Below are 288,358 nucleotides of genomic sequence, written 5' to 3'. Positions count from 1 at the left end.
AGAAAACCAGTAATATTTGGCAGGAAGTAATGCTTTAGTGAAAACACTACTTGGCTTTTATATATACTAATTATTTCATGAAATGCAGAACATGTAAATCTATGTACTAGCTTTTAAAGAAGTAGCTTTCTAAAGAAAGGTTTCATTTCAGTAACTTTGATAAGCCTGAATTCAAACCACAAAAAGCATGACATTCTCAGATAAGGTTGCAAAACCCCATCCCTGTGTCTTTTTCCGCAGCCTTGCCATGTCAGCGTACCAAAACCACATATTCAGATGCTCTGCTGCTTCCTGGTGCCTCCATGAGACCTGGCCAAGCTGCAACACAACAGAACAGCTGAGCTTAAGTGACAACCTTTGTTCTTAATTTATTGGAATTTGTCAGTCGCAGTGAGACAAACAGGGTTTTGTACTTAAATTTCACAGAACCTTCCCCCCGCCGCCCCCCGCCTCCTGTTCTGCAGCCCACAACTATTGCTTTTCCCACGCTTACTTCCTGAGCTCTGGCCCTTGGGAAAGAGAACAAGAGGCAAAATGTTTACAAGACACAGACTTGTCGCAAACTGCACCCTGCCAAAGGTTTGGTAGCAATGATCCTGCTCTCAGTCTAACCAACATCGAAGATCTTCAGAAGTTTTCATTTTTAATCATACCAAATCAGCTTATTTTTCAGACCAGTTAATCGAGACACCCACATCTAGTGGATGTCAGTAGGGCAACATATTGTTTTTCACCCAGAGAGCAGAGCCCATTATAAATAACACTAAAACCTTTGTGAAGATGACTGTCCTCTCTACAGCTTACAGCCTAGAGGCTTCATTATTGCATTGACCATAATTCAATTCATCCCTTCCTAAAAGGTCTATTTCTGCAACCAACCCCCACCCTTGAAAATACGTCCAACTAATAATTTCCGATTAATGCAGTCAATTACTAACTCTCCCCCAGCCCCTTACTATCACCTGATTGGGCCAGGATGGAAAGGAAGCAGCAACTAACCAGGGAGGAACAGAAGTAGGGGTAAAATAGCAATAAAAAGTAATTACATAAAAATGCTAAACATATTACATCTGTTAGTTTGCTTAGCCCAGTGGGCTTGACAATTCCAGGTTTTTGCCATTGTCCACGCTCAGACAGACAAGAATAAGAGAAACAGGGAAAGGATCTTTCAATAAGATTATTAAATCAGTGCATGAAAAATAAGTCGTCATTACATTGCAAGAGGGAGAGAGAAACTCGCTTAAATTTCTTTCTGCAGATTTGCCTTTGTGATCTGCAAGGTGCTGTTCTCCTGCTTACACTCTGTTGCCCTGGCAACGTACTCCTGTAAAATAAAGATTATTAAAGCGCATATGATTATTTGGCCGCACAGTGAATGAGGCAGCCGCTTCTGAAATTCCTTATCAGAGAAATTCAATTTTAGGCCAAATTGTGTTTTCACTGCCTCTCAGCTTCTCCCTCCCTCCCCCCCCCCCCCCCCGCAATACCAATAAAACCATCATCTCCCCAGCTGTACATGATATTTTGTCACTAACTCTTTCATGCCTTTCCTTTCCCATTCCAGGTTTTATTTTTATTCTGTCAAAGCAGAATGCTTTTCCCAATTTGTAGGATTTCTTCCTTAGAGGTTTCTTTCTGGCAGCTTTACCCTTTTCTTCCCTGCACATGCAGCTAGCATCAGTCAGCAGCCTCCCCGCACGCTGTAGCAGCAGCGGCAGCGGGAAAGGACGTTCCTTCTCCGGTCCGCACCGGGGGTGTCAGTGCCAGATCCCTGACTGGGGGAGCCTGGAAGAGCAGGCTCGAGTGCGGAAGGCTTGGTCGAAACGTCGCAAACACACAACTGCCCTTCGCACCACGCTTCCACCACGTGGAGCCTACATCGGCTTTAGAGGTCTCGGTTGCCTCGGCTTGCAGCTCATCTCAAAAGCGTCTTTGGGGAGCTGGCGGCCAGCCCATGGAAGCTCCCGGCTGATGGCTTTTACCCACCAACCGCTGGCAACCCAGCGCCGTGCCACAGCCGCCCCTTGCCCAGGCCGAGGGAATCCTCCAGCCTCCCCGGGTGACACCAGCGGGCTGCCTCTGCGAGGAGCACCTCGGCACGGCTCCGGCAGCGGGCTGATCTCGCCAGCATCAGAGAAAGCCACGGCAAGAGGCTTTCCTAGGCACCTTTCGGGCACCCCCCCGTGTCACCAAATGCCGAGCACCGGCTGCAGTTACTGCCCCAAGGCCCGTGACCGCCGCGCCGGCAGCCGGCGGCGGCGATCAGGCGCCCGCGTCCCCCCCAGTGCCCGTTACGGGCTCTGCGGGTGCGTGTCCCACCGCACCGGGGATGGGGGGGGCCTGCGGGTTCCGCCCGCAAGCGGAGGGCACGACAAGCCCGTCCCCACCTCTGCGGCACTGACGGAGGCCAGACGGGCTCCCGCTCCCTCCCCACCCGTTCTCGCCGGCCGCCCCCTCTGCGGTTCGCGGAGCCGGGGCCGGGGCCGGGGCCGGGGCCGAGGCCGGGCGGCGGCCGCGGGGCCCCGCTCCGGCAGCGCGGGGCCGCCGCGGCGCAGCAGGGGGCGCTGCCGCCCCGCCGCCGGCCCGCGCCGCAGGGCGGGCCGCGGAGGCTCGGCCGGGGGAGCGCCGGCCGCGGGGCGACCGGTGTCCCGGAGGCGGTCCGGGAGAGGAGCGGCGCTGCCGCCCGGCCCAGCGGGGAGGGAGTGGCGGCGGCGGCGGGCCGAGCCCGGCCGGGGAAGGCCCGAAGGCGGTGAGGCGTGGCGGCTTTCCTGCGGGAAGCTGCGCAAAATCGGCGCCACGGTGCTGCCGGAGCCGGGAACGGGCCGGGAGGCGCGGGGGGCTGGCTGGGGTCCCCGCCTGCTTCGCGGCGGCACCTCGGCCGTGCGCGACCCCGGCAGCGACCCCCGCGAACCGGCTGGCCGCTGGTGGCGTCTTCTCTTTCCCTCCCGCAGTTCAAAACGCGACGACCCGTCGAGGCGGGGGACAGGTGGACATAAACGCGCACCCCCCGGTCGGTCGGAGCCCAGGGTCGGCTCTGCCCGCGGGTGGGGGCCCGGGGCGCCGGGCGGGGTCCCGGCTGGTGCTGAAATTAAATCAAGTTAAACGCGCCTGGTTCACTACGCACGAGGGAGTCTGCGTCTTCAGGTGGTACTGAAAAATTACATCGGCTCCAGAAAGGAAATGAAATTGCTTCTTTTAATATTAAACTTGTAGTTGTTCCTATTTTTCCTCGATGTTTTATAACTGCGAGCCTAAGCAACTAACAGCCTTTGCGCAACTATTAGCGGGCAACTGCAGTGCAGCTAGGATGACTGAAAATTTCTGAAGGCAGTACAGTAAAGATGAAAGTGATTCTTAGAACTAACATATGTGCTTTATTTTTTAAAGATGGAACAGAGAGGAGGCACAATTACCCCAGATTTAGAAGATCTGAGTTCAAGCCCTGACCTAGTGAAGCTTCCCATACCTCAGCTTCTCCTCCCCCTGTCTTAAAATGAGGGGAATAACTGTTGCCTACCTTGTGGATAATTGCAAGGATAAATACCTCAGAGGCCAGCAGTTGGTTGATGCAACAGAAAAAATGCCTAATATTGTCAACACAATGTACCCCAAATCTGGCCTCCAGTTTTCTTATACTCAGCAGAAGATAACTATGATTAATAACAAAAACAGGATAGGAAAGGAGACGAGTGGATTTCAACAGAAATAGTATGGTTCACCACGGCAACACCTGTAAAGATTCCTTTTTTTTTGGAGGGGGGAGGGTGGTGGTGTCATTCACCATCCCCTTAATAAACACAAATATATTGCAGGGAAAAAAAAAAAGGGCAACAGTTGAGTCCTAGAAGCAGTACTAGACAGTTTTAGAAAATCCGCAGAGATAGTATCATTCCCTGCACAAAACAATGCAGCTTTCTGGGTTCGTTAAAGAAGAGTAAGCAGTTCCTGAACTGTGTCCTCCAGTTTGGCCACCATTCACCTACATTATCTCGTAAGACCATTGCCTGAACTAAAAGTGACCATTTTGGTCACTTAGATCACTTATGGAGGGCTGCAGAAGCCTGTTTCCTCTACAAAAAGGAATAGGTTCAGTTAAAAAAAAATTCTAGAGCAATTTCTGAAGGCCTCAAACAGCTCATGCTCTTGTTTTAGAATGTAAAATACACAAAGATCCCAATTCCAAAAAGTTAATGATTTAAAATAGTTAATGCAAGTGGGCCAAAAAAAGTGTAAGAGTTACACAAATCAGAGCAAAGGTCCACCCAGTCCAGTATCTGGGGTCTGACAGTGGCCAGAAGCAGCAACCTAGCAAAGAGTACAAGCAACAGGACAGCAGATAGGATACTGCTCACAGGTGATTTAAGGGTTCCCTCTGTTGCTCAGAATTTCCCGAACCAAGCATGATACCACCACATGTAAACTAAAAGATAGGGAAGAAATAAGCAATAGTAAACATTAAAAAGGAGGAGCAATTATATATCATCTATATTTAAAAAAAAGGGGGAGTGGAAACAGATGTTCTTATCCATGCAAGAGGCTGACACACCCCAAAATAAGGTTTCCGTGGTTATACTGGATAGGTGCCATGGACAAGGGTTGCAGAGAGCCCTCCTAGAAGCATGCAGTGCTAGCAGTGCTGGGTCTCTCTCAGAAGGAAAAGGCAGTCTTCCAGACTGAAAGCACTGGTCATAAAAGGTTGCTGAGTTACACTTCTTCTGGCTTCTTCAAGCTGTTTTCCTCTCTCAGTGACACCTAACACTACTTCTTGGCTAGCATCGTTTCAGAGAGCCAGTAAAAATACCATTTCTCTGTCACAGGCTTTCCAATAGACTGGAGTTCCAGAATGAGTGACAGAATTAAACAGCTTGTGGTCAAGTAAGAAAGACACTTTTAATAGGATATTCAGAAAATAAACTTTATCCTTTGTATTTCTCAGATGAAGTAAATTTAAGTTACAATTAAAGCTACAACAGGACAAGAATTCTGATAAGGATTACATTTTTCTGGTGCTAGATTACCTGTTTTGGAGCACCTCTGGCTCACCTGGAGCAAATGACATCAGCGGTCATCATTTCTAGGAGCTAGGAATAAACAAAAGTCTTCTACGGACTGGGAAAACCATACTATGGAAATAAGAGAATCTAAAAGATTTAGGGAAAATGGACAAACAGTTGACTGTAAATTCCCTGAGTGTTTTTGTTTCCCGTGTCCGCATTTTTAAAATGACACAGGAAGACTGGAGACAGTGCAGAGTCATAAAAATTATCTGAGAACTGGAATAACTGCCTCAGAATGAGAGACTTAAGGAGCTCAATCTGTTTAGTTTATTAAAAAGATCAAGAGATGGCTTGATTACGATGTATAAGTACCTTCAAAGGGAGAAAATACCAGGTCCTAAAGGGCTCTTTAATCTAGCTGAGAAAGGCATAACAAGAACCAATTGCTGGAAGCTGAAGCCAGACCAGTTTAAATTAGAAATAAGGCACAGTTTTATAGTGAGAATGATTAGACATTAAAAAACCCTACCCTATCAAAGGAAGGAGGATTCTTCATCTTTTAATATCTTCAAATCAAGACAGGATGCCTTTCAGTAAAGTAAGCTTGAGTTTTTAAAAAAGGCTCAATACAAGGGTAATTGAGTGATATTTAATGACTTATAGGCAAGGAAAGCTCTAACATCTTGATTTGGAATGAAGGCTTGAAATTTGGCGGCACATGGCTTTGGCAACAGGTACATGCCATTGGCACTGCGCAGGAAAAACTGCCTAGATCCAGCTATGTTATTAGCCTCAGAGAAATATCAGATTGCAGATGCCAATCAGAGACCCAATAGTTTAAAAGCTGATACCACTTTTCCTTATTTAGTACATTCCATCTCCTGAGAAGGCCCCGTGCTGACCAGAGCCATGGCAGTGTCACTATAAACAAATTGCTAAAGCCCAGGGCCACGAGTATGAAGCCATACTTCTACATACTGGTAAACTAATGTTCTGAATGATCAAACAGACTGTGGCTGTAGTTACCAGCTACAGGTGAAAACACAGCACCAGCCCTTGGATGGAACCTGCTGCATTTTATCCCCTTTGCTGGGGATGGATGTTCCAGGACTTAGGGGTACCTGACCATTCAAACTAGGCCTAGATACTCCCCATGAAAGCAGATAGATAAGGAAACCAGGAAGACAAGGCAGGATTTATTGCATTATTTAACTACACAGCAGTTGCAGACTTAGGTAAGGCTAAAATATACCCTAGCATACATGAGGAACAGTTCTTGTACTTACATGATGACATAGGGAGTACAGAACTTCCCAGCAGCATTGCCTAGGGTTTTTTTCATTACTTTATATCTTTACATCATACTCCCTCTTAACAGGTTAATCTCAGTCTTTAGGATTCTTTTTGTGGGAACTTTGTGCTATGGCCATCATCCTCATCTTGCTCTGAACATCTAGATCAGTGGTCTCCAAACTTTTTTGATTGCGCACCCCATCAGTAAAAAAATTTTGAGCATGCACCCCAATATATGTATATTTATGTATAAATTAAATACATGTACTGCTGTATTATGTGCTTTGTAAAACATACACAAAAATAGAAATTAAAAAAGGGTAAGGATGAAATAAACACTTTAAATTTTTACAATTTAACTGTACAAAAAATATTTTCTTCCTGTATCCCAATGGTTTCTTTTGTGCATCCTACCTTGGAGACCACTGATCTAGATCCACAAGGGACCTTTCAAGGACGACCATTCTTCTGAATTCTTCTAAAATTTATGTGCAGTTGCCTCAGATTCCCTGAAGGGAAAGTGGCAAATTACTCAAGGCTGAGCATACAGCTTTGGTAACGTGATAACAAGAGAACTGACAACATTGCTTCATAAAGAGCTAAAGTGGGGCAAAACCTGACCAACCACTACCATACAGAAGGTTTCCAGGAGTTGAAGAGTGCAGCCATGTTCTCAGGAATAGAGAATAGAAATAAAACCTGCTGTTATGACACTAGCACTGACCCATGAGCCTGCGATTAAGTCAATTGTGGAGAGAGGCTCAGTAAATACTCAGAAGTTCTTTTGTGCTGAGCACAAAATATATAAGATTTGGAGCAGTGCCAAAGAAACACTTGGTGCTAGATGCCAAACCATCAGTCTGGCAGCAACTGACTCCTGAAAGCAAGTTGCTGAAGGTGAAAAAGAATGGGACCACTTCCAAGTCTACCACTTAGGCTTATCACCAGACAACCAGAGCCAGAGGTTTCTGAAGCAGTGCCAGGCAACCAGACTCAACACTCTTGAGCTTCTGAAGTGAGCCTTAGAGTCTGGGAGTGGAAAGCAGAGTGAGATCAAGATCTTCTGTCCCCAGTTTCTCTGCAGATTGGTTCTAGGGACACTCGCTGGGCGAAGGAGCATATGACCATAGTATCACTTATGAACACTCACAGCTACAAGATTCAGATGGAACTTCAGTTGAGAGAAAAGCCCATGCTCAGCATGACCAAGGCACACTCGCTCAGTGACTGTACACCTGAATTCTTACACCAAGACAGAACCTATGCATCGGTGAAGTCGAGGGAAAACCTTGAAATACATCTTAGTTGTGCCATGGTTTCACTATAGTCTGAAATGTTTGTTAGGCATATGACAAGTTCCTTTTCAGGGCTGAACTGTTCTACATCTTCTAATCCAATTTCAGTTGACTCAGTCAATGGACTTTCCATCATTTCCTTCATACTCCTATCATGATGGGTCTCATAAATCTTGCTAATGGAGGATATTACCTGATATCTGAGATACATTTTCCGTCTTGTATTATGATCACAATACATTTCATTTGCATTCCTTAGGCCCTGTCCAAATCAATTCTTCTCTATGGTTTCTGTTTATGCTCTTCATATGCTTGTGGACAAGTACAACACTCTTCATTTATTTTGCCAAGTTAAACATATCTAATTCTTTTCATATTTCTTCATAAATCATTACTTCCAGCCCTTAAATGCAGCTTTACTCAGAAAAAATATTTTAGAAATGGTGTTGCCTGGGATCCACATTTACTAATCTCACAACAACTGTTCCATCATTTTTCTGTCAGTGCTTTGCACTAATTCCACATTTTGTGTGTGTGTGTGCACTCTACATAGTAGCATGGGGAAAATCTTAGGTTTGTAGTGTCAACCTTACACATTTTCATTTTTCACATCATTCACCTCCTTCTGAATTTACTTTTGCTATCTTGCATGAAAAAACTAATACAAAAATAATTGAGAAATTTACATACAACTTAACAGAATTCTATGGTGCTCTCACTATTTCTCTTTTCTCTGTTTTGTGCATGTCAAACAATATAACCCTTGATTAGAAGCTATTGGTTAGAATCTTTTATTTAGTTTTTGTGTGGCACCTACTATATATTAGGCATTTAAAAAAAAATTCTTCCTGTAAGTGCAAAACTCATGTTCTTTAATGTAATGCAAGTAACCTGATACTTTCAGTGGGATTTACATTACTGTGACTGAGTAGACTTTAATTCTGTTGAAGACTCATTAGCAGAATAAATCCAACCTGGTTGATCCAAGCTTACAGGAACAACACACCTTAAACAAGAAGTTATTTTACTTCTTTAAGTACCCAGAGTCATCAAAATTTACTAAAAAAGACAAGAACAAACATCCAGGCAGTTCCATCTCAGAACAGAAGGTACTTTAGCAGAGTTGCACAGATGACAGACACGCTTCCAAGTTTGGTGGTGTTCCAGGCTAATTTGTGGAACAAGCTGCCTTGTGAGGTGTTCTCCAGGAAGCAGCACAGAATTCACAGCCTTTGAGGGACTAAGTGATGTGGTATTGTATGTCTATTCCCCCCCCCCCCCCCGAGTTGGTTTCAGAGCCACTGGAGTTCCCTGCTATTGTCGGTGACACACCTGATGGTGATCTAGGGAAGGTGGGTGCTAAAGGATGGTTCCCAGCCACACGCTGGACGTCCAGCAGTCCTTCCAGTGCTCCTGCCTCCAGTGCTGGCAGAAGAGAGACTCAGCTGTGGTGGAAAAGCCTATATATGCCCATGTCCTCACTTCTCAAGCATTAAAAATATCTTAGAAGATATGGACGCTTGAGTTGAGTTCTTTTTAGTGAATATGCCTCACAGATAATCAGACAAAAGAATTCTGACAACATTTTACTATGTACTGAGTAATACTAACTTGAATCCCTTTTCTGAGGGGAGGAGAAGGAAACATAGTGCCTCATATGGATTCTGCAATCCTTGTTCTCTCAGTAGTTTATTATCCTCCACATTAATTCTCAGTGTTTTGCAAAAAAACTATAATTAATTTTTTTAACATAAAGGAGACATATTATACATAGAACTGGTTTTCTATTTATAGTCATCTTTTCCAAGTATTCTATTACCATCCCACATTTTGAAATGTCTTCATTACTTATGAATAGGCTATCTGCTGCTGTGTTTTTTTTTTCCCCTTTGTAAAGGCCCATTTATGAAATCAGTTCAGTAGCTCATCCATTTTAGATTACTGGTTGACTCTCTGTTTAGTAATGATTTCTTTACACTCCTCCCCCCCCCCCCCCCCCCCATATATACACTGTAAGCCATTTCTTATTTCTTTTTAGTTCTCTGCAGAATTTACTCAGCCTTTTTTATTACTGTCCCTCTCTCTACATCATAAGTAATCCTGAATATTCTGATTTTTGCCCTATTTCCTTTCATCATTTCAAGTAAAGGCACCTTTGTATCATCAAATCTTTGAGCTACATCAATCACTTCTTGTGTCTAGTATCTTCCTTTATCAGATGAATTAGTTGTGATGTGCTTATGATATATTTAAATCCTTGCCTGTTTTTCTCTCTACTTGTGTTTATCTTATTTTTAAATATTTCTTGCACTTATTTCTATTCTACTAGTTGCTTAGTTCCTTGAAATTTACCAGAATTTTTAATAGTCTGTTATTTCCTGTTATGTGCAACTTCCCCACATACACTCAGTACAGTGAATTCAAGAATTTATCATGTTCAAAGATAATACACAGCTGCTTTTCCTCTGGTCACACTCCACATGGCTCAGACCCAGACCTGCAGATCTGACATGCAAGTTTTCTCTCTTTTCACTCCCCTTTTGCAAATATTCCAGCAAAGGAGATTAGTGCTAATGTTCTACTTAAATTTTATTATTCTGAGCAATTACTTGAAAGAGCAAGAAAAACAAGAAATTCACTGTAATTACCAAGAACAAAATGAATACCAACATTTAACCTTAAACTTAGGATTAAAGTTATTGGTTCATGTTCCACCTCAAATTCCTTACCCAACATTTAAGTTTCCACTAAATTCTAAGGAAATCAGGACTGAGAAGGGTCTGCCCTGCTTAAGATCATCTTATGGTTTGTCTGTTTTCCATGCAATGAAATGTGTGCAGTGTGCTTTCAGGGATTCTTCAAGAATGTGCTATCATGTTTTATCAACACAGAGTACTTATCAAGTGTTGATGCAAAAAGCCCAAAGGAACATGTGTAAACTGACTTCTTCAGAAGAAATCATGAGGAAAACCTGAGGGAGTTTAATATAGACACCAGCAGTAAAATTTGGTTATTAGAAACACTCTTCCAATGCTGAATGTATCCAACTGACTAACAAAAACCCCACATGCACTTGGAAGGGAACAAAAGAACATAAAAGAAATGCAATACAGACTATGGAGAAGACTCTGTCAAAAGATTGAGGAAGTCAGAAAATGAAGTGTCAGACAAATCGGATTTCTTCATTTCAGTTTTGTCAGAAATACTGGTACCTCCGTATGTTGGGATGGTAAGACCAGGTGAGAGAAGGGAATTTTTAAGATAAATGTATTTGAGTGTCACAATCCCTCATACTCATGAGCTTGGGGTGGCATTTTTATTAGCAGATGAATTGGATATTTTCAGTCACAGACAGACCTACACTGTTTCTTAACTGATTAAAAACAAAAGACTTTTGCAAATTTAAATAAATTACAAAACTTAAAAGGAAAAAAAAAAGGTTGAAGTAATTTAAGATGCAGAGTAACCAGCTACCATTCTACTCACTGCTGAGTACTGCCCAGCATTGGTTTGTAGGCTTCAACAAACTTCTACCTGGTAATGCTAAAGTATTTGAAGACACAAAAAGCTAGTTAAGGGTTCCTGAGGAATACATTTGGACTAATTCTAAGATTTAAAAAAAAAAAAAGAAAGAAAAAAAAGGAGGAAAAAAGAAAACTATACCAGCTGAAGTTGAGGAGATGATGTATGTAAAAAAAGAGAATAGGATCCTCCAAGAAGTGGGCTATATTATTTCCCACAGTAAAATTTGTGCACTGAAAGCAATGCTATAATGAAAAAGCATCAAAGTTGCAGTTTATTATGCCTCAATGATCTCCAGAGTAAATCTGCTTAGTCTGCAAACCAAAGGAGGATTTTCCCACCTTCTAGCTATGAAAATCTGAAACTAATTCTGTGTTCTCTGGCCACTCATAATACAGGCTCTACAATCAAAACATAATTAACAACATTGCTGCTGCTGCTAATGAATAAGCTAGAAAAGAATCTACCTCACTCTTATCTAACATTAATTTTCCAAGGAGAAAGGGAGGGAGAAAGGCAAGAATGACAAAGTAATATTTTGAGGTCAAAGCAAGCAATTGCAATACCATTCAATAAGGTAGTCACTTTCTAAGTATAATTAGCAATGATTAGAAAAAAGAATCTCACCAAGAAAAAAAATAAAGGTCCATCCACCTTTCATACTTCCCTGGTTTTAAACTTGACAAATAGATATCCATTCTCGCTTATTATTATCTCAGTCTTGTTCCTTAAGGCAAATGTTATGCTTGTGGCAATGAGTTCAGCTTCCCCAGCAGTAGGGGCAGAGAATATATTTCAAAACCAGGATCAAGGCAAAGGTAATTGATAATGCTGTTACCAACATCTGCAGGCTGGCTACAGATCCTTTCACAGCTGGATCTATGAACAAATCAGCACAGGCAGACCAACAAGAAGAAACAGCTTAGAAAATACTTCCTATTCATGCTCAGACCTTTCTTTCTTTTTAAGTAACAGTAGATACAGATTATAGAACCTTTCCCCATTTTTTCCAGGATTGCTTCCTCAGTTTTTTCTATTAATTCAACCTCTTCTGTCACCCCAAAAGCCAAAAAACAAAGCAGAAAAAACAAAAGCAGAATATATTCCCCTCCTCCTCTCCTTCAGAACAGCACAAACTATTCTCAACATCAGGTCAATAACAACAAAACTAGGAGAAAGCTTTTCAGTATTAATTTTTTAAGTTAGTCCAATTAAAGAGAACACCTTCAATCTCCCTTATGCTGCATTTTCCAAACATTTTAAAACATTGGATACAAAATGCTGATCATGAAAGAAGCTGAAAGCTAGCTGCTAAGCTCTGCCAGGAGTACAAACTTTGTCCCTAGGGAATTGGCTAGCAATCGGCCATGTGATCCAGTAAGTTACACCAACCTTTGTCCTATTCCAAGGGCTTCCTTTAATCCAATTGTTTAGATACAGCTTGACATTATTATCCCAGATCTCATTACCACATTGCAGAAGAACAGACTGAATCAAGAATAAAGAACAGACTGCAAAATATACTCAATTCTAATATTGGCTAAACTAAAAAATCTCTACTAACAAAAATACATCTTTACTTGGAGTGGAGGGTAGACAAAAGAGTGCTGGAAAAAATAATGCTGATATACTATCAAGAAACTACCAAGAAAACAATGTCCAAAGCTCCTCTCCTCCAAACTTTTTAGGTGTAGTTTGCACTTTCATGTGAAGACAGGGCTGGTGTCAAAACCCTGTTTGAAGACCTACCTACTTCTATTGCAGCTGCAGACAATAATAACATGTCATGAAACAACTTACTAATAGGTCCTCCACTTTCAATGGTCTCTCAAGCAATTATTTGTTGTTCCCAGGTTACTAAGTTTACATTTCTAACTGTTAAAGCATTGTCTATATCTATCTTCCATCTCTTCATTTTGAGGGGCAAGCTCAGTATTTTCTCTACCTGAATAATCTGAGTTGTAATCAAAGTTAGCAGGACACAGAAGATGACATAAAAATCTCAGTGCATTAGTAACTGTAAATGCTATTCCTTAGAATTACCATTTCACACAATGATTTCTCATCATCTGACTCACAGGCCACAGAAAATGTTGCACAAAAATGCATTTATGTTTTTGGCCTTTACAGTGAATTCTGTAAGTTTTACTAGGTATTGTTAATAAGTATTTCCTTTTCTTTTTGTAAACTAATTGTCATTTGTTAGTTCCTGCATTAGAATAAACAGAAACAATTAACCATATTCATCATACACCACGATGAAGCACTCGGTAAACTGCTCTCACCGTACCGCTGAAGTGTGCAAGTGCACAGGCACTTCTCCCTGTACTCAGTGAAAGATTTATTGGATGGAGCATATCAAACAACTCTCAGTTCCACTGAGGCAAAAAAACTCTGATAAAAAACTTGGAACTCTGAAGATGAGGAGGAGAAAAGAAGATAAATATACACACACAGAGTAATCTGAAAGCAACCTTCCCCTTACAGCTTTTGTGTGTGTATACATTTACTCCAGAAATTATTCCAAACAGTAGCTTTCTACACACTTTACTTACCAGGAGGCAGATCATGAAACCTTTAAGATAGGCAGTGACGACAGGCTCGCTCTGCAAAGCACAAATGCTTCTGCACTGGCATAGTGCTGAGCAAATGCAGCAGAAGCAGAGGTGCCAGCAGCAGAGGCAGTCTTTCAGGAGGCTGCTGAAGTGGCTTGGGTATGGGCGAACGCTCTCCTTCCCCCTATGGCAGTTCCACTTTGACAGCCTCTTGAATGTGATGCACAGCCTGTTATCCAGTTTACATGTTTCTAGGTGAAGACTTCAATCATTTGGCTATCAAAATAAGTAACAGCTGTAATTATTTGCAAGGCTGCTACTGCTTCTATCTTGATTTTGAGGGCTACCGTTATGATAAACCTTGGTTATAGTCCTCTGGAAAGTGACAGTAGACTCTCGTGACATCCAACATGGAAGCTGACGTCTCAGCCCTAAATGTAGAAGTATTGATAAAAAAGCACACACAGATACACTAATCTTCTGGTCTAGATGAAATTCAAATAAAAACCTAAATGAAAAAAAAGCAAAGGCTTAAGTCGGACCCAAGACTGCAAAAGTTGGTACAATGTGGAATGCAGGGAAGGAAGAAGTTCAAAAAAGCTTCTAACTAGCAATTCAGACTCGACTTGGCATATGAAAGGGCATTCTCCATGGAGACCTAACAGTGAGACAGAAATCCTGCTTTTACTAAAAATCTGTTCAGTGAATGTTTCATGATAACAATATATAACTTGTTGCATAAGACACTTAAACACTTACTGTAAATAGTAAGAAAGCTATTAAAGCTAGAAAAAAAAATATACCAAAGGCATGCAGCAGAAATAAAAGTTCAGTGAAGCTCTTGGAGAGAACTGTCTCGGATGTTGCATTTGCACCTCAGTGACAGAGTGGATGGAAGAAAGGCCTAAAGTTACCCCAGTGTAGCAGAGAGACCCCCTTTTACTAAAATTCCCTTTCCTTTGAGTGGAAATGCCAACACTAGTTCGAGAGAGGAGATACAGCATAGGCAATTCCATTCCAAACCAAGACAAAACACAGATTCAGAGCGCTCCCAAGGGCTAGCAGCCTGTAGGGACTCCCAAGTTCTCAAGCTGGCAGACAAAGGAACAGCTAAAGGAGAACTGTTCAGGTGAAGTCTAGGATCATCTCTCACTGCAACTCTGTTCTCAGTTTTTTAAGAGACAGATAAATCAATGTAGGATATAATCCTTTAGTTTGCTAGAATAAACTTGTGGTTTTCCATTTTAAAAGGCATCTAGTGTTTAAAGCAAGCCCAGTGAATGACAAGTCTAAAAGTTCTCTCTTCACCCTTGATAATGAACCCAAGTAAAACTACACTGCAGATGAGCTCTCTGCATGTCCACAACCCTTGAGAAGTTTAGAAATCTCAGGAACTGGACTGAACTTACCAGTACTTATCACTGAGCTTCATGCAGCAGTTTGGAAGCTGTTATCAAGTGCCAGGGCAAGTCTCTCCTGGCAGTCATTAGCCAGCCACCCGCTGTTTACAGGTAGGAAGCAGAAAGGCAGCCTAGAACTTCAGGTAATCCAGTGTCATCACAGTGAGAGACATTATACCAAGGAGGAATACTTTCTTCAAGGCATTGGCCAACAAAGCTTAAGACATAGGAAAAATGATGGCTATCAAAAAGGACTCTCGAAGGAGATGCTCAATTGAGTAGGAGACTAAAAGCTCAAACAACCATCCCCTAAAGGCTGTAAGACAGGAAGTATTCTTCTGAGTACCTTTCCAGACTCCAGTTCATGCATCCTGAATCAGAGGGATCTTCTTTTTATTTCTTAGTCCTCAATGATTTATTTTTCTATCATTTTTAGTCACTGGAGCCCATGTAAACTTGTAGCACCACCAACTGCAAGAGTTCTGCAGCTTAATCATGCAGCATGAAATGCTACCTCCCTATGTTTGTCTTGAACCTGACACCTTCTTTTATTTGATGTTCACTAGGTCTTGTATCAGCGTTCAGTGTGTGATCATTTCCTATTCATCTTCCTCATGCAACTAATGGATTTATACTTTGCTAGCACACCCTTTTCTACACCCATAGTCACCCATAAAATGTTCTAGGCCCTAAAATGACAAGCCCTCAAATTTGAGGGACCAAATCTCACACATAGCTCTGAAGCTATGAGTTTGGGGGTAATTACTGCTGTGCACCATTAGCAGTGGCACTGATAACACTGCAGGGTAGTTCAGGGTTAAGTACATTCTGCTAATGAATATGTATGATCTAACCCAAAACTAATGTGGAGGTTGCTAGCAAGAGACTGATGAGTCTTAGATTGTTTGCCAACTGAGACTGAAACAATGCCAAAAAACATGCCTGCTTGTGCAATACATCTAAGCCAGTTAAGTTTGGGTTTGTTTTTTTTCTTTTTTCCCTCAAGAAGATGTTCCGGAGTTGTTTCCCTTCCTTGGGGATTGCAGCAAAATTTAAGAGATGCAAAGCAAAGAATAAGCACAGGAATGTTGGAGCTCCTCAGCAGTACCTTTAAACCCACCCACCCCAAACCCCAAACCACTTAAAAAATTTCCCTTGCTAGTGTGATTACAAACTCTAAATTTTTACCAGAAAGGGTGGGATAGCTCCATAATCGTGATGTTGATGGAAATGTTGGCTGATGAAGGGTGATGACCTTATGAAAGAATTTCTGTAAGGGAGTGTGCAGGATCTACACAATTCTTCCCAATTTTTCCAAGAAAGACTCAAGTTACCAAACAGCCAGAAGCAACTCCGGGAGGAAAAAGTGCTGCTGGTTGTGAATGTTCTAGGGTCCAAATGATGTGTTTGGAAAGTGACCTAGGAGACATTCCAGTGTGACAGTTTCAGGGCCAAGATCTACAGGGCCTGGAAGCCAAGGAGCAGTGTCCATGCAGTCAATGATCCTGAACCTCTTAAAGGCTGTGAGCTGATAGCCAGAATAAATGGGGCAGTACGTGGAATAACAGCATGGTTTTTTTGTGGATGATAAGCAGCAGATTCGCTGCCTAACTTTAGTTGCTATACCTGAGAAGTAGTCTAGGTACAAGTTTTTAATAGTGTTCTGTACCAAGCAGTCTCTCCAGCAGGACAGAGCAGAAAAGTAGACAGACTCCGACAATGAAACTTTGTAAGGTTGAAGGTAAATCAACACAGTGAATCACAAAATACTTGAGGCTGGAAGGAATCTTGCAAGATTGGTTAGCTCAATGCCCTTCCTCAAGCAGGGTCAGCTAGGGCAGGCTGTCCAGAACCATGCCCAGGTGGGTTTTGAATATCTCTATGGACAGAGACTCCACAACCTCTCTGGGCAACCCGTTCCAGTGTTTGACCACGCTTTCAGTAAAAAAAGGGGTTTCTTATGTTTAGATGGAATTTCCTGTGTTTCAGTTTATGCCCATTGCCTCTGGTCCCGCCCCTGGGCACCACTGAAAAGAGCCTGGCTCTGTCTTCTTTGTACCCTCCTATTGGATATTTAGAGAATCATAGAATCATTTAGGTTGGAAAAGACCCTTAAGATCATCAAGTCGAACTGTTAACCTATCACTGTCAAGTCCACCAACCATGTCCCTAATCACCACATCTACATGTCTTTTAAATACCTCCAGGGATGGTGACTCAACCCCTACCCTGGGCAGCCTGTTCCAATGCTTGATAACCCTACTCCAGTCCCTTAATCATCTCAGTGGCAGTCTCATACTGAGGAGCCCAGAACTGGTGTGGCCCCACCAGTGCCAGTAGAGGGGAAGCATCACCTCCCTGGACCTGCTGGCAACACTCCTCCTAATGCCCAGGTTACTGCTGGCCTTCTTTATCGCAAGGGCACATTGCTGGCTCACTGTCAGCTCGTTGCTCACTGGGATGTCCAGATCCTTCTCCACAAAGCTGATTTCCAGCTAGTCAGGCCCCAGTGTGCTGGTGAGGCCAGCCGAGGCAACAGTAAGTCAGCAGCTAAGCACTAGATGATTTTGAGGTGAACTGGGATGTTCCCGAGGCCCAGGAGCCCCAGGGAAGAGTAGAGGGACCTGGCCAGAGCTGGCAGCTCTCACGAGAGAAACTCTGGGCGCTGTGTGGGCATTGCCAGGGGCAACCACGGGAGATTTAAATGGCCTTGAGGAGCACCAGCAACCAGGGGCATGGCGCCTCAGAAAGGGCGTGGCGCCTCAGTTCACAGCCCCCCCTCTTCCCAGCTCAAGAAGGCTACTCAAGCTGTGGGCATCGGCCCAGAGGGCGACCCCGGTATGGTTGCCACTCGGGTGAAAGCCATTGCTAGTTAAAACGTGGTGACGCAGACTGAGCTCCCATGTAAACGTGCAGCTCTCCAGGTCTCTGGCTGCAGGGAGTGCCTGATTCTATCACTGATGCCGGAGGGCAGCAGGGACACCTCTTGTGTGAGGTGTGACCAGGTGGACGATCTGCTCAGCCTGGTGGCAGAGCTGAAGGAGGAAGTGGAAAGGTTGAGGAGTATCAGGGAGTGTGAGAGGGAGATAGATCGGTGGACCCACACCCTACCATCCCTGAGGCAGAGGCAGCAGACAGAGGCTTCGCAAGAAGCGGAGGTTCCCCTGCCCCCTCGCCACCGGGCAGGAGGGGACCTAAGAGATGGAGGGGAATGGATACAGGTCCCTGCTCAGGGTGGCAGGCAAGTCCCCTCCCGGTCTCCCTCACCTTCCCAGTTGCCCCTACGCAACAGGAATGGGGCTCTAGAACTTGAGGAACAGGTCAATGAAGATCAGGGTGTAGGTGAAGCCCTATCCAGGGAGGTGCCTAGGCTCAGTCAAGCAGCACCATGCATTCTCACAGCCTCTGAAAAAAGAAAAAGGAGGGTAATTGTCATAGGCGATTCCCTTCTGCGGGGGACAGAGGGCCCAATATGCAGACCTGACCCATCCCACAGGGAAGTCTGCTGCCTCCCTGGGGGCTGGGTAAAAGACATTACCAGGGAACTCCGGGGTCTGGTTCAGACCTCTCATTATTACCCATTGCTGGTTGTGCAGGTTGGCAGTGATGAGATTGCAGAGAGAAATCCAAAGGCAATCAAAAGGGACTTCAGGGCACTGGGACGATTAGTGGAAGGATCGGGATCCCAGGTAGTGTTTTCCTCAATACCTTCAGTGGTAGGGGAATATACTGAAAGGAACAGGAAAACACACCTGGATAATACATGGCTCAGAGGCTGGTGCCATCGGCGGAATTTTGGGGTTTCTGATCACGGGGAGGTTTACACAGCACCAGGCTTGCTAGCAACAGATGGTATCCAGCTATCTCGAAGGGGTAAAAGAATCCTTGCTCATGAGATAGCGGCGCTCATAGAGAGGGCTTTAAACTAGGTTTGAAGCGGGTAAGGGATAAAACTAGGTGCACCAGAGATGAGCCTGAGGGCAGCATGCCAGTGTTAGGGGTGGATTCGATAGGCCAGCTCAAATACATCTATGCCAATGCACTGATTATCCAGGTCATTCATGAAGATGTTAAACAGTACTGGCCCCAACATTGACCCCTGGGGTACACCACTAAGGTTTGAGGTGCCTCCAACTGGACTTTGTCCCACTGATCACAACCCTTGGAGCCTGGCAGTTCAGCCAGTTTTCAGTCTACCCCACTGTCCTAGAAAAATCAAATGAGTAAGAAATCGAGATGGAAACTTTGTGTCCAAGTTTTCTTAAGCACCCTTCTCTGAGCTGCCCTAATTTCACAAAAGTCTTTAGATACTAAGAGAACAACATTCCAGGTTTAGGCATATTATTTGATTACACTGTAGGTTTAAAAAAATAAGGGCTCACTAGCTTGATTATTTTAAAAGTTGCATTTAGGAATTTGAATGCTTGGCCTCTAAGTGGGTCCAACAATCCCAGTTGGTGGCCAGTATTCCTCCATAGCTGAAATAATGATTTAGCTCCCATTACCATGTACTCAAGTCAATTATTTCCTCTTCCTCTTTAATACATTAGATTTCTTTATATTTGTTTAAATTCTAGGCAGCAAGAATGAAAAATCTTGTCATCTTCTTCCAGAAAAACCTCAGATAGCACTGCTAAATATTTGGCAAGATAAATGACAGAGCTGCTCTAAAATAGTCATGCATTTAAAAAAAAAAAAATTTGGTACATCTGTTGTCTCTTTTGTCAATGTGAAAGGTGAGCCAAGTAAAACGCGAGTGGCAAAATACTGAGGAGTGACAGAAAACATGTCCATGTCACAATTCAGTTGTAAGGTTATCCTATTCCCTCTCCTTTCTGAGGATGTGACATGCTTATTTTTTCAGAAAGATGCACAGGAGACCAGAGTAAAGGTTTTTGGATCTTGCTGGCCTGAAATCAAGGATAAGAATTGCCAACTGTTAACTTTTCATACAGGTACTGTTTGGTTTTCACTATGTTGGTGACTCAGAAGCAACCTGGAAAGGCTCAGAGGCCTGTCAGCACCCACCAAAACAGTTAACCTTTGCAACCAAATTCATAAAAGTGTGCTACAATGCTACTAGCCCTTTGGCCATGACTTTCAAATCACACGCTCATTTGGGACCATACTCAAATAGTGCTGCATAGGTTTCCACAAATGCTCAGAAAAAGCAATGGATCAGGAGTGCCAACACCTGGAACTTTCCACAGCAGTAGTGTCATGCAAGGCTAGGTGAAGACTTTCATTTGTAAAGATCAAACAGGGATACCTCCCTCATAGCCGAAATTGTGCTGTGGACCAGATTATCCCATTAGTCCTCCCATGTGGGGAAAAAAAAAAAAAAGTACTTTTTTTTTTCTTCAAAAAAAGAACAAAGACCATTGATTTTTCTGTTTATAGAGAAGGAAAACAACTCAGGCAAAGTCCTCATTCTCTAGTACTTGGTTTAAATATGGTATGTGTTTGGGTTTTTTTATTGCTGAAACAATTACATCTCAAAACTATGAAGCTTCAGTGTTCTCTAACTCACACCTTGTGTCAGTGCAGTGACTTCAGTAGAGGTTTCTCTGAGTTATAGAAACTTTTGTGGAAGAGAAAGATGCTGGCATCTGACACAACTGGCCTTCTAACCAAAAGGAAGAGAGATTGCAAAGCTTTAATACATTATCTGATTTACACTATTATTCATAGCTATGAAAATATTTAAAGTACAGCAAAAATGTATTATTTGAGTTCTTTCTTGGATGCACACAGAGCCGTTGTAGCACACTGACTGACAGCAATTATATTTTACCACCCTTGAAGCAACTACTCAGTGCAAATTTTAGGTAAGAAACTGCTAAACAGTTCTCTCCGTTACTGTGCAAGAGACCCGATAAAGCAGCAGATGATTTTTTAAAATGCAGGCTCTCTATCTAAATCCACTAAGAATTACAGCTCCAGCTGAGTAACTTTCCTTCTAGCAGCACGCTTACTGTTAAGAGATTAATTGTCAAAAATCCTTGTGATAGTAGTACATGAGACTATAGGATTGGTCTCTGGAAGTGGACAACAGCAGGTGTACCACGTAGTAGCATTCTATACTTCTGTAGCAAAAAATTCACCAACGTTAGCCAATAGTTGCTATGAGATGAGGACCATATTACAAAACATTCTGCTACTGAAAGAGTTGTGTAGCTCAGTACATTTCAGGATTACTTATGCTAAAGTTCAATTTAGGTTAATTTAATTCCTCATTAATTTGGGGAACTTGATCCCTTTGCAAAAGGTGGCACAGACACTTCATAAATGTTTACTCCAGGATTAAAATATTTTTGGTTTAGTCTGCCTATGACTCAGTAGTAGCCTCCTAGATTTATCTGGATTATTTGTTAAATTTATTGAAAAGTACACATGCTAAATTAATTAAAAAAAATCATCACAGAAGACAACTATTCAGTAAATAGGAATGCCAATATCCTCAATGCTAACAGCCCCAACTGAAGCAGTTTACTTAAACAGGAGGAATTAACTTCAGCACAGTCTCCTGAATGTCAATAGACAGTAGCACTGCGAAGACTTCTTTTTTAGTGTGCTATTGGTTTGGGAAACAGAAACTTTGAAAGTAGAAGACAGCAAAGAATAAAAACAAACACACTAGTCATTAATAGATGACTTCTAATACCAATTATTAAAGATAATTCTAATATTTTTCTCCCAGAATATGAACTTTTCACAGAAGAAACAGTACAGGAACATAAAACAGATTAAAAAAAAAGTAAAGACTTACCTTTTTTTTTTAATCATCGTCAGAGGAAAGACAGCTGTAAAAGACAGAGCAACTCCTGATGCTCAGTTATCTGGCTTCTGTAAAAATAACAAAAACATCCTCGTCCCACCCACCCAAAAAACCCACATGCACAAATCTGAGAGGCCTCTCAGATCAGTTGAGAGCTGTAAGAAAGTTGCTTCTAAGCCTGAAGAGTATCTTATGGATAAGAGAAACCAGAAGGGAAGAGCACATGTCAAATTTTTCATTCAGTCAACATACCATCCACCTTGATGTTAAAGATTCCAAACCCTCAAAAAAGGTAATTCTACCTAGATTTTGCCACCACATAGCAAAGCAAATGCTTTGTGTTAACTCAACCTAATTACTTGAAATCATAAGCCTATACTCCAAATTTGAAACAGAATAACATTAACATTGTATTTTCTACCTTTGTCTCAGTACCAAGGGAAAAATCAGAAGATCTCAAGCCAGTTGGAACTTTTCAGCTTTTTAGACCTTCCTGGATATTTTCAAATCCAATCTGTCATGTCTCAGCACTGTGACACAGTAAAAGGGACAAGGACTAGCCCAACAAGCTAGGCTGTCTTCAGTCTGCAAAGAAGGACCTAGATAGTTCCATTTAAAAAAAAAATTTTAAAAAATCCCAAAGCCATAACAGAGTAGTTCATTTGGCAAGTGATTTTCTTCTGGGTACGTAAAGTACAGGATGAGCAGCTGTCCAACCATTATTTTGCAATTGCAAAATTAAGTTCGAGGTAATACCTGTCTTTGGCTAAAATAAAACTCTGTAGGTTAAACAAATGCCTAAAGGACAAAACACAAGTGTTGCTCTACATTGCAACACATTAAAGGGAGGTGTTACCTCAATAACTAACACTTACTGAAATTCCAAAACGTTTAAGTTCAGGCCTGAAGCAGACTAAAACCCGAAAGCAGACTAAAAGCTACAGGGGAAACAAAACAAAACAAAAAAAAGAGCATGTAAAAACCCACGTGCTTTTCTGCATGAGATACAAGAGAATAATTTGTGGCTGTTCCACAAACCTATTAGTGCTGAAATCTCAAGAAATAAACACAGTTTTGGGTAAGTTTTAAGAAAATTACTGCCTTTTTCACCATCCAATAAATTAGGAAACACAAGACACTGCTAAATAAGTTTGTGTGTAGCTACATCAGCGGTTTACATAGGAGATCTGAGAAACTTTCAGATATTCAAGACAGCGGGCATTGCCCAAATATATACTTCTCCCTGGAGTCATCAGTTAAACCTGTATTATAAAAAGTGCCATTATGCAAATAAGTTAAAAAACAAACAAATAAAAACTAAATAAAAAAACCACCACCAACCCAGCATCCTATCACATGCTTAGTGCAATTAATGTGACAGCAGTGTAGTCTTCAGACTGATCAAGTCTCAACTGATACTTTTTTTCCTGTTAACATATCATCCAATGGGAACACATAAATAAGAGAAAGGTATGGGGGTGTGGGCACAGGCATTTCCTCCCCCCCGCCAAATTATCTCAGAAATTTCATTTTGCATACATATCAATGATGAAAATGTTTAGCCTTGAGATTAGGCTCTCTGAGTTACAGAAACATTAATGTGATTATAGCCATCACATCTAATATTTGCAGTATGCTGTCTGTAACAGCCACAAGTACATGAAAAATATTTGTCAAATGAGGGGCCTAGGGGAAAGTGTTCTTGGTTTCACTGACAACCATAAGGAGAGGTAGCACAGTATTCCAGTGTACATAGACAAAATAATTATAAACAGGAAAGTCCAAGGAGTAAAAATATTCTAAACTACTGGGCCTAAATATTTGAGATTAAGTGTAAAATTTAAAATGCTATACTAAGTTAGAGCTGTTGCATGTAGTACTCTGCAATTTAATGTGTATTTCTATATTAGCTTAAAACTGAATATTAATTTCCCATTGAGTTTTAAATCAAATTATGGAACACCACTCCTTTCCCATTAGTATTTTGGTGAAGAATTTTGGAAAACCTAACTGCGCTATTTAGTTCCATCTGTTGACGTTTCTTTCCTTACCACTTTATCCGATCAAGCTCGCTAGTATTTCTCCCTTTGACAGCACACATTGTTAAGTCAGTCAGTAAACCTCGCTGCCATCCCACGCCTGTCCACACTGAAGAAGTGAAGAAATGGGGTGTTGTTTATCTAGGCAGCAGAGACACATGGAAACAGCCTTTAAATATTTAGAAGGTTGTGACAAAGAGTGAAAGCCTTTCTCCATGTTCACGGGACACAAAAAAAACCCAGTAGAAGTAGGTATGAATTGTAGTAAGGGAGATTGAGATTAAATAAAGAAAAAAACCCCCAACCCTCTCAAATAGTAAAGATAATTAAGCACTGGAATACACTTCCCATAAGGGTATCAATCATCTCCATAGATGGAAGAACCTTTCATGGTCTTTTCCAGCCCTATATCCAGTGATAAATCCTTGACATCCCTTTCAGCCTTTTATCTCCTTACACAGTTTCACAGACAGTTCTTCACCATTATCTCACAAGATAACCAAGTTTGATTTTTTCATTTAACAAATGGTGTAGGGTTACTAAATCTTTTGGTATAAGAAATTGCTTGTCTAAAAGACACCAGTGATCCATAAAGTGTGACAGCCTGTCTGCAAGAGCTGCCAGCATCAGTTTTGGGAGAAGAAACTTTACCTAAGGGACTTGAAGAATAATCTGTCTCCTTGTGTCCTCCTGGTCTCCAGCCACTAGAGTCAGTAGAAATTGCATACTTCACAAAGCTGTTTTAAAAGTAAATAATCAGAATTTAAGATTTTCTTGGTATAGTTCTGAATCTTACCATATTCTTCACCTGCATAAAATAATCCTAAGGGCTAATTTTAAATTAGGTGGGGAAAAGATTTCAGTTTATTAGTTTTGATCTTGAGTTTTGAATTGTATCAGTGCTTTTCTACTTTTGGATATAACAAAGACTGAATAGGAGTCTCTTTCATACATTGTATTTTTGTGCACTAACAATCTTTCAGGAAAGCTCCAATTGTTTTGGCAGATTACACACACTCTTTATCTACACAGAGTATTCTCCCATTAAATGGGACATATATAGGTTCTACTGTAAATTCCTTTAGAGGAATTGCAGAATAAGCATTCATGCCATATTCACAATGGGAGATAAGTATCTGATTTGAAATTTCAGCACTGTGGTGGTTAAAACAGTGAGAGAAAAACAACATTGTTTTGCACTTAGAAACCTGTTTCTAATCAGCTGAGCTACTCCTATGGGGTCAAATAAAAATGATTAGCTTATTAAAAGCATAGCTTTGCTATTTAATAAGCAAAAATGATTGAAAATTCTGTTCCAGATCCTGATAATTTTAGTGTTTCTAGTTAAGCCTGCAAAATTGCATTCATTATTAGTGTCTAGATTCATTAACAATTCAATTTATAGATATTAATGCTTATAATGCATGCTTCGCTTGCCAAAACTTGAAGAGAAATTGTTTCAATTAGCTTTCATGGATCATGAATCCTACCGGCTGGGTATTTTTAGACAAAAGATACAAACACATCCCCAAGCAATGCTAATGCACAGCTGGGATTCGTATGTAAGGTCAGCTAACAGTTTAAAAGGAAAAACAGTAAATGAGTTTTACACGGAACAGTTAGACAGGAACAGAACCAATCAAATATTTGCAAGTCCCATTACTCCCCTTAAAAAAAACCAAAACAGGATTCCCTGGTTTTTGTGCTGTATTTTTAAAAAGCCAAACTGGGAAGATATAAACTAGTGACTAGGTTAACAAATATTTTTCAGCATGTGACTAAACATACTAGGTATATGTTCAGGCCCAAGGCAAATTGTTCCATTCTAATTTTCATTCAAACTATATAATTAAAATCAGTAAAGATAGATGTAACAAAGGACATAACTTTGCTCAACATTTTCTCTCCTTTCCTTAGGTCTGTTACAGTCGGGGAGAAGAAACCAAAATCTACACAAACCATTTTGCACTACACATATAAAATAAAAGAACCACCAGATCACAGAAGAAAATACTCCATTGAGCTGACCAGGTGCTAGGTTCAAGCACATTATGACCAGTGCTATCCAGCATGTGAACAGAAAGCCGGGGAGTATCAAAACCTTCACCAGTCTCACAGTGACGCCACACCAGAAAGAGATGAACTCTGAGCTCTTATGCGATTGCATGTGCTGTGCATGAACCAAGGAAAGCATGCAGCCTCAGGATAGAGATTAGCGATTTTATCTGAGCACTTAAAGGAAAAGCAACCAGAATTGCTTAGGTCCACAGGCTGGACTTCATTAATATAAAAAAGTTGCTATAAAAAGTTGGCCTTTATTATTGCCAGTAATCCATTACTCTTCCTTCTCTTCTGAGCACTGTAAACACCAACTGGAAAATGGTGATATTTTAGTGCAGCTACTACATAGACGGTATCATGAGGTACATGGATGTCTCTAAAGTCAGTGCAAGTCCCCACAGACAAAGAGCTGACCTGCTGTTCCTGCTTCCTGAATACAGGGTTACGTGGCACGATGACTTTGGTCCGAGCCAGAGCCCACAGTCCGTTAACCGCTATGCAGCCCCACAGCTTCCTTCCCATCTGGCACATCTACCTCTGAGATTAGACTGTCTTTGAGTCCTTACAGATATTAACTCCTCCGTGATTCCATGTAACTTAGCACCTGATGTAATGAAAAGATGCTGATTTGGCTTTGATTTTCCTTTTTGGTGGTTCATTGCCATTTCTGTGAGTAACATCTCTTTAAAAACAGGGTGGGGGTGAATTTTCAGTTCAGCCTTTTAACAGTGGAGGGAGGCGGAAAAAAAAAGTCTTCAACAGATGAACAGCTTATCTAAGGAACAGTCTGCATTCAACACATGCCCATGATTATTTGTCTAGAAGGTAGTTACTATATTCTCTCTGAAACAGACTTAAGGAAGGCGTTTTCAGGAACAGGAAAAAGTCAAAGAAAATTAGTGTTTCTGCAAAGGGGTAACTTCAGGTTGTGGCTCTCCTTTCTGAGAACAAGGTAAACTAAATTCCAGGAATATTCAAGATACTCAGTATTTAATGCAAGCAGCCTGACCAACCCTTCCTCCGTAAAGCTGGTCTTTGTTTCTAAAGTGTCTAGACTATACAGATCAATCAAGTTATTTCTTTTGGGTTGGCTTATTTTTGGAGAGCAGCACTCTGGAGAATACCACCCTAATGGCTGACCACAGAGGTGTCTCACACAGTCATTTCACTGCTAGGCTTGAGCACATCTATCTCATGTTTATTTGTAGGGCAGAAAGTCAGGCCCACACTAAATTCTTTGCCAGTGATGTGAGATCATGTGTTCAGCTGGAATTTCTCTGCAGAAAAGCAATTAAGAGAAAGATTTAGAGGACTAACACCAGCACTGAAGTTAGCTGGAACCCAGTCTGCAGAGCAGCAGTGTTAGCAGCTGACCCACTGCCGCTCAAAACAGCTTCAGGGCCAACTATCTCAGAAGCATGTCGTTCTAATTAGAAATTTTTGTGGAGTTAGGACTTGAGTCAGAGTAACCTTGTTATAACTCCAGAGAAGGCAAAACCAAATGACCCATCTTCCACAGTTTAATTTCACCATATATTTGCCAGTGCATTAGTAGATGATTAGTAGACCACATTTCACTCCTAGTTTGAACCATGTTACTCCTTAAGCACTGCAAGGCACAAAAAGCTGCTGGGAGGAGGCGGGGGGTGGGGTAGGGGGAATAAATCAAGATTCTCTCACAGATTCTCAAAAATATCTTCAAATAACTTAAAATTTTCCAACCTTTGTTCCTTAACTCAGATATTCACTCTTTTGGATTCAGATTAGGGCCAAACAACTGGGAACAGGAGTACCAGAGAACAGATCGCTCCATTCAGGCTTATATTATGGCAAAGCAGACAGTATGAAGAAGCCCCTAGGCTACTTTTACTTATACCCGTTCTATTTCAGGCCTCAGAATTAACACAGAAAAGTAATCTAAACAATGATTTTTAATCTAATGCATGTCCTCACCAGCATCCAGCAAAAAGGAACATAAGCTTACAGACCTTAACCTGCACTATCCATGTTCCCAAATTCATAGCTTGAACATTATGTAAAAAGAGTCAACTAATTTAATAAGCAAAATACTTCAAAAATGTATCAGAAATGAAATGACAATGCTAGCCTTACTGCCAACAGCTGTGGTCAGCAATGAAATCATTAGCAATACCGCATTACTATTCGAGACCATAATTCATTTGGTTTAGAAAGTCCTCAGAGGCCTGACTTGCTTTGCCATGAAGAAGAGAGAGCAAACAGATTCCAATTACAAGAAGATCCTGTTCTTTACCTCCCCCACTTCCTAACAAACATGCTTTCAGACATCTACCAGCCTCTAAACAGTCTGATTATTCCTTTAACTGTGCAGAATCATAGAACAGCCCAGGTTATAAGGGATCTTGAAAGATCATTTGGTCCAACTTTTCATGGAAAAAGGAGCCTAAATGAGATTATCTAGCACCTTATTCAGTTTCATCTTGAAAACCTCCAGTGATGGGGACTCTACCACATCCATGGGGAAGTTATTCCAGTGATTGATTGTAAAAAATTTCTTTCTTACATGAAGATGAAACCTCTCCCAGTACAACTTTTATTTGTTGCCCCTTGCCCTCTCCCTGTGAAGAGAGAGCCTCTGTCTTCTTTGTAGCCACCCTTTAAGTACTGGAAAACTGCGATGAGGTCCCCCCGAGCCTTCTTTTCTCCAGGGAGAAGAGACCCAACTAACTCCTCTGGTCTTTCCTCATAGGGCAGGTTCTTCAGCCCTTTGATCATCTTTGTGGCGGTCCTTTGGACCTTCTCGGTTCTGCCCACCATTCGGTCTCTTGAATTGTGGGGACCAGAACTAGACACAATACTCCAGGTGGGGCCCAACAAGCACTGACTAGAGTGGGATGATCACATCTCTATCTGTGCTAATAATGCCCCTGCAGATGCAGACCAGGATCCAATTTGCCTTTGTTACCGCAGCAGGACATTGCTGACTCATGTACAAGCTTACTGTCCACCAGGATCCCCAGGTCCCTTTCAGCAAGGCTGCTCCCCAGCCACACAGATCTGACTGTACTGGGCTGTCCCACGTGCAGGACTTTGCGCTTTTCTTTGTTAAACTTCATACAGTTCTTGCTAGGCCACTGTTCCAGCCTGTCCAGGTCTCTCTGTAAGATGGCTTTCCCTTCTGATGTGTCCACCTTGCCACCCACTTCGGTATTATCAGCAAACTTGGTAAGGGTGTTTTCAATCCCGTCATCCAGATCATTTATGAAGATGTTGAACATCACGGGGCCCAGTATCAATCCCTGGGGGACTCCACTTGTGACATGCTGCCAGCATGAATAAAAACCATTGATCATGACCCTTTGTGTGTGGCCTGTTAACCAGTTTCCCACCCAGCTCACAGACCACCCATCCAATCTATGTTTTGCCATGAGGAAACTGTGGGAACACTTTGCTGAAGGCCAGGTAAACAATATCCACTGCTCTCCTCATGTCAACAGAAAGTGTTACCTTGTTGTAGAAGGTGACCAGGTCAGTCTGGCATGATTTGCCTTCGGTAAATCTGTGTTGGCTTTTCCCAATCACCTGCTTCATTTGGCTTGCAATAGTTTCTGAGAGGACTCATTCCATTACTTTCCCAGGAACTGAAGTAAGACTAATGGACCTGTAGTTTCCTGGATGCTCTTTTTGGCCCTTTGTGTAGATGGGTGTGACATTTGCCCTCTCCCAATCATCAGGGATATCCCCCGATCTCCATCACTTTTCAAAGATTATGGACAGGGGCCTTGAACCAATGTCAGCCACTTCCCTTAACTTCCTGGGGTGGATTTCATCTGGGTCCACGGACTGATGTGGGTTGAGACCTTGCAGGAGGCCACAGATCAGCCTTTCCTCCGCTAGCAGTGGGTCGACACAAGTACTGCTCTCCTGTGCTCATCCTAAGGTTGGCAATCTCCTTTTAAATATTGTCAGGTTGATAAAGTGGATGGTACAGTTAAACGGATTTGCAGACTACATTGCTTCCAAATAATTAGGTTGTGTTCCTCTAAGGCACAGAGTGGTAGCAAAGGACACCAATCTGCCCAATCTCAAAACATCCTACAGGGTATTGGTCTCATCTAGAACTGGCCTTTTATAAAGAGTCAGCACACATAGTTGCCAGCAGGACATGAACCACTGTTGGAAAGCAAAAGCCATAGTTAGAAAGCAGAAGCTTGCAAGAAAATGGCACTCAGGTCTTAACTGGTCCTAAATCAAAAGATGAAGTATCTGTCTCCTGTATAGCATTAAGCTACAGTGAATAAAGAAATTAATCTCTTGAGGTCAGTTAGCCAATCTTCAGCAAGCATCCACATCTTTAGCTAGATTAAGAATTTTTTAGAGCTGGCCTTTGGACCTTCATATTTTGCATATACTGCATAAGCCACTCTGACAGTGTCATTGAGAAGCATCTATTCAAAACAGAACATCAAGAACTACCCAAGTATGTCACAGCTGTGGCCTCTCCTGCCCATTCTTTTACAGCATTCAGGACATGAAAACAGCTCTGTAATTGTCTACTGTCATCCTCTTTGAATCACCCTGCAGTGCGAAGAAGTTTTCCAAAATCCTCAGGTTACATGTATACATGTAAACAAGTATATAAAAACAACAGAAGGCATTAGAGTGTTTCAGTGTCAGCAGATTATCAACCTGTGATCTTTGGATGATTACTAAAAGGAGGTAGAAAAGTCAGAAAAGCAAGAGTATTAGCAGATTTAACTTGAATAAACAGGGTTTTGCAAATCTACTTTGTTCCAAAATTTGTAAGGATGCATGATCAGAGTAGGTGAAGAGACACTGTTCTCCATTTTTAATTACACACAGATACAGATTTTTACCTGCTTTTAGTACTGTATAGTTTGTAACTTAAAGTTGTTTTGGTTTGGTTTTTTTAAACAACTTTATTTCATAGTTTAAAGAAGATTCCTCCTAAAATAATAATAATAAAAAAAAGATAAATCAAAGCTCTCTCACTCTTTAAATGCAATTTTGTTGAAGGGACACACTGCACTGCTCACCATCATCATTGTATGTTGGATTATCATCTTTACTCCACTCATCCTAAAACACACCATTTGGTCACTACATTACAAGCTTATGCAGACCCTAAGAAAACCAGCAGAACTTGTAGTTCTTGTGCTATTCAAAAAACCTAGAAATCATCACAGTAGATTTGAAGTGGTTTTAGATATTTGTTTATTTTATCAGTTCATATTTGCTTTTCTCCCCCACTTAGAAGAAAGTTTAATATACAAATGTACATGGCATGCTACATCTGCAGCCCCAAATTAGAGACATTTAACTAATTTCAGACTGCTATCACTGTTCTCCATGTCTACCTCTTGATAGACTGTAGTATAGATGGTTGTGGTCCAATTTTCACAGCCCTAGCCCTAAACTGGATGATGTATCATACATATATGCTAAACCCACCTACACTGCAGACCTCCTAGGGCTAACCTCACTTCTATTCTTTACCTGTGCAGAGAGATACTAGGGGCAACAGTACTGCCCAGTTTTATCCTTGACTTTCCTAAATGCAATCAGTTCTGAATTTTTATTTTAAACAAAATGCATCCTTTTCCTATTCTTTGTTAATATATTAAAGAACATTTTAAACTGTATTCTTAAAAGAGTAGTAGTAACAAAGATGGGACAACTTGGTACACCTGTAATGGGCACCTTGGAAAAATATATGATGGCAAGTAGCTCCTTTTTTCAGATGTTTATGCAGGAAAAGTGCAAAGACCATCAACAAACTGCTTTTCATTGTCAAATGAAGATTTCCATCAATAATGGAAAGTTTTCCAATTGGTAGCAACTGGTAGTTTGGTTAGTTGGAACATCCTGTATTATCAGCGAAGTGTTTTTATTTTTAATTTCTTGGAGAGTAATTCAGGGAAAGCATTTGTCATTTTGTTGGGTTTTTCTGTTGTTGTTTTTAATTACATCCCTGATACATAGTTTGTTTCCTTTGGTAGGAAATGTAGTAACAGAGTCAGTTTCCTAACAAAGGAAGCAAACAGGTAAATTCTCCAATACTCCACCCTTAACTCTTGGGCCAGTTTAGCTATAATTAAGGATCTAAAGTAACCCCAGATAGTAACATTTTCATTGCAGGGCCAAATCTCACTATTTTTCCACCTTACAAAAAGAGAATTACCCGCTGCATTTCCTATCCCTACTCCTAAGCACACCCACATCTGAATTATAATGACTGGCAGATAAAGACTGAAACCTGGCATCTTATGACATCTCCCATACTTAGGGTGTTGTACATCAGTGACACCATGCTGCATCCCACCTGGAAATTAAGTAGCTGCATAAATACACTCAAAAAGGAAAGGGACTCTGTACTGTTGGATTATGCTTAGGTTCAGCATTTTAACAGTTTTCTAGGTTTTACAACCATGCAGTCAGATCAATGCTGGAAACACAGAAAGAGTAGCATAGACAAGGGAGCCAGCTTTTTTTTTTTTTTTTCCAATTTAAAAAAAATTAACCCTTTCCGTGAATAAGCCTAGACAAGATTGCTAAAGACAAAGGTGTGTACAAATGCTCCCACAAACACTAAAGAAGTATATGGAATATTCCTTAAAGTCCTACATGAAGAAAACCAGGGTGTGTCAAATAAAACTCTTAAATAATTGGGCCATCACGTTCTGACTTTGCCTCAGTTTCCAGATGTTCTTCAGATGGCCTCAAGATGTTGGTCAATCTATAGCTCATTTCAATTGTCTAGTCCTGAAGTGAACAACTGAACTGGGGTCTACATATGAAAGCAACTATACAATTCCATTTGTCTTGTTTTGAGCAGATGGAAAACCAGCACACATGCCATAGCTGTTAAGTACCCAGAAGCAGAATAAAAACTAACAAAAAATAAATTAGGAACTTATGTTACAAGCAGCTTGTCCAGCTCCCTTCAAGATCCTGGTATAAGCTTCTTCCAATCTACCAGCATTATGCCAGGCTTGTCTAGCTCTCATACAATCTTATACTGTCACCAAGTAACACTTTCATTTCACCAGCCAGCTCACAACAACAAGGCAAAGCTAAATACTATCAGCATGTAAAACACACTGTAAGAGATGCAGTCATGGAAAGAAGCAATACTGCAAGAAAGAGAGGACCCAGACCAAATGACTAAGTGCCTCAAACTACTTTGCTTAATGGGCAAGTCATGGAGGGACAACTCCATCTACTGCAAGTACTGTAGATGCAACAAAACTATCCATCAATCTGCAGAAGACCTGTGAAATCACACATGCACTCTTGATCTTCCCCCATCACTGGAAGGTGATCAGCTAGAGCTAACAGTGCATCCATTCTACATGTCTGAAATTGTCAGATTCTGCCTATGAAAACAAACAGAAGTCATCCCCACTGACTACAGGATATAAAACAAGCTTGCAAGCTGTAGCCTGGAAGTCTTCCAGTACCTGCAACACATCAACAAACTAAAATGTTGTGACACTTGAAGGGAGTGACCAGAGCTGAAAGGTGTTCCTGTGATGCCTACCCCCATACACAGAAAGGGTGCCAATTTGTGTTCTTCAATCTCGCACTTAGTAGTATCAGATTTTGGACCAATTTCTACAGCTTGACATGAGATATTTTGCAAGCCACAAGTCCCCTTTATCTCAGGATGCAAGTTTCTCCTTGCGGTGTCTACAGATTTATTTGTATTTATTATCTCCAAAAAGATACAAGTATCCCAAATTTGTCACTGCTATCTGTACTCGTCTCTGACACAAGATAGCTGAATGGTTAAAAATAAAATACAGATTTATACAGAGTCAGGAAGGTCAGATTTCCAATTACAGAGCTAGAAACAAGATTAAAGGTAATTAAGAATTGCATATATTATGTTTAAACAAAAAAGATTCTCTCTTCTGTATACCTTGTCTAGAATGCTTCTGTGTTTTGCTAGCCACAACAGTTGTGGACTGAGTCCACAGATTCATCCCATTTTCCATGTGACCATTTCAGACCACAAGTGTTTAGAGCTAGCTGGGAAGAATGACAAACCCAGCCCTGTCCATCCCAGACTGCTACAGACATCTTACCTTCCTTCAGCAAATTCTACTTTCTCATGCATTCCCTCATTTTAAATTTAGTTTCCCCATTTGCTTTCTTAATCAAATCAAGAATGTAACTTCCATGATCTACCTCTCCTTACACCAAATTTTTAATTTTTTTTTTTTTATTTTCAACTAAAAAGGTTACATTGAAGACACTGGCGCAATGACTTACCTTCAGTATTCACAACATCCCTTGGTATTGACTTTCTCCTCCTAGCCCACTTAAGGCAGACAGTCTGTTGTGTTGCAGCTTTAATTATCTCTTCCTTCCATGGACATCCAGGACATGGTTAAAAAATACTTCTTAGACTTGCAATACTTCACATCAGTTTAATATTTTTCTTATCTTCCTTTCCTATGGAAAGCAGGCATAGATTTTAGATATACCAATAGCATAGATAACAGAGTTGGTACCAAGAAATTTACGCTTATAACTTTTCCATTATCACCACCACCTCTGTCAATTTTAGGTGCTTCTGCCATAATGTTCCAGCTGGGGGAGAAAACAGTGAACTTCCTACTGACTGATACTCATTGTTTGGTGGATCTCAAATAACCTTTATGTCTTACACTGGCACACCTCAGACATCCTTCACATGTTTCACAAGCACTTCAGCAAGTGCTATTTAGGCAAAATTAGCTATAACCTCTATCAGAAACCAGATAAAAATGCAGCAAGCAGAAGACTTACCTATACACATCTGTAGACTCTTACATCAGATCCATGCACTTCACCATCCTATCTTGCAGTTGCTAGACCACACTATGTTCACTGCAGAGAAAACAAATGAGTCTCAATTCCAGGCGTTCTCCAGTTTTATAGCAATAGCCATTTAAAATAGAAGAGTCTTTTACATTCATTTCATCATCTCACTGTGGCTGCTCAGCAAAGATGATGAACTGTACATTTTTATATTTAGTTGTACCTACAAGCTCAGTCAGAAAAGGCCTGGGTTAAAATTCAATTCATGACGCTTAATGGGCTAAACACAGCTGGAATCGGGGGAGCATGACAAAACCTTAAATTTCTGATTTTCTCCCCCAAGATGAGCAACTACCCATATTAAGAGGTCAATAAGGTTTCAAAATCAAACATTAAAAGTTCCGAAACACTTCAAGGTTCCCTATCCTACTCCAACTAATTTTCTTTTGTCATATACAACAGCATTGTTGTGCAAGACTTCTACCTAATTCAGCTTATAGCACTAGGATGAAAGGTTTTTGTAATACATAAAGCATCAGGCTAGAAAATATGTTTCGTGTCTGCTCCATCACAAACCCCTTGTAAACAAAGCTAGCTGAAGCCACACCATAATATACACAAAGGAGTGAATTAAGACTTTACCAATATTGTGCTAAGAAATTATCCATTGTTTTGAGTAAAACTGTAAATTAGTTTTAAATTTCAACTCAGGACACCAAAAAAAAAAGAAAAATGAAAAAACCAACCCCAAACCTACTGCTTTTTGACAAATGAAGTAAACTTTGGTTGTTAAATAACTGTTTATGCAGAAATGCTTCAAAACAAAGTCAAATTCTTTTTTCAAAAACAAAGCATGGGCATTGATTTCTATAAGTTCTTATTTTTCTGACTTTTTTTTTTTCCCTCCCAACACTTCAATGATTCAATAAAGCAAAATTGTTTTTGGCAAAGAGCACTCTTCACCAGGAATTGTTTAAATGCTTTTCTTGAACAGTTTCCTTTTTGTCTTTTCTAAATTCACTGATTGGTTTTACAACCTTCAAACTTCTGCAACTCGTAATTCTATGGCTACATATTCCTCTTCCCCTTTAAAAACTCCACCCATTTAACAGTACTAAATACAGCCAACAATTTTTGCATTTTATTTTTTGCAGGAACAGACAGGCCAGTGGTTAGAGTAAGGAGGTTTACATGGTGAGAGGATGATGGAAAAGAAACAGGAGAGAGAGATTAGCCACAGAGGGAATTAAGTAGTAGGACATAGGCTAGACTGGCAGAAGTAAGTGTTAATAGGCATAAGCAAAGATAAACAACTCCCCTTATTTTCACTACCACCAGAGAAGTTCACCCATTTCTTCCCCAGATACTTTCAGCTTTCCATTGTTCTACGGTTTATGCCAAAGCTTCCTCTAACTGATCTTTAGATTATGTCACTTTCCCTTTTCAAGGATCTTCAAGACTCACTGCTACAATGATGATGACAGGAATCAGCTGAAGGGCAACTAGGAAAAATTGCTGTTTGGTACATTTTCACAAAACAACAACAGCCAACGTGCACAAAAGTTAGCAAATACATTAATTCAAGATGTCAGATATTTGGCAAAACGCTCAGTCCTAGTTTACAGAAAAGGCACTGGGACTACAAGCACCCGGGATCACACGGGAGTCCCAGATTTACAGTCTACTAAGCCATACTGCCATACTCTGCCCAAAAGATCATCTTCTGGCACCCCAAGTCAGGTACAAGCTGATAAGCTGGATCAACCTCACCATAAAAGAGCTGCATACAGTCCAAACATTTAACTTTTCAAGCCACCAGGAGATGACAAATTGCCTTCCTCTGGTTATTGAGAAAGGTTCAACTGCCTCCCCCCCACCTCCCAACTAAAACCAAACAAAAAATGCTCTCAGCAGTTGTCAGCAGCGTGAACAGTCTATAAAGAAAGCAAGTTCATCCCTTCTTGGGCTAATGGAAAACAAGGCTCCAGAACATGAGACAAAACATAGGTAATGATAATAAATGGGAAAAGGAAGAGGAGAATTCTGAAAAAGGTCAAGAGAGTATCAGATAAGCTGTCATGAGAAGGACGAGTTATTGTACTCATGAGCTACTTGTAACTTCGTTATCTGAGCCTCAGGTTTTTCCTTCCCTCAAGAGACAATTCCTGTGGTAAGCTCAGCAGATCCCACCCCCATTGAGTCATTTTGTGCATTTTGGAAAACAACAGAGTTGGGTGCTCCAAATATCCCCACAGGAAAGGGTCAATTTCAGTATTCCCGAGCAGCCAAATATTAAGCCTATTCTTCAATACGTTGGTTAAAAAAAAAAAAAGGTTTGAAAGCTTTCCATCTCAAAAAGTTTTGATTCTGACATGATCAGAAACCCCAAGTTTTACCTTGTCGCAAAGACTGGAAATTTACATCTTGCATTAAAAAAAAAAAGTTATTTGTGTGTAGGAATGACTGCCTAGTTAAAAAAAACAAATACCAAAAACCCCCAAAACCCACCACCCTCTGCCCTTCTACTTTCACACACCCCATGTTCAAGAGGCAGGCTCCTTGCTGGTATTTGAACTTAGTAAAAGGAAGCCACTTCCTCATTAAGACATACCCAACTATGGTAATAACATGGAGAGCCAAAAGTAGTAACAGATTTATTATTACCACTGTGTGGAAATAATTTTTTTTTTTTCCCCCTCTGTTACTCAATCCACTTAATTATCCATGCAAAGTAAAGTTATTCCTGGCAGCCACAGAGGCAAAACTAACTTCAATAATGCTGGGGGTGGAATGGTTGTTACGCAGGAGAAGAAACTAAATAGTTCAGTAAATTAGCCCAAATAGATACACACTGGGATTGGCCTCTAGAGATTCAAAATACCAAATTCAATGCTTTTAGGCTTATCATACTTTTTATTTAATAGAGAAATGTCTGATCTGAGACTGCACCATATCCCAAAGACTCTACAAAGAGGTAATTTTTTCAGAGAGTGCCCTGAGGGTAACAGGAAAAATTACAGAAAGCTTCAAACCATTCAGCTCCCACAAGTATCCCTGCATTCTGGACTTTCACTTAAACAACAAAGCACAACCAGCAAGGAATTTGTGGTGGTTACTGAATACTTGGATGGGTATTACAAAGCACAGCACTAAATGCTTCAATATCCCAACATTTTCCTGGAAAAGCATAGTCTGATTTCAGTGAGGGGAGCACCAGGCTGAGATTGTAGCATCTTCTTGATGTTACTGGCCTCAACACAGCTCAGCCTGAAACACCAGGTACCCCCAGCTCCCAGGGCATTCCAGAGGCACTGTGTGTTCGCTCTTAAGTTGTCCTAGAAAATGTCCCTACAGGCAGGTTTTACCTCAGGGGTGGGGAGTGAGGAACAAACCCAAAACATGTACTTATGACAATTAGAGTATGGAGAAATCAAGCCAGAGAGGGGAAAAAAAACCCCAAAGCTACAAAAAGCAAGAGCTGAAAGTGAAGAAAACCACAGAATTTATTCAAAGTATTTATTTCAACTGTCCACAGGCACAGTGATTGTCTAAACAATGAACAACGGGAACACAAATGAACACTATGGGAAAAGAAACCCCCTCACATTTTTTCACTGCAGTAAAGTACAGACCACCAAGAACAGCTTGACTCAAATACCCAGCATCAGTTCCCACACGAGAATTGTTATTGTTGGCTTCAACACCCAAGTCCAACAAGAACAGTAAGAACATACATTCTGCTAATGTTTGAATAACCCTTGCCAACAAATTGATCCCACAGCGGCAAGGCTGTAGGAGATGGGTTAAAATAAGTAAATGAGAGAGAGAAAGTAAGTAAAGGGAAACGACATGCAGCACTCCTCTTTTAGCATAAAAGTGTTCAGTGGGACCTCTTTTTATTTCCCTTATTTAAAACAGATTTTTTTCTCTCCCCCCCCTCTTCGGAAAGAAACAACCCAAAAGGGCATTGGTGAGCATCTGTAATTTACATGCAAGGGAGACACAACTGCCAGAGAAATACAGATTCCACAGATGCTAACCCAGAGGACAGCCCAAATTAAGCAAGTCTCTAAATAAGGAATGGGAGGCACTTTCTGAAGAAAAGCAGCATTTTTCCAAAGTAGGCAATTACAGCGCTCAGCTTAACCCCAGTCCAGCAGACAACCTTCTACATTTACCTGGTTACTCTAAAATAAATCCATCACTTCCGTAGTTAAAAAGGATGAACAGATCATTGAGATAGGTAACAAACCCTAGTGTCTTCTGTATTTGAGTTTTGCTCTCTCTATCAGAGACAGTATTTTGAAACATCAAAGTAGGCTTGACTAGTAAACCTGAAAACCAAGCCCCTGTTAATCCCCAGATCCACTGTGGTGAAGAGTGATCAAGGCTCCTGATACACAGGTTAACGGCCCGTTCAGAGCTGAGTTAACTGAACTGTACTGTTCCAAGGGCTTGAGCTCGTATTTCTGCACAGCATGATATTGTATAACTGCTACCCCAGAACCAGCTTAGTTATCTCTTGCACAGTGGAGTTATAATCTACACCTCCAAACCAGTTTCATTGTCACTTCTCAAACTGCCAAGGGAGCAAATCTGCAGAAGACAAGAATAAAATTACAATTCTGTTTATGTGACCATTTCTTCTCTAGGAAATATAGCTTCTGTTTCCAGAAACAGGTCATACAGCATTGAAGACAACACTGACTTTTGACCATTCTTGTCAGGTACCTTCATTCTTTCCCTTCTCAGACACATTCACCTGTTTTGTACATTAGCTCATCAGAGATGCACGCATGTACACCTTGCTACAAATGCAAAGAGAACAGAGTGAATAATTAAAAATACAGTAAATTTATAGTTGTTTTAAACTGCCATGCCCTAGTATAGCCTATTTCCTGAAGACATTTCATTCTTTCAATCTTTTAAGTCCTTTACAGACTCTTAATATTAAATGGAACTCTGTATCTTTAATTGTGATTTTCCATCTTGCACAAGTAAACCTTTTCCATAGTACAGTCTCTTTTTAAGTTATAAATAAAACACCCAAGTATTTTCTTTTTCCCACAGATGAGAACATTAAAACATTGACATTTTAATCTGTTCTATACAAGAGTAAGTTGTGTCAGCACACTGCTTCCAGCTACAACAACAGAAAAACCCAAGTTTAATTAAAGACAGAGTGGAGAAGCTGCATTGTGGTGTCTGAACCACAAAGATGCACGGCATAGTCTCTCACTCACTCACCATTTTGGGCTCAGTTTCCTCTTTGGATAACTGCTTGGCAGACAAAAGTTGATTGAAAAGAAAGGGGAGGGAAGAAAAGAAACAAATGTATATCCTCGGATAGGAAACATGAAAGATGAGACAATATACCTGAGACTTATGTACATTAAAAATTGTACCCAGAAAATAGTAAATGCATAGCACAAACAACCCTATCACAAATGCATAGCAGAAGCCAATCACATCCACATCAACTCTGTCACTTCAATGCTAGGGCTTGCACTGATCCAAGCTTTAATGCTGTGAATTGATACCCCTTTCCACTGAAAATTTCTTTTCCCCCAGCAAGTTCCAGTTCTATTTTTAACAATGAAACCACAAAATTCTGTGTTTCTACTTCCAGGTAAGCAAGAAACACTGTCTGCCAGGTAGTACCTAATGCTTCTAGCAGGAATCTTCCAGCTATTCATCAGCCCAGGCCCTTTTAAGGTACAGGATTGCTGCAACAGGGGCACAGTGGGTGCCCTGTCCTGTGATGGAGAATGCCTGAAGGGAACAGAAGACCGCTCTACTACATCAGCAACTCCCTTCCTGCACTCCTGCCTATGAGCTAAAAGATGGAGCTTTGCAGATGTCAGGTTATTTCTACCAGCACTTCCTCAGCAGCACAGGCAGCAATGCTTCCAACACCATCCTGCCACCTGTGCTCACTGCTGTAAAGGAAGGCAATGTGTAAGGAGAGGCTGAGAGAACTGGGTCTGTTCAGTTTGAAAGAGATGAGGCTAAGGGGTAACCTAATTCCTGTCTGCAACTACCTAATGGGCAGTTAGAGAGAACTGCAAGACAGACTCCTCTTAGAGCTGCTCGGCGAAAGGACAAGAGCAAACAGAAGAAAGTTACAGCCAAGGAACTTTCAGCTACAGACAAGAAAAAAAAACTCTTCAGTGAGTGTGGTCAGAGAGTGGAATAGGTTGCTTGGGGAGGTTGTACAATCTTCAGCTCTGGAGTTACTTCAAAACCAAGGGGGAGGAGGTCCTGAGCTGCCTAACATAACATCAGTAGCACTGCTTTGAGGAGGGGGTTGCACCAGGTGTCCTCCAAAATGACATTTCCACTAAAATTATTCTACAATCATATGACAGACCTGCTGCTCACACCCCTGCTACTACATGGAAAATGGGATCAGGTAGACAACAAAAAAGTAACCCCCAATAACAAATTATGTATGACACTGCAGACAAAAAAAAATAAATACACCTTTGACTCACATAGCCATGTGTGTTCAGACTGCACATGCTAATAGTTCCCAAATAGTTATGGCAGCACCAGAATTCTTCATGAGAATGACTTCCTCACAGATGATAGCCTTGGGCACTTATATTTCCAAGTCAGGAACCTAACTTTTACATTTAGGTCTTAGAAGTAGTATAAAAATTAACGCAGAGTTGTTCTGCACCTGGCACCTCACAGTAGCCATCAGCTGGATGAGAATTTCTTTCGAAACTGCAAATACTGTCATCCTGCAGTTTTTCCTTGCTCAACAGGAAAGCCACAAACACTGAGCCATTTACTATGGTTTCATTACATTACCCAAACAGAGGTGCTGTGTCATATTATTTGTTTAATAATGCACATGTCAAAGACACTGCAAACAGGAATATCAAGGGAGTAAGATACAAGTGTTTTCTCCACTAGAAGTGAGACTCATCACTTCTAATGAGTTCATTTTGTCAGTATTTCACATCCAAATTTCATCTCCAAGTATGTAGAAGTCTTAGTAATATGCCTGTCTTAAAAAACACCACCACCCATGTCATTTCATAACATTGTCACTCACTGGTTGGAGAAGAATGTTGCTAGGGTTTGATCCTGCTCTCTCAAAACTTCAGTTCTGAAGTAAAAGGACAACAGTTTAGGCTAGCCAATATCCCTAAGGTGGGAAATAAGTCAAAGTGAGTAAGAAGAGTTGTGTAAAAAGGAACAAAATGGAAAGTGGATAAGAAACTGAAAAATAAGTAGAGTAGGAAAAAAAGTATAGTAACACTGTTCTTTACTATAAGGATCAGCAGCTACTAGCGTTTGCAAAACTCCACACCAGTCTACTTCCAGTTAAATGAAGCTATGATTATCTAGTCTGAAAATAAAGCTGGAGTGTAATATGCATCACTCAAACTGTACTAGAAGTCACAGGCAAGTTACAATATAACTCCCCAAATTTGGAAGAAAAGCTTTTCAGCTGGCCAGCAGAATAAATGATGATATAGGTGAAGATGCAAAGGCCGGGGGGGGTGAAATACCTATTCACCTCAAACTTTTATGTAAAATTGCTTCCTGCCCCATCTTTCACACAGAATAGGAAAGATATTTATATCAAGGAAAATATATTCACATTCTTGACCAGTTTCTCGAAAAAAAACCACCCAAACCCAACAACAAACCACCCACCAACCAAAACACTCCTCACAAAAAAACATACCCAGGTCTCATTAAACACTTAAAGAATAGCCAAATTTTCAAACTAACTCAGCATACTGGATGCATGTTGATTGCCAAACTTCTCTGAAAATCTGGCCCATTTACAGATCCAAAGTTCTTGAAGATGGAGCCACATGCACTGCATTCCTGTTGGACATTATTACCACCTCTTCTGTTCATACATGTACCAACTACCAAAAAAGGCACCTGTAGTATTGTACCTGATGAAAATGAAGTATTAAATATCTGTTCGTGAGAGCATGGCAGTTGATTTATACACCTGCTTTCCTCAGCAGATGGGCATGTTTCACTGTATTTTCATCTTCAAGCATGCCAGTAATGTGTGTCAACTTTGCAATTTTTTCCTGCGCAAAAGCACCATGTTCTAAACTTGACATTTGTGAATGTAAATTATGAAGGAATTTCCAAGAGTGCTTTCTCCATCTACTTCTCAAAGAGGAAAAAAAAATAATCCTAAGAAAGTCAGTGAATCCAAGTAGAGACTTCAGAAGTCCTTTCAGACAATCAAAAGCAGGATTTTCCAACCAAGCAGCTGTAGTTCATTAGATCTGCCATGGACCGTGAAAGCCACTTGCCAATAGTGTCGAAAGACTATTACTCATTTCAATCTCTCTGAAGAGGACAGCTCTCTGACAAAGCATTAGTGAAAAACACAGAGTTTGGGGCTCTGACTGGAACAGCTAAGCATGCAGGCGGAAGTTCAATACTTAACACAAAGCTGAGTTGCGAAGGCAGATTGACATCCCAGATTTTCACCTTCAGAGATCAGAGCTTCTGTCTAGATTATAAATGGAAAAAAACATTTTGGAAATAAAAATAAGCTGGCTATGTGGATGATAATCATACCATACAACCTGGCAGAAGCCTATTTCTGAATAGCAAGTTTTCTGCACCCCTGAGTCTTGCTATCCTGCAATTGACAGCAAGAAAAAAAAACAAACTCTGGGACTAGTCAAGTCAGCTAAGAATCTCTCAAAATCCACCAGTCAAGTTAATCAGAAATACTAAGATGTTGCCCCCAAATAAATACAGGATTAAGGCAAATGTAAGGAGGGAGTCTGAAAAATACTAATTTTGTTCCTTTCATGAATTAAATTTCTGCATAAATAATGACAAAAATAAGGTCTTTTAACCATAATACATAACTGGATGGGCTTGGCCCACCTAAGCATTTGGCTAGCAGATGCTACAGTTGTGGGTATAGCATCAGAATTCAGATATATTGCCTTCCTCTTGAGTGGGTTGTAATAGTCTAACCTGTTCTAATAATTGTTCTTTTCTGTGTTAACTTGCTTCTTCACTTTTAATGCCCATAGTAGCACTCTGGACATTTTAATAGCAGACTCCTCAGTTCCAGGCAGTATTATGCTGTGGTCAGACATCACATAGCAAGTTATACATCTCTCACTGAAGACAAATGTGCCTCATGTTGAGGCCTTACTACAGTATACCATAACCTATAAATATTCCAGTTGCCATCCCCAAGTACATCAGCTCTGGTATCCTGTATGCAATAGCGGCTAGGAAGAGTTGTCAGCAATCCAGCAGATGAACTAGAGAGATGATTTCTCCATTAGTGTCTGTTAATCAAACAAAACACACACCACCACCACCCAAGCCTCCAGATATTAGTATAAAATCTAAAGCAATGAAAAGGACTTAAAAGAAAGCATTCTGTCTTCATCCCTGAGAATCAATAATCCACTTTGTACAGTTCACTTGCATTCTATTTTTAAAACTGTTTTTACAGATCCAGAGAGAGACCAGGTAGTTTTCATACCTAACATACACCTTACTTTAGAGAAGAATGATTGTAAAAAAAAAAAAAACCACAAAAAAGAAAGTTGTAAAAAAGCACGATGTATATACCGCAAATAGCACAAACTAATCAAATTATATATGTAAATATTTTCTTAGTATTTCAGAAAAGTAGCAGATTATATTTTACCAAGGAGATGTACTGCAACATATGCAATACTGTGCTCACAGTAGAGTTGGCTTTTCTACGTTTTGCTCTAACTGCAATATGTTCTATGAAAAGGACTCACAGCATAGCCACACAGCCAGTATTTTCACAGCCTAGATAAGCGACAACGTCCTCCTTGCCTGGGCAAGTATTTTAGGAAAAACATTTAAATGTCTGATGTCACGTAAGCTACATTAAATGACCCTATGTACACTTTATTAAAGCGCCAAACTCTACAGTACAGAAACAAGTAGCAAACAGAATGATTGCTCTTATTGTATGACTGCATATCAAAGAGAATCCTTTCCAAGAGGGTACCAGAAAAAAAGACATTCAATAGTGAATTTTATGAGAGGAGGATAAAAACCAGGTAGTTCAACAGATTCCTCAAATCCCAGTAGTGGTCAATAAATCGACTTCTGCTTCACATTATATGAAGAGGCTGTACTTAAGAAATCACTGTGTAAGCTGCCTCAATAACAGCACTCCTGCTATCAAGTTTACTTGCAATGATTCCAACAAAGAAATTAATTTCTTAGATGACAAGAAAAGGTTATCTAGAATGGGGAAAACACAGGAGACAAAAATTTCCACTAATAAAACAAATACCAGACTCTGAACTGAATTTGAAGCTATTTTTTTCCTCTGAAAGATTTGAAATCCCTATAGCCCAAACACTAGAGCTACAAAGAAAACATCCTACAAACTGCATTTCTAAAAATACAACAAAAGCATAACAAACTAGATCTTTTTTCAATATGTGATTCACTAAAGCATCCTCATGCTTACTATTCTTCAGGCAAGGCCCATAACAAGAAAATATACTGCAGTCAGAGTTCTAGACTTAAAAGCAAACCTTAGTTTGAGCAACTAGTTGATTTACTCCTTCTTCAAAGACTTTATTACAATATAAGAACAACTCTGCAAGAGCTTTCCAGATTTCAGAATATGCCCTTTTCACAAGTATAAAGGTGTTTTTCATGACTTCAGCAAGTAATAAAACACATACATTCCTAGTCTTATCTTACTGATTTTATTGATCTGTTTATTCCCAAGAGACATTCAACAGGTATCAATCACCCATCTTATTTTCCAGTTGAGTTATTAATTTTTTTCATATATATATTTATATAAATTAAGAGACAGCATTTTACTCTATGACACCCTTTATTCCTCTTACTATAATACACAGCCTTCAGGTATTCTTCTCAATTTATTCTCCTCATACTCATCTTATGCATATAAAGTAAGTAAAATTACATGTTTTATATACATGCCAACAGGAAGTCAACAAGACAACACAGAATTTTGATTTTGAATGTCATTATACAAAAAAGTGGATTACCTTCCTCTATTGCCCAAAGATCTACTACCACCAGTTCTCTTAAAGCAATTCAATCAGACATCTAAGAACTATATGATCTAGATATTGACATCAAACAATTAGCCTCTATGCTAGATGGATTGATTATAATACTTTACTTGCATGATCAATTTCTATAGATTTGGTTTTAGCTGTAAAAGTTTGTTGAATTTCTATATTTCACAGCTGCAAAGATTAGCATCAAAATATTGATCAATTATAAACCAAAGCAATGTAGGTCACCTAAAATAATAAACCAAAGAGATTCAGACTCTCAGCTTCTATCCCACCTTCATCTAGCCACAGATGCCAAAAACAGCGACAAGGTCTTCAAGGTCAAAATCAACCATTTAACGCTGTCGATCTGGCCTATTAAGCAGAGGACCTCTAGGAAACATCATACTGATAAAGGATTAATGCGAGCTGAAGTCCCACAGGAAGTCATGTGACTCTGCTAGGACATTTATAAATTAAGTGAGTAGCTTGAACTAGGTCAAATGGGAAAGAGTTAAGATCTAGGTTTCAATTTCTATGGTGATTAGAAGAAAAGAGCTTGTCTGAAGAGCTGTTTGGACCATTAATGCTCATTTTTAGTAGCCTTTGGAAAACATGGGGCATTTGAGAGAACAGAGAGAAACAGTAACAGTATATATATTTTTTTAAAATCTGGTGACTTGAGTAACTATAATCTTGTCTGTCTGACACTGATCTCAAAGTAACAGAATGGCCAATACAAGACTCTCGCTAGAAAGAAATGGAGAGGGTAATACAATATTAATGACATGAAATTTCAGGAAATATATTCTTGGACTAGCCTGATTTTTAATTATAAGTTTATTGCTAATTAATAACACAGATATAGAAAATTTTTGTAAGGCAGTTGACTTGATGCAAAATGACATTTGATTAAGAAACTCAAAATCAACATGACATATCAAGTGGGCTACAGACTGATAGGCCTCAAAACGTAATTGCAGATGACACCAAACACTAAATAAATGTTTTCAGCTTATATCAATTAAATATCAACACAAAAGAGAATGGTTTCTTTTATCCCACCTTCAAGAGCTTGACCCTATGTTATTCAGCAGTTTTGTCTATGCTCTGAAAAAAAAAGCACAAGATGATTACTGAACAAATTTACAGATTAGAGTGATAAAAAACAAGGATCAGTGACAGAAAGCCATTTAGTTTGCCTGGTAAAGAAGAGTCAAGCAAAGATCATAGTTTTTAATATAGCTAAATGTAAGAAAACATGCCTAAGCCACACTTACAGGTTGGAAGCCTATCCTGAAAGCAGGTATTCTAAAAGGTCACTGCAGAAAAACATTTGTAGGGAGCTTCAGTGAAATACTGTGGGTAAATAGGACTATGGAGATAATTTTGCTTTCAAATTTCCTCCAAAGCTAAAATTACACAAGTGAGGCTTAGTCGGAAAACACCAGACAACAGCTGGTGGCAGAAAGGGCCACATGCTGTACAGAAGGCAAGAAGGACCTGGGAGGCTGGTGTAGGCAGTAATCAAAAGCATGAGTCTGATGGGCTCTCTGCTCTCTTTCCCTCTTTATCTGAAGACAAGCAAGTATATGGGGGAATGCTTACTCTGTGATGTTCCCATTTCTTCTACTTTTCCCCATAGCATCTGGATGCAAATTGAAACCTCAGGAGAAAAAACAAAACAAAACACACAACAGGAAACACGTAGTTAAAGAATATGCTATTTTGTATGGGCTGGGGACTGACCTAAACCATAAAGGGAAAGAATATGGAATGACTGAGCTAAAGGCATGAATGCATAGCCTCTCCTGAAGAAGGTGGCAGGACTTCAGAAATAAGCAAGTAATCACCTAAGAAACGACTGCCAGTAGCATATGCAGCATATTTTCCTTTTTAAACACAAAGACTACTAAAGTGCCAATTGCTTCAGTCTTGGCCCTAGATAGGAAAATAAGCTGGAACCATTGGTGGGAAACTATATGTTGCAGGATACAATAAACAAAACACAAACCCTTGTGTCCTTTCATACATTTCAAGTTACTGTTAGCACCTCTGAGTAAGTTTCTCAAGTTACCAAGCACGTACCATGTCCAAACTCTCTGCCATGTGTCAGCCTTTGTTCTTGCTGGTATTAACCTTATTCCCACGCCATTATAACAAAACTCAGAATGGGGAAGAATACTTTGAAATTGCTGAACATCAGCTTTAGCAAGTTACAGTTGAACTTCAATATAAACTCATATATTTAAAAACAAACAAATAAAAAAAACCAACAAAACCCTCCCCTAGAAAACTACTATTAATTGAAACAGGGGTAAGGAAATATTTGGGCTTCTCATGCCTTCCTTGAAGGTTAAATTGGACAAAACTCAAGCATCTGAAAGAATTAGAAAGCAGTATGATGCTACACATCTTAACTCTAATTATAGTTCTCCAAGTAACATTTTCATATGCCAAAAACATACATTCAAACTCTCCTGCTTCTTCCTTTTGTACCTTGCCTTTGCAGATAATGCAGAGTATTAATATTTCCTTTCCCTGAAAGAAAGTACAGCTTTTCAAGATATGAGAGTAAGAGGAGCTACTTACATACAGTACAACATTTCACTTTCTTCAGCAATGAAATTCCACTACCAAGTTTCAGAGCTTTTTTCATCTGATGTATAGAAATACCACATAATGCTATGATCTTACCTGTTACAAAACCTACTTAGCCAGCACTCTTCGATCCCACCCAGCTGCAGACAATCCCAGGACAGGACATGAAGCATACCAAATACATCCAGAACATTGTCATCTTTGTTTTGATCATAAATATATAGAAAGGAGAGGAAGAAAAAACCCTCAGAAAAATTTGCCTAGGATCTCTTTATATCAAAAACCATCCCACCATGCTCTTTCAACTAATCCCACCATATTGATATAAAGTTGTATTTAGTACATAACACACATAAGGAGCATGACAAAGCTGAGTAATTACACCCCTGCCTTGTGATTCCCAAACCAGGGCTTTAACACTTGTGTTTAAACCAGTCAGACGTTAACGAAGTCTGTTACAAATTCTGAGCAGGGCCAGAGATGTGACCTCCATCAGCAGTCAGGCCCACCGACAGGATTCCTCAGGTTCCCACCTGACAGTAGCTGTAAGCAACAGTCACAGCTGAACCATGTTGAACAGTTTAGCTGTAATTCTAGCCACAATCAAGCCAGGTACAACACTACTTCAGCAGCTGTGATTAAACAATAGCTCTGATACAAGATCTTTTAATAACACTAAGGGGAGATTTCTGCTACAAGAAGTATTACCACAACAGGACCAACTAGACATCTCCAAAACAAGTTTCTCTCAACAGAGCGAGCCTGCCCTTGAGCCAGGATCCAGCTACAATGAAGACGTTTGTGGTTTTTCTATCTGCCACCTGCCTCCCTCAAACATCGATATACAGCTTCAAAGTCCAGAGGGACACTCAAACAAAGCTGGAGGGACAGAGAGGAATCAATGGCGAAACAAAACCAACTAGCTTTCAAATGATTTTGGACTCTAAAAATGAAGAGTTCTTATTTTTAGACTGCATACAAGTAGCTCAAGGTGCTTTTTCTTTCATCCCCATGACAGTAGTTAAGTGAATACACCTGCCTCACCTCAATCCCTTCTGATGGTAAACAGAAGGTCTTGCATTTAAGTTACAACATGGAATACTTAAGAGCAGCCCTGTGCCAAAATAGCACATTTCTGAGGGATGCAAAGGTATTCAATAAAAAGCTTTTAAAGGCATATTTTTAAACTTGCAGCAGGAAAGCTTTTCTGTGTCAAGACAGTAATTCTTTTAACAGCATTGATCAAAATGTCATTCTTTTATGAGTGTACAATACCTTTTAATGGCATACAACAAGCCATTAGGGTTATACACCTCCGTACAGCAGACAGCTTACTGGAAAATCGGGAACACTGGCCAAGATACAGTCACTAGTTTTTATGCTTCTAATAAGAGAGAGTTTCTTCCATTTTCCCCAGCCCTACTTCACCCTAATACCCACAAGTGAATTGACCCAAAAATTAAGCTGAACTTCTCATCACTTCCACCAGTTATTTTCACTGTAACCCACATATTTTCCCCAACAAATACCTTTATAAATACAATTAATACTCTGGTTTTCTAAAGTGGGATTATATCACCAAGGTCAGATCTGAGTCTTTGTTTTCCTCACTAGTGATCATACTTATCCCCAAATCACCATTGGCTGAGGAATCAAAGGTGGTTGAATTGTACATAATTGTTTTGATTTTCAGAAATGGGAGAAAACCCACCTGCCCTTTCCTAACACTGAGGCCTGGGACAGAATCTGTCTACAAATCATCCAAGTCTTTTCAAGTGCTCCAACCCTTCAAAAAGGGTAAAAACACTGGTGATTGCATTTGCTCTGCTTGAATGGAAGGCAAGCATGGACTCACTGGACGCATTCAGCAGCACTTTATAGCCTTGTTTTAGTTACAAATATGAACAGGAAAGGTAATGTTTTCTGTCAACCCACCTTCAAAGGTTTTCACGTTAAGGGTAGGAGAATATTTATGGGATTTACAGGATAACATCAATGTTAACTGAACAGCGGCAGCAGGAAAAGAACTTTATTTCACTCTCTGAAATACTTAGGAATAATATCAAGATCTTCTCAGCCACTTTCAAAAGTGTATCTAAGCCATGAGTATAAGCAAATGAAGAAACAATTCCTGATTAAAACATAAGGCAAAAACATAAATCAAAGGAAGGCAAACTGACTAGAAAGAGGACTGACTAGAAAGAGGAGACAGAAAAAATTTGAGGCTCTAAAATCAAAACCTGGAGTGAAACCAATCACAATTAAAAAAAGTTTAAGGCTCTACTTGTCTCTTACCTATGCAGTTCCATAACACAAAAGCAGCCGTTGTCCCTGTGACTTCCAGTTATGAGATAGCTTCTATAAGTCTTCTTGGTCACAGCAGTCACATCTGGAAATTAAAAATCAGAGTTAATATTTTTTTTTCTTTTACACAATCTTTAAACATACAAACTCAACTCAATCAAAACAATTTACAGAAGATGCCATTATCTCAGACAGAATACCACAGAGCCAACTATGGTTATATCTGCCCTGCATTCATTGTTAAACACACAGTCAGATACAAAGAGCTCTCCCCAGAGAATGACCAGGTCACCCACAAAAAGCATGACTTTGCTAGATGGTTCAGTTGATAATTCCAAAATCTAGTCAGAATGAGACATGACCCCCCCACACCGATCATCAACCAAAGCATGGTGTGTTCAAACAACAAACACATCACACACTGGTGAACGTTATTTTAAGAGCCAAGTTGCAAAATCTCAGGTAACATCTGAAGATGAGGACTGCCTGGGACTGCAGATCTGTGACACAGGGGTTCTGACGCTCCAGTGACAGCCACATAAGAAGGGTAGCAAGAAGTAGCATGCAAGTGCCAGTAACAGAGCCTCTGCCCACTGTGTGGGCTCAGGCTCCTCTCAGTGTACTTACCAAGCCTGTCTAACCATTCACTTTGGGATTTCTTACCTAGTTTTAAGCCATGTAACTTATAAAAGTAAAATAAAGACTGGAATATTTTCTGGAAGGCAATATAACAGGAATATAAATGCTCTCTGAAGCAAACTACACAAATTTCATAGTTAATATGGATTGATTTCTCACTATTACATACCAGAGAGTTCAGAGTTGCTCCTTCATAGCTGTTGTAGTCAAGAAAGTAAATACAATTCAAGTATATGTTTGGGTTTTTTTAAAGAAAAAGATGATTTACTAAGTTATTTTTTAGATCAACTAAAAAAAAATTGCATTTTGCAATAGCAATGAATTTCTTGTTGACTTACACCAAATTCTGTGCAATAAGTACCGTGGCGGGATAGGAGAGCTGCTGTTACTGTCCCCAGGGTGCAAAGAATCAGACCATGAAGTCACTCCCCCGTGCCTGGGACCAGGAGCTGTGTTCTGACCTGGCACGCAGAGTTTCAGGATGGGATGAACTTTTCATTCTTGAACACAAGCATTTCTAAAATACAATTGCATTGTAGTTTCCTTTTAGAAACAAAACCAGTTCGTGTTCAACAGCATCCTGATCTACCCAATGCTAAAGATACACATCTTTCTTCTCATTTCAATTCAGTTAAACACAACCAGTAGGGCTAGAAGCACTTTCCAGGCACAAGGAATGTGGCTATAAGTTAGTGAATTGCACATATAGTTTCTTGAGTAATAAGTGCAATCTTTTTCTAGAGCTTGATTCAGTGAAAGCAACTCCCTACTTCTATATTTCTTCAGTAATATAAAAATAAACTAAGGTCTTGAATTAAGGAGGTCAAATAGGACCAATATAAACAGGAACCCATCTCATTTAGCACTTCAGCTTTTAACAGCCTGGTGTTTCAGTTTAAATCTCCATCCCTGAAGGCTTTTAATAACAGGTTTGGCATATGTTTCTTAGAAGCTACACAGATACATTTGATCCCACTTTTCAGCAAGGAAACAGACCAGATTGTGGTTCCTACTACCTTTGCAGCACAGCCTGCCTAGAGAGTTTTCCACCGAGCTGCTAAAACCAGTTACCACTCCAATGATAACTATAGCGACTCACTGACCTTTGTCTCTGTCAGCCCTCTGCCAGAGGTCCTGGTGGCCAAACCACTCTTTCCTACAAATAGTTCAGGAAAGTTCTTGGCTAGGTGGAATCCTCCCAAGCATTAACCTGTTGCACAATTTGGCAAGTGCTAGATTTTTCCAAGCCCCTGGCAGTGCAGAGTCTCTCTTCCTTGCCGAGGCACTCTGCAATGGCGTAACTGCCATCATCTTTCCCAGAATGGCAACAGAGAAGTCTGAAGGAAGAGCACGGCCTGCCCAGGCTAGGATAGAGTGCAACTCGTCCGTGCAGCAAGAACTCGTGAAAGGAACTCTGCCTCCCTCCCCAGAAGAGGAGGAAGGCAAGAGGACAGCATTAGACAGAGCGGGGAGCTCGTCCATCAGCTCTTACCTGGACTGCATGAGGGGAGCACAGCACGCTCGCTGCCCCCTCAGCGGCGGGGCCCAGCCACTACAGACCCTCTCCAAGACGCGCGCGGCCCCGCCTGCCCAGAGGGCCGTCCCGGGCCCCAGGCGCGGCCGAAGTCGCCGTCGTCAGGGGTAGGGGTGGAGGTGGCCGGTGGCTGTAAGCGGGGGCCGGTGGCTGTAAGCGGGGGCCGCCAGCCCCAGACCTAACAACCCACACCCCCCGCCATTCGAACGAGACCGCCAACCCTTCTTCCCGCCCCACCCCGTATTGGCGGCACCCCCGTCCAATCCTGAGGAAGGAGAGACAAAACCCCGCCCCGAGGCGCCCGCTAGCCAATCAACACTCGCCAAGGGTGGAGACGGTGCTGCCTGGGTGAACACCTTCCCGCCTTCCCGCGCGGAAGGCCTCACCAGCCAGCTGGGCCCCAGAGGCGTTGATTAACGTAAATATTGCCCAACAGGAGCTCAGCTTTCCCCCCGTCCGTGTCGACGATTGGACAGCAGAGAAAGGGGCGGGACTTCAACATCGGTGGAGGCGGACGAGCGTCGGGTTGCCATGGGGACGGGCGGCTCGGCCCCGCCCGGCCCGGCCCGGCCCCTGCGGGCCCCGGTCCCGGCACCGGCCCCCGCACCGGCCGCCGCACCGGCCCGCTGTGCGTTCAGCACCTCCAGATCTGGCGAGCAACGCAGCGCGCCGGCTGCTTCCCCTGAAGGCCAGCGGCGGTGCTGCGAGCCCCTGCCCGCTTCTCGGTAGGGCGGGAGGCGGCCAGCCAGGTCCCTTCCCCGCTTTGGAAACGGCCTTACGTTTGGGGAGTCTTTCTAAATGGTGTCCTGTTGTTTGGGGCGAAAGAGGTAAAAGCTGCCTGCGGCCCTGCGAAATGGCTGAAGCAAGCAACTCTTCAAGTCACCGCTCTCACCTTGGAACCCCAAAGAAGAGACGGTGCCAAAACTGTCCCAAGCTCTGCATCGCTGCGATCAAGAATGCAATTCTCCCTAAAGAGAGCCACAGGCCCCACCAGCCTGTTCCAGGCTACTGCTCTACCTGCCTCCTGTCTTGTCCCGATATTAAGAAAAAAGCAGGTTTCCCCCCTGCCCCCCAGGAGCTTACCTTGGCCAGACACTGAAGCAAGAAGACTGAAGATCTAGGTAGCATGCAAAAGAAACACACAGCTGAATATCTACAACTTGAGAGCTGTCTGTCTGGAGAGCAGCAAGGCTTGTGTCCTCCTCTGTCATGCAGAGAAGCCACAGAGAGAAAACACAGTAATTTTGGTGACTCAGGTCAGATAAGTAACTGCCCTTCACTTGTCCCACGGCCGTGGCTTTCCTCAGTGCAGCTGCTGGAAAGCAGCCCTCCTAGATCCTGCATCAAATCGCCTCACAAGCATTCATGTCACAAGCTATAAAACAAGCCAGAGCTATCAAGGCAGACACCTGATTTATGTCTATTACAAGCAGTTGAAGGAGTTACTGCTGCCTCTAAGCCATACACAGATCTAATTCTAGATAGGGGAAAGCATCCAAATCCAGGAGATGCTGAAGCTGGCTTGCTCTCCCTTGTAAGAAAAGCAGCCAGTTTCAGCAATGGTGGATGAAAAAGATGGCATTAGCACAGGTGAAGTATAAGCCAAGCTTTGTTGCTGGGAAACCTGCATGATTCAGGCATTTGTTCATGAGAACACATAGAAAACCCAATTGCTGTAGGCAAAGAAGAAAAAAAAAAAATACAGACAAATGCTAAATCACAGGAAGCAAGGAACTGCAAGGCTGTCCCAACACTCTTGATAGAGAAGCAGGGAATGAATCAAGCTTACTGAAATCCTAAAGGCATAAATATTGACAACGGAGCTGCAGTTCCTTCCAGCCATAGCTCCTTGTTAGCAGGATGAAATTTTCCTTGTCCAGGGGACTGCTCACAATGATGGAACTGGGAAAATAAGTGAGACAAAAGCACTGGGCTTAGTGATCTTAGTAAAGAAAAATAGCAATGGAAATTCACTTCCTTTTCCTTCTTTGGAACTGATGTGTGACCGCAAAGCAAGAGAATGCTTGGAACTTTGTCTTCTGTTTCAAGAGGAATGAAGAAAACCAAATATTTTTGTAATAAAAATTTAATATAGTTTTTTTGGACTGCATAATCAAAGCAGCTCTATAAGCTATGTGCGCATGCATAGTAATCCTTCACTAATCCTACTAGCCTCAGGCATACAAGATGCTTATGAAATAACAAGGCAGTTCCTACTACAGAAGAAACTTCTGATTTTTTTTTTGTCTAGCTCATCATAAGGTCAAGCAAAAGACCCAAGTTCAATGGACCATCATGTGAAAAATATAAAGGAGCTCAAATGTAAAATATTCCTGTACCCAAGTATATTGATCAAATACAAGATGGCATGAATGGGGTGACATTGTGGTATGGTATTGAGAACGGAAGTCCAGTTCCCAATTCTTTTTCCAGAATAGAATACCATTTTAATGTGTGAAATCCAGTGAGACAGCAAGAAAGCAAGAGTACTGTGGGGTTTAGAGCATAATTATGGCCACTGCTGGGCCTTGGTCATTACAATCATATTTCATAATAATTTCCACTACAACTCTTTTCCCCATCACTCATAACTTTCTAACGATTTTCTAACCAGAAACTTTCCTATCTTGAAAAATACATTTAGAACTTTTTTCTCTTAATATTCCTTCAGCTGAAATGTACAAGGGTCAAAAATTTGAAATTAGGCACAGCGGCGATACACACTGAAAAGCAAAACATGACTTTACGTAATTTGGCTTTGATTCACCATCCATGAGTGTATGAAATTCAGACTGTTTTTACTAAGCTGATTAAGACAGTCAGGGACATCTGCTGCTAGTTGATGTAGCAATGCTTCAGTCAGGGAAGATCCTTTTCTTTCTCCTTCAAGGACACATTAATTCAACCAAGTCTGCAGAAATGCACCATGGGTGTGCCCTGTTCTATTGTCAAACTAGCACCTGATGTCGAACCTTCAGTGTCCAAGCCGGGGTGTAAGGAAACCCGCCAGAGGGCAACTTCTAGTTTATTTTATTGCAACTAATAGACTAAGACCCATCATAGTTTGGAATCAAGCCAAGGCCTGAAACTGAAATTGCTTCCTAGTAAGTGATTTGCTCCAGTCAATGAATCGAGAGAAGACTTCCATTCTCATCCTCCTAGACCTACAGTCTTGGCAATGTTAATAAAATAGACCCTGACCAAGGAGAGGTGGCAGGATGCCAGGACAATGCATCAAAACTATCTTTCCTGGAGAGACTCATCCAACAGGTTGTCAACAGGAGTTGCATCTTCACCAGCCTGCCAGGCACTCTTCTGGAAGAGTCCTGCAATAACCGCAGCAAACTGCCAAATGAACTTGTGAGCTAGCAATACAAATCCACGTGCCAGCAATAATCAGATGACACACAATGCTGGCTATTTGCCATGAAGCACATGACTCCCCTGCCACAATGTCCCCTCACGGAGGCATAACGAGCTTGCAGGTGTGGAGACCAGCTGGTCTGACCTAAATCAGGGCAGACCTGGTGCTGACAGGCTATGAAAAGTACACCAAGACATGTCCATCACCACTGTGTCCCCCAGGCTGGAGGCAGAACCTTCTTTGGACAGTCCCAGGGCTGTACCTGAGGTGTGTGCTGGGAACACTTGTTAAGCCTGAGCTCTCCAACAGCAGCTCGAGCAGCAAAGCTCCCCCCTGGTCCTGGTGCCAAAGGACCCTCATCCACTATGACATGATTGAGCCCAGATGCAAGGCTTAGCAGCCACAGTGGCACCTGTGGCCAGGACAGCAGGGAGGTGAGGATAGAGAGCTTCTCATGAGTGCTGGAGGGGTTGGAGAGAAAACCCTGGCAGCTGCTCGGCTGCCTGCCAGGCTTGTTTCTCCCTTGCGCATGCTCCACATGACTCACTTCTCTCCCCACTAAAGGGTGCTGGATACACGAACTCACACGTGTTGTTAATCCAGTTGTGAGATGGTGCCTGGCTGTGCTAGTGCTGAGCACAGTCTCTTAAGAGATTACTGGTGGAGCCTGTTTGTGCCATGAGTGCTCACAGCTGGACAGCTTCACACAGGGACCCTGCAGCACTGCAAGGTGTGCGAGGGAGCTTGTCTCGCGTGGTGGCCAGAAGAGCTGCGAATCTGCAGGCTGGCAGTGTGTGCACAGGCAGGGGCGAATGAGCGCTTGACTCATTTATGCAGGACAGGAAGGTTTGGCAGAGCTTAAGCCAGCTCAGGAAGGGACCATGCTTTGAGCACTTCTCCCCCTGCCACATCTGTAGTGCTCCAGAATCTTAATGTTTTTCATTTTGAACAAAATCCCCTCAAGCTCCATTAGAAAATACTCAATTACAAAAATACCAGGGTTGTACAGTTAAACACTCAAGAAAAGCTATGAAGTCAAGGCTGTACACACAGCCCTTAACTCTGCCCCTTGCATGTCTGCATCTTTACAATGCAATCTATTCCTCAGCTCACACAATAGTTTGTAGTCTTTTCAATCCTTTCTACAACCTTGTTCATATGACACCTTGTAGCACTCTCTACCATGCAATGTAGCCCAAAGAGTCCATTAATTAATTTATGTGAAAAATCTGCAGTAAATCACAATTAGACAATATACAACTGGTGAAGTAAAAGAACAGACTAATAGTGAGGCTAGGCTACTACATTCAGGACTACCATGTTAACCACTTTAATGCCAACAACAGCAGCCCTTATGTTTCAGTGGTACCACTCTCTGAAAGTAAAGAAAAGGAAAAAAAAAAGAAAAAGGTAAAACAAACACCCACCCCACCACCCACACCCCCTTAATAACATTAAGTGCTTTGTTTCTGAAAACATACTAGTACTTTATATCAATGCATGGAGGCGTTTTTTTTTTTTTCCAGGTGTGACTGTGGCTTGCATTCTGGTGGCATGTAAGGCCCCTGTCATGGGTCAGGATTCCATTGCATTACACGGGTGCCAGCATGCAGAGAGGTTGCTGCCCAGGGCAGTGAGCCCTCATGCTGCAAGCCAAGTGGGATGCCAGGTGTGAAACATGGCTAAAGCAAAGGAAACTCATAGGAGCGGTAGCCACCAAGGCTGCAAGGCCCCACAAAGATGGTGTGAATTCAGAGCATGTATTTATAATGACTTTTAAAAGTCTTAAATGTTTTCTTAAGAATACATTGATTGTACAGCTTTAGTGATACTTTGACTTGATTAGGCAGTGTAATCAATTTCCCATGACCGGAGTGGTTGCTCTGTGTCAACTGAGCTGGGGTAACCACATGCACAGCCTGAACCTCTGGCAAGACAAAGGTGTTTCTACTGAGCCCCCAGCAAAGATGGCTGCAGCACATTTCCCTGTGACCGTCTACACAGAGGGTTTCCATGGATTAGTTAACAAGCATTATTTCAGCACAATAATCCCCAATGAATCAATACTCCCTCACAAGCCACGGCTCTGAGATGCCTCAGCCCTCTGGCCAGCCCCTTCTCTAGAGAGAATGCCCCAGCCAGACCCTCTGCTCCAGCTGAGATTTGTCTAGCTTGGATCAGAGGGAAAAAATTAGTCTGAGGCCATGAAAAGTTACAAAAACACTGGACCTAGAGAGGAAAGTCCTCCCCAGTGAATGTCTCTGGAGTAAGCCCTTTGGCACTGCTGATGGGCCAGGGCTGCTGGAGCTCCCCTGTTGTGCTGGCCCAGGTCAATGGGGAGGTGGTGGGATACCACGTGTTAGCGGGATGAGGAGCGGTGAGATACCACGTGCTACTGGGCATCATGCAAGAAGCAACAGTGCAAAAAAGAGCACCATGGCCCACACAGAAGATGTGCGCAGGTGGAGAGGACCGGGTCCATGCATGGCCAGCCCCAGGCAGGTGGGAGCTGGGTGCTGCAGAGCACCCACAGCCAGGCGCGTGGGGCCAGGGCTGTCCACACTTGCTCCCTGGGTGGGGAGGCCCCTCAGAGCCTTCCACGGCCCTGGCAGAGGGGCCACAGCCACAGCCCATGTGAAAAAGCCAGGGTCACTGCCTGCACTGCCTATTTAAACTGGGATTTCCAAGGGGAAGTGGCTGGATCTGCAAATAGCCCCACAGATAAAGCCTATTTTAAAACTGGAGTGCTTATGCCAATACCGTGCTTTTGTTGCCAGTGGGACACTGCAGAGCTCGATGTGCCAGGTGCTCTGGACAGGCAGCCCAGCCCGCACACCGTCCTGAAGGAGCAAGGTAGGTTCTGGACCTCTGCCAGACCCATGGGAGTTTGATTACACTTCAGGGCCAAAGCACAGCACTTTTGTCGTTGTCTCTGACGTAACCCAAAATCCTTAAAATGCGTGTCTCTGGAGCTCAGCTCACTTGGCTTTGGCCCACAGCAATCACATCTCTGCACTGCAGGTTTAGCGGATTCTTCTCTCTCAGCCAAGCAGAGACCCCGCTTTATCACTCCTGGAGCAGCAGTGCGGACGGGGAAGCGCTCTGGCTGCAGCCATTTCAACACACACTGAGCCGTCCCTCCCCACGAGAGGCAGGGCCCTCACACAAGCACGGGGAGGGCAGCTCTGGTAACTTCCAAACTCTGTGAATTGTACACGAGACCACTGTTTTATGCTGCTTCACTCTTTCTCACAGGTCCACTTCTGCCATGCTACCTACAGTGAACCAGCTCAATTTTTATTTTGAAGGACTTCACACCATTTTCTTCTTCTAGCCACTTACCTGTTTGTCCTCATCTGAACTCTCAGCTTTCCTGAGCACCCAAAAAGCCCCTGGACCTTTGCAAGCACCTTCATAAGGGATGGAGAAACACTGCCGCCTTCCCCAGCTGGCTCCCACAGCAGCACTACAGCTCTTCTACCAAGATCCAGTCTGACAGCCCCAAACCCACCACTCAATGTCAGCTATGATATCAGGTCTGGCCATGATCACAGATGGGTGCTTGGGGCCAGCTCTCAACTGATGTAAATCAGAGCAACTCCATCCCCTTCAGTACTCCTGCATTTGGGGTGAGATTAAAAGTTGTAAAGTCAAGTATTAAAATATTAAAATGATTTTTCATTTTCCTTCTGCTTCCCGGGGAGCAGTGGCATGTAGAAGAAAGTTTGCTGTGATTCCCGTGAGGTGTGAGACAGTAACACTAGCGAAGATGAGATACAGCCCTGTGATTCCCTGGAATATCTGCTAAACCTCAGGACAGTTTGTATATGTTTGAGCCCCTCCTCTACAAATTAAAGATAAACAGAATGAAAGACAGCAATGAAGCAAGCAGCAGCTCTGAATAGTAACTGGTCTCAGAGTTAATCCAGAACCTGGTAAATAAAGCTGCAGACAGTTAATAAATTAGATGAATAAAGCCTAGAAATAATATTTTACAGTAGGATTAGTTCATCTAGAGGGTACCTGGTGAACTCATAGGAAGTATGGGGAGAGAGGTAAAGAAGACACTCAATTACCTTCAGCTCTTTAAATTATTTCTGCAGATCCTATTACAGGAGAGAAAGGAAAAATGGCTGCAGAACAAATCATATGAATTCCTGTATCCAGTGGTCTAACAGTCCCTTTAAAAAAAAAAGAGAGAGAGAGAGAAAACGCATGTGTGTGGTGGAAGCAATAAAAGACGCATTTGTCCCCCATTCATCACCATGTCATCTTCAGATGCATGCAGATATTGCTTAGCAGGGCTGGGGGTAGGTGGGAATTAACACAGCCCCTGACTCCGGAGCATTTGCCCAGGTGCTTCCCTGGCAGCTCTTTTTAGGGGGCCCTCGTCAGCCCTGCCTCTCCCTCAGGCCTTGTGGGGTGGACAGGACAGTGCCTCAGGGGAACAGGCACAAACCAAGGCATGTTCTTGCACATTCTCTGTGGTCCTGAATCCAGGCACCAAAACTACCCTGTTTGGGCACAAAAAATTGCAAGTCCCAAGATACAGCATCCCTTAATTTTCTCATCTGAATGAGCAGCCATTGCAGAGGGCAGCTCAGGTAGGCACACTCTGGCACCAGAAGTGCCATATGTAAACTAACACAGGTAACAAAGAAGAGGAGGCAGTAAAGGTTTCACATAAGGTCCTCAGAACCAATTGCTTCAGCAAATGGAGGAGAGTTTGGCGACTGTCTTCCTGCTTCTCATCACTGACATTTTGACTGGCAGGTCTGAGCACCATTCTGCCTGTGCAGCCCCATGACGGAGCGGCTGGCAGTGCCTGCCAGCGGTGTGGATGGAGATAGCATGCAATTAATTGCATGTAACTCTGGGCTGAGGGTGTTTGAAAACTGAATGTATTCTCGGGAGTCAGTAGTTTTTACCTGGGTTTAGGCACAGAACGAGCACTCCTTGACTTGCAGCCAGCCTGATTCAACCGCACTGAGCACTGAGACTGGCCTATAATTACAGCCAGTGTGTTAGCCCCAAAGTATGAAAGATGACAATACACATGCCTAAAATGTTAGCTAATATACTACTCCTCTGACACAGAAGCATGCGATAACTTCATTTTAATCCTGAAATATCAGACATGAAGACTCAGCCACTCTGGCTTCAAAGCTGCCTGCATCAGCTACCACTCCCTCTGGCTGCCTGCTGGACACTGCTCTCCTGTGGAAAGCTGTGGCCGTGGGCATGGGGGGGTGCAAAGAGATTGTGACAACTTTCAGAAAAAGCAACAGCTCTGTTGCACCATTTCTTCAAGTCCCTGCATTCCCAGTCAAGATCTGTCCAAATTCCCAGATGCTGCTAGCGCCTCATGGTAAATTTTTTTATGAGAGCAATTTACAGCACCTTGGAATTTTATTATTTCTCAATGTCATGTCCTGCTTCACGGGACATTGATGCTCCTGCATTGTTCCTATCGTGATCTCTTAGGTCTTCAGCAGTTTAACTGTATGTCCAGTGCAATAGACAAAGTGATCCACCTTCACCTGCATCTCTCACACACACTCACACAGTTGCCTTTGGAAAATAATTACAGCACGGAAGCCGATCCTGTTAGATTAAGACAAATTAAGAATCTAATATATAGGTTTGCTGTCAGGTTCTCAGGGTCAGGGGTCGATACAGTATATTGCAATGAGGCTATAGGTTATCCTTGCCCCAATATTTTATCATAATAAACCAAATGGGGACGAAACACCCAGCAGTAGCCCATAAATCTATTAGCAGTGAACTGTCAATGTCCCATATACCAGGGTAATTTGTTAATTCAGAGCTGGGTCTCTTTTTTCACTAGACCTTGTAAACTCCTTTCTGAAACATCAATAAACCATCTGCTTTGACTTGTTAATCAAATGACTTTATTCAGTCCAAAGCAATTTTTTCCTAATAAAAACAGAGTATTTATCTCCATGGCTATAAAAGAGGATTGTTTTCAACTGTTCACTTATAGTTAAGAAGCACATTTAGTTTGGATTGATTTCCAATGCTTCGGTCATATCTTGTCACTTCCCATTTCTTACACACAGCATCTCAGTTTAGCTCCTTAGCAGGGAAAGCACAACCTGACCCAGTGCTGGGAGTGGCACTGGGGGAGCAGCAGCCAGCAGCAAAAAAGGTCACAGAAATCAAATTTTAAAGAGCTGAACACATCACCTCTGGCTCAGGCTGCTCCCAGCTTTCTCCCAGTCTCTAAGTCCTCTTCCCTGCAGCTGCACCCCTCTGGTCTGTCTCTGGGCAGTGACGTTCCCACCTCCTCCCCAGCTGGCCCAGAATTTTACTTGGGACAGCCTCCCCAGGCTGCCCTTGTTCCCTCGCTGCCAGTCTTGCCAATGGTCTCCCAGCAAAACTGGGGCACAAGCCCCTCCAGCCGCATCTGTCTGCAGCAGCTGACGGAGAGTGGTGCTGGGCACGGGCGGGATGCTGGGGGCTGTAGTGGGCTCTGCGAGCCCACTGCCCCAGCAGCAGCTCCAGGAGCGCTGGCTGCCCTGCTCGGCCAGAGGCAGCAGGCATGGTGGCATGCCGTCCTTCCTTCCCCCTCTCAAAAGCACGGGCGTGGGGGTAGGGGAAATCCATTAGGACACTATTACTGAAGCATGCAATTCCCTGGTGCAGAGCAGAGGGGGAGATGACGGGCAGAGGACCTGGGGGATGCATTAGAGAAGGAAAGCATGTTTTTAGTCTGGCTGGTTGTTTTCTTTTCTCCAGCGGTATGTCACATCTGCAGCAGGAGTTGATGAGTTCAAGCAGCCCTCTGGCACCCCACAGCACAGCCCACGCAGCAAGACAGGGGCCAACGCCAGCCCAGCCCCGAGCCCTTCCCCTGCCGTGGGACAGTGCTGCTTCCCAAGCCCTCCCGGACACCAGCACAGCACGGGCCGGCCTCTGCTGTGCCCACGGGACTCAGGGAGCCATTTGCAGCAATGCCTCGGGTCTGCCTTGGCTCAGGTGGAAGGTGTTTTACAGGCCGGTGGCCTTGACATGCAGGCTGTAGACAGGATCCTCCCAGGGCATCCCTCGGCTCGCGCCTGGGGCGTGGGACAGGCAGGAAGGGCAGCCTTGTGCCCTGTCGTGCCCCATTGTGCCCTGTCGTGCCCCCGCGGCATCACGGGCCATGGACAGCGGGGGGCTGTGCCGGGGACACGGGTGTTTCTGGCAACACCCAACACTCGGGCACATGGCGGAGGGTTGTCCCCAGACCACCAAAGCGTGTCAGGCTGGTACATGCGCCCACCCGTGCAGAGACACCATGTCTGTAGGGAGCTGCACGCAGCCCTCGCGGCACTGCCACCATGAACCCAGCTCTTCTCTGCAGAGTCTTCGAGGAACCAGCAGGAAACCCATTCCCCGACCCGGTCTGATCCTAACCAGATCCCGCCCTTGTCAAGTACCTTCCGCTGCAGACTGAGGAATCGCAGATCTTCCACATGAAGCCTCCCTAACAAATGCCTTTTCCCAAACACAAAAGGCAGTTTCTGCAAGCACGAGATTGGAGTGGCAGCTCCCCAGCTGGGTGCAAACCCTCCCACCTGCCGGTCGCAGCCTGGCCTCCTCCCACCGGCGTGCTGCGCCGCGCCGGGCAGTGCAGTGCCCGGCACCCCCAGCTCGGCGGCCTGCATGTGCTGCACCACGTGGTGAGGATGCCTGCGGGACCGTCTTGTTCGTCATTTCCCAGGTGTCCTTGCCTCCTGCTGGTGCTGCACTGATGCTCGGCCGAGGGAGCTGTGGTGGGCCAGCTGCAGCTCTGACCTGCTAAGGGACATGCGGCCAGCATCACCTGTGTGCCACTCACCACGGAGTGCCACAGCCTGTGCTGCAAAAGGCGTTGTTGAGGCATGCGTCACCAAACACCTGAGGGGCGTCCCCGTGGTGCCAGGGCCACTGTGGTCTGATGGAGGCTCAGCCGCCGGCACGTCCATCCTGCAGCCTGGGTGAGCCTGGGGACCACGGAGGCCACAGTCCCCGCAGCGCCAGGGGGAGCGTGCCCAGGGCCACCGGCCAGCATTGGCACCTGCCAGCGGCACGGGAGGGGCAGTGGGGCGACGGACGCAGCCCTGCCGCTTTTCGTTCCCCATCGCCACGTGGCACCAGAGGAAGGGGACGGCGCGGCCTCGGCCCCTCGCTGAGGTACCGTGTGCCTTCGAAGGTGGCGGCTGCTGAAGTGTCTCTGCGGAGCATCCCCCAGCCCCGGCGGCCTCCCCGCGGCTGCGCCCTGCCTGCCGTCCCACGGGATGAGGCTCACCAACGTCCCACTGGCGGCAGGACCCGGGGTGGGGTGGCTGGAGCCCCCTGCCCCAGCAGGGCCGGCCGTGTGTGCTGGGCGAGCTGGGGTCCCCGCATCCGCGCTGTGCCACGAGGGTGGCTGTGCACCAGCCACCCGCTCTCCCCAGGATGTGCAAATCAGGAGCCCCCCAGCCCCGTCCAGAGCACCCCGTGGGGGGGAAGGGGCAGAGAAACAAAGTCATTTATATAATGTGTCTCCCTGCTGAGCTCCTAATGGCTGGCGCTTTTGTTCTGCAGTGGCTGGCTGGCTGTGATGGGCAGGAAGCCGCAGTCTCCCTTTGTTCCACGGCCTTATTCAGCAATTTAGATCCATCATAAAAATCAAATATGCATGTTGCAATCGCCTTGCGTACAACAGCTTCAATTTTCGCTTTTCTTTAATTTGAACTCCGCAGGAGAAAAAAGGCAGGTCCAGGGAGCAAGAGGCAGCAGGAGAAGCGCTTTGTGTTTTTGTTCAGCGGGCTGTGAAAATAGGGAGTAATGAAAATACAGAATTTTTATCTTTGCCTCATTATTTAAAAAAAAAAAAAAAAAAGAGACAGAAATCTTTAATAAAGCCTCCCTAGTAGAAGGATAGCCTGTGCGGGGAGCAGCCTTCACGTCCCCCCATCCTGGGGATGACAGGTTCAGCAGGGTTGGGAGGATGAGGGGCGGCCCTGAGGGCTGCGGCACTGTGGCAGGGGCTGGTGACAAAGCTGGCAGCTGCCTGCTGCCACGATGCACGCGGCTGATTTGACGCACCATGGCTCTCTGCTCGCAGACACGTTTTATCCTTCCAGAATGTCAAGGTGCTCTTCTGTTGCTGAAAGCAAACATATATCCTGAAATATTTTGCCAGCACCTCCCTGCACCGCTTCCGCAGGGGCCAATGAGTGCAGCTCCGTGGCGCTGGCAGGGGTGGCGGAGCACCGAGCTGCTCTCCCAGCCTGTCCTGCAGAGGTGCAGAGGCATCGCTGCAGCAGATGTGGTGGCGCTGCTTTGCCTCCACTCACCCCATACCCTCCCCATGGCCCTGCAGGGCAAGGGGGCGACTGTGGAGGGACAGAGCCACTGATGCTGAGTGTACGAAGACCGATCCCGGGCTTCGGAGTGCACTGGCGGGCAGAATGTGGGCATGGAACATTTTCACCTTGAGTGCCCCCTTCTGTGAGGAGGGGACACGCTTTCTCACGAGCAAAGCACTGAGATCTGCTTTGACTTGCATGGTCCGGGTGGGAAGGCTGCTGATGGGATCCAGGGGAACCTGCTGGGTTTGTGCCAGGGACCTTTCTGCGCCACCGCAGCTGTGGGAAAACTCGCGGCACAACACGGGGCCAGACTGCTGTGGGACACTCTTCTCCATGCCACTGGAAATCGGGAGGAGCCCAAAGAAGCAGAGTGAGCTGGGGAGGCAGCCAGCACAGTGGAGGGATGTGCGGGTCCCCAGCAAGGCTGGGCTGTGATGTTTGTGTCATCCAGCCTCGTGCACAGCCGTGGTCCCACACTTGCAGGGTCAGCGTGCCCCCGTCCAGCACGGCAGGTCCCAAATCAGCTGCGATGGAGCTGTGCCCCTGGGAGCACCGCAGCAGGACATGGGCAGGCAGGGCTCACCATCGTGGCGAGAGGGGATGCTGCACCCAGCTGCGACCCACCCCGCTGCGCTTGGGGCTGGCGCTGCCGTGCATGGTGCTGTCAAGGGTGGTGGGTCCACGGTGCATCTCCCAGCTGCTCGGCCAGGAGTCCCGTTTGCTGTGACAGGGTCCCAGGCATGGCTGGGGCCGGACCACAAGTCCCTGCAGCGTCAGAGAACCCCACTGCTGCCCTGGCCCCGAGTGCGGCATCCACACACGCGGCCCCCTGCCCTGGCACAGCCCTGTGCCCCAGCATGGCGAAGCTGCCTTGGCATGCAGGACCTTTGTGGTGTTCCCTCCAGAAGCTGCCGGCATGCCCAGAGCTGAATCCCAGCCCCATGTAGCCCTGCAAGCATGAGGCGAGGCCTCTGATGCATGGTCTCACTCCTGTGTGGGGCATCACGGCCCCCCCTGCCAATGCCTGCATCCCCCGATGCTACATGGCCTGTGTGCCCATTGCTGTGAGGTTTGCGACCGCCTTGGGGGCCACGGGTGCCCCCGGGGGAAGGGATCCGGCCCCCGGGCTGTCCCTCACTACAGGCACACAGGGGAATCCCTTCCAGCTGCTGCTCACCGGGGCACAGCAGGGCCGAGGGACACGCGGTCAGGCTGGTCATATCCCGTGTCCTTCTCCCCCACCATGTGCACTGATCAAAGGCACTGCGTGGAGCGGGAGGGATACAGCTTCACATAATGGAAAGTGAATTTCTGCTTAAAAAAGGAAAGGCGCTGCTTTGCCAAAACACTCAGCATTCTGCGCACACATTAACCTGATTATGGGAGGAAAGGGGGCTTTTCCTTGTCTCTGCCCTGCTAATAATTTTCTGTCAATTTTGATTTGGCTTTAACCTCCCTCCAACCCCTGGTGTGCCTGGCTCGCCAGTGTGGCGGCATCAAGGGGTGCCAGAGAGCTGCCCCGTGCCTTGGCCATGGCAGGGTTTACCCCCTACTGACCCGCTTCCAGCTGAGACAGGAGCGCGTTGGAGGATGCTCCTGGAAACCTGTGGGAAAGGGGGGAACAACTGGGCACACCTTCTCCAGGAAGCCCACCTGCCCCACATGTGCAGGACCCTGCAAAATAGGACACAGAGACCAAACTAGCAAAAGTTCAGAAAACGTGATCCCCAAAGCCACGACTCAAACCCCTGCAAGCTCCAGCCCATCCTTCAGTCCCTGGTCGGCTCCCTGCCATGGCAGCGGGCTGGCTGGGGAGCAGCAAGGCCCCCAGTGACCAACGGGCCCATGACGTGTGGTGGGCAGCCAGGAGTCCGCAGCCTGGCCCTGCATGTGGGGAGGACAGGCCCCTGGCCGCAGGGCACACGGCTGCTGGCTGCAGCAAGAGCCCGGACAGCCCTGCAAGAGCTGCTTCTTGCATTGCATGTGCCCAGGCACCCAGGGTGGTGGCACAGGGCTGGGACCAGCCCCCACCAGTGTCAGCCCCCACCGGTGCCAGCCCAGCAGCAGCTGGAGGGGACGGGCTGCTCTGCCTGGACACAGGCAGAAGGAAACCCCGTGGACCAGGGATGGTGACACCCAGCAGTGCAGCATTGCTGGGGTTGGCACCGGTGGCTCTGTGCATGTGCACATGTGTGCGTATCTGCGCGTGTGTGCCCAGCCCAGCCGGCAGCGCTTTGGCAGAGAATCCCCTCCCCCATGCTGAGAAAAGGCCCTTTTTTGCTGTGACAATTCAATATAATTGAAAGTTTGCTTAGGAAAGAGAGTCTTTTTAACTGAACATGCTCACAGCTGAATCGATATGAATTATACGGCACAGAAGATGCCTAGGGTATTAAAACATTAATTAAGTAACATCATGCTACCATCTAACCAACAGCACAATACCATTTATAGGTACTGCTATCTTTTCTCTGGGGTGCAGTGTGAAGTCTCTCTTCCATCACCGCAGAGGCCGCGGGAGACTCGGAGCACCGCTGGCTGCAGCTCCTCCGCAGCTTGGGCTGGTGTCTTCCCTTGGGGTGGCCGCGGCTGCTGCGGCTGGGCGGGACGGCAGGCATGGATGGGTGCCCCCCAGCCCAGTGGTCCTGCTCCTAGCCCCAGCAGGCACATGGAAGGACCCCTGTGGGTGCGGGGCATTGTCTGTCATTTCTGCGGTGCCACTGAGCCACTGCCACCTGTGCCCCGCCGGTGGGTGGGGGGGGACCAGCCCGGTCCTGCCGGGGGATGAGCTGCTGGAGCCAGCCCTGTGTAGCCCTGCCAAGGAGCCGCGTCCTTGACCCGCGGATGGTGCCAGCACCTCTGCACTGAGCTGCCACCTGCGGAGCTGAGCGGAGGCAGTGCCCACGCGGCTGTAGTTGGATTAGCTCACCACATCAGCCCGGGGAACTAATGCACCAATTCTGCAATATACCAAAATAGAAAGTCATTGGAGTGAAATCAGTGTCTTCACCACATCCCCTCTGGCAGAGCGTTAATTAAAATGACTCTCTAGTGCTTTAGATCATCAGGTGTACATTGTTAACGAGCTTGGAGGAGAGAATGGGCTCCACATTTGTAGTTTAAGCGCTGATGGAGTTAACCCTTCACCACTGCTGGCACAGCCTAAGCCTGGTGGCAGTTTCTCAGAGCATCCGTCTGCATTAGAGAAGTCAGCTCTCTTAGCAGACTTCAGATGTCATTTAGCAAAGATGTTAACGTGGGACCCTGCTCGGTTCAGCAGAGGCCTGGCTGGAGAAGCGACGTGGCTGCAGCCACTAGTCTCAGGAGAGGGGGTCTGTGCCCAGCCCAAGCTCCCCGTGGGCTTCTGTGACCACGGCGGGGGCTGCAGGGCCAGCTGCCTCACAGACTGAACTTGCCCTGTGCTGCAGCAGGTCTCCTGCAGCAAACCTGGACATGGCAGGAAGGCGTCCCACAGCGCAGAGCAAAACGGGTCTCACTGGAAGTCGGCAGCTGGCAAGGTTTCGGGGTTCCCTTTGGCCTTGTTTTAGTCCCAGTGATCTGCCACTTCATGCCCTGGACACCTTTACGAATGCAGCTCTTCTATCACTTGGTGGCATTGAAAAGGTGTCCTTGATGCCTCACCTGGATGCCGGGGAGCTGGCAGCACGGGCCACGGCATTGAGATGGCAGCGAGGGAGGGAAGCCGGTACCCACGGCTGCTGGCAGAGGAACGGACCCTCTGTAGCTCTGACCTGTGTGTGCACACTGGGCTGCCTGGTGGCATCGCTGTGCCTGTCCCCCGCCCTGGCACACCCCTGGAGCCAACGGTGCTGCCTGGACGCAGCGCTGCACCCAAGGGGATGCGGGGCCAGGGCAAAGGGCTCAGCCGCTGGCTGGGCAGCCCAGGAGCAGGGTGGGTCAGCCCCGGCACGGAGCAGCCCACAGCTGCCACGACGTCTGGCAGGGCTGTGCGCCAGGAACGGGTGCAGGAGGGAGAGCATCTCCGAAGGCGTCCTCCGTCCGTGGCCTCCGAGTGCCACAGGGACCTGCCTGTCAGGCGGGATGTGGGTTGCACCGGTGTCCGGCTCCTGCACCCAGTGCCCATGCCGGCCCCGTGCCCGGGCTGCCGGCAGGGCTCGTGTGCCCGTCTCATCTCCACTGTACACCCAGGTGGGATCCCCTGTGGAAAAGCTGGTTGGGAACAATGGGGAGACCAGAGGTGTTTCCTCCTTTGGTGTCAGCACACACCTGGCGTCCCGTGGCACCGCATGCTGGGCTGTGACACGGGGACCGCCTGGGCCACCCCCCCGGGGGCAGCTGGCTGAAGCCCTTGCTCCTGCTGCAGCGACAACAGCAACACACAGGCTGCACCCAAGGGCAGTGGCACCTCCAGCGGGGAACTCTGCTCCAAACCCATTGGCAAGGTTACTGTCTGTAGTGGACAGCTGATCACTGCTCTGTTTTTTAAATAGGTTATTTTTTTGGCCTGTAAGAGTGTACTAGTAAGAGCTAAATCTTTTAGGTGATGGCAGTGAAAGGTTATTAAAAATCACTCCCGGTCTCCTCTTACCAGAATCACAGCATGGAAACCCCTTTTTATTTCTGTCAGAGGTTTGCACAATTTCCACTGATGCACTGCTCTGAGCAGAGAGGCTCTTGCAGAGGTTTTTAGTTTGCAGCTTGTGCAGCTACTAGGGGCCATTTACACCTTTCTGAGCATTAGAAAGGTGCTTTCTCAAGCGTAGCTGTTTTAAACTGGAATTCAACCCAGGAATAAACAGCAACATTACATAATAAACTTACAAAACTGCAGGACTGTGAACAACAGTGAAGTCATTAACGCGGCACAGTGCAAACACCGGTAGAAGGATTGCACTGGTGACCCCATTACTGCCGCAGTCCCGTCTGCTTGTGGAAAACACAGAATGGATTTTTTTTCCCCTTTAAAAAACCCCAAACAGCTAAGAGGCAATCCAGATCCCCACCTGTTTAGGCTCACGCCAGAAGAGCAATGCCTGAGCCTGAGACAGGACCAGGCAGCCCAGCCCGTGGAGACTTTTGGGGTACTGAGTTGCAGTATGTGTTTGGGTACAATCGTCCTTGCCATTTCAGTCGCCAAAGTGCAGGATCTCCTCTTTCAGGGCTCCACACTGTGACCAGGGCCTGGCTGGCTTGGTCTGGTTACGCCATAGCACCAAGAGTCATCGGGAGCTTGGCAATTTTCACCTGCTTTATTTCATAATTCATGTATTTTTGGACGCTGAATCAGTATGAGTGTTGGTTTTCCTTTTTTCTCATGAAGGTGCATCAGCAACCTGATTATTAAACTTACTGGCTCGCAGGCGAATGTCCTGACCTGAATAATTGAAGAATGCTCCCACTCCCTGGCTAGCTGCAAGATTTTTTCCCCACGACCTCTGCTCCGGCTAGACAACACCACGGAGCTCAGGCCTCCGCTCCCCGGGTGGGGAGAGGAAGCCCCATGCTGTCAGGGAAGTGGCAGAGCGGCCAAGGACACCCGTACGTACCAAACAGACTGCTCATTCCACCTGCAATGTTGGGCTGGTTTTTTTTTTTTTTTTTTTTAAATTATTTATTGCTGCAGTTATAAATTAGAGATGAATGGTAGCCCCCAGGGCTCTCTTTTGGATGTGGTCCGTATTAATGAATTTCAAGCATTTTCTGCTGCAAGTGGCAATTTTTGGTAAGAGAATTGTGTATTTAACACTCAGCAGTTCATCAAGTTATCCTCCCTGCTCAAGAGGCACTGCAAGCAAAGGGAAGAGCAGTGAGTCAGCCACTTACCTTTCTTACCTTCGTCTCCTTTTGGTTTGATCAGTAGAAGAAAACAGATGGCGATTTTAGTTCACTTACTTCTAGTTTACAGGTTTCAAGATGACCTCAACCCATAAAGGCATCATGCTTTCCCTTCAACCATTAATTACAGCAGTGTGCCCAGAATTCTTATACAATCATTTAGTAAAATTAAATGCACTTATAATGTCTTTTTCATACAGAATGCAACCCGAAGCCATAATACGAATCGCGCTACTTGGCTCATTACTTCCACTTTAATGTTAATTCGCAGCATCAGCCCGGGCGCGCTCACACCAACGGGCACCCAGACACCCGCCTGCGGGGAGGGACGCGGACGCGCGTGCGCCGGCGCCTGCGCCGTGGTGGTGCACGAGGGCGCGTGTGTGCGGACACGTGGCTCCGTGGCAGCGCCTGCCTGCTGCGGGATGCGGACGCTTGGGCGGATGCGAGCGTCCCGCCGAGCCGAGCCGAGCCGAGCCGCACGGCACGCACCCACCCCGACACAGACCCTGCACCGCACAAGCGGGGACATCGGAGACGAGAGCTTTTGCTCATTTTTTTTTTTAATGTATCACAATGAGCAGGAAACATACGTGATGAAATATTTCCAAAGGAGTATATTCAATTACCATCTACAGTCAACTCAACTATGACAACAAAGTCTTTTGTGACAAATTTTTTAAAGTTTTGAAAGTTCCATGTGGTTTCTGTTTCTGTTAGTCTCCATGTATTTTGGTACAGTTCGAGATCAGCATTGTTACAGTAACAAAAAAAAGCTAACAAGACTACATTATAGAAAAACACCAAGAACATCATTTTTGGTTTCACTTGCTCTATTTTTTGTACATTGCAAAGGCTGTTCATATCCCTCTTCACCTCATTTATGCTTTCTGTTCTACCCAAACTCGCCCCCCAAAAATAAAAACAAAAAAAATAGTCAAAGCTTTGTGTTTCACAGTGGGCAGTATCTCAGCGCCGACAAACGAACGAACCGACCGACCGACCAACCCAATTTCTGCTTCTATTTAAAAGTTTAATTTTTTTTTCTCAAAAGCAAAATATATTTCCACGAACAGCGAGTGTGTTGGCTTGTGTCTGTGCCTCCCTCGCCCCCCCCGCCTGCCCCCGGGCGCGGGCGGCCCCGACACACCTCTTACGCCTCTCTTTATTCTTAACTGTATGAAACTTTGGCCATCTCCACCACTTAAAAAAGCTTTTTATTAAAAATAAAACAGAAACCCGCTCAATGCTAAGTTCAAAATCCTTTCCCTGTGCCCAGCCCTGCTCCGACGCCCGCTCCAGAGGCCACGCGTGGGCTCGGGGGGGCTCACGCGGAGGCTCCCGGGCCCCAATGTCGCTCCCGCCGCGTCCCGGGGCGGCCGGGTGGGCTGGGGGGGTACGAGGCTGGGGCTGGCGGGGCTGGAGGTCCCGGCAGGGACGGGGGGGTCCCCGGCCTGGTCCAGCCCGGCACAGCGCGGCTGGCGGGGCTGGGGATGCGGGTCCCAGCACTGGCCCCAGGGCGGCCCGGCTGCAAGAGGAGGCGGCAACCTCGCACTGGAAGTCTCTAGAAACATTTAGAAAAAATACAAGGAAATGAATTTATAAAACCTTTTAGTGGGTGGGAAGGAGAAGGGGGAAGAAGGAGAGAGAAATTGCACTATGACCAAGCAATATAATTAAAAAACCGAAACAAAATGAGACAAAACAAAAGGATTTCCAAAAGAGACCTTGCGGAATTTGACAGATAAAGCTAGTGTTAAATTGTTAACTCCTATCACATAGAGAATCAAAAACAAAACAAACAAAAAAATTTCTATATGATACAGACAGAGTAACATACAACAGTTAAATGGCAAAAAATATATATATATATATATTTCATAGAATTACAAACAAGATAAAATAATGGAAAACAAAAACTGTACAACTTTAGAATTTAAAAAATGTTCATCTCAAACACAGGGAGAAATACAAGAACTTTTGTTAAAAGAAAACCATTTGTTAAAACAGCGAACGCTTTTTGTGTACTTGTTTCCGTTTTTGACACCTTATGCTACAACTGGGTACTGGTAGGAATATTAGATGGTACTCTCTTTAGTATCGTCTACTTAAAAAACAATTAAAAAAGGAATTTGCACTGTGCATTAGCCTAGTTAGAAATATGTACAACAGTTCAGGATCTAGTCTTTCATCGAACTAAAACCAAAAATCCATAAAAATAAAAGCGTCCCGCTAGAAAATGAACCCCACGTTCGTCTCTCGAATGCCCCAGTCTCTCGCGGAGTCGACGAGCGGCTTCAGCACGGGGAGGAGAAGCCCGGAGGCAGCGGGAGGAACCTGCGTTCACAGTCTTCGAAGTTCCCTTTTGAAGCAGGAGGAGGATGAAGATGACGGGGAGAAGGCTCTCGCACTTTCGGGGCAGAGGAAACGGGGGCGGGGGGGGAGGAGATTGTTTCTGTTGACATTTGGCTACAGAAGTGAAACAGCAAGCATCTATTTGTCTCCAAAATCTACATTTTAGCAGCACAAAGTTTTCCTTTCAAAGTCCGGACCGTAAGAGATGCGTGCGTGCGTGCGTGCGTCTGCGTGTTCCCACGAGCAGGGGTGCGGAGCTGGACGGGGACGCCAGAGCCTGGCAGGCTCCTCGCCTGCCCGCACGTGGCTCTGAGCCGTGGCACTCGCCGCTCCGCCTGCCTACCACGGGAGAGAACTTGGAAAGAGAAACCTGCCTTTTGGTGTGCTGGGTTTTCGCTAAGAGTTGTCTCTCTGCTTGCAGAAGAAGCACAGATAACAACCTGGGTACTTTTTTTATTCTTTATTTAAACTTAGACTTGTTTGTTTAAATCAGAAACAAATTCTCAAGTAAAAAGAATCCTTTTTGCTCATTCTGCACCAGTGGTGAAAGGGTATGTCTTTGGATTTTATTTAAAGCATGAATTTTCTTTAGAGAAAAAAAATGTAACAAAAACGTTTTTTAAAAGAAGGAACAGAGTGCAGCCTAATTACACAAACAGAAACAAATGCTTATAGTTCAGGAACAGAGTCTTTGAAGCATTTACAAAATGAGGAAAAGAAGAGGGGAAGAAAAAGAAAAAAAAAAAGGAAAAATGGAAAATAAGAGATAAGTGCACAAGGGTAACAGACATAGGTAAATTGTATGTATATGCCTTAAAAAGTTTCAAACCCCCAACAAAAAATATTCTGCAAGGGATCCTACTGACCCCCCAAAACCCTTTGAACTTCTTTCTTTAGTTTTTATAAAATAATTATGCAACCACCCTCCAAGAAATGAAGGTAGTGACCATAAGTGGAAGATTACAGGATGGGGGAATGGGGAGTAAAGGTACAAAGGGGAGAAAAGCTTAGGCGAGTCAATGGATTGCAATCTATCTGGCTAGGAATGAACAAGACAACATCAAATGAGAAGCCGTCAGCTGGACCATACAAAAGCTAAATGTACACAAAAGGGTTTTTTCTTTTAAATCTACCATACTGCTTCAGTTCATTTCCAATGCAACAATCTACTCAACACCAAAAATGGTCATATCTATCATAAATACAGAAAGTCAGTTGTTTTAAAACTTATTTTTTAAGCTCCGAGTCCTCAACACTCTTTGTGTGGGTTTTTTTTTTTCTGAAAAGTGGGAGTGCTTAACTTTTCCCCTTGAAATTGGCTTCAGCAGAAAAGCTACCCTTAAAATCCCCGAAAAGCTAAAGCAGTTCACATTGTTTTTCTCTTGAATACTTTCTGCCCATTTTAAATTAACAAAAAAAAACCAAAAAAAAAAACAAAAAAAAAAAAATCCTTTTCTGGAACGAAAACAAAACAAAACAAAACAAAAACCCCAAAACAAACGAAAGAAATTATATATATATATATATATAAAACAATGATTCTGAAAACAGAACAAAGTGTGAGCGATTGACCTGAGAATAAAAAGACATTACATTTCTTTTTTCTTTTAGCAAGCCATTGGTATCTGAATGCTAAGATAGCAAGAAATTTAAAACTGTAACAAGGTGGGCTGCTTTCCCATACAGTGCATGCCGGCCTCTGCTGTGCTATCGACGTGGGGCGTTATTGAAAAGGGGCAATATACAAGGGGCTCAAGCTCCGAAGACAGTAAGGAGGCAGCACGGGCTTTCGTCTCCCAGACCAACAGTACCTTCGAAAGGACAAATGTAACAGATTTTTTTTTTTCTTTTTTAAGTTTTATTTTATTAAAAGGAAAGGAAAAAAGAAATGTAAAACCCACCGGCATCGTTATATGGGAAAACAACCCACGCTTTTTCTTTTTTCTTTTTTCTTTTTTTGGTTAGAAGCTTTGGAATTGCAGTTAGTCTATTTTTGAAATTGGTTTGTTATTAACTTTTTTATTTAAATTCATTTTCATTGTTCATCTTCAAAGCTTACAATCTGAAGGTGTCCATTCCTACGCTAGCTAGACCACTGTCCTTAGGGCAGCCGGGGTCCCGGGGCCCCTCCGCCGGGCTCGCCGGTCCATCTGACTTTTGGCTAAGATCCGTGTCAGACTCCTCCGAATAGTCGTCTGTTGGCATCGAGGGCTGAACCCCTGAGGTGCTGCATGAACTTGAGGTAACCGTTGAAGATGAGGAGAGAGGAGGGAAAGGCGGCGGCGGCGGCTTCCCCGGCGGGGCGCGGGGGGCCGCCGGGGGCCAGGGCTTTCTGGAGGCGTGGGGGGAAGCCGGGGGGGGCCGGGGGGGCGGGGGGCTGTCGTTTGAGTGAGCGGCCGACTGCGAGGTAGATGCGGTGCTGGGGTCGGGGGGGCAGGCAGAGTGAGGTAATAGACTGGGGTGCTCTTTGGCGTTTCTTGCTGCTCTTGTGATTGTTCGGTGTTTGTGCGGGGCTGACTCGAGATGCTGACTGAGGGCTTCGTCCCCACACACCGTGCTCTCGCACGCCACGCACTGGTACGAGCCGCTGCCCTGGCCGCTGCCGGTGGGCACGTGAAGCACCATCTCTTGCAGGTTCGCCACGGACTGGCCGAAGAAGCAGAGGGACTTCAGGTGGTCGCTGGCCGCCTCCTGGTCGCCGAAGCCCGCCTGGCACTTGCGGCAGACCAGCTTGTACTGCACCTTCGGGACGATGAAGGGGTCGCAGAGGGAGTCCGCGCCCTTGCCTTCCGCTTCGGGCTCTTCTTGGGGTTTGGGCAGGAGGGGGGACACCTCGCGGGGTGCGTTCTTCTGCTCTTCTTGCTTGGGGGGTTCTTTGGCAGGGTCTTTGTCCGGGGTGGCAGCCCCCGCGGGGACGGGGGTTTGGCTTCCTTTGGGCTGCTGCGCTTTCTGCTGCTGCTGCTGCTGCTGCTGCTGCTGCTGCTGCTGCTGCGCCTGCCGCTGCTGCTGCTGCAATGCCTCCTGCAGACTCTGCTGGTATTGCTGGTACTGCTGCAGCAGGGAGCCGGGGGACAGCCCCAGCAGTGCCTGCGACAGCGCGGGGCTGTAGGGGAAGAGCCCCTCCATCCCGTACATGGGCTGCAGGTACCCGCTCTGCAGGGCGCCAGGGATCTGCGGGGCGTAGTAGGGGGAAAAGCCGGGGACGAAGTAGGGAAGGAACTGGCTCGTCAGCAAGGTGGTGGGGTCTGAATTCAGGGCGGCCTGCAGCGCCTGCAGCTGGGCGGGCTCCACCGCATACTCCATGGCGGGCAGCGGGGCCGAGAGGGCGCCCGCCGACGCCTCCCCCTTCTCCTTCTTGGGCCCTGGCAGTGGGTCCCCCTTCCCCTTGGGTGCCTTCTCCTTCTCTTTTGCCTTCTCGCTCTCCTTCTCCTTGCGCTGTGGCGGGGGCGGCTGCTGCGGCTGCGGCTGCGGGGTTGTCGCCGGCGGCTGCTGCGGGGCCACGGCCGCTGTGGCTTGTGCCGGGGTGGGCGAGCTCAGCGCGGCTGGGGGCTGCTTATTTGGTAATCCAGAGGTGGGGAGGCCGGGCGAAGGGACGCTTGTGCTGGGCAGGCCCATCAGGTTGGGTTTGGGAGAAGTTAAAGCTGCAAGAGGGAGGAGAGAGAGGTGAGCAATCACTCGGCGCTGGGCAGCCAGAAAGCACAAGGTGGGGTGACCCCGGGCCACCCCACCACTGCCCCTGCACCACCGCTTTCTGGTGCACCGCCTGCACCAGGGCAGAGATTGTCCCGAGCTCACACGCCGCGGCGGTGTGGTTGGAGAGCCCGTCCACTCCCGCGTCCTCCGGGACAACCGCTCTGCTCCCCGCTCCCCGAGGCCCCGTGCCGTTGGGACGTGCCCTCTCAGCCTGTCCCCTGCAGCCGGCTCGGCCACGCTGCCCAGCAGCACTGAACGTGGCGTCTCTCCTGGGGACACCCACCAGCCGCCTGGGGTGGGCGGCACAGCTGCTGTTTTACTGACCCCTCTGAAAAGCCCGGATGATTAGCAGCTGATGTCAGGGGGAGACACTTTTCCTACATCTGCACTAACTGGTCCTTTGCCAGCAGAAGAAAAGCGCTATGCCAAAGGGCTGTAACGCCAGATACTGTCAATCTCGATAAAACCTCCACAGATTAGAAAGCCCTAGTCATGGCAACTGAATAGGACTGAACAGGCTAAATCTAAGTTATTTTGTCCTTACTAGGCTGATGTTCATGAATCCACAAACCTCTGGTGCAATCCCTTCCCTCCTTCCAATGTAAGAGGCTTTGGGTGCACAGCTTCTGAGTAATTTCAGAGTTTTTATGGTATTCAGACATCCCCCTAGGGCACGAACGTCGTGTTTTGGGTGGAATTAAAAGCGTAGTGATGCTTCCTCACAGAGGAGATGGATTAATGGTGGAATGTGAAGTCTGCCCATCTTCCCAACAGCAGGAATAGCCAGTAACAACACAGTCCCCCAGTGCCGATTTCTACTCTCACAGCCGATACTAGTTGGGGGCAAGAGGAATGTGGCTCCTGGAGTCATGTCCATTAGTCACGTCCACTGCAGTTGGCAAACGTGCTCCTAAAAAGGAATATTTTGCTTGGGATGTCCCTCAGTGCCATTCAGGCAAAATAAAAATGAAACAAAGCTCTAATGTTCTGCTGGCGCAGCCCCGCATGCTCCGTGGCTCTGGAGCCAGGAACCAGCTGCAGGATCCACCCCTGCCACAAAACCATTCGACAAAATCTAACCTGTCATTAACAAAGCTGCGATGGTAACTGCTCAAAGGCACTCTGAGTATGAACAGTTGCAGAACTAGGAATCAGCCATGGAGGCACAGTAACTTCTATTTTAGGTTGTACCTCTTCTGTGATACATCCAGTGAGAGCAGAGAGGAGGGGAAAGGAGAGGAGGGGAAAGGAGAGGAGAGGAGAGGAGAGGACAGGAGAGGAGAGGAGAGGAGAGGAGAGGAGAGAGCAGAAACTGCCCCTTTTGGGGATTATTCAGGGCATGGTGGCAACTTAAAGTCTTTTCCAAAGGGAAGCATGCCAGAAGGGAAATGGCTATGCACAGGGCTCCTTTGCCTTGCGAAGGCAGCGTAAAAGGGACTCAAACACAGCTAGGGACTGGGGCCAACAGCTCTGTCTGAGCTGCAGCTGCCTCCTTTATCCTGGTGAGATCTTAAATCATCATAATTGATCCTGAGGAACAAGTGTAGGCATTCTCAAGCATCTCATCCCTGCCGCTAGCAGGCAGCCTGATACCCAGGGCCTCAGCCAAAGCTGATGGCAGGACCGGGGGCAGAGGCTGATGGAGGGAGCACAAGATGTAAATTCTGTGCAGACACACGTGCTCCTCAAGCTTCTGGACACCAAGCCCCAGACTGCTGCCTGCAGAGTTGCATCGCAAGAGCCTGTCACTGAACCATGCCCTGTAACGTTGGTGTAGCCCAAAGGGAATCCACACTTCTCAGCATACAGCACAGGAACCGCTTTCTTGCAGCATTGTGTTCTGAGTGGCAGCTGGCAGCTAAGGGGAGCGAAGCACTCTCCGAAACCTGGCTGCGCTACACCCTGGTATAAACAGCTCATTTGTCTACAGCGCTGCATTCATCCACTGACACTGGGAACCCGCACCCAGCGCTGGCCTCCCGAGCCAAGGGCAGGAGACAAAGCCGCTGTGGCTCTGCAGGGGCCAGCCTGGCGAAGGAGCCCGGCAGGAGGGCTGGGAGGAGGGCAGCCAAGAGCCGGGAGAATTCAGCGGTGCAAAGCCCTTCTGAAACCTGCTCCCGATGCAGTATCGAGACAATAGTGATTTGTGAAGGTATGAAGTGTATGAAGTGAGCCTCCACACAGCAGCCTTATAGATTTCAGATAAGGGCATATTATGGATAGATGCCATTGAAACTGATGTTCCCTAGTTGAACAGTCGCTGAGAGGTTCAAGCGCAGGAGCAGCGGGTAATTCATAACATTCCTGGATGCACAGCCTTATCTGCTTCGACAGGCTTTGAGCTGAGATGGCCTGACCTTTGGAGCTTTATCTAAAGGCCACAAATAGTCTGTTTGACTTTCTAAATAGCTTAGCCCTGTCTAGGCAGTCACTGATGGCTTTTAACATTCATAGTACGTAGCCCCATCTCCTCAGGACACATAGTGGTCTTTGGAGAAAAATAAAAGCAACAGTATAGATTGAAGTGCAAAAAAGTGATTTTAGATCTTGTTATAAATTTGGGGTACTGAGTAAACAGCACAGAGCTATCTGTGATAGGCTGACAATATAATTTGCCAGAGAGATCCTCTTGGCCTAGTTCTGGCTGCTGAAACGAGATCTTTGGTGAGAACAGAAGTATTGCATGAAAAAGTCCTGGCATGCAAAGATGCCCTTCAGGCATGTAGCTAGGACTAAATTCAAGGAGCAGGAATGGGCAGCAGCCCTGAACAGAAGAATTTCTAATAGCAACTATTTTTAAAAATGGTTTAATTACAATGACCTATCTTACAACTATAGTCAAGAATAATTTTACTTTTGCTTTGGGAGTCGTTGGAAGAGTTCTGTAACTGCAAAAAATCCTTGCAGAGGCCCTAACTCCCAGCAGAAAGCTTTTCCAGATTCCAAAAAACTTACTCTGATCTTTTCTGCTCTCTGATAGGACGTTCTGACATGGACATCAGCAACCATGCTACAAGGTAATCCCCTCTGCTACTCTCATAGAAAAAAAGGATCTTGACCCCAAGAGAGTGGATGATCTTTGGAAAGGCCAGAACTCAACAAATACAGGGAGATTTAACTCTTTTTTGTTTGTCAACAGATGGTATTTTAGAGACGAGCAGTAATGGAGAAAAAGGTGAACACAGCAACTTCCAAGGGGAGAGAAAGATGCTTGTTTTGCGTCATGGGTCTCTAGTATGCTCTTTAGGGTGTTATACCCAAAGTCACTGCAACGACACACAAACGTCAGGCGCTAGTGATGTGATTTACAGCGAGCAGCTCTGCACCCAGTCCCCCTTGCGAATATCAGATGAGCTGTTCAAGTTCCACATAGCTGCTCACACCAGCTACTGCCCTTTTGTCTAAGACTTTGATTTGCTTATCCACAGATTTCCCTCCTGGATGATGAAAGAAGATGGCAATTTTATTAACATGACACAACCATGTTACCTGGCAGCACGTGCACTGAGTTTTTCAATCTGTTGAAAAAGGAACTTCAGAGTCAGCCTGCTGAATAAAAGCATCAGAAAGTCTTTTTGGAGACTGGTAGCACTCCAGTTTCCGAATAACAAGCCAGGAAGATGCTCAGGTCCTATTTAGGCTTCACGCCATGGATTAGAACTCATTATTATTCAATTAGTTCACTACAACAAGAGAAAGTTATTGTTTCTGGACACTGCCTAATAGCAGAAGACCTGTATTGCCACAGTGTAGAAAACAAAGGTGCACATATGGTGCACACAAGGCATATGGTGTAACCATACCAGGCGTTACGGTGTCATAGACTGTCCAACCTGAGACGGTCTCAGCCTGCTGCTGAGACGAGACACTGGAATCAGTTCTCGGGATATATCTGTAAACATACAGCAGCCCTGGTGAAAGTCAACTTGAAGAGGGATCATCAGAAGTAAACAGAGAAGTCTGCCAAGTGAAAGCAAGTCTCCTAGAGAATATCAATTACTCTGTCATAAGTGGCAATTCAGACACAGGCACGTCTCTGGGATGCCACGGATGCTGCAGGGGTGAAATAAGGCCCTTGGATCAAGTTTCTAGGTCACTGCTAGTCTACTGAGCAGTATCGGCCACTGCCAGTGTTTCTGCACATCTTATACCTTCCATCTGTCCACCAGGTACAAGGGAAAGGAGCATCCTCAAAAAACAAAGTCCAATATCTGGGATTAGGCCACCTAAAGGATTATGCCAAATTTCATTTTTATGTAGTGTTGTTAAGAAAAACCTTATTAAAATACAAAGTAGATTTGTCCCACAACTACTCTGTTGTTTGTTGAAAAGGTACTTTCAGGTTGTGCCCAGCAGTGCTCAAAATCCAATGCACAGCTGCATCAGGATTTGTCCTGGAGGTCACCATAAGGACATTACCTAAAGATGCTCCAGGTTTCTGTCACCAGTGCTGTCATGCACATCACACTTTTCCCTAGAAACAGTTCAGAATTATTGAAAACTTGGGATAGCACTACATAAACTGAATTTAGTAACAAAAGGAAAGGTATAATGAACAACACATTCAGCACATTAGTCCTTTTCCTGTTCCATTTGATAAATCCTCTATTTTCCACTTCCTTGGAAATGCTTCAGAATTTTTAGTCTGTGCTAATGGAACAGAGATATGCAGCATGTCTAGATCGTGCTCTATTTCAGACTTTGCTAGAAAACCCAAGTTTAGGAATTAAAGATAAAATACCTATTGCTTATTTGCTGTCAAGTAAACATGCTCAACTAACGGGCTGGGTATCCTATTATCAGTCATTCTCAAGGGAACATCTGCTTGTGCTAAAGATGCATCAAGTTAAGCTGTGTCTCTGAGCACTGTGATAATATCCATACCCACCTGTGTTGGATGGGGTGAAGCCTGGTAAGGATGGGCTGTTGAGGCCTGGGAGCAAGACTGGAGGGATGCCCTGTAGTGCTGGGTATGCAGCAGGAAGGTTAAGAGCTTGCAGAGGGGTGTTATCAAACATGCCCTGCTGTTGAGCTGCCAGACCAAGAACCTCATTGGCTTTTTTGATCCGGTCCAGCTCCTGCTGAGCCATCAACTGACGTACAGTAGCTGGGTCAAAATACTCCTTTTCCTTATCCAACTGGCTTCCAATGGTTTCTTTAACTTTGGAGATATGCTGTTGAGAGAAGATATGGTCACGTACAGACAGTCGAGCGCTGTACTTGATGCCACACAAAGTGCACTCTGTTTTGGGTCCCTCGTAACTTGTTTGGTTTATACCAAAATGCTTGGCCATGCTGAGTTTGGACTTCTTCTCCTTTGCCCTAGCATTCTGGAACCAGACCTGAACAACTCTCTTTGGCAGTCCAATGTCATTGCCCAGGACCTCACACTCCAGCATGGTAGGTGTCCTGTAGTCATTAAAGCATGACTTAAGAACTTTTAGCTGGAGATTAGTCATCTGAGTGCGAAAGCGTTTCTGTCCGGGCCGATCCCCGCTCTCTCCAGACTTGCTGGCTGAACCACTTGCACCAGGGCTGGGTGAGCAGGGGTCTGCAAGGCTGGATGTTTCGCTATAGTCCACAGTACCTTCATTATCGTACTCTTTGCTGTAAAAGCTGGGAGCTGGGCTGACCAGGCCAGAAGACAGCCGATCTTCGTATTCAGACATTGCTATCATGGCAGCTTTTGTCAGACCTTCACTGGGTCCTGATGCTGATTTGGTTTCGGTTACAATCCCTGTTGCACTGTCATTGTCTGCATTTCCTTCATCTCCTGTTGTAGTGTCTGTGATTGCAGTGTTGACAGAAGAGCAGTCATCGTTGTCCAGCTTTGTTTGGTCAAAGCTCAGATTGACCGAGGACATGGAGGGACTCTCGAAGTCTTCTATCCCTTCCACCTTAATGGAGGATGGACTCAGCAGAGTTCGAGGTGACAGTTCCATGCTCTTGTTCACTGGGGAGAGAGGAACACTCTGTCCATCACTGCTAGTTGGTGGCATGTGGGAAAAGCTTGCTCCATCAAAGATGTCTCCCTTCATTTGGAGTCCCCCATCACAATCTAAGAGCATAGCAGACAGTGTCAAGTTGTATCCAGCTCTCTTGGCCTCATGCCAGTGACGGGATCGGATATGAGCTTCAAGAGCTGTCTTTGCTTTAAAAAGAGCTCGGCAGAAGGGACACCGTCTATGGGCTTGGGCAGGCCCTACAGCTCTGAACTGCCCCTTCCTTTCCCGTGCACGGGTGTTCTGAAACCAAACTTGCACCACGCGTTTCTTCAAGCCCACTTCATGTGCAATGTGATCCAACATTTTCCGTGTTGGGTTGGAGTCGAGCAAGTATTTCTGATAAAGAATTTCCAGCTGCTCTGGGGTAATGGTTGTCCTTAGGCGTTTATCCCTTTGTGGTTCCTCTCCTCCAGTCCCACTGTCATTTTCTCCAGGGCTTGCACTGGCCTTTTCCTCCAGCTTTCTTTTCAGTGTATTCATTGTGGATGTTGGAGTTGACGGTGAAGTGGCTGAGCTTGCTGGAATCTGTGGTAATGTTCCAGAAAGCAGCTGGCTCGCAAGTAGTGGATTACTGGGATCAAAAAGCATGAACGGCATATCCAGCGTTCTGTCCAGGAATGGGGGGTGGATAAACTGGTTCTGTGCACTCAGAAAATGAAGCTGCTGATGCTCCTGCCAATGCTCAAAGGAAGGAAATGCCAGCTTACACTGGTCACACTGGTATGGGATTAGCTGAGGAGGTAGGTTTGCCAGCTGTTGAGGCGTGGATGTGTGAATGGGTTTGAGGGAGAGATGTGAGAGCTGAGACGGACTTGGGCTTGACTGTGACAAGGAGCACTGAGGGGGCTGAGGAGGGGGAGGTGGCTGCTGCAATGAGGAGGGGGAGGATAACTGTGTAATCTTTTGGTGTGCTGAACTTGACTTTTGTTCTCCTTGGTCCTGTTGCTGCTGAGACTCTTGCTTTGGTTGCACTTGCTTCTCTTGAGTTTGGTTTTGCTGTGTACTTGGAGGTTCGGACTGCTTTGGTTTCTCATCTGTAGCTTCTACTTTAGAACTAAAGGTGGAGGACTCATCTGCCTCTGCTGTGAGCTGCAGAAAAGCTGAGGAGGTTGCATTGGCTGAAGACGTAGGTGTGCTGTAAGCTTGTGAGGGCATTGGTGTGCTGCAGGAGGAACTGGTTGGAGTCAAGAGCTCCATTGCATCCATAGAGTCTTCATTCTGGCTATCATCCTGTCCATCCTCATCCTCATCTTTGTAACAAAGCTTTTTCTGGTGTTTAATGAGATCAAAAATGCGCTGAAAGACTAGACTGCACTTTTTGCATTGGTAGTTCAAGTTGCTTGTTCTAATATACCTGTCATTTGTAAGCTCCCGTCGTTCACCATCTTTGCCTTCTCCCTGATTCTCATAGTTTTTCCTAGCTTTTTGACGGGCATTCTGGAACCACACCACTATAACACGCGTTGGGAGGTTCAGCAAGTTTGAAAGCTGCTCAAATTCATCATCCTTTGGATAAGCATTGGCATCAAAGAAATCCTGCAGGACTCTGAGTTGGTAGTCAGTAAAGCGTGTCCGGGAGGACCGCTTGCTTCCCCAGTACTCCTGCTTTTGAGGTTCTGGAGAAGGAGGACGTGAGTCTATCTTCAGTTCTTCCAGGCTGGTAATGGGAGGATTACTGAAGTTGTATGGGGAATCCTTGTTGCGCTGGCGTTCTTTGAAAAGAGTGTTTCTGAACCAGTGCTTGATCACTTTCTGAGGCAATCCAGATTTGTCCGCCATCTCTTTGATCTGTTCCTCACTTGGGGAATTGTTAATATCAAAATACTGCCGAAGGACTCTGAGTTGGTCGTCGGTGATCCGTGTCCGTGGCCTCTTGTTCTGCTGCTGCTGGAGAAGGCTAGGGTTGAGCTGATGCTGGTACAACTGGGCCAAGTCAGCAGGCAGAGGGTCTACAGGACCTAGCTGGGGTGGCAGCTGAGCAGGTAACGTTTGTAGTGGCATGGTTTGCATCATAAGTGGTGAAAAGATGGGGAGCTCCATTGGCATGGAGAGCTGGGTGAGTGGCACAGATGGCTGGGCTGGTGCGATTGTAGGAGAGGTAATCGGTGGGGCAGAAGTAGGAATGGTAGGAGTAGAAGCTGGCTGAGGAGGTGCTGGAGGGAGCGGAGGTGGGGGCGGTGGAGGTGGTGGTGGTGGCTCTGGGGTCTGAGGCCGTAGCGGGTACAGTTTGTCATAGTGTTCTCTATATTGTTTGGCAAATCTCTCTAACTGCTTAAAGGGAAAGTAATGTTGGTGAACATGCTCTTGGTGGCTCTTCAGGATGAGGATGTTCGAAAAGAACTTGCCGCATGTATCACATTCAAGCTTTTCCAAGTTCTCACCTTGCTCTGTCTTCCCATTTTTCTTCTGCACCTTCTGCTTGTTCTCGTTGTACTGAATGACAAGCTCAAAGCCAAAGTTTTCCAGCAAGGCTTTTGTGGCATTCCCTCTCGCATCAGAGGCAATACGCGGAGGCAGTAAGGAGGGTTCTGAACTACTGCCTGGTACAAAGTCCTTCTTCTCTTTGGGCTTTAAGTTATCAGGCAGAGACTCCTTAGATGCTACATTATTGTCTCCCCTCTCTGCACTTTCCCTTTCCCGTGGGGTTTCTTTCTCTTTCTCCTTCACTACAGATTTATTCTTCTTCTCGGGGTGCTGGCTCTGCTGTATAAGGACGGAGTGGGGTTGTGACAAGGACAGCTGACCTTGCTGCTGCTGTAAGAGCTGTGGATGGCTCTGCTGAGGGAGCTGAACTTGAGCCTTCAGGTCCTCCAGCAAGCTTGGACCTGTACCAGTCAATGTCAGCGCACCACTGGTGACAGGCAAACTAACTTCTGGATTGAGCTGGAACTCAGCACTGGGGATGTAGAAAGGAAACAAAAGATGCTGCTGTTGCTGAAGCTGCAGAAGGGTCTCAGTGGTCATCGGAAAGTGCGGCAAAAGTGCTGGGTTGAACAGCTGAGACTGCAGGAGAGCAGCTTGCTGCTGCAGTTCTTGTTGCAGATGGGCCTGGACTTGGGCCTGTGCCTGTGCCAAGGTTTGAGCTTGTTGCTGCTGCTGCTGCTGTTGCTGCTGTTGCTGCTGCCTGGATGCAATCATGTCTGCCAGCTTCTTTCGGTTTACCTCTTTGGGCTCTGAAGGGGAGGAGATATTAGTGCTTACAGGGTTACCTAGAGGAGGAATTCCCACGTTGTCGCTGGATACCTGGTTGAGCAGGCTGGGAATGGGAGTTGTGCCCGAATTACTTGTGTTGGTGGTTGTAAAAGTATTACTGTTGCTAGCGCTCACTGGACTTGGCGTGGATGAACCCAAAGAGAGACTGCTGCTGCTGCTGTTGCCAGCTCCGTTACTACTGCCACTGCCCCCAGCCGCCTCCAGCTTGGCAGCGCGAGCCTTGGTTTGGTGCAGGACAGACCTCATGTGGATCTCCAAGGTTGAGCTTTGACTGTAGGCCACGTTGCAGGTGTTACACTTAAAAGGTTTGTTGTCTGGGCTGCTGGTAGGTTCGGGTTGCCCAGTAGCAGACTCCTGGAGGGCTCTTTTCAGTTTATGCAGATGAGAAACTGAATTGTAATGGACCAGGAGAATGTTCTTTTGCGTGAAAGACTCCTTGCAGACTGTGCACTTGTAAGGGCGAGATGGATCTAGGAATTTCTCCATAGTGAAGTTAGGGCCTTTCCTGAAGGGTAAGGCCCTTTTCGGTTCTGAGCCAGAGTCCTCTTGTACCGACCCCGAATCGCTACCTGTTGGGCTCTGCTTATCTTCCAAGTCACTCTCCTCCTCCTTATCTTCCTCGACTATTATAGTGTGGTCTTCTGCAAGTGAAGGATCGCCCATAGCGAGGAGGTCCCCGTTGACCAAGAGACCACCATACAGCTGCTGAATGTCGGCCTCGCTCAGCTCCAGATGGCTGGTTTCCAGGTGCTTCTTCAGGGCCTGGAAGGTTCGGAAGCTGCGCTGGCAGAGGCAGCACATCGTGGCTGCCCGGATGACGTGGTACTGGGAATGGAGCTGCAGCTTCTCAATGGTTTTGAACGCCAGGCTGCACTGGTTACAACGGTACTTGTAGACGTGGCGATCAGATACTGGCAGTTGAGGCCGCTTTGCGTGAACTTCATTGAAGTGTGTCTGCAGGGCTGCCGAGCTCTTGAACACCTGGTTGCAGCCCTTCTTCCAGCAGAGGAAGCCGGAGTCCTCCCTGGCAGAGCTCTGGTCGGCCGGAACAGGCTTGGGATCTCCACTGTGCTCTGCACTTTCTGATGGCAAAAGACTCTTTCCCGAGTCCTCAGAGATCTCTGCGAAAACAAAATTAGAGCAAACCTGAAAATTACACCAGCACACAAGGGCGGATCAACACCTTCTTTTTGTCCCTAATACGTCTTTGTTTTTTTCTCTGCAGGATGGTAAGTATTTCTAACATTTCTCCTCTATCTTCACTCATTTATTTTAATACCAACCCATTACCCTCATCATGGCCCATTGCATAAACCTACAGAATTTGCTTTCTTGCCCACTTTGAATATCTGGAAATTATTCACACACACACACATTCCCTTAGTGCATTTATCACCTTTAATTCTTCCTTTTAAGTGAAGGCCATTCAGCCACCTGTCTGTTTTGCTGTTTTTCTTTGATGTCCTGCCTATTTTCCACTAAGAAGGCAGTATTTGAGTCTTAGTCCTATCAAAGCTAGAAAAAACAGGAATGAAATTCAGGTCCTGCTGGCAGAAGCTCAAAGGGTGCTGTTTGAGGGAGGATGGGAGAAGAAGGAACAAGCACTCAGTGCGCTGCCACTTTTCCAGGGCCTAAGAGCACAGTCCTGCCACAAAAGACAGCGTGATATGGCTAGGGGCCAAAAAAGGGATCCCGTTGCCCAGGGCAACATTAGCTACCCTGGCTGTGCCAGTGCTGCCCCACCAGCATCACTGCCTTGAGGCTGCCTGCCTGAAAGGTAACGACGGCTGTCTTCATTCCCAGATTCCTTACAGACCTTCCATGAGGGCACAGAAGGAAGCCTGGCGTTGCTTCCCTGCCAGGCTTGAGATCAGACATTTCTGCCCATGCAGAACAATGTTCTTATGATCTTCTCACATCACACAACAAAGCCAGGACTAAATAGCCATGGATTTACAGCCATGCCTTCATAACACAGACCGGCAATGAAATAGGCTGAGGACATTTGAGCCAGATAAGGACAACAGCAGCTCAAAGCTCTCCAAACCGTATGCCCAGCATCCGTACTTGAGCTATGATGGCAGCAGAGCAATGACAGCAGAGGTGGTAGCACAGCCTGTGGCCAGCAGCTGCAATCTTTGGCACTTCTCTACCGATCCCCTCAGCCCTCCACCACCTCTGCTTTTCACCGCTCACATCTGGTCTTCTCCCTTGCAAGGAGGCAACACCATTTCCACGTGAATCGCCACGGTGGTGAGCTGTGCTCCTCAGCTCTGAGCTGCCCTGCTCTGCCCTGCCATGGGGACACCCTGGGCACCAGCCCGTTTGTGGCACTGATGAAGGGTGACAGCCCTGCTGGGCACCGTCCGACTACTGTGGTTCTTGGGGCACAGCTGGGCACATGGAGCTCACTAGGGCGGAGATGTCCCAGACACAGTCCCTGACCAGGTGATGGAGCTGGGGGAGTGGTGGGACCCGTGGACCTCACTGACCCACACTCACCAGGCTGCTTCCCCAGCTCCTCTGTGGTGGAGTTTCCGTCTTTCTCTGGAGTGGCTGCTGGGAGAAACATGCTGCTGGGCATCATCACCTCAGGTGTTGTCACCTGGAGACAGGGACGAAAGGATGTGGGGAGAAGAAAAACACAGGAAAATATTTTAAACATCTTCAGTGGCAAAATTAGACACCAATATTGTAAAGTCAGAGGCGTCACTTTTCATAGCTCAGTGAAGACTCATATTTATTAGACAAAGCTCACATCAGTCAAAAGTGTTTCTACAGTTACATTCTGGACATAATTAGCAGTGCACACTTGAAGAATAATCTTATTATTAATATTTTTCCTTTATGTAGAATTCAGACTTTGATCACTGACAATGTTTTGTCATGGGCTATGAAACTTCTTGTGCAACCAATTAGGTAGATAAGTTGAAAGGCCCACCTTAAGCTGCTGAAAACATAATAAGGCCCCTAATTAAATCATACCTCGTAAAGTACACTGTAATCTTGAACTAGGGAGCATTGCAGCACTGTTTTCAAAGTGTATCGATGCAGGAAAAGGAGGGGTATGAGAAAGAAAAGTACAAATAAGGAGAGAGGTGACAAAGGAAAGGATGAATAAGGAAAGACTAAAAAGACAGCAAATTGTCTGCAAAAAGAAAAGCTTTTGGTAACCCTTTCCTTGTTCTGACTGATGTGTTCCCTTCGCCTCTCTTCAAGTGTTTGTCTAGAACCTGCACCATCAGAACCACTGTGGTGCTTGAACACCAACATTTTTAAAGAGCTGGAGAGTTTGCGTGCTTCAACTAGAGACGCTCTTTGAAAGAGTCAAATGCATACACTCATCTTTTTCCGCAAAACTGTGTTTCTTAGGGTGTATCCAGTCACACAGAACATACAAACTACCTCACTAGCAGTTTGCACGTGGTTGGCATCAGACACAGGACAACGAATACCCTTCTGAACATCCAGAACCAGTATCTCACACCACCTGAAAAGCTGCCCCACAGCCCTTCTCCCCAGAGCAGCAACTGGAAAAACAGACCCCTATCACTGTCACCGTCCGTGCCGTATTCCAGAGCATGGCTGCCAGCACTGGTTAGATGCCTGCAGTAAGTGAAGACACCTCTACAGCTCCAAGCAGGTGCATGCTTCACCCCACTGACACTCAGGGAGCATCTCCCATTCACCAGGGCCGTGGTACTTGAAGGTATGGAAACCAACACTGACTTGCAATGCTCGTGGCGCTTCTGCTCCCAGCCACTGACTGCTGGGAAAATGAGGCATACATAAACACTCCTAGACAGGTCTGTTTCCTAGCAAAAGAAGTCTCTCTGTCCTTCTGTCAGATACTAAGAGGGCATTTGAACCTTGGATTTCAGAAGAGAGTGAGTGAGTGAGGCTGTTATCTGCATGCAGTGTTACCTTGCTTTCTGCGAAGTCAAGGACCACAAGGCTCCCACTGAACTGCACGAGATATTAGCAAATCTGTGGTGAAGCTGAAGGTAAACCTATGTGCAGGACATGAAATCTTCCTTATCTACACACATGTCAAATCCAAGCAAACATAGACTAGACCTTGGCTTCACTAAGCGAACGGAAGCAAAAACAGTCCACAAAAAACCTCAGAATCAAATGTTCGCATATGAGTGGCTGCAGACCTCTGAACTGCACTGGGGAGCGATGCTGAGCTCCCTCCCTTTACTGGGATGGCTGGTGCACGGAGGTGAGTGCTGGGTCTCACAGACGTCTGCAGGAAAGGCACCTGGCACTGATAAATCACCAGGAGGGAAGCTGAGCACACCAAATTCATTCCACCTTTTACTCTAAGCAGGAGTATCTGACAGCTGTGGGTGGTGGGTCAGGAGACGTGAAAGGTCACTGGTTAATTCCCGGTAGCCAGGCTCGGAGGAGGGGGATGAGCAGGGATGCTGAGGAGGAAAGGCAAGAAGGAGCCATCCCTCTCAGCTTTATCAGCAGGGAGAACGCTTTCCTAGGATCTTTAGGAATTATGAAAAATAAATCATGAGAAATTAAAAAAAACCCCAACAGAGTAGAAAAAGAATAAAATTATCTAACACCTCAGCTGCACATCATTATAGAAAACTGTGGGCTTTTTATACGCATTACAGTAAGGCAGCCATCCCCACTACCACACTCAGTACGACGGATCAGTAATTGTTTTCATACACTTTAATTAGAAAAACTCAGATGGCTATGAATAATAATGGAAAAGAGAGACTTTTGCACTTGAAAGGTTGAAGTCAATCAAGTGTGAATGACGGCAAAAAAGAAAAAAAAAAGACACCAATTCATCAGGCCTCTGTTGTCTCGCCGCGTCTTTAATCATAATTCCTGATTGGGATTCAAGAAGGCAGTAAGCAGCGGTTCTTTGTCTGCCTTCACCTTCCGTCAATTAACTCTCCCCGAAATATAATCATCAACCTCACATGCTCCTCTGCATCTTAATCTGGGTCTCCAAACCAGTAAGTCCTGCCCTATATGTGTTTAAGTAATTACCTTTATCTACCTGCATCTCCATAGCCACAGTTCTCACCCTACTTCTACCCCTCCCTTCACAATAAAAAGAAGAAAAAAAAAAGGGGGGGAGAAAAAAAAAAAAAGACTGTGGTACATTAAATTGCTACAGGCACAAAAATCCAAAAGGCAAACAGAAAAAAGTGCAGGAAACTAGAAATTCTGGATATGGATGTAGGGCAACTGCAGGCAGCCCAGACAGCCACACAGGGCTGGCCCTGGGAAGCAAAACCTTGAAAGTAAGGCACTGGTCTTCCTCCAGCAACAGGACCCACTTTAGTTCTCTACCTGTTTAGCACCATTCAGGCTTCTTCTGAAAGTGCTGTCCGTTTCCTATGCCATTTTCCAGGGCAGGACTACTCTGTCTCTTCATCCCCAAGGACCACTCCCGAGCAGGTAGCAAAGATAAAAATAGTGAAAATAGGCTGCATGTCTCAAATTATTTTGCATTTACACTGAATTCCAGACTGCCCATTTTGAACTACCTGTCCTTTTACACTGCAAACCTGTCCGAGGATATACCATTTCCTTGTAAGTGCAGAAAATGCCTCGCATGTTGCAGCTGCTTTTATTATAAACAAGTAGTGAGAGTACCAATGGGGCAGGAAGGTTTAGTAGGCCACGGCCACCCGGCAGGTAAACAAGGAGCGGTGCTCTATGACACAGCATTTTGTACTTCAGTTTTATTTAAATGGCATTAACTGTTCTGGCGATAGAGAGGAACGTGTTTATCTCGAGCACAGCTCATGTTAGCGTGTGCTGTTGTTAAATGCTCTCTACCTCCCTCTCACCTGAGCAGGCAATACCTGGCATGTAATCCTGGCATCCATCCTCAGTTCTGCTCAATACCTCTACCTCCCCGTTTAAATGTTTACAACACCAACTGTTTCACACCGGCAACAAGTCAGTCAATGTGAACCATTATTAAAAAACAACTCTACAGAGCTAAGTCCAACAAATGTGATTTGTCTTCTCCCTTTCCTTCTTCTGTACATACTTGTTTTGGTCTGTCTGACATTAAACTGTGTCCCCTTCACAGCTGCAGCCGCGATCTTCTGGCCCACAAGCCACCAGCAAAGCCTTCCAGCTTGGAAACACCACTCTCACACCAGATCCACTTCTGTGCACAGCCCCGAGAGCGCCCGTCCCCCTGCCGCCCCTGTGTCCAAGGTCTCCTGTAGGTCACTCTTCCAACGTTACCGCACAGAAGCAAACGGTCCCCTTGACCCCTGTCACCCTTGACCTTTCCGTCCAAATGAAACCAGGAGGTGGGGAGGAATCGGCAGCTCACTCCTACCCGCTCTTTCTGACAGCTCAGCATTCGGATACCAATACGTGGATCAGGTTCTGTTTATCAGTACTTCGATGACTAGAGTCACCGTCTCCAAGAAAACCCCCAATGCTGAGGCAGGCGCTCAGGGTGCACCCTTTGCTCTGACTGCCCCGTCCCCATCCCCGTCCGCTCAGTGGGACAGGGAACTTGCCTGGGTAAGGAGCGAAGGAGGGGGAAGTTTGGGCCAGAGACTGTGGCAGCCCCTCCTGCGCCCCACTTTGAAACATCTTCCCTGTGGTCTGTACTGGAGATGGGAACGCCGGCCAGAGAACTTCCCTCTAGAGCAGACTGCAGAGAAGCCACTTATCTGCCTTAGAAGATGGGAAGCTTTTGGGACAAGCCCCTCTACTTCCAAGGACCCTCCCTTTTGGATGAAATTCAGATCCCCTTAAGCAGATAAATTTTGTCATGATGACAAGGTCCACTGACATACATGGGCACCCCAATTCGATGGCCATTTCTATAGACAACGTGGTCCAGCGAGTGGCTGTTACAAAAAACCCAAGGGCTGACATGCCATGTCTCCTGCCTCCCGGCCCCATGAGTATCCTCAGCAGACTGCACACGGCCTGACACCTACTGCCCTGTCACCAGTCTGGAGAACAACCTGCGGGTCCACTCCTCACTGGTGACAACCAACAGCAGTGACGAGCGTGGCTCCTGCCACTATTAAGACGATGAACTGCAGAGCTGCTTATCAGCATGGACTGGAGGCTCAGAGCTGCAACACCCCTCCTGCTCTGGCCCCGGCAGCATGACACAAGCATATTCCTGGCACGTCCAAAAAATTAATCTTGGATAGTGTGAATAGTCAGCTCCCCTTGTGCACTGGATCAGCCTGCTCTGACTTTCCTCTGGACCAAGTGACCGAACGTGTGGACAGCCTATGCAGTTCCTTCGTAAATGCCCCAAAATGCTGAAATCATGCGGCTTTGAAAAGAAAATCTCTAGAAGGGGTCTGAGGAGAGATACATTACTATCCCTATGTCCATGCAACCAGGGGGAAATACACATGCAATGCAAGGTTCCCAACCAGACAAAGGAGGTAATTTCCATTACAAAGAGAGAGAGAGGGTGCTGGAGTGAAAAGCTTCATTAGACTCAGAGAGGCAAAGCGATGGCAGTATACCAAGGTCACTTCTAATTTAGACCATCTAATTGGCAAACATGGCTCCAAATGGCTATCATCTCACAGGGCTCAGAATTAATGAAGCCCGATTATTTTCATTACCTTCATCCGAGATGGAGAATGAGACACAGAGTGAGAGGGAAAGGGGGGAGAGAGAGGGGGCGAGAAGGAGGGAGAGAGAAAAATTGAATGACAGCAGAAGGGAGAGAGCAATAAGAAAAGACAATAGGAAAGAGGGAAAAAATGTAAAGATAGCAAGAGGGAGAAGTGAGGATGGCAGGGACGGGCAAGAATTACTCTTAGAGCAAGGGAGAAAAGAAAAAGATGGAAAGACGGCTGAAACACTGGGAAGATGCCCTAAACCGAGGAAGAGAAAACTGACAACAGAAATGACGGGAGAGGAATGTGCAGAAGGATAAAGCCGGCCGCGGGAGGAGGGAGAGCTCCCCGCTCCTGGAGGCTCTCGGGAAGCCGTCCCTTCTCCTGGCTTGAGCCCATCAGTCTTGTCAATCGACTGTGCAGGCGAACTGCACTTCACCCTCATTAAGGGGCTCTCTGCTGAAGCGGTGCAGGCCCAAGATTAGCAAAGAGGCTGTTATGTGGAAAGATGGCGATTAGACCCGCTTAGAGCGGCTGAAACACCACGTAAAATGAACTCGGCCACCTTGGCTTACCAGCCCCGTGGAAGGGAAGCCGCAGGAGACGGGAATGACGGCAGGAGCCCCTGCCCCTGCCCCTACCCTGCGGGGGCTTCCCCGGCCGCCCCGCCGTGTGGGGACGTGGCGCGAGCTCCGCTCCCCTCACCCTGTGGCTGCCACCCTGCCAGCCCCCCATCCCGCGCCTGGGCCAGCGGGGAGGACCCGGGTGTCCCGTGGGACAGCCAGCCCGGCTGCTCGCTGATATGAAAAGGACGAGGCACGGAACAGCCAGCTCTGAGATGCTGAGCACAAGCAAGCAGCCGTTACTATGGCAACAGACATATTAGACACTGCAGGTTCCTGAAAGGCGTCTGATAAGGTATTATTAACTGGAGCCTCCTCCAAACGCCAAGCGCAAAGACACTATGTCGAAAGGGACCTGGCTCCCAGTTACTGGACTGCAATTCCCTCACAGTGGCACCAAGACCTGATTCACGTGTCAGATTGAGACGGGAATCTTAGCTACAATGAGCAAAATTGGCAACCTTTGATGCTGCCACGTTCTCCACAAGCCATACTGACTTCTCAAAATACGTCATTTAATACAAAAAAGAACTGCTTTCTTGGCCCACATGCTATTTGACTTGAAGCGGGAGAAGCTGTCTTCCTCCCCAGACACATCTCTGGGTACCAAAGGAAAGAGCTGCCCAGGGCCAGTGGCAATGGCAAGGTGGAAAAACCAGAAACGAGCGAGAGGATGAGCTTCATGGCTAAGCCAGTCTCCACGGTTCCCAGCAGAAGTCCTGCGCTCTGCAGCAGAAGGACAAGGCCCTGCTCCAGCACAGCAGATGTGCTCACCTAAGGGGCTGTTCTCCACAGTACTGCAGTTGCTTTGGCCATGTCCTCTGCAGGATGCCCCAAGCTCCTTAAAAAGTGCCTTCTGCCAGACTCCCTGTATCCTGGAGGACACAGATCTGCCCAGGCCGAGAGGATGGACCAGCCCAACCGCACCCATTCCAGACTGCGCGTTCTGCCAACAGCCCAACTCAGAAACGAACCATTTCACATCAGTGTAACAGATACCCTTAGCAAACTGGTTACGCTGGCTGGCGTAAGAAAGGGGCTCAGCTTCTGCTCACTGCTCTTCTAAGGTCAAAATGCCTTTCATCAATTTAGTTAGAAGCTAACAAGATTTGTTCAAGTCCTCAGAAGGTTATTTACACACTTAAGCACCATCAATCAAAACGGATGCAGGTCGCAGAGACCGAGGTCTTTGTGATGGGACAGCATCTTGACCCAGGTGCACAAGTGGTCGGCAGAGCAGAGCTACACCCTGCTAGCGCCTGAGAGCATGGCCAGCTTTGCAGGGTTAGTGAACGGCTGGTGCTCTTCTTCCCTACCTCTCTATATTCTGTTACTCAGAGGGGGCCAGGGCCAGTCAGCCTGGCTGGATTTTTAATGGGTTTTACGATGCGGTGCCTACTCTGGGCACACACAGTTCTCGCAGGCGGTTGGGACCACTGGTCCAACGGTGGCCACCACGAGCCTTTGCAGCCTGCCAGGGCGCAGAACACATCTTTGGCTCCTGCGGAGCCCAACGGGGCTGAGAGAGAGGGCAGAAAAGTGAGAGGACAGGTAGCTGGTAAAGCAAAGCAGGAAGATTAAAAAGGCATTTGAGAAGGAGTGTCCTGGTTTCAGCTGGGATAGAGTTAACTGTCTTCCTAGTAGCTGGTACAGAGCTATGTTTTGAGTTCAGTATGCGAAGAATGTCGATAACACTGATGTTTTCAGTTGTTGCTCAGTATTGTTTAGACTATAGTCAAGGATTTTTCAGCTTCTCATGCCCAGCCAGGGCACAAGAAGTTGGCATAGGACACAGCCAGGGCACCTGACCCAAACTGGCCAACGGTGTATTCCATACCATGGGACGTCACATCTAGTTTAGGAACTGGGAAGTGGGGGCGGGGAATCGCCGCTCGGGGACTGGCTGGGTGTCGGTCGGCGGGTGGTGAGCTTTTGCCCTGCGCATCATTTGTACATTCCAATCCTTTTATTACTGCCGTTGTCATTTTATTAGTATTATCATTATCATTACTAGTTTCTTCTTTTATGTTCTATTAAACCGTTCTTATCTCAACCCAGGAGTTTTACTTCTTTTTTCCCGATTTTCTCCCCCATCCCACTGGATGGGGGGGAGTGAGTGAGCGGCTGTGTGGTGCTTAGTTGCTGGCTGGGGTTAAACCACGACAAGGAGCCACAAGAGGACTGGAAGGGTGATTGGAAGAGAAGACGAGGGAACTATAAGAGAAAAGCTGGGCAACGCTGCACATGCTTGCTCAGACAACATCAAAGGAGGGGAGCTGATAACAGGAGTATTACGACAAACATGATATTATCCGTGTCCATTGTCAGGAATTGGCAAAGAAGGGAGAAAACAAGCAGAAATGGGGTGCAAGAAAAAAACTCACAAAGAACTGACAAGAATCAAAATAAACACTTATTTTATATACTTGGTGACAAGTTCTTAAATGCAGACACAACCTTGCCTTGAAGATTATACCAAAGAAATAACAGTGTAGAAATCTGACAATACATCCCATTTGTGAATTTAGAAGGGGTTTTGAAAATGTGCCTTATTAATTCTACCTGTATCTTAAACTGACACTAGCAAATGGAAACGCGCACTCATGTGAAACCTATGAAAAGGGAATTCATGAAAGAAACATTCTGGGACTCAAAATGTTATTTACTGAAGCAAGTGCCTGAGTGCTGGAGAGTGGGGTAAGCCTTTATGAGCATTTCTGCACCACGAGAGCATGTACAAGTCCTGGAGAAGAGGTCTGGGAGCTGCACACACAACTCCACGTGTATGCCAGCAGCAGAGAGGGACTCTGGGTCAGTGGCTCTGGGGTAAAGCAAGCCAGAGCACAAACCCAGGTTTCACAAATGAGAACCTGAACACTGTGCTGTTAATTTGCCACTCCTCACCAAGTACTAGCTCTGAAGTTAGATGAATTTCGATTCCTTGGAGATGGTGTTGGAGAAGGATTCCCATGCTAGGTGCTGAAACCAGGATGCAGGGCAGAACAGGAGCCTGGTGCAAACACACTTGTGCTGAACCACAATCTGCTCCCCATCAGAAGCTGCACAAGCAGTAGCAATCACAACCCATACACAGGCACAATACTGTCTGACAAACAGCTCGAGAAGTGGAGTTGTCACAAGTTTGAGCTCTACATGAAGACAGTTAACTTTACCTAGCAAACTTACATTCCATGCTTCAGTGGCAAACTTCCTACTTCAGAGGATTTTAAATGCCTGTGCTTAAATTTTAATTTAAAACCAGGCATTTCCAAACATTTTAAAAACAGCACTTGAAACAGTAGGTCTAGTATTCAACAGTGCCATAATAAGGTTCTGCCTCCCTTGGGCCAACTGCAGCATATCCCTTGTTCAGGTTACTCTGAAAAAAGGGAATTGTTACACAACAAAAGCATTGTAATTTTGGATGGAGCGACTCCTCACAGAAGTAACAGATCCAACTTATCTCATACAACCATAACAATGATCCTCATTAAGTGAACTAAGCGCAGAACATGGGCTGCACAATAGGACTGTTTCCCCTCCACGAGATGAGACCGCCAAGGGAAGTTACTCTGTTGGTTCTTAAAATCATATTTTAAGCAGAAACCTGTTATCTAATTTCCTGTAATGTTACCTTAATCACCCTGGCTGTCCTTGGGAAGTGCTCATCAACACACAGCACTTTTTCTCTGCAACAGAAGCAGCACAGTGCATCAGCTACTGCATCTCCCAGAAGCTTCTGTGCAAATGCGATCCCAGGCAATGACCTCAGTAGTTAAAGGAAATCATATTTATTCTAATCTCTTCACAGGGAAATTACTCAACACTGAAACACTGCCAGTTTCCACAGTGGTCAGGCACGAAGAAGATAGTCTCTGCAGACAAAACCTACAGGGATGGGGAAAACCTGGATGACAGAGCCCTGACAGATGAAGGAGCTGCCCACTACAGCAAAGTCAGCCCGTGCAGGTCAGGCCATCCCTTTACTCTTCATCTTTGCTAGGAAGGCGGCAGACATGCTTGACTACGCAGCCACTTACCGTCATGATGAGTTTCTCGACACAGTCAGGTGACACACTGTGCAGATGGGTGAGGTGCAGCTGCAAATGGATCTTGTTGTTCAGCATGTCCTGGCAGAGTGGGCAGCGGAGCATGGGCTGCACTGAGTGCTGGGTCATCGCGTGCACCCGCAGCCGATTCACGTCTGTGTTACTGTACTTGCAATATGGACACTGATACATCTGCAGAGCAAGACAAATGAATCACACAATTGTTACAGCTGCTGCTTTCCTCTTTCCTTACAGCTAGACTTTAATAATTTGATGCCTTCTCCTACCACCAGTTACCGCCTTTCATCCTCCCTCTCCTATTTTATTCTTTGCTTTTGGCACATATGAAACAAATTACCTGCTTGTAGATGCACAAAAAGCTGGGTTCTTCTTCCTTACCTGCTCTGATTTGGTCTCCTCTGAAGTTTTTGACCACTTAAAGGAGAGAGGTGACTCAGAGCTGCTGGGAAACGATATTCGTTTAGAAGATGCTGGAGGCTCTGTCAGCTCCTTCTCTGCCTGGCTGGCTGGTGCTGCAACAAAAAGAGATTTCTATCAGGACATCCCCAAAGAGGCTTAAGTTGGACAAAGACCGTATTTCCATTTGCTGCTGTTGCTTGAAACATAGCAAGGACTTGGAGGAGGATGAGTCTGTGGACTAACTTACATCCTACAAAGCACGCCTGGTCAAAAATGTTTTCTTTATTATCTTTAATAGTGTTATTTATAGTTAGAAGCAATCTCAGCTATTTCTGTCGGCTGCTTACAACCTGTTAGGTACAGGAGAGGCTTGTCCTGTGTCTACATTGGACACACAAATGTTTGGCCAGACTTGAAGGCCAATGTGTCACCTCCATGAGCAGCTGGCTGACTCAACAAAGCAGAACTCGTACTCCTAGCTCACCTGGGACGTTTTGCATATGAACCCTCTAGAATACATTTCCCTTGGAGATGGCTGGAAGCTGTGGCCTTCAACCCAACTGACTTGCACGCTGGGCTGGAAGCAGCGGCACACTGCCAGGGCAGCACAGGCCAGCCCAGCCTCAGGGAAGAATGGAATTCTGAGGGTACTCCCCAGCATGTGGTACCTCCAAAATGCTGACGATGGCAGTGACCCAGCCTACAGCCAGTGCTGGGATAGGACACAGATGTTCTCACGCTGTAACAAGCTGAGGAAAGGTGATTTTATTTCAGCAAAACAGAAAAAGGCAAATGAGCCCAGAAGTCAACAGCAAAACACTCTGCAAGTTGTGGCACTCCGAGAAGCACATCCCTGACCTTTACCCCTCCCCCGAACCCTGGCAGCCTGCAGTACATAAATTTGTGGGACATCTATTATTTAAAAACTGTAAGGACAAGTATATTATACACAGCCCCCGTCTCCTCCTCCCCGAACACACATTCATAACAGTACTTTAATCTGTCTCGAATCGACTTCAAACCCATTTCGCCCTTAATGGGAGTTATTCATTTTCACTTGAAAGGTAATATATGACAGCTGGATATTTAATATGATGGATCGACTGCCGATTAACAAGGCACTGTAGCATTCTTAGACCGGTCCCCCCATACTCTTCCCCTTGTCTCATTCTCTTTGTGAACCCTCTGGTATCCGCTCCTTGTTTCAGAAGATGCCGTCAGAGTAATATCCAGGCAAACTGCTTCCTTCTCAAAGATCCTTCCATTCACTGGCATAAGCTATATTTTGAAAGGTACCACATCACAGTAAGAAATACAATCCCCATTTATAACTGCTTTCCCTGCCAGACCCCACCTCTAAGCATTCAGTTAAATAGAGGCAAAATGACTTCCAGGAGAGGGAAAATAGGTTTTGCAAATAGATAACAGTGCTGCCAGAGGGAGGCAGGGATCAGAGGAGCTCTGGTACTACTGAATTTCTCCTGGTAGACTTGGCCGTGCCAAAGCCTGCTTAGGGGCAATTTCCTTCCCTGTAGTGCTGCCATGCCGCATGCCTCTTATTTCAGCCCTGGCTGGTTATACAACCACCTCCATGCACAGATGTAAAGTCCTGGCTGTATCTGAAACCAAAACCACAGGACCCCACTGTGCTGCCAACTCCATGAAAACGTCCAAACCTAGAGTTTCTTTGTGTAAAACAAGTCTGCGGTGTCAGTGCCGACACACGGACACTCACACAGACCCCGCTCTGGCCCCTGCGCAGAACGGCGGACTGCTGCTCAGGTCAGTCCACTAGCTTGAACCCGCGACCCTCCCTGGGGTTCAGACCTGTAAAGTCATTAAAGACGTCTTACAGGACCAAAGCTGGCCTTCCTTACTTCCTACTAATAAAATCCACTCGGAGCGTGAGAAACACAGCACCACTGCAGATCCACCTGCAGCTCCTCCGCTGAGGAAAGCAGTCCCTCCCAGTGGGTTTGGGGAGGCAGAGAGCACCACCGAGAGCCAGCACCGTGGTGGGCGAAGGACCACCCTGCCTTAAAATGCCCTGCCCGAGCCTTGTGTGATGTAAGTGGCCCTGATAAGAAGGCTAACTGCTGTTGACATAGTCCACTCCTCGGTGTGACCTTGGACATTCAAGTGTCAGCCCCAATGAGGCAGTCAGGCATCGCAACCGGCGTCTAGAGTCCCCAGGGCTGGCAGTGCGGTCACGCAGCCGTGCAAGCTCTGCTCCAGCCCTGCACCGGGCTGGGATGACAACACCAGCCACAGCTTTGGGTCCCCTTAGACTTCTCTGCCCCAGATGGCGATTGTGTCTCCTGGGTGGTCTGGGCAGGGTCTCTCTGGGCTCTGTATCTGTCAAACCGCTGCTTCAGATCTTTGGGTGTCATCTGCTCTGCAAGACTACTGGCAAGTCCTGCAGTGAACCATGCTGGCCCTGCCAGCCCAGGGAGAGGGTCAGGGGACACAAGGGAGGAAAAGGGATGACTGGAGAAACCTCTGCTCATGTATATGGGTTACCCTTCCAAAAAAAGGATGATGCTTTCAGCTTTGGCAACAGAGTGAGACCCATGAAATACCTACAAAACTGCATTAATAAACCCAGGTGTGCTCCTACAGCGTGAGCTCCGGACACTTTCAAAACCCCTGGTATCCCCACCAGTGGTAGGATCTGCACTGGCACAGCAAGGCATGAGCAGCTCAGGGAGCCCCTGGTCCTCACCCTCTGACACGGACTTCACTGTGCACTGCTTCTAGCAGCTCACCGATGTGATGTTTTCAGATGCAGTGACTAAATTCAGCAACTCAACTGTCAATGACCCTGTAGCTGCTGAACACTAGTTGTAACCTCTGGTGTCACGACAGGGTATTTTCTTATTTCCTTTCTACTGCGAAGCAGCCTGCTTAGAATTAGGGAAAATTAAAAGGTCATTAAAATTTACTTTTACTTACCACCTCCAAAGTGCCCAATTTTATTAAATGCACTTGATCCAAACCATAACTTTATTCCTTCAAAACCTGAACTATTAATGATTGTCCAGACCCCAGAGTAACTGGTTTGTTGCAGGGTTCTAAAAAACGCATACGGAACATTTGTTCTAAGTATTATTTTTTGAGTTGACAGCTCAAGTGGGAATTTTAACACCAAGACCGAAGTTTATTGTTGATAAACAGCCAAACACATGAAGTGACACATTCAGTCCACATCACAGATCAGAGGAATTAAAAACTCTCTTCTGCCTGGAGAAATGAGGACACACAGCTCGGCATCTGCCTGCAGAGCTTCCTGGCAGCTGTGTGGGACCTTCGTGTCTGCACGGAGTGGATGGGACAAAATGTCCTTGGCTGAAAATGTCAAAAGGGCCTCAGCCCCGAATGGCAGCTTGGCACCAGAGAAGGTGGAGCACAATGCCTGTGCTCTCACCATGTCCAACACCACGCTTAGAGGTCCAGGCCTTGCAGGAAAGAAAAAGGAATCTGGGTTTAAAGTATGACATACAGCTATGCATCACTCAGTATTTTTACTATTTTGACTCTTAAAATGGATTTAGTTCAGGTCTGCCAACCTTAGAGAAAAATCTGCATTTCTCAACAAATGTACCCAAAAGCCAAGTGCAATGGGCCCGTGCTGCTGCAGGCACGCTGCCCCGCCACAGCACTTCTTGGAGACCTACTTGCCTTCTCATTCTTCCTCAGCAGCTTCTGCTTTGCAGAGGAGGAGGAGAAATCCTCCCAGGCGTTCATTCAGAAGTGAGATGGGACACTTCCTTGGAAGTGGGGATCCTTTGCTTTGCTAGGTCCAGAGGCAAAACCGGCAAGGGTTCCCAAAGCTGCATGCTCTCCATCCTGGTGGGAAGGGAGTTGCCACCCCGCCTCCCAGCCATCAGATTCTTTTAGCTAAAGTACCACTGACAGCCCCTTCATCTAAACTTCCATCTCCCAACCAGCAACATAATGGAGAAGCCAATTAAATGATTATTAATTCATGCTGCTTTCCGTAAGCCAGAGGTTCTCATCTCCCTGCATTCCGTAAACCAGCTTGCCACTTGCCCTAGAAATTTACAGTGGGGTTTCTGCTATCTCCATTGATTTAAAAAACAACACCCTCCCCGCCCCCAGCCTACTGAAAAAACTCCCTTCCTACCAAGTTCAGCAGCCAGCCTGGGAAAAAGTTTTCAGTGGGACCAGGGAACTGTGTTTTCACTGTCCGATGGAAAATGAAATTCCATATTTGGTGGTGCTTCCCTCCTCAAACCTCCCCTGACATTTTCTTGGAGCAATTACTCAGCATCACGAGCCCTTGGACCAGACTGACCTGCCTGCTGTGCCTGCACAGTCCTGCAGCTGGAAATGCCCACGACGGCAGCCACCACCCCTGCATCGGTCTCGCAGAGGAGCATCCTTAAAGTGGCTGCGGTTTTCCTCCCCAAACCCCGAGGCTGGAGCAGACTGTTTGATCTGTTTTCATGCTCACGCAGCCTTCACCGGGGGCGATGGGCAAGGCCAGGTCCTGTGGTCCAGACCTACCTGTGCAGTTCCATTAACAGCAGCTCAGGAGCCCAGAATAACGGTGCAAAAAGTTTCAGCCTCAGCCTCTCTGGCAGACAGTTGCTACCCCGCAGAAATACACAACACAATTTGTATTAATACGGCAAGAGTAAGTCTGAGAAAGTAACTCCACCGAGAGACTGCAGTGACACAAAAGTGGCCAGAGCCCTGCTCAGGTCACCCCGAAAGGGCACCTGGGCGTACAGCACGCTACAGCGCTGCCCGTTTGCTACCTCCTGTCTTAATAATATATGGTTGAATGTTTCTTTCTGAAACACCGTCTGTTTACATTCCTTATTCCCTGAAGGTATCATTCGTTCTAATAAGATGTTGTAGCCATACTAACAGGCCTGTATATTGCCTGTTGCTCTACAGTATTTTTTCAACTCTGTATTTGATAAATAACGTGACCGCATGATAGACAGAACTAACTACACAGAGATTTGCAAGCACACTTTTGTACCCAGACCTTTATTGCTGCCTTTCAGAAATGCGGCCCTGAAAATGGTCAAATAATTTATTTTTCTAATGCTGTGTCATACCCTCCAGCCTGCAGTGAGTATGAACAACTGAATTACTATTAAATATTCATATTACAGTACCCAGAAGCCCCAACCGCCACCAGACTTTTCGGCCATGCTCTATACAAACACAGAGCACCCAGAAAACATCGTGGTGAGATGCCAGGCAGCACAAGGGTCACGTGGAGGCAGGTCTTCCCCGCAGCCCTGCAGATCAGCTCATCTCCTGTCGGCTCCTGAAGGAGGGCCTGGGACCTGCCAGGAGCTGCGCTGCTCCCTGCGCAATACTCTCACACGGCGCCACGCTGTGAACCAAAAGCGAAGGCACCGGGGGAGAGAAAATGACCCACACAGACTGAGGCGAGATATACCGGAGCAACGGCACGAAGTTACAGCTCAATCCCGAAGGTTACAAGATTCTCGACTCTGACCCAGGGAGCAGGAGAGCTGGTGAGCTATGTGGCCGCGGGTGGCCCTGCCACGCCAGCATGCTGGGACCAGGGTCCAGGTGCTCACAGATACAAACGTGGCAGTGACTGCAGCAGAAGCTCACCTTGGCACTCGAGTAGCAAAATGCTCCAGCTAATGTACCTGAAAGAAAAGGCCTGGACCGAAGCTGGAAGGCTTCCCTGCCCCAGGAGCATCAGCTCCCTCTTTGCTGCTCAGAGACTTGTGCAGGGCAGAAGGAAAGATGGGGTATGTAGAATATCATCCCATCTTGTGCCCAGCATGACCCCACCTTTGCAAAGTGGTACCCTAAAGCACTGCACCTTTTCTTCCAGCAAGAAGATTTTATCTTTAGAACCACGGGAAATCTTGTTTTTTTTTTAAATTACAAAGTGGCTGAAAGGAAACAAGCAACAACCTTTTATATTTACCTATTTCATATGGTTCCTGAGCCAGCTATCAATCTTTGTGAATATTACTGTCCAATTCAACTGAATAAATATTTCAACTAACCTACCACGAGAGTCCGTATCAACTAATTTGTTGAATCAGTATGTTGAGCTTGGGAGATGGTCTATACAACAGTAATTCTGCTAACTCCTTAAAACAGTAAGAAGGGATCACCACCACTGCCGGGCAGCACACAGCTACCTGGTGAGCAGAAACTACTGGCAGGAAAGCGTGAAAATGGAGAGTGGAGATCGCAGAGACGTCGGCAGACACCTGCTCGCCGAAGAACATGCATGAAAAGTATCTGAAACCAAACAGCAAAGCAGCCATCGGACAGGCTCCGCTGCAGCACAGCAATTCACCCAGCAGTGCCACCGAGACAGCCCCTCCACACTCCTGGACATCCTAGAAAGCAGGGACTGCCACACAGGCAGGTTTTAGTATATGTCTTATCACTGCTGGGGAGGGAGCAACCGGGTTTTACTGTGGTGAACACAACACACACGTGCTTTCAAGATTAGCAGCTGGAAAAGGCAGCCGAGAGCTGGCAGGGAGCCGTGCAGGCAAGGAGGGCCAGCTCCAGGTTTGGGGGCATGCAGGACCACTTCTCCCAGCCAGAAGTCAATGACTGTTCCACTTGGGCCAGAATCGTAATTTTGCAGCTTTTTATTTTTTAAGTAGCTGTACTTCACTAGGCAAAAACAGAAAGTTCAAAAAAGCCATAAAAATGATCAGGCTGACCACGATGAAGAATCGAAGGCACCGAGCACGTGACTGAGCTCAACAGCCCCACCGGCGCGGAGGGGGCCAGGACTGGGCGAGCCCAGCAGAGCCAGGCCGGTGCGCTGCGCACAGGGCAACCGGGGATGCTCTGGGGCCGCGGCTCGGCACAGCGCCCGCGGCCGGCCGGCTCCAGCTGGGGATGATCTCGCGGCGTGTCCCGGGGAAGGGCCAATGGGCCTTTGGTGTCCCCCCCCAGAGCCGCCGCCGGGCCATCGCCTCCCCTTCGCCCCCACAGAGCCCAGACACGGCGCTCCTGCGGACGCTGCTGGGAGCCAGGCATGCTCCCAGCCCAGCTACCCCAGCGAGCCGTGGCACAGGGGCACCTGGCCTGGCTGTTTTCCTGGGCTCGAGCTGGCGCCCAGGGTCCTTTTGTGCTTTGTAAGTCCTCAGGAAAAAAGCAGAATGACAGTCAGCCTTCCTGTCCCCTCTCCTAGGTTTCCTTCACACGGAAGCCAGGCTCGAGAGCTGCGCCATTGCACCCCTCGCCCCCTTCCTCCCAGCCCGCTCTTGCCCTTGTCTTTACTCTGGTCCATAGAATACCCCAGCCATTAAGTGCTCAACAAACACCATATATTAAAAAAACAGAAAAAAGCGGCAGCAGGGGGAGGGGCAGTAATAGATTTCCGTCAGGATGTGCCTGACCTGTTTTTTTCAATTTCAGTAATTAGAAAGGCAGTGGGCCTGTAGGAATTATTCATAAACTGCAGGAGCTGTGCAGTATACATTTATGTTAAACATGTCAAATCCGATTGAAATCATGCCTGCCAGCACCATACTCCATAAACACACTTTTCTGCAACAATTTCCCAGCTCTCGGCAGCCCATTAATACCTCCTTTAATAGCAATCTACCACGGATTCGAATCAGGGACGCTCCATTGCACTAATTGCTCTGTTAGGTGAGCATCATGGATTTAAAAAAAAAAAAAATCATTAAAAAAAATAAAAGCCCTTCAGGCTAGTCCTCTAGAAATATTTCATTTCAATCTATATTTTAAGTAGAGTTTGTTTCTTGTTTTTGTGGAAAAAAATCTGATACTCTGCATCTATACAACTGACAGTGCATTAAGAAAGTCTCTTTCATAGCTGGGTCACTGCAGACGAAGTGCTTCTCTCTAGTAAGAAAACACATATAAGCCCCACCCCAAATCTCAAAAGTCTTGTACTGATCTACCCTGGCCTGACACAGGCTTTAGCTGGAAACCAATGTGTTGAATATTAATCATTTACATCCTGCCTTAAAAATGGAGTCGGGAAGAGCCACGATTTCTTTCCTCCTTGCTGGTTTACTGGTGATAAATCTCACGTTAGTCATGATGAGATGATTTCTAAAGCTCAGCTATCAGGCAAAGAGCATCTCCCTTCTCCAGCACGGAGGTGGACGACTCCAGAGCAGAAAGAGGGAAGCAGGCAGGGCAGAGGCAGCTCTGGTGCAAGGGGGCTGCACTGAATGGAGCTTGGGAGCTGCTTAATCCCACTGCCGGAGAGAGAGGAAAAAGAGAAAGCAACCAGGTCCCGTCTAGAAACAGGGAACATCAGCCCCTTCCTCTCCACACAGTATTTTAGGAGTCACGTAAGAATGCCAGCGCCTGTGAAGCACTGCTGCTTGTTAGGATTTGAGGCGAACAGCGGCAGCGTGAGCACTGCTGAAAGCAGACGGCACTTCTGCTTTCCAGAAATCTTTTAGGAGCCACAAAGATGTATGTGAAAACCACGGTAAAACAAATCCTTATTTGGGATGGAGTTTTCCACGTGTATATTTTAATGGAAAGTACTACATAAAAAAATGTTTCTGCTTAAGATTATTCTGCTTTAAAATAAATAAAAAACCAAATTGATAAATTTATTTTGCAGCTGAGACATTTTGACAAATTTACAACAAAAGCAGAGAAGTTTTTCATTTCAGTGGTAACACCAACAGTGGTGCAGCCTGCCACATGCGGATGTATGTACCGTAGAGCAGTCAAACAACCCTGACTCATCACTTGCGTGTTTGTGCAGACGGAGCTTGGGAGACACACTTGACATTTCGTTAGAGATCTCACAAATCTTTAAGAAAGTGGAAGAAATAATCACCCAGTGCACAGTTAAGAAACTGAGGCACAGAAGGTGAGTAAATTGCTAAGGAATGTAATGATCAAATTGCAGCATGATGAACAGAAAACAGGTCTATCAACCTCCACCTTCAATGCACTATTTATTGGCTTTGAGCCTGCACTTCTTTCTCACCTATCTCCCACTTTCACAGAATTGCATGGCTCAGAGGCACCTCCAAAGGTCAGCCGGTCCATCCAAAGCGGGATAAACTGGGCCTACTTCATTCCCGACAGCAGCTCGTCTAATCTTCTTGAAAGACCTCTGAGGAATCTTCCCAGAAAATCTACTTCAGTGCTTCACAAGCTGTACAGGGAGAATTTTTTTAAAGTTTATTATCTAACCTCAATCCTTCTCCCTTCAATTTAAGCCCATTGCTTCTTGTTGTCTATATCCTGAGCACAGAGAACAAATTATTTCCTTCCTTTTAGAAGCATTTTATGCACAAGAAGACTTATCTTGTCCTCCTCTTTGGTCTTGTCTTTTTGGGTCAAATAAGCCTGTTTGTTTGTTCCATTTTCTCCTCACAGTTGACGCTATGCAGACCATGCTCTGTTCTGGGTTGTTCTTGCTGTTTGGGCTTTCTGAAATTGCTCCTCAACTTTCTTGATACTCCAAGCTTAGAAATGGACAGCTTTCCAGTGCTGAAGAAATGCACCCATTCCATAATATTTTTACCTACACCATAATGGCTGTGCTTCATTTTCAGACTGTCCTGAAAAGCAGCATCAAAAGTCTTCCTAAGGAGAAGATACGAGATACTGACTGCAAACAGGACCTTCTTCACACAGAATGAAACTGGGTCGTGTTGACATGATTTGCTCTTGACAAAATCCGTGTCGACTGTTACTCATCTCATTATCTTCCCGTCAGTACTTACAAACAGTTGTTTGGTCATTTCCCAGGAAAATCTGGGGCAAACAGAGCTGGCAGGTGTGCAGTTCCCCAGCTACTCCTTTAGTCAAAGATAAGCCGTGCCTGTCCCCTTGCAGTACCTCCCTGATTTTCTGTAAATTCACAAGAGATAGCAGCTGACAGGACTGAGGATGCTTCAATCACTTTCTTCAGACACCCAGGTATGAAGCAGCAGGTAACTGATGTGACAACGTTTAGCTTAACTAAGTACTTTGCAGCCTGTTCCTTCACAGCTGGAGGACGAGGTCTCCCCACAGCGCCACTGACATGGTCTGCTCTGGTCTCTGATGCGGTCGGTCTGTTTAGTGAAGACGAATGCAAAGAAGGCTTTATGTATGCTCTCCAGCTTTCCTGACATTGTGGTTGATAACATTCCCACTCCGCTGAGCTGCAGGCCAGCTCTTTTCTTGCAGTCTCCTCTTACAGCAAGTGAGCGCTTCCTTAATACTGCCTGTTTCTCTCCCTGGTTACATCTTAATTTGTACCGTGGCGTTTTGATATTCCTGTACATGCAGACACTGCTCTTCTGTGGTTGTCATGAATAACCTGACCTAGTTTCCATTCCTTTCCATGTCTGAGGTCCAGAAGGACATGGCAACGCAGCCATGTTCCTCAAGGGAGCTCGAAAGCAGAAACAATAGAAGACCAAGGTGTGATACCTGCTTCACATATCCACTGTACATAAACAGCAGATAACATTTTTTTGGTTTTGAAGTTAAGGGTAATGTTGTTACATGCTTGAAAGCAGGAGCTGAAATCAACAACTGCATGTGCATACAACTTGCTGAGGCTGTACTCTTCAGCCTTGCAACAGCTCTGGACACGGCTTGTCCAGAGCTCTGTGGGCTTATGTACATAGCCTGCGTATTCCTTTGTGTGTTTTCCTTTGAAGACTTGATGAAGCTGTCCATTTCTTATCTGCCGTTTGACTGACAAACACCAAAAATGGGTTAGGAATTTCACTGGCAGGATGAAGAAAAAAACCCCACCCAAATTTAGAGTTTCTGGATAGTAAAGGGTTTAAAAAGTGGATTCTTACAGGTTTTAACATACAAAAATAATCTTTTCCCATAGATCAGCTTTTCTAAGTGCTTCAGGTTTGGGCAAAGGGCCCTACTTACCCTTTAAAAGATTTAATAAATAGACAATACATACATCTTTCTGTGACACTTACCAAGTGTGCTTTTTGCTTAGGATCACACAATCCCACACAACAAGAGACTAAGAATCACCTACAGCCAACCAAAATCTGCATCTCTGGGTTGAAGAATGGGTCTGTGATTGGGAGCAACATACAGAGCAACCTCAGTGAGTGCAGTCTAGACTGCGAACATGAGCTTCAACAAGCATTAAAGCACAGCTTGCTTTCTTCACCAGTTTGGACACATCTTCCAACTGACTGAAATTGAGAATGGTTGAGATTAAAACAGTACTGAGGTGAAAGACCACATTTCATCCTTTTGAAGACTATGTAAGCCAAAGTATCTCTTTGGCTGTGGCTCACTAAGAGGCAACCACAAACACAGCAGGAGAAGGCTGCCTGGAAGAAGGGTCTTTGTGCAGACTGAGAGGAATCGTACCAACCATAAGTCTGCAAACTGACTGGGCTACCATGCAGAAACAGAAACAGGGAGTCAGAACTGCTCCATCCTGGGTCAAGGAAAATGAGTATCGTCTCCAGCACCTCCGTTTCCACAGCTACACTGAAGCGGTCAGCAAGTGCCAGCTGAGGAGGGGAACGGCCCTCTCCAGAGGAGGACAATCTTGCAGCTGCTTTCTGCTCAAAGGCAAGGAATATTTAAAAGTTTCCTCCCACTCCCCTCTGCAAGACAGCAACCATCTTCTGGGAAAGATAGAGTAACATAATACCTTCATAATTAATCCATCTAAGGATTTTTCAAAGGGAAACGTTTCAGATTCCACTGCAATAACATAAGCATTGTTGCGCACCTGCAGTTTCTGTTGCAGGATGCCAAAGCTCTAGCAGAAAGTGAGCAGTTAACAAGCACAGGCTCTGCCTCTCTGCTATGCCCTTCTGCGTCAAAATCTGCTACCAGGACCGGGACCAGGACCATGATGAAAAAGCAGGCTAACAGTCTCTCAAGTCTTAACAACATAGGGTGGGGTTTCATGATACGCTTAATCCACCCTAAGTGCTGGCTGCTGCCAGAAGGGGCAGTCCCTTTCTCCCTCCTCCCCTCCCAGCTGCCGATTCCCACTGCTCGGGTCAGGCCCAGCACCACTGAGCCCAGGGGAGCTCCGACCAACTGCCCCAGCACGAGCCTGGGGCTGGGAGGGGGGATGCGTGACCGACCACGGCTCAAACTATGCGAATGCATTGCAAAGCTACACCTGAAGACATCACAGAGGAAGACACTTATGTCATGCTTACAGTGCTGCGTGGCGCGGTCATTTAAGGAAAAGAGTTTTGCAGACCACTGCTCTTCCCGCTTTCCTTTCCTGGATTTAAAGAAAAAGAGGGATCAAAACCCACCTGTCCATTTACTCTGGTCCTTGTCCCCTCCGCTTTCTTGCTCCTTGGCAGGCTCTTCAGCATCACCGGCTGTTTCATTGGGCCCTTCCACATCTTCAGTGGATTCTTCTGAAACAAGAGAAGCAGAAAGTGTAACATAAAAATGGAAGTCAAAACAGAAGAGCAAGTAACTGCCACTGAACAAAAGCAACAGCCAGCGCTGAAGCACAAGTGTCGAGAAGCAGATATCAATGTCAACCAGCATTCTCCCAGCACTGTCTGCTACCTGGTCAAGTGAAAAACTACAGAGGAAAAAAGTGAGAGACGAAGATGAAATGAAGAATCTCGCCCACTTCTACCACTTATAGCTACTGACGTCCCCTGTCCCCTGCGGTTTCATGTACAGTTAAACGTTTGTCTGGTATGAGAAGTTTTTACCCAACCATGCCATGGATTAGAGAAGCGTCAGGGACTGCCTGGAGCCTCCAGCACCTTCACCCTCAGCCTTCCTCCTCATCCCCATCTCAAGCTTTTCAGACTGAATGGCTCTGCATACTACTGACCCTGGTCACCGAGACCCCCAGGTACACTGCAGAAACAGCCCCACTCACTTCTGCTCAAACAAAGCAAGGAGCAGCCCTGTCTTCTGCAGACATGGCTCTGACACAAGGCACAGGAGGAAGCTGCTGGGGGTCTTATTTTCATCCCGGTCACGGGAAGAGTTTGAGCACACAGGCAGTATCACACAGGCGCAAAAGCATGAAGGAGAAAAAACACTCAGTGAAGGGCTGAAAGCTCAGAACAAAACACAAAGTGCCACTGCCCCACCCGTTAACCAAAGCACCGGTGTGCCAAGGCCGGCGGCACGGAGCGTGTCGACACAGTGTGGTGCAGCTCCACGCAGAGGCACCCTTGTCAGGTGGGATACTGGGAGCGAGATAGCTGCAGCTGCCAGACCTCTTACACCAGGGTATAACAGCTACACTATCATCTAATATCTTGGGTATTTATGTATAGTGCGTGCAGCTCGACAGCTACCACGTAATTGATGTGGGCTACATCAACACTGGGAACAAAGGGTACTTTTAAGCCATTATGTCCTCTTTTAGGCAGGATATTTCATAATTTTAACTTGCATTACCTGGTCATGGTAAATCCCAGGCTATCCTTAGGTTTTATCTGAACTACCTAACCAGTTAAAGCACTGTCCCCCATCCTCCCCCTAACAAAGACAGGGCTAGAAATCAGGATTAAAAATATATATTAAGAGATTGCAGATACTCAGCAGTGCCCTTTAGAATGTGACAACCTAAATCAGGGAGGAACTTGTAAAAGCATCCAGAGATCAGCACTGATACTAAGTGGAAGCACTGTGATTTATGCTCTACCCCTCTTTCCCTGTTTTAAAAGCTGGAAACTCTTGAGAGCTGCAGGGATCCCAGTGGTCTTCGCCTGGGAAAGCAGGACCCCAAAGTGAGAGGTGTGATGGGTGGCATCGCTAGGCAAAGGCACCTAACACGTAGGAAGATACAAATTACTGATGCAGGGGTGAGATGAGCAGTCTGCCTTGTGAGGCAAGTCCTCAAGTTTGCTGGAGAGAAAGGCTATGAAATCAGCAGCTGGATTCACATTTCAGAAATTAAAACTCCAATTTTTTTTCCTCTCTGGGGAAAAACAACAACAAACTGCCCACCCCCAACCCAACCCAACCCAATCCAACCTCCTTGCTGCCTTCAAAATGCTGCCACGCAGGGTGAGATAGCTCCTCTTCAACTGAGGCAGCTGGCATAGAAAGCCAATTTTAGCCTGTTTTATTAAAACCTTCATTAAGGGGTTTCTATTATTTTATTCAAATCTTCATTTTAACCTCTCTCCGGACACCCAGCTTGCTCTGCCGGGCCCTCTGGACAGCCTGTGCCGGCAGCGGTGGGCAGGGAGCCAGCCGCCCACCGCTGGCAGCCCATGGCTCATGGCCCACTACCCATCGCCTGCTGCCCACCGCCCACAGCCCATGGCTGATGGCCCACTGCCCACTGCCCATCGCCCACCAACCATCACCCACCGCCCCAGCCCCAGGCTCCTCGGTCCCAGCCAGGCTCGGGCGCCGCTCGGGGATGGGGATCGTCCCCCCCCGGCCCCGCTCAGGGTCCGGGGCTGGAGCCCCCCCGCCTCCCAGGCCGGAGCCTTCCTCCCCGGCCCGGCCGAACAACAAAGGGTGCCCGCCGCGGCGGCACTCCCGGCTGCGACCCGGAGGTGTCAGCATCGGCATGGGAGGAAGAGGAAGGGCGAACTGGCTGCCGGGCTCAGACGCTGTCTGGGCTCTAACCTGAGCATGTGGAAATAATACACGTCTTCAAGTGCACTGTCTGGTTCGAGGGGAATAAAATAGGACATTCATAAGCAGTTACACCATCTGTCTTTATACCATCATCATCATCAACAAGGGAAAAAATAGCTCTTTAAAATGGATGAAAGCCCAGGCTGACAGTAACCGGAAAAATGTGAGCTATGAATACCAATAACAGTAGAAAATGATTAAAAAACAAGGCTACAGACGGCAAGTCCTCCTGCCCCGCTGGGCCTGCAGCCCCCTCGTGCTCGCCGGCGCAGCCTGTCCCACCGCCAGCCCCGGCCGAGCCCTCGGCAGCCCCTCGCACCGAACACCCCCCGAGCCCCCACCCTGGAAAACGGCTTCCCTCTGAGGACACGATCTGTCTCCTTGGCTCAGACACCTCTGTGCTGGGCAGGCGGGCTGCAAAAAGCATATGCATGCTTCAAACCCCTCTCCCCGCTCTGGTCTGAGCTTATTTTTTCTGAAGAGTGTTTTTCTTAAAGCAGGATGGGAAGGGAGCAGAGTCCAATACACATCTGCCCAGGGAGGCTCCCAATCAACTGGGAAAGGCCCTGGTGCCGTCCTTACTTGGCTCCTCGCTCCTGGGGTCTTTGCCGAGGACAATCCTCCTGCTCCTCTCCCCGGCACACCCTGGGAGCTCCCCGGACCCACGGACCCTGGGGATGCAGCCATCTGGCGCGGAGACTCGGGGAAGGGGAAGCGTTAACTCCTGGCTGCCTCGCGATCCTCTTCCAGCAGACTTTTTTGGAAGGCTGGATGCAACTCTGCTCACTAAGCTCAGCCTAACTTGTCTTGCAGCTGCCAGTGTTTAAGCTGACCCCAGGGATGGTCGGGAGAGCATCCTCAGCCACACCACTCCTCAGCTGGCTACGTGCGCCGCAGAGGGCTTTGAACTGCTGAGAACCAGCTTCCAACAGACTGCACGCAGGGCTCAAGCATGTGATCTGACCCAGCTTCTAACAATGAGATCCTCCATCACTGAAAATAAAATGCAGCAGAGCTCCCGCTCCCAAAAGATTTGCACCCACGCTCTCTGATGACAGCTCTGTAGCTGCTGAGTTGCAGTGGCAGCTCTGAGGCACGATGACAGGTCTGGGTAGCAAACGCATGTACAAATGGTACCCAACCATCTACTCTCCTGCATTTCTTTGGGGCGTCCTTCTGAGAGGACAAGGCCAGCATCATATCTGGTAGGGAAAGGTCTGCTTTTCTCCTCAATCCACTGCACACACAAGGAGCTTTTGAGCTTCCATTTTAACTATCTGCAAATCCTGTGTCACGTTGTTCCCATGCTGCGTTTGAGCAGAGCTGACCACCATCTTTTACTTAACATCCAAAGAGCCCCATAGGACAGACCTGCAGCTGAGCGTGAAGACTACCTCGTGACCAGCTCCCAAAGGCTGAATGAGGCCGTGGTCAGCAAGAGGTAGGGAATTTATTTCCAAACCACCATGACACTTTTGTTTTTGTTTGACCATACCTCCTTGAAGCTGTACACACCATTAGGACTCATTCACCTAACGGCTTGTCTGTATTTTCCTTAAGTCGACTGATAAAAACTTCACCAATTGTTTTGTAGTTAGAAAGGTACTCAGCTTAAAACCGTACATTACATCCCAAGAAGTGTACCAATTGAGGCTGATATCCAGAGGGTGAGAAGTCCCTGCAGTATTGCAGCAGTATGGTGGGAGCCTCTGTCAGTCAAGGACTCTGACCAGGACTTTTGGAGAGCGTGGCGGGCGCTGAACCCAGAGGCGTGGAGGTCTGCCACAGAGGACGTTTTGTAAGAGGCGATGGGGTTGACTCCCAACCTGGGAACCTCAGTAAGGGGCTCTGGAAGGCCAATAGAGATGCTACTGCAGCCCGTGCCCAGAGGATGTAGGTGCCAGACTGGTGTCTTCGGTTTCCAGAAGCTCCAACTACACAGGGTTTATGACTCATGAAGGATAAGCAGACTCCATCCTTTGCAGGGAGCTCACCAGGGCACGTGCAAGAGCTGCTGCTGTGGCATTTGCAGGGGAGGGATTGCATCCCATTGAAATAAAACCAATACAACTTCTGCACGAGTCCCCATGCTAGAGTGCCATCCATAAGGCCATGATGCTTTATTAATAAATTTTCTTAAAGGATTTTTCCAACCGCTGGGGTTCAGGTTAATACCAAGAGTGAGCAAGTGTAACTGTGGGGCATCTGGAGTCCAAGGAGCCTGCTCTTCCATTGTACCAGACCTGCTCCATGCAAAATCCTAGGAAGAGTCTTTTCTTCCTTCATGAATAAATAATTTTAGACTGTGGTATTTCCTTTTAATTTAAAATTAAACCATTCACTATGGGGGAGGGGGGGGAGAGAGAGGAGTCTGGAAAATCATGACTCAGTTACACACTGAAAAAGTGCCCGAATCCCTGCACGGCATCGCACAGGACCACGTTGATGCATTCCTGCCCCTTTTAAAACCCAGAAAGTTTGAGGGTTGGAGAAGTCAGCAAATCCCGACTGGATCCAGGCCAGCTTCAACAGCCCAAGACCTCTCACCTCTCCTTCTCTCAGCTGGATTTTCCTTAACAAACACAGATCTCTTATCTGAAGGGATGAGGGGCATTTCAGGGGTGGCAAAAATGTAGGGATGGGAGAGAAAGAGCGTGCGCTTGCCTCTCCACCCTCCGGCAGGCTCAAGAGCTGAGAAACATTAGCTGTCATGAACCACAATCAAATCAGGTTTGAAATATTTAGCAGTGGCTTGGAAAATGCGGTGGTGCAGCTCTGACAGGCGAGATGTGCAGACACCCATTTTCCATTATAATGGAAATATCAAGCCTGTTCTGAATATGTATAACCTAGAAAAATGTATTGATTTTTCATTCGGCATTAAAAAAATGAAATACCCTGCAGCTGTCAAAAGCCTTTTGTTAAAAGCTCATCTTTCCTGGAACGAGGTTTACCAGAAACAAGTTTTAATTGTACACAGGGTCTCTCCTTCGAAACAAAAAGAATCCCTGATGCTCCCTTTTTCAGGATAAGTAGTCAAAAAAGCCCACAGAAAGACAGGATTGAGACCTGGCTGACTTCTGCAAGCTGACACTATCAGGAGAGGTGACAGCAATGGCCTGTGTGCAGTCAGCTGCACGGCTGCACATGCACAGACACGCATGCCGGCACTGCTGTGCTGCCGTGCTGGACCCCTGCGAGCTGCCAGCTGGCGAGGGGCAGGTTCCCCCGCTGACGTGGGGGGTCACACCACCGGGCTGCGGTCCAGTGTGTTTCAGAAGTTTGACTGCTTTAAACGAGTTTGAACGTGAGGTCCCAGGGCCCTGGGAGGAGACTTGCCATGGTCTGGGTCCTTATGGAAGCAGGAAGGGCTTCAGGTGGTCCATGGCAGGGGCGATGCCCTCCTGGACCCCGGGAAGCCCACGAGGAGCTCAACTGCCCCCGAGGTGTGCCAGGGCCACTGGGCACAGTCTGGTGCTGCTTGTCCTAACAGTGGCTTTTGTTTGACTGTCCACAAAACTGCACCCACGTGGGATTACAATGCTGACTCCGAAAGGGTTGCTCACCCCGACAGGTCAGAGGCACGGAGAGGGTGGTTGCACCTTGTGCCATGCCCACAGGCCAGGCACGCTTAGCTGTGGGAACAGAGCAAACGCAGAGCGCGGGAAGGAGGTCTAATGTCAACCAGTGCCCATGGTGCAGAAGGACGTGCGCTTCCCCGGAGCCCATCCGACCTGCTGCTGCAGCCCCGCGCGTGCGAGGTGGCATCTCCCCGCAGGGCTCAAAGCAGGCACCTGTACTGGGCATCTCGCAGAAGCTGTAGCGGGAGGCAGGGTACTGCCCTGGCCACAGGCAAACCTCTACAGCGGCAGCAGCAGTGCACATCTATCGCCGGTCCCACCGGGTGGCTCAAAAGGCTGCGGAGTCTCGGAACTGTTGACGGTGGTCGTGGGTGCTGTTGGGCTCCAGTCCCACAGCCAGTGGCATGGTTCTTCTTTGGGGCATGCAAAGCTTCCCAAGCCAGAGGAGCAAACACTGGTTTGGCTTTTGCTTTTTTCTCCCCCACTCGCATTTCTAAACACTCACCCTGCCAGGGGATGTGTTTAGCGCACACGGCTGCAGGTCAGCAGCTACGTGTGCTGCCAAAGCTGTCGGTGGCCCACAGTGGAATGGGGCGATGGCAAACGCCACCGCAGCCTGCCTTCAACTTGCTGAAATCGGAGAGCACAGCCTTGGAACAGTTTTGTGGGAGAGAAGCTGGCAAGGGTCAGGACACAGAGCAACACCCTGGAAACAATTTGGCTGTTTGTTTGTTTGTGACCAGCCCAACAGAAAAAAGAATATTTTCCACCTCTCCCTGACTTGCAGACTATTTGCATTTGAAGATGAGACAATCCAGCCACATGGATATGTAGGTAAATACATTTTCAGAGGTTTTTTTGCTGTCTTGTATTTCTCACCCAGCTTAAGCTCATCTGGGGCACGTCTCCTAAGGTAACCTTGGCTACCAGGCCGTCACTGCCCTTGCAGCTCAGATTCAGGATGCATATATATGCACAAATATACTCTGTGCTAGCGCCTAACTGGATTATTCTACATCAACTTGTTTATTCCTATCGTTTTCCTGAAAGGAAAAGCAGGACTCCAAGCAGTGAAAAGAAAGCACCAAGCACAGGTTATGAGAGGAATGCCACAGAGCTCCAGCCCTGATGCAAAAGCCATTGGGTGAGTCCTATCATCTAACAAAAGGCTGCAGAAAACCAGTAATAATCCTACATGTATCTTGGATTAATGACACCTATTTCCAAGATGGCCCTGTTTCAGAGCATGGTCAGAGTGTATCTGTGCTGTTTTTCATTGACAAAAAAGAAAACGCTGACGACAAACGTGCTCCCAGCTGATAAAGCCATCCTCAGTTGCCTATCTTCTCAAGGCAGGGAAAGTTTATCTGGCTTTTGTGCAGTTAACTACAGAGGCAAGCGTTCAGATAAATAAAACAAGAAATTCAAGAGCAAAAGAACTGTTTGTGAACTTGTAGCTTCTATTCCTTTGTTTTCTGCTCCAAAGAAAAAATTCAGAATTTTTGGCCAGTTGCCCTCAACAGATCTGAAAACCCTACAACAGCATCCAGGTCTCCGGTTATCTCCCGAACAAGCTTCTTGCTGTTGAGATGACCCTGTGCCAGACGTTAGCATCTTTTCATCTTAAACATGAATGCTTTTACTAATACAGTTATTATTTTTGCATTCGGTCACTTTATCTGATTTACTAGCTCCAGCCAAAGGCCCCACTTCTGGGCCCCACATGGCTGAGAAGTGCCCACAGTCAGGGAGCAGGCAGGGAAGACTGATAAAATCATGCAACCTTTGGCTTTGTGCTTTTGGTAACAAAAAGTAGCAGCACTACGAAAAAGAATAATGCTATCAAAAGCAGATAATGAGAAGAAAAAAAAAACTTCTGTCTTATAAAAATAGAAGTCAGTGGTGGTGAAACCTGCCACCATCTTTTTTAAAGAAAGAGAAGAGTAGGACACCATGCAGAAAGTCGAAGCCCATCTGCAGCAGCGTGCAGTCACTGCCGTCAGCTTTACGGGTGCAAGAGTCCCATCTGCTTCAGCGGGTCCAGATCTCAGACATGCAGGTAATGAGCTTGGGAAAGGCCCTGACTGTCCTGGAAACCTTCACCTCCTTGGAAAGTCAGGCAGAGCCTTGCCCTGCAGAAAACAGCTCTGCATGAACAAGCCAGCTACGAGCTGGTCCCATCTCACAGTCGCCAATGGAGGGCTGGGTTTATCCAGCACAGGAAGACGGAGCCAGGGATTTGGGCAGTGTGTTACATGTGCTCAGGGCTCCTGGCAGCGTCAGTTCCTCATGCACCTTCCAAGGGGCTCGGCAGCACCGTGGCCGTCGCTAGAGATACCTCCGGAGGATGCTGGTATCTCCACGCAAAGAGACTTAAGTCCAAGAACCCCTTCCCCGAGATTGCGCCATCTCCCTGTCCCTGGGAACAAGGCTGTCCATTTTTTTTGTAAACTGGGCTAAAGTTTAAGTCAATGGAACCCAACAGGGATTTGCCCCCTTGAATTTCAGCAGGACTAGAAAGGTTGCTGTTATTTTCACACATGAAATGTAAAAAAAAAGGCAAATTCCTTGAGCATGTTTGTAGTGGAGCGTGATGTGATTGTGTTGTCATTTATGGGAAATAATCGCAAGCCCATCTCTCCCTTTCCCCCCATTTTCCAGTCCAAATAAGCATGAAAAATTACACTTCAATGTCAGGAGGACAACAAAGGAGGGGCTTTCTCCTGCGGCTTGATGGCTTTTCAGCCCCCCTTTCTTTGGACAAAAACTACCTTCAATTCTATTTCATTTTAAACGTGATCTAACAAATGCATCTTGACAAGTTCCTTTCTTTTTTTCTTTTAAACAGTATTTTGCACAGTTTAACCTAGCTCCAAACCAGAATCAGCTGGAAAGGAGACTCATGCAAAAACACAAACACAGATCAAACAGCAAAACAAAAGAAAACCCATCTCCAGCTTCAGGTCTGCAGGGAGAGGACAGTGCAGTTTCCAACATGGAGACCTGTGGGAGGAGGGTTAGGAGACAAAGGGTTGGGAGAGGAAGAGGGACGAGGAGATGGGGTGGCAGAGGTGACAAAGCAGGAGTGCAGCAGAGGCGGTCAGGGGACGGGAAGTGCGGTGCCCAGCCCAAGTCCTGTGAACGAAGGGACCAGCAGCAGCCCTGGCCCAGTGCAGATGATTCCCCACCCCACAGGTGTCCTTTCCGGGACCAGATGCCCCTGGTGGTGCCACAAAGCCTCGGGACGGCTTCTCCCACAGCCACCTCCCCAGCCAGCCCGTAGTCAGTACGTCAACACCATGCTATTCTCATCAGTTCCTCGCCTCTCTGAAGAGGTCTGCTCCTCGCCGGTAGCTCTGCCCCACCACATACTTCTCATCCTCTCTGGTCTCACCCCCCCTCTCTGCCCGCTCACCTCCCTCCTTGCACCTCCTCCTCAGCAGCTGCCCCCCTCCGTCTGCAAAAAACACACAGCAAAACTGCTGAAGCAGAAAACGGAGGGTTTTGATAGAATCATTTAGGTTGGAAAAGACCCTTAAGAACATCGAGTCCAACTGTTAACCTAACACTGCCAAGTCCACCACTAAACCATGTCCCTAAGTACCACGTCTTTTAAATACCTTCAGGGATGGAGACTCAACCACTGCCCTGGGCAGCCTGTTCCAGTGCTTGACAACCCTTTCAGTGAAGAAATTTTGCCTAATACCAAATCTAAACCTGCCCTGGCGCAACCTGAGGCCATTTCCTTTTGTCCTATCACTTGTTACTTGCGAGAAGAGACCAACACCCACCTCGCGACAATCTCCTTTCAGGTAGTTGTAGAGAGCGACAGAAGGATGCCCATGGTGCTGACCTGTTCCAGGCTCCCTGCAAACTCAGCGGCGCGGTATCGCCTGGGCCAGGCTCAGTCACGCTGGAAAGCGGCTTTGGTGACCTGCTGCAACTGCACGGACACAAGCACGTGTTTTCAGAGAGGCCAGGACACTTCAGGAAATTCATGTTCCACCTTTTAGAAATCGTGCCAGTGCCGTGCATCCGCGTGTCCTCAGCTGGCAATATGAACGGAGCAAGGTGGTCAAAGAAAGAGGTGCTTCGTGCTGAGTATGAATAAGCTCACTCCAGAGGAACATTTTAGATTCACAAACAAAACCAGTGCTAAAGCCAAGCTGAAGTTAAAACTAAGCCAAAATTAAAGCTAACTTCAGCAACTTGGGGACAAGGTACATCTTGAGAATATTATAACAAAAATGAGCTATAATTAATTCATGCTTAGCCTTAAGGTTTAGATATGCACAGGGGTGCCCCCAACAACCTTAACTCTGCCCTGTAACATCATCATAAACCATATTTAAATAAAACATTAAAATGTCTTTTTCCTGGTTAGTTTTTTTTTATTACAACTCCTACTCTGTTCTCACTCTCTATGGTACCTCTCCAAGGAAAAGTTAATCAACGTGTGGCTGACCCTCCTTCTCCCCCTCCCCAAGCTTTTCCCAACCTCGGCGTGTTTGGAGTTCTTTTAAGCTTAGCTAAAAACTTAGGACAGCCATAATTATAGTTCCCTGGTTTAGGGACAATTAAATTATTCTTGCAACACATTGCACCCTAAGGTACAAACACAGACAAAGGGCAGCTAAGGGACAGCAGTGGGGCTGACACGGCAGCAGGGGAACACAACCAGCTTGCAGCTTGGTGGCTGTGTCATGGGGGTCTGCAGCAGATCATCCTTCATTGTCCCTGGTGAGGAAAATTTTTTTGTTACAAATGGGAAAAAATGATCAGCGGTTCTAAGCATATGTCTCCAAGGACGGTTTGCATGTGGGGCGAGTCCAAATGCATCTGAAGTGTGCGGTCTGGTTGGTTCATTCTCGACTAGGTTGCAGTAATGTTGGCTGCGGTGTCGTGTCACTGGGCTCTTCCTGGAGCTTATTTTTAGGAACTAACAATATATATATTAACATGGGAAATCATAAATGGCCATAAATAATATGTATAATAAAAAATAAAAGAGGACCACCCCGGGGCATGCTGCTGCCCGCAAGGCAGAGCAGGTTGTGGAAGCATGGGAGGCAGTCACCAGGGCTGCTCGCACCACCGGAGTCAGGGAACAAACGGGGTTAATTCCTGCTGAAGCAGATGAGAAGTGCAACTGTGCTGCAGAGGCGAGGCATGCAGCTGGTGGTGGCAACCAAAGACGTTGCTGCAGAGAGCCTTGCAGACTTTTAAGGGGACTTCAAAGTGAAAAGTTGAGGAGCAACTCCTGGGACCCCTGAGAAGGACAGAGCAGATATAACCAGCAGGTCTAGACAGACAGAACACCGACTCCAGCTGACTGAGGGGTTCTCGACGCTTTGGTCACCAGAAGTGCGCTACCTCCACAAGTTAACCAGCCATAAAAACCAGCCTGATAGGAAGTTGCAATACCAAAGCTTCTTGGTGGGAACGGCCGTGGTCTTACTCCTCTGCTGAAGGACAGAGGCCATGGCAGCGAGGCAGCCCCTCAAGCGCAGAGCTTTTGTTTTCAGCCCTGCCAGTTGACAGCCCGCGAGCCATCCTCTCCATGCCTTTAACCCCCGCCCCCCGCTGGCCCCCTACGCCAGCCCCCATTCAGCCACAGGCAGAGCTCTCTGATACCAAACACAATTTGGGTTGGCACAGAAGAGGGAGGAGATAACACGCACAAGCTCTTGTCTGCACAGCAGACACCTGCTGATGACAACAGGCAGAGGAGACCCAGAAATCTTACAGCTCTGCAGCCCTGGAGCTGTCCCTGAGGACGCACTTGTGGAGCCCCTCATCACCCACCAAGGCCGAGATGGCCACATCCCAGGGCTGAGCTGCCCCTTCCCCCGGTTTGGGTTAGTAGCACTGGCAGAATGTCAGTAATTGCTTTTCCGCTTGTACTAACAAGCTTTCAGCAGCAGAAGATTTCAGCTTCCTGGAGCCAACAGGCCCTTTTTCTCCACCTCTCTTGGCTTCGACTAATTGAAAGCGACTGCAATCTCAGCCCTGGCTCTCTGGTATTCAGCTGCACCAGGGAGGTCAGAGAATGTCAAGTGAAGCCTTTCCATTCGCCTCCCCACCACCGGCACTACATTAACGGAGGCAGCCTGCTCCACAGCCCAGAGGAACGGGCAAAATTACGGGGGCTGCTAACAGCCAAGGAAATCCGAACACAGCTTTTCTGCAGCAGGGAGGGAGGGCTACCTGTCATATCCCTGAGCCGCAGCCGAACTGCAGAGCCCTGCTGACCCCCTTTTTTATTTATTTTAATTTAAAACAGGAGATGGGTTTCTTTTCAAAGAAACTATATATTCATCCTTATTTTTTTTTTTGTGGCAAGACAAAACACTTTCCCCTATGATGCCCAAGTCCCCTGCCACACATCAGGGAGGGATCTTTCACTCGCCATCAAATCCAAGATAAAGATGGAGGGTGCCGAGCGGCTGCTGTAACTCCTGAGTGAAATGCAGCAGACCAAGGAAAATGGAGGAGCACGGAGACGCTCCCAAGGAGACACTGAAGGTACTCATAGCTCACAAGCTGCCCGGCCTGTGGCCATGCAGTTAGGCAGCACCAGGTTGGTAATGGCTGGTGGGCTGGGAGGACGGAGCCTTTCGGTCACCCTGGGACAGTCCTCGGTGCCTGCAGTCCCAGTGCTTGGCCTGCTCAAACGCTAACGAGGGTATGCCGGGTGCTCTAGGGATTCGAAATGCTCCTGAAACCTGGACGAAGGCGCACGCACAGGTGGCGGCTCCAGCAGAGGCCTGTGATAAGAATTTATTTCTCTCAATTACGAGCGCTTGTCCCCAGTCTCAGTTCATCAGCGCAGCGCAGCCGAGTCAATGAAAGCTCAGTAATGCGCTAATCAGATGCACAGCGACTTCCCGGAGCCGCCGGGTGCGTGCAAGCGGCTGGTGATGCTCTGAAAACAAGTGGCAACTTTGGGAAGCGGGTTCCCAGCCCTGCACACCCCTCCGCTCCCCGAACCGCAGGGGATTCCAGGTTTATGGCCAATTCAGACACAGTTTCCCTGTGGGATCTGAGGCATTGCCTCCACACAACCGGCACATGTGCTCAGAAGCAGGCAGATGAAGCAGCGCCCATCCACGCTACTGCCCACGCCCGACTCTCTTTAACAGAAGGCTTCCAAGAGTGCTTCATACATTTTCAGATGAAGTTTTTGGGTTTTTTTAATTGGAGTTTGATCTGAAATATTTGTTCCCTTCAACGCAAGACCATTCTGAACTAACCTGTGAATGTCCCAAGCAGACAGAGAAGGAATCTAAATATTGCCCTCAAAAAGCAAAGACAGGACAAAAACACCAGAAAAAAAATCACTGATGGGATCTTGTCTGGTGTCCTTGGAAAAATAACAGTCCTGCTTTCAGAAACCTGTATATAAAATAAGTGCTACAGGCTGCACATCCCAGGAGAGGAGGGATGGAGGGACAACGTCAAACGTGGCTGTGAACTTCCCCAGGCCCGTGCGCCCAGGAAGCACGGCAGCTTTGCACTTACTGTGGGATGCCTCTGGGCTTCATTTGGTTGGTTTAAAACAAACAAACTTCCTCTAGCTCCCCTTCCAAAGCGAACCATAGGAAAAGGCTGTTAATTTGATGCTGTGACTCCAGTCCGGCACAAGCTGCCCCCACCCCAGCATCGCCAGCATGGCTGCCACCGCCACTGCCGGCAAGAAGCTGTTACCGAACTTCCCAAGCATTAACCTCTCTCAGAGAGCGGTGTGGGGGGATGCTCGCCCACTGCAGCCTGCTCAAGAGCTCTATTGATCCAACACACACTTGGTGCCTTCAAAGTTGTTTATGATCAATATGCAAATTGCCCATGGCATTGATCTGGTATTAATTTTCAATTAGGGAATCCACAAGGGGTCTCCCAGGGTCAATATCTAACAATGCAAGGTAACTCCACAGTGGAATAGTGGGACTGATGCTGCCCAGGGCCTCTGGGGCTGCTCCCGCACACCCTGCCCAGACCCTTCCGGCCGCCCCAGAGACCGCTGCCTCCCGGAGAGGGGCCAGCACTCCCGCAGCCTCCCGAGGCCCCTCTCCCACCCACGGCTTCACAGGGGCACGTCCCCCTCGGCCCTCTGCAGCAGGCGTTTTGCCTCCCTGCACGCAGGTCAGCACCTCGCAACCTCTGAGCTACCGAAGGCAGCACCGCAGGTGCGGGGCTGCCCTCAGAAAAACCCCAGGCCGGAGGAGTTTTGCCTGATAACAACTCGCGCCCCTTCCCCAAATCGTGTGCTGCCCTCCCCAAGGTGTTGCTGTCCCCCGGCCGAGGAAGAGGATGGCCTGAGCAGCTGGCAGCAGCTGCTGGAACCCTGCTCACACCACTGCGGCTCTGGGGGGGATCCTGCTGCAAACCAGGTCACTCCAGAAGCACCAGCGACACCAGCAGCAATGCCAACAAACAGCTGGCAGCTAGCACCTTAAGGTGACCCCGTTGCAAATGGTTTTAGACAACAGCCTTCAGTGTAGACACTGTTTTTTTGCACTAAAGCGGTTATTCATACAGATGGGGTGGAGAAAGTGTGATGCAGCAGCGTGCACAACAGCTCCTGCACGCTGGACGGAAGAGTTTGGGCTCCAGGTGGAGCGTGCACCAGCTTTCCAGTGACACAGAGCAGGGAACCAAACACTGTGTTCTGCCACCTGAACACAAGCTACGTAAACCTGCCCATCTCTGGAAGACATGTTAGAAGTGGAAAAGATCTGCATATGTGCTACACAAAGGTTGAAAAAAAGAAAGAGATCATTGAAATTGCCTATAAATCTAGAGAAATGTGCCCCTTCCCAGAAAAAGGGAACCATCCCATCAGCCGTCCTCCCAACTTTCTTCCTCTCAGGGAGGCCCAGAGGGACCATTTGTTTCTCTGAACCCCACGGCTGCACCGGAGAGGCGATGCCCTCTTCGCACCGGATGGCCGGTCTGCGCACACCCACGGCTCTGCCACTCACTGTGCTAACCAGCACATTAGCTACCCAGGCTAATTGGTTTATGGATAACATTAATTACCATGTTGCTCATTAATGGATGAAATCTTTATTGGTTCCATTGATCAGCGGGACTTGTTAGCCGGCCTCCTAACCAATGGCGGATGTAACAAGCTCTCTTATTGGCATATCAATTAATGCAATCAATTTCTGGCCAGCGGCTGCCATTCGCTTCCCTGCTTGTTAGACTGTGGAAGACAGAGTCATGTCAAGTAAGCATTTATTTAAACGGTTTCTAATTCTTCTTGAGCTGACTTCCCAGCAGGCTTTCTGCCACACAAGGGTTTTCTGCCTCCAGAGACCTTCCCCTTTCCTCCCGTTGCAGAATCAGATCTATAACAGTCACTGCAAACAAAATTATTTCTGTAAAAATATTTATCGAGTTACACAAGTAGGACAGCTAGGGGTGTCAGATTAAGAAGTCAGACTGTATGACTACCCCAATTTAACACATTGGAGAGATGGGCAGGAGTACAAACCCACTCCCAAAGGACAGGCAGGGGCTCAAGAGCTGTGCCAGAAAGCCTTCCTGCACACGGATTAATTTTAATTGCAGGGTCAGTTCCCCACAATTAGCACGGTTTTGTCAGAGAACAGTAAGCCCTTAACATTTCTGCCCTACCCCACCTTCCAGAGTGAACCCGGACCATTTTGCGTCTTTACCCTGTCCTGCCACATGGGTCTGCAGGCATTCACATCCCAGTTGGTGCCTGCATCCTTTTCGTCAACCTGGAAAAGGAGAGCAGGACTTGTGCTGCTCACGTGCAGAATTAGCTGACGCTGGGAAACAGATGGAGAATACTACATGGTCTTGCATGAGCTTGGCAGTCTCGGCTGCAGTGCTACGCACATTACTGGGGGTAATACAACATGACTCTTGCCCAAATCTTTGGGGAACGAAAGGCATATGAAGAAGACGGGACCTAAACCTCCCCTGGAGAGAAACTGAAGAGATCAGCCCTGGTTTACTGAGAAAGGTGTCAAAGAAGACAACCCGATAAAAGAGCACAAAACTGGTAGTGGTCTGAAGAAGACCGAGAGAGATTTTCTGAGCCATTTCTCCCATGAGCAAGAAGAAGGGACTTTCAGCTAACTTGTCAGGAGGCAAACGATGTTCACAAGGAGTAAGAGCCCCTATTCCGACTTACAGAGCCTTTGTCCTCTCCGTTTTCCATTGATCTATTGGCCAAACAGATTTCAACACCAGAACATGTTCAGAAAGAGCTCAAACTCCATCCTTCTTGGGTTTAGTTTTTCTCTGTCTGTGAGAGGCCATGCTTGGTAGTGATCATAGCTGATTTCAGCATCCAGCTGCTGAATTTCCAGCTGACGGGACTGGACAGCGGGTAGTTATCCTGTATGCCCACCACACTATGGGATTCTGTAGCCCAGGAGGATGATGGTGCTCTCGGACATCAGCTCACTGCCAGAGGGGATAACAAGGGGCTCAAAGATGTGCCACATCAGCTGCCTTGATGCAGCAGGTTTTGTTTTCCTTTGGAGCTGCATTTGCACTGTAGCAGTAAGCCTGGTAAACGTTTCTGCAGCCACAGAGGCAGATGGAAATATCAGCATGCTGCTCAATGCTCCCGACCTCCGTCCCTCTCCCCAGCTGCTGACCTCCTCGGTTCTGCCTGTGCAGCTGTGTAAGTGCAGGAAACCCAGCGGCTAATGGATCTGCAGGACCTTGCAGGTGAAACAAACACTTTTTCCTATAGAATTAGGCTTGGTAATTAGATTGTGGAAATCGCTGTCACAGGATGTTGCTGTGGCCAAGAATTCAGCAATATTCACAAAAGGGATTAGATAATTAGGGTTAATGAGAATATCTAGAGATATAATTGCTAAATCTAACAAAGGAATTTGGAAAAAATATAAACCTACAAGCTTTAGGGCACACACAAACTGCCTCCTCGCCGCGAGGGTTTACGTGGGCACTCGCCTTGGCAGCAGGCAAGCTTGTAGCTGACGGCTGGAGGCTCTTCTGTCTCCCTGCTTCTCCAGTAGATCATCACCTCCCGGTCCCTCCCAGGCTGGCTGAGCACATCCCATCCTGCTCCGTGTGTCCTGGAGCCTCTGCAGCTCTGGGGACACCGCTGGGTGACAGCTCACAGCCTCAGGAGTGAGGCCATGGTGCCGCAGCACATCTCTAGCAGGTTTCCCTGCCACCACGGCACCGGCAGCCCCATGCTCCCTGCCTGTGCAGCTCAGCACCCTGCCTGCATTCCCTGCAGTGTGGCCCGCAGGCAGGGTGCATGCCGGGCAGGCAGGACGGTGGGGACGGGGGCATGGGACCGCGTGAGACACAGTCACTGCGGTGGGGAAGCACAAGGATGAGGCCTGGCAAGCAGCCACAGAGGAGACGCAGCAAGTCAAGAAAGAAAACCTGAGCACACAGTTGCGTGAACGTGCAAGACATGCAGGAGCTGCTGCTCCCTGCAGGGATGGTGCCGCTGGGCTGCGCAAATCCTATCCACCCGTCACACGAGCCCCAGGAGCAGTGCCGGCAGGACACGAGGGGTGCGATGCCCGTAGATGCTGGCAGCTCTACTGGAACGCTGGGGTGACCCGCTGGCACGCGGTAGCCCTGCATGCCCACGGCAGTCCTTCCCGGACTAATCCCCGCGCCAGATCTGCACCCAGGTGATGATGTAGGAAGGATCTTCCCCGCCAAACACAATAATAAATCAAACCTTATCGGAGCTGAACTATAAATCTGTGAAGACTCCGATATTTCTAGCCATGGGAATAACACCACAAAAGTACTTTTTAAACTAATTACTCAGATTCCGAAGTGCTGCCCTAATGAGCTTTCCTTCTGCCCAGAACTTACTAAGAGAAAAAAATCTACCTTCAGTGCAGTAATTACTGCTTTCCCCTTCAAACTTCTAACTGGAGATCAATGCTGCATTTTAAGACTCATTGATTTACAATTAGCCTGGCTTTCCTGCTAAAGTGTTTTTAAAGCAGAGTTTACTTTTATTTTATTTTGAAATCTCAAAGATCTGGTTCTTGGATTTTACACTCTCATGAGAGGTGTGCTGGAAACTAAAAGAGGAAGGAAGGCACATATCTGAATGAAAAAAGGAAAACGGGATTTTTGTTAGGCTGAGACTAGAAATAAAAGAGACTCTTAAATATTTAAGGGATAAACATGAAAAAAAGAAAGATGGAGGAAGAGAACCAAAGCTAAAAGAAAGGAAGAGAAATTGGAAGAAAGGAAACATAAATGCAAAGAGAAGGAAAAATGAATTGCAGGGTAAGAAAGCAGAGTCACTGTCAGGCGGATCAGAAAGCTCTTACTGCCTCTGCTGTTTATTAGCATCCTTGGGAGAAAAAGCAGCAGCTTTGTGCATCTTTGCAAAACAAAGCGCTAGTTAAAAATAGTGTGTACAGCAGGGACAGTGCGCTAACATGAGGGTCCTGGCAGCTCTTGCATTTGTACAATCTGTCCCACGAGGAGCGCAGAAGTAAGTGAAGCAATTAAGAATTCCATGCTGATTGCTTCAAACATGTTCTTCTATGCCATAAAGATAATAGCATCACAGATACATCCGCCTCCTCTCTCCTGCCTCTTCCCATCCCAACATCATCTACTTTGCATTCCTTCCCCTGGACTCCCAGCTCCTTAAGAGCTAGAACACTGGAATGGGCCCACAGAGGCTGAGGAGTCTCCATCCTTGGGCGATGCTTCAGACCCCAGTGGAGACGGTGCTGGCCAACTGCTGTAGCTGGCCCGGCTTTGAGCCAGGGGCTGGGCGAGGTGACCTCCAGAGGCCCCTGCCAACCTCCATTTCTCTGGGACTCTCCGACTGTTCCAGAGCTTCGCAGCAGTGCTTGGTTCTGAATCATTTTTGTGTCATTTCTGCAGGAAATGAGCTACGCTGGACAAGCCACTTCAGCACTCCTCGACCCTCCCCCTCGCCTCCTATTTCTTCCTCCAAAATAAACATTTGGAAGGTCTTCTAGGATTACCATGAGCAGCAACACGACAGGAGCCAGACTGAGGAGCAGGGAGGCAAGGAAAATTGCCTGCAAGGGTTTACAGTTTTGGAGCCGCCATAGCGGTCTAGCCTGCCATTTCGTTTGCTGCTCTCATAAATTTTGTTCTTTACTACTGTTGGGTCCCAGGAGTCAGTGGCAGATGATGATCCTAGAGTGATGAAAGCAAAGAAAGAAAATAGGAAAGCCAGTAACATCTCTCCTTTTTCATATTTTGTTTTACAGAAGGCTGCTTAGCCCCATTTCAAAGACTAATATGAAAAAAGTGCAATTAAATCCTCGAAAAACTGACAGATCAGCAAAACAAAACCACCCGGAGGAGAGCACGATTGAGCCTCATTAAGAAAGAGTTCAGTCTGTTTTTAAAACCTTTCTTAACACTTAGCTGGGTACCTCTCAGCAGCAACCACTCCCAATGCGCCTGGCATAATTAGTGTCAGAACGGAAAGGAAAAAATCAACCTAGGAAACAGAAATTAAAACACCAGATTCAAGTGAGAGAAAAAGGTTCAGCTGTAGCAAAACCATCTAAATTCTTACAATAACCCCTCCTCTCGGTCTGCGGCAAAGAGCTACAGTTCCACTCTATGCATAGACAAATACATGCCAATTAAAGAGAAAAGTGGCTGGGGCAAATTTGTGCTGTAAAATTTCTATCACTAACCACTCCCAGTCCCCAAACAATATCTGCATGGCAGTCACATCCACCCGTGAGGTCAGGTTAATGACAGATGGACAGTAAATTACACTGACCTCGACAGCAATTATAACTATCACAGTTGACAATAAGGAAATTGAGATACAGGGACAAATTCTGTGCACTTTCAGTGGCCGGACCCTTTTGCAGGCTGTGCATGCAGACACTCACATACGTACCCTACATGTTAAATTGCCAGCCTATAACAGGACGCTATACAGCCGAGATCTATTATTTTGCAGTGGGGGTGGGGATGAAACGCATGGGAGATAGAAAAGATGGCAGAGAGATGAAGCCATTTTATTAAATCAGGCAAATTCTAATTTATTCTGGGGAGATGGAGGAGAGAAAATGGATTCACTCTCAGCATGCTCACTCTGTATCGTCTGATCCAATCCCTACTGCCTTGCCAGAGGGGGAGGGGGCCTCAGCGTTCTGCAATTCTCCCACAATCTGAGAAAAAGATTAAAAAATAAGATGATTCTCCTTTTGGGTTTTGCAGCAGCCACAGGGAAAAAGCTTTTCCAGGGAATGCAAGGTGCCAACCCCTGCTGTCAGCCGTGCTGGGCGGCATGCAGGGGTTCGAGGGGTTTGCTGCTTGGGGGTGTTATATTAGCAGCACAAGGTCCAAGGCTCACCACAGTGCTTGCACCATGCAAGCAGATGTGTAGACAGAGATACATGTGCGGGAAGAACATCCTGTGGTGGTCCTGCTTGCTCTACCATTTTTGGTGTACGCCACAGCACGCGCCCTCGACAGTTAGTAGGATTATAGTCATCAGTCTTCTTCACCAGGTAAGAGACACTGAAATAAAAGTCGCATGGGCAGCGCTGTGGAGGTTGGTGGTACCTCAGTTACCCACGGGCTCGCATGCTGGTGCAAAGCACTGCCGTAACACTACCACCAAGCACCAGCACTGGCCTCAGCCAGCTGGTGCCTCCGAGCACAGGCACTCTGCGCTTCGTGCCACAGCATCGGCACTGCGCTGGCACAGCCCTCGGCAGAAACTGGGGTCTGACACAACCGTGCACCTGGGAGCCGAGTTCCTCCACCACTCCAGCCAGTGCTTCGGGAGCTGAGGGGGGTCACCAGCACGAATGCGCAGCCAAGCTGGAAGCCATGGGCTTCTGCACCGCTTGCGGCCGAGTGGCTCAGGTTATCTGAAATGACACAGAGAACCTGGGGGCTGTCATGAGCTTGCACACTGGGAAGACGGTCTGTTGTGACAGCCAGGTGGGGACAGCTCATGCAGAGACGTTTCCAAGTGAGGCTGGTATCTGAGCTTTGTGTTTTATGGACAAGGGTGACACGCACAGCTGCCTGACACGCAGAACAAAGCCAAAGAAACTCTCTGCTCAAGAGAAGAAATGCCATCGAATGGCCCTTCACAGGTTTTGGAACAGGGACCAAGTGAAAACACAGAAGTTCAGTCAGAGTTAACACCACTAACAAAAAGAAACACAGCTCCGGCTGCAGAGAACAGGAATCACGCAAGACTCACGTCCCCCAGCCATCATCCCAAAAGGAACAGGTAACTGCAACACCCTTACTGCATTCACCTGGGGAGAGGATAATTTGGGATGGACAGTGCAGATGCACCCCGGAGAAAGAAAGGTGAGATGTTGTTGCACAAAGCTCCACAGGCACGAGAATATCTCCCATTTCAGAATTAACCAGAAGGAAACGGAACAACACGTAATTAATTACCAGTGGCCAAATAAGTCCAGAAAAACAAACAAGACTTACAGCGAATTAGAAGAATGCTAAAACTAGATAGGGCAGAACGTCCTGGGTCGTCACAAGGCTATCTTCCCATGCAGAAATCATTCTAGTTAAGCTTGCCATGATTAAATCAACGCTTTATACAAAATCCTTCAGAAAACACCCCCTGCAGGAGCCCCCCTCCCCTGAAACTATCAACATTTGTCCACATTCAGAACAGTGCAAGTACTGCCCTTGCACATCATGCCGGCGTCCGGGGGCCGAGCACGCCATCCCAGCACCCGAGTGGCCAAGGTAGCTACGGGGACGCTGCCGCTGGAAAAGCGGTCAAGTCCCGGCAGGCTGAGGGCTCCATGGAGCCCAGGCTCTAACCCGCCAGGCTGAACCCTCGCCCCTGGTGCTGGCCGGGCCCCATCAGGGCTGCAGCCCCTGTCCTGCTGCTCGCCTGCCTGTCCTCAGGGCCAGGGCTCGCAGGCAACCGGGCGGTGCAAGCGGAGTGGCAGTGGCTCAGAACTAATCCCTGCGCCGGAGTCAATTCCCACCCTGTGCCGCGCAAGAGGCCCCGGAGGTGCTGCAGGGCAGCCCTAGAGCCTGTCCTGCCGCCCCGGGAAGAGGGAGCACCGGGCAGGGAGGGAGAGGAGAGGAAGCAGCTTAGCAGGAGGGAAAGGGCCTGAAGCATGGGGAAGAGGGGCTGAGCAGCAGCACCTGGAGCACAAATTCCTAACAGAAGAAATTCCTGTTTTGCATCCAACTCCAGTGCGGGCAGTGAAGCTGATTTTATGACTTATTTATTTATTTCGTCTTTGATGAACAGAAGGTTAATATAAGAACAACTCCTTGGCAAACCTTTAAGGGTAATTCAAGCGACACTGATGTGAATCAATGTTCCCTTTGTGAACGCATTACTTGGCAGAAACTGGCTTTTTGTAACCCCCTTAAACCTAGCTGGCAAAACAAAAAGAGAAAAAAAAAAACGTCCTTCAAACAAAAGGATGAGGTGAAAATAAAGAGAGAGTCGACTGCACTTTATTCTCTTTCATAGAAGCAAATGGATTTGGTGCTTTTTATACATTAATCAATCAATATCACTGACTGTACATCAGCGGCGCAGCCAAGTTATGAATGACCTTTCTGGCAAAGAGGACACTTTTAATGCTCATAAGACTGCTCATAGCTTAGCAACTTTCCGAATTTATGCCTGCATGATTACCCCTTGGAGGCAGGCGCCCGTTAGCGCTGCACTAGATATGACAAGGTTAGTCCTTGCCAATTTGTGCAGAAGAAAGGAAACTGTTGACTGCGTGTGCGCGCTTCGTTGATGCAGTTGGCTGCGGAAGGTAGGCTCGCCCGACGCCAGGCAGCCACCTCGCCTGCCACGCTCCTTCGGAGCAGCGGGAGACTCAGCCAGGGCCCGAAGCCGGCCGGGGGCCAGCAGGTGAGAGCCGTCCTGTGCAAAAATCTCAGTGAAGAGAGGATGAGAGCTGAGCCCAAAGCAGCTCTCCTGAGGGCTGAAAGCGGCCGTGGGACCTGGAAAGCATTTCTGCCAGTGCACCGGCAGGAGCCCGGAGGCAGCGAGAGGCACACGGGGGCATGCCAGGGCTGGAGGCCAGGCTGTGGAGAACGTCGTCCTTTCACCACTTCGCTGGCCACATCAAGCTGGAACCGCTACTCTGCGCAGAGCCAGGGAAAGCACTGCCTTACACTGTCAACAACAACAATGGACTACAGGCAATGGCTTCCAACGCCACTATTCTTTTTTATGGCATTTAAAAGAAAACAAAAAAGGATCCAGACCTCAGACCACGATGGGGTCACCGCTTCCCTGTGAGCTGTGACTCAACTCTAGCAGGAGCATGGCTGATGTTAGCATGCTGCCACGCATGAGACTTCTATTCACAGTTCTGACTTTCCCTAGTGCATGTCCCTTGTCAGCTCCCTAAGTTCTCCAGTGAGATCCAAGCTCTCCATCCTGGGTCCACTAGCCCCAGTACCACACTCTTCCTCCACACTGCAACTCCCTGAGAGCACGTGGGGCTATCCGTCCCACCCGCTGTAAGAAACGAAACAAACTAATCACCTTGCTCATTTCAGAACCATCCTTACCTTTTGAAAAGCATTGCACTCTTCCACTTGATTTTAATCTTGCCGTTCTTTTCTTTTTTTGAGTCTTTCCCTCTGAAACTTGCACCATTTGGAGCAGCCTTCAATCTGATGGGAGCCTCTCGTTTCGCATTAATTACCTTTTCGGGCTAGAAGTTATCTTCTTCCTTGCCCCAGCTCTCAATCCTTCCTCTCTAATGGTACCCAGTTTTGGAGGGCTTGACACTCTATGCCAGTGACAGGCACTGCAAAACCCCACTGCACCTTTCAAACAGCACATCCTTGACATATGGATGTTTCCTGCCTTTTCAGCATCTTCCTCTTTCTGCCATTTTAGGATGATCCTGGTGATCGTGATGAAACCTCTTTTCCTTCCTTCCTTTTCGCCAGTGCTGCTCTCCTGCGTGAGATGGTCTGAACCCAGCACCATCCCTGGCCCTGCAGTCCTGGGCACTGCACTCCATGCCGCTGCTCTCCTCCTTGCGCCCGCCGAGCGGCCAAGGGGTACGGGTTGGCACGCCGCACCCCTCAGCAGCTGGCACAACAGCAGCACAAGTGTAAGCAGAAAGTTTAACACCGACCAAAAAACTGCAGGGAGGTGAGTCGGTCACTGCCATAGCCCATTCACGCATCAGTGGCTGGGCTTGTCACCTGGAGGTCTGGGCTGGGTGGTTGGGATTGCTTCCACCAGGGCATCCCACTTCAAGGGGGGGAAAGCGAGGGGTCCCCGGTGCTCCCCAAGCACACAGCTGGGAGTGAGAGGATGGCACGGCGGGGAGCGGGTGCTCGGTGACACCGGGGAGCTGCTGCTGCGCTCCTGACCTCGCGCACACATCCTCCCTTGCCATCAATCAGGGGAAAGGGGAAATCCAGAGTGGAGCCGGTAGCACCTGCTCGCTGCCAAGCGGCTCCAGGATCCAGCATGAGTGCTGCCCAGCAGCCGCCCGCTCCTTCAATCACCATCCTGAGTTTAGGCAAAGGCCACTGGGAAGCGATGCCTGGGGGGACAAGGGCCCCAGAGCGCTGGCAGGGCACAGACAGAACGCGTGGCCCACACCTGGCCACCTGCAGGGACCTTTCTAAGCAGCGGTGGACCGAGGCTGCTGCTGCTTTCAGGGGCAGAGCAGAGAGCAGCCGGGCTCCCTCCCCTGCTGCCCTGACTCTGGCCCCGTGCAGACGCTTCACAGGACCGCTGCCTGCTCGGGATCCCCCAAGAGGTCTGTGCCAGCACCCGCCGCCGCTCACAGCCACGCTCCTGTGGTTACAGGGCATTGTCAGCATCCCTCCGTTCCCTAACCAGGAGCTCTCCATCCTCCCCATGTCACTGCCTTCTCATGACACCGCTTGAGGCCCTGGGAGAAGGACTGTCTGGTGAAGGGGTAACAGGGGGGCAGGACCCATCTCCTGCTCCCCCAATCTCATCAGACCCACAATGGACAGCAAGGCACTGGCTCAGGGAACGAGGCACAGCAGGGAAAGGTCTGCTCACGCTGTATCGCCCACATGCCTGCTTCCCTTTGCTCGGCATCCAGGCTGTGACCTCTAACCCCTTCCAGACTGGAACAAAATAAACTCTGAGCAATCCTCCACACCACACACACACACACACACACACACACACAAAAGGGGAGGAAAAAAAAGAATAGGAGGAGAAAAGTGAGTAGGTGATGTGGAAAGGAGAGGTGGCTGCACAAGTGAAGTGGAACGGACAGGCACTGTGCGCTGCCAGATTGCCTGCCTGCCTGCAAAGGCCAAAATTAATGCCATTGTTTTGCCACAAAGGAGGCAGCAAAGTAGCAGTGGAGGCCAGAGAACAATCCTAAACACCAAGCCCTAATTCACCCTTCATAACAATAAAAAGGAGGATGGAAAAGGCCAGAGCGCTTCAGCTTAATTGGTAACCAAATGAGAGAGTAGTTCCCAGAAAAGGAGCAGAATCGTCTGCCCTGCATGAATACCAGCAAATCAGAAAAGCAAAGAAAAACGCTCGCAAGTCACGCTCAGTCCATTCCCACTTTCTGTCCCTTTGAGCCTGGTGAGTGATAGCAGGGGCCGTGCAGGGGCCTTGCATGCACCATTCCAGGAGCAAGGCAGGATTTAAGGGCTCGGGGCCCAATGCAGGAGCAGTGAGGGCACTAAGCGGGGATGTACGTGGTGCATCTTGCCAGCTTCAGAAAGGCCAGGACATCCCCGCAGGCAGACCAAAGGAAATCTGCATCTGACACACTGCATGGGAAAGAAACAACATGTTAGAACACGTGTGGAACGGGACAAAAAAGTTAAACGCTGTCATTTATTTAATAAAGTGGCCGCAGATGAATGAAAAGGCTGAAAAGAGGGGTAGGAAGAGGTACCTACATAGAAAAGGAGGAGATGATTCAGCTGCTTGGTCTGAAAAGAAGTAAGGCTGCCTTTACAGTAGCATCCAAATGAAGGCTGGTTCAAGGGACCTGGACCAACACTGCTCCTCTCATCTTAGTCTCTGGAGGACTGACAATGAACTTGGAAAAAATGCAAATTTGAAGCAAATACGGATAATACTTTCTCTTACAGCTCCCAATTAACCTTTGGAACTCGTGGCCTCAAGAAATCAGTGAGGTCAAAACAAAATGTATGGCAAGGGCATAAAGATGTACAACTTGGAAAAGCAAACTGACTATTTAGAAGAAATAGAAACCCTCTTGCTTAAGGGCATGAACTAAATTTTAGTAGGAATAAGGATGAGACCTTTATTTGAGGTAGGTTATTATTTGTTTACGGGTCCCCAAATTTCCCTTCTGAAGCAGCTAGAGCAAGACATTGGCAGTGGCAGACACATTATTAAACAATCTCAAGTTTTTAGTGGAAAAATAAATGCGTGTGGTGGCTCCTTCTTAGGCAGTTCTGAGGACTTTAATGTCATCACCAGAGGATCAATAGGCCTTACAGAATGAAAAGCAAGCAAGCATATTTGAGAAATACAGGCAAATACCGGACCACTAGCGAGTCCACAGGAGAGCGTTCTCCTGACGTGCACATCAAAGTACGCTTAACAGCAGTGAAAATGCTGGACTGGGTCAGGCCAGGGGTTGCTTCTAGCCCTGTGCCAGCTGCTGTAAAACCCTGTTTCACAAATCATCCCATTGATAACGTATACAATCTCATTTTGCCTATGGCTCTTAAAGAAAAACAAAATCAATTTCAGAAACCAAGCTCTGTATCTCTTGCAATTAAGTCTATAATCCTAACAAATGAGCTGCAGGATGAGAAGACTTTCCATTTTCATAATGCCTCCTCTGAACAAAGATCTCAAAGCAGTTTTTTTGTTTAGGTCAGCCACTCTCCTCTTCCAGTCCTGCCAGTTAGATAAAGACCATCAGACATGTGCTCCTGCAGCAGAATGAAGTACGAGAGAATCAGGACAAGGAAAAGACAGAAGCAAACAGGAAAGGAATTGATGCTCTGCAGGGATATTCCCTGACAGGAAGAAAGGTGCAGGACATTCTCTTCCAGCATTCAGTGTGACCCTGTGGACTTGCATCAGCTTTAATAAGCAAATGGATCTCTTGTACAGGGCAATGAAGCCTACACTGTAACCCCAAATCAGCATGTTCAGTGGCAAAAAGCTTCAAGTTCACCTTCCAAACAGGATGGCACATTAGCGTGCTGATGCTACAGGTCTGAGTGTGCAAACTTTGGCAAAGCTCTGCCATGCTTGCTTTCTCTCTTTGGAACTGCTTTGGCTGACCATTTGAGAGAGAAGCCTGCAGAAGTGATATGGCTGACAGCACTCTCCTTGCAGGTTTGGCACTTGGAAGGACAATTTTCTGTCTCTGAAGACCCGCAAGAAATATCATGAGAAGAACTCTACCTCTCCCTTCCAAGGATCGAAAAATACATGGCAGATGTCAAGGAATTCAGTTTCACAACTGCCCTGAAGAGTAAGCTGATATTCTTCTTGTTCCATGGATGAAGCCCTAAATTGAGTAGTAACTTATTTTTATTGATCCATGTCAGAACTGTGACGTTGTCCAGAATTCTGGAGTTTCAGTCCCATCTTTTAACTTCTCTGAGAACTGCTGAAACAAATTAGCAACATTTTTATAATCTGTAAGTCAAAAATGTTTAAAACATCAAGGACAAAGCTAATGTGGGCTTAGTGTCTTTGCTAATCCAAGGCCCAGAGGTTGCTTCTGGACCCTGACTTACATCCTCCACAGGCTCATGCAATGACTTTCCCATTACTATTTGCATTAAAACACCTGGACAGAAGTAAGTTTGTCCATCTCAGAAAATACATAGGCAGGTTCTGCTACAATCAGTGGTGCAAAAGCACCACAGGAGGAGGTATGAAGGGATTTTGTCCTGCAGTTTCCTCTCTGATGAAAAGATGGAGCTGGAGACCAGAAATCCGGTGTAAATGTCCTGTGCGAGGAACAGAAACAGTTCCGTAAAAGCATCCTTTGCATCCATCTAAACCGTGTAGTTCACAGAAAGGGTGGATTTGCTTTCCCCAGGACACACCATCACAGCCCAGGACACCTGGTACTGCCTCAGCCAGTCTCAGGTAAAGCTCTATGTTTAGACTGGCTCAGATAACCTTTTAAAAGAACTTTTAATTATAAAAAGTGCAACATTTTCAGAAGAAAGGGAAAAATGCAGAATTACAGCTACACTGAGGTAGACTCCATCCAGTCTGTGTATATACCTCTCGAGAAACACAAAACACCCCACATCCTCTTTCCCTGTTCTTCTTACACTGCAATGAAACCACAGAAGGAAAATAAGCTTGGCATTTCTGCCTAGGAGCGTCTTGCCAAACTGGACTGTATGAGCTATCAGTTACAGGGCAAGACCTTCAGAGGCAGATGTGGGCCCCCCTGAGCTGACAAGCTCTTGCCCACCACCTCCTGACACCCTGCTGATGCTTCCTCCAGAAAGGAAACCACAGTCCTTGGCCAGGACCGGTGGCATTGCAACACGTTTTTGGTGTCAACGTCACAGAGGAGTCAACCCCGTTTCTGAGAAGTCTGGAGAAGACACCTGGCTTCAAAAGCATAACTTTCATTTTTATCCCCCATCACAGAAATCAGCCAGAAAGATTCACTCCTGACGACACGTGCAGATGGGCAGGAAACAGCAGAGCGGAAGGGAATCCTGGAAACTCTGGCACCTCACAGGGGTGCTGCCATGACACAAAAACCAAGCACGTGGCCAAGGCAAACCCCATCCCAGGGAAATGGTCTCAGCTTCTGACACTCCTTAAGGATGACCCTGTACAACCAAGCGGAGATGAACCGGCAGAACGCCATGCTCCCAAACCTACCAGTGCTCTTCAGGAGTTGTTATGCCAGACTTCAGGCTGCCCACCACAGATACCAAAATCAAGCGTGGGTGGAGCTGCAGCAAACCCTGAAGTACCATCTGGCAGACTGGGGTCCTGCTTACGTTTCATACCTCTCCTCCTGGCACGGGCCCAGCACTCTTCTGCGCTGGGGCTGCACAACTGGGCAGGCAGAGTAAGGCCAGTAGGGTCTGTCTGGTCGCCATGCCCCGCAGGACACCGGGATGTTGCAGTGAGGCATGGCTGCACCTCCACATGAGGAGCAGAGCAAAACCTAGGAAGCGCGAGCAGTGCCAACAGACCAGGCTGGAGGTTTGTTCTGTTTCACACAGCATCCAGCGAGGCAGTTGGTTTGAAGCAGAGTTCTCGTTCTGTATCAGTAATTACAGCCAGGGATCAGCAACTGCCAAGCCCAGCTGCTGGACCTTGCCGTACAGCAGCTCTTCAGCAAGGGCTTGAGCGTGAAGCCTGGCAGGTAGTTTCCCTCTCATGGCCCCTCCTCATCCTACTCCACTGTTTACTTATAAACAAGTTAAATATCCTCATTGCCTTTGAACACAAAGCCTGTGCCCAGTTGAACGTGACTGAACATTTCTTTCTGCCACTGTCCCCACCTAATGTGTTATTAGGCAAATTAGTAGGACAGAAGGTATCAAGGTATCAGCAATTCTCTGTGCTGGAGCTCCAGCCCCTTTCAGCTCAGGTCAACAGCAGAACAGGACAACAGACTCCGAGCTAATACACCAACAAAAGCATGCAAGTGAGGCAACCCTCTAAACTCATTAACCTGTTAACACAGATGAAGGGATGTTCGTTCCACATGTATTTAATTTGAAGCCAAGCAGTGTAGAAAGGGAAAAAACAGCAGTGCAGCAATGGCTACAACAGTCAAACCTGTAGGAAAGATACTGGAGATGAGCTGCTACCATGCAATACTATGGAGATGAACATCATAAATTAGGGTTGACAGTGGAGGAACAGTTGCTGGAGCACGTGTGTCTAAGTTTTTGGAAGGTTTCTTTTCCTCCTTACCACCAGAACGTCAAAGCAGCGGACCCAGACACAGCACTTGAGCAAGTGCAAGGTTGGGACAGAAGCAGCATGGTTGTGCTGATGAAACGTGAGCTGAATTTGTTGCTAATATGAAACCTGTGTTGCCCACACTGATACCTAACTCTTCTCCAACACATCTTGAGACAGGGCTGCAGTACCTACTGGTGTTCAACCTGCAATGTTTTCAAGGCTTTACTGATTCACCCTCAAAAGGGAGAGCCCTTCAGTCTTGAATTTAACCAGCACCACTGCAACAACCACCTTGAAGTCCTCAAGAAAAGCGTACCCTATTCTAAAACTGGAAAGGAGAAAAGAGAAACAGGGAAGAGAAACAGAAGGTGCAGCCAGCACCGCAGCAGGGCTTTTGGTGACCAAACTCAGTACCAAGGGCGAGACCACAAGGACAGGGACGCAAATCTTCTGTCCTAAAGGAAACAGCAGCTGCTTGAGCTCAGGAGACACACTGAGCTCTGACAACCTGGTTTCAGTCTGGCTCCGGAGTTTGTTTTGATGGGGAGAAAAAACTAGAGTAGGAGAGGGACCAGGAGCTTCCCAGTGTTTTACTACTGCATCTGGTGATGTTTTCCCCTTTATTTAAGTGGAAAGGGCTTTAAGATGCAGCCGAACAAGAAAAACATTCTGGAACAAGTCAGCCGTCAGAGCTTCCTCTCTTTCTGCTTAATGAAAGCCATGAGCTCCCAGTGACAAGTGTCTGCTGGAGCTAGATGGGGGAGTTTATGAGATTCCTGCCACGTTTCAGTGATATTACAGCGTGCCTTTGGTCTGCCTTCCCCAGCCCAGCTATCTAACCACTTCCTTCCCGCCAGGCGCCTCCCATTAGAGAGTTTCATTAAGCGAATGCTTGGGGGTTTGTGTAGATTTCTGTTACCCCCCCGCTTTACCAGGGGCACATGAAAAAAGTCATGATAAACTTTAATAAAAACAAAATTAAAATGATTAAACCTTTCATATCCTTTAGAGATTATCTATTCACTGCTGGTTGGTCAGAACAGAGCTAAGCCACAACTGCTTTTTACTTTAAACTCAAAACCAACCCCAAAAAATAAACAACAAAGGAAATCTGCCTCTGCCAGATATTAAAGGGGAACCAACTTTATCCCTGCATTCTGCGAAGCCAGACCCTAACAGTCTCATGGTGTCCCATATGCACAAAGACAGAAAGAGGCAATAGCGTTCTCCAAAATCTGGATGGGGGAAAAGGGGAAAGGATGCAAGGAGGGAACAGTTACAAACGACGCTACAGAATAATACTGGAACAGAGAAGTCCCCTAAAGGGACTGACTTTCTTAAAGCATGTAGCTTTCCTCATGTCTTCAGACCTTCCAAAGGAGCTAACTGTGTACAGCAACCCTGACCCATGGCTGCGAGAAGTACATTTGCTGCATTTTTGATAACCATTAAAGCAATATGAAACTAAAGCAGAACCAAAAGTTTCCACCCGCCTCTCTGTCCAGCCATGAAGAAGAGAGTTTGCTATCTGCCCAGCCTCTGGCCATCCTCCAGAGGAGAGACCCTGCGCAGAAATCCCGCGATTCCCATCAGGAACTTGCTGGAAAAGTAAAAGGTCCTTAAGCCATGCAATCCACACAAAAAATGAAAAAATTCCAAAGGTCAGCAGAACAACAAAGGGGAAGGCAACAAGCTGTCCTCCTGCTTTAAATGAACACACATGACATGAGATCTTGGAAAACAAGACGATAATCCTGCACGTGGGGGTATTTGGTGGGGTTGGCACAGAGATCAGAAATGCTGCACTAAAGGGGAACTGCGAGTTTAATCAGCTTAACATACATATTGCCAAGAGCTGTTTTCCTCTTTGTTGCTATTTCACGTATGTTATTGCACCGTGGGTGAATGTTTTCTCAAAACAGGACAATAGCTTGTCTTACTCCCTACGTGTGAGGATGAGATGACAGAAACGGATTTCCTCTTCAGACAACAAAGCTGTTGCGCGCCCCCAGCTGTAGGAAACAGCCCCCGGCAGAAAGCTGGGTGCATGCGACACCCCACCTATTGGCCCTCCTGGCCCCCTCCCAAGGACCTGCTGCAGCTGGGCTGCTGCAACACGCACCGAGCACCTCTTTGACAAGGCATGTGCTGATGATTTGGTTGGGTTTACATGCAACACTTGGGAAACAAAGACCGAGCAGGCTGCTGCCTTCAGGGGGTTACAGATAACGTATTGGGAAAAGACAATATTGGGTTGCGGGGAGCGAGAGAGAGGTAGAAAGCCTGAGAGAAGCTAATGAAGCCGGGCAGCATTTGATGTTTGCACACAGGAGCTCAGATTGTCATTTGGGTTGGCAGATTATTAAATGTGTCAATCAAGGACAAGCCTGGAAATGGCAAGGGGTAGCATGCGAAATGAGGTTAGCTGTTAAAACACCAGAGGAAGGAATCTCGTTCTGAGGAGGAGAGGATGACTGGCAGCAGCACAAGACCAGAGGAGCTTCTCCAGCCGTAAGAGGCAGGGGCAGTGGGGGGAGAAGACATGCAGAACATCATTTTGGAACTCTTGCTTGCACCAGGTGGGAAATTTTACACCAAATCCCTCAGCGTGCACCTCGCGCATTGCTCTTCCCTAGCCCTCTGCGAGAGCCACACACTCCAGCCAGATAAATCTGTGCATGGCTAGCAGAGCTGGAGCTGTAGTGTGCTTTTGGGTAGTAGATGCTATAGTATAAACGCTGTATGCTGTCCTCCTGCAGACACTGTACAAGCAATCTGCTTTGGGAAGTTTTTAATTGTTGTGTGCAATTAAGTCCCACGGAAAAGTGGAGAGAGGCTTACAAAAGCAAACTAATTATTCCTTTCTGAAACCCTCCATTACCTCTATCAGATGTAGGAGAGCAACACGCATGTTTCTCCAGCATTAGCAATGACCACATTTTCTTTAATCGAGACCAAGTGGAGGACATCAGATCTTAATAAATTTGAGTTATTTCAAACAGGGAGAAATATCATTTGGCATTACCCATTTTAATTTCAAAAGTCTTAAATTTCCACTGGAAGTACAGATCCTGCAATAATGAAAAATCCACTCCAAAGGAGCGTCTCGCATCCCTGTTGTAACAAATTACATTAATAATTACTCCATGCTTGATGATTGTGAATGAGAAATGTCTTGCATGGTTGCCCACTCTTCAAGGTGGGAAAATAACAGGACGATGGTTCCCCTCACAGGAGATTTCTGTAGAAGATCCCCTTCCCCTTTCTCTACCATGTGTTTCACTTCATTTTACAGTTGGGCTGATCAGAACTCCTAAGCCCAGGGCACGGCCACCAAGGGAAGGGAGAAACTGGACAACCTGGACAGGAGAGAGGGGAATTCAGAGAGCAATGCCTCCGCCTCGAGGAAGAAGATAATGCATGCTGTGGGACTTCTAAGTCACAAATTTAAACTGACAAACGTGGCTGACATCAATCCTCCCTTCTGCTGAATAAAGACTTTTTGTCCAAGAGAAACTTTTTCATGCTGCAAACCACATCCTGAGCGTTTCATGAACAAATCTGCTCCTGATCACATGGGAACTTGCTTCTGTTCCCATTTACCATCACCTCTCTCCTGACGGCGATGCCTTCGCATCCCTGGTGCAGCTAGAAAACTGCTTTTAAGGAAGAGGAACATTAGCAAAGTGTTTCATATGACTCAGAGTGAAAAGAGAGGTGCAAGCACCATATGAGCATCCAGCTGTCTACAAGCACCACAGGCAGAGCCAAGCTGAGTTTGGTAACTGCTATTTTTATACCACATGGGGTTTTCTCATCTGGCAACTGCTCTAGCTATACCTCAGTTCTGTTTACATACTTGGTTTCATTAAAAATTCACATCCTGATTTCAGTCTACAGTTCACAGCCCTTCTGAAGGTCGAACACTGAAATACAAGGAAGACGTGGATGGACAGTGCACCCACCTCTGCCCGGGGGGCAGAAGAGGGGAAAAGCGGGAGCCACGAGGTATCCCCTCCGCCCAGGGAGCTCTGGGAGCCAGCAGCTTTCAAGGCGTTACCAGAACAGAGCTTTACAGTTAAAGGTATTCCTCTATATAATTGTAATCAACCTGTTTGGAGTAGGGAGAGCGGCCAGTCCCCCTCCGTTTGCCAGCAGAGCGAGCAGCATGGATGCTCCAGTAAGGCCAGGCACAGGAAGATGGGCAGGCAGCGATCCTCCTGCTGACAGCCCCCCCCAGCCCCTTTCCTGCCCTAACAAAGGGGCTTTTGACTGCGCTTGGCCGAGTTTAGCAACAGCTTCCAGAGAGCCTGCCCTCACTCTTCACACGCGAGGGACCCAACAATGACTTTGTGTGTTGGAAGAAGATGGCTGCTAAGGATTTGGCAGAGATTAGCAGGATTGCTGAAGCAGTATGTCCACCATAGGGGATTGGTTCTCTGTGGTGAAATGGAGAGACTGCGGCATCCCCTGCTGTATGCGTCCAGCAAAATAATTCTTCAAAAACTACCAGTGGTATCTCTGGCTGCCTTAGCCTGGTCTTAGGGGAACACTCCCATCTCCACAAGGACAAAGAGTTTCTCCAAAAGTATGTGGTGCTAAGAAAAAAAACACAATCTAGAGCTGCACCGAGTAGAAGATATTCCTTTATTTTTAGCCTTACTACAGATTTTCACAGTTAAAGTTACAAAGCTTTGTAAAATGTCTATAGGATGACTCACAGAGTTGAGAAATGGTCAGCATTTCCCACTAAATACTACATGACTTTTCCACAAGTCATCTTATTCATCCCACAAAGCTCTGTAATGGCCTCTAGCACAACTGTAAAGATCAACAAATTTGACTTTTTTGGGCTCACTTGCCACATTTTTTGTTGTTGTTTTTTCAAAAGCATTCTCAACAGTCCCACAGACTGTGTCCAGACTGAGGTATTCAATCTGCCTTGGAAAAGGAGAAGGAGAAAGGCACACACTTTTTCCTTGCTGTGCTCTGCTCCCTCCTCGGACAACGCAGGGCAGTCTCAGCCTCAGCTGGTGGTGCCTCAGGGCAGGAACCTCTCCTCCTACAACAGAGGCACTGCACAGCTTGCTTGTACCAACACAGCTCCTTGGCCATGCAAACTGTCCTCTGCATTCACATCTGCTGAAATAAGTTTCCCTTCAAAGATGCCAACAAATTCAGGACTCATACGAGAGGATGATCAAAATGAAACTCATAGGCATCATAAAACTCTAGGTGGTCTCTTGCCTCAGCTCCACCTGACCCTTCTGGATCTAGTTATTCTCCTGCAAAACCCAAGCATGAAGTGCTTCCGCCTGAGGGACCTCAGCTCAGGTCAAGCTCACCCCAAGAAAGAGGACTTTCTCCTGACTTGAGGAGTGTGGCAGAGCCTGACCTGTGCGGCTGCACAAAGCAGCAGTCCCTGGCCAGGGACGCCCAGGACTCTGGTGCAGATGAGGATCATGGACACCTGAGGGACACCAGTGGGAAGAGTGGGCAAACCCCCTCTGCTGCTCCCACAGGGGGACAGATATGGAAAGGGAAAGCAGACGGAGATGGAAAACAGGAGGACTCAGGAGAAATAGGTAAGGGAGGAAACAGATGAATTATGAATGGCACTTGCTTAAGGAGAAACAGGCTCAGCAGCTGGGGCTGTAACAAATCCACAGCCATGTGGATGGCACATGAAGAGCAATGCGACAGAGCGAGCAGGGGGCTGCGGACTCCCCTGTGCAACACATGCCTCAGACAAAGCTGCAGTCCCACTCCGGACCGGCTACTCCATGTACGGCGGTCCGAGTTATAAAATGGGCTGCCTGGATTCCATGCCTTCTAGAAGGAAACACTTTCAAAGCCAGAATGAAAATTTGGTGCAGGTTGTTTCACTCTTATTTATATCATTATCTAATGAGTCGTAAGTGCATCCATCCTTACATCTTGAGAACGTTTTGGTTTTTATTATGGGTTTGTTTTTTTTTTTTCCTTCTCTAAACCCCCATCATTAAAAATCAATTAGCTTATGAGTAACGTTATACAGATGCTTCTGCAGCAAGGGGCTGACATCTGCAGTGGCAGCAGCCCAGATAGTACAGCAATAGATGTCCAAAAATACCCCATAGAGGAAAATAAACCTCCACCCCTAAAGCTGTATTCTTTCTGATCAACAAAAGAGCTGAACGTCCAGCCTGGGCTACTTCCCTGTCTCCTGCATAATTAGCACACTTCTCAGAGCAAGCAGAAAAGTTTAATTGTCTTTAATTATCCAGTTCAAGGAGGATTGTGTTTCTTGCCTGATGTCCATATAATTTCTCTGCCAACGACTTCATCATTCCTTTACTGGAAGTGGAGTGTAGCTTCTCTTCCATAAAAGACACAAAAGTTTCAGTGAAGGCTGTGCTGCTCCACAAGCAGAGACAAAGGTTCTTGTGTCTACCAGGCTGTTGCTTAGGCTGCTGCATGTGTTTTCTGTGGGGTGGGAGGGAATGAGTTGCAACTAATGTGCAATCAAGAACCATCACAATTACGAATGTAAATGAACAGGCAATTGGCACTGACCTTTGTAGATTGTTAGAGGACTAATTAAGGTATGATCAGACACTCTCTTCCAACAGATTGAGATGCATCTGTACAAGCAAATATCTACGCACAGCCCCAAAGAAAGCCATGCTTTTTCCTACATGCTTGCACACACCGGTGAGTACATACACACAGACAGACACGGCGTTTAACCCCAGCACCTGCTCTCTGCCACAGAGCACACAGGACGGAGTGGGAAGGGGAACAGGGGAACTCCACTCGCTCGGTTTGCGCAGTCCCACTTAACACAAGGCTGAGCTACCTCTCCTTGCTGCAACCAGCAACTTTATGTAAAGCTGGGGATGAGGAGATTGGCACAAACTGGATGAAGTTAAGTTAAGAAAAAAGCAGCAAAGAATCTTTCACTGTTTCTAGCAAAGCCACAAAGGTCTCCAGCAGCAGGATCATCCCCTTGGATCACGGCTGGCCCAGGGGTCTGCCCTGGAAGCAGCAGCAGCAGGCTGGACCCCACCGTCCCCTTATACCGTGACCCCTCATGCCTGCTTGCTCTCGATCACAGCACACCAGACCGAAGAGCGAGGAGAGGGATGATGTTTCCTACTACTGCTGAGGCAAACCAGCAGCTGGCCAGCCAGCCCAGCAAGAAAGCAGACCAGCACAAGAAGGGAACGGTTTTCTGCCAGCTCAGCCCTGCCCTGAGCACTTGCAGTTCTACAGGGAGAGAAGATGGGCACTCGTCAAGGTCCGGCTCAGGGCCTCAGCCTTGCCTGTCGCGTTTCGAGCACCTCCCAGGACGGGGACTCCACAACCTCCCCCGGCAGCTGGTCCAGGGCCACCCTCCCAGCGAGGAGTTTTGCAGAAGGTAGAAAAGTGGTGAGGACTGAAGTGTTTTAGCAGTCCTCAGAAAGAGCAGTGATAACAAAAGGGGACTCACTTTGGAAAAAAACCCGCAAGCTGGTATTGTATTTGTAGGTAAACTGAATTCAAAACAAATATAATTAACTAGAAGGGGAGAGAGAATCACAGCGATGATTACCAGGGAGTAACAGCAGCATCAAAACAAACCACTGCACTTGTAATGCAGCAAACCAGCAAAAAAGTCACTGTCCCTTTGGGCCCCCTGACAGAGAACATGTCACAGATCAGAAAAGCACTTTCTGCTCAATGTGTCCAAAACACAGGTAAGACTTTCTTGTGTTATCTGTTACCACCAGAGACTCCTCATCACAAGGCAGCAAGGAAAGTCCACCTAGCCCTCAGAAAAAAACAATAAAAAACATAATAGGGATACAGTAGAGACACCACCGTATTATACAGGAGGAAGAAATGCGGAGACCCAACTGCAAACCCCGAGTGCAGCCCTGCCACAAAGGAAGAGTGTTCTCCACGCTGGCAGCGTTGTGCTGGGAAGACCCGTCAGTGAAGCCTCACTGAGTAGCATGTGCTGCTCTCCTGAATGGGTCTAACAGCCAAACACACCGGCAAAGTTCAAAACCAAGAAAAGACAAACACATCAGAAGTGTGAATTTAAGCCTAGGTATGTGTGTATTCCTGCTGCACATTGCTGACACCCAGAACTACAGAAAAGCAACAGCCAGCTGAATAATAAGTAACAGCAGCATTTTATAACTCTGGAAGTTTAAATGTCACAGAGAAAAGGGAAGGATCAGCCTGTTTGAGGCAGATCTTTTTTACACGTGAAGAAGCTACACTGAATAAATCAAACCTGAGACACAAATCATTGTTACGCCCTGCAAGAGCCTGACCTTGCCCGCCACGAGGACCACCCCTGGGTGCCAGGCAGTGCCCCCACCTGCCCTGATGCTCGGGAGCAGAGGCACCAGCCCAGGCACCCACCAGGGCTGCCGGGTTCCAGATTGCGGCATGCTGACGGACCTTCCCCGGTGTATGTCCTCAGCCCAGCCTCTGGCCTGGGGCGACAGGGCCACCCCGCTGTATATTTGACTTGATGTTCTGATACTGTAATGGGATCAGAATAAACGGGAGATGAAAGCATCTGTTCTCCCCCACGAGGGTACTGCAGCCTCTCACCCAAATCCGACTCCTGTCACTGCAGGGATAACCAGAGCAGTGCCTCGTGCCTGTAGCCACCAGAGCGCCGGCGAGGAGTGCCTGCTTAGTCTTGCTCAACAATGGGTTGGAAGAGTGTTTGAAATTAAATATCTCAGGTCAGAGAGACCTACAAAACAGCTCAGATGTTCCCCCACTTTGCATTCTACAGTTTTATTCTTACTTGTATTTTTAACCTTTGAAATAAAATATGATACAGTCTTAGTGTCTTGTTTGCTGTCAGTTTTTGCTGAAGAGCCAACTAGCTTGAAGGAAATTACCTTAAGCCATTTGAAAAAGTAAAGTAATTTTAAACCGATATTTCCTTTCAGTGACTTGTCAAGACTTTTACTTAAAAAAAAAAATCACGTTTTTTTTTAAATGGTCAACAACACATTTTCCCTCTCAGCTAGTCAGCTTCTGCACTCTCGGTACCTGCAATGTCATAATCCTGGCGGACGTACAGGGAAAGATAAGGTTTCTAAAGTAAAAGACAAGGTAAACAAAAATTTCTAAAGTAAACAAAGATTTTCAAGATTGTTCTGTATATCACAAAAGGGCACAGATGGTTTCTCCTCTCTGTTCATTCTGCTTTTAAGAAAACTCACAAACCATACAACACTGGTCAACATATCCTTTCGAAATCTGACTGTTTTTCTACAACAGAGCATTGTAGAGAAGCGGAACGGCTGCAAGAGCTGCTGTCCCCTCCGGGATGGTGTGGCAACCACAGCATGCTTTCACTGTCACCGTGACCTTTGGGAAAGCATATTCCATGCCCTCGACTCCACTGGGCTGCTGAGTTCACAGATCGGTCACTTTTTTCCATGAGACTGAATTTAACTCTTAATGAAAAGTCTCCTGTTTTACTTTTCGGGTGTTTTGCAAGTACTTCAGATCCTTGTTACTAACATGTGTAACAGCAACGCAACCCAGGTCTTAATTCAAGAGACATTTCTAAGACCCACAGGTATTCTCCTCCAGCTGGTGCTGCTTTCCTTTCTCAACGCCTTTAAGCTAAGATCACCTTCCTTGTCTCTATGTGCATTAACTGCAGAATGCCAGTTCCTCAGAGCACCTTTCTGTAAGATTTAGCCATTTCAACAGCAGTTGTGGAGGAAAGTCCTGGCTGAAGCTGAGAGGAGGGTTGTGAAGGCTTTCACTGACATCCTTCCAGCTCCAGCATCTTCACCTCCCTGACAGAACATGTACCAGCCAACTGGGGCAGGCTCTTCTGCTCCCTCCAAAGAGGACTTCACGAGATCTTGCTTTTTCCTAATGTAAAAAACTTCTGAACCCTTTAAATGATTAAACAAGGTCCAATTTCTGTTTTGCACAGCCCAACTGTCCCCTTTAAGGTACATTTTTCTCTTGCTAAATTCACAGCTTCAATCCCTTTCCTATTATCTGTCCTTTCTGTATGAGAAAAGCTTTATCCGAGCCCTTCATGTTATCCACCCTGTCAAGAGGAGACATGGAAAACAGACGAACACTCGCCCCTTCTCCTGCCCACCCCTTCCAACCAGCTCCTCGTCCCAATCCAATGTGGCTGAAATACTAGAAATCAATGAACAAGCTGGGACAGGTTCATTCTGGCGCTCAAGACATCACTTGACACACTGCAAAATATCTACAAAAAGTATAGTACGCTAGCTTGGTAGAGTTGTCCAAATGTGACCGTATCTTTAGATGCTCATACAATATTCCACTGTTGAAGACACTAACGTGAACGAACGTACACACTCTACATGCCAAAACTGCGTTTAGCTCCACTGGAACAGAGGGGACCACTTACAAGTACAAAATGAAGCACGTGTGTAAGTATTTGGTGCTTCAGAGCCACCAGTCACAAGCCCTGTGAGGCAGAGCTATGCTGGACACTGCAGGTACAACAGGGGTGCTGTCCTACCTCAGGGCAGCCGGGACTTCCATAACATGTTACTGATAAGCAATAAGCATCATCCCCAGAGCAGGGAAGAGAAACAAGGAAGTCACTCAGCTTGCCATGAAACTGCACAGAGGGTCTGATGCTGCTGTTGAAATCCTGTGACGCAGAGGAGCCAAGAGCCCAACCCTGTTCATGCAAGGGAGGCAGCACTCACCAGCCTCAGCAGCTGGACACTTGCGGATGGTGAAGATCTGTCCCAGGTCTTCCTCTTCTTCAGGCAGACCTTTCTGGAGGCGCTGCAGCTTACGCAGGCTTTCACTCCGCTGGTGTTTCATGGAGCGCACATGCTGGATAAGGTTCAGCTTGGCCTTGGTGGAGTAGTTACAGAGGACACAGTGATAATAGCAGCTTTCACCCTCAACCCCGCTCTCGTGATGCTGAAGGTGCTGTGAAGAACAAAGTAAGTAGAAAGATGTGAATTTCCTTTATCATCTCCAGTCTCCCTGGGTTAGTCCACCATAAATTGCTAAAAGCCACCTGGGAATTAAGTAAGAAGCCACATTTTGACAAAGACACAGTAAGATCAAGCCTGTTTATTCTCAAGGTACCATGCGCTCTCCTGCTTAGAAGCAGGAAAAACATAACGTACTGAAATGAGCACAGAAGCAAAAATCGAGATAGGCAAGATCATCTCCTTCAGTGAAAGAAAATACCAGATCCAACATTAACAACTACTCACAACCTACGCATGGCTAATTCTTTCATATTTAAAGCTTATCCTGGGAGGGGATCCAACTTCATGTCAAACATATTATATTAAACTTGATAAATTCTCATTGAAAACTAAGAAGAATAAAACCAAAGCAATCCTAGAACACAATGAACCCATTAGATCGAGAGGTCCCGGATACAGCATATGGAAGCAGAGCGCAGAGCGTGTGCCATCCTATCCATCACCCAGCATGCCGTTCCCTGGCATCTAGGCAAGAGGTTAGCACTTGGAAAAAAAATCTTGTCACCCTCTGAAGCTGTGCTATAGCAGCCAATATAGCTAATTTGAGAGTAGCATACCCTGATTATTTGACGAAATCTATCAATCATCTGGCACAGAGATCCATGCCACCAGGGAAACAAATAGCTTCTTTATGTCATGGATCCCAAGGATGCAGCAATTGTTTCTTAAAACCAGAGGGAAGAATTCACTGCTTATAGCTACTTTGGCTGCCACGGCACCGCCGCCCTCCATTCAGTTTAGGCAGCGTCAGGGCTGAGAGTTCACAGTAACTTTCCTAATTCCCACAGTAAGGTCTTATCACAAGTAGAGGAAAAATGGACACCCAAGTCAAATGACATGAAAGATTCCTCAGTGAAGGCCGTTTGGTGTTTCCTCCACACACCTACATTTCAGCTAAACAATAATCCCTGCCAGCTCCTACTGTCCAACCTCAAGACCTCTTCTTGTCTTCTAGGTCATCTCATGAAACTCTTGCCTCGCCAATCACTTCACCCAAGGTGCGTAAGTAAGGTGATTTGGACATGATCTCAAGGTTTGTCAATCAAAAATATTGCCTACGTGCAGCGTGGTAAAAATTCTGACGTGTATTATCTCAGTTACAGCTAAGATAAGATTAAAGACACATATTACCCAGCGCTGTGTGCTTAGCTAACACAGAGGAAGGAGAGCCCTCTGAGTCTAGGAATGATTAAAAATAGGATAGGAGCTGATGCTGAGGCTTCTGATTGGAAGGGTGGGGGAAGAGAATAAATGTATTCCAGATCCGGCTAATTAGACTAGCCTCTTTTGGGATCACAATGTATTTAATTAAATTCACTGTAATATTTGAAGAATCCACTAGGGCACTAATCCCACTGGTGCCCTCAAAAGATTTTTTTGCTGTTTTCCCTCATAAGAACTTCTTCTTCTTCTCATTTCTATTGTTTGCATGCATTACCCTCTTCCTGAGCCAGAAAAAGAGAAATGGCCTGAGACATGAAAAGCTAAGGCTAGCGAGCCAGTCACAAGAGCCACGCGACCGGCTCATGTGGCCCAGCTTAACCAGCCTTGCTCTGCCCTGCTTAGATCCAGTCTCAGCAGTAAAACCTCCCCACCGCCCCATCTCGCTGCAGGCTGGGGGTCTCGCTCCAGGAGATGCACAGCAATCTCCATCTTCGGTCAGTCGAGCGGTGTGGGGGGGAAGAACCCAACCCTACAAACACCACGTTCAAGCTCAGAAAGTGCCAACGGGCTCAGTGAGGAAACCCCCAGTAAGAAAAATCTGGTCACAAGTTCAAGAAAATATTAAGGACATGGTCTCTGTGGGAACCAGAGGCACAGTCTGTACTGCTCTCATTTAAAAGAGAATTTTAGGAAAACATTTGTTTTAAACAGTTTAATAAGCGTGTCTTATTTTCTGCTGTTCTTTTGCTCCCACTTCACGCATGTTCAAATATCCCTTGCGCTTGGGTCAGCTTCACCCGCCTGTTGTGCTGGAGGAGGCAAGACCTGAGGGTGCCAACACCACCAAGTCCACCCCGGACACGGTGCGACATCACACGCCTACCCTTGATTCATGTCAGTCTTCCAATGGAGAAAAGGAGCAGGCCAGAATAAGACAGTGTGACGGACGAGCAAATACTAGCTGCGAGTTGCTTGAAGTGACAAAACGCTAGACAACTATATGTAGTTATTGTCCATCACACTGTTAAGCTTTCCCCTTGTGAGAATTTATCCGAATCACAGAAAACAAATTCAAAATATTAAACCAGAACCTTGTTAGAAGAGAAATCAACTTGAAAATCAAAGGAATATATTGTTCCTAGGAAAACCAACCAACTTCTGTCAGAGAACATTGATTTCTGCAAGTCTGGGGGGGTATTTGCCCCCTCCCTCTCAACGATAGGAAACTTCCAACATCTGGTTCTTCACGCATGGCATGCAAAATATTGATCAGGTTTAGTCAAAGCTCCACTTTAAATCAGAAACAGACAGAGGAACGCTCTGATGGAAACCATACGGCTCACAAGTACGGCTTCCCAGGGGGACGTGGGCTGTTCCTGTACGTACCCTAACCGCAGCACAACACCGTGCTGCTCACAACACCTATCTCTGCACACAAATCAGGCCAAATCCGGCCCATCTTCCCCTGCGGAAGCGCTCGGTCTCCAGGCAAAGCTGCGCTCTCGCTCCGTGGCGCACCAATTAGTGCAGGAGGATCCCGCTCAGAGACCTCATCTCCTCCATTTGCCGTAACCCCTGCACCGCCTGCCCCCGACCTTCACCACAGACCTCTTCCCTGTGGAATGCCAGTCCCTCACCAGTTACAAACGCCCCAGGTTTGGCAATTCTGTCTCAACGCCAAGAGCTATCCGCTGCGGCTCTGCCCCGTGCACCCCAGGGCAGTCTCCCCCGGGCACAGCCGCTCCAGAGCACGATGGCAAACGAAACTCCTGAGCCAGGGAACAACCGCTGAAGAGCCGCTGCCGCACAGCCGGCCCGGCCCCACCAACCACCGCCCCGCCAGCTGCTGGTGGCAGACAGAGCCTCTCCTTTAGCTTCTCACGAGGAAAACCCTATTTCAGGGTGACTCCACACCACACTGCGCTTGCTGGGCAGCCGCACTCGTGCCAGCAGCCAGGATGGCTTCAGCCCTGCTCCACGTGATCTGCCCGATGAGCACTTTGGGCTGGTTTAGGGAGAAATGCATATTGACCTCCTCCTTCCTCTGGGTTTGGCTCAAAGAAGTCAGCATGTTCGGAGGGACTGAACACAAGACGGTTTAAATGAGCAAGAGAAAAATTCTAACTTGTGCTTATACGTGCCGCAGAGGGCTGGGGGCCAGCAGACAGCAATCAATCCCTTTGGGGATCACACTGTGCACGGCCCTCGGCCCCCCAAACGCGAGAGGAGGGAGAAAGAGGTGACTGCACGCCGGCAGCATTCACACCAGCGCTGCCCTTGGCAAGGGCAGGAGAAGGGCAGGAGAAGGGGGTGCGGAGGGTGCGGAGCGGCGCCTGCGCGAGCCCAAACGAGGACGTGTGCGCTGGGACGAGCTGACTCACGCCAGACCGATGGGCTGACTTTCCAGCCCTCGCTCTCTAACATATGGCTAGGAATTGTTTTCTTCTGATAAATAATAGCATAATAAATGTTCAGTGTATGACTATGGACATCTAATTTTTAAACAAAGTAAGGAATAACGCCATATTCAGTTTTTCTTTCTCCGCACCTCCATCCTTCATGTACCCCAAACTTTGTTTATTTTACCATCTCTCTTTTCCTTGTCTAATGCTGCCTCACCCACAGTATTTTTCAATAATCGCGGAATTTAATGCGACAGCTGTATTAATCTGTCTGACTGCAAGCAGTCCTCCTCACCCCCATGCCATGTACTCACACTACGTTCTTTGGAGATGAGACTGTTGTAACCAGGACTGAGGATCCACGTTGCTATTACACAAATAATGAATTCTCCTGCTGAATACCTTTGTGGGTGTTACTGTAGTTAAGGTTCATCATTTAATCTGATTACTAAAAACTTTTGTATGTCTTTTAAATTTTAAAAGATGTTAAATCTGTTAAATCTCTATCTGCTCAAAACCTCTTCTGTATTAAGTTTATTATAGCCACCATGTAAAGAGCCCGATTCCTACGGTAACATAAACAGAAAATCCTCCCTATAGCCCTCTGTTGCCAGAAAGCCCAATGTTATTTTCCAAATCTTATTTGCTATGTTTAGTGGGTCAGATACTGTTCTGGGGGATATCCGAACTGTAACTCTAGCTCACTAGGGAGACGCAATAACCATGTTGAACTATCTTGTGCTTTTGATTTTTATTATTCATTAGAAAATAGACCCAATTTCTATGCAATCTTAAACTTCACCTTGTATAAAGCTTCCCCTTTGGAGGGCCCTAAAAGCTGCTCAGGATGAACCCACGCTGACAACAGTGGGAATCTCACAAGCCCTTGGTAGGCAAGCTGTAAGACCAACCATCTCTGCAAGTGGTAAGATCCCATCTCCACCCTCAGGAAGTCTCGACGGTACAAAAAAGGAGTAGAACATGTGAGAAAATGCTTTGCAGGCTTGAGGACGGCCCCCTTCTTCTGCAGACCTCAAAATGACAACAAGCAGTAGAAAGAAACTCCATAACTGACCCCAATGACAACTAGCCTGTGCTCTCCTGCTGCCCTCTCTGGTGCACAAGGATTTCCTGCACATATCGAGGTGTCTGCAGGTAAGAAAAGCAGGTGAAGTTAACAGGCCTGGGATCCAAAACCCAAAGTGTGAAAATAATCTTATTGAACTCTATACAGCAAACAGAGAAGCAACACTAACAAACAGAAAACCCTTCCTCACCACCAGCTGGCTAACAGGATCACCAGCCATAGCAGTGACCCAGATCCTAAAACAACTGATCTGAGATCTGTGCAAGAGTGCTAATGGGAACAGTCAAAGCGAGTCCACCCCCCCCTTGTTTACACAAACATCTTTTTTGCTTACATGGATCATTGAGAAACAGACTGGAGAAATCTCCAAATAACTCTTGATCACTTTCTCCAGCTGGCTCTCACATTACAGGACAACCCTGCCACAAAATCAGAGGCCACTCAACTACCAAGAGCTTCTTTAAGAAAAAGTTTCCAGTCTTGAACATCTTTGGAGGAGGTTTTTTCCACATGTAACACTCTTCTTACCACTGAACTCAGCACGACATCTGCTCTATTAGAATGGGTAAAATTAGTAGTGCTTTAAAAGAATTGACAGATGCAGCTGAGGAAGAGAGAGCCAAAAAACTGCTGGAGAGTTACAAAAGCCATGGAAGGGAGCATCATTGCAGACCTGCACCGCTTTTAGTTCTTCTTGTGAGCACCTATAGCTGACCAGCAATAGCGACAAGACCCAGAGCCAGCAGGACCCCTGTTAAGCTCACAGTGGCACACAGACCGAGAGGAGCACCGCAGAGGTTACGCCAGATTTGGAGCCACACAAGGTTACTGTGAAACTCAACACCAGCACACGGTCCCATGTTCAGGAGGAGGTGCTGGAGGCATGCCAGCCCTATGAGCACATCCTCAGCACAGAAGGATGCCCAGGGACTGACTCTTCCTCAGGGTGAAGTCAGACATGAGTAATTAGTAACAGGCTTGGTTGTTTCACATGCCAGCAAGAACCATGCCTATGACAATACACTCCCGGGGAGCTAGATGAGACACGACCCTTACACCAGAGCTGGAGGGGAGGCTACAGGTCATCATGGAAAGGGACCAGACCCTGCAACTGACCTCAGAAGCCTCATAAGCATCTCTTGGCCCCCATGTGCCTCTGATCTGCTGCACAAGATAAATCACATAAACCTGGAAGAGAAGAATCTGAATTTTTAATGAAAGTCATGTGGATGCAGCTGTCTGATCCTAGCCTGTTCCAAGTACTCCATAAAAGTCAGAGCTGGCCCATCCATCTTGCTCTGCTTTCACACCTGCAGCCCCGGCTGGAATTTCCTGGAGCTGAGGGAGATGCAGGGTGGACGCAGCACACAGCGAGAACACATGCTGGCTATGCGCTGGAAAGGACTGGTGCACTCGCAGCCACCCCCTGGCCCAGATGTTTTGAAAGGAGGAAAAAATTGATTCTCCATACAGCAGGTTCAAAAGATGAACTCATGCTCTTTTGTATTCCACCAACGTCCTGCAATTGTTTACGGCTTCTGAAGAAGTAACATTACAAAACCCTTCCCTCCTTCCAGCCTCCCTGGCTCCTTGTGTAGCAGCTCCTTCACGCAACTTACTGACTGTGGAGTTCAGACTCACATGCTCACAAGTTTCTGCAGTTTAGCTTGTGGTAACTGGAATGGCCTCATGGTGAGCATCACTCCTCCAGCTAAATTACCCAAGCCCTTAAAAACACCACCACAAGATGAGGACAATAAGATTTTCATAGAATGGTTTGTGTTGGAAGGGACCTTTAAAGGTCATCTAGTTCCAACCCCCCTGCCATGGGCAGGGACACCTTCCACTAGACCAGGTTGCTCAAAGCCCCATCCAACCTGACCTTGAACACTTCCAGGGATGGGGCATCCACAGCTTCCCCGGGCAACCTGTTCCAGTGCCTCACCACCCTCAGAGGGAAGAATGTCTTCCTTAGATCTAATCTAAATCTACCCTCTTTCAGTTTAAAGCCATTACCCCTTGTCCTATCACTACATGCCCTTGTAAAAAGTCCCTCTCCAGCTCTCTTGTAGGCCCCCTTTAGGTACCGGAAGTCTGCTCTAAGGTCTCCCCAGAGTCTTCTCTTCTCCAGGCTGAACAACCCCAACTCTCTCAGCCTGTCTTTGCAGCAGAGGTGCTCCAGCCCGCTGATCATCTTCGTGGCCCTCCTATGGACCTGCTCCAACAGGTCCATGTCCTTCTTATGTTGGGGGCCCCAGAGCTGAATGCAGTACTGCAGGTGGGGTCTCTCCAGAGCAGAGTAGAGGGGGAGAATCACCTCCCTGGACCTGCTGGTCACGCTTCTTTTAATGTGGCCCAGGATACGGTTAGCTTTCTGGGCTGCAAGCGTACATTGCCAGGTCATGCTGAGCTTCTTGTCAACCAATACCCCCAAGACCTTCTCCTCAGGGCTGCTCTCAATCTACTCATTGTCCAGCCTGTACTTGTGCTTGGGATTGCCCCGACCCATGCGCAGGACCTTGCACTTGGCCTTGTTAAACTTCATGGGGTTTGCAAGGGCCCACCTGTCAAGCCTGTCAGGGTCCCACTGGATGGCACCCCTTCCCTCCAGCATGTCGACCACACCACACAGCTGGTGTCATCGGCAAACCTGCTGAGGGTGCACTCAATCCCACTGTCCATGTGGCTGACAAAGATGTTAAACAGCACTGGTCCCAATACCGACCCCTGAGGAACACCACTCATCACTGTTCTCCACTTGGACATCAAGGTGTTGACCACAACTCTTTGAGAGCGCCCGTCCAGCCAATTCCTTATACACCAAGTGGTCCATCTGTCAAATCCATGTCTCTCCAATTTAGAGACAAGGATGTTGTGTGGGACAGTGTCAAATGCTTTGCACCAGTCCAGGTATACAACGTCAGTTGCTCTTCCCTTATCCACCAACGCTGTAACCCTGTATTAGAAAGCCATCAAATCTGTCAGGCACAATTTGACCTTAGTGAAGCCATGCTGGCTGTCATCAATCACCTCCTTATTTTCCACGTGCCTTAGCATAGTTTCCAGGAGGATCCACTCCATGATCTTGCTGGGCACAGAGGTGAGACTGACTGGCCTGTAGTTGACCTTTGTGCAACTAATTTGGATTTTTATTTACTTTTTGGCTTCTGGTCTTTATTTTTCTTTCCAAAAGGCTGGAAATGTAGCACTCCCTCCTGCCAAAGAGGCTGAGACACTTGATGCAAATCCCCGAGTCACACAGAAAGGCCTGAAGAACAGCACCAACCGTCCCAATTAACAGCCAGTCCCTATACCTCCCCTTCTGAATCTGTATTTTCCATGCCCTCCAACCCTGCCTGGTGTTAAGTGAATGACGGGGCCGACACAGACACTGTGAATCCCAGGCAGGCAGGTGCAGAGCCTCAAGCAGAACCGAGCATGGCTGCACAGAGCCCCCAGTCATCACACAATGAGTCCCCAGCTGCGATGCTGCAAAGCGGGAGGGAAGAAAGGCCAAGGACTTCCCTCAAAGAGGAGCCCAGCAGCAACACACAGGGCAGCTGAGCAAAGACCTGCCACACCTGGGGAAAGGTCAGTAATAATGTATGAGGCACAAGTTCTCAGCAGCTCCAAGTAAGAGCTGATCAGGAGCCGTCCCCATGGGGTCCCACCCAGGCAGAAGCTACAGACCACAGATGCTGTCCCTGCTGGCCCCGAGGCTGGTGCTTGCCATGCTGAAATCCTTTTGGATTCCCCCATAAATGACCCCAACAGCCACCCAGCAAACTGAGTTTGGTCCACCAGCCCTTGAAGTCTCATTAAAAGCCAAATATTGCTCAGCCTAAAGATGGAGAGCTCAGCATGGATTTTACTGAACGTTAAATCAACCAGCAAGCGTAGCCAGCAAACTCTGTGGCACTTTAACTTTAAATAATGCAATAATTATTGAATTTCCTTTTTATAACCGAAGTGCTGGAATGTAAACAATGGGGCTGTAATTGCAGGAAGGGGGGATCAATAGAGGCAATCGTTTTCAGCCATGTTAATTGTAAATACAATTGCTCCAAGATGTCAGCCTCGTTCTTCTCGCTCCCAGAATCATCCTAACGGATGACAGAGTCCAACTTTCCCATTACAGCTGTTCGTTCCTTTAAGAGGTTCTCAATCAGGTCTGATCAATCTGTCAAGATAATGCATGGAGTAAGTAAGACTCTTCCAAACACAAGCTCCCAATCAATAGCCTGGACCTCCTTAATGAGGAGGGGCTAAAGCCCAGAGGGAGGCAACAGTCCCAGCTTCTGCTTGGCTCTGGCAGCTAACTTCTTTGTGGGGCCTTGCTAAGCCGATCAGCTCTTAACAAGGACATTGTTTATGCAGACTGTGATGAGCAGCATCCCCACATATTCACAGTCCCTCAGGGTCAGTGGGCAAAAAACGACAGAGATTAACAGAAAACAAAAGCCAAGAAAGGTTGAACTCATATTCACACTACACACACCTCCCCCCTTTTTAATTGTGCAATAGACCTGAAAGTACTAACTAATCATTCATTAGAAGAGATCCCCTAAGATGAAAAAGCGTGTGGGACCACTGGAAGTATAAGAGCATCACTAAGATTCCTCCCCTGCACTCGAGGAAGAAGAAAGCCCACGGTAGAGCCCGCGCTTGCCCAGCTGTGCCGGACATCCCCTCCCATCCCAGGAGAGGCACCAACGGACCGGAGGAAGCACGATGTCATGGCATCTGGACACCTCCCAGAGGGAGGGTGGAGATGCAAAGGGAGTTAAGGTAGCAGTCAGAGATGCCATTCTCTGTCTGTATTATTTAATTCTGGTAGCACACGGGTATCCTTTTGTGCAGCTGGATACCACGCTATACGCTTGCTGAGCAGAGACAGCTGAGCAGCCAAGAAAAGGCAAAACCAGAAGGGTCTCACTGCACCTGAGATCCTTCCTACAGCCATGAAACCTTCTTTTCTCCCACTACTGCATTACAAGAGCTGCAGTCACAACAGATCTACTTTTGGGCAACTGCAACTTCAGAGAATTTTCCAGATCCCCGAAATCTTCACAGCTCTCCCCAGGGAGGCAGAGGCGTAAGCACTGCTGTATGTGGAGATGAATACAGGAGTGTGTGTATTGATCTTGCTAATTATAGTGATAAAAACAAAGCACAATTGAGAGTACATTTCCTATCAGCTGTTCGGAAAAGCGCTGCCCTCAACCTTGCATGCTCCTGCTCTGGCCATGGCTCCAGCCACAAGACCCACAACAGCCCTGTAAGTCTGCAAGGGCATCTACTGCTACTCACTTGTGCACCTCTGACAAACGTGAACCCAATAAACTTCACGTGAAGCGTATTCTCCTGTTACAAAGGAGGGATATGAGGGATGTCAACCATGAGCCGAGCTTCACACAGCAGTTTCTGCAGAGCAGCATTAGTGGTTTGGTGATGGTGGGGTTCCTCTTGCAAGCCTTGCAAGTTAACCAAAACCTGAATTGATGATGTTTTGCTCCTCAGGAAAATGTACTGTTTTGTCACTTCATATTTTCCATGGATGCTGTCATCCCTGGAGAAATACTACAGAAAAGCTGTAGTTTGTTTTTAAGAGCAGTAGCTGCAAGGTACTGTATAGACAGCAACAGGATGAAGTTATAAAAGCAGCAAGAAAATTTTTGCCACGACTCAGCAATGTCACCGAGGAGGAGGTCAGGTCTTCCAGTCTGCTCCTTTCTCAATGCTGGGGACAGCCAAGAGCTGAGGAATTCAGGGAGCCTTATCTTTCCCAGGGTTAGGAAAAGAAATGGGAAAAGGACAGCTCAACGTGAAGACAAGACAGTAACCAAAAGCAGGCTCAACAATCCCACTACCCATTTGTTTTTCTTTTTTAATGTATTTTGTACATATACTTGAAAATAATAAGTTCAGTGTGAGTTGTTAAGCTGTGAACACTCAGGTGAACTAGAGCAGCCTGTGAATGTGGAAAATCACTGGATAAAAGAAAAATTATGTAATAAAAACAGCTGAGGGGAACCTGAAAAGACAGCAGGATAAAAATCTGTTGTCCATATTGTAATTATATGGCTGTTGAGTGATTGAAAAAGGCTTTCTGTAACACAGAACAAGACTAGGACTATCTGTACAGGTGATGTATTATTTCCTCCAGCAGCAATAGGAATGATCCGTATGTTATGCTGCGAGGGATCTCTGAGGAGGCTACGTGTGTTCGAAGGCACAGCACGTAACACACACTTGGTCTTGTGTTGTTAATGCCTGCTCAGACTTAAAACAACTACCCAAAACCCTCTCTGTATGTGTGGACCCTGCTGTAAGAATTTAAATTAAAATGGTATTTTTCCCCCCCCACATTAAGTCTTTTGGAGAAGAAACCACCACTCTCTGAAGGAAAAGCTTGAGGACCGTTTCGCACCCGCTGTGCTCCTCACCACAGCCCGACACTGAGGCATCCGCGTGCGCTGGGGAGCAGCACGAGGGAACCCCCGCAAAGAGGGAAGTGGCACTGATGAGAAGCGTCTCCCTTTACGTTGAAGGCAGCTGGCTCTCGGTACACAGAAGGACAGATGAGAGGCTGGACGCCCCTCCAGCGAGCCCTCACCAGTCCCTTCACGTTCTGGCTTGGCTCCAGCTGCCCCAGCGACTGCAGCTAGAACCCGAGCAGCAAGTTAGAGGAACGCCATGGAAGTGAGGTCCTTCCAGAGGTGCTGCAGGACCAGGTGGGACAGGACGGCACCACCACCGCTACCCCACGGGCAGCGCTCCCACGGACATGCGCGCAGCAAGGGACCATTGTAATAAAGCTCCATAAAACCACGTGGGAAATTGAGCCAGCCACAGAAAACCACGCTGAGTTCACGTTATTTAATATAATACTACAGACACAGATTAACTTCCCTCGTCCAGTATTTATTGTTTCATCTATCTCTAGAGAAGTTACAAGTGCTATGATAGACTGAAGATTTCCTTGTTTTCATATAGCTTCTTTATAACTTCCTACAGCAATGTACCACACTGAATCCCAACAGATAACCATACAATAACAACAACAATACACAAGACAATTTTTTAATCCTCTCCATAAATCGAAGAATATCAATATCGAAGAGATGGATGACACAACTTCCCCTCACAGAAGCCAACAAGGATGCATTTAGGAACAACAGACCAAGCTTATCCTTCATCCACAGTCCTCACAGAGAAACGTTTGTGAGAAATGATTTCCACTTTCTCCAATCAACTAGAGGACTCCATGCAACCTTGGCCAATGAAAGAACAAATTCTGTCCTCCTGCCTTGTCACAGCACCCCTGCAACACAGGAACACATACCCCTAGACACAAAGCCATAAGCCCTTCCCACACTCCACCTGCTGTGGTGTATGGTGGTACCTCCTCAGCAAGCAGGTCATCGGCATCATCACCAGCCTCTGCTCTGCTCCCTTCTTCAGCATCCCGCATAGTATCAGCCTTCTCTTCATCCAACGCCCCTGACCGAGCTGAGCCTACAGGGTCAGCCCAGGACACAGAGGAGTCCTGGACAAAGACAAGGCACCATCTGCACCGTGGGGCACGTTAAGAGCTGCTACAAAAAAAGGAAAGCTGGACAGCAGCAGTGGTGGTGTAGCTGTGACAGTCTGAAGATGCAGGTGATGGAAGGATTTTCAAGAGCAGGTGATACAGGAGGAGGCAGAACCAAAGGAAGGCACGGTGAATTAGTACAACAGAGAATGGAAGCAGAAGGAGGAAATACATAATATTCCTTGAGTCTTAAAGGTGAAATGAAAACCAGTAGAGCAAGACTATGTCAGTGAAGCCCTCCCGGTAGAGCAGCCCTTCTTCAGAGGTGTAGAATGTAGGGCTGGGCAGCCAAGATTACAGCCTTTGATGCGGTTGTTGTACATCAGTATACCCAAAATACAAGGACAGGAGCACCATCCGATTTCAGACAAGCGCTGTGAAGGTAAGTTCCTTAAGTGTCTGTGAAACACACAAACAGAAACAGAGCACCACAGAAATGCCCACGAGAAAATAAATAATTCTTCATTCAGTGAAAGCTTTGGATTGTATTAGACAAAGCCTGGGGCAATGTAATGAAAGAGGAAGATAAAAAGAAACGGAATAATTACTCATTCACAGAATGTGGCAAGAATCCTACTGGAAAAATATGTATGGAAATACTTATAATTAAAAACTGTAATAATGCTTGCACACAAAAGGGCTGAATTAAGGCAACCTGAAGCCTGATATATCCTATGTTTAAGATGGTTGTGAGGGCTTCCATGAACTGAATGGACACTAATGTATCTTAAGAATCGTGTATATAAATTCAGGCAATTGCTCCTTGCCCCACACCACTGAGGAGCTACTCTGTGATGAAAGTCACCACATTCTCGGTGAGGAGAAGCCTTCCAACCACAGCCTCCTCTAAATTTAAACTGGAACAGCTCTTCAGTCCTTGAACACGCAATGGTTCCTAGCACACATTCGCAGGCCTGGTTTCCACCAGAAAGGACACGTCCATGACCCATAACAATTCACAGCAGCAGAACTGCTTGGCTCATGTATTACATACATGTCCTCCAAGCAGTTTGCAGCCTGTGAATGGATTGGATTTGCTGCTCTAACTTCATCCGCAACAGGCTCTTGGCTTGCAAGACTGCCAGGAATAGGGGCAATGTTTCTCCATAATCCCAACGGACACTGGTTTGGTAAGTGTAACACATCCCCCTCCCTCCCTGAGACACCCTGAGAGGCTGGGGCTGGCACAGCTTCCCATTCTTGCCGCAGACTTTTCCAAGACACTCAGTGGAAAAGGTCAGTATTTTGCACCAGCAGTAGATCTTCTGCTTTTTATTCCATCATCTCGAGCTGACACCCGCACAAGATATCATCCTTACCAGAAGGGCAGAAGCTAAATGACTGCACTTCAATGCCACAAAAATAAGAGTGGGCACAGCTGTACAGAGCTGGGGAGCAACCAGGGGATGCTGACAGATGTGGTGGCACTGTTGGTACAATTGCCTTAGCACCATGCAAATGGGAAAATGAACCTGAAACAAAAGGGAGGGCCTAAGATACCTGCTGCCCCTTCCCTAGCTGTCAGTCTTCACTCTAAGCAACTCAAGCTCAAGGAAAGACATTGAGGCATGCAAGGAGAACAGGAAACAAAGACAGGGCTCAGGGTCAGAGCATCCCACTCGCTCTTCCTCGCACTGGCTGCAGACCCTGCACACTGGCTCAGACTTTGTCTGAAAGACAAAACAGCTTTGTGCAGCTCTGAAAATAAACTGAATTTGCAGCTAAAAACCTTTAACTAGCCAATACGCTCCGGTCTTGATAAAGAATATAAAACAACCCAAAGTTTCCTTCAAATCATTAGAAATCCCCCACGTGATAGTCTTTTCCTTCCCTAATTCTTTGTCCTTATCAGTTCCATGGTAACATGAAAAGACACCAAGAAAACTCTCAGCCAAAGCTTTACGGGCATAAAGATAAGGCGTAAGGGCTTGTTTTACGTTAAAACGTTATGGGGATACATTGTGTTTAACCTCGAGATGTGCATCCTGAATTAAAAGAATTGCTGAGACAACTGGGAAAACAGACAAGGCTTCAAGACTACTGCAGCCCAAGGGTGCAGTGACCCCTAACACACTGGAAACTTGGGTCTCCAGTTAAATGAACAACACGCTTTTACGTGTCATTCCTAGTTTTATTGCCTTGGTATAGGGTAGAGCCAAGTAAGCATTACAGTGAGATTTCAGTTCAGTCTTGCCTCATCCATGAGAAATTAAAATAATTAATATGATCACGGTTGGCAAGCACCTGCACATCAGACTTCCCGTAGTAAAGGTTTCTTTTATCTTTAGGAAAAGACAAAAGCAAAATCCAGTGCTCACAACCTGAAGCTAAATAAATGCGGACATGAAATGGTGCATGTATTTTGAAGGTGGTCAGTAGTTAACTCTTCAAACAGAAGGATACAGCAAGTTATCTCTTACCTAGGACTTTCTAAGATGAGATTTTATAACTGAAAGCAGAAGTTTGAGACATGATTCAAAGTACAAGGTAAGATCCCACAGCTTCTCTTAAGGTAATGGTCCCTCCTGGTTTTTTAAAACAAAGACAACACCCTTCCCATAGTTTTGCTATCTAGCCGCCCATGGCTCACACAGCACTGAGCACGACACAAACAGTGGGGAGAGGTTTCAGTGCCTGGACCTGTTCAGATTCTGACTGAAGTCACCTTCAGTGAAAGCTCTAGCTTTCCAAGTTCATAGGGTGCTTTCTTTTGCTGCAACTGTAACACTGATGGTAATTTTGTGCAAAATTTCCTGTATCTAAAACCTAATTCAACTGTAGTATACTTCTGTACAGAGGTCTACAAGAGACCAGAATTGCTCCACGTATTAGTTGCAGCTATGTCCTCCAAGATACATACTACAGAAATGGAAAATATGGAAATTGTAGAAGTACACTGAAGCGAACAGAATAAAACCTGAGATGATAAATGTCTCTGCTCTTTGGTGCTCCCTTTGTTCAAGTGTATCTGCATCCACTTGTATTTGCCGTATACAGGTACAGAAACTCCTGGGAAAAGCCAGGCACGGTATTTATTGGCTTCAGCAATTCTGGATCTGCAATCCACAATGTAAAGTCTATAGAGACATACACAGGGTAAATGATAAATACTACAAAGGCAGCACTAATCAGCATTAAGAGTACTTACTGACTACTGCAATTCAGAAATAAAATGGAAGCAGCAAAATCTTTTTTGGGAGCAGTGTCCACTCACGGCAGAGAAGTGTGAAGAGATGACAGATTTCTAAATCCTATTTATGAAATTGCATGTGTAACTCCATTTACTCCAGTAGCCCTAAGATTCTCATTTCTGTGACCGTGTGGGATTAACTTCTTTGCAAAGATACTTGCTTGGGGTTAGCGTATGCTATCAAGAGGCCAGCATGCAGGTTTCATGTCTTGCTAATCCACTTGCCCAGCCCAGAGTCAGACATTTTAATAGGTCTATCTGGGCATGGCAGTGCATACACCAGAAAACCCAGGTAAGTCAAAAACAAGGAGGTGTGAAAACAATAAAAACAAGGTTCTTACTTTGTGGGACTACAGGAAACACGCACAGGTGGACAGAAGCTGTCTGTAACACAGACTTCAAGACATGAAACCACCACCTACAGAAGGACTCCAAAGTCTTTAAACCTCTCCTGCCTATGGTCAAAAGCACGCTAAAGAACCAGCTCTGGGACAGCTGGTCTTCTCCAAGGGACTTAATGCAGAGCACATGCATCAGCATCTGCTCCATTTCTAGCAATGCAGGTGGTGGTCAAAAGCTGAAACTATTCAGGAGTACTGTCCTTCTTCATGCCTCCTCTTATGATCATCGATCCTGGGTTCATCAGCAGGTACCACAAGTAGGTGCACTCTGCAACCACCCATAGAAGTCCAAACGTGTTCCTAACGTGACATACCTGTATACAGCACCCCCAGGGTTACAAACCAGTCCCAGGAACGCTGTGGGTATAACAATTTAAATCGGCAGTTCTCAAACTGGGACACCCTCAGGCTTTTTGCTGGAGAGGATGCAAGTCATACCTGAAGGGAGGGAGACATCAGTCACCCCAGGAGAGCTCCCTGCTATTCTTCACTCCTCTGCTTACCATGCCTAGGATCCTCCTTTCCACAGCACATACGTGAAGACTACAAAAACTCTTTGAGCCAGGTTCAAAAAAGAAAGGATGGCTGATCCAAAAAGTCAGGACCTGCTGAATGCGGGGTTTCTCTGAAGCACAGGCTGAGGGCTGGGAGGACAGCCAGATGAGGACAGGGCTGCAAGCAGACCCAGCAGGAACCCAGACAAGGGGACAGGACCTGCGTGACCCAGGTGGCACCCAGAGGCTTTGCCACGGTGCGAGCTGTCATCCAGAGCCCCGCACCGTGCAGGTATTTGACAAGATCCTGCCTTAGCTCCCTCACCCACACAAGCCCTTCCTTCCTCTTCCTTCCGCCCCCTTCACTGTTCTGCTACTTTTACCGAAATCTACCTCCCAGAAGGTTTTTAGCATGACCATGCAGCTCCTCCCCTACCAGCACTCTCTTTTTCGGTCCTGATAGAGGAGCCGATCTGCACCCCGACAGCCATCACCAGCACAAGCTCTGGCTAGTGCCGACTCTTTGCACAGCACCAGCGCCGCCCTGGTTTCTGCAGCTGGCCCGGAGACACTGACAACGGGGAGCGGAGAAGCCCCTCACCCCTTGCAGACGCGGGCAGCTCTCACCCCGCGGAGGGGCAGGGAAGCAGCCCTGTGCAGAGGGACCCCAGACCGAGGGAGGCTGGAGGATGCGCTGGGACTGCAGGCTCTGCCAGCCAGCACCCCACTGAGAGGGTCCCCAGGCTGCCCAAACCCGCAGGTCGCGGGAACCCCCGCCAGATGCCGGTGCTCCAAGGCAGCCGTCGCCGCACATGCCTCGAGCTCTGGCGGCGGAGCTGCGAGACGCCATGCCAGGCACGCTCGCTGCCGGGAGAGACAAGCGCTGTGCTCCCTCCCCACCAAAAACCCCGAGGCCTCCTGCGTGTACGCTAACCACAACCCTTTGAGAGGCTCGTGTATTTACAAACTGAGGCATGTTGAAATCAAAGGGGATACCATATGACATAATTCACATTAAAATGTCAACAGGCTGACAATTTATAGAGTCAATCCACCGAAGGTGGGGAGAACTAAGACGTGGTAATTGTTTAATTCCCGCTTAAACCAACAGCAGCTTTACCTTCAAACGCTGTACAATGTGCAGGGCCTTTCAGGTGTGCTGTCAGCCAAGTGATGCCAGCCGCTGGCACTCGGCCAGGAATTAGATAACAGCGTTAACTATTTATAGGCACTTCTCACCAGCAGCGAGCCAGGCGCGGGGCTGGGGAAGGCAGGATGCTGCTTGGAGAAACGCAGCTCCAGCCCACCCCACAGCAAATATTTGCCATCAGCACAAGGACAACCTGTTTTTCAGGAAGGCAGAGTCCCTCTCCTTAGGGCACTCAAGGCGCAGCCTCGGGTCCCATTACTGTACCTCTTCGAGGCACGGCACACCTTCTCCTCCAGAGGAGATGACACTGGGCTGAGCGCTCTGAGGGCACTGGCTAACGAACCTGCTTGCACAGCGCCTGGCACCGAGCAGCCCTGACCCTGGCTAAGACCTGCAAACACCACAGCAGCAAAACAATGGAGGTATGAAGTGCCCCAGCCATAAATTACTTTAGGACATGCATGAACTTTTTACCCCAGGTAGATCGCAGCAGCTTTGCCCATGTCAAATATATTGTGTTGTTTTGTGAGACACGACACTGGGCTGCCTCAGCTAGCTGACATCCCTTGCTCACAGACAGGCTGCTGGCAACGCGTCTTGTAGCCTGTAATAATGCATAAGGAAGGCATGAGAGAGAAATGTGCACCACTGGGAAAAATTTTACCTGGATAAACCACAGCCAATAAATTTTCTATAAATGCCAGCTAATGCTGTCCCTTTGAGAGCAATGGGAAGGGACTGCGTGGACTCCAGAGTCCTCTGCACAGACTTGCTGTATGTACATAAACAGTAACACCTCATTCTCTCTTCTACCTCATTAACTGAAACGCATTAAAACAAGTGTGCACTGGGAGCAGAAAATGAGACTGTTAAACCAAGCTGATATAATCCTCATCAGCTGTGGGAAATGAGAACACATCCATTACGCTGAATCAACTGCGCCAACTGTGATTTACTGATAATGGTAAGACCCCAAGAAAGATGCTCTTCCCCCTCAACTGTATCTCTTCTGCTCCTTTCACACTAGGCAGTTCAATCCACCATCTTCAGGACTGTCTTCTATGTTACATCCAGAGCACTGGGGTCATTTTCCCCATTCCAGCAGCCACCCTCCATGCACAGTGCAGTGGGCCTTGGTCCAGGACTGCAGACAGTGTTGTACAAGCCTCCTGTCCCCAGAAGGTATCTGCTCAGTAAGAAGTAGGAAACCCTCTGACTCTGCTGCTATGAAAGTGGAATAAAAGGCCGAGCCAGCAGAGCACACACCCAGAAAATGGAATGGTTCAGAATCACAATCACAAACCGGACATTCGCACGCAGGGTGACAGTGTTTGACGATGGCAGGGTTTACCTTGGGTGATGGACATGCTGCTGAGGCGTTCGCACCTTGCCTTAATGTTACCCCTCTGCAAAACAGCACAAAGGGGAGAAAATACCGCAGCACCTATGAATAAAAACACCAGCACTAACACCACTGCGTCGTTACAGGTGTTCCCTGATCCCCCAGGCTGGTGGTTAAATGCAGCAGGAGACTGAATCGGGGGGAGTCCAAGCTGTCATGCTGTGACCACTGACCTTCAGCAGCAAGGGACCAGCTCCGCATAAGGATAAGGAACTGTTCCCTTCTCCGGGGGGTGGTGGGACCAGGACATGCCCCCACCCTTACAAGCACAGACTTGCTCGAGATGTTGGAGAAACGCTCATTTTTTCTGACCCCATGGAGCCAGAGTAAGGGAACCCTCCCGATGGGAACCCCAGCACAGGAGGTGCTGGCTGCGGGAACCGGACAGACCACATTCACATCAGACAGATGACCGGGTTCAGGCCCTCCACCAGCCTTGGGTTTGAACTACTGACCTTACCAGAGCAGCTCAGGTTTCCCAATTCTCTTTGCCTCGACCAAGCAGCACTTCTGGTGCAGCAGGAGAGGGTCTCCTCTCCCAACACCTCTGCCTCACCTCTGTACTTACAGCAAGAATGTAAACAAACACTTCAATACTAGCATCTGCTATTTCAGAGTTTTTAAACCAAACATAACCATTAAACAGTTCTCTCCGAGTGGAATTTCTTTGGAGCGCAGTCTAGACTCGGCTCTCTGGGGTTTGTTCCTTGATACAAACCTTGGGGAGCAAACAGGACACACCAGGGTCTAAACCGGCAGCTTCTAGCAGCCTGTGCAGGCATTTTGAACAGGGTCCATGAAGTCTGTTTAACCAGCATGATGTGTGCAACAGAATCACAAAGAAACAGGCATTTAAAGTGACATCTGTTGGATTAATTAGCTGTGTAATTAGCCTCCCCTCTGTGGAGATAGGCTTTGTTACTGCTGCCTGAAACTTCCCCAGGTGATTTTCTTTGTAACCATCGTTCTCCAAGCATGAGAAAGAGAGGAGTGGGTGGGACAGGATTGTAATGCCTGTTCAGAAAGAGAGGCAGGAATATAGTCTAGAGGCCATTAGGCAGCTGAAGGGAAATAAATGGCAGCAGGTCAGAGGACCCTAACCGCCACATAAACACGGTGAAACCCAAACAGGTCACGTGCATCAATCCTTGCAAGTTCTGTAACTGTGGGCAGGCCTGCACAGGGATGGAAGGAAGGAATACAATTCAGATTTTTACATTTTCTCCCCAGTTAGATCAGAGCATCCTGGCCTCTGCCTCCTGCATCACCTCCCCACTCTCCCCAGCTTGCGAGCCGCCCAGCTGACAAGGGGGGGGAGTCAAAGCATGCTCAAACAGCTGTGTCACTGGCAGCGACTGCATTTCTACCCGAGTCGCCACAGCCTGTTCTGCTGGGCAGAAAAATTCTGAGATAAGGCTTAGGACAAAGAGAAAAACAGGATCCTGGGATTAACTGCCCTCCACTCATGATTCAATGGCCAAATACATGCACCTCCTTCGAAAATCAGCTCCCTGCTTCAAATGCAGAACAAGAGAGGTGAGGAAGGAATCAGGACATTCATTTCTGGTGTCAGGAAAAAAAAGCAATGTAACAATGGAGCTGCATGGCAACTCCAACATAAATCAAACTAGCACCCTAAGCAAGAATTTGTACTGCAAGTTGATCCCAGCGGCTTTTCCATACTGTGCCAACATCCAGACCGTTAACTCCTCACAGCTTGTGGCAACGGGAAGGGGTCAAAACATGGTAGCGGGAAGACAGTTTTGGAGAACGATGACACAGCACTGTGAAAAATCAACTGACTGCAATACCTCCTTATTATCTTTACTCTGCACAGACATGGCAAGTCCCTGCCAGAGCCACACAAGCTGGAGTCTGCTCCTCTTAACACATTGCCAGCATGCTGGCTTACTGCATCCCAGCACAGGGATCTGCAAACTCCTGCAAGGTAGTAAGGGGCAAACTGATATCGCTAAGCTTTTAAATAAATATTCCCCTACCGTCTTAAATGCTGCTGCCACCCCCCCAGGCCCTGGCACCCCCTGGGTACTGCCAGCACAGCCCGGCACAGCCCAGCGCTCCCCATGCAGGCTCCGGCTGTTCAGGCGACAGTGCCCACACGCCCAGCACGTGCGGCCGCACGCTCCAGCACGTGGTACGGGACGGTACACTCGCGCTCTGCCCCGCAGCTCTGCGGTGTGGGTAGCAGTCTGGCAGAGAGGCGAAGTAACCCGGAGACAAGTATCTTCAAACAGCTGCAATAAGGTTTACCAGAGCTTGTCAAACCATACCCAAAGGCACGACTTTCAGAGAACCTGTTGCACAAGTGTAACTTATTGCCTAATTTGAATTGCAGAACTTGATTACACGCATTACAGTGCAAGGCCAGAATTTTTAGGACTGGCAAGTAGGACCAAAAGAACATTATGGTATTAAGTTATGTATTATGCATACATAATTTATTGTAATTTAATGAATTTCCTAGGAGATCGCAAACTGCAAACATAGAGCCTCCCATGCTGCTTCCACAGTAATTTTGGGGACTTTAACTGTTACAAAATTTTATTCAGAAATAGCTCAGTTAGGAGAGAAGACGACAAAGCACCTTGTAGCCTGGTTGCACTAGCACAGCAGAAATCAGCAGTTCATGCCATGTCACACAGAACAGGTTGGGGAAAGCACCTTATGGCCTCCTTCCTAGCTTGCAAATCAGCCCACCAGCTAGAGATGGATGTTAATGAGCGGCCATCCATTATTTAATAAGCTCGTCATCAAAGAGCCTGCAGCTGCACTGCTGTTACCTGGCCAAGGCTGTTACCCACAGTGCTGAAAACCTGACTCTGCCCCAACCATGAAAAGGAATTCAGAATATTTCCCAGGTCTTCGAGGCATATTACCCAAAGAGAAACATGACTGCCCAGATGGGAGCACAGGATCATCAGGCAGGGGAACCACTCGAGCACAGATTTCAGCAGACACTGGCAAACAGGGGCTTACAAGCCCTGCACTGCAACTCCACTCGCTAGCTTCAGCCTCATACAAACCTGTCCCCCATCTCTGCCTGCTCGCTCCCACAGTCGTACACCCAGGCTCGTTCCAGTCTTACCTGCTTGTCTTCAACTACGTGTATTAGGCGCCTGCAGGAACATGGGGATAAGACCCCTGACAAACAGCCCTGTTACCTGTCTCGGACAAATCTCATTTCAGCTCTCCTGCCTGGAGCTCGCCCTTGCAGTGCTAAATCGACAGGCAGGAGAGCAAGTGGACACACACACTTCTGTGCCAGCCTGTGCTCACAGTGGCTGAACCCATAAAAAAAATGCATGTCTTTCGGATCCACACCAGCATCTCTGACACACATTCACTCTCCACGCTCTCCTCTGCAGAGCAGCAACCTCCCACATCAGTACAGGAGAGACAGCAGGTCCCCAACAGCTCACACCACCATAGCAAGGTCTCCTAGAGCTTCTGTCAACGGCCCTACATCAGAGCAATGACCACATACACCTCTGTCCTCACCCTGAAGGTCTCATAACAAGCATCGTCTAAAATGGGAAAAATTCCTGCTTTGAAATTTAAGTATTCATCCATGCATTCCAAAATTACTAGGATAAAAATGAGCAATAAACACAGACAGAACTGGCATCACGCATGGGGAAAGGTTACACAAGATTCACATTGATGCCTCATCAAAATGACGACATCTTGTAAGAGAACAGCTGAGGTCCAGGACAGCTTTGCAAGACCTTTCTTACTCCCCAGCGCTCAGCCTCTCCCCACCAACCTACACATCTTGGCGAACCAGAGAGAAACCAAGCCCAAACAGCTATTTGCAGTTGTTCACAAGCGACTGCTACAGAAACCGAAAAATTGTCAATTTATGCAGATTGGGATAAAAACTTGTCAAGGTGTTTTTTGGTTGTTTGGGTTTTTTTTTCTTGGGTTTTGCTTGATTGGCTGGGTTTTTTTAACCCATTCTCACAAATATTTTGAATTCTAAATCCTATTTGACAGAGAGGTTTTAGCTGTATGTTTTGGCTAACCCCTAGCTCCTGCTGTGTTGATCACTTGCTCCTGTTCCAGTTGCAGTCTTCCTCATTTGTTATTCAAGTTGCTTTTACAGGGTGGTTTCTTCAACTAAGCTGTTAGTTGCACATGCCTCAGTACTTAGTGGAAAACTGTTGAAAGAAAAAAATCTAAGTGACTGAAGTCCATAAATAAAACATTCAGCAAGCAGTGCTGTGTATTCTCAATAGTTTTGATTTCAAGCCTTTCAAAAAGCAGAATAGAGAAAGTGTACCCTGTACCAATGTACTTTATTATTAAATATCTGAAGGAAGGTAAAAACCTACTTTAATGCCAGGGTGATGTGATAGAGCGATCTGTCACTCAGAGAAATGTGCAGTCCCAAGAGGGAGGTTTCTGAAAGGGTTAAATGGATAGCGAGTGTTTTTTGTATTAAAATACTTGGCAATCCCAACAGGATGTGAAAGTAGAACCAGATCGTAGGGGTTCGTTCCTCCTGTAATTGGCTGTACTGTGAAAAACAGTTTTGTGTAAAAGCAAAGTACTGCTTGAATTTCTTCAAGCCTGGAAGAAGGCAGAGCGCCCAGAGCTTGCTAAGGGGTGCTGCTGGGGCGACTGGTTCCCCATCCAGGGAGCTGAGCCAGGAGCTCAGCCTGCCAGGCACAGGGTCCAGCTCTGAAACCCCTCTTGACTCAGATTCACAATGTGTGCAGACCGGGGTGTAGTTCACAAAGTTTCTCTGGCTACAGGTTCAGCAAGGCTCAAAGTTCATTCCAGACTTAAGCACACCCTAGTCCTCAGAACCACTTCAGTTCATAAGCTTATCTTTCATTATGAGTTTATCCAAGACTAGAGGATGGCAGATTTGAATTAAAGGTTTCAGAGACCAGCTTTAAAAACAACTTTGTGGAGAGACTTAAATGGATTTTCACTTGTGAAGCTGCTGTTGGAATTTTAACTTAAGATCTTGTAGGAAATCAGCTAGAAGCCCCTTGTAGGAAATCAGCTAGGAGTCCCTTATACTCTATAATTTAAACAGGTTTCTGGCACAATTCGTGTTACTCATGAGTGTAATTCAGAGCTCTGATGCTGCATCTGTAGTTCAAAAGATAAACGTGCAAAAATAAACCCAAAACACACAGAAGGCAGACAGTGAGTAAATCAAAGGTTAATACAGCTCTAAATCCTCTGTAACAAGCCCAACAGACTCTTTGTGGGCAACTTTACCCTAAGAACCTTAAAAGGCAGAGATCGAAGGAGGTTTTTGATAAAAATCAAAACCCAAATGTGTTTTCTTTTGCCTATGCTAAATCATTCAGGTATTTCAAAGCTGAATCACATCAGCTACTCGCAGCTCCGGCAACGCCGAGCTGAGCTCTCTCGCACCCCCCTGCAGGGTCCGGAGGCCGACGCTGGGCTAGTTCCAGGGGCTGACGGCGGAGCCACCACTTGCTGGCAATGGCCGGCGTAGAGTTTTCTGCCATCCTCTGTGTGACAAAGACAGACTTCTACACCAGCAGCTGCAGAAGGATGGACTACACAGAGTGCTTTCCAAACTTCTGGTAGGCTGATTAAAACACGAGGAGAGAAAAATCAAAAACCTTTCCACTTTAGTCTCTTGTACCTTGGAGCCAAAAGCCAAGAACTGCTTTTATTTGCTTCTCATTGATGTCATTAATTTGCTGATTTTTTTTTTCTTTTTAAAGCTTGAAACCCCAAGATATTTCTTTAGAACTCTTTACCTGAGAAAACATAGAGCTTTCTGACACTGAAGTCCTACAGGAAACATCTACTGTCAGCCAAGCAGTGGGATGAGTTGACTCAGCTTTACCTTACTGCAGAACTACGGCATGCTTAACTCACAGTAATCAAAAACCGAACAGTAACCAGATTTTAATAAACTAGCAATTTCCACTAGCAGTGAAATCTGTTAAAGGAAACAGGGCAGATCTAAAACAATCCTTTTCTAGTATATAACCAAGCCTTCCAGCTACCAGCTATTTGAGAATTTACTGAGCTGGAGCTTGTCTCTCTCAACGACCATCAAATGAGCACTGATGTGCCAGCTCCTCACTAACTCTCCTGCTCCTTCTTCAGTCCATCTGTGTCCATGACATTGAGATTCACATGTAAATGATATGCTGTACAAAAAAAAAGTGGTTTTTTTTTCTATTTTAAACCTGTTGCTAATTGTACCAGATGATCCTTATTTTTTGTGCTAGGAGGAAAAGGTGAGCAACTGCTCCCTATTCACCTTCTCTGCTCCGCTCTGGATTCGTGTGTCAAGCTAACTCCAAAGTCTATTTATTGTCTTCACTCAAGTCATTCCAGCTAGCTATCATCCCTGCCACTTTCTCTGGGCTTCTTTTAGTTTTTTTTTAATCCCTCCTAAAATGACCTAAATTGAACACAATATTCAACCATCAGGCAAACCAAGGATTGACACAGTTCCCATGTTTTACCTTGCCTTCTGCTTGCCACTGATCATCGAGTTAATGTTTTCAAAGACATTGGGAATGATTCCACATCTTGCAGGAAGAGCAATTTTAAACTCTCTTTTTCTCTTTTCTTTTTTTTTTTCCTTCCCTTTTCTTTTTTTTTTTTTCATGATGGGGGGAGCAGGGAGAGAAACCCAGACATCCACCTTAGGGCTGTCTGCCCTCCATTCCTCTAACACTTTCTGACACTGAATTTCATCTATCATTTCCTGTGAAAGCACTTAGTGTTGTAAAGTTCTTCTGGAACCGTCATCCAGCTTTACATCTAAGCAGTCTACATTTTTTTACCTTATAGCAGATTTTTAATCTTGGTTTTTACTCCATTTTTTGATCACTTGCAAACACAGAAAAAACCCCATATCTTTCTAATATTTTTTCTCCATTGTGGAAAGTTAGTTTTTATTTTACTTTTTATTTCTCATCGTTCACCTTGCTATCAATTCACAGACCTTTTCCCCCAGTGACAATAACCACGTCTTCGCTTAAGAGCTGTTCATGAAGAATCTTGGCAAAGACTCTGGGAAACCCACTGCCCATGGGAGCCAGCCCAGCCCTGCCTGGAGGCTGGCTGACTCCTTCAAATAACTAGCAGTGCTGGGACAACCTTCTCTTCCAAAAGCCTGCTTTTTCCCCTTTCTAATCCATATGGCTACTAAAACTCTTCTTATTAGAGTTTCTACCGATTTGCTGACTTAATGCTTTGTAGTTTCTGGCACGCATTACTGCCAGGAGTCTGCCATTTCACACGCAGGTTCCTGCAGAACTCTTCACTAAAGAGTCCTGGTAACCCCAGTGACTTCTTCCTTCACCGTTACCTCTAACTGAGACCACCTCTTGGATTTATCTTATGTAAAGAGGCAGCCTTCAATTCCTCTCTGAAACATGGGTGAGAAGAATTCACTTCTCCTTCCCTTCCCCATACTGTGGTCCTTCTTCCCTCTTCCTTTTTCTACCTCCCCTTGAAATACTTTCCTATTTAATCATGTTGGACTTTCTGTGGACTTTGGCAGGGTTTCCCCCCCACCCCCCGCTCCATTTTCAACTTTTTCTCATGGGTAGTATACATTTAATACAAGCACCTAACGTGGTTTTAAGTAAATCCTCTGTGACCTGCACATATCACACCCTTTTAATTTCTCTAACAGCAGCTCACCCATTTTCATGTAGTTTTAACTTCAAAGCTAGATACTATTATGGTAAATGCTCTTTTTGTCTGTTTCTATTATGGAAGAATATTGAATTTGAATGCATTATCTTTATCATTCAGTAACTACATCTCATACAATATTCCATGCATCATCTGGGATTAAAATCTTCTTGGGATTTTCCAACAAGTTTCTTCAAGTTGACGCTTACAGACTCTAGAAGTTTAGTCACTGCATCACACGCTGCCATGATGCTTTACCCCATTTGCAGAGTGGTAGCTAAAAAGTGTCTCCTATTGCACTTTCTACATTGCAGGCTGTCAAAATTTCCCCTAGAACATCACAGCCACCATCCTGGTCCAGTAGCTGGGGATACAGCCTTGTATACTTTTCTTAATTGTGCGATGTAAATCGCTGCTGGGGATTCTATGGTATTTTACTGGAGTCAAGTTAATGCACACTATCACCCCAACTTCTCTGTCACCCCTACATGTTCTGCACTCTCACACTGCAGTGTCCTTGGGGTTATCTTCCTTTCCACCAGCTTCCTCCATTGCCTATTTGATCAGTATCTTCATTTAAGACTAAGAGCCCCACCATAGCTCTTCGATTAACACCGCACAGAATACATGCTTTTGGTTTCAGTCTTTCTCGTGTATGGTACTTAACTAGAACTGTAAAGCTTGGCTCCCAAACCCCAGCACAGCTCAGCATCATGCTGCAGTTACTCCAGCTCAGCACCCCCACTCTCAGGAGACACACACACTCCTGCTGTGCCCATGGGAGAGGTGGAACAAGACACACGCTGCTCCGCAGCAGAACTGGCAACTCCCACCACCTTCTGCTGGGTTTGTAGCTGCACCTCCTGTTTTCTTTTTCACAGTTCACCTTCATTTCTTTCCAGGTCAGCACAGACCCACAAAGTTTCATCACCGCTAATATCTTGAGTACTAATATTAAGGAGTTGTTTCCCTGCATGCTTTGCATCTCCTAGTTAACAAAGAACCTCTATGCAGGGCATCACGTAACTCAAACCCTCTCCTTCAGACTCCCTATTCCCTAAAAAAGTTAACTCAGCACTTGGAAAGACTGAAAAGGAAGACAATGAATGAACTCGTTGAATGCACTCATTTAGCAGTCTGGCCAGCAAAGTGTTTCTTCAGTAGTTCTTTGTTTGAACTTCTTCCGAGTTGCAGGTTTTGCACTAGAGATTTTCAGGAAGTTGTAGGAAACGTCCAAACTTGGCTCTTGCTCGAGCAGATTAATTCCTTCTGGAAATTCCACCTGTGCAATAGATGCCAGGAACTTGTGCCCAACCTCTTCCAGATGTGAGGAATGCTGCTCTGCTTCAAGTTTGGTCTAGTTCTCTGCAGTCACGAGGAGACAAGGCTTAACTTCTGTTACAGTAAGCCTGCACTTGTCAAGAGTTTGCACAATCTCTGCCTCTCTGCTTACAACCACCAATGTAACTCAACCCCAGTCTCACTATATTCATCGGGTGGTCCTAGCTAAGAGATGAAGGGTCTTCAAACCCGTCATCTGCATCAAGCCAGTACAGCCACCTCAAAAATTTAAGCACACACATTTACAACAATAGTCATGCTGTCCAGGTAGTTTGTCAGAATATAAAAACTACCAACCACACCAAGGAGATAAGCAGTCATAGTGAAAGGCACAAGTACCACATTCCCCAAACAAGCGCAAGATAAATGACAGGATTTCCAGTTTAGTTGCAGGATTTTAGAGGAACAGTAGGGATTCAGGGAAAAGATAAGAATAAAGGAAAGATTACCAGACCCTTCCAGTTTCTTGTCCTAAGCAAGAATGCCACTGTGGCATCCCTGCCCCCTCATCACTGACAGGGCAAGAGGTCTGATGCAAGCTATTGCGAGGTGCAGGACGAAGATGGCAGCAGAAGACCAGACCTTCTCCTCCAGCACTGGAAACATTGCAGAAGACTAAAAGGTTCACCAGGCTACGGGCTAAACAGTGTCTCCAGATTACATTTTTTGGCAGCAAGTAGCACTAATAGAAGTGGCTCTTGGGCAATGCAAGCAGCCAGTAACATGTGATTTAAGAGAAAAATGGCAAAAAAGCAGAATAAGGAGGATTGTGTGTGATAAGCCTAGTATACGCTCTCACCCAGCAGCATCTGGATAGGATTTTCTCCAGCAGGCAGGGAAGAACTCGATTACATCCAGTTAACTGTGCTCTAAACTGATTATGCATGTGCCAGGCTAATGGATTACATTAGCAAGAGGAAAAATAACATCCAATCAATCTCAATTTACTGCAGACCACACCAAGGCCTGAGAGAAGAGAAACCATTCCGTGAACTACCCCCACTCCCGCTGCATCTTTTCAGCTATCAAAAGAGACATGGCATTACAACCACTCTGAAGACTGGAAGAATTGCACTGAAGCTTGCTTGATCCATAGACAGGTTTTTCCATGAAGTCTAACACTGATTCCAGCTACGCTGGAGCCAGCGGCTGTGGATCCAGCCATCCGCTGTCCCCTGCTACAGGCTTTATACAGGCATACTAGAAAGCTAATATACAGACCATACAACAGACTTCATTACTCTGAAACGTGTTATTCTCTGTCTGGTGTTTCACTGCCTTCACATCAGAAGGAATGAAGGGCTATAAGAGCTCTGAGAATCGCCCAGGCCTCTTACAAACCTGAAAACTAACAATTCCTCTTCACCTGTCTAAGCAAAGCATTTCAGAAATCTTTATTACAAGCATCTACAGCTGTCACTGAGTCTGACTTTGGTGGTTTTTTTTTTCTTTCTTCTCCCCCCCCGCCTCCCCTCCCGAGTGAGAGAATTCTAGTGCCCCGATTGCTTCTTTCCCAGTAGAAACCATGTACATGAAGGTCTGCATAAAGAATTTTTAAACTTTTGCAATGTGTATTTAAGAAAACAATATTATGTGTTAAAACTCATAATAGAGCTTTCAGACAACTCTTTTGTACCCCAAATTGAATTCCACAGAGGAGATTCAATCCCTCAGCTGGATTTTTAAAGTCTCACCAAGACTCTCCTGCCCCTAGTATGCAAGCAGATTTTACTCTCTCAGGTCTCCTGGACATCTGAGAGCAGAGACATATGTGTAGATCTGACCATTTTTAGAGTCAGACTCTGCTGTGCTATGCTGAATCCCAGCTGATGGTGGCAACAGCAATCGTCACAGCAGTCCTGGCCTCAATAGTGAGCTCAGCAGAAACGTACTGCTCCTCTGAGCAGTTCCCCATCAGTTGCAGGCAGGTCCCACAACCATAGCTCAGGGCAAACCTTCTATGACACTCCTGGTTGTCTCTTTCCTCTCCGAATTTGCTGGAACTGCTCATTCTTAGGGAAAATCCAGGAGTTTTGAAATCTGGTGTGTCTGCACCATGACAGGGGTGGGCTACTGTACAGTTCAATGTCAAGTTTTAAATTCCCATTACATAAAGAAAAGCATTCAAAGAGATAAGAAGCACAAAATACAGTCTATGTGTATATATACTTATATATATTTAAAAAAATCTAACGACATTTGGGGGAAAGCAGGAAGAAAAGGATGAGGACAGAAAGAATATAAAAAAACAGAGAGAAATGAAAAGACAATGAGTGGGATAGCACGTGTGAATGGAAGGCATGTGGCTGCTTAGATTTATGGCAATTCGTACCTGATTGTTCATACTAAAGCCATTATGGGATGATTAGAGAAAAAGGTGAAGCTTTAAGTCCAGCGAAAATCAATAGAAACGTCTGGAGCAATTCTGCTGCACAAGTGAAAGGACTATTTACTGTATCCGGAGCTCCTCTTGGGTTACAGCCCACAGGGTTCAGGCCAGTGAGGGGAGGGGGTTGTCAATGAGAGAAACAAGTCAGGAAAGAGAAGATGGTTATAAAGAAGACACAAAATGGGGCGGGGGGGGAGAGAGTAAAGAAACCCAGACAACAGTCATACACCAAATACTGCTGTGGATGAAAACCTGCAATGCCTCCAAATACAGTCTGTCCATATGCATGGCCAAGTACCTGCACACGTATACAGGCTTCTCATCCAGCTTTCTCCCTTTTGCAGCCTCAAGCAACACTTTGCTTACAGATCCCAGCATTAACGTACACAGAGCATAAAAGCACAGAGACAGCAGCCCTCTTCCTCCATCCCTCCCCGCTCCATCCACCCAGCCTTCTCAACGCCAGGATGAACACGCTTCTCTGACAACAGCAAAAGCCTTCAAGTGCTCATGAAGAATCTTGTATGGCTTAACAAACTGCCTTATGGAAAAGAGCCAACAAAAGCGTGGCAAATACCACCTCACACAATGTTTTCAACAGCGACTGTTGAATTTTTGTGCAGGAGTATTATTTGTATGCAGTGCTATAAGAAATACAAGCCCCCATTAAAGCACCTTGACATGAACACTCATTGGCCTAAGGCTTTAACAACCACAGTTGCTACCAGAACGCAGGTTGAAGAGCTGTACCACGCAAGTGAGACTGGGTCCCGCTGGAGAGATCTGAGCAGCTCGTCTCCAAAGGATCACAATCCACTGCGGTTCAAAATAGATTCTCCTTTGTTCCACCACTTGGGCAATGAAGGAAGATGAAGCAAAGCCAACCCTTACCTTATAGAGCTTCAGGCTGGCCTCATGCCTCGAGTTCACTGTGTGAAGACGCAGCTTCTCTAGACTGTTGGTGTAGTAGTCACAAGCATTGCATTTCAGATGTACTGGATTCCCAATGGCCACACACTTCAGCCTCCACTCATTGGCTTTGCCACCCTCCTTGATATGTGCTACCAGCTGGTATTTCTGCACATGCTTGTCCGTCTTACAGTGGAGTTGGAAGTTTGCCTTGAGCTGTGTGTTGTAGCGGCACAACTTGCACTGGTACGAGTCCCCCATCACTGCCTTCCACTCATCTTCAGGGAGGCTACGCTCCACATTCATGTGGAGGCCCAGCATGTCCAAATTATCTGTAGTGAACTTGTTGCACACAGCACACTGGAAGAGCTTCAGTGATGGGTCATTTGTTTGTGTGAAACTCTCACCCAAGTTCATTAGCTCCTCAGACACCAGCTGTCCACCACCTAACCGCATGTCCAGGGGGATCTCTCCACCCACTGCACGAAGGAAAAAGGGGAGAAAGAGGTCAGAAAAACTGAATTCTTTACTTGCCAGAAGAGAAGCACAGAGCAGAACATACACTGCTCTCAGTGCAACTCTTGCACCCACCAAACGCACAGCGAAAAGCCAAGCACAGCTGTCCCTTCACTTATTCCTCTACGCTGCTGGTCAGTACCATACCTGAAGAAAAAAAAAGCAATCGCAGCTGGCACAGAAGGCTGGGAAAGGACTACAATAGCCCTTGCCACCCACCTGCTGAAGGAGAAATATCCAACCCTCTGCCTATGAAAGGTAGCAAGAAAAACCCTACAAAGTTTCAGAGGATGAAGAATTCTTTAGTACTGCACTGAAAGTCTCTGTGGCCATTTCAAAAACAGCGCAGCAGTTTATCCTGTTTTCTCTTGCCTACCTGGAGAAGCAAGAAGCGTTACCTCATACAGTACCTGAGCACAGTTCCTACCAAATAAAAAAGGTCAACAGTCACAAGTCCAAGTGATAGGGGTACTACAGTTAGGTCACCGCACTGCCATCAGAAGCAGGCAACAGTGCAGAATGTGGCAAGTACAAAAAACAATCTGAAAAGTGCCACTCCTGCACTAATAGATCTCTTCTCTTGCCCAAGAGTTCAAAATGGCGGACAGTCTCCTAAAAACAGCATTGACAGATGCTTTGTATGCCCAAGGAAAAGAAAACCACTATTAATAATGAGTGCAAGAGCATGTCCAGCAAAGCCAGCAGGATGTTTACTGTCTTTAAGTGTCAGATCTACGCTTCAAACCAAGAGCTGAACTCAATACACTTACAGTAAATGAACGCAGCAAGCTCTTATTTACATCAGAGCGCTCTGAAGGTATGGACAGAGACACTTTCCTTTTCTAACATTAACTTTTTATGCCAAAGCACAGAGACCAACCACCAGCCTCTTCTTAGGACCTTTGCTCCACCTTGCTCTCCTTTTCCATTTTAAAGACATTTAGGCTCCTCCTGCAGCTTTTTGGTATTTTACCTTGATCTTACATCATAGCTCAGCATAACAATCTCATTAAAGGAACCTTCAGGTCAACAGTTAGTCAATCAAAAAGAGAGATTTTATTTTCGTAACTTTTAGTTTCCTTTGTTTCAACCTGTTTGCTGAGAAGCAGCCAACACTAGGAGGACACTCAAAGTTCAGGCAGAACCGTACTAACCTTTCTGAAAGCTTACAACCACAGTTGGTGCAGACCACAGCTTTGGGCAGTGTACATGCTACTATCTTTCCTGCAGAAATGCAATACCACAATGTTTATTACAGTCCTAAAGCAGGATGAACTACAGCTTACAAGACAACCTGGATGCTGAGCTTGTTAGAGGAACAGCACCTCATTTTCATCAAACAGATCTTGTGCTCACACAGAGAAGAACAGCTTGGAGAGGGAAAGTCCCATCTGCATGCACTGTCAGGAACCTGTCTTTCCATCAAAGCAGTCAACAATCTTTTTTCTTGATCCACTCTATCCCTCCCTGCTATGACAGAATTATACCCTCCATACAGCTACTCCTGCATACCTGCTCACTAAATATCAGAAGAGCAGGGAACATACCTCTTGCCTTCTATGGTCCCTATCTCCTAATTGTAGTGACTCTTCTAAGCATCCCTTTTAGGATATATCCTGAAATCCTCTCTTTAAATCAGTCTTTCCTGAACACATTGTGCAATAAAAACCCCAAAGCAGACTCTTATGAATTATTAATATTCTACTCAAATCTAGTTTTGGACTGAAGTGTAAAAACGGGAAAAATCTGCTTCACTTCCAGCAAAGTTCACAGTGTGTGTATATGAGCCTAACGAGCTGAGCTCATGTCAAGTGTTTATTGACATGGGAATGGCCTCCCTCCGCAATCCTCAGCTTGAGATTTGCAACCATCAAGTGTACAATTCCCAAATCACGCTCCAGGCAAGCTCACATACATTCAAGGCCTTGTCATGCACTTTAGGAGGCTTTACTTAAAATACTCCCAAATTCTCTCCTGCCAACTGCCCTGTGCTTCAGTAAGGAGGGTCTCTGAGCTCCAAAGGGCGCCTTCCAAGAAACCCACTACAGATGACACCCTAACTTCATACTCTACAAGCTATATTACAAATGACTGTCTATTACATCTGTTGGCAACTTGAAGCTATTGAAAATACACTAAAAAAGACTGTGTCCTTGATCTCCCAAAGACGCAAGCTGGGATACCACAGGGGAAGAACAAAAAAAAAATAAAAGGGAAGATAATTAATTTACAGTCATGAGTTCCTCTGTTTTCTTTTTCATTTTTTTTTAGTATCTTGTGTTGTTGTTCTCTCATATGACTTTCATGTCCTTCTGGACTAATAACAAACTGTACTATGAATAGCTGAAGGAAAGGAGAGCATGCATGAGACCAGTGAACCAGTAATGGAGCGCATCAGTAATAACAGCATCGATGGACAAGGTTAGGGAGGGCAGAGCACAGCACGGAGAAATTAGTTCAGAGGAAAGCACATAAAGTAGCAGATTCCTTTTCACATACTTTCTCAAGGCACTGTGAAAAATTCTCAGCAGCAGCAAAACAGCATAAAGACAGAAGTAATTTCAGTCGGCATCTGCCACACCTGAAGCATGGGGGGGGGGGGGGGGGGGGGGGGCGGTGTCTGTTCTGCACCAGTTCTCATCCTAGAGTGCTGCAAAATTTAAACACACCAGGAATCACGTGCACACTGGAAGCGGCTGCTGCTGGCCCTGGGCAACATAAGCAGCACAGGGGAAGAACCTAGCAGGACCTGACCCTCTATCCCCACTCTAAGTCTAATTCTTGGGCTAAATTGTGTGGGAATAGGGTGTGCCCCATACAGCATCAAGCACAGTGCCAACACAAACACGATGAATGCTCGTTGTCAAGAAAAATCCATTTGGTAGTTCATTTTTAAGTGCTTTTGTCATCTGATGAGAGAAATAATCTTCTCTCTCTCTCTAGCCATTCCCCTCCAGTTTAATAATTCTCATCTGGTCAAGCTTCGGATCTTTTATCTCCTGCTGGCATCAGAGGAACGGTTTCAGCTCAGTTTCTTCAGCAAAGGAACACCACCCCTTCCAATGAATTCATCACAACTCTCAAAACTTGCTTACCTTTTCTTCTCAGGGCAACACAGCATGTAACAAACCGGCTCAACATCTGCCTCTGAGAGCGCCAGCAGCTGATCAGACCCTCTCACAAACTACTCACACCCCTTACCAAACCAAGGAAAAATCATTAGGAAACAGTGTAGTAAGGATGCTTTCCACGACGAGGAAGAACCTTTAATGCATGTCAGTGGTAATCCATCCACATCTACAGTTTATTAGCTCCCTACTAAAACTCTTAGAAAACGCACCAGAAAAGTAACATATTTTCCCAAGATCAGAAAAACTGGCCTGGGGGAATGCGGAAGAGAGGTCTCCACTGTGTAGTCTCCATCCTTGACCACCACACAAAGGCAACTCGCTGCACTGCGGCTGCACTACTCAGGGGGCCGCAGGGACAGAAAAAAGGGACCTGGCACGCAGCGCCCAGTCTGTGCACGAGGGTTTTGTGGTAATGCAAACACAATCCCTCCCTTATACATGGACACGGTGGAAAACCCTTCAGCCTCACCTAGAGATGGAGCCATCGTTGCCATGGGATTGGTGGGATCTAGCTGGAATCCACCCATCATGAACTGTGCATCTGAGGAAGTGCTGTCCATCTTCAAGTTGGGAAGGTTCATGTTCTGTGCCAGGTAGTACTGGTAGAGCTCGGCCTCGGCAGGGGACGGCAGGCTGCCGAGGCCCAGGTGCCGGTTGTGTTGGATTTGGGACATATTTTGCTGAAGCAGCATCATATTGTGCATGTGCTTCTCACTGGTCATGTGAATACGAAGGTTTCTAGCTACGTTGGTCTCATAGTCGCACACCTCGCACCGCCACGTAGGTTTGGTTTTTGGTTTGGTGGGGGAGGGGGCCCCACAGGTGCTACCAATGTTGGCTGCAGCGGCCGCTGCAGCCGCCGCAGCCGCTGCCGCCGCCCCAGCAGTGTGGCTGAAGACTTGCTCTCCCCCTCCGTTCTGCAGGTTTTGCATGTTGTTGAGATGCTTGTCGGACTGCATATGAATACTGAGGTTGCCTTTGGTAGTAGTGGAGTAGTTACAGACCTCGCAGCGGAAGGGCTTGTAACCACAGGTGTAGCTCTCACCCCGTGCCAGCCGCGGGTGTGGCTGTCCACTTTTGCAGTAGACGCAGGAGCCCCCCGGCTCGGGATGTTTCTCCTTCATGTGCGCCTCAAGTGTCTGCTGGTACTTGTAGTGCCAATTGCACTTGGGACACTTGAGTGTCTTACATGAGTTGCGAGAATGCATCATAGTCATGTGGCCACCCAGCGACCGCGAGGAGCCCAGGACCGTGTCGCACTTTGGGCACTCCACGCCGCTCCCCGAGGGGCACTCCCCACCCCCAAGTTCACAGAGGGGGCCAGCATGCTGGTGATGGGAGATGTAGCTCCCGTCCTCACCCTCCGCGCTCTCATTTGGTTCTGGTGCTGTGGCATTGTCTTTATTGGCACTTTCATCGATAAAGTCCAGCCTCCTGCTGCCCTCTGCCACACTGGCTCCACCGCCCTCATTGTTAAAGCTTAAGTGATTCCTCCTGTTTGCACCATCAAAGACAAAGGAAGAAGCAGAATTAGAACTAGTAGAAGCTGTGCCCCGCGACAGAGTCTGGAGCACGTTAGGCATTAAGGGAGAGTTAGAAATGCTTTGGTTTGAGAGAGCAAGGTCCTTTTTGCTGCTGCCGCCGCCTGCCACAGCCCCAGCGTCCTCCTGGGGCCGGTCCTCCAGTTCATCCTCCAACTCGCTCGGAAACAGTCCTTTGCAACCCTCATCGTCCTCGTCCTCTTCCTCTTCCTCCTCCTCCTCTTCCTCCTCCTCCTCCTCCACATCCTCCTCCTCCTCCTCCTCCACCTCCTCGACCGGCTCTGCCTTTTCCGAGAGGCTGTCCTGGTCACCCCCCTCTTGCTTCTCCCCCTCTGCCACCCCAGGGTCCTTCCCTTCTGAGGATTTGGTGGGACTGGAAGCCAGCGGGCCCAGGGGGACTGAGGTAATGGGAGTCTTCAGAGCCGAGCTGGTCAGCCCGCCCAGGTTGAGGAGCGTGCCAGGGGCCAGGACGCCTGCCGGCGGTGGCTCCGCTCCACCGGCCGCCCCGGCCTGGAGGGCCTGCTCACCTTCCATGCAAATGCCACTGAATTTACCATAAAAACTGTGTCCAGGGCCTATGAGGTTAGCTGCGGAAACGAGAGGGTGCTGAAAGGTTTTGTTTTTTGGTTCCAGAAAGCTGACAAGGGGTTCCTTGTCTTTGCCTATCCCTTGGATGATAGCGGAGATGTTCTTATTGCTAAGAATTTTCCGCTCCTCCTCACTCAGAGTCATTCGGTGGTCGTGCACCGCGTGGGTCACGAATGAGCGGACATACCCAAAGGAGAGCTTGCACAAGAAACACATCAGGATGGGCTTCCTCTTCCCATAGAGCACAAAGCCATCGAATTTGGACAGGTCCACATTGTTGGGAACATCTTTGGATACGCAGGAGCTTTTGGCAGAACCGTCGCTGTTCAGGTAATCCTTGTTGCTTTTGTGTCGCACATCGAAGACGCGGAAGCTGTGCAGGACGGGGCTGATGCCCGCCAGGGCTGAGGTATTCGGGAAGGCCTGGTCTGAGCCCTCAAACCACTTCCCGAAGGATGAGGCTATGTGGAAGGTGTTGATGATCTGTGGGTAGACGGGAGCGGCGGCGGAGGGCTCTCCCTGCTTGGGCAGAGAGTTCGGGAGCAGCGAGGAGAGAGCCCCGCTGCCGCAGGCGCCTCCGCTCTGCACCAGCTGGCTGAGGCTCTCCACGATGTAGGCTGAGCCGTCCGGCTGGTAGACGATCTCGCCGGCCAGGTTCTCCACGTCACTCTCCTCCTCCCCGTCCTCGCTGCTCTCGCTCCCACTCTCCCCCCTCAGCGGCGGGGGCGGGCGGGCGCCGGTGCAGCGGTGCTCCATGTAGCTCTGCAGGCCGGCGAAGGAGACAGCGCACTGGCTGCAGCTCACCTCCTTGCCGGCGGGCTCGGCGCCGGGGCCGGCCGCGGCACTGCTCTCGGGGACGCGCTCGGGGAAAGGGACCCTCAGGCTGTCCAGGGGGCCGCGGCTCTCCGCCGCGGGCTGCTCCATGCTGCCAGCTGTGTCGGGGAGGTGGGCACTGTTGAGATCAGTCCATTGCTGGTGCTGAGGGATGCCGCACCCATTGTCCTTCCCAGGGATGACGGGCGAGTCACAGCCTTCCATGGCAGGGCCGGCACGGAGCGCTCATTGCACCCGGTACGGCTCGGACCTGCGGGTGGGGAGAGAAGGAGAAAGGCAGGTGAGTTGGGGAGCAGAGGCAGTTCCCGTGAAGACTCCCCCCAACACCACCAAGGCCACCGACCCTGCTCTTCGGGACAGAACGGGAGGCTGCGAGAGCTGGTGCCCTGAGATGGGCTCCAGGAACAGGCGGCCGGGTCTCAGGTAATGCACCGCTGGAAACGAGCAATGGAAACACAATGGAAGGAGGACCACAAGAGGCAAATCGAAGGGACCTGGAAGGTGGTGAGAACTTCCCCCACCACCTTTCCCGAAGCGGGGCAGGAAGACCGTAGGACCCGCACTGCCACCCCCAAAACCTTAGATCTTCAGAAAAACAAACAAAAAACTGAACAAAAATGTAACAGAAAAGCTTTTGACAGAAACAGAATTAAGACGCTACAACAAAACAGCACTCGAGCTTTAAAACTTTGTAAAAATTGTACTCTGCGGCTTCCTCAGCCAGATGCTGTTATTTTGGGGTGATTCCCTCCTGTTAACAGTTCAGGAAGCACAAAACCGGAGCTACCACACATGCACCTCCATGGTAGATCATGAGACCCAGAGCAACTCACAGAGATTTCAGAGTAACAGCGTTTGGTATGCACAGGAGATTTAATTGCTGTGTTCTGGACAGAGTTTAAACAGGGAGACGTCAGGAGAGAAACCAAACAGGAAATTCCAGATCTGACAAGGGTCCATCCTGGGGATCGGAAAGTGGTCAGCCCACCACGCTCCAGGAAGCTCCCAGGGATCCTGCAGGGCACAGCCTCTGCACACAGACAGCTTCCTCTCACCCCCAGAGGCAAATGGCTGATGATGCCGGTCCTAGAGGAGAAGGAAGGATGCCCTTCCCGCTATTTCTATTCCACCAAATACAACAAGACCCGGAGAACTCCCACTGACTGCCAGGCAGCCCGCAAGCACAGGCTGCTGAGCACGGCCCACATCCACAGCTCCCTGCCACCTCTACCCCATTTGCTGCATCCTGCCAGTCTCTCGCACTGCAATCCTAAGGGAGCCATTTCGGCAGGACACGCCTTTCTAGAGGTTATAGACCTATGAGATTAGATAGTGCTACTGTTAGGACCTGGAGCATTGTAATGCAGACCACAAAGCAGCAGGAGATTGCCAGTTCAGCGGCAATCTTACCAAGAATCCTGTCTGCAAAGAAGCACTTCTGTAGTCTGCTTCCCATAGAGAGCTCCTGTGCAAGCCACATGGGAGGAAACACCAGCAGAAATTAAAGCACTGTTACCTCAACTGTAAAAGTGATTTTTACCTGTGGTCCACAGATTTCCCATCTATAAAAGTGATTTTTACCTGTGGTCCAGGGATTTCCTCGGGTATACAGATACAAAGCATCCACAGAAAACAACTGAGGAAAAACTGCGCAAGCAGAGGCCAAGTTCACCACATTTTTACAATCTGTGAACCAAGAAACAACAAAAGACTCATGCTCCAGATCCGTGGTCATCAATGCCACACAGGAATTTTTCCACAGTATTTTACCTTCTACCAACTGAACATAAGCAGCACTTTGCTTGTCAGACTATGCCAAAACTGAATACATGCTTGGGGAGAGTTTTTACTGATACTTAGTGTAAGGTTTAGGGGAGCATGGCGGGTTTTAATTTAACAATATGCCGTTACTCTTAAACTGACTCAGTGGGATCTACTCTAAATAACATATTTAAAGTTATACAAATTCTTTTAGTTCTTTCTTTAAACCTCTCTCATTTACTACAGCTTCCTCAAAGTTGCTCTCACCTGAGCATCCTCCAAGCAGTTGCTGCTTCAGCTCATGAGATACTCCAAGCAGCGCACAGTGCTGGAGCTCTGGTTAGAGCAGACTATCCACCAGGACCCCCTCCACCCGTTTGCACGCAGCAGACTGGTGTACATACCAGCTGACACCTCGGGGGTTTAAGGTCTCTCCCTTCAAAGGCTCCAGTCACATTAGCAGCCTGCTGCCACCCTTGGTCTCTTTCAACAGAGACTATCAGTGTTTTGGGAACCTACGCTGCTATCTAAACATTAAATATTATATTCATAGTTTGAAAGCGTTTCCAGTGCTCTCAAGCTCGATTTGAGTCCGTGAAGGCCTGGAAAACCCTTGCAAGCTCCTGCAGAGCAGCGTGCCCATAACAGACAACAGCCCTTTCCCCCACACATCCACCTGCCCGGCACACGCTGCACGCAACTGTGCCAGCGCATGGGGACTCATCTGGTGCAGACAAGCAACCGGCATTTCAGCAACTGGGGAAAGAGAAGAAAAGTATGAAGAGAACTGAAAATTTGCCAGAGAAGACCTGATCAGTTACAAAGCAGGTGACATGCCACAGCAGCACTGAATGAATTACCTAAATTAGTTCAAGCAAACAAAAATGGAGCAACTTTCAACATTATCTCTTTTTTTCCTGGTTTCATTATCTACCAGTTTATTATCCTTCACTGCATGAAGCCATCCATACTTTTTCTGATTTGCCTTCATGTGTTCATATCTTCCCTTTATACTGTTTCCTACATAATTATGTATATGTAATGACAGATGCATGTACTTAACATGCATGTCAGATGCATGTACATTTATACACCTTCACTTTTTCCAAGCTCCTCTTCATCCACAACAATGGAAATGTATAACTTCTGTGATATTATAGATCAACATTAGTAACAGTATGTTAGAATACATACGATCCCCCTATGTGAAAAGAAGATCTCTCTCCCCTATTCTCCAAATATTGCAGTTCCTTTTGGGGGTTACTTCTGCACACTCTTTGGGAATACAATCCCCTAAATGCTTTTGCCTAGTAGTTATTTCACTGCTTCTGGTGCCCTTTCCCCTGCCCTGGAGAGCCTCCCACTGCAAAGGAAAGAAAAAGCTCTCCTCACTAGCACCAGAAAGCACTCCAGCAGTTAAAGGGAGCAGGGGGATGTGTCTTCTGTCTGATCTCACCCCTGCATCAGCAGTAAGGCTCCTCTACACCCAAACACTACTCCTGGGCCGCGGAAAGCAGAAGTAGAACAGGATGAAAGCAAGTCAAATTCACACTGCTGACCACCAGACTGGGATCCTGGGCATGCCCGTATGAAGGTATCTGGGCAGATTTTTGTCCTATTTTACTTCTGGTGAAGCTTGAGAAAAAGTATTTACAATTACGTGTGAAGGTAGAAAGTAACATTTTTCAAAACAAGTATGGCAAGGATGCCTACAGAAGGACATGGCTCCAGAGCGTTCACAAGCAGTATTACCTTACAGCATTTCCAGTCCCCACCTTCCTTGGATTCTGTGCCATACACAGTGGTCTTTGTGGTTGCACTGGGAATAAATAGTGATTTGATCTGCAATAAAAATAACCTGGTGCACTGAGTGGAACAAGAAAGAAGACTACCATAATCCTGTTGCCAAAATGCTCAGTCTTCCTAATCAGTTTTGCTTACCTTAGCTAAAATGACACTTCAACACTGCATTGTAACAGCTCTTACTTGCACCAGCTGTCTCCCACTGAACATTTGTCCCTGGCTGTATGTTTTCTTTAAATTGCTCCCAGATCCTTCTGTGTTGAGGCTGCATATTCAGCTTCCCACAACATGACTTACTATCTCCCTCTCACTGCTACCTTTCAGATTGACAACCGCAATCCAAATTAAACCAAACCAAATTCATATTGGGTGAAAAAAAAAAATCAGTAAAGTAAGAAACTCCGTAAGCTTTGTACTTCTGCCAAGAAAAGTTTTGATAATATCTATGCAGACTTCAAAATGCAATGTGGAACAACAGCACCCCAGAAATGGTTTTAAACAAAAAGCATTCACCTTGCCAGCACAGCTACCCAGGAAACATGCCTAGATGAGATACAATATGAACCTGAGCGCCTCCATTATCAAGAACTCTTGATTGGCAGGAAGATGCTTGACTGACAGTTGGGCCAAAAGGGTTAGCAGGGCGGATGGGGCGGGAAGGTTAACAGCCTGATTGTAAAATCAATGTAATAAATGCTTGGTAAGTTACAGGAACATGCGGGAAGAGGAGGCCGCGATTGATAAAGGACTGCGGCTTTGATGCTGCACTGGGGACTTGTTTATTGACGAGAAAGCCAATCTTCTCCCAGCCAGGCCAGGCCAGGCAAACCTGCAAGCGCTTACCAATTAATTGGTGGGCTTTTCTGCCTTGCGTTGCTTTAACATCTCTCCCCCCACTCAACTCCAAATTAACCAGCTCAGGAGGTGCTACTCTGAAGGAATCTTCTCTCCTCTCCTTTTCCTCAACACGGAGGAGCCCTTCCAGGGCAGGTGGAAAAACCCACAGCTGAAACATGGCCAGCCAGGGCCCCTGGACACAGGCCGAGCTCCTACACAAACCCAAGGTTTTCTTGCCCATTCCATTCATCACCAGAACTATTCCTGAAGAATGATGCTGAGGGAGGAAGAGGCACAGAAATATTTGTTTCTATTCGCACAGGAACTGCAGATATCGTCCCTTGAAACTGAAAAGAGCAATTTCCTTTTTAAAGCAAACCAGACTCTAAGCAGGAGTACCATGCAGTTACTAGTCCACTATTACGGGCCCTGCATCTTCCTCCATCCCAGACCACCCCTAAGCAACCCGCGTGGGACAAGGAGAGCTTGCGAGGACAGACCCAACCGCCGTGCGCTCCACACCTCCAGTCCTCTCCCTGCCCCCCGCCCTCTCTGCTCTGTTTATCAGCCAGTCAATAAGAAAAGGTAGTTCTTACTTAAGGAGGCAGAAGTCAACTCGTCAGGTCGATCAGCACTCTGTCTGTAAACATGGTTTCCCGTAAAATCAATGAACTCCAGTTACAGAGAGAACAGCCTGAGCGCTGGAGACTCCCCGCGCTCCCACCGGCCCAGCGGCAGGGAAGGGCTCTCCCCATCCCCTCTCCAGCCTCGGGTCCACCGCTGCTCCACACCACTCACGGAGATCCCCGAGGCTCCTGCTGCTCCCACCGCTGTGCTCGCTGTGCCTCTGGCATGCAGCCCACTCAAGCCCCCTGTCCTTCCCCGCAGCATCGCTGCATCTCACAGCCCCTCCAAGTGGGTTTGGGACCCGGCTGGAGGAGCGCAGACACCGCGGGGCAGGGAGCGCTCCGTCGGGGCAGGAGCGGCAGCCACGGCGATCCAGAGCCAAGCTCCATCTGGATGACGGCACGGTGCAAACGAAAGCAACGCGCTGCGTGCCCCACACTTTCACCGAGTTCCTGCTAACCACGGCTGGTGGTTTGCAGCCACGCTCTGTCCAGAACACAAGTGGAGTCAACTCCCATGTCTCCCCCCGTCACCTCCTTACGGCCCCCGGCCCCATCCTCACAGGGACAGACGTGCCACCTTACAGCAACGCTTCCACCGCCAAGGAGTGGCTGATGCCAAAGCGACACCCTTCACCCCCCTGGCAAGCTGGGGGCTCCTAGGGCAGCCCCCGGCCCGCAACACCAGGCTGCTTCCTCCCCCCAGGGATGCACGGCAGCAGCGCGGGCGGCGGGGACAGGAGCGGGAGGGAGGAGGGGGTTCCTGCTGTTGCCCAGGCTTCCCGAGAATTAAATATGAACAGCCGTGCTGTGTAATTTTAAATTGTTAATTAGCACAGGGTTAATTAGGCGGCCCTTTCACAAGAGGCTGTTTGGCAGTAAACCAAGACTGGAAGCAATGAGGAAGGAGAAAAACAAAAGGAGAAAGAGACAGTGAGAAACTGTTCCCTCAGCTAATGACCCACATGGCACCATGAAAAAAAAGGGTGCTGAGGACAGGGAAAAGATACAAGCAGATGCATTACATCTACGGCCATTACCCTGGAAGATACCCAGCGAGGCACCCCTCCCCTCCCTATTCCCACAGCCGCACAGTGGAGAGAAGTGCTCAACCCTGTAATGAGCAGGGTCTGCTCCTTCAGAGCATCCTGGCAAGCAGCAGAGGCTCCAACTCCAGCCAGCGCTTAAGCGTTTTGCCATGGCTCCACAAAAGAGGTGGCTCACGCAAACGCTCACAGTCAGCAACAGAACTTGAGTGGTTCCTGTTGGAGAAAACTGCACAACAGCCTCTAAACTTTGTAAATACACACCTACCTGTTGTGCCAACAGACACTCTATAAAATCAATACCGTAAATACAGGCTGAGAGACTACCCTAGATTAGCTCCAGCACAGGTGCTGGTGATTCAGAGGGGAAGCGGAGAGGGGCAAGAGGACAAAGGCAGCATAAGGACTAAAGGCGGGCTTAGACACTCTGTGCACACCCCTCCTTACATGCTCAGCTTGGCCTTTTACAACATCCTCGGAAGGACACAACCTGGCGAGTGCTAATGTTCAGGTCACCAAGAAACTCCTGTCTCAGGAACGGCACTCGATGACACTTGTTCCGGTCTAAAAAACTAGGGATGGATGTACCAAAGGCAACCGAGCAGCCAAGTGAACTTCATGATCCCTAAGACCAGGTGTGTTCAAAGCTCCCAAGAGCGGGAAGTCCAGGAAGGGGGAAGCAAGGCAATTACCACGTCTGTCCGAAGCGGTGACACAATGAACCCGAAGCATCAAAGCTTTCTGTGTCACTCTCCCACACCTGGCATACTACAAAGCACTCTTGTAACACTTAGGAAATTGCATATGGAAAGACATGATAAAAATCATTACCTAGGAGTGAAAATTCAAAAATTAAGGAAGAATGGAATGTATGTTGCCAAAGCAACTTTAATTTTGCTCCTTTATGCATATGCATTATGATACTGTCTTTAATTACATGATCACACGCTGCCTCACTTAGTAAGGAGGATGGCCATATGAGAGGGTAAAATAAGGTTGCATGAGCATGTGACTGAGATTTATACAGCGGCTGCTATCACACAAATATGTGGAAAGTCACTTCCTAGAATAGAAAGATCTTTTTAAATTTCCTAAGCAACAAGGGCTGGATATTCAAGCTTGATAGCAATACAGAGATATTTTCAATTCCCAGCTTCATAAAATGCTTTTATCTTCTAACTTAAACGGAAGAGAGAGATTCCAGCCTTCTCCCATTCATTAAGGTGCCAAAAAGCAGTAAGAATACCTGCCAGCCTAAGGGAAGTGTTGAGGTATTCTGCAACAGGACTTGAAATAGTAGGATAAAATGATACCTATGAGCCAAAAGCTAAGCATAATAGTGAATGCAGATGCATGGCTTGAAGAATGGTTTCTAGCTGGGTGTTTCCATCAACAATTTACGATGTCAGTGCCTTGGGATTCCTCTTATGCAATTCCTAGCACACCCCCCTCCCCCTGAAAATAGTGATACTTATTTGCCAAGTTCAACATTCTAAAGAAGAAATTATAAACTAATTTTCCTCTTTCATATAGCAAGTCATATCTTGCACCTTTCCAAGCGAGACCAAGTTGTGTTTTGGCACACACCTGATCACAGTGGAGTTGCCTCATCAACAAAGGTGGTGTGCTGAGTATTCGTAACAAGATATCAGTCTTGCCAAATCTTGAACAAATCCTACATCTAGCCTCCTTCCTCTTCTGTGGTTAGGCTTTACCAACCAAAAGCCTAAGCTCAGTTTTGACTTCTCCTAGAGTTTCTCTGCAGACACTGCTCAGTGCCAGACTGTTTCCAGCTGGACACACCGCCACATCCAATGCTATTGCACCAGGAGTGGAATTAGCAAGCCAGACCTGCCTGCTAGTGGAAGAAGGATCCAACCAACACCGACCCATGGGTTCCAACACCTGTTGATAAGAGTCCCAGGGCTGCAAGTCCTCGCGAACTGGTTTGCTATCCTGGCAAAGCCAAGAATTCACAGAATCGTTTAGGTTGGAAAAGATCTGTAAGAACATCAAGTCCAACTGTTAACCTAACACTGCCAAGTCCACCACTAAACCGTGTCCCTAAGTACCACGTCTTTTAAACACCTCCAGGGATGGAGACTCAACCACTGCCCTGCGCAGCCTGTTCTAATGCTTAACAACTCTTTTGGTGAATTCACATGCCTCTGTAGAAACCCTTGTGAACACCGCGTGTTTTCCCTTCTGAGGGATTCTAGCCAACGGGTCTTGAAGGGCACGAGGTCCCAGAAGAGGACAAGGCAGCACACAGTGGTCTACAGAAGGGAAAGATCCATCAGGCACCTCAAAAGGACAGGATGGTCTTCTCCCAGCAGGAAGACAACCACATGGAGGGCTTGCCTTTGGCAGCCGACAGCGCTCCAGAATTGGCATGCTGACAACACAAACAACTGCTGCACTGCGCACGCTCATTAACAGGACAGAAAATGCAAGCGCTCTCTTACACACAGGCTCACATGCACAGGCACAGCCAGTTCCTCAGATCTTCATAGGATCATTAGCATAAACAGCTTTTCAAGCAGCAGGAAGCAAAGGAAACGCTGAACAAAACAGGACTGAAAGCTGTAGGGCTCAAGCACTTGGCATGAAACTAAGAGAAAGGGTCTCCTTGAAAAGGTGAACCTTCTACTTTATCCACATTTTTTCCTCTGTCCTTCACACCAGCTAAAATTGAGCCAATGAGAGTAATACAAGATTCAGGCAGCTTTTCAGAAAACATTTTATTATGAACTATTATTCCAAGTTTGCTGATCCCTTTGAGCCAGCTACTGTACTACACATGAAAATATTTATATACTCATCAACCCACTGCCATTGAGAGCAGAGTAATCCAGAGGAGTGCCAGAGGGTTTTAAGTGAGCAGCTGGGGAAAAGAACGTTTATTCCTCCAGAGAGACTCTTTGCACTGAAAGTATTTTGTAGCAGAGGTAAACTAGCTTAAGTTGCATTTCTCGCAACAAAACAAAGTAAAGCACTTGCTTAGTTCAGAAGTGACATGGCATTTACACGCTCCCATGACACGGAGCTTGTTTTCAGGTCCTGCACGAACCTTTCCTCTTGTGTAGGACACCACCGAAGTTTCAGATTTTGTTTCCACATTGGTTTGTTTCAAAACATCACACATTCCATGATTCTGCAGTTGCGCAATTCCTCGCTTCGCTCTAAAAACCCAACAGTTCTTGTCAAACGCTGTTTCCAGCCTACATTGCTGCATAAATAAGTATATTTGCATCTGGTTCACATTTTCAGTGCACCGTTGTTGACCTAACTCCAAAACTAACCAAAGAGCTGTCGAGGACAAACTGCCTCACTCTGTCGCACAGACTCTGCGGTCCCCCAAGTTCCCCATACCTGGGGAAGAGGCCCTCACTGTTCCCCTCTTTTGCCACAGTCTGAAGCTTGCCCGCCTCCTTTGTTTTTTACCCTAGCAGCCTGTCCAGTAGCTTGTACTGGTAAGAGCTGCCACAGCTCCATTTGGGCCACCCGGTCCCTACTACAAAGGGCAGTTACATCTGTAAGACCTTGCACTAGGCAACACCTACACTCATCTAACCCACAGAGATGCTTCCCTAACCCAAGAGAGAAGCCCTGAATTGTTGCAAGTTTCAAACACCATACAGACACATATAAACAAATCCAAGATGGTATTTACATCGCCAGAGTGCTGTTCCTGAATCCAAGAAGTGCAGTATTTATAGCAAGACTACAGGATGCAAATCACAGCATCGGCTCCTGAAAGTGAGGGATTCCTGCTGGCTTTTGCAGCTCTCCTGACAGTTCATCCACCTCCCATCTTCAGTTACTCGACATGCTGGGCAGTCCCCACCCAGTCAGGAACACTTGAGCCATTTGCACTGCTACACCGAGAGCCGACTCTTACACACCACCACTGCTGAGCTTCAACCAGCCCTCCAACACAACTTCAGGAGCAGACACAGCCAACCTTAGATGGCCCAGCCTGAAAAGCTAATGCTCTGCTGCTAGACTGCGCTCTCTGAGCAACGCTCTCCACATGGAGACTCACATGCCTAGGGAAGAAGTCCTGCCAATGCTCTTTCCTTCTACTGATTTACCCAAACAACATGTGCGTTCCAGACTAGTGTCAAGGGCCAAGCAGAGGGTAAGAGTTAGATTCATAAGTCATGCAGATCTCCTCTGCCAGGGCTCAGATCCAGTCCTTGTTAGGAAACAGACTGCCTGGTCCTGGGCTCAGTTGCTCTCTCCTACCCTTCGGGAAAGCCAACACTTTGGACAAGGAGAGCAGGCTCAGCGGCATTAAGTCATTCAGTAACCATTCTGCTTGCTACTTAGACAAACACCGTGGCTGCCCGATATGTTAGTTCTGAATTGCACATTGGTGTTGCAAAGCCCCATTGCAAAGGTCACCAGATGTGTGCTCAGATCAGCTATTAATGTTTTGGTATGAAGTAAATTTTACCGGTCACAGTTGTATCACTGGAAGATACCCTAAAAAACCCAGAACCCTAGAAGAGGTAAAGAAACCTGCCAGTATGGTTGGGAAACCTTCCCATTTGGAGTGCCTTTTAGGGAAACTTTTAGCAGATCCAGGCGGTCCCAATGCTCCTGTGAACTGAGCATCTGCACGCTCATCTGCTACCAAAACAGTGCCCTGCTCTGGACTTCAGATACAGTCTAAGCATTTTCTTTATCTGGCCAAAATAAAGCCTCCTGGTTGCAGCAACCAACAGGAGTCAACAACTACATGCCGCTTGACAGCTCAAAGTCTCAAGTTCATGCTCTCCTAGTCCACAGTATGCAGCCACTCTGTCAGCTGCTACATCCCTGATACACTTCAGAACAAACACATCTCTTGTGAAAGTTTAACCATCTCACAAGGGAGAGCTGACACAGATTCAGAGAAATATGGGTGTCAAATCTTGTGTCCGGTGGATCTGTACAGAACGAGGACTACACTGTGGCACACTTGTGAGGGATGCAGGCTCCTTCAGAGATGGGGAAGAAGTTGCTACACACACTTCTCCAGACCTCCAGGACTGAAAGTGTTACTCTGCTGCTTGGCCTCTTGCTAATTGTGGGTTTTATTTTTATTTCCTATTACCCTCTTGCACGCCTGATGAGATTATCTTACCGGAACTGACACAGCTGGAGGCTGTAGCCATACATGGAGCCTCTCAGGAGGCAATGCAATTTTATTTTCATTGATCAGAAATCAGCAGGGCAGTAAATGATGGGAAATTCCATTAGGAGAAATACTGGGCCACAAGACCCAACTATCTAGGTACACCCAAATCCCAGAAAGTCCCGTCTGTCCATCTGGATGCTGACATAGAGAGTCATCTTTCTTCCTCCCAAAATGGAGTAAGCTACTAACCTGATATTCTTAATCGCTGGCTGCTCTGCCGGAAGCAGAGGCAATGCTGTCAAAACACTCCCAAGGGTTCGCCTAGCTGAGACAAAGTCTTTGGTCCAGGCAGCAGCGTTCAGCTCCCCGAGCTCAGCCCAGCAGGCTGCAGCGGGGTCAGCAGAGTTCCGCAGCACCCGCCTGATTCCACAGCGCAGCCTTTGCTCTCACAGGCCAGGCACGTGTGAGAGGTGCCGGCACGCCAGCGCGTCAGCAAGTTCTCGGGTAGTCCTAGCAGAGCCAGAAGCAGCCAAGGGATGTCCAGCGCTCCCATTCCAGTCCCATTCGGAGCCCAGGTCCCCAGTAAAGCATTACAACTTTGCTGCAGAGGGAGCAGCCTTCCTTCTTCAAGGGCAGGGGTCTTGGGGCGTGCACTGCTCCAGGGAAACCCCTTCTGACAAAGCATTGAACAATACTGTTACAAGCCCAAACTCATCTGAGCATCACATTTCAATCATATGTTAAAATACCAAGTACACAGAATAGGTACCTAATTCCACGTTCCTGGATCAAAATCCTACCATCAAGCCTCTCTGATTAAAAGCTGCATTTGACCTGTCCTGCTGTTAATTTCTGCACATGCCCATGTTGAAAGCCAAGTCCTTTGCCTCCTGCAGCAGGACAGACAAGCCCGATCAGTAGAGCATGGGTTAACAGAAGCTGACCGCAGCACAGTTGTTAAGGTAATCAATACCAGTGAGATACTAAAGCAGCATAAGCCACATTATTGATTGCCAAGCAGATGATAAAACTGTTTATTATGATAATTGCAGGGTGCCTGCAAGATGCTCCTAGTGCTGTCTTGAGCTTTTTACAAAAATAAGAATTGCCAGAGCATAATCTGTCTGAAGCCCTTCTGAACCTTGGTGAGAGTCCTCCACCCTCTACCGTGCCAAAGCAGTAACCCTGAGCCACGTTCACCTCCAAGCTACTGCTTGGATGGAGAAGGTCGCATTACTAGACATAGTCCCTAACCTATTCATCACGCATACAACCCATATTGTGGTCACACTCTTACACACAACCCCTATGCTCGCCTTTTGTTGGAGACCCCCTTCCAGGGAAGCAAGAGCTCAAATACCAAGACTTGCAACTTCAGTTCTGGATCCTCCTTCTGATCAGCTGAAAATCAAAACTTCCCACTCCAAAACACTTTCTTCAGTATTTTAATTGCTTTTTTCTCTCCTTCAGACTTTCTACGGTTTTCTACATCCTTTTAAGAAGGTTTAACAGAATTTTTTCCTTTAAGGCCTAACTTATTGTGCAATGCATTAAGAATTCTTTTTTAGAAGACTGAACGCCAAATATACTTCGTTTGGGAGATCCACCTCTGCATACCACTGGGTATATGTGCATGCAGGCCATACCTCAAAACAGGTGACACGGCAGCTTCTCACCCTGCCACTGGGTGCCTGCAAGATGAGCAACTATCTACCAGCATAAAGCAAGACAACATTTTGATTCTGAAGTCACTTCAAATACCAAAAAGTTTCTCTTGAATTAAACACAATAATAGGCACCAACTGGCCTTCAGAAGATAAGCAAAACACAAACTGCCAGATTGTATCTACTCTGGCAAAAGCATCTATTACTCCTCCATCAGCAGGAATGGAAACTATACTATAACATAACTAGGCTCCACGTTGCCACCACTGCCAAATGACAGCTGAAAATGAGTTTAACAAGGGCTGAAGCTCCAGGGTTCTGTCAGCAACTCTACAGGCACTAATTATGGAGTATGGGTCCCATTATCTCCCAGTATGGACAAGGCTCTGACAGCTTCATCTCAGTATTAACCCGAAGGACTGTATGCTATGGACTGCAGGCAGTGCTCAGTGCAAACTTCACCATTTTGGCTGGCTGCTTTCATGTAATCTGGGTCACTTTCTCTAAGTAATCACAGTTGACATTTGCAAAATAAACTTTACGCCAGTCAAAGCAATTTTACTATGGGCTGGCCTCAACCTGGATTAGACCATAGATGGTGCTTCTGGCTAATGCTCTAGACCTTTCTTCCTCTTCCTTCTCCTCTTCGCGCCTTCTCATCAGCATCAGAATGACCTCCCTACTCCCTGATGCCTCCCCCTGACCCAGTCCCACCATTCCCTGGTGCCTCTCCCCCTTTAAAAGTCTGCCACTTTCTCCACAAGCATAGTCAGCAAAGGAGTCTCAAGCCAAATTCTTCTTCAGGGTGAAAGACAAAACCTTATACATCTTCACAAACCCCTCATCCTTCCATTGCTGAAACAACCTCTTTTTTCTAGGCTGGTCTTTCCTGTGCACATCTGTATCACAGGAGACTGGTGAGGATGGCATTTTACTTCTCCAGCTCGCTTGCAGAGCAGTTAAAAGGTTAATGATGAAATTGACAATGTGATCAAAATGGCACTCTGATGAGCAAACACATCATACCACACAGCCACTGCCTTAGAGGCTGGAGATTTGGACATGAGCTTTGAAAACTTGTTCCTTCTCACCCCAAAGACTGGTGATGGGCTGCAGAGCCTCACAAAACTCATCACAGAGGTCTCAGAGGGCTGGGGCTGCTCTTTCAGACTCTCATCAGTAATTCTGAATATAAGCAAGATGAAAACAATCCTTTCTTATACAAATCTAGAAAAGGGAGATGACCTCCCTCCCTATCACCCCTAGGAAAGGGTCAGCATCCACCTTTCCCTTCCCCCCAAGGCCAGAAGAAGAATCAACCGGCAGCCAGCGTCAAGTACCAGTGTGTCAGGTTCTCCAAGACAAGGGACTCTTGGTTGTTCCTAGGAAATCCTCTATCATTTACAGCCAACCTCAGCCACACATCTGCTCACAGCTGTAAGCCTTCTGAAAGCTGACTTCTCCATCTGAAGCACTAACACATGCCCCTCGACTCTATACATAAGGCTTCTTGTTTTATGCACACTTCTCAGCCATGCAGCGAGCAAAGCGCCAGTGTTACAGGACAGCCAGCTCATTGCAGGGCACTGTCTCTGGAGCAGAGCCCTGCAGGGTCCTGTCTCTGGAGCAGAGCCCTGCAGGGTCCTCCCCGGGAGACGAACTGAGCACCCCAACTATACTCACTAGGATGCAGGGTGGAGAAGGTTCTCCAAAGGCTTACTGGGATTTATTTTCTATCCCTCCTCTTCTAGGACAGTATTCCAGAAAACAATTCAGATTCTTAAGCAGTTTTATTCTACTGCTCCATACAATTGGAGAAATGGGACATTTCAGAGCACCTGAACAGCTTAAGAAGTCAAAGAGGGACAAGTAACAAACGGGAGGCAGTAACTCCTCCAGTCACCTACAGAAAGCTCCACAGAATATATCAACTTTCTAGCAGTGAGAAAGCCTGTTTCTACAGCACAAGAGGACAAGTCAAATAATGGTCCCGAATATGACTACTAAACAGCCAGCCCATCCTTCAGACACCCACAGTTTCCCACCAAGGCCTGGAAAGGTCACCACTTACAGGCAGCAAGACCGGGCAATGGGAGAGACAGATCAATCTTTTAAACACAAAACAAAAAAAACCCCTAACACAGCAGCCAAAAAGGGTCAATGAAATTTCAAGTGGTCTTCTCTGTCTTCTGTGTTGTTAATACCTCTGTGCTCAGAAAGCTACTGCAGAAAGCCTCTTAAGCCAGAGACTAACCTTAGCTGAGTAACTCCAAGCTCCCCATGTAAACTGCTTTAGTACTAGGCACGGTAATTAGTGCCGTAACAGTAACAGCAGTTGCTAACCACGGTGGACCTAGATAACAAAGATTCCCCAGAAAAGATTGCAGGGGATTGTAACCTACATGCATAAAGCTCTGCTCATACAAAAAAAGACTCAAAAGCATTTCAGTTAAATAACTACACCTTCCCAGTTCCTAATAAACTACAGCTGAGAAAAAGAATAAAACCACTCCAAGAGATGGGATTTCTACCCCCCCAAAACCCATCAGCCCCAGGATGACTGCAGAAGCCACTGGGACACACAGGACTGTGAAGCACTTAACTGACTCTGCTGTGGATCAAGCGCTGCTTGCACCTCAGTGCTTTCAGCATTATTTATTGCTCATCCTATAACAGCATCTGAAGGCTCCAGCGATGTTGGACTACCCAGTGGTCAGCAGCAGCCTGCCAGCTACTCCATGTCCCAGGTTATGGTGGTCCCAGCCTCAAAGCACCAACTCAGCTCCACCTTCACGCACGCAGCCCTCCACATGTGGCACTGAAAGGCAGCACGCGTTCAGAGGCAGCGGCTCTGCCCAAGCGATGCAAGCTTTGGACTGCGCCTCTGCACTTTATCCAGAACCACCCCTTCCTGTTAAAGCAGAATGAGGCGCCCAGGATCCATCCCCCTTCCCCAGCCCTCCTGGAAATGCAGCTCTGAGACACTAGCTTGCACTTCTCCTGCAGAAAAGCCAGGGACAGCAGATTGGTGCCCCAACACCACTTACTTTTCTTGAAAACATCTGTTTTCATTATCACTATTACTTTTAATTAGCACTTTACAGCAGCCTTAAGCCCTCCCAGCTGGAGGAAAGTTCTGCTCCTAAATGAACAATTAGAAGGTGCACTAAGGGAACTTTTTTCTCATCTTCAGAAATGTTTCTCAGCAGAGCTAAAAGGTAAGCCACCTGGTTAAATGAAACTCCCTTGAAGGGGTATCTTCAGGCACTGCTCAAAGCCTGCAGGTCACCCTGGGATTCCTGCTGCATGAGTGGGCTACTGAAGTCAAGAACTTGAAATACTGAACTTCAGCATTACTAATGAAGGGGTCTTAATGCTTCTGCCCTGCATCACTTGCTGAATCGTCTCCTCTTCCTCACCTGTTCACAATAATTGCCCTGAGAAAAATCAAAAGATTTTAATGCCCATCTCACTTGTGGAAGGCCCCTCACATAATTTAATTTGCTCAAGGGTTCAGGCCAAGTACAAGCTGAAAAGACAGACCCCTATTAAATGCATAAGAAAATAGGTCCGTATGAAGCATAATTACTAGGAACATGGTCTCCTGATCAAGTACTTCTCTGAAAAAACAGCAATGAGAAACACCCACAAAAAAGCCCCAAGAGGTAGCCTCAGCCATTTTCAAGAAAGCAAAAAGACAGAGAGATGAAATGTCAGAAGGACGCCGCAGGAAAACGCTGTCCCACGGGCCACCACCACCTCCCCAGCACCCGTGTGCAGCACAGCATCAACAGATTCAAGGCTTTAATTAAACCAAGGCACGATGCTCCTTCAGTCAACATTGATCAAAACCACATCTATCGTCCCCCTCTCTAGTTCAATCAGTGCTGACACTCTACCACTGTGCTGCTCCCAAAGCACCCCAGACTTGGGCAGTGCTTTGGGAACCCGCAGCCTCAGCACCCCACTCCCTCCCCAGGAGGGCAGAACCTGTAAGGAAAGGTGACCAAGACGCTTCCCCCTCATCTTTCCCAAATCCAGTCCCTTCCTCAGATTACGGGACTGAAATATTAGAGTTCACATACATGATAAAGTCCAAAAGTCTAATGCATGTAAAAGGAACAGGTGAAGAACTAATGAAGTTACCAACACAATATCTTCCACTGCACTGTTACAATTGCTGTCTGCTGAATCCAATAGGCATGTTTTATTCTTTCCCCCAGTTTCTTCATATCTCCTTAAGCGCCACTGAAGCAGAAGCTGCCCAACAACACCGCATTCATCACAATTCAGATTTGTATTTGGACTAGAAGACTTGCGTTAAGAAAGTATTCCAGAATTATTTTGAAAATCCTAAAGTCTACAGAATGACAAGGCTTAAAATAACACTATCATCATTTCCACTCAAATTTGTAATCCTTTAAGTCACCCGTTTTCCCCTGCTCCGCTTCACATATTTATTCCTTCTTCCTTACACTTCACAGAGACTTTCTCTTCTTCCCTCGCAGCCCTTTTATGAGCACTGAGCTAAATTCCACATCAGTGAAATTCCTTGGTAGATGTGAAATAAACTTTATTTACTTACTTAACCTTTGTTTACACCGCCTGTCTTGGAAAGTTTACTTAACCTACAAAGGTGGGATATTATCTACAATTTGTAGCCTGCAGTAAGGACAGAAAAACCAGCACCAGAAGATCTGTTGGCTTGTTTTGAAGCCAGAGGAGCATGGGAGCCCGCAGAGCCAGACCGGGGAGAAGCCAAGCCTGCATCCGTCAGCACCACGCTGGGTCCGGTGCACGTGGCTCCACCACCTCGCCCGGACCACACCGAGCACCAGCTCCCAGCTCTAAGCCCCTGCCCTCCCCACCCATGCCATGGGGCATCTACAATTGAAAACAGCATTTTTTCTATCCAGGACTTGCAATCCAGTAAGGATACCCATGCCACTATTTTCACTGCCCCAAACTAGCGAAGGACAGTAAGACTAAAACACTCTAGAGCCTGACACCAGTTACTCCATCCTGCTCTGCCAAAGCCCCTGCAGCCTGGCAGGTAAGCGCACATCAGCCATGCCAAGCATCAGTGTTCCTCCCCACGACCCCACTGCTCCCAACTGTAACGCCACAGGGAGTCGAGCAAGCACACAAGTGGAAGGATTCCCGCCTGGCTCAGCCCATCCTCTCGCTTTGTATTCAAGCATTTACTCAGCTCTCCAACATCTGTCTCTGGAGAAGGGAAAACGAACGCTTCCAGTGCCCAATGAGCCCAGATACAGATCAGACCACAATGCAACAAGGGGGAAAAAAGGAAAACACAAAACAATTAATTCTTGGCTCCTCGCTTTAGCTCTAGGCAAGGGAAGGTGCATGGCAGAGCAAGAGGAGACTGGAACAGACAGAGGCTGGGACTTGCTCCAAGAGCCCCAGGGTCGGCAGTGCTGGCTCCGAACCCCAGAAACACGGGGCTGCTCTCCAACAGGTGAGGGCTCAGTCAGGCTCCCCAGGCAGAGGGAACAAAGAAGGCTTCTCAGGCAAGGCTTTTTTTGACTTTTCTGTGCCCAGGCCAAATGGTGAGAAGCCCCTCAGAGAGACAATGGGGCTAAGCTATCAAATAAATCCATCTCCTGCGACCAGGTCTGAATGCAGCATCCTCCACACCTTCCCTCCAAAAGCGCAATGATTTCCCTGTGAGATAACTTACAAAAGAGCTTCACAACTGCTGGGGTTTATTCTGTTCTTGGTGGGGTTTGTGATCCATCCAGCTGAATGTTTTGTTCTCCGATAAGATGACGTGGTCTGCACACAGACCTGCCTGCGCCACATGCCACCAGGGTCAGAACTACGACCATGGCAGTGGGAGCGAGCGTGGGTGCTCACCCATGGTGACACAAAAGGCCTGGCTTGCCTTTCGAACTAAACCCCGGCAGTAAATCTACAGGTTAATTGTTCAATATAGGAGTGTCTCGGTGATCTCACAGACTTCTGCCACTGGAAACACTGAAATTGCTGCTTTTACAGCAACAGAAGAATCTCCATAAGATGAGCATTTTAAGGATGAATGGCTTAGCAGCTTTCTAAAATGCATCCAGGGAACACACACAGCCCCAGCAGCCACAGCTCAGCTGGGACGGTGGGAAGAAAAACTCAAGAAAACAAAAAGAAGGAAAACAAGTAAAGAGTTGTGCACTAAGCCTGAATCTGCAGAAAGTGAACCTGAGAGTCCCATAGAAAAGCTACCCTAGACATGTGGTAGAAGGGCAAGTGGATTACCTGTGCTCCCTTGTTAAACCAGCCTCAGTGATGGAAACCAACTCTACGGGATTTCTGAAGGATGCAGACCAGTGCAGCTTAGACTAAAGCTCGACCTCTCCCAACATGGCAGGCAGCCACATAAACAAACCTATGCAACACAGCATGCAAAAACCTTTTTGGTTGATGACAAAGTCAACTGAAGAACTGAATGTTTCAGTTCTGAATGAAGTGTCAAAGTACAAATAACTTTTCGCTCTTTAAAGATTTTCTCAAAGAAGAAAAATAAGCAAAATCACAAATAAGTAAAACTGTTAGGTGGAAAAGAAAGTAACTTCTTCAACAACTGAACTAATGTATACACTGGTGACAGCAAAGGAGGGAGCTGGAAGAGAATGACATGAGAAATCCCCCACTTTTACCTCATAAGCAATCTAAACAGTAGGCTTGAAATCCAGTCTCCACTACTAAAGGTAGTTTATTTCTTCCTCTTTGTCAAGGTTCAAAATAGAAAAGACATGTGAAACTCTTGCCTAAATCATACTCAACTGCTAGCCGTGCCAGTGTGCTACAAGGAGAATACAAGATCGCTACATATGTACAATGACCGCAGCCAATACTTCTGAAGGTGGCTGAAGTCAGACAGGTCACCTTTACTAAATGGGAAAAAAAAACCCAAAACCTCTCAGTCATAAAATAGTCTGGAACAATGTGCAGCTTTTTCAAGACTTGTAACTTCATTATCACAGGGCAATGAAGATGCGTTTACTCTCCAACAGTTTCCTCATGAAAACCAAGGGCACACTGGTCCAACTTTAACCAGGTCCTGCCCATGCTGAGAGCAGAATCAGTATTTTACCAGAATTTGCATGATTGATTTTATTTCCTCAACCTTGAAATCCCATGGATCATCCATGGATATTCTGACACACTGCTCCATACCAGACATATGTATCACTAGCAATTACACAAAAGAGCCTAAATTATCCCTTGAGCCTTTGAAACCTGAGGGCTAGAAGAGACAGTGCTTTCTCTTGCAGTCTCTGAACAGACAGAAGCTGGAGCATGGAGGAGAGGAGATCCTTCTCCAGGGCTGAGGGCATCCAGCACCACATGAAAGGCAGCAACAAAAAAAAGGGGAAAGAGGAAGATGTTTCTTTCTCCCACCTGGAAGATGGGAGCCACGTTGTTGGGAGGCTCAGGATCAGAGCTAGCCCCTGATGGACCCCTTCGCCAAGGTACCTGGGACCATGTCAAGGTTGCCCAACCCATCTCCAGCTGCCCACTGCGGCAGCTCTGGGGGACTGGAGGTGTTTGAAAGTATGAAACAAGCACAGGAGACTTGGGCCAGTTTGAAGGAGGGTCCAAAGGTGACCCTCAACCAGGACAGCTTCTGTGGAATGTGCTGCTCTGCAGTAATTACCCAGGAACACCTCCCTGCTCAGGCACCTTCCTAGGAGCAACAGAGTATAAATATGGCTTTTTCCAGAAATCAACAGTTCATTTTTGAAGTGTAATGACCAAAGAGGAGAACAATTCTAGTACAGAGCCCAGAAGAGCTTTAAGAAGAAAAATCATCACAAAATAACTTATTTCATTTTACCATAAAGACAAGATCAATAGATCCCACTACTTAGGAAGCCCAATTGCTCATCACGTAGAAAATCCTGGGTCAGTAACGACAACACAGAAAGCAGCAATATGACTTTTCGGTACAGAGAAAAAAGGGGGCAATATACAAGACAACATGAGCAGAAGTTTAAGAGAAAATTCAATATGGTAAATAGCAAGGGAGTTAAAAAGAGCTAGAACAGACGTTAAATGAGAAAGTTGTTCCTTATTTTTCTTTCAAAACCAAAATCCCAAACGCAAAGCAATTTTTCTTTCAAAAGCAAAACCCCACTTGGGAAAGGCTTAATTAAGAAGGCCTTCTTCAAAGGTTTGCAGAAGAAGCAACATGAAAAGAAGGGGGAAAAGAAAGAGTTTAACTACAGGAAGGTATTGCTCTTCATTACAACACTCCTCTTGGAACCCGACACCCCACTTACAGCCTGCGGCCACCCAGGGCTGCAGGGGCTGATGCCGGTCGGTGCAGTGCTGAGCCAGTCCAAAGCACTGGTGGGATCCAACCTGCCAATGGAATGTGCCATGGTTGCTCCAGCAACAGTCTGGCAGGCTCTGCCCCAGGTAGAAATGCCCATGAACCACCTCAAAATGCACTCGTGCCAGAGGAGCCCTGGGCCAGTGCTGACCTCCTGCGGCCGCCCCTCCGGACCATGGAAAAGTTTTGGTCTGTCACATCTTTTCCTGTTCTCTCCTCCTAAGCAGAGTGGAACTGTCATAGCACTGGATTCAAAGCCAAAGTGTCCCTCCCAACACAACCACCAAGAGGATGATACTTAAGCAAGACCTTCCAGAGACTGGTGGAAGTCCGAGAACATTTAGCAATATTCCTTGATCTTGCAGCTGAGCAGGTCCAAATCCCCAACATAGAGGGGCTGCCAAGAAACCTCACCTGGGAAGCTTCATCTCATCACCCAGGCTGTCTCCTTTGAATTACATCCTTCTATGGCTCCCTCCTTTCTCCTGCTCTCCCCTCTGCCCAGCTGCAAGACAGAGGTACCAGCTTTGCAAGGCAGACAGAGAATGAACTAATTTACAAAACAAGTCTCTAATTTACAAACTCTCTTCCTCACCTCCACATCTCTTCCCTACCAGGCAGGGAGAAGCAGCAGGCATCCTGCCATTTGCTTACAGGCAAGGTTTAACTACCTGGGTAAACGACGATAAGGAGATACCTTCAGGAAGCAAGGCCTACAGGAGTCATTATATCATCCAGCCTGGCCTCTTGTGCATCAAAGGCTGAATGACTGCAGCCCTTCATCAGCTCTACCCAAGACGACCAATCCAGAAGGGAGGCTGAGAAGTAGTTTGCACACTTTTTCACAAACCCGTACACTCTGTTTATCAATAAAAATAGGAAATACATGATTTTCAAGCCATAGGTTATTACAGGTATGTCCCTGTCAAAATGCTGAGGAACTTACAGATAGCCTTCCCGCTAAAAATGAAAAAACAAACCCAAAACCAACTGAGGTGCATTTTAATATCCTTTTTACATTACTCTATGCAGTAGTTAAAGACTGACCAAGAGTGCTGAAACAGTATGCATGCAACATCCAGCATACTCCTCCTGCTTCACAAGCTCGCACCATGCCTGTACAAACCGAGCCACCAGCAAAGCCGAGGCAGCCCACGCTGCTCAGCCCCACGAGCACGAGTTGCAGAGAGCCCAGGCCAGCTCTGAAGGCTTTGACATCACTGAATGCTCTCCTGACACAGGAGCTCTGCTCCACTCCGGACAAGTGGAGCAAGGAAGGGCCAGCAGTTTGCTCAAGTCCATTATGAACGTGAAGAAAAACTGAACTTGAACCCAAGTCTCCAGCACCAAAAATGCTTGGCAACGTTCCTCTCTCAGCTGAGCTCCTTTCGCCTCTCACACATGTGCTTTGGTAATAGCAATACACTGGCTGCTTGAGAGCGAGGTCTCCGGGAAGGTCAAACCCCATATGTCCTCTGCTTATGTGCTGGTACCCCCCCGACACAGGGATGTGGGGTACTTCCTGACCATCAGGCTCATCCTAAATGTCCTTCCCCTTATCCTCAGTTTGATTCAGGTCCGTCCTTCTCAGTGACACCATAAGCCAAACCATAGCAGGAGGCAGCTGGAGCCCAGCCAGCCTGCATTCAATCTTTCAGTTCCAAGGGGACATAAAACCAGCCGTCAAATCTTTGAAACCTGTCCAACCCATGACAGTAGCATTTGGTAGACTACACAGCTCGTCTCTTGCCACAGATGACGCAAGACCCCTTCCTGAGCTCTCTGCAATCTGCACCTACGTACGCATCAATACACCCTCTCTTCAGACCTCAACCAAATCTTTTCCTTGCCCCTAACTCTTAAAGGGATAAGTCAAAGACATTTTACAAATAACATTTCCCTAACTCTGTTGCCTAAATCATTTCCTGATGTGGGCCACACATTACTGTAGATAATCCTATGGATGACTCTCCATCCTATTCAAAATATCTCTGGTAGCAACAGCAAATGCTAGCATTAAAAGATACAGCTGGGAACAAGCTATTTAATTAAAATCCAATTTTAACACACCACAGAAAGTGGGAATGAGAAGGAAGATGAAAACTAACCCCGCATGACTACATTTTTTCCAAGGATGACAGTTCTGGAAAACAAATCAGCTTATCAGCATTTTGCACTGAGGCGCACATTATCCATAAGATACATGCACACCTTGGGCCTTTGGGGATCTTTGACCAGCTAGTTATTTGGGTGAAACAGCACGTCCTTCTCCCCCCTGCTCGCACCACGCATGGGAGCAAGCCCTCGTGCCACCGGGGCTGTAAGGAGTTCCACGAGTTTGCACAACAAGAAGCAACAAGCGTCATCGGCAGTCCTCTGGCAACCGTGGAAAAGCTGCTCTTCGCAGCGGTCACACGAGATGCAAAGTTCGATGCTCTGGAAGTGGAGTTGCAAACCAGTTCCCTTTTCTAAAGGGGAGAGATGATCTCAGCTGCAGCCGCTATCCTGCCAATTGAATCGTGAGACTCAAGGCTGGGGCAAGCGGTTCTAGCCCTATTCAAAAGCCAACGTGACGGCTCTGAATTCCCCAGAGGACCAAGGACCTAGGGGAATTTCCTGGGTGTGATCACGCAGCAGAGCAGTAATTGCAGTTCCCACCCTCTGGTCTTCTTCTGAAGCTACGCACCAAGGCCCTGAAGATCCAACCAAAAATTGGAATTCAAGGGTCTCCTGGGTCTCACTGCAGCCTCTTTAGGCAGGGAAATCGCGTGGCTGGCTGTGCTAGTCATAAAATAAGACAAGCTTTCTGGTAGCAGCCTGAGTCAGAGGACAACCCTTGGGGCAGTCCTGAGTCTAAGATCCTCTGATGAGGAAGAAGCTGATGTATTGTGGACTGTCAAATCACTGGTGCTGGGGTCCAAGATGACAGTGACTGATTTTCTTTTTAATCATAAGCTGCAGTTGCCAGAATGACCCATCAGAGCCACAGCTCAGACTACATATCAAGCGCTGCTGGCGTTGTGAGCTTCTTGCAGAAATGAGACATGGTGCAAGTCAGAAGCTGGCATGTGTGCACTACAAGGAACACAAGGAATAGCAGCCAGCTTTAAAAGATCAAGGAGGTCTAGACACAAGCTGCTGAATAACCACCTCAGAAAGATGCAAGGCAGAAGGCACCAGAATATACAGTGGGACAACCATCCAGTGACCCTGTGTGCCAGAGATCACAGACCATAAATGCAACAGAATTTTAGTACAGAAATAATAAAAAAGTGAAAACAAAGCTAAAGGAAGAACAGGAAAAACTGTCAGAGCAAACCCACCACTGCCGGCCATGCAGAGGAGCTTCCCACCACGCACCCTAGTTACTCACGCGCTGCCCTGCATGCAGCAGGTGACAAATGTGCCTAAAAGAACCCTTGGGGTAAAGGTATTTTTGGTCCTGATCTCCTGCTGCCTTCCCGCCACCTTCAGCAGCGTGTTTGGGAGATCCTTGTAGAGAAGGACGTCTGCTTTAGGACGATTTGTGTTCTTTCAAATGTTTCAATTATATTAATCTATTTCACTTCAGTTTCCATTATTCATTATACTAATTTACTTCTTGTTTAAAGTCTCGTTCAGATTAAAGTATGGAGGAAAAGACAAATCTCACTTTCACTTTTCAGGCCAGGGCGCAGCAGCACAGCACTCTGTCCCCTTTCTATCTCACACAACTGGCTTTCATTCTGCTGGCACCCTGGAGCACCTCGAAGCAGGAGGAGGGTGGTGGGACAGCACAGTGCCCCGGCGCTCTGCCAACGTCACTGCCAGTCCAACATGGAGCCCGTGGCTGGGGACAGGGCTAAAGTTCTCTGCACTGGGAAGCCTGCTGCACAGCTAGTGCTTCCCAAACCTGCTCCCAGGCAAAGCTTCCCAAAACGGCATGGGAGGGAGGCGGGGAGGAGCGGAGTTCTGCCTGCCCCTGCGGCAGCCCCAGGCCGGCTCCTTCCCTCCAGCCCTGGCACTGGGGGATGTGGGCTGTCCCTCTGCCAGCTGGGCATCTGATGCAGGTTTATGAAGATCATGCATTTCTGGTTTTTTAGGGCTGTATCCGGCCTATATGTGTGACTCCAGAAGGTCCACAACCCTTGGCTAGTAAGTAATCCCCAACAGCTTAAGGTTCAACTACTTTCTCAGAAATATCAGCAGAGTGTAAGCCTTTCCAAACTAGAAACAGCTCAGGTCCAGGATGACCCCACATTTCTTCTGGGAGACGGAATGGAAACCATGAGCATAGTGGCACCTCTTGGGGACACAGACACCTTCAACCCTATAACCACACAGCAAGGTTATTCATCAGATTCCCTACTAGCCAACGTGATTCATGCCTCCCTCAAAACCAGCAACTAAGCCTCGAAACATGCTTGCCACTAAATTAAGGAACGCATGTGGCAGAGCCAGCACCGAGCCCCCAGCTTTCCAGCACAGCACTGACACCAAGCAAGAACAAGCCCATCCCACTCACCAGAAGCCACTGCTCTCCAGACTCTCCTCCTCTACCCCTTGGGCATCTCTAGGCACTCAAAGGCACATCATCAAACCAGGACCTGCCAGCATTTGCCTGGACCACTGGGAGCCATGCGACACAGCCTGGCACTGATCAGGCACTGGTTGCGGAGGTAACAAGTTCTGGCCAGAGGGAGAAGGACCACTGGGATGTCTTCCCTCCACTTCCACCAACCCAAGAGAAAGATGCTGCAGGGAGCAACCAACCAGCTGTTGGCAGGGAAGGTCTGACACCGGTGGGGTCCCGCTCTTCCCAGCATTTGCACTGGAGCATCTCCCCAGCACCAAGATCGCCTCTCTCTGCTCAGCCAGATCCTTCCCCATGTGATCCCACGCCAGGATTAAGCAATGGAAAAGTGACCCTGCACTAACCTGCTCCTGTGCCTTCCCATGGTGGGTGATATGCCTTCCCTCCTCTCCTGTCCTAACAAAATGATCAGATCTACAGTGGCAAAAAAATATCCTGTATCTGACAAACATTCTTCATGACTGGGACTATAGCTACTTTCAGAATGAACAGTGCAAAATTTTCCAAGTTACACCAAAATCATTTCTTCTCAGAAGACGATACGCTGTACAAACGGCAGAGCCTGGCAACCTCCTGCCGCTATTAACCATTAATAGCTGGGCTCACTCTGTTTAACAAAATCCTGTGAAAACCTGACCCTCCCATTCCCTGCCCCTCACTCCCAGGTGGAGACTATTCACCTCAACTTTCAAGATACCTTCCCCCTTCGTATTTGCTCTTAATGTTTCATGATTTGAGCTAGTAATTACAGTTGCCATCACCTCCCTGAGGAACGGGAGCAAGACAATTAGGTTCAGACTTCCCAGAGTTCACAGATGCATCTTGAGGTATACATCCAGGCTTCTCCTGTTCAAGCATATGGGGTGTGTAAACAAAAAACTTAACTAAGACCCCAAGACTAAATACCTCCGTTTTCATCTAAGATACAGAGGCTAGGAAAAAAAAAAAGCATAAAGGCCAGGTCAGCTAACAAGAGAGAGGTACAGTAATAGAGCTGGCACAACTGAGTAGGAAGCAAAACTTGAAAATTTAATGCCTGAATATAAAAAATAGCAATTAGTTCACAATTAAGAATAGCCAAGTACATTTTAGACAGGTTCAACATCAGATATTCCTAACCATCCATCAGTTCATGAATTGTATTGGGTACAGAACATCAAATACAGTACCTGTATTAAAAAAGGGCTAGGGAGACACTACTGTGGGTTTTACTAGCTTTATCTCGTAACAGACAAAGCTATTAAGTATGGTGAAGAGAAGAACAGTTAGAGACAGCAATAAATGGAAACCAAGATAAAACATAAGGCAGGTTTATTGAAGCTATTGTGCAAACTAACCCAGTATCTTTCTTTACTAAAATAACTGCCCCTTCTTCAATATTGTACTGCAGGGAATTCAGCTGGAGAAGATGGGCACTAGCTAAGATTTTAAAAAGGCAGAAAAGTAGGCCAGGAGAAGATGTCACCAACATGATTTAACGAAAATACTGCCCTGGATGGAGGTTATTTGGAAAGGCCTTGGGAGTCATCTCACTAACTTCACTGATGGCCTTGCTGCAAATCAGCAGAGACTACTGATACTCGATGAAATTAAACTAGAAAGCACATCCAACACAGTGGAAGACCAGAATATTATGCAAGAAGAAGTTATCATTTGAGGCCTAGAATAACAAGAAAGGAACTAAATCCCAGAATACAACAGGAAAACTCTGAATTTCTGCAGTAAATTCAGGGCTTACCAGTCAGGAATTGCAAAGGAGGAGACAGACTGATGTGCTAGTCAGCATGGCAGAACCAAAGGGATGCAGCTGTGAAAGTGGCAAACATGATCTTAATATGTTATTCAGGGTGTTTGTAGAGATAAGGAAGTAATAAACAGCATGCTAATAGCACTGCAAGACCTCAGCTGGAATTGCATGTATAACTGTGACCACATTACAGAAGAAATAACTTAGCCGTGAACAGATGGAGAAGGCAGCTAGCAGAGCGACCGCAGGAACGGATGTTCTCCAGCACAATACAGCACAAAACCAAATGGCTTTAACCGAGCCATACATGTTCTGGCTGTAAGCCGATGTGTGCACACGCGCGTGTGCGTGGGAGGACGTGCGCACCAGCACAGCAGCAGAACGCAGGAACTCATCCCATGGAAGCAGCTGGGCTGCAAACCACGTCCCTGTGAGGAAGCTGTTACATCAATATTTAGAAAGCAACGCCTGCACCAGCAGTAGAGGGGAGGTAGCCTTAATGACCCAGCATTAACGTTTCTAACAAGAGGTAACTCAGGCAACCCTAAATATACATAAGATCTGCTCTGGCAGATTTACATTTCCACTCTGGATACCTTTTAGTAAACACTGACAGAGCAGCTTTCAACCAAAGACACTTCTGCTCAAGAAAATTACTAGGTTCCTGTGGACAGAGCCAGGCAAGGCTCAAAAACTGCTCTGTGAAGTGTTCTGAGGAGAACAGACAACAAGGAGATTGCATACCGCTGGAATCGGCTGCACGCATGTTACACCACAGCGCTTAAAGCAATCATGTTGTCCTGTATATTTAACAAGTAAATATTTCTCCGTCTCCTCCAAGTTGAGCTTCTGGGAGACATCAGCCCAGCAGTCACCATGCAAGCCTCAGGCCACACTCACGCAAGTGAAATAACAGTTTATTGGTCTGTGAGTTAGCTTTCCTACTTTTCCCTGTTTATTTCTTTTGCTGGAAGATAAGTCAACAGGCCAAAGTGATTGTGCCGTTTATTATGCAACTGTTTGTCAGTTAATATTTGTGTTCCAGTGAGGCAAGGACCAGATAAGTGATGCCTCAGCAGCGGCCCTCCCGCAGAGGTACCCCAAGCGGGTCACAAGCGCAGCTGCGGCACCCTTAAGACTGAGGGTGCACCGAGCCTGCACCCTCCACATCTCGGATAAACTGTCCCAGCCTTGCCCCTGCCTGTATGTGCTCTTACTGTTCATGACTGATACCTGCCACCATATACTTCTCTACAGCTACAGAACAGCACACACGGGTCAACACAGGCTTTCTAAATTTAGCCCTGCTTCTCCTTGCTCCAACCTCTCCTTCCATAGCATGAGAATAATGGTGGCAATCTCTTCTGGCAGCAAGCAGAACTAAAAGGATTAATCTGCTACATCTCTGTAAAAGTACTTCAATAATTAAGAGGAGCAACTGCTGAACAAGATTAGCAACAGACTAGAACAAAATATAATAAGCAATAGGGACCTCTAAAATACATGCGCCGAAGTGGTACATCTGCCATCCTGGCCACCCAGCATCCCAAAGTACACGCCTGCTGCTTTGCCCTCCACTGATGTTCAAAAGGCATCCGATGTTGATATTCCTTATTGCTTCTGCTCTCACCCATCACATGCCACTGCTGCCCTTCCTTATGCTCTCACCAAATCCATTTTTGTATTCTTCTTTGCTAGAGTTTTTGAAATGCATGAAGCAAGCCGGTATCCCTGAAAGGCTTCACTGATGCCAAGCAGTCAGGTCCCCAGACAGGCTCCCTGGCCACACCGTCTCCCAGCTCTGGTGACAGCCGCCACATAGAGCAGCAAGTCTCCACAACAGGCACCAGCTGCTTGTTCTGGCTTGGGACCACAAACGGGAACATCTGCCTCGGGACGAGAGCTGGGCCGGACAGGGAAGGGAAGTGGGGAAACAGGCACTCCACGTTCAGAGCTTCCTGGCAAGGAAAGCACATTCAACAAAGACAGCAGGTCAATGCTGGACTGGCAGCCAGCAAAGCCACATGATCCACTACGCGCTGGGACCACAGGACAGACACTGGGCACCTGGAGCACCTCACCCACCCCTGCTCCAGACTGAGCCCTGCTTTAGCAGGAGTCTGAAGACAGCGCGACACGTTCCCATCGCATCGCATCTCCGTGTCCCAGCGGCTGCCCGCACCCCTCTCCTTGGGGGAGCTACAGGACAGCCAAACGCTGACTGCTTTGCACTTGCTATTTCACAAGCACGTAGGAACAGCTTCCTCTCATTATGAGCAGACACCCTGGCGCAGCACGGTGCCCTCCTGCATGGCAGGTCTGGACACAGAGCTCCAGAGCACAACAGTTCCTCTCCTCCACACCCTGCAGATGCAAGACAGCTGCACAGAGGCTACACAAACTGCAAGCACAGAGCAACGGATACATTTAAAACACGATCTGCAATATGACCTAAATTTTACTTCTGCAAAATGAAAATAGTAGCTCCAAGTGTCTTCCTCATGCATCACATTTTCTTTGTTTCCTCTTATATTCAGGACACGGGTTTTCTACCCCTCCCAGGGGGTTCAGGCACACAAGGGAAACACAAAAGGAACAGTGCACCAAAAAGCAACACCACAGCTAATAGAATGTTTAAAATTGTTTGCCAGGCTACGTATTAAAACAGCAAGAGCCATAATTAAAAACCTGTGGGAGTTTCATTGCCCCACCACATCAGGGGCTGAGAAGGCTGTCCACTTGGGTCTTCCATCTCCTCAGGACTCCTGCCGAACTGCAGCACCAGCACCTGATGCTCCTGGGTGAGCACATCATCGGGACACAGACTCCCCCTTTCTCCCCCTCCTGTCTAGTCATCTCCTATCAGTACTCCAACTCTGTTCTCACCCCATCCTTTCTCCTTCATGTGTCAGTCCCCATTTTAGGGAGTTAGGTCATCAAAGAAATATCCTGGACATTATTTTTCTCAAAAGTATTTGGCAGCAGATGATCCCAAGTCTTTCTTAAGAGATACAGGTGGATGCAAGAAGGGCCATCAGAGCTCAACTGTGCTTGTCCCAGGAAAACAGAAAAGCAGGACAGGAGGAATCCAGCTGCTCTGGCCCAGACGCTCCAGGTGCTTCAAGCTTTCAGGATGCAGGATAGAAGGACCAGGCATCCACACTCCCTCTTCTTCACTGAATACATGCAAGAAAAGGAAACGTATCTGCACAAAGTTAATCCCGCATGAGACCAGCTTTTTAGAGCAAAGGTTTCCCACTGACCCATGGAAGCTGGTCCCTACCTGCCAGCCCTAGCAGAGCAAGGCCTCGTGCGGGGGCAGGCACCCATCCCTCCTCCCCCTCCTGCGGGTGGGTGCATTTGGAGGAGCATCAGCATCACCACACCTGCAGCTCTGAGGCCGAGGGAAAGCGCAGGTGTGAAGGAGAGCCCAACAGTGGTTTAGCAGGAGCTGCACCTCTGGGAATGAATTTGATGTCAAGTGTCAGCAAGTAAATTGCTATTGGCTTCTCAATAAGCAGCAGTAGTGAGCTAAGTGTTTCCCTCTGTTGTGCAGGCTCTCTCCAACTCAATACAGCGGTATTGACAGCACAATCACAGGGTAATCCAGGCTCCACTAATATCTCAGCACTTCCTCATTGAAAATACACTTTCCACTTGGACATCAGCCCATTAGCGCAGGCTCGCATCGCAAGCGTTCCCCCCGACCCGCCAGGACACAGAGCTGCACAGCCCCTAGCCGCTCCCCGGGGCACAGCCCAGAGGGTCACAGAAGAAGGGCTCTTTTTGCAATAAGAAATCACCAATGGAAAAGGATGAAAGGTAATCAAAAAGTCTTTATAACTCAAGTCCCTGTAGGTTCTGAATCCCACCCACCCCCCCCCACCCCCAGTATTTCCTTGCCTATACAACAGAAGTTCATTCAGGGAATTAACTCTCCTCTTGCCCCTAACCCTCCGTCTGTCATCCTTCCTTGCTATCTTATCTTTAAACTTAGACCGCAGATTCCTCCAGGCAGAAGCCTCTCCTTCCACTCATTGAAAACCAGAGACCTGCTCCCGCACAGCACAAATACCTACATCCTACTCCTGTACTACAGGGCACAGATGCTCCGGCAGACGATTAACACCCCTCTGCTGCCAAGGACACCCTCCAACAGGTGCCGCGGTGGAAGTCCCCAGGGACTTGGGATACCTTCACCTGGAGGAATCCTCCAGAGCTCTCTGGTAGCCCCAGTCACAGCATGATGCTACTCATTTTAACCATCTCTATCACTGTGCACGCGTGTGCTCTTGTACCCATCTCTGATGTAAACGCTGATCTTGACTGCAATGATTGCATGAAGGGCTCTCACTGAAAATTAGGTTGGTCATTTGTTTGGATCATATAATAAAAATCAACAAATCCTAAATGCATGGAAGGTATTTCTTTTCGTTCTAATATAGCACTGTCACCCTTAAACCTCAAAACACAGCAAGAAGTGGACAAACATCCCTATTTTACAACGTTATAACTGTGTTCCAACTTTAATGTCATTGAAAAAGTAGTGCTGAAAGTGCTACAAGCTCTCAATCAAGGTAGCACTTCACCTGTGACATCTGGACAGAAGTTTACATCACAGCTCCTGGACTGAAACATCACATCACACATACGTTTCCAAAAAGGTTATGCTTTTTTTCTAAGCATACAACCCATAATAGGAACTGGTAATTAGATGCAAGCAGAGATTGGTTGCAAGGCAGAAGTTTTAAGGAGTAGCATCAGAAAATAATGAGTTTTGCCTAAAACAACTGCTCTAGAGCTGTAAGCAACACACAGAGCCCCGAAGGTTCACCAGGAAGCTTTTAGGACCCTCTGGGGTAAGCAGCCACCGCCACACGTGTGGGAAGCCCTGACACTTTCACTGGGGGACAAGAGCCTTTACGTCACTTCAAACCCACTGGCAGTAAGAAAAGCCATCAGTGCCACTTGGATATTTATTGGGAAGAGCAGGAGGTAGATGACAGACCAAAGTAAGTTTAAAAACAGCAGGCTTTAATACAGTTAAACACATATACGTCAAGAGCACACAAAATACCTTAACCATTCATGCTTTAGCTTCTTGCTTAACTACTACAAATGTACTAGTTAGCTTAGCAACGCAGACCACATTGCATTAAATACCAAAACCTACAGTTTGCTCATTTGCAGATATCTAATGTTACCAGGAATGTGAAGACGAGATCAGAAAGTAAAAAGCAACAAAAAAGCCTACTGGAGGATCCTCTCAGGTTGGACCAACCACCTTGCATGGGGCTAGGGCAGGTTTCCACCCGCAGAGCCGCTCATGCTGGCAGCACACAGGAGTCACCCACAACAACCTGCTCTAAATTTAGCCGGCACAGGCACACGGCTCCACGTTCTCCACATTCAGAAGTTGCATTCATGTGGAAAGCTGGTGCCTCACAGCATGCAGCAAAGAAACGGGACAGCAGAATGGGTTGATACATTCAATTTAGCTTTAATCTATTTTGGTAACAATAACAGTAAAACCAGGACAGACACTTTGAGGAAGGCCAGCCACCCAGCAGCGCACCCAGGGCCTCCTGCCGCCCCATACAACTTTTCCTGAAGATCATGCCACAATGATTTCGCTGCCATTACTGCCACAGAAAACAAGTTAATCTAAGGATGCCTTTTAAGTTTTGCAACCAGATGTTGAGATGCCTGGCACAGTGCCAGACCTTTAACCAAAACAACAAACTTCTTTTGTGTCCTAGGACCGACGAGCAGCATCTTCCACCTCACCAAGGCCATAACAGCATCAAGTAAGAGCTGAACAGCCGATAAACACCAAGATGGGAAGCATTTCCCACGGTGGTGCATCCCAGTTCCCAGCCAGCACAGCGCCGTGCTGTCCCGCTGGACGTGGTACACTGCAAAAAAAGAGCCAAGCAGAAGCGTTCAGAGGAGAACCCCTCCAGCACAGCCACGCTAACATTAAATTGCCAGGATTATGAAGGCAAGGTCAGGGAGCCTTCTGTTGCAGATAGGGAAGGTTATTTGGTCTGGAGTGAGAGAGGAACATATATCTGGTTAGGAAGAGGTTAATGCTGCTCCAGCCTGCAATCTGATAAATGGCTCTGCAGAAAGCAGGTTCTCTCACTTTGAGATATGATGTCACTAACCTTTATTGATCCACAATCAGAGAACTTTGCTTATCTCTCTCCTGTGATATGCTGCCCTCCTGTACTCAACTACTGTTTAATACACTGCTGGGCATCTTGCACTCTTTATAGCTCACACCACACCTCCGCTTGGCCACCAGGGACAATATTTTACAGGCTGCGCCAGCCCAGCTAGCTTGAGGGATAAGACACAGGCATGCACCCCCACCCACCCCATCGCCTCCTGCACTGGGAACCTGCATTTCAGAGAACTATTATACACCTACATTGGAACACCTCATGAAAAGAAGGGGCAAGCAGTGCAGAGGTGGTCCAACATGGTCTTACAGCCTCATGTGCGGCAGCAGGTCTTCAGTCTGAACCCCAGGTGAGCACATGCCCTCTGAAGCTACTGTTCCTGCAGGAGTGTTCATTTTTAACCAACTTTTACTATTTTACAAAAATGATGCTTTACTATTAGTCTCAATTTCCTTTTTAATATTTGAGGTGAAACATGAAGTTAGGTGACTAGTACAAGAACTATAAATTAACCATTTATTCCTATGTGGCAGCAAAGCATTTGCCATAGACTGTATGCACCAAATCCAGTGGGTTTTGTTTCAAATATACTAGTGATGCCAGAAAATAGCTGAATAGACAGGTAGCAAAATCTGTAACTTAAACCATTAGATCAGACATGCGTAGAGACAACCAAAGAGGAGGTTCAGAGAGTCTCAACACCAGCAGCCAATCCTACATGCTGTTTTTCAGCTAGATAATACACAAAGAAGTTGCCTATGAACTACTCACGGGCATTTCTGGGTTTTTAAATAGCTGTACCCTTGCAGGAGAAAAGCCCGTGCATCAGTGGGGGAAGACCCATGAAAAGCTCCCTCCGCACAGCATGCGGCTGGGGCAGGATGGCAGAGCCTCCCCAGGTACAGCATCTGCACCCCAAAACCAGCCGTGCCCCCCCAGGGCCATGCCAGCCTGGGCTGGAGGAGGATCAGACACTACAGCAAAGCTCGGGAGGTGTGGAAAGACCTCTACACAGCAAGAGCGCAAAAAAACCTGAGGTGACAAGAAATGAGCACGTAAGACAGAGAAAAGGCCAAGAAAAAGACGGAGGTATTTAAAAGCAACAAATGGAAAAAAGAAGTAAATCAGGCGCTCCTGCCTTATACTACCAAAACCAAAGTGATGCTTGCTGACATTGAAAGGCAGCTTCCACCCACATTGCGGAACTCGGGGCTCATGGCCGCCCCTGAAGCCAAGAGATTACACAGGCTCAAAACCATACTGGAGGTACTGGAAAGCTGGAGTAAAACATCTCAACATTTGTTTTGAAGGTTATGTGAGCCTTTCTGTTTCAATGGATAATCGGTCTTGTAAAGCTTTCGGGAAAAAGAAACAGAGTGGTAAGTTTTCCAACATCCAGATAATTGTTATAAAATAGCTGCGACCCATTTTACTCATTATCCACCAAAAAAAATGCACTCTTGTATCCCTGCAGGACAAGTTTTAGGTTAGGAGTTAAGGTTTTCCCCGTTAATGAAGGACAAAGCACTGGCACAGGCTGTCTAGAGCAAGACTGTAAGGACAGCCACCACAGCCTCAGCAACATCAGTCTCTTGGTACAGCAAGAGTCCCCTTCCAGACCTATGCTTCTGTGGTTCTATAAATACACTGCCATGCAGACAGGTCAGAGAAGAAGAAAATTAGGAAGAAATGTCCACTTTGCACAGGTCAAATTAGTACAAGTTACTGTTCTGATGCAGTCTAGTGATTCTTATATTTTCAGACATGCACTGAACTTTCTTTTTTTAATTAAAGGTCTTCTGAACCACATGTTTCTTAAAATAGTAAATTACAACCTTCTCCAATTTATGGAAATAAATTAGGAACACTGTCCGAATTACCAACCTTGGCAGAGAGCATAAAAGTCCCAAATTTAGATTTCCTGCAAGTCAAGAGACATTTGAATTAGAGGTTTTGGACTGTAACCCATTAATATCCCTGCTCAGTCATTAAGTTCACGTACAGAGCACTAAATATTTCAGTATCCAAAGAAGCAGAAATGCAAGGGCCGGTGGCGGAGCCACACTCTGTCTCTTTAACAGCTGGAAAGAAATCACCACCAAGCCACCAGAAATATGCTTCAGCTGATCCCAGTCCTAAACACAAACCTGGATAGACACAGAGATGCTGCTAATGAATGGTTTTCATCCCAGTGCTGTCTCTCCCTGTCGAGTGCCATGCAATATTTATGATGGAAGTCACCCCGGGTGACTCACTGCTCCGCTGAGAGCTACGGACAGCAGCTCCAGCCTTGGCCAACAGAAACATGTGGAAAAACAAGCTGAATCCCTGGTCCGTTACCTGCACCAGCTAAAAGGAGTGAGGAATTATCTGCCATCTGCAAAGTTTCATAAACCCTTTAGTCCAACGCTAAAGAGGAAGCGCAGGGAATTGGGTCCCTGCGAAGCAGCAGGGGGTCGAGGAGATGCTCCCACCCAGGTCGGGGAGATGCTCCCACGGTTGCACCGCACAGGACCTGCTGGCCCAGGCCCAGGCCCGCGGGAGCACGACCCAAGGGCTGGACCCAGCCTGGACCCCAGGCACTGGAGCCTTTCGGCCGCACCACCCTGCACCCCGGGGACCACGGACTAGCACCGCTGAGGCAGGGCTAGCATGCACCACCTCCAATTATGTCAAGCAATTACCTTAAAGCAATTACATCAGCACTTGGGGTGCTGAAATGCCCTTCCCTGTACTGACCACAACACGAGTCAGCCATGCACCGCTTCCAGAGAACCCCCTCCCTGCTTCAGGCCATCCACTGTGGAGATAACTGAATGGCCACAAGCTGCTGAAAGAACAAGCTGTTCACATCTTCAGTTGGAGACAGAGGAAAAAAACCACAAGTAAACCCTGAAAACTTATTTAGAAACAGTAGATAAACCTTGTTCCAACCTGCCCTTGCCTCAGGCATCAGCACCATAAAGTGTGATCAGAATTCCAGTATCTCAAAACATAAAGGACCGGTCAGCTTCAACCTTTTTAACATCATCTTTTTTGAGGATCTGGTCAACACTGAAAATTTTTCTCAGCTTTCCCACTGCCGCTATTTCAGTAATGCTACGTCTCTCCTAACAAGGGGAGGCAACCTGGTGCCCAAGAGGCTGCTCCTTTTTGCCTTCACCATCGCTACCAGCACTGTATGTTTCTGTACCAGAAATTTAAAGAAAGCATTCAAACAGTTTGACTGCTCAGATGTTTCCCCCACAAAAAAGCTTTTGGTGTAAATATATCCTGCTGCAGCTCAGCATCTCCACTCCATTACGGATGGATCATGAGACTCAGCAAATCCCTGCCAAAACAGCAGTACTTGGAATAGTTACAAGTTTTAATGTACATCCTATACAACAACTTCACAACATCAGGGAAAATACAATTCAATATAGCTAGCACAGAGGTGGCCAGAAAAATAACAATTTCTGGAGGACACATCTTTCAGACATAAGCATATTCCAGGGCAGTCTGAAGGAGCTGTCTCGTACCAGTCTCAGCTACTAATTCCTACCAAGGTATTTCTGGAAACTGGATCTGCCTCGAAACAGACGCTGCCGGATGCCCAGCAGAAGAGACATCACTGCTCAGAGTGCTCTGCACAAACTTAGGTTAAAAAAATTATACTACTGTGGGCACATCTTCCACCTGCCTAGCAGTTTAATAACCGCAAGTACCTTCATTCCACTGGATTTAATGAAAGGAGAATGTTTGGGGTTTTTTAAATCCCTTCACCATGGTACCGCTCTGCCACCAACTTCAAGGGCCGGGTCCTCTGCTCCAGCTACCGGACCACTCTGTACATAAATTCCCAGGAACATCTCTACTTCGAGCCCTGCAAACCCAGCAGCACGCTGTGCTTGCAGCTGCTCCCCCACCCCAATAAAAGCCCGAATTGAACCAAACGGGCTGAGAGAAACCCTCGGACTGACCACACTGCTCTGTGCCACAGGAGCCCGGGCTCTGCCCGGAGAGGCAGAGTAGGAAGGGGAGGGCTTTTTCTGTTCTTTATTTAAAAGGTGCTGCTGGAGGTAGAAACACATGAAAGTCTGTGTAGGACAAGGGAAGGAATTATCCCTCCCATTGATTTTCGCTCTGGGGTATTAGAAAGAACACAGCATTTATCTGGAGATTTCTTCCCAAAGCTAACTACGGACTTTCAAACGTAAATGAGACTTGAAAGGGGCTTATCGGGCAAGGATCTGCTGAAACCTTACCAGAAGGTGGGAGCCCCGGCGAGAGCTCTCTGATCCATCGTCCCTCTTGGACGGCTGAGAGCCCCACTCCGTCGCCAGCCTCAAACAGGCAGCCGAGGGGGCTCGGCCCAGGGAAGGCAGCGGGCCAAGAGACGCAGGACAGCGCTTCCCCACATCCCGCCTCCCCCAGCAAGCATCCCTGCAGACCTTCCCCTTCTGCAGGACTGTGACCCCGACGGCATTGGGACATCACAGCACTGGCAGCCCTGGGCCATGAAAGGCAATCGGAGGGCTGGGGGCACGGCATCACGCTGGGTCAGTGCAAGGATGCAGGCTCGCTGCCCCTCTAAACCATCTCTGTCCTCCAGCCGCCAAGGCTACGCCCTGGGAACCACAGCGGGATAAACCCTGACCTGGAGAAACCCTCCTGCAGCACTCCCGGACACGTCACCACCGTACTGCCGCCCCAAAAGCCGTTCCCTGAGCGAGACCCTCTGCCCCATGCGGGCTCTGGCTGCCACGCTGCAGCCCAGCTCGCTGGGAAAAACCCCTGAAGCCTCGTCTCCCGTCCGCTGTCTTTCCCAGGTAGCTGGGAGGTTGTAATTGGTGAGGCAGGAGATTAGAAATATCGGCAGCCTCTAAGTAAGACTTTAATTTACTGGCAGATCAATAGCGCTAGGGTTATATTGGCAAAGTGTCTACAACTCTATTGACTCACGCAATTCCTCTTATCAATTTATCAGAAATCTGGAAGCCAGAAGATATTGTTTGAAGAAAAAAGGCAGCAGGAGTTTGAACACTTAGCATGGGCTGCCCAATCAGGCTCTCAGCACTAAGCATTTTACAGCAGATGTATCTACTGCAAAGGAGGCTAATATATGATATGATTAAGAGCTAACTTGCTTCCTCACATGCCACGCAGCCTTTTCAAGTTGCTTCTTACCTTAGACCTTTGCACTGAGAAAGCCACTATGACAGACATGGTGCCACCAGCCCAAACAGAACAAGAAAAACCTGTATTTCACACCACGAGATCCTAAATTCAGACCCTCCTGCCTGGACCATATCCAGGCTGACCTCAGTTTCCTATAAAATCTTAGCTTTATGAAGTTAAAAGCCCACCACAGTGCTGGGAATCCACTCTCAAGGATTTTTTAGAAAAATCAGCATTTCTGCACTTACACAGAAAATGAGAAAGGGTGAGGTTTGTCTTCCAAACCTTATTTCTCACCCTGAAATGAAGAGCTCTAAGCACATGGACCATTTCTTTTCCTACAGCCGTAGCAGACGTGCCAAAACCTGCTGCCAGCAGGACGGACCTGTTTTGGGGGGAGCAGAGGGCACAACCACCTGACCTCACACCCCGCTGTGCATCCCCCCAAACCCCATCTGCCTACCCCTTATTACACCATGCCGGAGGGTCTGCTCCTCCGTGGGGGTTCCCAGGCAGAGGCACTCGGCAGGAGAGCGAGCGGCAGGGACGGTGGTACGGCAGGACGGCTGCCCCTCACCAGCCCGGGGATGGCTTCGGAAATTCCGTGAGTTCGACCCCCCCAGCCACAGCCCAGCTCCATGCCACGCTGCGATTACACCACCATGAGATGCCCCTCTCAAAAAGCACAAGATAGCAACGATCCTGTGAGAGCTCAAACCTAAGACTGCACTTGTGCTGCCTTCGAAAAGGAACCCAAATCAACCTTTCGGACCCTCTATCAGCAGCGGGTGGGAGTATGTCCCACCCCATCTCCTCGCTGAGGCACTAAAGCGGACGAAGCGAGCGCATGGAAGCCCCCGCCGACCCCTTGCTCTCCCGGCCTCACCCCAGCCAGAGGTCAGTCACGAAGCCCATCTCCCCCCAGTGGGGTGCAGCAGTGGCCCTTGCTCCCAACAGGTTACACAGCCTCCCCTTCCCATCAGAACGGAGCGGGAACCGCCTGAAACCCGGGGTCTCCTCGTCTCCATCCAGGCCACACTCCAGCCTGTAACAGAGGGAGCCTGATGCCATAAGGAGAGGAGTTGAACAATCCACACTGAAGACTCCCGTAACCACAGGAGAGCTGCTAGGTGTGACCCAGGGCTTCTGCAGAGCCCTGCACGCTGCCGGGAAGACATAGCACACCCGGGCTCGGCTCCCTCTTCGAAAAGAGACCAACTCAGCTGTAAATAAAAAAGTTTCAAGTAGATTGGAGACATCCCAACTGCTTAATGGCTCTCCTCTTTTTAAATGCAGATTTGAACTTTTCACCCAGGGTCGGGCAGCTGGAGCCCAGCCCGGCCCCAGCGGGGACCAGGCGCCAAAGTCTGCTCTGCTCTGCGCACGGACCACGCAGCAGCGCGGACCCTGGCGTCCCTGACCCCCAGCATCCCTGGTCCCCAGCACCAGGACGCACGGCGCCCCCGGCCCGCAAGGTGCAGCGAAGCCCTGAAAAGCTGGTGACGCTGCCTGGCTGTGCAGACACCCCCTCTGCCCACGGCTTTACTGAGGGAGATGATGCCAAGGGGAACTCACATTTCGATAGCACTAGTGACTCAGCCTGCCCGTCCCAACTTTAACTTAGCTGGGAGGTCCTGAGCAGAAGTCAGAGTTGAAGAAAACCTCACGGGAGCCCTACCCTGGAGGAAAAACTGGATCTTTCACTGCAGGCTTCGCAGCAGGCTCCCACAGCTGAGTTAAACAAGACCACTGCAACCCAGAGCATGAATTCAGTGCTTCCAGGCAAGGCTTATAAAGATGCCATCCCCCAGACTGCCGATGTTCAAAGCTGCTGCTCAGGGAAGCACATTACCTGCTCCTCTGGGGAGGAGTTCGAGATGTTCAGCTGCTCATTAAGGTAAACAGGTATTTAGGTCTTTCCTCCAACAGGAAAGTATTTTGGCAAGGAAAAACAAAAGAGCAATCCGGTTATAGTGACAGTGACTCTGTTCCCTGGGGTGACATCAGACAAGTCACTTACCCACACCACCTGGCTGCGAGTACTGCTCAGACCAAAGCCCCCCACGAACTGCCTCTCCCATGGGAACCAGTGGCGACAGCGCTCAGCCTGTCTCCTACCGACACAGGAGCCTCTGTCCCCACCCTATCTCCAAAATGCCACCCTCTGACCAGAGCTCAGGCAGCGCTGGTCCACCTCTCCAGGCAAACCCCAGGGTCCCCCAGAGCCCACGGCGAGGACACGGCCCCTTGAGTGATCCCGACCCCTGCACAGAGCACGCCGACAGCCCTCCCCCTGGCACAGCTTCCATCAGCTGCCAGAGCCTGCGTACAAACCAAGCACTTTGAGGAAGTCTTGAATCCAAACCAAGTACCTTGAGGAAGTCTTGAGCAAGTCAACCAGAAAGGAGAGATCAAAGAAGGGAAAGCCCTGGGAAGGCAGGCAGGGGGAGGAGTGGCAGGGAGCACCAGTAAGCTCTGGAACAAGCACCTTCCCCATCTGTTATGGACGCTGAGAGGGACAAAATCTCTCTCTGAACTTTTAAGGGAAAACCTGTCTATGACATGGATTAAAGGATGCCTTCTTCATCATTATGGAAACCCCCGAGGCCATGGGACACCCAGCCTCGGCCAGCAACCCCCACCTGGCACTCGGCACATCCCAGCTCCCAAACCACCCACCACCAGCATCGGTGGGCTGTGCCGCACAGTGCCACTCTGCAGCCACGCCAAGCCAGCTTTTCGCTGAAACCCCAAGGGTTAGAGGCCTCCAATAAAAAGTTTCTGCTTTTATTACTTCAGATCCAAAACAAATCCATGCAGGGTCCCTCGAGTACCAAAGCCAGCACAGGGGAAGGACAGGGGAGGCTCCAGCTCCCCGCCAGCGGCCCCGTCCCAGAGCACGGCACTAGTGCTATTCGCATCCTCGTGCTAATCCTCCCGCAGGAGGACTGTCTTCTGCGCAGGTTAAGTCTAGAAGCAGAAAGGCAGGGCAGCGGGCAGGTGAGGGCATCTGCCTGTCAAACCGCCTGAGCACCACTACAAACAGCAGCGGATGAGCTTTAGAAAACCACCCATGACAAGTGTGGTAGGAGAGTTTCACGCACCAGGAATAACTGCCTCTCCTGGAGCTTTAATCATTGGGGTTGCTATAAGAAAATGACTTTTCTCCCCTTGGATTAATCAAAACTATGTTATTCAGCGCTGCAGCAGGACAGGTCTGCAACTCCATGTCCCTTTGTCTTGCAGGATGTGAAATGGAAGAGTAAAAGAGCAGGGGAAAAACCACATCTCCCAGGTCTAAAATCCAATGACAAAACACTGCTGGGTACAAGAAGAGTTTCAACTCAGAGAGGCATTGGAGCAGGAAACTGAAATAAAATAATCCAAACTCCCTCTGTTTCACTAGCCATCAGGTGATACTGAAAATATGCAGCAATCAGGGCTCGAGAAGCTGGTAAAAGCCTCTTGACCAGCTAGCTACCACTTCTAGCAGCTTTTATGTCAGAATGTGGACCTCCACACTAACTTGGGTACATCCCCTCTTACAGCCGGATGCATCGCTGCAGAAGTTACTCCATTCCGCCTCAAATTCATTCTTCCACCATCATGCAACAGAGCATCAAGGCTCTAAATATGAGCAAACTGGAGCGGGGTGATGAGAGTCAAATTTAGGGGCAAAGGGTTACCAGTTTCCACTTGGGACTTGTCACTCCCTGGCCTCAGACTGAAAGTTGTTTCCTTCCCATGAGCTAGGTGGTACCTCAGTGTCTCATATTCTGTTTAAGGCATTTTATCGCCCAAAGAACTTGCAAGCTGAACAGTACACAAGCAAAAGATACGGAAATAAATAAAGGCAAGAGGCCAAAATACAAACTTTTTAAGTACCTGGCACAAGGGGAGGGAGAATCACTGCTTCTCCCAAGAAGAGCCTCCCTGCCCTGAACGCTTGCTGGCACTTCAGATGAGCACTGCTCTTGCACAGGACAGTCAGTCCCCACCTCAAGCCACCCTGAGGGACTTGTGCTCCAGGGACTCCTGGAGCACAGAGCCCATGGAGACCCACCCCAGCCCCGAGGGAGGGCTTTGCGGTGCAGCTCCCTTGCTGCAGCAGGCTCAGGGGCTCAGGTTCCTCTGCTCTGCCTCTGCAGCTGAGAAGCCATGGCCCTACCTTTCAGGGTAAAAACAAAGGCTTAAGAAAAAAAAAGAAAAAAAAAGCTCTGACTCAGTAACTGTGAAAAAGCCTTGGCTGGAGGGCAGAAAGGAGGAAGGGTGGGACAAGCGCGAAGATCAGTGATAGCGCGAGACGCTCCCAGAACTGCTCGGGTTTCTAACGCCGGCCGGGAACCACAGCCCTGGCACTGCCACAGCACCCGGAGCTGCTCCTGCCCAGCGGTGCCCCATCTCTTGCTGCAGCTACCACATTCCACCTCTGCCCCAAAGCAAGGCAACGAACTTATCCATCCTGCGACTTGCGGAGCTCTGGCAAAAGCAAACACCTACGTGGACCACAAAAATAAGATGGAATGAAAGGTCGAAATGAGTAAAATCCTCGAGCCCAACCGAGGACACAAAGACGCTGTTCCCAGGAGAGGAGGAAATGCCTGCCTTCCCCTCCACAAAAGCAAAAATCAAACTCCCAGCTGATGTCAAAGGCCAGCAATTCCCACTCCATCCTTGTCATGTCCAGGTCACCAGACATCGGCCCTCGGAGCCTCTAGTCTGGTGAGAATCATTCATCTGATTGCATCTAACACGCTCCATCTTGACATTAGAAAGCAAACACTCTGCATTTCCAGAACTTAAAAAGTTGCTTTGGTTCTCCTCCTCCACAAAGCAGCAACCTCCAGCGCCAGGCAGCAAAACGTTCACCAGGACGCCCAAAGCATCCAGCTACAGCAACCACCTCAACCAGCTCTGGAAAACACGTAGAGCAGACAGCTTTCTCCCAAGGTTCACGACGGCATCCAGCCGGTTCACACGACCGGGTCTGAACTCCCCAAAGGAAACCCGGAGCAGAGCACAGCCGTCCTCTGCGTGTGCACTCCTCCTGCGGAGCGGCTGGTGACCGTCCTTCCCGCGCCTCAGCATCACCCTCCCCGCAGACAGCGGGGACATGGGGACACGGCACCCTTGGCGCAGGCAGCGGGGACCCTAGAATGGGGAAGTGGGTGAGGCAGGTCAGACAACCGAAATGGGGAGAATAAAGACCTTTTGCTAAAGCTCCAGGAAGCAAAGAGAAAAAACGCTAATTAACTCAGCAGCAAGTTGTTAGTATTTGCATATAAATGCAGCCACAAATCATTACAAACAAGCCAGGACAAGCCAGGCTCCATTAGCATACGCAGATCCAACCCGGACAGCCACTCGGTGGGTCACTGAGTGGAGGCAAGCTGCCAGCCGCTCCTGGGGGAGGGCAGGGGAAAAAGGGCCTTATCTCCACAAACACTCCCACTACCAGCAGCAACAGAAGCCACTGGGATAAGGTTTCTTTCCATATTAAAAAACAAAGGAATGGGATAAATCCTTCAGTCCCACTCAAAAGCAAAATAAGAGCTGGCAAGAGAAAACCCAAAGCGGTGACTCCCCACCACAGCAGCCATGCTCCTCCTTGCCTGGGACGAGGGCAGAGTGGGTGCTGTGGCCTCGCAGCAGTGACAGCGATGCCCCACCAAGTACCGGGGGGGTCTCAGCAGCCATCCAGCACCCACCGCCTCTCCCCTCCTGCAGAATTGGTCCTCGCAGGTCCCTGGGCGTCCAGCACCCGCCAACACGCCACGGGCGAAGCACCTGGCTCACGTCTGCTGGGTCCAACTGCTGCAGCCCTGTTTGGTGGAGCACAAAGGCAACTGAAAGAGGCGAGAGTTTAGGAGAGCCTGGAGATTCAGAGGTTTGACTCCAAGACGCTCTACAGACACAGGAGCCTTCACCTCAGAGCTCTCCCTCCAGGGAGGATGCAGAGGGTGGCACACATCATAAATAACAAATCCCACACCTGATGCGCCAAAAAGAACATGCCCAAAAGCCAGAGACGGTAAAAATGACCTGAACAGACCAAAATCGAGGGCTGTTATTGCAGTTCAACAAGCTCACCCTTCCAAAAGCCAGAACAAGATCAGTTTGCTTCATCACACTGTATTTCATCTGAGCTTGCCTTCTCTCGCTGCTGAGATTTTTGGCACTTTCTCCAGCATCAGCAGAGGCTGCAGGTGTGCTCAGCACTGCAGCCCAACCAGCTCTGACCCTCCCCAGCATTCGTGGTAAGTACAGGGATGGAATCGGATCTCTGCATTTGCACACTTAGCATTTGCCTAATGAGTCACTTATCACCACAGAGAACAGGACTCAGCATTACAAAAAATTCACTATTTTTCCTCTCACAGAAAGCCAAAATCTGCAATTCCACTGTTTTGAGGTTCTGCTTGTTCCCTCCCGCCCCATCTGGCATCTTAGGGTTTAAAAGAAAACTCTAGCAATTACCAGTTTACATCAAGGCTTAAAAAAAAAATTTTTTTAAAAAATCCGATTTCTAATTTTAAACAGGAAACTCTCCCTGGCAAGATCCCAAGAACCCTTCCACGGTGACTTTTATTAAATGCAAGTTTCTCATCACTGCAACTCTGAGCACAGACGGTCAGCTCTGGCAGAAAGCAAACCGACACAGCCCTGACTCTGCAGACCGTCCTGGGGCTGCCTGCTTCCCTGCCATGAGAGACATGAAGCCCCTCTGTAAATGGGAAACATTCATTAAACTACACCCAGGCAGGCATTTTCAAAACAGTGTTTAGAAATACATCACCTCCTTATCTGCAGTCAGTGAGCATGCCTGGTTTCTTAGAGAGGCCGCAGCATGACACATCTAAACAGGAGCCAAGTTTGAACGATCAAGCGAGATAGAAAGGATGAGCTTCCCCACCACAACAAATAATACGTACCTGAACTGTTTCGAAAGAGTATCAGAGCTGAAATATTCTAGACTAGATTTTTTCCTCTACATGCAAAGTTTCAAAACAGACATTATCAAAGAAATCACAAGAGCTGCTAACAGCAACTCCCATTATCATGTCCTGCATCGTCTGATTTAGAAGCCACCCTTCTTGTTCAAGCTCTCAAGTGTGTATTTGCAGGAGTAATCACTTTTATTTGTCCTGACTCAGAGGCTACTTGCTAAGCTCACATTTTCACCCCATGGTATTAACTTTTTCTTCACTAATGACTTCATACAGAATAAACTACTAAGAAATCATCAGTCTGTAGAAATAATCAGAATCTGGGGGCTTTATAGAGGAATCTTTAATGACCAGGAACGTGGGCACCTCTACAAAGACGTCCATAACCATTGGAGGACAAGGCTGAAGCAATGGGAAACTGAGCTAAAGGTTGTTACAATGCAGCTAAATCACTATAGCAACTGATGGAGGTAAATGAGCGCAACACCCTACCTGGATAACTGGTGCCAGCCGAAGGAGAGGTGACACAGCACCGCACACAAGCAACCGTACCCGCACCCGCACAACGCAGCTGGATGGCTTCATCCCCAGCTGAAATGTTTCAGCAAACCTGGCTCAGTTTTCACACTTGGGTCGGCCTTATCACACAAGTTCAGCTTTGAGTCGACTAAAAACCAACCCTTCGCTACAGATAGCGGGGAAGGGGCAGAGGTCCCAACGGTCTCACCTCCGCTGCCCCGTTCACACAAGCAGCGAGTAACGGTGTCGAGCATGCGGCACCACACCACTGCCGCGCAGGACGGCGGCTCGGCGCGCAGGAAGGCCTGAAGCGGAGCCCCCACCGCCCCGGTGCGGATATACGGACTGAACATACCTTGCCGTGGAGTCTAAACACGCTTGACTTACAAACACAACAAGAATACTGTGCAAACACAGCTGACGTCCAGGTGCAAAATCCAATCCCAGTGCAACCTGCCACCAGGGAAAAGCATGCTGCATGTGCTCTGCCAGCCTTCCCCTCGCTGGGGGCCGGTGCAGCTCTCCACCATCCCTCCACTACTGCCAGTGACCTTCCAGACCTTTACAACGTTAGCAGAGACATGAGAGAGATGCCTTCTAAATGTTATTATGCAATTGCTTAAATAAAAACAAAATCAGTTTTAAAACCTGCAGCAAATATTTGTTTTAGAACTGCAAAGAACACCAAACAGAGGACAGGAGAGAGGAGATGGAGATACCAAGGGCATGTATGAACATCTTGGAGAACAGGAGACAGTTCCCTCAGAACTGGCCATGCTGGCCAGTGCTGCTGCAGAGGACCAGGGGGAAACAAAGATATTTATTTATTTATTTAAGCAGGTGAAAATACAAGCAGAAGCAACCCAAGCTGAACAGCCACTCCACGTGCCTGCCCCAGCAGGGACAGGAGGTAGGGCGGCAAAACTCCCCAGGGCGCAAAACCCAGAGCAGAGGCCGGAGCCACACAGGTGCAGCACGCAGCAGCGCTCGAGGACGAAGCCCCAGGCTGCAAACAGCCCCGGCTGCTCGTGCCAGCAGCCCACGGGCAGAGTTTAGCAATTACCACCTTCGGCCCCAAGTGGAAGCGCCAGCTCCCCAGGCCAGGGCTCCCGAAAAGAAAAGGACGCTCAGAATGAGCCCAGGGCACCGCGGGAACCAGCTCCTCCTTCCAAAGCGGCAGGACAGAGCTGGTGCACAGCCAGTCCTGGAAGGCTACAGGGGGATCCTCTAAGTTTAACCATACTGTATTCCCGAAAGGAGAAAGAGAAAATACTAATAAAATTAAATAATAATAATAATTAAAAAAAATGACTAGAAGCAGTGCCTTCCTCTACAGCAGCCCTACACCAAACACATACTTAGGCCCTAATTCAACACACACTTTAAGCTAGCACAGTAGCAAAACAAGCAGCCCTCCCGCCATCACTCCTTTGGGAAGGGCACTCATTCCTGCCTCTGCGCTCCCCCTCTCTGCTTCAGCACAGTAATTTCTGCAGCAACATACCGTATCACACGATTATTGCAAATTAAAGGGAAGCTGGCAAAAAAAACCAAACCCCCAGAAAAAGATTGAGGAAGCTTTTTTTTTTTTCCCCTCTCTCCTTCAGCAGAGTTTTTCTAACCCAGGTCCCTTCCCTAAACTACTTCCCCACGCCACTGCACCAAAGCACTGTGCCACCCGAAAGAAAAAGCATCCAAGCCAAGACTGCCCTTAGCAGCAGTATCAGCTTCAAATACATGCAAAATGACAGCCTCTACAATACCCTTCCCGCTTCTGCCTCCTCTTATCCCTGCACAGCACCACAGGCAGCGCTGAGCCCTCTCCAACATTTACTTTCCAAGAGTCCGTATACATGAGTAAACAACAGAAATTCAATGTACGGCATGTGAATGCAGCATGATTTGCTCACCAAGGTGTGAACCTGCTTGTGGACATTCTTGTTTTGGTTCGAAATCAACTAGCTTTGGTACAGCTTGTAACTGTTTCCAATTCAATTAAGCTAAACTAAAATAAACCACTCTTGAACTGAAAATAATGTCCACAGGGCATTCTAGTGTGTAAGTAAATCCTTTGAAAAAATAATAATAAATCAATGCAAACTTTTCTAAGTAGGAAGGTTGCTCGTAAGCAGAGGGTATTTGTTATGAAAATCTTTGAAACAGTCAGAACTAGAAACCAAGCACAGCTTTTTACAAGACACTTTTCAGAGCTGAATTGCATTGTTTACTTAAGACAGTTAAAAGGATATCACCAGCGTGAAATGAAGTCAACTTCAAAGTCACACAGTTTCAAGTCCTAAACATGCCACAGCAATCTCATTTTAGGAAAACACATGCTCTATTTTTGTTAAGTGCTTCTCTTCCTCCGCTGTGCAAGAGGCTCATACAAGGCACAAGGAACCTTAAAAAAACACAACCAAAAACCAAAACCAAAAACCCAACAAGCTTTTACACTCAACACACAATGAAAACATTAAAGAACAAACTCTCTATCCTTTCTGCTGCAGTATCCAAAGTAGCTGTTGCCACCAAAAGAAGCCTTATTTTATCAGTATCTTCTCCTTTTGCAAATGACCTCTACCATAAAACTCTCAGCCCTCTTCTATTTCTAGTTGTCAGGAAGGCAGAAACAGTCCCTGAAACCAGTTAGAAACATCACCTTTGCAGCTAAAAACTGCCCTGGGATCCTCGCGCTGTATCCGTCACATCCTCTGAAGGGGACCTGGGGAGCAGAAGCGGGAGGAAGGCTGCTCCTGCCCCAGTCGCACCCTTCCCTCACCCATTCTGCCATCAGAGGGCTGACTCCAGATCCCTTCCTCTCCTCTCCCGAGAGTCGCCTGCGTTACGCACAGCTCAGAGCATCGCTCGGTACCCGTTTGCAGGGCCTGAACTGTTCAACACCCAGGTAACGGCAATAACAAAGAGAGTGGAAGCCTTAACGGAGGTAAATTAAAACAGAAGTTGAGCAAGCACCCATTCCTGCTCCATAATCCAGCAAGGCCTCCAACAAGACACAGAAACAGCTCTTAATATCCCCAATATTTTGAATGGGGAAAATGGTGACAAAAATAGCATCTTTTACCTCTTGGCATGCTATGTTTAAAAGGAAAGCTGTAGGTTTTTTTTTGTTCCCCCATCTTTTTTTTTAATTTTAAAATGCAGAAGACTCACTGGGCACCATCAGTAGTAAAAAACCCCCAAAGCTCTGTCTGACACCTCTCCAACCCATGTTCTCCTGGGCCCAGTGGTGGAGAACTTCAGTGACAGGACCTGACTACCACGACCCACAGAGCCCCGGGCAGCGGTGCACCAGCGGCCTCCCTCCCCGCTCCCACCACCCTCACCAGCTGAAGGCGGCACCACACGAATTCAGCAGCAGACGAGAATTTTGCTCCCGAACATCCTGCCGGCCAGTTCGTTCCTACTTAGGTGGCACCTAAACCTCAGAAGGTCCAAATCCTCTGCAAAGCTCTGCGAGGCACCCAGCTCCTCCTGCATGGGCCAAAGAGGGCAGCAAGGAGGGGGCTGGTTCGCGCGTGCTCTTTGCTTTCCGTAATAAACCACACTGGGCATTTCTCGTTTGGCCTCAGCAATTCAGTAGACTGCCACTGCATTGTCCTGCTTTGGCACACCAGAAGAGGTCCAGCCGCACTTTTGACAGAGGACGGAGCTCAGCAGACAGCTCTATTGCCCTGAAGACCAGTGACAGGGACATGGCATAATCCATGATCTCCAGAGGATGGTCAGCGCTTCTTGCAGCATCTCATCAAAAGCATCTCACTAATAATCATTGCTACTTCACGGGCTTCGCACCCAGAAGCATGAAGGGGCTGAGAAAAAAGACAGCTGAAGGAAGAAAAACCAGAGTCCCGACATCCAGCTCCCACCTGAAGTAACCAGACAGTTTCAGAGCCCAGCGGCCACTCAGACCAAAGGGAAGGAAATCTCAACTCCAACAGAAGAGTACCTATCACTTCAGAGACACAAAGCGATGCTGCTCAGAGAAGCATCAACAGAGGAGTGGTTGGTTGGACACTTCCAATCACGTTGCCAACAGCGAGAAGACCTTGCAGGAGTCTTCTGGCAAGCAGGTCTACAGCCCTGGGCACAGCTGGGAGGCTTCAAGAGAAGCCAGTTGTGCCACCCCTGCTGCTAGGCTGACCCCAGGCAGCCAGCGCTGGGCAGAGCAGAGCTCAACCCTCCTCCACAGCGAGCTTTGAGCAATCCCCTGGGCACTTCTAGAGGTTGGCTCAGTTGCTCAAACATCTGCAGTTCCAGGTGAAACTACTGCAAGCCGCCATGAAGGGAGCTTTTCACGCAGGGCTGCTCTAGCACCAGACCCACCACCTGGGGAATTTCCAGGATAGCATGCAAACCTCCAGGATTTGCATGCTGCTCAAAATAAAGAGGAAACAGTGGAGAGGCTGGTTAAAATAAGGCAACCAAGGAAAAATCTGTGGCATCTCCTTCAGACAGATGCCACTATTGGCCAAGTAACTGGTTTCTGAAATAGCAGAGGGGCTCGAGGCGTTGACCACCCTTCTGGGGCCGGGCATCCCACGCCAGCACACAGCACGTGTCTCGCTCCACACACAACACAGTGTGGCAAGCAAAGGGCACAGGCTGGCAGCAGCGCCTGGCGGACCATCTCCTCTCCCCTCTGCGAGCCATGCTGTATCACCACAGAACTCATCCCGCTGGCTCTCCTCCAGCAACAGCCTGGCGTGAGGCAGCACACACTTCTCTTCCACCGTCCTTACTCCTTGGCCAATAACGCAACCCAACCGCTGGCACGCTCCCCCTCGCCGCCTCTCCCTCCGGCTGCGCTGCAGAACCAACACAATGCCTACAGGAGCTCATCCTGAGGAACGGGATGAAGTTCAAAACCTACACTTGCCCACACCTTTGTACACAGCTCTGCTTAGACTTGGACTCTCGAAGACTACAAACCCTGGCCGACACAACCAGGCCTCCTCCCCGCCAGTGCTCTGTGCTCCAGAAAGCAGCAAAACCGGGAAGGATGAAAAGATGTTACAAAATGAAGACCAACCAGCCCCGTTTCTCCAGCAGCAGAGCACAGGTCTCCAGTACAACCCACCCACCAGGAGGTGGCAAGCCGCTCTGGGTGACCCCTCTGCTCCCTGGCTGCCCACAGCGCAGCAGGAATCCCCCTCCCCATCCCGTAAGCAGGGCTGGCAGTCACCACACACGCTACCCCAGTGACAAACTTGGCTCAGACAAGGAGATTTCACCTCTCCCCTCCTCCTCCACCCTACCAAAGGTCAACCGAAGCAGGACTGGAAACAACCCCGCAGAACAAGGCCTGCGACCAACGCAAGCCACAACGGCAGCGAGGAGGCAGAGGGACAGGACCCTGCTGCGCCGTGCGGAAGCACGGTTGCTTGCATGATGCACAGGTACCACGCGACGCTCGGCCCGGCTGCGTTCAGACCTGCCACCTTACTACAAACACATCACCCCAGCTGCCTCCCTCCTCTCCAAGGTGCCAGAACAAAATCCCCCCGGCACATGCAAAGCATTGGGAAAACAAGGCAGGCCTGCAGCATGAATTACTTCATCTATGACGTGGATAGAGGAGGAGAGGACATCCTTCTCTAAGGTCTCCAGTGCAATCAGGGCTCTAGGACTGCACCCCAGGGTAGGAAGGTATTTGTGTACCAGAAAGCAGTGGGAACAAAGTGTAACAGCTTGAGAGTTATCTGGAAGCCGGGCGGGGGAGAGGGGAGGAATTCAGAAAGTAACAAAGAAGAAAATCTAAGGATGTAACAACCCTCTGGGAATTTAAGACACGTTATGATTTTTCATAATTAACCCCCACTCACAGTCTCCGCATGTGAACTATGTATTATCCCATTTCATACTCCAGCTGAGGCAAACATTTGGTGGCTTGCCCAAAGTCAGCGTCAGAGCTAAAACGGATCTTTTGACTTCCAAACAAGCTCACAGTGTTAAGCTGCTTTTAACTGTCTCTACGGAAGATGAAAAACAGCAAGAAGAAAGGAATTGGGGAAGGAAGTATGTAAGACTAAAAGGGACAAAATTAACAGGAGAAAATTAAAGAGGAGAAATCTAGGCTCTGACATCGAAGGAGCTTTCGAGGAGTAAACACCTGGGTGCTGCAGACCTGTCTCCCAGAGGGAAGGCCAGAGCTCCCGTCCGTCAAAGCCAAAGGTGAAAGTGCTGACTGCGGCACCCTGAGGGATGCAGTGAGCCCCACCAGCCCCGGTGGGACCCACTGGGCACCCTCGCCTCTATCGGCTGGGCCCAACACCGCCCAGGGCACCAGCCATCCCCTCGTCCCCACCACCCCCGGGGATGGCCCCAGCACTGGAGACACCGACTCAGCCCCAGCAGGCCGCCGCTGCCCTGCTCCTCCGCGTAGCTGCCTGTAAATCATGCCGGCTCCTGGTCCGCGGCATGCGTTGCGCTGGAGGGCTGGGGCACCCCGCGTTAGACACCAACAAAGCAGAAGGTTAATTTGAAACTCAGAGCCCCGCTGCTCCGCGCTCGTCTCTCCCTCGCCCTCCCTCCTCGCTCTCCTTTCTGTGCAAAGCCTGACATCTACAGTTCTGTCTGGCACAGTCAGGGGCTGCCGATGGGAACGGCGTGCAAGGACAGCGGGGACGCGGCGGCCAGCCGCGCTCGGGTCCTCTGGGCAGCCCACGGCCGCTCAGCAGGGCTTCGCTGGCTGGCCAGGCCAGCAGGCATGAAGCAACCTCAGCCTGGCCAGGGGACAAGCGCCGGGAGCGAAGACCACCCCAGCAACGCTGCCCGGCGGTACAGCTCCTCCGAAGTGCTGGCGGCCAGTGCACGGCACTCGAGTGCATCAGAAACCAGCTCCCGCCGCCGCATGTTGACATCTAACGCTGTCAAACAGAGCGAAGCTAAGAACTACAGCCTCGTGGTATCACCTCCGCGGCCATGCTGTGGGAACTTACTGCACCCCAGCACTTCAGGGGCAGCCTTTCCGCTCCGCTTCCGGAGGTGTCCGAGGATCTGCGCGCCAGCTTCTGCAACACAAGAGGTACAGGTGAAACGCACAAGCTGGTGCGCACAGCCTGAATCCAGAACATCTTCACGCCGCAGGAGTGGCTCTGGTTAGCAGATTCTGCAACTCTCAAATGTGTGCCTAAGACACCACGTAGCTCTGGGCTTCGTGCACTCCCCCTGCTCAGTCTTCTCAACTAACCTCCAGGCCCGCTAGCACATTTTCCCATTACAGGGTATCTCATCAAAAATACCTGGGTGAGGAAACCCCAGGTTCTGCATCATCCCAAACAACGTGCACCTGACTGCCACTCTCAGCCCAAACAACATGCACCTGACTGCAATTCAGCTGGCTGTGCCTCTGCAACCCCCTTGTCTCCCCCTTCTTCACTCAACTCTATTACAACAACAAGAAGGAAAGACCAAAAACCTCCAAGCCCATCACCAGACGTCACAGACGTTTAGGAAACCCAGCAACCCACCCTAGCAGGATCAAGCACATCATCGCGATGTTACTATCAACATTTAAGTACGTGCTCTGAATTCCGCGGCGAGCATCAGTCTGTTTGCGCAAGGCAGTCGGTGGCAGCGTGGCAGAAGGAGGGTTAAAACTCCTGCTACCGAACCAAGCCAACCAGCCATTTTGGAGCTAGGCTACCACCAGCCAGGGAAGCCCGGCTGCGAGTCCCAAGCAAACGCGAGGCGGGACGCAGAGTATTTCGCTGCCGCTGCCAGGGACCCGAGGGGTCAGGAGCAGCTCCCAGAGCATGTCTGCTCCCATCCTCCCCGAGGAGGGACCGACTCTCCAGCAGGCATGCTTAGGCCATCAAAATAAACATTTACTAAAAGCTAACGTGTTACAGGCCCTGCAGGCTCCACTTTCCCAGATACCAGGGCGGGGGGAGGATGGGAGAAAACCTTTTACCAGAACTGCCATGCACATCGTCTGCTCCAGCAACACTGCCGAGCGAAGGAACCCGTGCGGCTCAGGCCTCACCAGGTTTCAGACCCGAAAGCCCAGGCACTACAGGGCCAGCACCTCCTGCTCCCCAGCAACGTGCACCACACAATTGAAAACACCAGGAAATGTTTGTCTTCCGGGGCCGGGGGAAAAAAAAATATTGCCGCTCTACTTTGCCTTTTATTAGCAAGAGGCATGTTTGGCACTTGTGACATAATGAAATTACAATCAACAGCTAAGTGTCTTTCTCCCAGCAGCAAACTCAAGGGCAAAGCAGGGTGGCTGCAGCCTGCCAGCAGCAGGCTCCTCAGCACCCAGACCATCCCACCACCCTTCCACCTCACCAGCCTGCCGGGCTCAGCCCCGCGCAGCCGGGACCCCGGGACCCTCCTCGGCAGCTCCTGGGAGGTGCCGGGAGCCACCCATCAGCGGCGGCCTGCACCGCCGCCGGCACAGGTCTCCCTTCCCGACACCCCGAACCAAAAAATAATTTCAGATGGGAATGAACTTTAAACTGTATTTACAGTCTGCCTCTGGAAACACACAGAGCACACACCTGGCGCAGAATACCACCGCTCTCCAGCTGACGTTGCTGTGGAGATGAACACCCACCTCCCACTCCAACAGATGGATGCGTCTGTCCGGTGGAGCCAACGAGGAAGCGCTGGAAAGCGCTGGCTCCTCACCAGCGCGGCGGGACCCGAGCGAGACCCGCAGCATCTACAGGGGCAAGGAGAAACACGGACGCAAGCAGACTGGCACGGCCCGCTCCCCCACCAGTGGCTATGGGACAGGAGCATGCTGGGGCTTCCAGGCCCGGTGGGATCCCTGACCCGGTGGCGAGGACCGCTGCCTCCCCAGCTGCCGGCAGCGAGGGAAGCCAGACTCATCCACCCTGTTGGTTTTTTTGTTGAGTTTGTTTTGTTTTTTTTTTAAACTAGCTGGAATTTATCTATTTCTCCAATCCCTGCCTACACACAAACCCAACCTCGGGAGCAAACAAAAATGCATGAATCGCGCAGATCAGAGACAAAGCAGGAGGCGGGACGGGCGGCCCTGCTCCCTCCTGCCCTCACCTCACCCCACGGCGCGAGGCAGTTATATTTAGGTACCGCCACGGTCTGCGGTGCCGCGGCCCCCCTCGGGCACGGCGCAGAATGCAGATTTTCCAGACAACAGACCACAACAGCTCCGTCAAAACCATTAGAGGCTGCGGCGCCCAGGCCTGCGCACAGATGTTTTGATTCCCACTCTCCTGCCACGACAGCCCTCGACAGCCCCGTCGCTGCCGCGCCGCCACGCGCTGGACACCCGGCCCGAATTTCGGCTGGCGAGGGAGAGAGGGAGGGAGCAGGGAAGGGCAGCCCCGCTCCCCACAGGAGTTCCTCTCTCCGGTCTCCCCTTGCCTCCCTGGGGACAGTGAGGCCAGCCTCCCCTAGGGGCTCCCCGAGGGGTGCAGGGGGACGCCCCACCGTGAGAAAACAGAAGCAGTGCAGAGAGGGGCACAGCCCCCAGGGGCACCCTGCTCCGGCCCCAGGGACCTCTCCCAGGCCGAAGCTCCCGCAGTCGGTTGATGGCAAGAGAGAGCAGGACGGGCGCAGCCCCACGAGCGGCCTGGGGGACCCGCACGTGGCCAGTCCGGGGGGAGCAGGCAGGACCCGGCTTTGTTCGCGGCCCACCTCTCCCGCCAGCCGGACGCGCCCGCCGGCACGCGGCCCCCAAAGCCACACAAAGGCCGAACCTCAGCCGCGCTCCGGTGAGGGGAAGCGGGGAGCCGTGAAACGCTCGGCCTTTTCCCAGCCTGTCCCTCCTGAACCGCACCGATCTCTCCAGCGCAAACACACCTCCAGCTCCAGCACCGCGGCAGGGACGGTGCGCCCACCACCACCACCACCACCGGCACCTACGAGAAGATGGTTGCTGAAAAGTCTCCCACCGCAGACGAGCGACACCGGCAGGGGAGACGCTCAGGCGAGGGAGCCGAGCCCCAGCAGAACACAGCGTGTGAATAAAGTTGATGTAAAAACCCGCTAGTCGTTTTTCAGCTTCTCCGTGAGACACTTTTTTTTTATTATTGTTATTACTATTATTATTTTGGAAAGCGGAAGGAAGCGTTAACAGGGAGGCTAACGCAGCCAGCCGTACGTCCATCAGTTTGGGATTTAGCGATCCCCACTGAAGCTGTTCAGCTGCTGGCCAGGCCCAAAGTAAATCTGTTCCTCCGCACTGCTCCCGGCCTCCGGCACGACACCGACGGGAACCGGGGCGGGGGGTCAAAACAGGGAGATGAAAGAGGGACACGCGCCTCCGCTTTTGTCAAAGCGGCCGCCGCCGGGCCCTGGTTTGACAGCAGCCACGACAAGGCCGAGCAAAGGTGCCAGGCGTGCGGGGCCGCCCGCACCGCCTCCGCCCACCCGAGCGGCACCTTGGCTCGGTCCTGCGGGAACAAAAGGCAGCGGCAGGGCGGGAGGGAGGGCACAGGGGCTCCCGCAGCCGAGGGCCAGCGCCGCTGCGAGTGGCACCGCTGCCGTGCGGGAGAGGGACCGGAGCTAACTTCCTGCTGCCCACTACTCCCAAAATGACCGCGCTCAAAAAGAGAAGGGGGGGGAGGGGGGCAGGGATGGAAATAAATAAATACAAACACGGCAAGGCAACCTCCACGTCCAGACGCGGAGTTTCTCTCCCCTCTAATATGCCTCGCCTTGGCTTTTGTTTCTAGCCGAAGGCGGCCTGCGGAGCAGGACCCGGGCGGGAGGGCGGCTCGGGAAGCCGGGTTCCCGCACCGAGGCCGGCGGCAGAGGGAAGCCCTCGGCCGGGAGGCAGAGCGGGAGCCCCGGGCCTGGCCACGGGGCCGGCTCGGCACAGCGGCCGCAGTGGGGAGCCCGGCACGGCACGGCTGCCACCCGCGGGGGCTGCAGGGGGTCGGGGTCGGGGCCCGGGCCGCCCCACTCCACGGCTGCTCCTCGGCCTCCGCCGGTGCCGCAGCCGAAAAGCCACACTCCGTCTTGCGCTTAATGCCGGACCAGACAGTGCTCCCTAATGAGGGAGCATTACAATCAGCTTGTAATGCTGAATTTTTAATGCTGCCGAGGGCTCTGTTACATAATAAAGGGGGAAGCGGGAGCAGAGCGCGGCTGGCAGGGCAGCCCGCTCCCCCCCGGCCCCAGTGCAGGTGGCGGCCCCGGCCCACCGGCCGCCCCTCGCGCCCCCTGACCCGCCGCTTACCGCCAGCGCCGCGGGACAGGTCGCGCAGAACACCCATCGGAGCTCCTGCCCCGCCGGGAGGGCTGCACAAACTTTCCTCAAGCGCGTGGAGGGGTGATGCCAAAACGCTCGCTCTCCTCTCCGCCAGAGCTCGGCCGGGAAATGATTTAAAAGCAAAGTTCACGAGCATGTTAACTGCATGCTCTCGTATGTTCCCGTACATACGGTCTGCGCTGCTCCTCTCAGTAATACCCTAAGACTGTAAATCTATAACCACTGCAATGATTTAGTGATTAAAAACATGATAACATATTGTGTAACTGCAAACCACAGAATCCCTGCCAACTCTCCTCCAAGATACAGGAACAAAAATACAGAAAATGTGTTGCTCGCAGCGGTCTTCCTAAACTCAACGGAAAGATTTTAATAATAATAATAATAATAATGAAAAAAGCCCTAGACATCAGAAAAAGGCTGGATACAATGCGAGGCTGGAAATAAATTTAAAAGACAGAGTTTTAAATACAATTCTTGCTCTAACAAATTACAATCTAAACATGCCTCTCTTTTTTCTCTTTTTAAGTTTGTCGTAACTGGAATAACTGGTCTTGTGTGATGTCTTGCATATTCAAAGTGCTTTGTAATAGGATACGGAGACCAAACCTTATTTGCCTAAACTCAATGGGTTTTATTTTTTCCCCCTCTCCCCCCCCCCCCCCATTTCTTTTCCTTTTATTTTCCCTCCTCCCACCCCCCTTCTCCCCTAACGGGGGGGGGGGGGGGGGAGGCAAAAGGAAGAGAGGGCTTTAAGCTGTAAAGAAAATACCTGAAAGGGGAGGCTGCAATTTGTAATACGGTGAGGAAAGCCAAATATTATATATATATTTTTAAAGGCAGCTGTGGGAGTTTTGGCCTCTAAGCAGCCAAGTTGACCCCATTCTCTCTATTCTCTTATTTCCCCCGTTGCAGGATTCCTGCACCTTCAGTCAGATTCGAACTCAATGTGACCCTAAGGAGGGAGTCACCGAGCCTCCAGAAAATTGCTCCATATTAAACAGGAGCGAGAAGAGGAGAAAGACAGACAGACGGCTGAGGAAGGGACGCGTATATATTACATATCCGCACAAAGTACAGGACATACCCCAGAGCAGCTTCAAGCACAGCTTGAAAGAGAAACAGACCTTTCTCGGAATCCAAAAAATATTTTAAAAAAAAAAAAAAAGAGCAGGGGGAGGGAGTTTAACAATTTCAAAAAAAACCCAAAAAAAACAAAAAACCCAAACCCACGAAACCAACTCCCCCCCCCCCCCCAAAAAAAACCCACAACAAACCCCGCAGCCCGAATGATAAATAATTCACACCGAGAAACCCGCGTGTGCGTGCCACATACATACGCGTATATACACAGACATCGAGCCCTACGCGTCCCCCACGCAACCACACACTCTCCTCCGGAGGGTTAGTTTCAGGAGAGCGTGAATCGCCTTCCCTCCGAGGGCGAGGAGCACAGTTTATTCAGAGGAATCGATAGGAAAGAGCATTTGCAAATATTTAGATAAGCGCCGTGCGATTCAGCATTAAGTAATTAAAAACTGAAACTGAGAAGGGGGGGATCGGCCTACAGTGGCGTTCGCTGCCTTCACCTCTCCCATCCCCCTAGCCGCATTCTTCCCAAAACTGAGCCTGCCCGCGGAAAACAAAAATCGTAATTACTCTCGCTCGCAAGGCCGCTGCGGGGCAACCCCCCCCCCCCCCCGGCGCGGCGCCCGGGCGGGCGGCGGGGCCGGGCCGGGCCGGGCCGCCCGGGGCCGGGGCAGTTTTCGGCACTTCTTTCGCCCCTTTGTTTTCCAGCGCGTCGCCGGCGCGGAGCGCCCGCGGGGCAGCCACGGGGGCCCTCCCGAGCAGCCTCTCGCCGAGCGGCGTCCCGGCAGGCGCCGGCTGCGCGGAGCCCACGCGCGACCGCCGCTCCTCGCGGGGCCGGGGCCGGGCCCCCACCGCCCCGCCGATCGATGCCCGCGCCCCGCCGCGCACAAAGCCGGGCAGCGCCGCGCCGCTCCGCGCCCGCTCCGCGCCCCGCAGCCATGGCCGGCCGGCGGGCGGGGCGGGGGGGCGCTCCGCGGGCGCGCAGCGGCCCCCGCGGCGCCGGCACCTGCGCGTCCCCGCCGGCGGCGGCGGCGGCGGCGGGGCTCCGGGACGGCGAGCGGCACAAAGTTTGCTGGGGGATCCGGGGCGGTGGGTGGGAGCGGGCGGGAGGGGGGGCCGGACCAGCCCCATGCAAAGCAGCCCGGGCGCCCCGAGCAGGAGGAGCCCGAGCGGGGGGACAGGGCAGAAAAGTTGCCACTTACGCGGTCGCTGCTCCGGCGGCGGCGGCGCTTTTAATCCCGGGCGGCGGCGCGGGGGCTACAGATCCCATGCAGGCTGCGGCGGCTGCGGCGGCAGGAGCGCGCTCCGCGGAGGGGCCCGGGGCAGCAGCAGCGGGAGCCGGGGGCAGCAGCCGGAGCCGAGCGGGAGCCGCCGCCGCCGCCGCCGCTGCCCAGCAGCAGCATCGTTGTCGGGGAGTTTGCAGCCCCCCGGAGAGAGGGGGCCGCGGGCGGCGGCAGCAGCAGCAGCGGCGGCGGCGGTCGGGTCGGGGCGGAGCGGCGCGGAGCGGCGCGGAGCGGGCGGCGGGGCTGGCGGTCGCCGGAGCAGGAAGCGCCCGGACTCAGATCTGATGATTGGGAAGAAAAAAAACTCTTTGGATCTTTATTCTGCTAATTAGTTTCCTGCAAAAAATGGCTGATTAGTGCAGTGCGCATGTGCCTCATTACCCAGGCACGACGGGAAGGGCTAATTAGCCACCTTCTGGATCAATAAGATTCAGCCCAGGCGGCGGGGGAGGGAGCGAGCGAGCAGGAGCGGGCGGGGGGAGCGCGGCAGCGGCGGCGCCGCACCGAAACTTGGGGCAAGCGGCCGGCCCCCAGCCCGCGGCGGGGGGGGGCCCCGCTCCGCGCCCTGCCGCGCAGCGCCGCGCCGGGGAGGGGGCGCGCAGGCCGGCTGGGCGGGCGGCTCCGCTCCGCACCGCTCCGCGGCGGCGGGGCGCTCCGCTCCGCGGGGCCACCTGCCCCCGCGCCCCGGGCGGGGCCGCGCCGCCCCGCGCAGGGCAGGGCAGGGCCAGGACGACCCCCGCGCCGCCGCCGCCGCCGAAGTTTCCCCGGGAGGAGCCGGGAAAGTTGCGGCCGGCAGCGAGCGCAACTTTGTGCCCGCGCCGCCCGGGCGGCCCCGGCGCGGGGCTGGGCCGCGGAGCGCGGCGGAGCGGCCCCGCAGCATCCCCGCGGTGCGGCCCGGCCCGCGCTCCCTTTCAAACTTTGCGGCCGCCTTTCCGAGCGGGACAGCGGATCAATACGGCCGCGTCCAGCCTGGCTGGGAGCCGGGCTACAGGTTTCACCAGCCATCGCTGGCAACAGCTTTGTCATTTTCTAAAAATAAGAAGCTAAAAGTTATTGTAGAAGAAGGGGCTTTTTTTGTCCCCTGCACAATATGCCTTTTGTGAGTTTAATGCCATTCTGGGGCTCTCTATAGCCCCGGACAATGGGGAACTCCAGGAGGCGGCTGTGCCTCTGCCTTTTTTCTTTCTTGCTTTCTCTTTTCTCCCCCCACCCCCTCCTCTTTTTTCCCCTCTTTTTTTTCTTTTTTTAGGAAAGGATGCAACATTCCTCCAGTCCCAACAGAACCTCTGGTTTGATTAAATAAATATTTCTCTAGCCTTACGGTAACATTTTTCACTTTCTGTTTGGGTCCATCTGCGATTATTATTTAAAATTTTTATTTCCAGCAGCTTTTACCTCCCCATTCCGGCCCTAGCAAAAAATGTAGATGATCGCTGGGAACGTGGGATTTGAATTTTAGGAGGAGGTGAACCAGTAAAGAACCTCTATCCAGGCTTCAGGAATATGTTTTCTTCATCTTTCTCTAAGAGACTATTTTATTACTGGCAGAAATGCAGCTGAATTAAATCATCTCTCCTGAAAATCTAAAGAAGCTTTTCAAATTGCCTTTTTTTTTCCTTTCTTTCTTTTTTTTTTTTTTTTTTTAATTTTTTAATAGTAACCCAAATAATTAACTTCCCCATTTGTTTCATAGCATTGAACAAGGAATGCAGTTGCGGTCAGTTTTTCCATTTGGGAGAACCTTAATGTAGATGTATTTTGTACTGAAAGGTAATAAACTGCATGTTTGTTAGTAAGTATTTTTAATGAAATGTATCAAGCTTTCCATATTTCTTAATGTGGGGGTGGTCATTTTGAAATTTTGGCAAGTCCCTTTAAGTGGGATGGGGGAGATGAAAGAAGAGGACAGATTATTATTAGAAATTTGAAGAAAGGCTGTACTAGTTGATACATTACTGGAAGTGTCTTGCATTTGGAAGATATTCACATGTTTTAAGAATTGAGGTTTAATACATACCATAGTTATTTGAATATTATAAATGCAGCACTGATGTGTACTGTTATAATGCGCATGCTGTGTATGAGTTCTTACGGTTTGTTAGATGGGTAGACTCCAGTACGTTACCAGTTTGCCTTTAAAAGCTGCCCTTAAAAATCTGTCAGTCCCTGCTCAAAATATGTTTGTCTAGCTTTATGGAAGAATAATTGTTAACATTACTTGCCCTTCAAAAAAAATAAACCCCAAAAAACCAACCCCCAACCAAAAAAAAAGAAAAAACAAAAAAAACAAAACAACAAACCCAAACCCCAAACCAACAAGCCCTGGGGCAAGCAAAATTTTTCAGGGCTGCTTGGTGCGCTATCTGTAAAGGTGCACGCAATTTGTAACTGTTGTTCTTGCTGAATATGAAACAAACATGTTTTGATGATGCAGTTGAGGCCAGAATAAAGTAACCCTTGTCTTTTAGTACTTGGTATAACTTAGAAGAAGTGCATATTTTCACCAGAGGCTGTAGATCCAGTGGACGGGTCCGAGAATGGGTGCTGCCTATGTACACACTTTTTGCAGAGCAAAGGAAAAGTAAATGTGGAGAAGGTGGCAAGCAAATCTAATAACTCTGTCGATACTCCAGAAATAGGCACCTTCGCAGGAACATGTGCAAATGCAGTCTGGTAGCCATGTACGTTTTCTTTGCATTTGCATTGCGAATTCTAGTTTTGTGTTGCTGTCCTCTAATTTCCCATGACAACATATGGATTCCATAAATGCAAACATGCTGAAGTGCATCTGTCTGGGTAGTTAACACAAACCAAACATCCCCCTTTTCGGCGATTCTGCTGCTCCTCTGGCCGTGCTGCGCTGTGCCCTCCTGCGACAGCCTCTCGCTGCTCCTGCATTCTTCTCCTTTCATGCTCCCGGGGTGATCCCGAGTGCCCCGAAAGGGAGGAGGGCAGCAGGCGCCGGGGTCACAGGCACCCAGACCACAGCCGTGCCCAGGAGCGGAGGGGTTAAGCGGGGAGAGGGGAGCCTGCCCTGTGGCCCCCAGCCTCCTGGGAGCTGGGTCCAGCCTGAGCAGGCTCTGTGCTGGGGTCAAGTCCTAGGACATCTTCCCTCCCCTCCTGGCAAGGGCAGGAGATGAGGCTGGGAAGGGAAACAGCCGGACTGAGCGGGTGGCAGAGATTTGCCCCTCGTCCTGACCGCAGCCGTCCAGAGGCTGGGGAATGGAAGAGTTCTAATTTTCACCAGGGTGCAAAAAGAGGTGGTGAGGGGTGTGGGTGTGCGTGAAAAGAAGGGAATGAACAAGTGATGACTGTGGGACCAGCCAGATAAACCACTGTGCAAATACCAAAATAAATCTAAGGAATTAAGGAATAATTTGTACAGTAATCGTTAGGTACGATTACACGTACGTGCACGCGTTTCTCCTCTCGAAAATTTACTTCCCTTAAGATTTCTTTGTTCTAGGCAAAAAGACAAGCCAGTTGCTAAAATATAAGAAGGGACTACCCTTGCTTTAATTAGAAATCTTGATACAGCCTCATCTGTAACACTATGGATACCTCTTGTTTCTATATATGTCTCTCTACACATGCATAGATAGGATTTTTGGTTCAAATAGCTTTTAATGTGCTTAGTAGAAAGAAGCTCTCAGTATCAGATCTGCAGGGAAAATAAGACTGATTTTTCCCATAGGAAACTTTGTTAAAGATGCAGTTGAATTATTAGATTAACCCTGTTTTTTTGTCTTGCAGCATATCTCATATTTGCGCATAGAATCTTACAGTTTCATTTATGTGTTATTTAGAACAGATGGAACTAATACCAGCACTTTAAAGGAAAGTTATTATTTGTAAAAATGCATACAGATTAAGAGGAACAACTTTGAAGCAAAATGTTTTTCTGAGGCAGCGCATATGGCTTTCTGGATATAACTTTCAGAAAAGATGGTCGTTATCTTTGACATGTAAAATAGGGGTAAGCGGCTTCGGTTCCCTGGGTTCCACAAGGAGACCAAGTCCTCCCCTAGAAATACGACTTGGCTGCTGAGCAGCTTAGGAGCAGCTCTGTCCTGAGGCAGGAGTGGGCCAGATTTGCATAGGGCTGTGGTGAAAGCAGTTGAGTACGGTGAATTTTTAGGGAGCCACAACCATATCACGTTGCTCAGGCACCAGCCTGGCTGCACGCTGCCTCCCTCCACCTGGCGCTGGGGGGGAACTGGGCTAAAGCTTTGAGGTGGAAAAGACCGACTGGACATGAGGGACTAATGTACGGCTATAGCAAGAAAAAAAGTTGCAGGGTATCTTTTTAAATTCATGCTTTAAAAATTGGGGGGGGGGGGAACCCCGGTTAGGAAAAATTTTCCATAATATCATCCCCTTACGTAGCTTTGTGCTTCTTGGAAATATGTCTGAAGAATTAGAACAAAGCGTAGAAGGCCAGAGTCCTTGAAGGAGCTCCAAATGATAAAGTCTGCCATTCATTTTAAACACAGCGTGCATTGTGAAAACACAGGTCAATTTGAAGGCATTTGTCAGATTTCCAGTTCCCTCTACTCCTTTGCAATGGAAATTTGCAATCAAATCCCTGTACTAGAGTTGGGATGTCTGGCTTTATCAGTTTTTATTACTTAATACTCAAGCATTGTCCAGGTAAGCTATCTTTTCATGTAGAAAGTTTGTTTGCATGAAGTTGCATACAAGAAGGGGGGAAGGCTGACATGAATTAGGCTGGAGCAGATGCATTTATTTAGGGGTTTGGGAAGGGGGGAAAGGGCAGACGATCAGCAGTGCCTGATTGCAAAGGGCTGTCTAAGCAGCAGAAGAGATCTGATACCATTTAAAGACGCCCAGCAAGAGGCATGGAAAGGGATATTCCAACAGCAGCGCGTTCATTGTTGGGATGCAGAAATGCAGCAGGGCTTAGAAGGAGAGGGCTGGAGAGACGCACTGCTGAGCAATTCTAGCCAGATAACGTGAATTTCTTCTGGAGGCACGTACGTGTTGTTTAATGGGCAGGGGGCTGCCTCCCTTACTGCTGGGAAAGAGATGTGTGGGTATGCTAGAGGGGGCATATGTATTGCATAGAAGAAATATGTACTGTAGAACTGGGGGGAGGTTTGGGCTGGGGGGCGCATATTCAGAGGAACGTTTGTTTTCTTCTTTTGTCTTCAATATATTTCTGGTTTTTTACCTGATTATTAAAAGAAATCTGTCCATCCATTTTGTAATCACTGGACTTACTATAGCCACTGGGAGTGATGGGACGTCAGCGGGCTATTCCAGCTATCGCCAAACCTCTGGCTAGGTTGCTATAGACAGGCTGACTAAATACCCCTTAAGTCAACTAGCAGATTTTTAATGTGAATTTGCTTTTTTTGCAGGCCTTAAAACAAGATGAGTAGATGTGTTTGCGATGGAAATAAACACTTGGAATACATCTATATGTTTCTTGGCTTTTTTTGGAGAAATGAAGAAAAAAGTCTTGGCATTTAATTAGGACTCACTAACCTGATAAATATTGAACATAATTTCTTTGTGAGCGGTTCTGTGTGCTCAGAGTACTCTATGGATGTATTCCACAATTGCACTTGTTTAATGCCTATATCACCTCATGCCTATTGTATTTATGTTGTCATCAATGTCAGATTTTAATTAAACAATTAAATCACTGTCACAGTAATTTCCCTAGAAAACTATTTTAAATGAAAAATCCCACAATAAATGTTTGGGAACCGTCTTAAAAGGAAAAAAAAGAGGGAAGTAAGTTACAAAATAAAATTACAGCTCCCACAGAATTAGAAGGAAAAAAACCTGTTTTCAGCGCTGAGAAGAATTCTGGTTTACAGCGTAGTTTCCACAAAATTCAGAGTATGTCAATACAGTGACTAAAACAACCTGGCTTGTCTTGGGGCTAGTCTGGCTTTCAAGCTGACCCAGCGGCAGAGGGACCCTGGCCCAGGGCTGGTGCAGTCCTGTGGTCATCCCCCACTGTGGGCCAGGAACAAGTGACAGCATTGCAAATCTTTCATCTTTCAGCACAAGTCAGGTACCAAACGCTCCTTGGAAAATAGTCCATCCGCCTTCTTCCCTTCCGAATTATTTTAGAATTAAGACGGAGATTTGCGGAAAAGCCTGCATCGAATTATTCAGTAAGTTAAGCACCAATACCAGCTGTACTTACTATATAGTAACCATGTACTCAAAAACATAAGTTGTAAGCAGTGAGAAATCTGATCTGACATAGCATCTTTGCTACAGTTAATCAAATTGTTCATCTTTACCTCCTTATAAATATATGCTCTTATTCCTCTAAAACCTGTACTTCTTGGCATGGAAAAATCACAAACACAAGATGCAAAATTCATCAGACAAGGTATCTGAAAGAATCATGCTCTCAAACGTACATTCACAATATTACCTGTATTTAACATAAGCACATTTGACATTTGCAGCACAGCCTCCGTTGTGAGGCATGCTTATTGAAATTCGGATTCCAGCCTATGATTTCAGTCGGCGATGTACCCTGCAGCTAACCCTGACCCTCCCCTATTAGCCGCTATAGCCGCTTTTGATTTGTGCCCTGGAGGGCTGGGACAGGGAGCCCAGCACCGGGGAGCCGCAGCGATGGCTGGGGGGGCTCCGCTGCTCCCCTTGTGCCCCAGCAGGCACCCAGCCCAGCCCTGCGCCCGGCTGGGGGCCAGGGGATGGGGGGCACAGCCAGGGACGGGGGGTGCCTCCCACCCCAGCGCTCAGCCCCGGGCGGGAATCCCGGGCAGTATTTCTTTTAGCTCCGTGCTGCATTTTTATTGGAATGCAGCTTTGCAGATTGGGTTATGCCTGGGATGCGTGTGGTTTCTATCAGCCCTGAAGTGTTTTACAGCTGGAGATGATTTGGGGGGGCACATCTAGCCTGTCCACTTGCAGCCAGGTCTGATGTTTGTCTGCTGCTGTCTCTCTAATTTTTTTCTATGTTGCCTCCATCAAAAGGTGAGATTAGCACTGGGCGGGGGGGGGGAGGGGATGACGACAACGACAACACCAGGCCCATCCCTCCCTCCTCCTCATTTTAGTTTGCTTCTCGCAAAAGCAATTCGCCAGCAGATCCTCCTTCTTCCTGCGGCCAAAACAAGCCGTCAAGAACAGCAGAGATACCTGGTGCCGGCTGCTCCTGAGCTGGGCAGCCCGAGGCCCTGGGCACAGAGGCTGGCCGCAGGTGGCTGCTGAGGGGGCACCCCCTGCCCCAGCCAGCTGGGGCCACTTGTGAGTCTGGGGCCCAAAATCTTTAACCGAAATTCAGCCAGCGAACACTAGCCTGGCAAAGCACTCGCTTTATCAGGCCATAGCTGCAGCTGAGCCCGCATCGGCCACCTCAGCAGCTGTCAGGACGGGGCAGATCCTCCCTTGCACCCACCCAGGGCCGTCCTGGCTTTGCCAAGTGAGGCACTGCCACTAAAAGTAACTTTGCTGAGCGTATGCAGACAGAAATACATATTTTTATACTCAGTGAAGGAAAGGGGAAAACTGATGAGGTTGCACAGAACCCTCCTCCAGGCAGGAGAGGCTGTGCTGGGGGAAAGTATTGCTCATAATGACACTTAAGCCCAGACACTTGAATGCTAAAGGTTAAACTTACATTCTTCAAGAAAGGGCTCCTTGCCAGCTTGAACTGTGTTGTGTGTTCACTATTGCCTCCTCCTCCTCTTCATCCACTCTCAATCCACTTCTGGTATTTGTTGAAATAACTGAGGTTGTGGGGTGGGGTTTTTTTCCTCCCCTAATGTATGTTCTCTGTGCCAGTCCTCAGCCTTATGTCTGTCACAGGGTTAAAAGAAAAAAAATTTAAAAAAAATCAGTCTAATGCCAGTACAAAAGTGAAGATTTTTTTTTTCTCAGCTACAAACTACTATAGCTTCAATCCAGAAAAGACCAGCCTAAGCACATTTTCTGTCCTCCAGTGACATACAGTCCATAGAACACCATCCTCCAATTCTTGTCCTTAGCTGAATAACCAGAAAGTATATTCTGACAATAAGGCTAAAAAGTTACTATGGAATTAAAACACAAATTGAAAGGCTGATATAAATACAGTAAACAACAGGGTGGAGAAATAACTTTTGGAGACAATCATCACCAGGGCTGGAGATGAAACTGGTGGCAATGCTTCCAAGCGTTCAAGCCAAGGAAGGACAAACAGGAAAATGCCCACCCAGGACGAGCACTTTAAGATGAATTTCAGCATAATATGAAGAAACAGACATGCTGTTTGGATGCTGCATTTAGATCTTAATGATCAAAGAGCACCTTCTCCATATACTTTCATGCTTCTCCCCAGAGATATTTCCCATTAAAAAAAGAATGGAAAGAACATTATGGTTGTGCACGCCTTCTAAAGCAGCCCCTTTTACACAGTATCATGTAGGCTTTCCGTGGAGAATCAGTCTCAGGTGAAAGAAGGAAACAAGGATCCCTACATCTCAGCAGCAGTAGGAACCCAGACTGGAAGGCTGGATCAAACGCTTCGAGGAGGAGCATGGAAGAGAGCCAGAGTGAGCTGCAGAAGTCAAACGCAATTTTTATTTGGGTTCAGAGATGATAAAAGGCTAGTGATGTTCATTTTTCCTACTTCCTGTAGCAAGGGAGTGGAGGGTTGCAGTGCTCCGCATCCCTTTAAACAACAGCTTGCTGCAGTGTATTTCTTGGCACAGCCCTAATTGTATCTTCTGGTCCCAGTGGAAGTTCACACTTTTTAATATCTCTTATTGCTTCTGCAACTGCTGCCACTAGTCAGCAATCACAAACAGGAAGCCGTGACTCAGCAGAGCCATAACCTGCGGGCTGACAGTGGCTGGAGGAGAAGGAAGGTCCTGCAAAACACCCGCGAAGGGCCAGAGATGGCCAGGCACCACTGCGGGCTGCATCGTGGGACTGGTGTACGGTCTGACCTGTGAAGGTATCTGGAGACTCGGTTCCTAAGTCAGCACTTCAGCTTATACAGAAACCCGGGAGATAAAGGCCCTGGTGTTGCTCCAGGCCTGAGTGCCGTAGGAGAGGTTTCCCGAAGCTGGTCCCCGAAGCACAGGGCCATCACGGCAGGGCAAGAGAGGACAGGGACACCTGGACCAGCCCTGGGTTCGGCTGCCTATCCGTACTCCAAAAAGCAGATTTTTTTTTTACTTTTTTTTTTTTTTTTTTTTTTCCTCTTCCCTGTTAGAGAGAGGCATGACAGAGGAGGCAGCCGGCAACCCCTTGGCCGAGAGGTGCCAGCACGACCCCGTTTTCACACCAGTGGCGGCCAGGGCTTGGCTGCACCACGTCTCACGTAGCACGGGGAGCAGATGATCTATTCCGAGCCTGGTTTCGTCTGTTTTCTAACTGTATTTAGCAGCGAGTTTACTCCAGACTGAGCCTGCGTGAGTAAGTGTGTATGTAAGGGTTGAGGATTGGCTGCGGCAGGCAGAGGGTTTGCTGAAAGGCTTGTTAAGGAAGCACTACTGACCATGCAATCCAATTACATAATGCTTCAAAAAATAACCGTGCTGGGAGTCATGTCTGGGCAGCGCGTTTCGGCAACAGAAAGAGGTATCAAATGTCTGTCTTCCAACCCAAAGGCTGATAGTATATTTGTGCCACAATCTGACACTGCGCCTCAGCCGTAAACTGCTCTAAAGAGGAAACTTGCTTCCACGGGAAATGTCTGCTGTTCCCTTTCAAGGCAGTGCTGCACCCTGCAGACCAACGTTATTTGAGTCCTTGTAAAATTACCACTAATCTCTGCACTCGGGATGCCTTGCATTTTATGGGTACTTGCTATGACGGCAGCTTTGTTTTCTGGTGCTAAAGGAAAGTGCTGAGCAGGGAGAAGCAGGCACCTGGCCATCAGCAGCGGCTGTGAGGGCGTTTTCCCCAGCTTTCTATCCTTGCAGTTTCTCTCTGCCGCTCCACACAGGACAGACATACGGATGATGCACAGTATCATACTATCAATCACGCCTGGAAAATGCCTGAAAAACTTACCCTGTCCTGCCTGGAAAAGATACAGTCCCTGTCCCAGGCAGGAGCCTGCCTGGTGCTGCACGTTTCTTCTGCCGAGATCAATGACGAGGGAGGGGACTGGAGGGCCAGGCTCCCAGCTGCAGCAGGCGGCTCAGTCCACGCGTTATGTTTGGGATGACGGGGGATTTAGAAAACCCCGTCTCCAAGCAGCGCAGGTAGTTTTTATCGTAGCTACTAATTTAACTGCTAGGCTGCTCTGAAAGGCGTCACAGAAAAGGCACATTTCTAGTGAATGAGGAAAGAGCAAACTAAGAATATTCTTGGCACGTTGCGGAGCTTTCTGTACCTGAACTTGTGTTGTTCAGTTGCTGGGAACGCTTCACGCGACGCAAGCCAGCTTCTACACGTCCAGCGAACGCCTGGATTTTAACCTGTTCCCAGCCCAGGGAGCAGAAGAGCCCCCCCGCTGCGCCAGCCTGGCCAGCAGCTGGGGGCCCCTCCACCAGAGAGGACCCTCGACACCTCCTGCCCGGGGCTCTCACCGGCCTCACCTGGGCTCTTCCAGCAAGGGAGGGGATGGAGCGGGTCTGCTGCAACCACCGCCCGGAAAATCAACAAACTCGACCTCCTTTGGTCTGCCAGCACTGTCTTCCAGAGCGAGCACCGTGCTTTAAAGCTGTGACATGGGAGAGACGTGGGTTTGCTTTACTCCTCTGCGTTCGCCGCCTCCGCTCCCGGCGCCCCGCTGAAGGCAGGGCAAGCCGCCCGCAAGGACGGCAGCGGGGAGGAAAGGGTGAAGGCAGAGCTCCTCCAGCCCGGCTGCACGCTCTATCTGCTGCCTTCCTCCCATCTATTTCTAGACTGTTTACCTGGCAAGCGCACATGACTGATCCAGAAGGAAACGCTGACATCACCCGCTGCCGTGCCCCATCCCCGCTACGCTCGGCCCCTCTCCCCCGCCGCCCTCATCCCTCTGGCCGGCCGGCCCACGCCTGCCGAGCCTCTCCCGTGTGCTGTGGGGCTGCCGCCGGTGCTGTGGTGCTGCTGCTGCTTTCTCGGGCGGCTCAGAGACATCTTGTCCCGTCCACCGCAACAATGCGGCCTGGCATGCCGCTTCCCTCCACGCTCCGGGGCGTGACGGCAGCCACCGTGCCGGCCGGGACGCAGCCCACGCTCGACCCCGTGCTGACGGCTGGCAACCGCGCTGCCGATGGCAGGCGAAGAACGTGTCCTTTAACGCCAGCGTACCATCCGTCCGGCGCGACCGGCTTAAGCCTACGGTTGCTTTTGCTTCCCGGCCCCCTTTACATCCACGACTCGAGCCCTCTCGGCCAGCGCCAGCGGTTGAACTTCACCGCCATAGAACGGCCGCCTCCCCACCCACCTCACTGCCACGTCGCGTCTGCGTGCCGGAGAGCAGAGCCAGGCAAACCACGCTGCCGGTTCCTTGCCTCCTTCGCTCTCCTCCCCAGGGCCGCTCGGTGTGGGGAGTCTGGCCGGCTGCATCAGCCTCTGCTGGCAGGCCCCGGGGAGCCGACAGCCCCCGGGACAGCTTGGGCCGCAGCCGGCGGTGCAGGTGCTCGCTCCTCCAGGGGTTATTTATCCTGGGAAGCCCGCAGCGGAGCTCCGGACTCGAGCTGCTCTGTGGAAGCTTTCTTGGTGCGTTTGGGCAGGGAGCCAAAATATGCAGTTTAAAGGAAATGTTTAATAAAGACACAGGAGCCTCGAACTGTTTATTTTTCCTCGCAGAAAGGTGGAGAGACGATGTCGCTGGAAACTGGCTGCTGGGCCAGGCGCGGGCCGGCAGGCTGGCGGCCGAGCCGGGGCGCGGGCTGCGGCGGCCATGGGGCTGAGCACGGCCCCTCGCCTCTCCCTCCCCTGACAGCTCCGGCCCGCGGGGTCATAAACCGTGGGGGGAAAAGGCAGCCTATTAGTAACTCTATTAAGTCTCCATTAGTTAGGTGTGAACTCATTACCCTAATATACTTGGAGGTAGGATTCCACTTGCAGGACATTAGCGCTGTAATAAGCACGTTTACCACCGGAGCTGGATGGAGCCTGGGAGAGGAGCCCCTCCACGCCTGGAGTGGGCCGGCACCCTCCGCAGCACGACCGCTGGCAGGCCATCCTCACCCGCGCTCGCCCCGGGGCAGCTGCGCTCCTCCCGCACAGGGGTCCCCGTCCCCGTCAGCCCTGTGAGCAGCCCCCCGAAACCCTCCTCAAGACCATGTCCTCCTGCCATAGTGACGGGAGCCGCTGAAAAAACACTCCGCTCATCTGTTCGTCCGATGAGTGGCTGTCCACAGGGAGGAACGTGGGCTGGATGTGGCCACGCGTGTGTGGGGCGGGCAAAATGGGTGACCACGGGGATCACAGGACGGACGGTGGATGGCAAAAGCTGTCGGGATCTCATGGTGTGTCACCGAGAAGAGAAGGATGACCCGGGCGTGAGCATGCCGCATGAGCATGCCGCGGGCCGGCCGCTCGCCAGTTTGCTGCTTGCGCTGCTCTCTTGGTGTTTTTGACATATTTGCACTTTGCGATGGGAACTGTCTTCCGCTGTCCGCGGAGCTGCGCACGCCGTGAGGAAGTCACAGCGAACTAAATAATGAGCTTATGGGAAATCGATTAATTAATAACAGATAGGATGCAGGAGCAAGGCTTCATTGGGTTTGCCGAGTTAGCACAATAAAAATATGATCATATGTAGAAATCTGTGTATTTCTTGACACCTTTTCAGTCATCTTTAACATACCAGTGTGAGCTGCCTGGGCAAGGGCTGAGAAGGTCCAGCGCGCTGTAGGCCTGCTGTCCTCAGGGCTTCTGGGTGCCCTGTGTGTCCTAGCGTCGTCTGAATCAAAATATTGTTGAACAATGGTCTTGCTGTATTTTAAATGTAAAAGATTTTGTGTTTGAGAGAAGGAAGTTGCAACCAAAATGAAGAGGATACAGAAGCACAGAATGTTGCCTTTCAGAGGCAGCAAAAAAGGAACCTGAAGTGTATGGCCATTAAACGAAGCCCTCCCTTGCCCTCTGCCAAAGCCTCACTCAAACAGGTACTGTTTGCGCTGCCGAAGACAAAGACTCTGCACCATCTTCTCTGTATCCTTAGTCATACGTAGAGGCTGCCCAAAAGCACAGTCCACGCAGAACTCTCTCCAAAACGAATTCTGAAGCCCATTTGTTGCTAAATAAGGCTAAACTGTACACGATCCCTGAAAAAACTGTCCAAGAGCACATAAGTATGATTTTTAAAATTATTTCAGGAGGAAGCATGATCTTGTTTCTAAGATCCTTGGCCAGAAAGAGTATGAAATTAATGGTATTAAGTGCCTAAAAATAATCTTGAGGATCTGGGACTTGGAACAAGGGCCTGGCTTCTATTCCTAGCTCTGCCACAGACTTGCTGTCTGCCCTGAAGGACCAGGCAGGGCAGTACACAGGGTACACCAGAAGGGCCCAAAAACGAAGGCATATGGGGGTGGACTTCAAAACTCACTCCTCCACTTTTTGTCCTATTTTCCTGGCCTATAGAATGGGAATAATACTAATGCGGCGTGAGGGAGCAGAGCACGTAAGATGTGGTGTTGGTGTAAATTCTCCTGATGTTTCCGGACACACAGGTGACGGCTGCATGGAGTACTACGAAACCATATCCATTTACAGTGCACCACTGTTCACGCTCACTTGCCCTTTTCTTCCTTGTCTGTTTCTGTGGAATTCACTCTTACAATTCAAAACATCAGCAGGTCCAAACAATTAAGATTAAAAAATGAGATAACTGCTAGAAAAGTGCTTTGTCCCTCCTACCAAATGCAGCACCTCCTTGCACTGGCCTCCTGATAACTGGCAACTTTTCTAATGTAAGGATGTTAAAGTCCAACGCCCTGCAAAAGTCAGTATTAAATGTATATCTTTATCCCACTGAGCAGGAGAGATAGGCATCCTTAAAATGCAACACTTGCTTTTAGCCCTGAAAAAGCCTGAGACGTTCACCTTTTCACATGTTGTATTTTATCTAGGAAAATTATTTCATCATTTAAAGATGATTTTATGGGTCTTTCTCACCCTGTTTTACTGTTAACCTGTTAACTAAGGTACCTGTTTCTATGTGAAATGCAATACAAAAATGGATTAAAAAATTTTTGAAAGTTTCTAAAATTTGAACAACTTACTAGTTGTAGCATGCACAATGATAACATAAAAGCCCATCAGCAAAACCTGAGCTGAACTTACTGGTGGCTTTTCTACTTACGAAAAACGGACAATCCCTGTAATTCCCTATGTGTCTCAGCCATGAAATAACTTTTGGCACAGTAATTTAAACTGTTAAACAGAAGATTCAACCTAGCACACTTCAGTGATAAATGGGAAGGTTTATGCCCCAGAGTTGCTCTTAAGACAGCATGGGCCAATGAGATGGGACAAAATCCTGCAGAATGAGTTCTGTATAGATCCCAGACCCTGCCGGGTTTTTTCATCAGTAACAATACTCCAAGAGAAATAAAAAGACAGGCAGTGAAAACCTTTGCTCACTCCGCAAAAGGGAAAGAAAGATACTGATGTTTCCATGTGTGACTCTGATGAAATGAAGTATTCAAATGACTTCTGTTTACATAGTATTTTGAGAAATAATGCTAATTTGCAGAATTGGCATCTGGGGTACAAGTATATATACCCTGGGAGAGCACTTACAGAGCCTTTGTGAAGCTAAGTAATAAACGCTTTGTCTTCACCACACTATTTATGGGTTGCTTGGGGGCATCCTGCTCTCTTTCTGCCCCTACCTGGGCATAAAATTATTGTAGAACTAGGTTTTAATAAGACCAACAGTAAATCTGAATGACCACACATGCACAGCTATTCCTGCTCCCCTGATCTCCAGCATTAATTATAAAGTGGAACTGTTTATACAGTACATACCACTTTCCTGACTTCTTTCTTGTTTATGTCTAAACCTTTATGGACATAAAACTTTGGAATTTGCTTTTGGAATAAAACTGCAGTTGAAGTGCAATAACTGTGTTAGAAAACAACTTTGTAATTGCTCCCCCGGTTCTGTGGTCACGGCAGGTTTGCATCTGCACTGGAACCCTCTCCTGTTTGAGCATGTTGTTTCAGGTCATCTCCTTGCTGTCCCGTCTGGATGGCTCATTAGAAACCCCAGCTCTAGATGGCTCAGAGCAAATGCTCCAGTTTTTCCCCCTGAGTCCTTTTCTTTCCTCTCTACTCTCCACCACATCTCGGCCTACTACGAGCGTCCCCGCACCCCGGTCAGGGGGGATTTGCAGTGCTCCCTTATGTCTCTGCTGCCAGGCTGTGATTCAGGTTGTCACTCCTTCTTTCACCATGTGTTGAAATGCCAGCCTCTTTGCTCCGCCAGATAAAACACTTGCCCGTGCCCTCAGACACCCCCCCTCACTCAGAACTTTCCTGAAAGAGAAATTTTTGTTCTACTCTAGGTTATTACAAAACCAAGAGACTTCCATCTGATGGCATACACATGTGTGGATACCAAAGTAAAGTAACTCATGCTCTGCAAGCACTAAATTATCCCTCGTCGCACTGGCCTGACTACTTGTTTCGTCAGGCTGTCATGCTATAAATTAATATGTTGGCTGTTTGGGGCTGAGAACTCTTTTTTCTATTTGTTCAGTAAAACAGATACTGTACACCCTGGGCACCATATAAAAATAATAAATTATTGTAGTACACAGGCAAGGCATTATTCTTGTCTTTCCTTCCCTTCATTCTATCCCCTCCATCCTTTGCCTTTCCTCTGATCAATTCATCTTCCATTTACTTTCTATTTCTGTCTGCAGGTTTTATTCTAATACATATTGCTCCAATATTCCAACCATGCCACCTGCTCCAGAAGTACAAGTACAGAGGCTTTACTAATGTGAAGAGGCGGGAATCAGCAAAAACTCAAGGGGAGGAGAAGAAATAATTACTGTAAGAAAATTAAGAAAAAGGAATTGAGCATCTACCTGATGTTGTCTCTTATGGTGACTTGAACGCCTTCTAATTTCTGCCAGACTCTTTCTTTACTCTTCACATCCAACACAGAAACATGGAGACTTGATAGCCAGTGGAATCAAATGGGCTTCTTTATGTAGATGGGCTGGGGTGGATTAGTGTTTGACCCAATCTCTCTTGTAGGTTAAAATGTCTTTTAATTCTGGTGGGCCATGTTGGGATGGGAATGAATAAACTCTCTCTTCATTTTAGCGTCCAACTAGTGGAAGCTGCACAGGCTGTATGTTAAGTCTGTCCAAATTCATTTCCTCCTTGGCGAGGTTATCCTACCTAGAAAAAGAAGAATTAAAAATAAGACTGTGTTTGGCTTTTTACAACTTTGGTTCTTCCCCCATGTTTGTACATTCCACTTTCCAGGGCACACTTCTGACCTGAGTTTTAACACATAGCCCCCCAAAAGCACCTCCATCATAATAGTGAATAATGACTTATGGTAATACTTAGTGCATATTTTTAAAGTATCATGCAATCTTAACTAATAAAAAAATTAACAGAATTTACTGTTTGTTCTTTTCAGAAAATAAATAATCAAAGAAGTAAAATTTATATATTTATTGAAAAACTAAATATTGTAGCCTTGTGCAGTTATTGGCAGGAGATGCTGTGCAAATAAAACCACCACGAGCTGTTGCTTCCTACGTATCTGACCGCTGGCCTGCAGGATGCACCGCTGTTCCAGACCCAGCCATCACAATATTGCCAGTGCCTCTGGTCACTGCAGTTCCAGACGTCTCCCTAGGAAAGTTCCTTTTTTTCTGGTACATTAATTGCTCGGGTACTTGTTGGGCCCTCACCTTTCTTCCTTTTCTTCTCTTGGTAAGGTCTGTGATGTAACCAGGACACAAGTCTAATGAGAATTTACAAATATCAATCAAATGCTTTGGCAGGAGGGCTGGTCCAAAGGACTCGGGAGAAAACAAGATGTGTTTTCCTCGTACTCCTGAACTCTCTGCTACGTTCAGTATGGTCTGTGCAGCAGGTAGCACCTTTTCGGGCTCTGGGGATCAGCTTGGTTGTTACCAAGGAGGACATCACCAGAGCCAGGCGTTATTCCACATGGCCGTGCATTAGTGACGGGCAGTGCTAGCAGATGGCAAAGTTCAAGCCAGGCTAATTAAACATACTGAGCTAATAACCTTCCATTTTGGGACTGGTATAATTCATAATTTAATGTATTGCTGCTGAGACATTAACCTTTCAACAACTGGCATGGTGCCCACAGCAGCCTGAGTGCTGACCATCTTTCAGGAAAATGAGTATTATTGTTAAAACAGGTATAAATCATTCATGGCTTCAGCTTTTGTGTCAAACTGTACATGAAAATAAGTAGTAGGCTGGGTAATTTATTTACCTTTTGGTGGTTATTCTTATGATTTCATGATCATATTCTGTGATTCATAAACATTGGCCAAATGCCATTTTGTTCTCATTTTACCTTTTCAATATTGCAGTGGTTATTCTGATTTTCATCTTTAACAAGTTCAAGACTGGTGCAGAATTGCTTGATCCAGGCACAAATATAATCTCATTTTGAGAAGGAAAAACTTATTTTAAGCTAATTACACAGTATTCAACACGATTATTGAGACTACCAGCTTGTTACGTTTTTGTATTTTGCTAAAATAAATGTTTCTTGGAAAACTGGTGTATAAACACACAGACTCAAAGATTTTTTTTAAAAAAAGCATATGGTATATACAACTATATGAATAGTTTCTGGTTGAAAATGACATGGGATACTAGAAAGAGAAGACTGTAAAAAGTTGGCAATTTCTCAATAGTCCTGCAAAGCAAGAAGTCTAACTCCAAACACCTGGTTACTGGGATGATATTACAGACCCAGGAGACCCATACATTGACTTTTGGGATGCTGCTGGCCAATCACATCATATTTTGTATCCCAACTACCTCTGCATTGAATTTTCTTTTCCAGTGAAAAGAGAATCAGAGCTAACGGGTCACCAGACACCCATACCACAAAGCTTGCCTGTTGGTACACTAGTGTTAAATGCCTTTCATAAAGCTCCATCAATTTCAGCTCTTGCTAGTATGATCAATGAGGAGGGACTGCTGAGATAAACTTAGTATGGACACCTTGTCTGCACCCTTATAGCAAAAGTTTTCAGACATTCTGGACTAAAAGACTGCTGTCAGTTCTCAATATTTATCACATACTGGCACATATGCAATCAAATGCTATCTGGAAACATTACAAAGCTAACATAAATTGAAAGCCAAAGTGAATGAGAATAATGTCCTAAACTCTGTATTTCAGGTGCAGATTGACCACAAATCGGGATGAAAAGAGTGCAAGTGAGACCGACCCACTTTTAGATAGTGATACATCTGAAGAGGGTCCAAATGTACAGCCTGTTCCAGCCACCATCACTGGACAGACCTACTGGAAACAAATCCAGCCTAATTTATGCAGCAAACTTCGTCATAGTGCACAAATACAGCATAGGGAAGATTAGATACAGAATGACATAACTGTTTATCACGTATACTGATTACATCGATATTTCAACACCCCTCCATCCATCTCTGGGAAATTATCATTTACCTCTTGAAGGTATGAAAGAGCAACCTGAAAGTTAAGACTCACAACAGCATTTGCCTGCCCTCAGATATCAAATATAGTACTGAATTGGGAGAAAAAAAATTTACTTCCCTTCGTTCTTCATAACCTTAATTGGAGGAGTCAGTACTTAGCACTTTTTGAAAGGAAACTTTCTGAAAATATCCAGGCTGGGGATGATTTTCAGAAAAACACACTTCCAAGAGATGCTTCATCAACTTTCTGGTTTTTTTGGTTTGGTTTTGGTGGTTTGGAGGGGAGGGTTTCCTAGCTAAAATTTATCTCATTTGCAGTGCCATATAACCACCACCAAAATCTCAGTGTAGCAACCTACATTATGCCTGACAGTAACATCTAGACAGCAGGTTCAAGTCATACTTAGGGAAATCGTCTGGTACACTCAAACTGGAACTTCCCACTGGATGGGTAACAGCAAGTGAAGGCTCCTCACTGTATAAAATGAAGTGAGTCTCCTCTCTCTGCCCTCAAATCCCTTTGATTGTTCTCATAGATGTAACAATTTCCCACCTTTAATCAGATTGGCAGCTCAGTCTGTGATTCCCTCTGCTTTTGTCATGCCATGATCTGTGCACGGTGTGGGTGCAGCAGGCAGCAAACGTGCACTTGAGACTGGGGTTAGAGCTGTGCTGCAAAATTCACAACATTAGTCCTAGGGCAAAGAGCACAGGCCTTTTGTGAACCCATGGCTGTAGAATTTGCATTTTATTGTATTACTGTTCAGAAATTTCAGCTTGAGTAAAAAAATAATAATACCACCTCTTTTTTTGTGGTATTCCTCACAGCTACAGATACAACCTTGATTACATCAGCGGTGCATAAACTCACATCTACTGGTGTCTGCAGAGGCCCTGGAAGAATAACTTTAAAATGAGTGTGTTGTGCCTCTCAGTCCAACTCCCACACTGGTCTCTGACCACTAAAGTTGGCATTTTCCTGCCAGTTCTCCTTCAGAATTAGCTAGGAGGAAGCTCACATGTTAGTAAACGGTTTAATAAATATCACTTCCTATCTCTTCTAATCAAATGGTGAACAAAGATGGCCAATACTCAATTAAAAGAGGAAATTGTTTCTGTCTTTGAAGACACATTAAAGAAGAGTCTAAAAAAAATCCTAAGTGGATGTTGAAGAACTAATCCATTTGCAAAATTCCTATTTTTTAAGAAATTAACTAAGAAATCAGCAGGAAGCTATTTGCAAGCATGTCTGTCTACATTTAGTCTTCAAGATAATGCCAAGACCGGGACATTTAGGAGGCATAAGAGAGTAAGGAAGCAACATCAGCATGCTGTTTTAGGCTTCTCCTCAGTATTTTACATGGTCACTCCCAGGGCCATGTGAACAGTGCCAGAACAACTGAAACATAAAGCGTTTGAACCTACTTACAGGGACAGCACTCAGAACCCTCCCAGAACAGGAATTATTTGAGAAGTTAAGGTTCCTCTGGGTACCTTCTTCATACTGGAAACATACAGTGTTAGCCCCCAAACCATCTATTTTTATATTGATAATGATACAGTAGACAACCTCTCACTCCTACTGCCTCTATTACCTGTGGCCCTGGACCGAGCTGGTGCGCCCACACTATGGGTTTTGAGAAGTGTTGTTGAACCAGCTGCACCCAGATCAAAACCCCAGCAGCTCTGTTTTGCACGGACAGTATAGTGTCCCTGCATTTCACTCCCTCTGCTGGCTCCATTTTATACATCAAATGAAGTTTTTCAAGACCTTACATTTGTTCAAGGCTGGGATATCTGAAAGTTCACCTTGCTCTTCAGGCTCCTGGGTCTGCTCAGCTCTCCCCTCCTTGGAAGCACCACAGCTGGCAGGGAAAGAGCCCTCCTGGCTCCTGCACCAGCCCACGGCATCCCGGGCTCAGTACAGGACCCTGGAGGCACCCCCAGCACCCCTAGTTGCAAGTCTGGGTGGGAAGTGTGCAGCTCTGGTCTAGGTTTGGCGCTCCCACCTCCAAAAGAGAGCAGGACCTCACCTTGACAGCTCCATAACTGTTGGCTGCAACAGCCTTGTGTACCTACACTAACTTCAGTCATAGCCAAGTGGCATGACGAGCCATCCACATTATGCCAGCGCCTGTTGGCTTTATGTACCCTCCAGACAAAACTAGGGTATATTAAAGTGTCTCCCCTGGACGCTGCTCTACAGTGTTCTCCTGGAGTTTTATCCCATTTCCACTTGATACTGATCATTCCTGTTAGCACTCACTTCAGTGAAGGGAAATGCCTGCTCTCTCTCCTAGGAACAATTAAGCAAGACTTCTGCTTCATCTTTACAGCAATACCTCTCCTGGTTCTCACTGTTTACTCAGTATTATTTTCACTTCTGCATTGACAACTACACAAGAGGAGAAATACTAGCTTTGAGTTGGTCAGAAGAGGCAGTGATGGAAGACAACACTGTCCCTGTCAGCAGAGCAGCAGACATTGCCACTGCCAACTTCTTCAGCTGTTTCTCCTAGCCAGCCAGGATCAGTTTCATCCTGTTTGGATTAATCCTCAGCCAAGCAGGAACAGGATGGGGGGGACACGCAATGGAGATGCATGCCGTAGGCTTGCTGAGGACACTCACTGCAGCGGGCTTAGTTACCCCTAACCCCACATTCACTGGAAAGGGAGGACTTGCAATAGCCAATAACGTAAAAAAAATCACGCGCTTTATACTCATCTCACAAAGCACCAACTACCACTACACAGAGGTCAGTCTGCTCATCCTGCTGTGACCTGCAAACCCAGTAAGGCTGCTGAAGAGTCAAGAAATTCAAAATGTACAACCGATCTTACAGGTGCATGAGAAACTTTCTCTTCTTGGCTTCTTGTATTGCAGTATTACTTGCTTTTTCTCTAGTTTCTGTTGAAAAGGAAATGTGCAACTATCACAGTTCTCTTCTCTACATACAATCACGTTCTGCCAGCGGAAATGGCTTTCAAATATGGTATTTGGGAAAAAGAAAAAAAAAAAAAAACAAAAACCTTTAACTCTGTAACATTTTTTAGAAACACACCTCTTAAGTTTCAAATAACATGAAAGTTAGCAATCTGTGGGTCCATGTTAGGGTTGCCACGGCTCTGCATAAAGACTTGCAAAGTCAAGTGCTTTCTCCATACTCTCAGGCAGGCAGTAAGGAATATTAGCCCTCTTGGCCAATATTCACTGATGCAGCCATGCTACGCAGACGTATTCTTATGCAGTTTTTTGCTTTCCAGTAGCCATGTGACTTTCTATGGCAAGAATTACTCAATCTGCAGTTCCTGTCTGAAGTGTCCCATCCAAAGTATTCAAAACAAGTTTCAAGCAAACCACACATCTCAGGCTTCTGCATTTAGGCAGATATTGTTGTTATTTTACAAGTGGGAAAACTGAGGTAATTCTTTTTTTTTTTTTTTTTTAAGGGGGGAGATGCTGCAAGTGTGCAGGCACCAAACATCCTCGATGATTGTCTAAAGCTAGGAAGAAGCATTGAAAAAAATCAGATATGACAGAGGGTATATATCTGGGCATGAATCCCCCCAAACCATTAATGCTTTTTGCCAGGTGCACATTCACCCTGCCACAGAAACTAATTTTATACCTCACTGTTCAAATTCAAATACCCATCTGCAGTTATTTTAGATTTCAGATTTTCACTATTTCTTCCTCAGTAACACAGCACGCTGCATAACCCAAACCAAAGCAAAAGTTGCTTTCTACACTGTGGTTATAAGGGAGTTAAAGTTCAGGTTTCTAATTGCTCTCCTGAGGCCTTATTACTTGTTGATTAGATCCTTTTGGGAATGGCATCAAACCTATAATAATAAACACTCATTTCACTGGAAAGTTTGTAGCTGCCATAGCAGCCCTGCGGCCCTTCTGACTCTGTAACCGGCACAAGTATAAACCAACCAGAAAAGGTGTTCCTAACTTCTCCGAGAGGCTTTCCAGGCTAGACGTGTCTGATCTACAGGCTTTTTAGCAGTCGGGTTAAGAACTGCATCTTCACCCTTGGCAAAGGTGCTTGCTTCTGTGTGTGCTCCTCTCCTCTCTCCAAGCCTACAAATCAAAGCTGCTAAGTGAGGTCTGGTTCAGGAGCATGTTTGTGGAGTGAGCGTCTCTGTGAAAAGACGTCTGTTCAGATTCCTTCAAAATGGTTGCTAGTTTCCTAAATGCTGGCAGTTTGGGGGACAGCAGCAAGTATAGGGGAAGTAAGGTTGGCAGCATACTGCTGTTTGCCGGTCAGTTTTGCGGAGATTCCTCCTATTGATGTTTGTAGCGCTTTACCTCCGTGTTACGTTATGGCATCTAAACAGGACAGATGGCCCAAAAGTGCTATCCTGAAGCCTGTGTGCTTAATGCTTCAGCAAAATAATCTGATGTATCAGAATGCCGAACGTTTGCTGGTATTGATAGAGTTTCTAGGCTATACTCCTTCGCGTGGTGAGCCTCCTCCCGCGGGTGCCCCATGGCTCCCAGCCAGCCCCACGGGAGCCGCGGGCCAGTGCCTGGGGCTGGTTCTGCTGGAGGCCGGGGATGCTGCATCCTGCCGGAGCACGTCAGGCTCGTGGGGACACAGCTCCCGGACACCAAACTGCAAGAGCAGAGGGTGTGCTGGTAAGAAGCTGTGATGAGACAGTCACGAGATGCCTACTGCCCAACTGGTCATCCCATCCCCGCTTCTAATCAGCCCTCATGTTCTTCATTTTCAAAACCACCATGTTCTCCTAACTAGAATAGTTTGAGGTATAATTTTCACTCTAGGTCCTTTGAAAGTATTTGGATAGCATTGTTTTTACAGGTTGGACTTCAGAAGGGGTGGGGATGGGGAAAATAGCATGGTCTCATATAATCTTGGGCAGGAGAGAAGTTGCTGTGAGTCTCTGCGAGTCTCTGAAGAAGGGCACTGGGTCTCCTTGAAACCCCTCCATAATGAATTAGCCTGAAGTAAAAGTAGGTGTTTATCTCAAGCCGTTGCCTCAAATAGCCAGCTACCTGTTGGAAGAAGGATCTGATCGATGCAAACTGAGGCAGCCATGCGTGAGCTGTTACACAGTGGTTAGTATTGATCCGGGCTAACGGCTGCCGATAGGAATGTGGAGCGGACTGACAGGCGGAGAAGAGGGAAGGAGGAAACAGCCTTCGCTGGTGGCAGACGTAGAGAGGAAAGCCGATAAAAAGTCAATTCCACTTAACTGAATGGCTGCTAACTAAATATTTTTGGGGCCAGAGCCTTCCCAGATAGCAGCTGGAGTGTCTCTGCTCCGGAACTGAGACATCAAGTGAGCGTGGCATCGACGGCTGAGATAAGAGACGCTCGTGACGGCCAGTGGAGCAGGAGAGCCTGACAAGCCTGCACGTCAACCCTGCACGCCGAGCCTGCACATCGGCCCCGCACGCCCGCCCTGCGCCACCGCCACCAGTTCTTCCTGATGGGAAACGGAAGCGATGCATGGGGACTAGAGGGCTCGTGGAGCAAACATGGCCAGTACTTAAACACCTACTTCACAGAGAGAAAGCAATGATTTGATTTCAGCCCCTCTCACCTGAGATCCCGATAAGGACCAGTGCGAGAGTTACTTGCTTGGCATGGGGAAGCAGCACAGATTTTCCAGCCCCAGCCTCTGCCGGCTAGAGACACTGCTCATGCCAGTATGGGACCAGCAACTGCTACAGAGCCTGTTTTAAGTCTTGAATGCACGGAAAGTTTTAAGAATTATGGCTCACCAAAAGTAGTTTCAAAAAGTTGGCAAGATGCTGTGTGGACTCGAGTGGCAATGCTACTTCTGCCTGAAACTGCCAGCTGACGTCATTGTGTTCATGCTCCCCTTTACCAGTCCAGACCAGAGGTGTGTCTGCATTGGGAAGCACTTCAGAGTTCAAAATACATACATAATGTTTCTCTAAATGATGCACCACGTTATGAAATCTTCCTGTATGAAAGGTGCTTAGAAGCACGGTGGCATTGCCCCATGTCAGGAAGAGACTGAGGAGCTCTCCTGTAACTGTCTGCTTCCTCCTCGGCACATCAGGACAGATTTTGGTTGTCTTCCCCTGAATTGCTCGCATTAGTGCTGCTTTGGGGTTACACTGTACAGTCATGCACTGTAAGAGAACGCAAAGCAATCAAGAATTGCTTTTCCCAGGCCCAATACGCCGTATTTAGACTATGTTTCAGGACAACTTTTAGTGGACTGGATCAGTGCTTAAGGCACCTAATATAAAGTAATTCTCCAACAGTTTGATTAATAGCATCATAGTCATAGCTTCAGTTCAGGTTCAACCTTTTTAACGTTTTATTATTTTACAGAGTAATAAATCAGGACAGCAGGAAAAGACAGATGTAGGAATGTCCCTGTCTACCCATCTGTTCATGAAGACAATGGGTCACAGGATAATGGTTTCCAGGGTTGGGGCAGCTGATATTAGAAAATCTACTGGAGAGGAGTTTGTAACAGAGCCAGCGATGCCCCAAGAAAGGAAGAGGAAGCTGGAAGCCGGTCTGTATGTCCCACAGAGCTGGAGTACTGATGAGGGAAGGAACAGGTCGGGGTTCCCAGGGAGCTAACCAGGACGAGATGTCTCCTTGCAGACTGCAAGAGGAAAGGCAGCTGTGTGACACTGCCAACCATCCTGGAGTAAAGTGGGATGCTGCCCTTTCTCACGGAGCAAATGAGTCCATTCCTGTCCTTTCAGCACCAGCGGTGGCCTAATCAAGCTCCCCACCTAAGTCCTTAATGAGCTCAGTATTACAGTGATGGAATACAGCTCCAATATCATCATGGGAAACTACAGCTTAAAGAAAGAAAAACCAAGTCATGTAGGTCCAGCGCAGACTTCAAAGAGGAGAAAGCAGAAGCTTTGCAGTTCATTTGCAGAAAATATTATAGATGGTACAGATGGAAGAAAGTACAGAGATGTTTTTATGAGATTAAAAGAATAAGAGAAATAAGCGTAGAGGTTCAATCTCTGATGAAGCTGATGGAGAGACTACGGGAACATGAATTTAAACAGGAAGGGGAAGGACCGGAGGTGGTGAACTTAAAGCTTGACTTGTTAGGAAGGAGGGATGGAGAAAGAACAAGGGATCTGAAGGGATAAAACAGCCAAATCAAATACTAAGAACAACTGTTATGGCAGTGTATTTTATATGGACTGAAATGTGTGGGACAACAAAAAGAAGTGGCTGTGGTAATCAGAGCAAGAGATGACGGAGCCTTGGAAAAGTGGCTTTATTATTTGAACAGAGAATGATCAAATCATTCAGAAATTGTGAAGGGTAAGGGAAAAACTGGAGTTCTGGTTTGGTCATATTAAGTTAAAAACCGCATGGAAAAGTAACAAAAATCTAATGAATGTGCTTGGCTTCTCATATCAACTAGTTTGTTATATGCAATGCAAATTTAGGGATACCACATATAGATGCAAATAAATTCATGTGTAATGTAGTGAGAACAAGTCCGCCTAATGTTTGAAATTTTTGCCCTATATTCATAGCTTGCTTCTTATATTGCAGAGCAAAGCAAGTTTTATTTAAAACAAACATTTCACTGTTTTCCATCTTACTTTAACAGGATTTAATTTTACTTTTAAATTTTAATTAGTTCTGTGAAGGGGCCTGGCAGCCCTAGTGCATAGGCTTTACAACTTACAAATTATTTGTCATTATAACTTAAAGACAGTTAGAAGAGGTGTAAGTTAAAAAATCAGGGACCTGAGTATCAAAATATTGTCAGCAGCTGGACTCTTCATATGAATGTATTTGTATTTGTGTATGTTGATATTTTTGGTATTTATAAAACAAAGCTATTGTCCTCATTTCTATTACTGGCTGACTTAAACTATTAAAGGTATTTGGTTTTCATGCAGCTTTTGCAAGCTGAACTGCCTGGGCCACAAGCATTGACAGTGCACATTTACATTCAGAAATCCTACAATTTTTATATACATGCTTTTTAAAGATAATGCTTTGAAACCTTACACTTACTTTTATACTAATTTAAATAAAAGTGAAATGTGAGATTTAGGCCACTTTCTGACAGTGAACCTTTAATTACACAGTGAAGGCACCGGCACAGCTAAAAAACTGTCTTCAGTGTGCGCATACCACTTGCTGGACAATCAGTAAGATGGTTTAGTGAAGAAATCAGTTCTATGTTTCAGTATGTTTTTCTGGTAAATACTATGCAATTCAAAACTGGATTGAAATCCACATGTTAAGGCTCAGCCTATTTTATTCTGCTTTCTTACCAGGCTGCATCCCTATACTGTGTTATATTGTTATGTTTTAAAGCTGACACAGTACAGGAAAAACTAATGAAATCTATTAGACTTACAGTACAAAAGAGGAGAGATTTCTAAGAAATACAGCACAAAAAAGCAGAGATTAAAAAAATGGAAGCAGCAGAGAACGGCAACTATGTGCCACAAAAAGATAAATACAAAAAGCTCAGCTCTCTCTTATAAGACACCCACAGTCTCCATCTGTCATCTCAACCCTTCCTCTCCCAACTGTTCTTAAATTAAATGAATGCTTCTAATGGGAGATTTTCTCATGAAAGCTTATGAGAATTCATCCAAAGACAAATTAAAACAATGCAGTGTAATCATGCAATTCACCTCTCTAACAGGTTGCCTGGCTTCAATGTTCACATTTACAAAAGAAAAAAAGCACCAATAAGACACCCAAATAAAGAAGAAAAAAACTAAAGAGCAAACATTTCATTGACTGAAGCCAATATTGATGCAGATTGCTCTCTGCAACCATTCTTACAGTTGTATAGCTGAGACTAAAGGTTATTTTAGTCTGTATAAGAAACTACTGTACACATCTGATTTAATGATTTTGTTCTTTGTAGGCCTTGCAGTTTGAACATGTCCAAAGGGATCAGCAATGCTAAAACAATATATTATTTTTTTCTTCATGTAAATAAAACTAGCTTGGGCTACTGAGTCTAAAGTGTTTTCAGAATATATTTTCCTACTTATCACTTATCATTTTAGTTGCTTTTAGCATCCTATCTAGAATCCTGTACATATCTGGACAGGAATAACATGTCCTATTTTCACTTTTGTTTCCGGTCAGCTTAATTTTGGGGTTGTTGTTCATTAACATAATTTGTCAGTGTTTGGGTCGAATGCATTTAATTTCTATGACTTGTAGCCTAGATAGACATATCAGCAAAACTGTAAAGAAATATTTCTCTTAAAACCAGGTCTAAAGGACAACACTTGAAAAGGAAACAGATCTTAAATTCGGACACAATCATCTGTCAGTGCCTCCTTAATAATAGGTCTTAGTTTCCTCTGTATTTCACCATTTTGCTCTTTGAATTCACAGCAGGCAGTCTGATACCAAATGGGTTGTTTTCTTAGCTAATAGTCCCACTAAATTTAGATCTAGCAGCACAAAGGAACTTAAAAGGAGACAAGCCACCCCTGCCACCCCAGAGACGTTCCCAGCACCAGGGACAGGTCAAGGCTGGCAGCACCTTGGCCGACGGACGCGCGGTTGGGGCGTTGCTCCTCGGTGGCCATTGGGTCCACGGCCGTCGCCACGAGCAGGTCCTCGTCCAGGGCGGCACTCAGGAGTGTCCTCATCGTCCGGGGAGGGCAGGAACAACCGGAGGGCCGCAAACAGCTGCGCAGGGCTGGTTGGGTAAATCAAGGGCTCCGTCTTCAGTCACACCTGGTCTAGACCTCTGTTTGACCGCTGCGGCCGCTTCCTTTCCCTTCTCTGGATTTCAGGACTTGATTGCAGTGCTCGCTCAAATGACAGTCCCCTTGGATTTCCTTCTCTGTTTGCTTTAATCTCCCTTGCTCCCTCCTTGTTCTCTTACTCTCTTTGCATGATTTCTGCACTCACCTTCTTCATTACCAAAGTCACTCAGAACGTTTGAGTTCACAGCAAAAGGTAACTGAAATCTTCCTCAGATTCCCCAGTCTCTGTTATTTTCTGCATGTGCTCTTTCACAGTTTCTTTAACTGAAGTCCCTCACTGTTGTACTTAACCACCGTGAGTGACAGAAATCCAATGCTGACCACTTCATTATCTGCCGACCTTGTCCCCCTGGCCTCCTGCCCCTCCATCTCTCTTGGGCAGTTTGCCCTACGTCGCAAGTCCTTGTTAAAGGTCAGGACCCCAAACCATCAGAATTGGTCGTGTTGTTTTACTGTATCACCAGAGAAATCAGGCCTGTCGGATCTCATTAAAGCCCTATTTATGGGTGGAACGCCACTCCTGGAGCAGGATGAGCTGCTACCTTTGAAACGCAATCTTCACCAGATCCGATCAGCATCGCACAGGGATTATATTCCAGCAGTCAATCTCTCATAATCGCTCCCACCCTTATTGGCATGGCTACTGCTGTCTCTGCATGAGAAAGGAAATCCTCTTAAACAAATACTCTCCGTGGGAGTAAGACTCCACTTCCCCATGAAGAGGCACAGGATCAGGCCTCTCAGAGGACAGGTGACCACCCAGGCTCGTGCGGAAGAGCCGGATCAATAAGCCCAGCGCATTGCGTTGTTATTCATGTAGCAGCTAACCATAGAGACACTTCATACTTAATATAGTGCAAATGATGGAAAAGTGTTAACTGATCCTCTCAGCACGCCTTTGAAACGAGCAGGGAACTGTCACCACCACGCTGGAGCAGGGAAGTGACGTGACTTCCTGAGTATGACATCACAAACCAGCAGCAGCACTAGAAGTATAATTATTCCCAGCCTTGTAAGAACTTCTTTAAATCATGACTCTTACTAGCTTCTTCTCTGACATGGCTGTTAAAATGGAGAGAACTTTTCCCATTAGGATTACGCCACAGTTTTGAGACACAGTCAGGGTAATGCTGGCATTGCACTAAGGAATTTCCAAAGAATGTTGTTAGTTGAGTCAGACAGTAAATAACGTTATGCTTCACATGTCTATTGAGTGTTTTAAAGAAAGTTTCAGTGCGGCTATGTGTTGAATTGATAATTTCCCCAGTGCACAATGCAGAAAATGATGCAAACCCATTACATGAATTCTAAAGACAATGAGAAATCTCAGCTGCCTAAATGAGAATAAGTCGAAAAGTAAACACAGAGACTAACAAAAACCATAGGAATAACACAGGACCAAATCACATCCAGAAGGAAGCAAAGTGATCTCTGTACAACATGACAGGATGGGGGGGAGGCAGCATATTAAATTCACAAAGTGTAGATGTTTCAGTTAAATGAGAGATTTGTAATGGTTGCCTGTTCTGCCCCAGGAGCTCCCAGTTGTGCACTACAGGGTCACACGTCATGATTCTTCTACAATGCATTTACAATATTTTAGCATTCTTTGCCTGGAAACATTCCACCTTGTTAGCTGATGTTCCTCCTGCTCAGGAATGGTTAGAGGAGTTCAGCTGATGTGCAAAGGAGGATGCTGTTGCTGTTAAACCCAACAGAACACAGATGGAAAGGGAGTGATCATTTGAAGAAAGAGGGGCTAAGCCCCTCTGGATTGAGGAAACATAAGGGCAACCAAGCCTGGAGGCAAGGTTTGGATGAGTTTTTACACCACCTTGGGGTTTTTGTTGTTAAACTTAATGCCTTGAAAGAGGATGAACTTAGATGTTGTACAGTGAGAGGATTATCTTTGTGTAGCAGACTGGGAAAGGCATGGCTTGCATGCAGTCCAAGGCAGAATTTTAAAAAATCCTTCTTCAAAAAACCATAAAAAGAGGAAAAACCAAGAAATCCTCAACTAGATGGAAAAAAGAGAAGATGTGAAGAAGCCTAACAGGCAGCCCTAAAACTGCATGAAGACTCAATATAATTTATTAGAGTGGCAAAAGAAGGCAGTAACTGCACAGGAACAGCAAAGTTATCCACAAGGAGATATACCAGGAGCTCAAAAACCTGAGAACATGGTCCAGATTACAAGGGAACACTACGCCTACTCTGCCCAATTCTGAGCCAAGCAGGTGCCTTTGCATTTTTAAGACAGTGTGTAAGAGAGACATGACATATATGAGAGGTGTAATAGCAAACAGCCTTACTAAAACAAGCATACATTTTACTCCAGATTCTCAGGCAGGTTCTAGGAACTGAGAGAAGGAGCTTACCACATGTGTGAAAAAGCCAGAAGATCTGCTTTCTGGATACGTCACTAATTCTGGTATTTTTGCATCCATTTGGGTCAGCAGGGTCATAAAATGTGACCCTTCCATTTTGCAAAGTTTCTTCCAAGTCATTCTCCTAAGAGCTTCTTTAATCTGTTCTTAACCAGAAACAGTGGGGCTACCTCAGTTGGCCTCCTTTTAAATTTTCATGCACATTTACAGACGCTTACTGAAAAGGGGTATGATTTTCAATAGGAAAAGAAGAGCTAAATTAGGCTAAAGCATATTTTAATTCAATTCAATACAATTTTTTGCTAATACTGAAAATATACATACATTATATCTGACATTGTTTAACATTTCAGCATTTGCTTAATTAGCAATGCCTTATGAGAACAAGTTACTTCTGATGCTGGTGAGCGTGTTTCCTTCAGAGGCTACAGAAGAGGCATCTCTACCCCAGGAGAAGCACAACACAGGCTGTTCACCGCAGCTCCCTTTCTCCGTGTGGCTGCAGTGAATTTGCTGCTTGACTGCAGCTCTGAAACTGTCTGTCAAGTCCAAAGCAGAAAGAGAGTTTGAAAGGCAAACATGATCTGTGATCAATATCCTAACAAATCCAAAGGAAGCCCCAGCTCCCAAAGGGTTAATCCAGAGAAGAAAAGGCATCCGCATGTTTAGTGAGCTAATGTGTTTATTGACAGGGAGGCCTGTAAGTCCTCGACAGGGAAAAGCTTAGATAAGTGACTGGAAGTTCAAGTCAGACAACCTGGTTTGGGTGGAACGTGGTTATGTTTTCCGGCTGATTTACTTTTTGGACTCCTGGGGGTGTCATCCCTGGGGGTGTCCTCCCACAGGGGTCTGCACCCGCCTGGAGCATAGCAAAGCCCACCCTGGAGCAGGGATGTTCCCGGGACAGGGAGCGTCCAGCCTGGCCAGCATGGACACAGCACAGGCGCCTAGTCCCAGCAAAAAGATGGCAGGCTAGCATCCATCCAGCGCATACCAGCGCCTTTCAGCATGTTCTGATAGAGTCTGATACTGGAGTATGTTGTAACCCTCCATCAGAATTCTGCACTGGAAACCCAGATGCCCGTGCTGATTTCTAGAGGGGCGTTCTGTAACGTACAACCGATTCCCTGCCGAGCGCGCATCTCCGGTCTGCGCCTCCGCGTCACAACCCAGAGCTAACTCTCCGCATCCGCTGCTGCCATCAGTGCAGCTGCCCGTGAACCAGGTGGATGCCCTTGCCCAGGTCTGCGCCGAGGAACTGCGTCGGACCACCTTAATTCCCCCACGTCCACCCGCCAGTGGCTGCGCGGTCAATGCCAGGGTCAGGGGTCGGGTGTCCGCTTACTAATAGAGTGTAAGCCAACATTGTCCTCAAATTGCTGGAGTAAAGAGACAATGCCCACCTCCCGCTGATGGCCGTACCCCGGGGAGGGGGTATCGGCTTTATTGGAAAACTGCCAGTCTGGGAGGTGATGGAAGCGGCTGATAGCAGCTACAGACGGTTTGATTGCCGCTCTCGGAGAGCCGGCTGGCTGGTTGGAAACCCTCTCAAAGGCAGCTCATTGACCGACCCCACGGAGCTGCGCATCGACGGCCGGGTTTTTTCTCCCTTGATGAATCTCCGCAGCTCTGCGCGGCTCAGCCCCGTTCGCCAGCCAGGAGCCTGCTGGTTCGGGGCCAGCTCTGGGCTGGCCTTTCCAGCCCGATCCAAAACTCCCGGTGACCAACACAGGAGCTCCCACAATGGCATTCACCTCCCCGCCACCCAATGGGCAGACCCTCCGCACTGGCACGAGCATCCTGCCATCAGACCGAGTGCGAGGGAGCTGTGGGTTACCTACGGTGCCTTCTGCCATGGCACAATTTGAAATTACTTTTAAAAACCAAGAGAAATCACAAAACCAGGAGGTGAGAGACACTACCAGAATTCAGGATAACAGTAACATCGGAATTTTGATAAATGTACAGTTTTTTGATCTGTCCCAGGCTGTACTATGCATCTAATTCAAGACATGACTGAAAGGAAGAGTCGGTAGATTTCCCTGCACTTTTGATGACAAACTACTACGATTGCAGGTACCATAGCTACTACTACAAAGATGTAATGATGGTATATTCATTATGGATTTCTAAGACCAGCCGTATTGGGAAAGTATTGTGACTGAACTAGATATACCACATTTCTACACTAGTTAAGAGATTGTAAGAAGATAAATTAAATTAACGGTCCATCTAGCCAATATCCTGTCATCAACAGTGACCAGTAACAGAGCCCTGTAGGCAGAGTATGAAATGAGTGAGCGGACAGTGATGCTTCCCCAGAAGCCACCAACTTGTGATTAAAGGACTTTCTGAACTACAAGTTGTGTTCCACTTTTTAGTAGTCCTCAATGGATTTTGTCTCCCATAAAGCTGTTCAGTTGCTTTTTGAACCCACATACTGCCAGCATCTATAGCCTTGCTACAGAAGAGCTGTGCAGCATAATTTTGTCTTGTGTGAAGAAATGGCTGCATTTCTTGCTGTGCTTGTTTTTAACTTTCTGACCGCAATTTTCATTTGATGCCCCCTCATTCTTGTACCAGGACAGACAGTGGACAGTATTCCCAATTTACCTTGTCCATTAAATTAGAATTTAATGATGGTCACTGCATCACGTGCCAGTTGTCTCTTCCAGACTGGTGGTACCTAGCCTGCTTCATACCCTTGCTCCATCCAGAAGCTGTTCCCTGCTTTGATCACCTTTCTTGCACTTTTCTGACCTTTTCCCCATTCTCTTATACCTTTTTTGAGACAGGAGCAGAATTGCACAGCTTATTTAAGAGGCAGGCATATAAGGGATGTATACAGTGGCACAATGGTTCTTATGTTTTTTTCCCTACTTCTTTTCTAATAATTCCTTACATTGTTTGATCCTTTGATTACTACTATGCACCAAAATTATATTTACAAAGAACTATTTATTGTAGCCCCAAGATCTTCCACCTGACTGGTGATAGTTAGCTCCACACTATATGTTGCCTCATCCTGTCTCGCCATTTTTTGAGAGGGGATCTCAGACTTCACGGCTACTATGGCATTGTATCTTCGATAATTTGCACGTTTTAATTTTACATTGGAAATACTATGTTGTATTGCACTGTCAGAAGCCCTTGCAGTTCTGCTCCTGTACGCAGAGATTATCAAGAGATGCCAGTGTCCCAAGTGCCTATTCAGGAAACAAACAAATACCCTGGAAAATTGTTCCCTATGGGCCTGGCAATTTGGTTTAGAATAGACATGAGGAGGCATGTAAGGAGCAGCACCACCGTGGCCTCAGAGAAGAGAATGGGCAAAATACATACTGGCACCGCTACTGATGAAAGGTGTAAAATTGGAAATACCTGCATTTGAGAACTATTTTCTGAAATATATTAATCTTTTAGTAACTTTGTGTCAGTGCCCGTTCCTAAAGACACTTGGGATGTTACTACCTATTAGCTGAAGAGAACAGAAGTCGGATCACGTAAGATGCTCAGAATAAACTGAGATGGTAATGACGTCTGATTGCTTATTACTGGCAGTATCCATAAGCCTTATGGCCCACATAAGAGACGGCTCGCAGCACGCCCAAGCGCTGCACGGTGGGTTTCCAGAGAGTCGCTGGTCAGGTTGGTCAAGATGACGGTGGCTCCAGACAGACCCCTCGGGACAGCCGCCACTGCATTGAATCAGCACCGATTCCAGTGAAAATACAGACACCACATCAATATATGACCGTTTTAAACAGGTCTTGCACAAATCGAGGCTGAACTGACAGGTGGACAGGCTTCTAGCTGGGACCTCAACCACAGGCTGAACGTGCCTGTTTCATCTTGGGAGAGGGCAGCGGGAGAAGGTGGATGCCCGGTTGGCACAAGGACTCCCAGATGTACCATCCCCACCGGTAAATGAGGTTCTCGACGACTAAAGGTTTCCAACAGTCAGAGCTGGTCCTGTTACAGCTTTCAAGAGCCATGCTGGACACAAGAAACCTGTAACCAGTTCTGTGGTGGAGGTCACCAGTCTATGAACGAGGCTCTGGGGGTGTCCGCCAGCGCGGGGGACAGGGGCTGCAGTCCCTTGCTGCCCACCACACTACACGGAGCCTGGAGATGTATTTCCCTTCTGCAAAACCCCAGACTGAGAATAGGGTGGAGGTGCAGTCTGAGTAGTGAGATCTGCAGACAGACTTACTGAGCAATAGGAGTGAGTTTAGTTTTGAGACTTAGTAGCTCAAGATCCAGATTCTTCATACTGCTCATGGGTCGAGATGTTTGATTGACCTGACTATCAAAGGAGACGCCATGGTCGGTTCCTGCTGCTCAGGCTTCTCCTTGCCTCGATTTGCATATTCAAGGATCGCCGCCGATGCCTGGCTGTCAGAGATGGTGGCAGTTGTGGGTTTTTTTTAGCTTTATCAAGGGGGATTATTTTTAACCCAAATTATTTTGCATTGTAAATGTTTAAATCCACATCAAATCCAGATTAATGCATAAAATAGTCCAAGAGGGTATTTACTGGAAAAAAAAATAACAATAAATCAAATTATTATGGCTAGCTCCCATCTGAAGTGTTTTAAAAAGGGGAAAATCTGAGATTTTGGCTAAAATATCATTTCAAGGAGAAGATTCAAATAAACCTCTCTGCAAAACGGCTGAAGTTTACATACAAACTGGAACCCTTAGTACTTTTTCACAACATGACTGGAATTAATAATGCAGATAAATCCTAAATAAATCAGGATTAGTGTTAACTACGTCTTGAGGTTTAATACGCTCTACGAAAATGAAAGGGGGCTGGCGGGGGAGGAAGGAGCTTTGCCTTAAACCTTGCCCGCAAGCGAGCAGAGCAGTGCCCGGGGAGGAGGGCAGGGGCGTGGGGCACTCGGGAGCCCCGAGGACCAGCCGAGCAGGGCAATCAAAGCGCCTCTAATCGCTGCTGCTCCGGGGATGTGTTCAAAGGATCTTGTCTGGCCACAGGCTGCCTAAGGTCACAAGTGAAATGCAGTTGTGGGGCAGGGGGAGGGGTGTCTCGGATTTTTGGACAGCCTGGCTGTTTGGATCTGTTTTCAGGAGGTCAGCCGGATTGCAGTATTTTACCATCTTATCAGCAAAAAGATTAAATTTCCCTTCATGGTTAAAGAGCTCAGCCCCACTCTGAAGGAAAATATAAATAAACCTGCCAACACAATCGCCCTAAGTAAAAACTGCCGCAGTGTGCCGGCGCTCGCTGCAAAGCCCGGGGAGTCACTTCCCGGTGACCTCTGCACCGCCGTCCCTGCCGGCCGCTCTGGTGGGATGTCACCGGCGTCCTCCTCCTCCTCTGCGGTGTTTAACGCACCCCTCCGGGTCCCCACAGAAGGAGTAAAGCTCTGAGTGAGCACAGACTGAGGGAGGGACGGTTGGGTTTGTTGCTTGCAAAGGCACACGTCGCTCCCACCGGTGTCCCTGGCTGCTCGCCAGGGCTATTGCCCACGCGGGCGAGGACCGTCCCCGTCCTCTCCTCCTCCTTGTGCTGGACGAAGCCAGGGCTGATGAGACACTCTCTGATATGAAAGCAGGTTTCAAAAAATTTTTTGTTTTAATTTTTTTCACAGCCACAGAGGGGTAGAAAAATGTTTCTTGTGTTGACTTCGTTATCTGGAAATTCACTCTGTCCCTCTCCATTCTTGCTCTCTTCTTGCACATCTGTGTAAGGACACCGTTTGCTCTGTGCCACCCTGCCTTTCTTAGGTGTGAGATTGGGCTGAAAAGTCTCAGAAAGTTGTGGCATTTTAACAAATCTCATCTCCCATCTGTTTCCTGTTCCTTTTTTCAGCACTTCCCCGGTGCTCACACCAGCTCTAAGGCTCAGAAGAAACGAGGGCCAGATTCTCATCTGCCTTGTGCCACAGCTAATTCCCGACACCTGTGCAAAATGGCGACAAATGCGTCAGAATAATCACACGTTACATGCTGCTTCTGCCATCCCTGGTCACTGCGCGCAGATGTGTATGGCCAGCACATAAACCAATGGAGTCCTTACGGAGCTGGGGTCAGAGCCACAAATGTGCTTCCAGGGTGACCATTTGGAAAGAAACTTAGAAATGTGAAGTTTGTGTGTGATTTTTTTTACCTTCTGAGTAATCTTTTGCACATGATAACACAAGGATGAGTTTAAGTGCTGCTTCCTTCCTGCTGCTGGCAGCGAGTGTGTCGAATGTGTGAGATTGTTGTGCTAATTTCTGAACAGGTATGAATCTACCCGGCTGCGAGTAAAGATTTGTTCATTTTCAAATGACAATTTTGATGGTATGGCGAGGATCTATGCAAAGAAATAAACAAACATGCCAGCAAAACCCCTGTACCTAATGATGCTCACAAATCTGAAAAATATCCCAACTTTTTCCATAAAGCACTCAGTCTGCTAAACTTTAATCATGACTTGTTTTGGATTTTATGTGAAATATTTACATATGCTTAAACATCGGCCAATAAGCAGAGTAGGTTTTCAATAATTTTTAAATATTTAAAAGCTGGAAATCATCCTATTTTATATTACATACAGCAAAGTGCCAGTAGTTAGTAGTCCTTTTGCTGATGTTAGTTGTTAGGGTTCTTAAACACAAGATCTACTGTGAGAATGGACATGTGTCTCCAGTCTCTTCAAGAACAAGCCTGTGGATCTGTATTCAGAGCTACAGATCTGACATGATCCTGGCCAGGCTGGTGACACCTCCCGGCAAGTCCCAGTGTGCGAGTCAGCACGTTTACCTCTGTGGCATTGGAAACTTTTTAAAATGTTAAAGAAAATAAAAAACAAGTCTGCCTTTTCTTTAAGGGAAACTTAAGCATAGGTCTAGGAAGATAAAGATGAGATGCACAAGTGTAAGAAATCCTAAGATATCGTTGATTACTTTAACTCTTGCAGAGTTAATGCTGACGCTTGACAAGAAATAAGAGCATTGCATTCACCTACAGGTTCTCTGGTCCCAGGAACAGCCACCCATAGTGAGCATGAGGCCACGTACAATCTTCGTATGACCTTCAGATCGGTTCAAATGAAACAAACCATGAGGGTGCTCTCCAGCAGCTGGAGAACCTGTTGTGGCCCCAAGGCAGGACAAGCACTTTGCAGGGCTCACAACGGCTCGGGACGCTCATTCGTGCGGGTACGTGGTACCATGGCGTAATGCGGAGAACCCCTGCTTCCGCATCATACTAACCCACCCTGCATCCCAAAGTCCCTTCTTTTGGCTGACATCGATATTCAAGCAAACACGTGCAGGCACCATCGTGTCTCAGACCAAACCAACCAACTTGTCCATTGCCCAATTCCAAGAAAGTAAGTGTCAGAGCTGTGGGACCTGGGGCAGGGCTCCAGCACTGCTGACTTCTGACTGAGACAGACCGGTCCTGCCCCAGCCCTCTTCCCCGGGCTCTCTGCCTTTTCTTATGGAACAGGAGAGCTGAGCTGCCATGCCCAGCCTGGGCAACCGGTGCTGG

At 47.5% G+C, this 288,358-nt stretch overlaps 1 protein-coding gene across 5 annotated transcripts; it reads right to left on the bottom strand.

Moving 5' to 3' along the window:
• Positions 1-74,190: 74,190 nt before the first annotated feature.
• On the bottom strand, positions 74,191-257,839 carry ZFHX3 (zinc finger homeobox 3). 5 transcript variants are annotated; one of them, XM_049805271.1, is made up of 11 exons: positions 257,769-257,824; positions 250,055-250,416; positions 187,699-190,442; positions 183,565-184,061; positions 152,089-152,320; positions 111,598-111,705; positions 99,326-99,459; positions 98,918-99,118; positions 89,159-89,261; positions 82,327-87,777; positions 74,191-77,386 (listed from the first exon to the last, which is right to left on the bottom strand). In XM_049805271.1, exons 3-11 carry the CDS (start codon positions 190,394-190,396, stop codon positions 75,801-75,803), a joined length of 11,010 nt encoding a protein of 3,669 aa, XP_049661228.1. In that variant the 5' UTR covers positions 190,397-190,442; positions 250,055-250,416; positions 257,769-257,824; the 3' UTR covers positions 74,191-75,800. The 5 variants fall into 5 exon arrangements, with proteins under 5 accessions (XP_049661228.1, XP_049661229.1, XP_049661227.1 ...); XM_049805272.1 differs by lacking the exon at positions 250,055-250,416 and having other exon boundaries at positions 257,769-257,839; XM_049805270.1 differs by lacking the exon at positions 257,769-257,824 and having other exon boundaries at positions 250,055-250,655.
• Between the last annotated feature and the right edge of the window lie 30,519 nt (positions 257,840-288,358).

The sequence above is a fragment of the Accipiter gentilis genome, chromosome 7 (assembly GCF_929443795.1).
Source record: "Accipiter gentilis chromosome 7, bAccGen1.1, whole genome shotgun sequence".
Lineage (NCBI taxonomy): Eukaryota > Metazoa > Chordata > Aves > Accipitriformes > Accipitridae > Astur > Astur gentilis.
Note: the sequence above shows the minus strand (reverse complement) of the source record. Positions and strands in the feature narration are given on the sequence as shown.

Bases quoted from the DNA above. Each gene is read 5' to 3' on its own strand.
- ZFHX3 (XM_049805272.1), bottom strand. From the start codon at position 190,396: ATGGAAGGCTGTGACTCGCCCGTCATCCCTGGGAAGGACAATGGGTGC. The intron at 99,460-111,597 runs GTGGGTTTTGAT...TTTTTGTTGCAG, and splicing joins GGACCAGAGTAAATGGACAG to CACCAGCCAGCCAGGCAGAG. The intron at 89,262-98,917 runs GTAAGTGGCTGC...CCCTGTCTCCAG, and splicing joins TCGAGAAACTCATCATGACG to GTGACAACACCTGAGGTGAT.